The sequence below is a fragment of the Rattus norvegicus genome, chromosome 4, assembly GCF_036323735.1.
Source record: "Rattus norvegicus strain BN/NHsdMcwi chromosome 4, GRCr8, whole genome shotgun sequence".
Lineage (NCBI taxonomy): Eukaryota > Metazoa > Chordata > Mammalia > Rodentia > Muridae > Rattus > Rattus norvegicus.
In genome coordinates, this window is record NC_086022.1 from 183,374,662 (window position 1) to 183,663,019 (window position 288,358).

The 288,358-nt window shown below is 42.4% G+C and overlaps 4 protein-coding genes and 4 pseudogenes across 28 annotated transcripts; 3 read left to right on the forward strand and 5 right to left on the reverse strand.

The window, feature by feature from the left end:
- The first annotated feature begins 4,776 nt into the window (after positions 1-4,776).
- On the forward strand, positions 4,777-7,481 carry Heyl-ps1 (hes-related family bHLH transcription factor with YRPW motif-like, pseudogene 1; annotated as a pseudogene).
- A 78,440-nt stretch (positions 7,482-85,921) lies between these two features.
- On the reverse strand, positions 85,922-154,598 carry Ipo8 (importin 8). Of its 3 annotated transcripts, none has more exons than XM_039108919.2 (25): positions 149,559-154,591; positions 143,430-143,511; positions 140,395-140,551; positions 136,444-136,602; positions 135,076-135,232; positions 130,940-131,029; positions 129,663-129,757; positions 128,852-128,936; positions 125,516-125,650; positions 123,043-123,142; positions 117,106-117,182; positions 116,677-116,793; positions 115,392-115,481; positions 114,867-115,032; positions 114,004-114,164; positions 111,840-111,965; positions 106,507-106,573; positions 104,931-105,056; positions 104,134-104,231; positions 101,629-101,724; positions 99,457-99,677; positions 97,486-97,691; positions 92,354-92,554; positions 89,762-89,878; positions 85,922-88,179 (listed from the first exon to the last, which is right to left on the reverse strand). In XM_039108919.2, the coding sequence occupies exons 1-25, from the start codon at positions 149,640-149,642 to the stop codon at positions 88,160-88,162; spliced, it is 3,033 nt and encodes a 1,010-aa protein (XP_038964847.1). In that variant the 5' UTR covers positions 149,643-154,591; the 3' UTR covers positions 85,922-88,159. The 3 variants fall into 3 exon arrangements, with proteins under 3 accessions (XP_038964847.1, NP_001387811.1, XP_063142768.1); NM_001400882.1 differs by having other exon boundaries at positions 85,922-88,176; positions 149,559-149,858; XM_063286698.1 differs by having other exon boundaries at positions 85,922-89,878; positions 149,559-154,598.
- On the forward strand, positions 130,785-130,900 carry Rnu2-45 (RNA, U2 small nuclear 45; annotated as a pseudogene).
- An 8,675-nt stretch (positions 154,599-163,273) lies between the features above and the next one.
- On the reverse strand, positions 163,274-217,501 carry Caprin2 (caprin family member 2). Of its 19 annotated transcripts, none has more exons than NM_001401070.1 (19): positions 217,283-217,441; positions 216,131-216,337; positions 212,316-212,378; positions 204,511-204,597; positions 197,903-198,141; positions 196,794-196,876; positions 193,410-193,565; positions 191,446-191,489; positions 189,738-190,394; positions 186,805-186,927; positions 184,483-184,552; positions 183,357-183,421; positions 180,393-180,494; positions 178,558-178,692; positions 172,411-172,579; positions 168,594-168,779; positions 167,046-167,146; positions 166,108-166,171; positions 163,274-164,186 (listed from the first exon to the last, which is right to left on the reverse strand). In NM_001401070.1, the coding sequence occupies exons 2-19, from the start codon at positions 216,305-216,307 to the stop codon at positions 163,618-163,620; spliced, it is 3,090 nt and encodes a 1,029-aa protein (NP_001387999.1). In that variant the 5' UTR covers positions 216,308-216,337; positions 217,283-217,441; the 3' UTR covers positions 163,274-163,617. The 19 variants fall into 19 exon arrangements, with proteins under 19 accessions (NP_001387999.1, XP_038964838.1, XP_063142771.1 ...); XM_039108910.2 differs by lacking the exon at positions 217,283-217,441 and adding an exon at positions 216,963-217,269; XM_063286701.1 differs by lacking the exon at positions 180,393-180,494 and having other exon boundaries at positions 217,283-217,501.
- On the reverse strand, positions 167,153-168,586 carry LOC108350798 (40S ribosomal protein S23 pseudogene; annotated as a pseudogene).
- A 17,615-nt stretch (positions 217,502-235,116) lies between the features above and the next one.
- Pitpnb-ps1 (phosphatidylinositol transfer protein, beta, pseudogene 1) lies at positions 235,117-236,065 on the reverse strand (annotated as a pseudogene).
- Positions 236,066-244,985: 8,920 nt separating this feature from the next.
- On the reverse strand, positions 244,986-269,967 carry Sinhcaf (SIN3-HDAC complex associated factor). Of its 5 annotated transcripts, NM_001134711.1 has the most exons (7): positions 266,765-266,965; positions 260,696-260,772; positions 255,706-255,852; positions 253,525-253,624; positions 251,932-252,058; positions 249,507-249,657; positions 244,991-246,946 (listed from the first exon to the last, which is right to left on the reverse strand). In NM_001134711.1, the coding sequence occupies exons 3-7, from the start codon at positions 255,831-255,833 to the stop codon at positions 246,787-246,789; spliced, it is 666 nt and encodes a 221-aa protein (NP_001128183.1). In that variant the 5' UTR covers positions 255,834-255,852; positions 260,696-260,772; positions 266,765-266,965; the 3' UTR covers positions 244,991-246,786. The 5 variants fall into 5 exon arrangements, with proteins under 5 accessions (XP_038964288.1, XP_063142767.1, XP_038964289.1 ...); XM_039108360.2 differs by lacking the exons at positions 260,696-260,772; positions 266,765-266,965 and adding an exon at positions 269,613-269,736 and having other exon boundaries at positions 244,986-246,946; XM_063286697.1 differs by lacking the exons at positions 260,696-260,772; positions 266,765-266,965 and adding an exon at positions 268,467-269,060 and having other exon boundaries at positions 244,986-246,946.
- LOC134486897 (uncharacterized) lies at positions 268,830-270,607 on the forward strand. The gene is made up of 3 exons (XM_063287016.1): positions 268,830-268,972; positions 269,008-270,278; positions 270,490-270,607. Exons 1-3 carry the CDS (start codon positions 268,830-268,832, stop codon positions 270,531-270,533), a joined length of 1,458 nt encoding a protein of 485 aa, XP_063143086.1. The 3' UTR covers positions 270,534-270,607.
- The last annotated feature ends 17,751 nt before the right edge of the window (positions 270,608-288,358 follow it).

Sequence of the window (288,358 nt, forward strand, 5' to 3'; positions counted from 1 at the left end):
TTTATCATACTCATACTGATAAGTTGTTTAATGATGAGAGGATGTATGCTTTCTCTGCACCAAGCATGTTTTCCTCACTGCCTCAGCTGATCCCCCTCAGAAGGGAACCTACTGTGCTTTGCCTCTTCAACCTTTGCTCTCTCCTAAAAATTAATGATAAGGTCCATTGGAATATTGTTTTTACAAACCACACCTTTTAGTCACTTGTGGTCTTCAAACAAAAGAACAGTTTTATTTTCACAACCCATTTTCATGAAAAAACAATCCTCTGCATATGCTACATATGCCTGTAGGTGCTTCCTGAAAAGTAACGGAGATGTGTTAGGAGTTTAAACACACATTGAGTTTCCTCCCTCTATTAAACTCTTAAATACCAGCTACTTGACAAGCAGACTGAGGTTCTTAATGGCAGCAATTATAAGCTCCTGTCTATTTTAAAAACTCATTCTTTCTGTGACGAATGTACTCTCTGCCTTGACAGAAAAAAATTTTTTTAACCTTTAAAAAAATCTGAGAGTTATTTTTTAATGTTCTGTGTCTTTGTGGTTCTTGATATGAAGATGAGAGGTGTACTGTGGAGGGACAACAGTCTGGGACAACTGAAGATGTTCTGATCGTCTTCCTGTCTGGTAGGTGATCCTGGTACATTCTTCATAGCCTGGGGCTCTGAGAGATCCCTATGATTCAGTGCAAGGATCCCTTGGCACTCCCACAGCATTCATGCCAAAGTGGGAGTGTTACTGCAAAGGCCAGGTTGGTGCCCTGAAAGCTGGGGGAGCCAAAGTTCTGACAGGAAGCCCCTTTCTCTTGACCCATGTGAGTAACCACATAGCCTGCCTCACTTCGGAGAACAGCCTGTAACTCCCTCTTGCTTCTAGCTCGTGCCCCTTTGTTCCTGCCCCACCACACCCTCCTGCTTTGCCTCACTGATGGCCAAAGAGCCTGACAGCTGACTGCAGGTGTGTCCTACACATGGTGCTGCCAGAGCTCTTCTCATCTCACTTTTGTCTTAAGACTCCTGCAGCAGACACTTCTGCTTCACTCTCTCCTTTTCATCCTGTCTCTGCTGAGCCATGCTTTTTCTCAAAGATGATAATTGGCTTCTTTGTTCTCTGAATATCCCTTCCCTGACCTTCCTAATAAGCTAGCAGAGGTTCTATAGGGGAACAACACTGCTGTCCTGTAGCTGAGAAAACCCATAATTCCCCAGGACTAACCTCTGTGCTCTTATACCCTACAACTTCACATAAGGGAGGTATTCATTCATCCGTTTGTTAATTCATTTATTTCCTCTTGGTGTATATTCTGCAAGACATTAGGGACAAATCCAAAAACAGGGTACACCTGCCTTTAGAGACCTCTTAGTCCAATGGAGGAGGTGGACATACCCCAGAAGTAAAAATGTAACTGATTACACCCATGACACTGCTAATGGAAGTGTTCACACATAGTGTTATATAATGTCGGACATAGATGACAAGGAGACTGACAGACCATGATTCCTGAGTGCTGACCAAAGCTTATGACATATCAATCCAATGGGGCTGCATCTATTTCCATCTCACAAAAGAGGAAACTGAGGCATCAAGAATAAACAGCCCAGGAAACTACTGGCTTCTAAGGGCACCTGAGCTTATGCCATGGGCACATCAGCACATACAAGTGCGCGCGCACACACACACACACACACACACACACACACACACACACACACTTACCATTTAAAATATTTTTAAAGCATCCACACCCTGGTCTTCCTTCCTCCTAAGCTCCCTATGGTCTATGGGTTGTATTATAGGCATTCTGAGTTTTTGGGCTAATATCCACTTCTCAGTGAGTGCATACCATGTGTGGTTTTTTGGGGGTTTTTTTTGGTTTTTTTGGTTTGTTTTGTTTTTGTGATTTGGTTAGCTCATTCAGGATAATATTTTCTAGTTCCATCCATTTGCCTTCAAATTTCATGAAGTTATTGTTTTTAATAGCTGAGTGGTACTCCACTGTGTAAATATACCACATTTTCTGCATCCAACTCCTGTTGGTAGACATCTGGGTTGTTTCCAGCTTCTGGCTATTACAAATAAAGCTGCTATAAACATAGTGGAGCATGTGTTCTTGTTCTATGTTGGAGCATCTTTTGGGTATATGCCCAGTAGTGGTATAGTTGGGTCTTCAGCTAGAACTATTTCCAATTTCCAAATTTCTCAGTGGTTCGCCAGATTGATTTCCAAAATGGTTTTACCAGCTTTCAGTCCCACCAACATGGAGGAGTGCTCCTCTTTCTCCACATCCTCACCAGCATCTGCTGTCACCTGCTTTTTTGATCTTAGCCATTCTGATTGGTGTAAGGTAGAATCTCAGGGTTGTTTTGATTTGTGTTTCCCTGACCACTAAGGATGTGGAAGACCAGGGTGTGGATGTTTCAGTCCTGCGTTGAGGGGGAAAGAGGATGATCACAGGAGGAGGAGGAGGGAGGGGGTCTGGGAGGGAGAAAGGAAGGGGAAGAAATGGGGGGGATCATGTATTGGGGGGACAGAAGAGAGGTTCAGAGAGTCAGGAAATCAAATAAATATATGTAGCAGTGGGGGATGAGGGACTGTGGGTAGTCACTGGAGGATCCCAGATGCTGGGGAAGGGAGAGACTCCCAGGACCCAACAAGGATGACTTTAGCCAAAATGTGCAGCAAAGGGGGAGATAGAACCTGTAGAGACCTCCTCCAGTAGATAGGCATGGCCCCCAGTCCAAGGATAGGGCCACCAACCCATCTCAAAGTTTTTAACCCAGAAATGTTCTTGTCCAAAGGAAAGACAGGGACCAAACGTGGAGCAGAGATTAAAAGAGGGGCCATCCAGGGACTGCCCCACCTGAGGATCCATCGAGTCTGCAGACAGCAAACCCCAACACTACTGCTGTTGCCAAGAGGAGCTTGCTGACAGGAACCTGGTGTGGATGCTCCTTGGGAGATTCTGCCAGCAACTGACCAATGCGGATATGGATGCTTGGAGCCAACTATCAGACTGCACTCAGGGATCTCAGTTGGGGAGCTGAGGAGGATTGCAACCCCATAGGAAGAACATCAACTAGCTGGACCACCCAGTGCTCCCAGGAACTAGACCACCAACCAAGGAGTGTGCAGGGAGGGTTCCATGGGTCCAGATTCATACATAGCACAAGATGGCTTTGTCGATATCAATGGAGGGGAGGCCCTTGGTCCTATGGAGTTTTGATGCCCCAGAGTAGGGGGATGTTGGAGCAGTGAGGCAGACGTGGGTGGGTGGTGGGAGGAGGAGCTCCTTCATAGAGGCAAAGGGGAAGGAGGGGAGGGTGGATGTGAGATGGGGGATTGTAGAGGGGTAATCAGGAAGGGTGATATCATTTGAGATGTAAACAAATAGAATGATTAATAAAAGAAAGAAAATTTTTAAAATATTTTTTAAATCTTTTTTTAAAAAATAACCAATCCATGAACCAACAATAGCTATGTTCGCCTTTAGCACACCAACATGGATGGAGCAGGGGTTCTCCACCCTATCTGAGGAGATTTAGCAGCTGATGGCTGCTGAGAGACAAAAGTCCATCTTCTTCAGGCATACAGTCACTGGTAGATTGCCCATGCTCCAGTGAATGGCCCTACATTTGTGCACGTATGTGGATTTGGTGAGTCAGAGAGAGAGAGGAGAGAGAGGAGAGAGAGAGAGAGAGAGAGAGGAGTCTTAGAGTTTTACCATGACCAAGGCAACTCTTATAAGGACAGTATTTAATTGGGGCTGCCTTATAGGTTCAAAGGTTCAGCCAATTATAATCAAGGCAGGAGCATGGCAGCATCCAGGGAAGCAAGGTGCAGGAGGAGCTGAGAGTTCTACACCTTCATCTGAAGGCTGCTAGCAGAATACTGGCTTCCAGGCAGCTAGGATGAGAGTCTTATAGCCCAGGCCCACAATGACACACCTAATCCAGCAAGGCCACACCCACTCCAGCAAGGCCACACCCACTGCAACAAGGCCACACCTTCTAACAGTGCTATTCCCTGGGCTGAGCATATACAAACCACTACATAAAGAGAAAGGAAGAAGGAAAGGAAAGGAAGGAAGAAGGAAAGGAAAGGAAGGAAGGAAGGAAGGAAGGAAGGAAGGAAGGAAGGAAGGAAGGAAGGGAGGAAGGGAGGAAGGGAGGGAGGGAGGGAGGGAGGGAGGGAGGGAGGGAGGAAGGAAGAAAAGGAAGAAGGAAGGAAGGGACATGAAATAGAGAAGGGAGTGTGAAGGGGAGTTGGGAGAATAGAGAGATAGTAAAGGGTAAATGTGATCAAAATAGCCCTGTAAATATGTATAAAATCTCAAATAATTTTTTTAATTAACAAAAAGGAAAGGCCAACCTAAAGTGGCACCTGTAATGAGGAATGGGGTCAGAATCTGGACCTGATTCTACGTGACCCTCACACTGACATCATTAATCTATAAGCATCCCTGTTTCCCATGTAAGACATGATCAGAGACTGAAAAGGCTGGGCTACTTATCTGCCATGAAATGTTTGTGCTACACCAAAGGATCTTGGTGCTGGAGGAGTCACATGTCCTTGAAAACGCAAGGTGGCTACAAGCCCATAGAGACTCCCTCACAGGCGATGAGCTCTGTGCTCCCCATAGTGATCTGGGCTGCCCCTCTGTCAGATCTGATCAACAGAACACGATCAAAGTTGCACTATTAGGTCCAAACTCAAATCTGAAAGGACCAGCAGCTTCTATTCTGGCTCCTGGAACACTTTCTCTGAGGGGGGATGAATGCCAGGTGAGAAACCCAATGATCCTGAGATAGCCACAGTTGAAGGAAGCTCGAGCCAGTCAGTCAAAGAAGCTGGGCTAATAAGGAGAGATACCCAGTCTGTCTTAGCTGTTGCAGCCACCACAACCCAGGCTTCAGAGATGACAGGAAAATCCCCTTGGCTATTCAGCCATACCAACTCAGGAAAGTTAGAAATGTAAGTCAGTCCCCAAAATCAGTCCCCAAATATGAGCATCAATGAGTCCTAGTTGAGGTCCTATCAGCACGGAGCAGACACAACTATGCCATGTGCCCTGCTGGCATTCTCACTGAAATGCTTGGCAGTTTATTCTGACAGGGTATGGGGCAACATCTTACACGGAAGATCTTCTGGCCATGTGGTGGAAATAAAGTACACATTCCTCATACTTGAACACGTGCGCGCGCGCGCTCACACACACACACACACACACACATGCACACACATGTACATGCACACATACACACACCATTTCCCCTGAACTCATCTATTTACAGCAAATCTGAACCCTGGAACATTTCAAACATCTTTAGCTGTATAATTCAGGCTATAGCAAAGTACAGCCAATGACGAATGCCCTTCCACAAGGGAGGAGCATCTCATTCCTAGATTAAACTCAGGCTGCGAGAATGGTGTGAGTCTTTTTTATTCAACTCTCCTCTTTTCTTTTACTTTTGAAAACATAACTTTGATAGAGCATAGCAGAATAAAGAAACGATGGTGTCCATTTTCACTGTTCCTACCACAGTCATCAAATTTTTTCTTATGTGTCTTATGTGTAGCCCAAGCTGGCCCAAAACTACAGGCCCTTCTGCCTCAGCTTCCCAAGTGCCAAGGTTATGTATGTGCCACCAGTTCTGAATTTATCGAATCTTGACACCTTAACCTTATTTAAAAGTTACATATATTTGGAATCTCTTTTCTCACTGCCTCTTCCAGCTCCTTTCCTAGAAGTCATTATTCTGAATTTGTTCTTAACCATTCCTGGCCTATGTACATAAAGGAACAAATAAAAGCATCAATTTGATTTATTTTCAAACTTGGAATCAATGCAATCATTCTATTAGTTATTTTTCTATTGCTGTGATAAATGTATGACTTGCTGGATGCCGTGACTCCCGTCTTAATTCCAGCACTTGGGAGGCAGAAGCAGGCAGATCTTAGTGAGTTCAGTGCCAGCCTGGTCTACATAGCAAATTCCAGGCTAGCCAGGGCTACACGGTGACACCCTAAGGGAAAAAAAGCTACTATGACCAAAGCAACTTATAAGACAAATGTTTAATTACATTTACTGATTCCAGTGGGTTAGAGTCCATAATGGCAGCAGAAACAGCCTAAGCTCAGATCTCCATAAGGAGGAGGCAAGTAGCACACTGAAATAACAGTCTTTTGAAACATTAAAGCCCATCCACCAGGGCTTCCTACCCTCGGGCAGGGACTAAGCGAGCCACCTGCAGCCACCAGAGGCTAACAGGCAGGAAGACGGGAGAGCCTGGAGGTCTTGGCCCTGAAGGAATGGGTCTCGGGATAGAAAGGAAGAGCAGGAGACTTCTCTCATACATGCTCTGTGTCCCTTCCTGGCATAGGAGACTGTGGCCACCTGGAAGCCCAGCCCTTAAGCACCTCATTCCCCCACTCCCTCCCCGCCTGCTGCCAGCTTGGCCTCCCAGGTCAGCCTAGGTCAGGGAGATGATCCCTCAGCTCTGAGAAACTAGCGTTTCTCTTCTCCTGCAGCCAGATGTCCAAGCCGCTGCAGCCCTTCGCAGATGCAAGCCCGGAAGAGACGCAGAGGGATCATAGAAAGAGATTAAGACCGCATCAACAGCAGCCTTTCTGAATTGCGACGATTGATCCCCAGTGCTTTTGAGAAACAGGGCTCATCTAAGCTGGAGAAAGCTGCGGTTTTGCAGATCACTTGAAGATGCTCCATGCCTCTGGTGGCACAAGGTTCTTTGGTGCCCGAGCCCTGGCTGTTGACTTCCAGAGCATTGGTTTTTGGGAATGCCTCACTAAGATCATAAAATATCTGGGGGTCCTGGAAGGACCCAGCAGCCATGCAGACCCTGTCCGGATTTGCCTCCTCTCCCACCTCAACAGCTATGCAGCACAGATGGAGCCCTCACCCACAACCACTGGTACCCTGGCCTTTCCCATGGGGCCCTGGTTCTTCCTCCGTAGCTGTTCAGGCTTACCTTCCCTGAGCAGTCAGTGCCTGGCCCAGTCCTCTCCAGTGTCTCTTCTCCGCCTTACCCTATCTCAGCCATGCGGTCCACACCAGTGAACAGAGCGGCTGCTTCCATGCCCGCAGCCCCACGGAATTTGTTGCCCAGCCGAGGGGTGACTTCCACCCAGAGAGCTCATCTTCCTGAGAACCCAGCTGCCCCTCCACCTACAACCCTTGGTGTCAGGGCTGCCAGGAGCATAGTACCCATCCTGCCATGTTGCTCCCCAACAGCCCCTGGACTGGGAAATCTGATGACAGTGTGTCCCTCTCTAGTCCATCTCCTTCTGGACCGACTGGAAGGCCTGTGGGAGCAGTGTTCTACCACTCCTGGGTCTTGGAAGTCACTGAAATTGGGGCTTTCTGAGCTGACTCCCCACAACCATCCCCTAGGAATGAGAAATGTTCCTTATTTTCTCTCCCTAAAGTAAATAAATAAATAAATAAATAAATAAATAATAAAAGGCCTTTCCCAGTGACACACTTCTTCCAACAAGGCCACACCCTCTAAGCCTTTCCAAACAATCCTACCATCTAGGAACCACGTATTCAAATATATGAGTCTAAGTAAGAGGCTATTCTCATTCAAGCCACTTCAATTACAATGTCCCCAAATAAGTAAAAATGAATAAATTGTACAATAAAAATAGATTATACCCCAGGAGTCCCAGAGCAAGCTGGCTAGCAAAACTAGTCACATAAGTGAGCTCTGAGTTTGATTGACCAACCCTGCCTCTAAGCTCTGAGTTTGATTGACCAACCCTGCCTCTAAGAATAAGGTGGAATGTGATCCAGGAAGATTCCTAAAGTCAACCTCAGGCCTACATGTGCACTTGCCACACTCGTGTCCACACACACGCAAACATGCATGTAATCACATGCACCTCCACTAGAGAGAAGGAAAGTCAGGAGAACCCTTCCCTTTTCCATAGGAACCATGGTCCTAATTTCCTCATGTTCTCATACTCCATATGCCCTAATGAGGTGCTGGTATAAATAGTTTGTGATGTGTGTGTGTGTGCACATGCGTGCACATGAGTGCATGAGCACATGCATGTGCACGTGCTCATGTGTGCATACGTGTGTGCATGTATGTGTGTGTTTGTGTGTGTGGACATGTGTGTGCACATATGAGTGAGTGTGTGTGTGTGTGTGTGTGTGTGTGTGTGTGTGTGTGTATCCTGTGCCACCTGGCAAAGCTCTCCATGCCTGGAAAGGTGAAGCCCCAAGTCAGGACAGATGTTTTTTCCTCATTGTTTCTCCTGTCACTTCATTTTTGCATTATCTAAAATCAGATTTAAAAGAAAAAGAAATCTAGAATCAAGAAGTACTGCTGGACGCTCTCATCTAGCTGTAGGGTGCTCTGCGAAATGTATGCTCAATGTATGCTCTGAGAAGCTTCAGTAACACAGCAAATGTGCTCCTGCTTCCCAGAGGAAGAGCCTCAGCTGGGCATAGCACAGGTGCTTAGCTTTGTGGGGAGGAAAGAGACCTACTCCCTCCCTGTTCTTTGTGTTTGGTATGAATTTATTATGGCACAAATATGAGAGGGAGCCCAGAGGACAGAAGAGGAAGAAAATGATTTTAAGGCACAGGATTTTTTTCAAAGCCTTTGTAATATTTTTGCTTTCTTTGTTTGATTCCTGAATTCAGCAGCACCTTGGAAATCGAGTGTACAGTTATGGGAAATTTAGTATCCCAATAGCCACAGAAAATGTTCGTATCGTGGCCACTTCAATTCTCATCCTCAGCTCAGTCCCAGCAAACGCTCTCTCTTCTGGGTCTCGCTCACAGTCGTTCTCTGCCTGCCTATCCATCCATTCACCCATTCCTCCTCAGCAAATAGATGTCGAATGTCCAATTTTCCCAGCACTGTTCTAGGACCAAGAATATCATGGTGAACCATTGAGACAAGATGTGATTTTCTTTCCAGTTGAGCAAGACAGTGATAGAACGTGAAATTGGAGGTGACAGAAAGGATGGTCAAGCTGAGCTGGTGAGGGCAGCCTCCTTCATCAGATAAAGGCTGAGCCAATCACTGCCCCCATGGGCAGCCAGTCCTGCAGGGCTCTGCCAAAGGGTTCCAGGTCTGAGGGCAGTGAGCAGTTCAGGGCAGGGAGAGGGAGTCAGGTGTCAGCCATACAGGCCAGTGAAGGTTTCTTCTGAGTGTTATGAGAAGTAGTCTTGGGTTTGTTAGTTTTATTTGTTTTTTACATATTGGAAAGACAAATAGATTTTTTTTTAAGTTTAATCAAAGATCAGTGGCTCCATGAGGATGTTTCCTACGAAGCCTGACAACCTGAGTTCAATCCCTGGGACCCACACGATGGAAGGAAAGAACTGACCCCAGCAAGTCGTCCTCTGACCTCCACAGTCACACAGAGACATACACAGTGAATAGGTGGAATTTTTTATTAAAATATTTAGGCTGCCACCGCGGAGAGCTCATGGGCAGCATCCCGCGAGCAAACTTTAGCCTCGGGACCACAGGTAAGACCAACTTTTCTGCTGCAAGAGACCTGCCTGGTGAACTTGGGATACACAGAGGCAGAATTCCTCTAGGACCGGGCACGTCCTGTGTTTACCAGGAGTCCCACACCCGCGGATCCCGGCCCGCAGCAGCTCTCTGCTCCCAGACCCCGTGGGAGAGAGTCCTCACCGCCTGGTCAGGTGGGCACTCCTGAGGCTGCAGAGTGGAAGAGACCACCAACACTGCCCACCCCTGCCCACATCCCTGGCCCAAGAGAAAACTGTTAAGGCCTCTGGGTTCCCGTGGGGGAGGGCCCAGGAGCGGCAGGACCCCTGCGCCTGAGACACTGCCGGAACCTGAAGGAAACAGACCGGATAAACAGTTCTCTGCACCCAAATCCCGTGGGAGGGAGAGCTAAACCTTCAAAGAGGCAGACACGCCTGGGAAACCAGAAGAGACTGCACTCTGCACACACATCTCGGACACCAGAGGAAAACACCAAACGCCATCTGGAACCCTGGTGCACGGAAGCTCCCAGAAAGGGCGGCACAGATCTTCCTGGTTGCTGCCACCACAGAGAGCTCATAAGCAACACCCCACGAGCAAACGTGAGCCTCGGGACCACAGATAAGACCAACTTTTCTGCTGCAAGTGACCTGCCTGGTGAACTCAAGACACAGACCCACAGGAACAGCTGAAGACCTGTTGAGAGGAAAAACTGCACGCCCGAAAACAGAACACTCTGTCCCCATAACTGGCTGAAAGAAAAGAGGAAAACAGGTCTACAGCACTCCTGACACACAGGCTTATAGGACAGTCTAGCCACTGTCAGAAATAGCAGAACAAAGTAACACTAGAGATAATCTGATGGCAAGAGGAAAGCGCAGGAACCCAAGCAACAGAAACCAAGACTACATGGCACCATCGGAGCCCAATTCTCCCACCAAAACAAACATGGAATATCCAAACACACCAGAAAAGCCAGATCTAGTTTCAAAATCATATTTGATCATGATGCTGGAGGACTTCAAGAAAGACGTGAAGAACTCCCTTAGAGAAACACAGGAAAACATTAATAAACAAGTAGAAGCCTACAGAGAGGAATCGCGAAAATCCGTGAAAGAATTCCAGGAAAACACAATCAAACAGTTGAAGGAATTAAAAATGGAAATAGAAGCAATCAAGAAAGAACACATGGAAACAACCCTGGATATAGAAAACCAAAAGAAGAGACAAGGAGCTGTAGATACAAGCTTCACCAACAGAATACAAGAGATGGAAGAGAGAATCTCAGGAGCAGAAGATTCCATAGAAATCACTGACTCAACTGTCAAAGATAATGTAAAGCGGAAAAAGCTACTGGTCCAAAACATACAGGAAATCCAGGATTCAATGAGAAGATCAAACCTAAGGATAATAGGTATAGAAGAGAGTGAAGACTCCCAGCTCAAAGGACCAGTAAATATCTTCAACAAAATCATAGAAGAAAACTTCCCTAACCTAAAAAAAGAGATACCCATAGGCATACAAGAAGCCTACAGAACTCCAAATAGATTGGACCAGAAAAGAAACACCTCCCGTCACATAATTGTCAAAACACCAAACGCACAAAATAAAGAAAGAATATTAAAAGCAGTAAGGGAAAAAGGTCAAGTAACATATAAAGGCAGACCTATCAGAATCACACCAGGCTTTTCGCCAGAAACTATGAAGGCCAGAAGATCCTGGACAGATGTCATACAGACCCTAAGAGAACACAAATGCCAGCCCAGGTTACTGTATCCTGCAAAACTCTCAATTAACATAGATGGAGAAACCAAGATATTCCATGACAAAACCAAATTTACACAATATCTTTCTACAAATCCAGCACTACAAAGGATAATAAAGGGTAAAGCCCAGCATAAGGAGGCAAGCTATACCCTAGAAGAAGCAAGAAACTAATCGTCTTGGCAACAAAACAAAGAGAAGAAAAGCACACAGACATAACCTCACATCCAAATATGAATATAACAGGAAGCAATAATCACTATTCCTTACTATCTCTCAACATCAATGGCCTCAACTCCCCAATAAAAAGACATAGATTAACAAACTGGATATGCAACGAGGACCCTGCATTCTGCTGCCTACAGGAAACACACCTCAGAGACAAAGAGAGATACTACCTCAGAGTGAAAGGCTGGAAAACAACTTTCCAAGCAAATGGTCAGAAGAAGCAAGCTGGAGTAGCCATTCTAATATCAAATAAAATCAATTTTCAACTAAAAGTCATCAAAAAAGATAAGGAAGGACACTTCATATCCATCAAAGGAAAAATCCACCAAGATGACCTCTCAATCCTAAATATCTATGCCCCAAATACAAGGGCACCTACATACATAAAAGAAACCTTACTAAAGCTCAAAACACACATTGCACCTCACACAATAATAGTAGGAGATTTCAACACCCCACTCTCATCAATGGACAGATCATGGAAACAGAAATTAAACAGAGACATAGACAGACTAAGAGAAGTCATGAGCCAAATGGACTTAACGGATATTTATAGAACATTCTATCCTAAAGCAAAAGGATATACCTTCTTCTCAGCTCCTCATGGTACTTTCTCCAAAATTGACCATATAATTGGTCAAAAAACAGGCCTCAACAGGTACAGAAAGATAGAAATAATCCCATGCGTGCTATCAGACCACCACGGCCTAAAACTGGTCTTCAATAACAATAAGGGAAAAATGCCCACATATACATGAAAATTGAACAATGCTCTACTCAATGATAACCTGGTCAAGGAAGAAATAAAAAAAGAAATTAAAAACTTTTTAGAATTTAATGAAAATGAAGGTACAACATACCCAACCTTATGGGACACAATGAAAGCTGTGCTAAGAGGAAAACTCATAGCACTGAGTGCCTGCAGAAAGAAACAGGAAAGAGCATATGTCAGCAGCTTGACAGCACACCTAAAAGCTCTAGAACAAAAAGAAGCAAATACACCCAGGAGGAGTAGAAGGCAGGAAATAATCAAACTCAGAGCTGAAATCAACCAAGTAGAAACAAAAAGGACCATAGAAAGAATCAACAGAACCAAAAGTTGGTTCTTTGAGAAAATCAACAAGATAGATAAACCCTTAGCCAGACTAACGAGAGGACACAGAGAGTGTGTCCAAATTAACAAAATCAGAAATGAAAAGGGAGACATAACTACAGATTCAGAGGAAATTCAAAAAATCATCAGATCTTACTATAAAAGCCTATATTCAACAAAACTTGAAAATCTGCAGGAAATAGACTATTTCCTAGACAGATACCAGGTACCGAAGTTAAATCAGGAACAGATAAACCAGTTAAACAACCCCATAACTCCTAAGGACATAGAAGCAGTCATTAAAGGTCTCCCAACCAAAAAGAGTCCAGGTCCAGACGGGTTTAGTGCAGAATTCTATCAGACCTTCATAGAAGACCTCATACCAATATTATCCAAACTATTCCACAAAATTGAAACAGATGGAGCACTACCGAATTCTTTCTATGAAGCCACAATTACTCTTATACCTAAACCACACAAAGACCCAACAAAGAAAGAGAACTTCAGACCAATTTCCCTTATGAATATCGTCGCAAAAATACTCAATAAAATTCTGGCAAACCGAATCCAAGAGCACATCAAAACAATCATCCACCATGATCAAGTAGGCTTCATCCCAGGCATGCAGGGATGGTTTAATATATGGAAAACCATCAACATGATCCATTATATAAACAAACTGAAAGAACAAAACCACATGATCATTTCATTAGATGCTGAGAAAGCATTTGACAAAATTCAACCACCCCTTCATGATAAAAATCCTGGAAAGAATAGGAATTCAAGGCCCATACCTAAACATAGTAAAAGCCATATACAGCAAACCAGTTGCTAACATTAAACTAAATGGAGAGAAACTTGAAGCAATCCCACTAAAATCAGGGACTAGAGGAGGCTGCCCACTCTCTCCCTACTTATTCAATATAGTTCTTGAAGTTCTAGCCAGAGCAATCAGACAACAAAAGGAGGTTAAGGGGATACAGATCGGAAAGGAAGAAGTCAAAATATCACTATTTGCAGATGATATGATAGTATATTTAAGTGATCCCAAAAGTTCCACCAGAGAACTACTAAAGCTGATAAACAACTTCAGCAAAGTGGCTGGGTATAAAATTAACTCAAATAAATCAGTAGCCTTCCTCTACACAAAAGAGAAACAAGCCGAGAAAGAAATTAGGGAAACGACACCCTTCATAATAGACCCAAATAATATAAAGTACCTCGGTGTGACTTTAACCAAGCAAGTAAAAGATCTGTACAATAAGAACTTCAAGACACTGAAGAAAGAAATTGAAGAAGACCTCAGAAGATGGAAAGATCTCCCATGCTCATGGATTGGCAGGATTAATATAGTAAAAATGGCCATTTTACCAAAAGCGATCTACAGATTCAATGCAATCCCCATCAAAATACCAATCCAATTCTTCAAAGAGTTAGACAGGACAATTTGCAAATTCATCTGGAATAACAAAAAACCCAGGATAGCTAAAACTATCCTCAACAATAAAAGGACTTCAGGGGGAATCACTATCCCTGAACTCAAGTAGTGTTACAGAGCAATAGTGATAAAAACTGCATGGTATTGGTACAGAGACAGACAGATAGACCAATGGAATAGAATTGAAGACCCAGAAATGAACCCACACACCTATGGTCACTTGATTTTTGACAAAGGAGCCAAATCCATCCAATGGAAAAAAGATAGCATTTTCAGCAAATGGTGCTGGTTCAACTGGAGGGCAACATGTAGAAGAATGCAGATCGATCCATGCTTATCACCCTGTACAAAGCTTAAGTCCAAGTGGATCAAGGACCTCCACATCAAACCAGACACACTCAAACTAATAGAAGAAAAACTAGGGAAGCATCTGGAACACATGGGCACTGGAAAAAATTTCCTGAACAAAACACCAATGGCTTATGCTCTAAGATCAAGAATCGACAAATGGGATCTCATAAAACTGCAAAGCTTCTGTAAGACAAAGGACACTGTGGTTAGGACAAAACGGCAACCAACAGATTGGTAAAAGATCTTTACCAATCCTACAACAGATAGAGGCCTTATATCCAAAATATACAAAGAACTCAAGAAGTTAGACCGCAGGGAAACAAATAACCCTATTAAAAAATGGGGTTCAGAGCTAAACAAAGAATTCACAGCTGAGGAATGCCGAATGGCTGAGAAACACCTAAAGAAATGTTCAACATCTTTAGTCATAAGGGAAATGCAAATCAAAACAACCCTGAGATTTCACCTCACACCAATGAGAATGGCTAAGATCAAAAACTCAGGTGACAGCAGATGCTGGCGAGGATGCAGAGAAAGAAGAACACTCCTCCATTGTTGGTGGGATTGCAGACTGGTACAACCATTCTGGAAATCAGTCTGGAGGTTCCTCAGAAAATTGGACATTGAACTGCCTGAGGATCCAGCTATACCTCTCTTGGGCATATACCCAAAAGATGCCCCAACATATAAAAAAGACACGTGCTCCACTATGTTCATCGCAGCCTTATTTATAATAGCCAGAAGCTGGAAAGAACCCAGATGCCCTTCAACAGAGGAATGGATACAGAAAATGTGGTACATCTACACAATGGAATATTACTCAGCTATCAAAAACAACGAGTTTATGAAATTCGTAGGCAAATGGTTGGAACTGGAAAATATCATTCTGAGTGAGCTAACCCAATCACAGAAAGACACACATGGTATGCACTCATTGATAAGTGGCTATTAGCCCAAATGCTTGAATTACCCTAGATGCCTAGAACAAATGAAACTCAAGATGGATGATCAAAATGTGAATGCTTCACTCCTTCTTTAAAAGGGGAACAAGAATACCCTTGGCAGGGAAGAGAGAGGCAAAGATTAAAACAGAGACTGAAGGAACACCCATTCAGAGCCTGCCCCACATGTGGCCCATACATATACAGCCATCCAATTAGACAAGATGGATGATGCAAAGAAGTGCAGACCGACAGGAGCCGGATGTAGATCGCTCCTGAGAGACACAGCCAGAATACAGCAAATACAGAGGCGAATGCCAGCAGCAAACCACTGAACTGAGAATAGGACCCCCGTTGAAGGAATCAGAGAAAGAACTGGAAGAGCTTGAAGGGGCTCGAGACCCCATATGTACAACAATGCCAAGCAACCAGAGCTTCTAGGGACTAAGCCACTACCTAAAGACTATACATGGACTGACCCTGGACTCTGACCTCATAGGTAGCAATGAATATCCTATTAAGAGCACCAGTGGAAGGGGAAGCCCTGGGTCCTGCTAAGACTGAACCCCCAGTGAACTAGACTGTTGGGGGGAGGGCGGCAATGGGGGGAGGGTTGGGAGGGGAACACCCATAAGGAAGGGGAGGGGGGAAGGGGGATGTTTGCCCGGAAACCGGGAAAGGGAATAACACTCTAAATGTATATAAGAAATACTCAAGTTAATAAAAAAAAACTGAAAATGTTTTAACTAAGATAACCACTCAAAAAAAAATATTTAAAAGGCGTTTGAATCAAGAAAGCTGGTAGCAGGTGGTTATGATGCCAATGAGAAGTTAAAAGATCCAGTGTTGTGGCAAGGAAGAGACAGTGGAAGCCTAAGGGTGCATTTCTTTATAGAATGCATAGGCTCATCAGTGAATGGATATATAAATACATGAATAGGACGAGGGAGAAGAAAAATTCCAGCATACCTGAGTGTGAGGGTTAGCAACTGTATAGAGAGAAAAGGAGAAAGATCAGAGAGGAATTTGCTGAAAATGACTTAAGAGATAGTAAACTCTCCAGAAGACATGAGACGCACAAGAAATTGAGAAGGGTTGTTTTGAAAGGGTGGAGAAGGGCAAGAGGCATCAGTAGCCTGCTGCTTGAACTTTTAATACAAACTGTCCCTGGGGCTTGCATGTGTAAACACCCAGTTTCCAGCTGGTGGCACTGTTCCAGAAGGCGGTGGGACCTTTAGGAGGTGGAACCTTAAGGAAGGAAGGGTGGGTCACTGGAATCCCAGCCTTGAGGTTTTATAGCCCAAACCACTTCCTGTTCTTTCTCAACTTCCTGGTCAGCTAAGATGGGATCAAATAGCTTCACATTCCTGCTGCCACACCTTCCCACCATGACAGAGTCTTCCTTCTTCCCTGACATTGCTTTGTATCCAGTCTTGCCCACAATAAGAAAAGAAATTCAGAAGAATACAGCAATGTCAGCTGAATGGTGGGGAAGGTGGTGGCTGCAAGGACAAAACTCCTTCAGAAACTGGCCGTGTCTTTTAAGTTTAAAAAAAGTGTGGTGTGTGTGTGTGTGTGTGTGTGTGTGTGTGTGTGTGCGTGTGTGCGACAGAGAGAGAGAGACAGAGAGAGACAGAGAGAGACAGAGAGAGACAGAGACAGACAGAGACAGAGACAGAGAGACACACAGAGAGAGACAGAGAGAGAGAGAGCGCACATGTGTGCATGCTCTCCTGTCAGGTATGTGTGTAGGTGCCCACAGAAGTCAGAAGAAGGCATCGGATCCCCTAAGGTTGTGAGACATAGGTGCTAAGAACTGAACTCAGGTCCTCATCAAGAGCATGGCGTTCTAATAACTGAGCCATCTCTCCAGCCACAGGTTATCACTCACTTCTTTTTTTTTTTTTTTTTGGTTCTTTTTTTTTTTTTTTCGGAGCTGGGGACCGAACCCAGGGCCTTGCGCTTCCTAGGCAAGCGCTCTACCACTGAGCTAAATCCCCAACCCCTATCACTCACTTCTGTATCCCACTTCCCAGCATGCGCTAAGCAGTGAAAGTTGTTCAAAGAACACAGAACGAGTGAGCAGGATGCATTGGAACTATGTGTAAAACACTTGATAAATTTGGTAAAAGACTAGGGAGAAGTTAAATGTTAGCTAGCAGAAATACCCAATTTTAATATTTTATGTTAAATTCAGTGGGTGAGGAAAACTTAAACATTCACTGTTACATGGGAGAAAAGTCTAAGAGCAGAAAGCCCAGGAAAGGATCTTCAATAAGAGAAGGAAAGAAGACATCTGGCACCTACCTCTGGTGCACAGGAGGTGGGCTATACCTGACACCTGTTACTTCTCTCACCCACCACACCAGTAAAGAGAAGTCACATACCTCACAGGATGCCCAGTTAAACTTAACTTTGGATAACAAAAGACTTTGTTGTATCTTAAGCAATAACTTTAGTTTGTAGCACATGATGTGTTTAAGGTACTCTTCTTTAAATATTGTATCTATCTGAAATCAGATTCGGTGAAATGACCTATGTTTGTAAACACTAATACTGTCAGCGCTACTTTGAGGTAGATCATCTCTAATGGCTGTTTTATCTGAGAGAAACTCTGTGTCTGTGGTGTTCATTCGTACCTTCCACATACATAAGCTTGTTTATAAGTGGCAAAGTCAGGATTGGGATACACTATCTCACTTCTGATTCCACAATTTTTTACCCTCAGCCATGTCATAGAGTAAGTTGGAAACTATTGCCTGCATCTGGGGCTCAGCAGAGTGAGAAGGCATGTGTGGCTGGTCTTCTTGTTAACTCTCGAGCACAGGATGTTTCTTGGAAATCACTTCTGTGTCCATAAAAAGAAGAGATTTGCCACAAGGTTCTTGATGTCCTTCCATGGGGTTATTTCTAATACACATGGGACAATGACAGGTTTGAAAGATGATGTCTAACCCCCTCAGTAACTTGGATAATGAGCCTCACAGCTCTGCTAAAATGGGCCGGGTATCCTCCAAATTACTTTACAAGGAAGGAAGCTTTCTCTATTTGAAATGCAAGCTGTCTTTTAAAAAGGGGGGGGGGGACAAACAAAATACGTGTATTTTAACTTGTATGAGTGTTTTGCCTGCATGTATGCAGGTGCACTACTTATATGCCTACTTCCTGAAGAGGCCAGAAGACGGTATCAGGTCCCCTATAACTGGAGTTACAGATGGTTGTGAACTATCGTCTCCCGCCAAGATGGCTGGGAACTGTAGCCAGGTCTTCTGCAAGAGCAACAAGTGCTCTAAACTGATGAGATGACTCTCTAGCCCCAAGCTGCCAGTTTTTAAACAGAGAAATGAACCAAGTATAAAATTATGCCTGTTGTCTGTTGGGATGCTTTTGGAGAGCATGAGCCAGGTATACTTATCAAAGTGCCTAAGAGGTAATACAGCCCAAGGTAAGAACTCTGGATCTGAAGTCAGAGGGATGGGGTTTGAATCCTGACCACATCACATGCTTGAAATTGAGTGATATTTCAATTGGTGACATGACTGAACTAAAGGTCATGCAGATTAGTGGATTCTGAAAGCTCTGACCTAGCCAGTATATTGATCCCCTGACTGATTGATAATATAATGGAATTGCTGGTAAGTGGTGAGAGATAAGAGGTGGAACCATGTTGAAGGAAGTAGTTCCCCCTGGAGGGGTTCTTGGGAGCTACCCGGTCCTATTTCTTCTTCCTGCTTCCTGGCAACATGGTGTGAGCTGCTTTTCTCTGCCACACCCTCTACACCATGACAGGCTGACATCTCCTCAGTAATGAGCAAGATTTAGCTTCCCTCCTTCAAGTTGTCTGTCAGGTGCTTGGTCACAGTGATGCAACAGTGCCTGACATTGGCAAAAGTTAAGTCACTTAGCTTCCTTGTCCCCGGGATATGGATAACGGTGATGGCAAGTGAAATACCATCCTTTCCCAGTAGACATGAGAACCAAGGAGCAGTGGCAGGCTCTGAGGCCAGTGGCTTTGCTGTGTCTGTGTCACCAGGGCAAGCACTGCTGTGTCTGTGTCACCAGGGCAAGCACTGCTGTGTCTGTGTCACCAGAGCTATCATTGTGGCCTCTGTGGGCTCTGTGTCACCAGGACCAGCAGCAAGCTTCTCTGTTCCTGAGTGCTTTGTGAACAATGGCAGATGGCATCCTACAGGTTAGAGAAAGGGTTGGGAAAGGATCATGCTGTGGCTGAACTGTGGGAGCTGCCTGTGATAGGAAGCCACATGCAAATGTTTGCACTGGGAAGGAGACAAATAAAATATAAAGTATTGGGCAAAAGTGTTTACACACGTCCCCAAACAAGGAAAGGGGTTTCAACTGAATTCCACTTCTCTAGAGATTATAGGCAGTTTGTTTTTAGTCTTAAATGATAAAGGCCTTTCTACATACTAGAAATATTAGATATAGGCGTACAGATTATGGATATAAGTGTAATGGATTTTGTATTTTTACTGTATTATGCTGTGCTATATATAACTCCTCCCATCCCCACCAACACACTAAGTTCACGCCACAGCTTCCCCCCTTACATTTGAAGCTCAGTTAATCCAACAAGAAAGCCTAGACAGTTTTGCTACGTAATCCAGGCAGGCCTACCTAAAGCTTTTGATGCTCCTGCCTCGGCCCTCACTGATGGGATTGCAGAAGTATGTCAGGGTCACATTCACCCTATTTACATGTGTATTACATATTACATATATATTCTTCTGACTGACTTCACTGGACAGTGGACTAAATATGCAGAAAGGAAATGTTTTCATTTTTTTGTTTTCTTGGGACAGGATCTCACTCTGTACTTCAAACCACCCTGGAATTTACTACATGGCCCAAGTTCACCCCAAACTAATAGACTGTCCTCTTGCCTCATCTTTCTCCACACTGGGATTACCAGTATGGGGCACCATACTGCTTACAGTGAACTTTTTTTTACTCAAAGAACTAGCTTTAATAATTTGTGGATATGTCTCTTTTCTTCAGTAGCCCACTCAAGAGTGTCAGTTCTATTTAATCCACAAACACTTCTTGTGTATTTTTAAAGGTTTATTTATTATATATAAGTACTCTGTAGCTGTCTTCAGACACACCAGAAGAGGGCATCAGATCTCATCACAGATGGTTGTGAGCCACCATGTGGTTTCTGGGATTTGAACTCAGGACCACTGGAAGGGCAGTCAGTGCTCTTAACCACTGAGACATCTCTCCAGCCCCATTTCTTGCGTATTTATGACCTGAAAAACAGCATGCTGGGTGCCAGGGTCTAGAGTAGCCCACAGAACAAAGCTCTGCCCTCGGAGCAGCTAGCTAGCAATCGAGATCCTTTCCGTTAAATTTTTCTTCCTTATGTGGATGAGCCATGGACTCTTCATTCAGTGACTCCTAAAAAGGCTTTCTTATAATTACCTTTACACAGTCAAGTAAATCAAGACATTAAGAGGGGTTAGAGAGCAGAGAACAGCTTCATGCTGGATAGTAAATTAAAGCCACGGGGTATTTAAGATTCAGGAGACTGAAGCAGGCATATAAATACTGTGACCTTCACTGGTGGAATGCTTAGCCAGTCTTTTTAAGGATCATTTTAATGTCTCATTTTCACAGATCTTACCTTGAAAAAAGAAAAAAAGAAAGAAACACCTGCAAGATCTACCCAGTCACGCTTAAACTTCCTCGATGAGCTCCTGAGTTCTCAAGGCAAGCATGGCACCTGAGTTGGGCAAAGTCACTGATGCCAGCCACGGGTTAGCATTGAGAGGAGCCTGATTTTGCATGGCTGATCCTGGACTATCTCAGTCTCACTTGGCTGGCCTTTGACGAACTGACTGAAGCAGATGTGAGGAAGAGGACAGAATCCTCAGATACTGGAGGTCTGCAGGCTTGTATTTGCATAACTGATAACCCCACCGACCATCTTAGAACTCCATTATAGGCAACCAACATCTCAGAACTCAGCGAGGTTAGTCAACAACTGCCCCGTCCCGCAGGGCAGTCGACCAGGGTCTGGGGTCCACCTAGGAGAGAATGGGGGACAAGAGACAAAAAGAACAGACAGCAAGTCAAGAGGTCTGATCAAGCTGACAATTTTTCATTTTTCTCAGGCAGAAGATATACTGGTAGAAGCAGGATGTGGGGTGTGGTTAGGCAACCACAAAGGAATGAGCCTGGCTCGATGACCAGGATACTGGGTAAATCGGTCATCGGGAGGAACAGTAAAGGGTGGGTTGCTTAGTGACCTGATCACCAGTGCTAAGCTACCTGACAACAAGATTTATTCTATCTATCAAGTTCAAGCAGAACCACAGGTGCAGGCTTAAGCATGGCTGCTTTGATCTAACATAAGGCCGAAATGTGATTGATTTTGATCTAATATGAGGCTAAAGTATAGTTGCTTTTGATCTAACATGAAGGCTGCTCCCAATATCTTGAGGCTGCTCAAACAATCGCCGCACTGGCTCATGGTTTCAGGGGTAGGGCAGAGACGAGGACCTCAGTAGAGGTGCCCTGGGGAGGTATCCTCTTGGCTCTGACTGAACCTCATCTACTACAGTTGCACTGAGGGCTGAGCTAACAGGTTGTGGGTGGAGATCACTCCCATAGCCATCACTGGGACTAAGATGTGGAGGCGAAGCCCCGTGTGAACCGTGAAGCAGAATGGCTACGTTATCTCTAGCATGGTGATGTAGGATGCACGGACTTCTTCCCCACTGCCTCAGATCTCAGGAGCAAATGAATGCTAGATACTTCCTCCTCAGTTATCACAGCATCGCCACCTGGACTGTACCAGCTGAAGCAGCCACAAGTTTAGCAGGATCTCAAGGAAGTAGATAGACTATCTCTCCATGAGGTACATCAAAGAACCTACAGCCATGGTTCAGTATGGGGTTGGTTTCAATATCCCATCCTTTTCAGTATCTTGATGAAAATTAAGCTGCTAAGTGAATATATGTCAAAGGGGAGAAGAGTTAAGGGCAGAGGGCCAGCCAATTATTTACTGCCATTTTTAAAACAGTGTGAAGAATTAAGCTTCAGTAAGCTAAGCAAGAGCTTCACTACTGAACTGGATCTCAGCTTTCCTCAGACCACACCTCTTTTTTTAATTTTTTTTTTAATTTTGAAGGTTATTTCCAACTTTGTAAAATCCCTCTTCTTTTACCCCTGACTCTTTTAGTCCTTTCTTGTATGTTCTTTGTTTAAGGACATGTAGAATTCTTCCTTTTCTTAGAGGAATACTTGGACTTTCATATAGACCTCACCGTGGCTACAGCTATTTCAACTCAGTGTCTTGGAGGCAGAAAAGTGATGGTGCTGAGACCTAAAGAAACAGCCACTTCCAAGCAATATTTAACATCAAACCAACCATTATCATCGGCACAGCACAGGTCTGTGTCACTTTACACGATTCCACCATGGAAGGATACTTCCTATTCCCTCATACTCTTTAGAGTATGTCCAAATTCACCCACGGCTTCTGCACCATCTACAAAAATATATCTGCTCAACAGAGTGCAATGAAAATGGCTTCTGCCAACACCAGTGTCCTGGAGTACAGACAAACGTAGTGTGTACAGACAAACGTAGTGTGTGCTGAGACACTGCAGGAAAAAGTAGATGATAAGAGTATCTTACTGTGTAGGGGGAGCAAGTTCTCTTAGGGAGCCAAATCCTCTTATTTTGTTATGAGGGCACAGAAATGGCAGGGACTGTTGCAAACTGTTAAAGACTGTTCAAATCAGTGTGGCCTTCCACTTACAAATATAAATATAAAGTAAGAAACTTTTATTTATAAGAACCAATAGAAAACAGGACTGGCTCCTACAAAGTTCCCCTGACCTTTAGGATCCGCACATTAATTGATTTACCCAGATCTGAATCTCAACTTACATTAAAATAAATGCACAAATGTGTGTAACTTTCCCAGGGAGTTATTCCTTGTCAAGTGTACAAAGCTTGAGATAAGTTTTAGGGAGGTTGAACTCATCACAAGCTAATTCCCAAACAAAGCCTGTGACTGTTTCCCTTCTGAAGCAGCCGCAGAGCACGCAGCTAATGAGAAGACACATCCATGTGTTTTCTGAAAGCTTATTGAAAATGTCTTTGATGGCTGAACCGAGCTAAATATTAAAATAGATCACCATAATAAAATGCTTCTTGGCTTCCTTCAGAACTCAGCACTAAAAGCCTCCTCTAGATAAATCACATGCTAAGAGGCAAATCCCTTTTAATTTATGGACAGTAGTTAGTGGAGTTCCTGGCTGCTGATGTCCTTGGATCACTTAGTGTTGATTGGGACAGCTGCCTGGCAGCCTTCAGCTCGCCATGCAAATCTCAATTAGTGGACAACAATCTCTATTCTGTGGGACCGTTGAGAAACCCCGGGCTACAAACCCCGGTGTCCCTAAGGGACGGTAGGCGTTTCACCTGACTCCAAGTAAAGCAAGCCCCTGTCACTAGCCGCAGCCCTCCATAGATTTGTGGCCATCGGTCACATAAGGATGACGCCCCAAGCCCCTCCACAGGTAGAAGATGTGACTACAGGTCACTGTAGGCTCAAGACAGATCTCCATTATAATGAGGTACCTAAAGGCCTGGAGGCTTAGCCAATGAACTTTCCTTCCCAGACACTTCTCCCTGAAAAGTTATTTAATTTCAGACCCACCCTGAGAAGTGGTGTATGGCTTTACTCATCCACTTTCCACCCCGACAATAAGTGTCTTAAAACCATGGACTGTCTCTTTTCATCAGGATCTGCTGTGGTGAGCTATGGAGAAGGCCTTTGCCTACAAATACGCAGCCTAATCTCCAGTAGAAGGACTCCCTGTGCTCCCAGCCACCTCTGCCACCAAGCCTTCAGCCTACACTCATCAAGCCAAGGACCATTCCCACAGGACCAGCCAGGACTCCCCCCAACCCCCGCAATTGGCACACACTTTTCCCCCTTGGCCCCAGGGTTGGTTCCAGCCCGTGGGACCCCACTCCATTCTCAGCTCTTCCACAAGCTGCACCTGGATGCCCAAGAGCCTGAGAAGCAGGCCTAGAGAACACCCCTCCAAACCCCCACCCATGCTCAGACCAAGCAAGCTTCGCCACCCCTGGAGTGGGGTCCCACGGCTTCACTATAGCCCAACACTGCCTGGCAACACAGCATGGGGCAATCCTGCCTACAGTGGCCATTCCCTGTAGTGGAGTGGATGCGGGACCCCCATAACCCTACAACTGGAGTCCAATGTGGGGCTCGAACCCATGACCCTGAAACTAAGAGTCTCATGCTTTACCGACTGAGTCAGGTGAAACGCTTACCGTCCTTAGGGTCACTGGGGTTTCTAACCTTAGCTCAACTGGGAACCAGGGTGCCTTTCACAGTCCCACACTTTCCCTTCTAAAACAGTCAATGATTCTACAAAGTCATCCTTCAGAGCCTGTGAACAGAGATGCCCGAGAACTTTTCGATGGTCTCTCAATTACTTTCCTTATTACTGTGACCATCCATCTAACAAGAAGCAACCTGAGGGGTGAGAGGCTGACTTCAGTTCATAGTTCAGGGACATCCACATCAGGGCACAGGAGGCAGGACCAGCCCTGCCTGTGGCAGTAGAAAGTTGCTCACGCACATCTTGGTGGACCAGGAAATACTAAGACAGGAATGGTGTTTGAATGGCTTTGTCCTTTTTCCCTTCTTTTTAAATCCAGGATCTCAGACCACATTCAAGATGGGTGTTATCCTCACTACCCCCCAATCATATCATTAATCCTCTCTGAAAAATGGCCAAAAGCAAACCTCACTGCGTCCTAGGCAGTCTTAGTCCAATCAAGCTGACATCAAAATCATATCACAAAGGGTCCTCAGAAGGAAAACTCTTTGGTGCTAGCGACCTTTGTTTTTGTGCTGACCTTGAAGTGGCTGAGCAAAAGCAATCACAGAGGAGACTAATCTTGGCCCAACAAGGCAATGACACTCATTGTGTGTCTTTACTGTCAGGAACTTGCAGGAGGAAAGATGCTGGATTTATTACATCTCACATTTAGGGTAGCTTCTTTTTAACCTTTACTGGGGGAAACTGGATGTGTGCAACAAAGCACTTTCTTCCAGACAGCATCTTTGAGGAAAGCTCTCCTGGGATAGCTCAGGCAAATGGAACCCACTTGCCAGGGACCTCTGTGGCCTGAAAGATCGGCTGGCAGGCTACCTATGTGTTATGTTTTGGTTTTAGTTTTAGGCTACTTGCTGGGTTTGGTTTGGTTTTTTGGTCATGGTCTCACCATGTAGCTATTGCTGGCCTGGAACTCGCTATGCAGATGAGGCTGGTTTAGATTTCCAAGAAAATGACTGAGGGGAGTTTTCACTTCCAAGAAAATAGCATAGTATTTGCTGCTAAAAAGCAAAAGTTGTTCTTTCAAATGAAAATTAGAATCTTGGAAAATCTGCACCTGTGCTGAGGACTTCCTAATCCTCATAATCTTTGTTAGCAATGTAGAATGTTAATGGACATAATTTTTCATATCATGTAATGAAATAATTTATCATTTGGGGAATTTACATAACTAAGTGAATCAATAATTTACAAATGAAAAATGATATAACAAAACCATGAATTAATAAAAGAGTTGATATTTCAACATTACAAGATGCCAAAGGTTCATTTAATAAGGTTTCAGAGTCCTAACTGCCTCAGATCTTCAAGAAATGACCATTTACCCAATCAGTGTAATGTTAAGGAAAGATTATTTGTTTGTTTGTTTGCTTGTCTTTCTTTAGACACATTTGGCAGGCACAGGTGACCAGCAACTCAGCATGTAGCCCAAGCTGGTCTCAAATCTTAGCCTCCCAAACGTTGGGGTTATTAATGTGAAGTCTTTAAGGAAAAATCTCCAAGGTCAGTTTCTTTGTAGAAATTTCTGCCTAGGGCAATTTTTTAAACTGATATCCATTTCCTAACTTATTTATAAGTTATCACCATGTTTGGTACAGATATAAAAAGTACTAAAAGCTTGTGAGAGATAAAGTATCTTCATGAACACAGCTACAAGCAAGAGATCATTAAGAAAGCATTTAGCTTGTCCATATTCTTCCTGAACAACATGACTGCTTTTAACTATAATTCTCCTTAACCTATAAAAAATGTTAGCCAGCCAGAATATACGTGTGGGGGAGAGTTCTTGAGTAAAGGGTCAAAACTGTGCTCTGTGCAATTATTTGACCTGATGGAAAAGCTCCGAAGCTACTTTCTGTGTGTGTTTTTATGACCTCCAGGTTCAAGACTGTGCCTTTAAGTTTACTCAGTGAAAAAGCAGGCCTGTGAAATAAATATACCTCTTGTTACTACCACATTGTTTCATAAGATCTGCAGCCACTGTTTTGGGAATGTCCTCCTAGGCTAGGTTGATGGCTCAGCAGAGTAAGGACATCTGCTGCCATACCTAAGAACCTGAACTTGCTCCCTAGGGCCCATATGGTAGGACAGAACCAAGTATTGTAGGTGACCCTTGATCTCCACATGCACACTAGGCATATGCATAGTTGCATGTATGTGTATACATATACAAGCACACATGCACATGTGTACACACACACACATACACACACACCACAAAGAAATTACTTTTCTATTCATTTAACAGATGACCTCTTACACAACTCATGTCCCATCTTTACCTCATGTAACTTCATCTGTGTAGCCCTTTTAGTTATGATTGGATAGAAAAATTTAATGAAAAGATAAATAAATCCAGATGCCAGGCAGAAACTAATCTAGGTCCAGATGTGATTTCTGCCGATGTAGGTCTGCCCCTCCCTCTCTTCCTATCCTTTGCACCCACTTCTATAATAGCAAGTAGACTAAGATAATTTTATCCAATACAGATACAAATACAGATACAATGTATAGGTTAGAATCAAAGAAAAGAAAAAAATTGGGGAAAGTAAAACAATTCAAATTGGGATCACTGGAAACAGTTTTAGAGACTGTACACACACACACACACACACACACACACACACACACACACGAACACACAAAGACAGATGATGCTATATGTAACAGAGGTGCTAGGTTTTTCCTCCCAGGCATGACGGGAAAGGGTGAAGTGAATACTACTCTGGAAGAAGCCTGAATGGAGAAGGCTGTGTTAAGAGAGCAGTGATATGTACGTGTGTGTGTGTGTGTGTGTGTGTGTGTGTGTGTGTGTGTGTGTAAGAGAGAGAGAGAGAGAGAAAAGAGAGAGAGCGCAGTGATGGACCCTGACACAAGAGTCTCAACTCCCCTTACTCCCCTCACTCCTCCCACCCACTCCCCCCACTCTTCCCACTCCTCTCACTCATTCCTCCTATTCCTCCCACTCCCTCCACTTCCCTCACTCCTCCTACCCACAAGAACTATTTGGTTTCTATAATCCTTGCTCTCATATTTTTACTATTCTTTTATAATTTCATATATATACTATACTTTCATATCCCCCACCATTATCCTCTTGTTCCTCTCCCACTCATATTGAACCCCTTTTTTGCCGAACATGATTTTTGCAGCCCTTTGGCTTTCATTAGACGCTTAAACGAGTGTTGATGGAAAGACAACTTCACAGTGCCTATGATTGACTGTAAACTGTTAACTGCACATATTTCCTGGGGTGGGGGCTTCACTTTTCTTTCCTTCCTTCTTTCCTTCTTTCTTTCCTTCCTCTCTTCCTTAAGACAAGGAATCATGCATCCCAGGCTGACCTTGAATTTTCTATGTAGCCAAAGATGGACTCATGTTCCAGCTACCTCCACCTCCAAATACTGGGGTTGTAGGTATGTACTACCAAGCCCAAATCATGTATAAGGACTGAAACTAAGGCTTCATGCACACAAGGCAAGCAGTCTATCAACCAAGCCTCATCCTTGGATCCTGCACCACGTGGGTTCGGGAGCAGTTTTAGATGACCCTTAACAGTGTCTTGTTTTTCCCTTCCTTATGAGCAGATCCTCATCCACTCAGCCAGATGCAGACTTCTAATTCTAAGTAGATCTGCACATGACTGCTTTGGTCTTGCCGAAGACCAGAAATTCGGAATGGAATGTACCTCCTTTTATAGGCAATGTATCCTTCAGATCCAGGTCATTTCTTCCAGAAACCGCTGCAGTATGCAAGGACACAAATGCACCAGGGAGACATCAGTCTTCCGAAGAGATAGGATAACATTTTAAACTTAAATATTGAGTTTTCAAAAGCAGGCTTTTTTGAGATGTGCTGTGACACCCCCTCATCCCCTGCCCTGCACTCCCTATGCCCCTCTGATGACTTTGAAATGTCCTGTGGAGAAGATGAATTCCACCTCATGCAATGAACTGTTGTGAAGAAAAGGCCAAATGAGCATCTCTACAGAAAAAAAAATGGCAGAAATCTTTACACTCAAGCACCTCACATCCACAGGCATTCAGTTAATTATGATCTGGGAATAAGTAACATGTTCATAATACCTCTAATTTACCCCATGTATTACTTCATTAACGGTATTATTCATATCTTTCAGTTCTGCCTTTAGACAGCATGATCCTATCATTCTAAATGAGGAGATTTCACATTTAAAAGGCGGGCGGTCTAAACTGGGTTTCGTAAAGGTTTTGAAGTCGTCGCTGGTAATTTTAAAAATTATATCTACATCATTTTACTTTATAACCTCTGGTTGACCCTCCCATATTACTTTTTCGCTCTTTTACAAGAAAGAATTTCTGCAGAGAATATATAAAGTGTAAAGAGCGGAAACAGCATTAGGAAGTCTGAGGCAGGAAGATCACCTGCTGGGCTACATGTCAAGATCCAATCAAAACAGAGGAGAGGAGGAGACTGGGAGAAGAAATGGGAGGGGAGAGGAGAAGTAAACAAACATCTTTGCTGTCTTCTCTAGTTCCCAAGATTGAAAGTTCTGCTCCTTTTCCCAGGTTTTCTTCTTGTTACCATGTTTGTGTCTCCAAACGTCATACAGTTTAGTTTTGTATGTTGGTAGATAGTGAGTAGGAAGCTACCTACTCTTTCTATAGGTTTCTTTGAAGACCAGCTTTTCACAGTCAGTGTGACACCTTGAGATTCCCTTATGCCATTTAGGTAGCTTCATCTAATTCCACCTCTGTTGGTTGTATCCAACTCGTACTTGATCTGTCTACAGTCCCATAAATTCCAGAGATAATATGAACAAGATCTATGTCTCTACTAATCAAGACATTTTTTTCACAGAAACACTTATGGAAATTGTATTTGTTGGCACAGGTAAGCCACAATATTTCCTGAAGTGATAACTCTATACTATCCTGCACAGAGCGTATGATAAGAGGTGTCAAAGGCACCATAACATTTTAAAATATCACAATTTGGCAGGTAGATATTTTCTGGCTGTGATTTTACTTGCCTTTAGGAACCTAATGATACTGAGTATTCCATATGCAGATCAATGCCACTGGATCTTCTTCTGCATGAAGTGTAGGTTTTTTTCTATTGGCTTATTGAAATTCTAACAAGAATTCTTATTCCATGAGCTGGGCAGTGCAATCCATTGTTATAACTGCAGACACTCCTATAACTTGCACCTCTATCAACAGAGAGAATTCCATCCGGTCTCCAATCCAATGTTGCTTTGTGCTCTTTACTTTTGTGACCATACTCTAGAAGCAACAAGATTTCTACTCAAATGAATTTTACCTGTTTGAGGACTTCAAGTGAAACTGTATGGTACTCTTTGGTTTTGTTGTTTGACTTTTAGTTTTGAAAGAAGGCTCACTTTGTAGCCCAGGGTAGACTCAAAGTCATGACAATTCTTCTATGTCAGTCTCTCAAGTGCTAGAATTACTGTTATTAGCCACTACGTCGTGGTGATGCATTTTTTAATATTCTGCCTCATATCATCTACTATGTGTTCAATATTCCTTAGCACTGCCTCACATTAGAGAACTTATTTTTTATTCATATGCTTTGCCTGAATGAATGTCTATGCACTATGTGCATGCAGTGTCTGTGGAAATCAGACAAGGTGGTCAAATCCTATGGGTTTGTTACAGGTGGTTGCTAGGTAGGTGCTGGGAACCAAGCTCAGGCCCTGTGAAAGAGCAGCCGGAGCTCTTACTACTCAGCAATCTCTCCAGCCAGTGACTCTCTTCTCTTTTTACATGTTTACCCTTTTGTATAAAGATCCTGTTCTCAGTATTTAGCTAGGGAAACAATGTTGCTTTTTCAGCTTCTCTCTTGCACTTCAAAAACTAACAACACAAAGTATGACAACCAACTGAAACAGTCAGAGGGAAGTGGGAGGAACATAGGATACTCACTCCTGTTTAATAACTCATCTTGTACCTCCAATCCAAACTACAGGGGCCTAATCAGAACTCAATTTCAAATCCTGCCTAGCAACAATTAACATCCGCCAATCAGAACTCTAGCTCACATAGGACCCACCCAGCACCACTTCATCCCATAAGCTCTTTGGCCCCTAACCCTCTTTCCTTTATTCTGTAGACAGGAGACAGCAATGGTCTGTGTGTGCTAAATGAACTTCAACCTTGTGTATTATTCTCAAATAAATCCTGTGTTGGAGATTCCTCCGCAGATTTTATCTCAAGCTGACAGCTAATTCTAGCATTGGGGCCAGTTCTGAGCTGGTTCTAACTGGCTGACCCTTTTCTGAGTTGAAGGTTGGGTTTTCCTCCTTGGCCTGCCTCTGACTTTGTCAAAGTTTCCTTGTTGGATGATGAAAGTGTTTGGAGTCTTTCAAACTGCCCTGGGCTTTGTTCTACTATATAGTCCAGTAATTGGGTTAGTTTGCTGTTTCCAGGTCTTTTCTGGTTTGCTGGGCATTCTGAAATGGTGCCCAGGCTAAGCAGTTAATTTTTCCACTGTTGCAATATCTCCTGAGCACTTTCCCTGGGATTTGTGAGGTTTTTTCCTAGCCTGGTTGTTGGGAGCAGTCTTTATCCTCAGTCCTGCTTGGCCCTATTCTGCTGTCCCTTTGTGGTCCTTTGGTGGAAAGTTTCCACATTTTGCCCAAGTCCCTTAAGGAGCCTCTTATCCTGTAAAACGTGTGTTGTATACTTCCAAATCTGCAAACAATCTCCTGGGAATTCAAGTAACTCAAGCCAAGGATATTTGGGGCCCTGGATGTGGATAAACCTGAGGTGTAAGGTTCAGCTTATTGTCATCCAGAAAATTGGTTCCTCTGACCACAGGGAAGGAGTAGCTGTAGACTGGCTGGCAGGCATCAGGACCCAGAGAACCAGGGACGTACAAGGGACGGCTGTGACCTCCTCGCAGGCCTGAGCACAGATCCTAGCAAAGCAGTGCAGACTGTGTGTGTGTGGTATAGTGCAGTCAGACCCTGGTGAGATTGTGTCATTGCTGCAAAGAAGGGATGAATGAGAGAAGCAGGAACCAAGTACACACGGTTTGCTCCACTGAAAGGCTGGTGTCATCTCACTGTAGATTGAAAAGCTTGTCTGCAAACAGATGGCCCTACTGCTGACCCTTCTTCCAGCAGTCTAAATGGTTTGCATATGATGGAGATCGGCCTTGGTGCTGGAGGTTGTACATTACTTCCCCGTAAGGGTAGTGAAGTGGGTTCTTTGGGGTTTTTGTTTGCTTGTTTTTATTTTCCCAGACAGGGTTTCTGTAACCTTGGCTGTCCTGAACCTCACTCTGTAGACCACATGGCCTCAAACTCAGAGATCTGCCTGCCTCTGCCTCCCCAAGTGCTGGGACTAAAGGTGTGCACCACCACCGCCTAGCTGATGGTGAACTATTTCATACCGCAAATATATTTTATGCTTTGTGGATATCGTATCACTATAAAGCTGTGGCAATCTTACAGGCAAAGACACGCAAGAGTTAAAGTTATTTAAAAGCATTACTTTTTTTTTTTTTTTGAAATTCAAAAAGTGGGCTGGAGTGGACTCAGTGGTTAAGAGCACTGACTGCTCTTCCAGAGGTCCTGAGTTCAAATCCAGCAACCACAAGGTAGCTCACAACCATCTGTAATGAGATCCGATGCCCTCTTCTGGTGTGTCTGAAGACAGCTACAATGTACTTATATATAATAAATAAATAAATCTTCTTTAAAAAAAGAAATTCAAAAAGTTTTTTTGTTTTAAACCTATTCGGAAATTGGGTTAGGACATACAAAAGTGTCACCTACTTGTGGCCCAGCATCTGAATTCCTTAAAAGAGAAGACAAGGGGCTCGGATAGTTGCTTTCTTTGCTTGCCTCCTGCCTGGGCTTCATTTTCTGCTTTCCTTTAAAAAAAAAATCTGTGACATTTTCCTTGGAAATTTTCATCCCAGTCGTTATGGATTAATAAGATGTGTCTGGTGCCATGTGATGGGTTCATAGTGGTTAATTTTGATTGTCAAGCTGGTCAGGTTGATGGAACTAAGAGAAGCCTAGGTTAAGGTTCAGAACTGAATTAAAAGGGGAAATGAGAATGCCAGGGGCAGGTGAGCTAATCACTTGTCTCCCAGCTCTGCCCAGAGGTGAACAAGCCTCATGCTCCTCCACTGTAGCCAAGAACCCCGCCCACCGCCACACTCCCTTGCTGTGCTGAGAACCCGCCCACCACCATGCTCCACCACTGTAGCCCAGAACCCCGCCCACCACCATGCTCCTCCACTGTAGCCAAGAACCCCGCCCACCGCCACGCTCCCCTGCTGTGCTGAGAACCCCGCCCACCACCACGCTCCCCTGCTGGGCTGGCCTGCAGCCTCCAGTGCCATTTACCAGCTTTGGCATCCTTGGTGTGAGTAAACAGAGTTGGGCAGCCTTTGGGAGGTCAGTGCTCAGAGCCACTGATGGGGTCGGTCCAGATAGTGACAAGGGCTGTCACCAAAGGCAGCGCGAGCAATTAGAGAAATTACTTAACAGACTTTTCTCTGGGAACAAAGCTTAATTTATTGAGGCTGATGAGTAGATGTGCATTCTGAGGATTTAGTAGATATGACTGATTTTTTTTCTTTTTAATTACCTTTAATCTTTTTTTACAGTCCAGTTTTTACCCCCTCCCATCCGCCCTCTGGTAGTTCCTCATTCTATTCTTCCTTCCCTGTCTCCAAGTGAATGTCTCTCCCCACCCCACCCCACCCCAGCAGGTCTCCCCATTCTCTGGGGCCTCAAGTCTCTCAAGAGTTAGGTATGTCTTTTCTCACTGAGGCCAGACCAGGCAGTCCTCTGCAGTATGTCTCGGGGGAGGGGGGGTGGTTAGACCAGCAAGTATATGCTGCCTGGTTGGTGTCTGAGAGATCTCAGGGGTCCAGGTTAGTTGAGATTGCTGGTCTTCCTATGGGGTCACCCTCCTCCTCAACTTCTTCCAGCCTTTCCCTACCTCAATTTCCCTAATTCACGGGGTGCCATTGTTTGGGTATAAGTATCTACATCCGTCTTGGTCAGCTGCTTGTTGGGCCGCTCAGAAGGTAGTCATGCTAGGATCTTATCTGTTAGCATACTATAGCATCAGTAGCAGTGTCAGGTCTTGGTTTTTAAATAAAATGTTAGATTTGTGATCTAAACTTGTGACCAGCAGAAAACTGAACTCTTAACTCCTTTGGGGCCAGTGAGAAAGAGAAGGCAAGAGAGAAAATTCACATACACACACATACATTTCCATGCACCCGAAGTGAATGAAGCAAAAGGCAGACTCCAATAACTTCATATGTACATATACATACATATATGCATACATACATATAGACATTCATATTCACACACAGAATGGATGGTTCAAAGCTCTAACAAGCAGGGTCCAAGCATTTCACACATACACATATGTACATATACACACATACTTGGAGGGTGGAAGGAACAAAGTCCCAACATACTCTCACATAAACTTTACATATATACATACATACATACATACATACATACATACATACATACACATAGTTGATGGATAGAAAGAGCAATGTTCCAACCCTACATTTCATTTTTTCCCCCAAAGTTTATATATCCCAGAAAAATCTTTCAAGTAGTATAAAGTTACAATGTGATTACATTTTAGTTTTCTTCTAGTGAATGATTGGGAAAAATAGCGTGTTCCCCAATACCTTTACAAGAAATAACATTACATAGTACAGGTAAAGAAAACAAATTATTCCCAAGAATCTGTATACATTCCTAACTAAGCAACTTGTTATAGATTAACAAAGTATGAACAAGAAAGGTAGTTTCTCTTACTGGCAGTCAGCAATTTGCAGTTAGGAAGAAAGGAGTAATTATTTATCTTTAAAAAATAATCCTATAAGAATCTTAAAAGAAGGGCTGCAGAGATGGCTCAGAGGTTAAGAGCACTGGCTGTTCTTCCAGAGGTCCTGAGTTCAATTCCCAGCAACCACATGGTGGCTCACATCTGTCTGGTAACTGTAGTACCGTGAAACCTGATACCTTCTTCTGGTGTGCAAATGTACATGCAGACAACACACTGATATGTGGATAAATAATCTTTTAAAAAAATCTTAAAAGAATCACAAATCTGAACTTTTATATAAAAATCAGCCTTATCTATCTTAAATCCTCAAAATGCACATGTACTCATCAGCAATTCTTAATAAACCCTATCAGAAAGCTGAGAGCAAAAGTGGGTATAAGAAGTCAGTCATCAGCAGTCCAGCCTCAGTGAGAGTCACATCAGCCAGTGCTGCCGTTGTTCTTGTTCCCTGACCATAAAAGGTCCCCCGCTTAACTAACAAGAGCTGCCTTTCTGAACTTCATGTCGTTCCCTAAGATTTTCTACGTCAGAGCCAGGAGTAAAAGCATCTCAGCCTAGTTTCACTAGCAACGTTATTTTTCCAAATGTTTTCTGAGTGTGGAGTCACTGCTGACGATCTTCATCTCTAAGTCCTTCTCTAGGGTAGTGATAGAATCATAATCTGCTCCAGCAGCAATGCCTGAAGATCAAGCATTAGTACGGTGAGTGCCAGAGATGCTGCCCAGTGAGGGGCTGGAAGCCCCCTTAGAGCTTTCATATAATTCTTAGATTAAGAGGGGTGCGAGGGAAGCAAGCAGAGCAGAACTCCATAACAGCGTGAACTCCTCGGGACGCATAGTCCTCAGGGCTGTGCCTTAACTGAGGGTCAGCCACCATGGTTGCTAACCACTGGGCCTCATTTCCTAAGCTGTAAAGCCATTTGATATTGCTCCTACATCACCCTCAGCACTTGGGGGAGCCAAACTAAGTCTTCCTTTCTTTTTTTCTAACTTTTTGTTAATTCTTTGTGAATCACATCATCATGTACCCCAATCCCACTCATCTCTCTGTCCTTCCAACCTTGTGACCTCTCCCCCAAAAGAAAATTTTTTAAAAAATTAAAAAAAAAACCCACCACCAACAACAAAAATCCCTCATCATGGAAGTTAGAGTGTGTCATGGTGTGTCCCACAGAATACCTTTTTACACTCACATCTTCACTTACAAATGTTTATTACAGTGATTCGGTGGTTTAGTTCAAAGCCTCTGGCTTCTGCTACACTATCAATGCCAGATCCTCACTGTGAATCCTCCTGGATATCCTGCTGTTGCCCTGTGTCGTGGAGATCACACAGCTTTGATTCTGCAGGGTTGGCTCCTTCATGCTCCAGCAGTTCATAGTTGGGGTAGATGTTGGGGTGCCAAGTAATGGCATTGACAAGGGGGAAATCCCCACCACCGCCTCGCCTCGCCCCTTGCCAGCTGTGACAGCGGGTGAGTAGCCAGGGCAGCGCTGGAGAACTCACCATGGTAGTGTGGGTGTGAGCGCAAGAGAGCTGGAGGACTGACCAGCTCAGCTACCACTCAGACTCAGATCCAGGGCTTGGAGCTGACTCACCCCAGCATCTACCCCATCTAAGTCTTCCTTTCTTAAGTAGCTTCTGTCCTAGATTGGCCATAGCAACAATTTAAAAAGTAACCATGATGCTGATACATTCTATTTTACATGAAAACACACCGCCTGCTCTTTCACGTCTCTTGTATTTCTCCCTTTCCCTCATGCTCTTGCTTGATTTTTTTTTTTTCTGTATCCAGCAGGCAGAATGCTAAGCACACTGAGCAGAGCCCTAACCCTTCTCTACGTGAGACTCTCTTCCCATTTTGCATGAAACAAAGTGAGGCTCCATGAATTCAAGAGACATTTAAACAGAGGCATAAAGAAAGTGAAGGGGTGAACCATGTGGGTATTTGGAGAACATATCCAACTTTAAAAACAACAGTAAGTACCAAGGCCCTGAGTTCTGGAAAACATTCCAGAATAGCAAGGAGGCTGCCACAGCTGGTGGAGAGTGAGCAATGGATAGGTATAACGCCAGAGAGAGAGAGAGAGAGAGAGAGAGAGATTGTGTGCATGTTTGTCTGCTTATCTGTTTGTACATGTATGTGTCTGTCTGTGTCTGTGCATATATGTGTCTGTGTGTATGTTTATCTATGTCTATGTCTACCTGTGTCTGTCTGTGCGTATGTGTCTATGGGTAAGTGTCTGTGTCTGTGTGTGTGTCTGCTTCTGTGTGTGTATGTGTGTATATGAATGTCTGTGTCTTTACCTATTTTTTATGTGTGCCTGTGTATATTTGTCTGTCTGTGTATCTGTTTGTCTGTGTATGTTGTGTGTATGTGTCTGTCTATGTGTATCAGTCTGTGTGTGTTATTCTATGTGTGTTGTGTGTATGTGTCTATCTGTCTATGTGGTCTGTCTGTGTGTGTTATGTGTCTATGTGTGTTGTGTGTCTGTGTGTGTTGTGTGTATGTATCTATGTCTATGTGTGTGTCTGTGTCTGTGCATATGTATCTATGCCTATGTGTGCCTGTGCATATGTGTCTGTCTGTGTGTCTGTCTCTGAGTGAGAAAGAGAGAGAGAGAGAGAGAGAGAGAGAGAGAGACATAAAAGTAGAAAGGAGGCCTTGAGAGGGGAGGAAGAGGTCTAAATGGAAAGGGAAGGGAAAGGGAACCCAGGTGATGTGAAAGTATAAGAGGATTTAGCAGGGTAAGAGAGGGAGCAGCAAGAGGAGAGCTTGAAGGAAGTCAGCAATGGGGAGCTCAAGTAAGAACAACGTGTAGTGAGATGTACATGAAAATGCCGCGGTGAGACCTATTACATTATACACCACCTTAAATGTTTTATTAAAGCTGGGCATGGTGGCTCACGTCTCAAATGCCAGCACTTGGCAGGCAGAAGCAGGTAGATCTTTGTGAGTTCAAGGCCAGCCTTGTCTACAAAGATGTTCCAGGACAGCCTAGGCTACACAGAAAGGAGCATCCCCTCCCCCACCAAAAAAAAAAAAGAATTAGTTAAAACCTTTTTAAAGAGATGGAGGCTGCTCCAGACCTGTACAGCCTGGCCTCTCACCACCCACCCATCCCTCACCCCCTCCACTCACACTCTAGATAGAACAGGGCCAGATTCCATTTTATCGCATATAGAGATGTGTTTAGAAATTCAGTATTGAACTAAGTCCATTGTCAATAATGAATTTTAAGATGAACTAATTTGCTCTCAACGCTCACGATTAGGATAATCACCCCGCTGGAATGTATGCACAGCAGAAATAAACTGTATTTAAGCAGTGAGGGCTGCTTATTCTATTTTCTCTCGAGCAGTTAGTTTATACCCAGGAGGAGCGCAGGCTGAAGATGTACTTGAGTTTCCCTTGTGGCTCTTTCAGATTTAAGCTGGACAAGGCATGCTGTTCTGCAATAAAGGGTAGCATAAATCAGGAAAATAGCCGGCCCGGCTCTGATTGTTCAAGAGAATTAATGCCATCGTTCCTGTTCTGTACAGTTCCTGCCTCGTGTGTTCTCTAATATAGCTCCCCTGCACCGCCAGATGCTAAGTCACTGAATGTTACTGATGAGCAGTGTGTTGGGAAGTGGCTTTCGATCACACACTCACGGGCTATCTTGAAATGAGGCATGCCTGTCTGTGTGTGCAGAGCCTTTGATAGGGTTCCAAGGAGAGAAAATCTAATTTGCCTCATAATGACTTGATGACCAGAGATGTCTAGGCATGGATATGAACAGCAGAGTGTCCTTGGCAGGGTGACTGGAAGACTTTCACACTCACAAGTAAGTGACCTTCTCCCCTTCCACTCACCTACCCACTATCCACACACAGACCTTCTCCAAACCAGCCACCTCATAACCAACATGAGACATAAACCATAGCTCTGGTACCTATAAAACATGCTAGTCTCTGCAGGGTAACTGCTGCCTGACTGGTGGCAGTGAACATTAGTGGCAGCTCAGGGTTGGGGGGCCATGTGGAGCAGGGCTGAGATAGGATGTGGCGTCTCTCACCTGCAGGGGCATTCTCGGCCATCTTTAGTTGAGTTTTTCATTCTTAGCCTGGCTTTTCTAGTATCATTATCATATTGTGGTTTTTGTTCTATTTTCTAAGACAAAGACTCACTATGTACAGCGGAATGGTCTCAAACTCTTTATCCTCCTGCCCTCAATATGTAACACCATTCATACCCCAGATCCTTCATCCACCTGCTTACCAAAAGGGCCTGCATCTCTCTACTAGACAGTGAAACAAAGACCAGACAAGTATCTCTTCCCCGACCCCAAATACATCGTAAAGAGAAAATGGAAATAGAATACAGAATGCTCTCACTTTATTGTTTAGCAAATGGACTTAGTGGGTGAAAAGAATACACGTTTATTACCTACGATCTCTGTGGATTGGGAGTTCAGGCACGCTTACCCAGGTCCCCTGCAAGGCTTGGTGTTGGTCTGAAGCCTCACCTAAAATGGTCTAAATTCATTCAGCTCCTGGCAACATTCATGTCCTTGCTGCAAACTGAGGCCTGACTTCTTGCTGACCGATATCCTGAGGTCACTTTCCTCAGAGAGAGGCCTCCCGCTGTTCCTTACTACACCCACAGGAAGTCCCTAACAGCAGTCCACAGCCCACTAGCCAGATGAAGACTCACACCAAGTGTGGAATCATAAATACGATGAAGTAGAACTTTTGCCTGAAGCTAATCCCTAGGTCAAGTTCTTGCCCAGTAAGAGAGGGAGGAGATTACACGAAGATAGAGACAAAGAGAGGAAGAGGTCATGAGTTCCACCCACAGGTCTACCCACCGCACTACTGCAAAAGGACCCTTTGTTTATTGTACTGCTATCTCACCTTGATACGGAAATGATTGATCACAGGAGCAGATTACAGAGAGTCCAATAAGGCAGACCACTGTGCTGCAAAAGCATGAACTGGACACTGAAGAGGAAGCCGAATGTTTGCATCCAGCTGTCATTATTGCCAATCCAGACAAAGCGCTCTCAAAGCCTAATGGTATATATAGACACCGTGTTTTAATATACAGACTGAAAAGCCAAGTTACGCTCAGAGAGTAAAGAGTGTGATGAACACCAAATGGGTCTGCCTGGCGCCTCCTTCTGGATGATGGTTCCCTTCTCACTGCCCACTCACTCCATGCACCGGGCTCTCCTCCCCTTCCTGAGCTCAGTCTATGAGAGCCACCTTCATTCTGGGCACCTGCTGCCTATACCAGCACGTTCCGCATCAGGAACTTTATGATCATGAGAGAAGATGTGCCGGTTGTGTGTTACCATGGTCTGCCATTTTCAGGCACTGCTGCCCTGGGCACTACCATAACCTCTCTTGTGTCCAGCCACATCTTCAGTGAGACTGCTGTCTCAGACTGAGCCAGCTCAGTTAGGCCTCCTCTTACCACTCCTCATTGGCTCGTCCACCTGCTACCAACTCCCCCTAGGAGTAATTATTCCCTCTTGCTTTTGTCACATTTCCAGTTAAGTAACTATGACCAAGGCCGGTACTTGGGCTGTGTGAAACTTGAGATTTATGTGTACTTTGAAGGACTTGAAAATGAGCTCGCTGGCACACTTGACAGTGTTGGAATATGTAGAATTTAGGTTTACTTTAAAGTCGATCGTGTTTAAAGATAATGGCTGTCCTGGCTAACCTTAATTATCAACTTGGCACAGCCCAGAGCCATTTTGAGAGGAGAAGCCTGGGCTGAGGAATTGCCTAGGTAAGGTTGGTCTGCAGGCATGTCCGTGGGGAATTATATTGATGATTAATTACTGTAATGGGCCTCATTGGTTGTGAGCAGCACCCTCCTTGGGCAGGAGGACTAAGAAAGCTACCTAAGCCTTCGGTGAGCGAGCCTACAGGCAGCATACACCATGGCTCCTGCCGGACTTCCTTGGCTGTGACTTCTCCGACTGGAGGTAATTCGGCATAGAACAGCAAGCCGTGCGGCCTTAGGTTCCCGCCGTGATTTCAGTGATGGGCTATGATGTGGAAATGGAAGCATACGCAAACCCTTTCCTTCCCCAAGCTACTGCTTTTGGTCATGGTGTTCATCAGAGCAACAGACGCAACCAGATCCACGCCGGACTCATGGATAAGAACGCCCACATCCAGGATGCTCTCCCTCCCACTTTGCTACTGCAAAAGTCGACACAGAGTAACTCAGCATCTGCTTCCATGCGGTGGCCCCTCCTTAAACTCGAGGCTGCCTGCATCGGGGGACCCACCACAGCCGTTCTCTCCCACCCTTCCCTCTTACTCTACAACCAGCTACACACACCGCCATCTTTCATCTCGAGTTCCTCTCCCCAACCACCCTCAGCTGATAACTGGCTTTTCTGTTTTACCAGGAACAGATGCAGAAAGCACTAGAACGAATCATCAGCATACTTGCACCCCCACACCTCCCTGCTTACCCCACGCAATAGCCATTCACGGAGGAAAATGGGTGAGAAAGGGTCAGGAATTGTCCTACCCGTGTGTCAGCTCCCCTGGCCTCGCAGCACTGAACTCTGCATAAGCTGGGCTGCACTGGCCAGATACAATGCCTACTGCGGATGTCCTCCCCCTAGGTCACTGGCTGCTGAGCCTTCATAGAAGAGACCTGAAATGAATACTAACAGCTAGATATAGTGCTCACATCTGTAATCTCAGCACCTAGAAGGCCAAGACAGACAGACAGACAGACAGAGCGAGTCCCGTAAATTCAAGGTCATAAAGCGGCATACAAAGACCCTGTCCCTTCCTGTCTCAGGAAGTTTTGATTTGTTTTTAATTAGCACTAATTACCCACATGGGTGGCCTCCGTGGTTTTTATTCCTAAGTGACAGGTGGGTACGATTTAGGAAGATGTCGTCTGTGTGGGAACAGTCCCAAGGGGCAGAATGAAGACTCAGAGCTAGATGAGAATGTGGGAAGAGCAGCAGCAATTAGTCTGAGTTCCTAAGAGCATGCTGGGGCAGCATGGGCCATCCCTCACTTGGTGCTGAGTGGAGCCCTGACATGGGCTCCGGGAAGTGTCCATAAGCTCTTGCATGAGTGCTTGCCAGTCACCTCAGGGTTTCTGGACACGTCACCCTCTGGCCTCCTGCCCTAGTGACGCAGTTCTCAGCTGTGATTCATTGTCCTTGTGAACGGACCCAGGAAATTGCCTTCCCACAAACCCCTGCTCTCTGGCTCAGATATTCAATAACTCCTCACGCCCAGGAGATACATCTTTCCTCCACGCTCGCTCGGTCTTTCTTTTCAGTGATTTACAGGCACACACACACTGTACACATTACTTCTGAGCCACGGCTGCAGTCTTCGGCTCGTGGACTGTGCAGGAGCTTTCTGTTTGCACTTTCCAGATAAAGGATCATATATTCCTATGAAAGTTCTAGAAACTTCCCCCTCTCCAATTCACAGTCCAATGTGTCACTTCACAACTGATTTCCTGCAGAGCTTTGCTTGGGCCACTTTCCCAGTTTGATTTCTGTTAACTGTGATTAAAATATCCGGACCAAAAAACAAGAAGGCAAGTTAGGGGAGCAAAGGTTCATTTCTGCCCACGATTCTAGGTGAGCCCACCATTTCAGGGAAGTCAAGGCAAGGACTCAAGGCAGTTACCTTGTCCCATCTGTGAACATCCTCATGCTTCCTGACCCCTGAGTCCCTTCTGTGTGACAATTCTTTATAGCCCTGATTTCTCTCTTCCTGCACCCTTTCCCAACAGTGTGTGTGTGTAGCATCTGCAGATTCTCGTTTCCTTGGTTACACAGTAAAGGAACTAGATCACTGGCTAAGAGCTCTTCTAGCTCTGCAGGAAACAGACTTCGTCTACCGGCGTCCCCTGAAAGACAGGGCAAATTTTACACCAACTCATTCCTTGGTGAGCCCTGGTGTGCATGACAGGAGACCCGCCTCAACTCAAGATCTAGGCCAAGGGTCCTGAAGCTGGAAGGAGGAGAGGCTGAGAATTAAAGGGCCAGCCAAGGTCTGGGGTGGAGGCCAGGCTCTGCAGCTGGCCAGCTATGTGAGCTTCTAGCCCCCCAGCCTTTCTATACCATGCTGTGAGGTCAGAGAAGAATATACCATGGCTCGGGATGCTCTCAACACAGCAGCCTTCAAGGCCTGTCAGGAGGAGCACTGAATACACACCAACTGTTTGCAGAGTCTGGTCATGGTCATTGCTGGTCATCCTCAAAGTGCCACAACTCAACTCCAGGAAAACGTTTTGCAAATGCCAGGAAAAGAAAGAAGGAAGGAGGCCCATCTGACTATCCTTTTAAACTATGAATTTCATGATGCAAACATGATTCAAATAGACATGTGATCGTGAAAATTAGCCCACTGCCTTCCCCTCCACCAGTTTGGATCCAGTGACATAAATTCTTGATCTAAAACTCAATACTAACAACATGCTTCAAGTTTTGATGTTTATGTTTAAGTTGGAATGACAGTATACACAAATATAGCAGAAGGATAGAATGACACCAAACCGCCCTGTTAGGGCTGAAACTTTAGTAGAGAAAGTATTATGGAATTCAAGACCACTAGTCTCAATTCAGATTACAATGACCTGAATGCATTAAAGCAGGGCCACACAGTCTCTCAGGCAAATCAGAGGTGTGCCTCGTGGAGGGGAATGCAAGAAGGATTTATAAAAGTGAAAAGGAAGAGCTTGGGAATCTGCACAAGTAAAGCAAGAGCTGTTCTGTTCTGTCAAGATTAGGAAGTCAAGGCTACCTCAAAATAGTCCTTGATCGTCTGTACAAGCAGGTTACAGAAGCCAGAAAGTAATTTGTCATATCAGCACAAGCAGACTGTCACGGCTGTATATTTCTGGGTGACGGTCACTGAGTCAGGATTACTGGGAACTTATCTTCCAGGCACTGGAGCCAGAGACAAACCAAGATGGATGCCTAGCATTAAATGGAGTTTCTTAGCCATCACAACAGTCATCACTGTTGAGCTTGCAGGAGGCCCTTGGTTCCATGCCTGACACCAAAACCAGAGGAATTTGACAGAAACTGTTTATTAAGGGAAACAAAGCATGGGAAAATCTGGTGACTTCCTTGAAAACCAGGCATGCAATCATCTGAGCATACAAGCACAGAGGGAAGTATTGTGAGTATAAATTTAGGGGAAAACAACAACAACCAGGAAACGGGTATAAATAAGTGTAGGGTTTGTCATCGGGCCTGTTACAGGTTTCCTAAACTCCTCAGTGGTTGGCCCAAACAAAACGAATGCTAGAAATTGAACTTTGTATTCAACAGTTACCTGAAGGCAGAAAGTGTGTCTTTGGAAAAGCTTTTATTTCCAACAACAGGTAACAGGCAGGTCACTAGTGAGTTTGTTCTCCTGTCCTAGGCTTGGCCTTGTGCAAATCCTTTCCTAAGGCTCTGCCCAATATACCTGGAGCACCATGCTTGCTTAGTTATCCAGCAGAACTTTATAGAGCACTTAATGATTTAACATTTTATGTTTGACTTCATAAACATTTTCAGAGTACTTGATAATCAGGCGGTTTTGTGAGCCTCCTCTCCTGTGCCGCCCCCCACCCCACTTTCAACAATCACTAAAGGTGCTCAGGAAGAACTAGAATGACCATGTGGAAAGAAGACAGATGGCCAACAGCTTCTCCTCTCGCCTTTTTCTTAAAATTTGCTCTGATAAAAACTTTGTTTCACTCTTTGTGACTCTCAGGTTTTATGATCTACACTACAATTTCATTGTAACAAAAAATCAGTCTCTTCATTTAGAAGGTAGAGCTGGTTTTTCAAGCCAGTGTTATTTAACTTAATGCTACAAGTTCTTGTAAAAGGAATGGTTTGCCATTTAGTCCTGGTGTACTTCTGGATTTTTCAAAAACTGTCAATAGACTCAAAAAAATGTGTTTATAACTCTTGAGCCATCCAGCCCTTCCCTTTGTTTCTATTCAGAATATGAAAGACTTGATTAAAGAGACTCAAGTTCTGCCCTAAGGAAATCATGGGTGTTTAATTAGGAAAAAAAGCAGCTGGTGCCAATACACAGGGAAGAAAGTCTCCTGGAAAGGGCAGGTCTTAACAACTTGGGACGCAAAGGGTCTATTCTATCTTACACTTCCAGTTAACAGTTCATTCCTGAAGGGGGTCAAAACAAAAGCAGGAACCTGGAGGCAGGAACTAAAGCAGAAGCCATGGAGGAATGCCACTTAGTGGCCAGTTCTACATAACTTAATCTGTTTTCTTATGCAACTCAGAACCACCTGCCCAAGGGTAGCACTGCCTACTGTGTGGTGGTCCCTCTGATATCAATCATTACTCAAGACAGTTTACACATAAGAACTTGACATAAAACTATCCAGTGCAATTGACCCCTTGTCAACTTAACACACAAACATATCACTATTCAACTCATTTATCCCCAAGATGGCAAGGTAATATGAATTCCACAATATAAAACATTCCATCTTTCAAAGTCCCCGTCTTTTTTATTTCCTTGTTTTGTTTTGAGCCAGGGTATCTCTCTGTAGCTCTGTCTGTCCTGGAACTAGCTCTGTAGACCAGGCTGGCCTCAAACTCAGAGATCAGCCAGCCTCCCTCTGCCTCCTAAGTGCTAAGAATATAGGGATGTACCCTCAAGCCAGGCTGTGGTCCCAGTCTTAAAAAAAAATCAAACACTTTAAAACATTTAAAGTCTCTCCAAATTCAAACCCTCTTCAAAATATCCTAAAGCTCTCTAAAATATATAAGGTCTCTCTAAAATACCAGCCTCTCTCAACTGCAGGCTCCTATTAAATCAGAAATAAGTAACACTCTGTCCTGTTCCAGGAGGAGGAACCAGGGCACAATCACAATTAAAGCAAAGCCAAACAAAATTCAAAAAGTGTAAACAACTTGGTGTTCAATGTCTTGAACTCACTCATGATTTTCTGAGCCTCAAAGGGCTTGGACAATTGTACTTATCTAGTCCCAACACTCACAGCACGTACAGGTTGTCTCATAGGCTCCATTCCACAATTGTGCAACAAACTAGTACCACATAGGAATCTTTTGTACATAACCAAGTTCAACTGCTAGATAGTCTACAACCTTGACTGCCTCTGAAGTGCTGAGTCCAAGAAAATACTTCCCAAAAGATTTCATCTCAATGATGCCCCCCTCTCCTCTCTTCTCCTCTCCTCTTCTCCCCTCCCCTCTTCCCCTCCCCCACCTCTTTGCAGATGGGATTTCTCTGTGAAACCCTGGCTGTACTGAAACTCACTTTATAGACCAGGCTGACCTTGAACTCAGAGATCCAGCTGCCTCTGCCTCCCTCTGCTGGGACTAAGGCATGCACCACCATCCAGCTAATGCTGGTCTTAATTACTCTAATTCTCAGATCCATCTGAGCAGCATCTAATTAATTGTCCCAGTAAAGCAAAGGTTATATTGCAGTGGTGCTGGTCTCTGATTTCTGAAAATACTGATGTCACGGATAGAAAGTCTTTACGTTTATCTCAAACTTCCTTCTGAAACTTGACAAGCCAGACCATCTCCCTCTTATCTTCCATTCATCCACAGAACAGCCCTCTGGGCTCCGAATTCTGAGCTCTGAACATTCAACGGTTTTTCCAGCCCAAACTTCAAATGCCACCACAATCCTCAAAATATTATTCAATTAAAATGAAAACACGGTCAGGCTTATCACAGCAATACTCTATGACCTAGCACCAATCTCTGTCTTCACAAAGGTCTCTGCTACAATGATAAGACATCACCAAAAGCAACTCAAAAGGGTTAATTTCATTTTATACTTCCAGTTACGAGTCCATTGCTGAGAAAACTCAAACAGGGCAGGAACCTGGAGACAGGAGCTGCTGCCTACTGGCTTGCTCCTGATGGCTTGCTCAGCCAGCTTTCCTTTACAACACAGGACTACCTGCCCAGGGGTTAGTGTCCCTTGTGAGATACGCCCTCCCACATCAATCGTTAATCAAGGAAATACCCACACAGACTTGCCTACAGGCCAATCTTACGGAGACTTTTTTTTTCAGTCATGGCTCTCTCTTCTCAGATATCTCTAGCTTGTATTAAGTGGACATGACATAAAAGTAGCCAGAACATATGTGATGTACTAGGTATGGACACGAAGTCCTCATTGCTTCCCTGTAGCCCCAAAGACACCGCCTAAAGCACCTGCAAAGGTGAAACACTTAGTGTCTTCTTTATTTACTCTCTATCTTATGTTTTGAGCCAGGATATCTCACGGATCCCGGAGCTCTTTGATTCAGCTAGATTGTCTGGCCAGTGAACTCCGGGGATCCCACCTCTCTCTGCCTCCACAGCTCTGGGACCTTAGATATGTGTTGTGGGTTTGGTCTACCGCTGCCTGTATTATATTAATCTATTTCCCAAAATTGCACCAGAATCCGCATGTCCGCTCATAAGACACTGTAGGAATCCTGCCTCCAGTTGGTTTTGCTTGGTAAACAAAGTTGCCGGGGTTAATGGCTGGGCAGGGAGACCGAGGCCGGACTTTTAGTATTCCCAGGGCAACAAACTGAGGGAGGAGGAAGAGATAGATTCACCATGACAGGAGCAGAGGAGAGACTCCACACACACCTGAGAGGCGCAGGACAGAGAACAGACTGTAAGAGCTGGGAAAAACAGCCCCAGGAGGGTTGCCCAACGGGGTCCAGGGCAGCAGAGATGGAATATAGATTTTAGTGAGCAATGACTTGGAAACATCGGAGAGTGCTAGTTTAGCCACGCAGAGGTTAGGAAGTGGCCCAGCCGTTGAACTGTTAAAGGCATATAAAAGTTGGAGGCTGTGTATGTGTCTTTCATCTGGGAATATAAAGAGCATTGGGGTGGGTAGGAGGAACTCGCAGGAATCATTTGAGTAGGATTAACTGGGCACTGCCACAGATGTGTACTGTTGTCCCCAGTTTTGTACATGGTGCTGGGGCTCCCCAATCCAAGGCTTGCCAGGACAGCACTTCCCCAAATGAGCATCTCCTCAGCCAGAAACTTTTCTTTCAAACCCCATTTAGACTATAATCAGTCCTTACCAGCATTTCTCAAAGTATAGTCTAGCCTTATATAGCACACTGAGAGTGTATTATATTATTGTACATCACTGTGACAGAATGTCTGGTTTCAGAAACAAGTTAAAGGGACAGAGACTTTCTTTGGCTTGCAGTTTCAGAAGGTTCGGTGCATGGTTGCTTTCCTCTGTTGATTCTAGCCTGTGAGGAGACATCATAGCAGTTAGGAAGCATGGAGAAGTTTGGTCACCTCACAGCAAACAGGAAGCAGAGTGGATGTTGTAACAGGAAGGGACCTCAGGAAGAAATGACCTCGAAGGTCATACCCCATCGACCTTCTTCCTCCAACCCATTCCTATCTACAGTGCCACCACTTTCCAATATTCTATTTAAACTTTTTAATAGACTAAACCGTTCCTCAGGTCAAAGCTGTAACTCTCTGACCCTCTCCCGAGGCATCTGCTCAGCCAGAAGTGTGGTTTCTTGAGATTCCACATGTCGCTCTGTGCAGTTGAGTTGATAATCGAAATTAACACAGTGTTTACATAAAACTGGAATTCTGTCATCAAACCGTCTGGGATGTGTGGTCATAGACAAAAGTCAACAGGAAAATGTACGGATAATGGATAATGGAAACATATTATTTGTATATAACATATTATTTATAAATAGATATAACATATTTATGAATAACATATTATATATATAATATACACACATATATATACACACATGTATGATATATTATATATATGTATATAGATATAGGCATTGTCAAAATACCAGTGCTGGAAATTTATTCTCTCCAAGTTTTCAAGATATAGGTAATAGTAATGGATCCTTGCAGACACTAATTATAGTATGTCTACCTTTCCTTATTCCTGCTTTCAAGAACAGCAGTTGCCAGAGTTGGAGAGACAGCTCAGCAGATCAGAGCATTTCCTGCTCTTGCAGAGGATCTGCATTCAGTTCCAGCACCCACGTAGAGGAGCTCACAACTGCCTGCGACCCAGTTCTGAGGGATAAGATACCTTCTGGCCTCTGTGGGCACCGTGCACATGGTGCACATACAGACAAGCAAGTCCACGCACACACACACACACACACACACACACACACACACACACACACACACACACACAAGACAATAAATCTTCAAAAAGAAGGGAAAGAGAAGGTGGCAGCAAGGAAGCCTACAGACTCATGTCTTTAATAACATCGCCTTAATAAGGATTTCTTTGGAAGTTTTTGTTTTAAGTAACTCATCTAGGCAACAGTAAAACGAGATCCTGAGACGGATTCCTGCCATTTTTCTTCTGTGTTCCAGTTTCCAGAGGGCAGAAACTTCACTTGCCAGTCCCAACAGCAAAGGCTATGATTAGAATGGTACCTGTTTGGCTTGTCTCCGTAAATGCACCCAGACGTGGAATAAACACACTGCTAGCTACGCAGAGGCATGTGGAGACGGTGTTTCACCTGCAAGAGCTTATTCCTCACATATTCAGTGACAGCTCCCTCACACATAAACCCAAAGTATCATCATATTAACCCAGTTTCCTGTTTCTCTCCAAGTTTTCAAGTTCGACAGTGAAACTTTGTGGAGAGTGGAAGCCACATAATTTGACAGATGCCCTGGAAGGAGAAAATGAGGTGCAAAAGCAAATAGGAAAGGCAAAGCTACAGAATGAAGCTATGTGGTCTGTGAAGGCAATTTAAAATACATCAGCGCCAACACCAAGTTGTATCTATGTGTGTTAAATTGAAGTCTCATCTACAGCCTGTTGATTGGTATAAACATAGCTTACCTGGAGTCCATGCCCTTGAGAGTTGACATAAGCAGTTTTGAACTGTTGTCAAAATACCAGTGCTGGAAGTTTATTTAGGGTGAGGAGTGATGGGGAGTAATTTTATACCAGTTAATTTGGTAGTAGCCAGGCTGGGGAGTCAACACCAACATCCTTGGATGAAACAAAGCTGGAACAGGTCGACCTCACTGTGTTGAACTCAACCCTACCTGGTCTCCACACTTCCCAAAGGCTCTGAGCCCAGTGTGACTGAAAGAGGAATGTTCCACCTCAGCGATGCATAATTGTCCTCAGACAGCCTTCTGTGCAAGGCAAGGGAGGACAGCCATTAGACAGAGCCGGGACTCTCTGAGCTTGCAAGAACAGATGGTGTAAACCTCACTTTGAGCTTGTTTGCTAATAAATATTTGTACTTCCAAATGCATTTTATTCTAGTCTTGATTTTGGTGTTACAGCCCATATGGCTCCAAATGCCACTGGGCAGTAGTGTTTGTGAAGGACACACATCCCAAAGCAGCCAGGTTAGCTTAAGTGAATTCCTAACATCAGGGCTCCAGTATAAATTCACAATGACCCAACTGCAAGACTATTTTGAAAGTCAGCCTTCCAGGACCACAGGAAAACTAGTCATTCAAATCTACTGCAATTCCTTTAGACACTAGTAAATTTGCCCAGTGGACTCTAATCATCTATAAACAGTTAATATACAAAAAAAAAAAGCTGCAAACCTTATTTGATGGGGAGGAGGGGTCCCTTATTTCTCTTTTTCTTTCTTCCATTCATTCTTTGTGAGTGTGTGTGTGTGTGTGTGTGTGTGTGTGTGTGTGTGTGTGTGTGTGTTGGTAACTCAATGACAACTATCTTAGTCAGGGTTTCTATTCCTGCACAAACATCATGACCAAGAAACAAGTTGGGGAGGAAAGGATTTATTCAGCTTACCCTTCCACATTGCTGTTCATCACCAAAGGAAGTCAGGACTGGAACTCAAGCAGGTCAGGAAGCAGAAGCTGATGCAGAGGCCATGTAAGAGTGCTGCTGACTGGCTTGCTTCCCCTGGCCTGCTCAGCTTGCTTTCTTCCAGAACCCAGGACCACCAGTACAGGGATGGCACCACACACAATTGATCTCCCACCCTTGATCACTAATTGAGAAAGTGCCTTACAGCTAGATCTCATAGAGGCATTTCCTCAAGGGAGGCTCCTTTCTCTGTGACAACTCCAGCTGTGTCAAGTTGACACACAAAACCAGCCAGTACACCAACCAAGTGTTGCTAGGAAGTCAGTTCTATTCTTTGCCTTTGCTTTTAGTCAAGTGTTTCCACCATCTTGAAGGAATTTTCTTTTTCTTTTTTTTTAAGATTTATTTATTTTATTTATATAAGTACACTGTAACTGTTTTCAGACACACCAGAAGAGGTCATCGGATCCCATTGCAGATGGTTATGAGTCACCATGTGGTTGCTGGGAATTGAACTCAGGACCTCTGGAAGAGCAGCCAGTGCCCTTAACCACTGAGCCATCTCTCCAGCCCTTGAAGGAATTTTCTATGAAAATAAGTTACAATGCATTCAGTTCTCACTGCCTCTTTGCTATGTCCTGAAGCCTCACGGGGATCATATAAAGTTAACTCTCCTCATACATTTTAATGCTTTGACACCTTTTCATGGGGCCTGGCAATATGGCTCAGTGGTTAAGAGCGCTTGCCACTCTTACAGAGGACCTGAGGTCAGTTCCCAGCACCTAAATCAAGTGGCGGGTGACTTCCTGTAACTCTGGCTCCTCTTCCTTTCTTTTATTTTTTTAAGTAAATGATTTTTTTAAATTATTTCTTAAGGATTTGTTTATTTTCCTTTGTCTATTTAGCCTGCTTATGTGCCTGGTACCTATGGAGCTCAGAAGAGGGGATCAAATCCCCTGGAACTGAAGTTATGGGTGGTTGTGAGCCACCACGTAGGGGGTGGGAATTGAACCTGTGCCTTCTACAATAGCAAAAAAATCGTTTTAGCCACTGAGCCAGACACTTCCTCAGAGTAAAAGGCTGGGAAATTTTACTCCAAGCAAATGGTCCCAAGAAACAAGCTGGAGTAGCCATTCAAATATTGAATAAAATCAACTTTCAACCAAAGGAAAAATCTACCAAGATGAACTTTCAGTTCTGATCATCTCCAAATTCAAGGGCACCCACATTCATAAAAGAAACTTTACTAAAACTCAAAGCACACATAGCACCTCAAACAATAATAGTGGAGACTTCAACACCCACTCTCATCAATAGACAGACTGTGGAAACCAACCAGAAACTAACCAGAGACACAGTGAAACAAACATAAGTTATGAACCAAATGGATTTAACAGATATCTATAAAACATTTCATCCCAAAACAAAAGAATATATCTTCTTCTCAGCACCTCATGGTACCTTCTCCAAAACTGACCATATAATCAATCACAAAACAGGACTCAACAGAAACAAGAAGATTGAAGTAATCCCTTGCACCCTATCAGATCACCACAGACTAAGGATGGTCTTCAATAACAACAAAAACAATAGAAAGCCCACATACACATGGAAGCTGAACAATGCTCTACTCAATGATAACTTGGTCAACAAGGAAATTAAAGACTTTTTAGAAGTTAATGAAAATGAAGGCACAACATATCTAAACTTATGGGACACAAAGCAGTGCTAAGAGGAAAACTCAAATCTCTGAGTGCCTCCAAAAAGAAACTGGAAAGAGCATACACCCAAGAGGAGCACAGGGCAGGAAATAATCAAACTCAGAGCTGAAACCAACCAAGTAGAAACAAAAGAACTCTACAAAGAATCAAAAAACAAAAACAAACAAAGAACAAAAAAACAGGAGCTGGTTCTTTGAGAATATCAACAAGATAGATAAAACCTTAGCCAGACTAACCAGAGGGCACAGAGACAGTATCCAAATTAACAAAATCAGAAATGAAAAGGGAGACATAACAACAGAAACTGAGGAAATTCAAAAAATTATCAGATTCTACTACAAAAGTATACTCAACAAAACTGGAAAATCTGGATGAAATGGACAATTTTCTAGACAGATACCAGGTACCAAAGTTAAATCAGGATCAAATAAACCATCCAAACAGTCCCATAACCCCTAAAGAAATAGGAGCAGTCATTAAAAGTCTCCCAACCAAAAAAGAAAGCCCAGGACCAGGTAGGTTTAGTGCAGAATTCTATCAGACCTTCGAAGAAAACCTAATATATATCAATATTCTTCAAAGTATTCCACAAAATAGAAACAGAGGGAACACTAGCCAATTCGTTCTATGAAGACACAATTACACTTATGCCTAAACCACACAAACACGCAACAAAGAATGAGAACTTCAGACCAATTTCCCTTATGAATTTTGATGCCAAAATACTCAATAAAATTCTCACAAACAGAACCCAAGAACACATCAAAACAATCATCCATCATGATCAAGTAGGCTTCATCCCAGGAATGCAGGGATGGTTCAATATATGGAAATCCATCAACGTAATCCATTTTATAAACAAACTCAAAGGAAAAAAAAACCACATGATCAACTCATTAGATGCTGAGAACGCATTTTACCAAATTCAACACCCCTTCATGATAAAGTCTTGGAAAGATCAGGAATTCAAGGCTTATTCTTAAATATAGTAAAAGCCATATACAGCAAACCAGTAGTCAACATCAAACTAAATGGAGAGAAACTTGAAGCAAGCCCACTAAAATCAGGGACTAGATAAGGTTGCCCACTCTCTCCCTGCCTGTTCAGTATAGATACAACATGTTTTGTTTTGTTTTGTTTTGTTTTGTTTTTTGTTTTTTGTTTTTTTTTGTTCTTTTTTCGGAGCTGGGGACCGAACCCAGGGCCTTGTGCTTCCTAGGCAAGCGCTCTACCACTGAGCTAAATCCCCAACCCCGATACAACATGTTTTGATTACAGATTTTTGTTTTTGTGTGAATCCAGTTGGATACAGGAATTAAGTCCACCATAAAAGCTTTCCCAGAAGCTGTTACATAAATATGTCTTTATCTCGTTTAATCATTGCAATGGAAACTTTCTGGATGTATTGTTTCTATCATGTGGCTTGAAGTAGCAAGGATTTTGCATTGTATTGCTCTATAAGGTTTGTATAACCATGATGAACATTTGGTTGCCTTTAGGAAACCGATATTTAAAGTATTTAGACTTTCATCGAGTAAGCAAACTACTGTATTTGGTGTAGCTTTTCCTTATTGATTTCAGGCTGCAATGCAAACAGTATTTTCTATGTGGTAGTCAGTAAATGATGGGAAATGAGGTGTATTTTGAAATATAAGTAATCAGATTTTAATTCTTCACTGCAGTCGCCTGGAAAGGGAAGTTTGAGCTCAGAAAAGCAGATTTGGAATTGTCTAAAATAACCTGGAATGCACAGGTTTATTTTTGACTCCCAGGGGTCTACTTTCTCATTTTAACTTTGTCAGTAAAGTTTGGAGCTTTATCAGGCAATGAGCCCCAGGCATGGTAGAAACCCCCAAGCAGCAATTTCCTCTAACTCGGTCTTGTCCTGTCATGTTGGGAGTACAGAAAATGTTGTAGCAACTCCATATCTGTGCATTTGAGACCAGCATGGCTGGTGCCCACCTGGCAGTTCAGATCTAACACATAGCATTTAACTGTGGCAGGAACATGGCTTCCTAGAAGGCTTCAGCTCTTTAATCTCTGCCTCTGCAAGGCATTATGGGACTTCCAGTTTATGCATTTGCATCTGTCTGATAATCTGCATCCTTCCTTGCTTCCTTGGTTGGGTGCCAAGCTCTGGAAGCTGAGCTATGGGGAAGAAAGGGATAAAGGAGCTTCTAGGACACCTGGTCTGGGAGCTGTGACTCATCTGTGGTAATTTGTAGCCTGAGGAAGGCTGCTGCTCTCCTATTAACTATTTAGCCACATGTGTGGCTCACACTTGGTCACCTTGGAGACTGTAGCAAGAGTGCTGAGAGAAAAGGTCAACCATTTGAAGCTCCGGACAATGGTTTTCTATAACCTCACAAGCCAAAAAGAAAAATTCAAGCCCAGCATTCTGGGCACAGGGAAGGTACTAGCTTCCGATAAGTTCTGATTCTAGTGTCATCTCTGTGGCTGTGATGAAACATTCTGACCAAAAGCAACTTGGGGGACAAAGGCTTTGCTTCAGCTAACAGGTTGAGGGCCATCACTGAGGAAAGCCAGAATGGGAACTGAGGCAGAAGCTATGGAGGAAAGATGTTTGCTGACTTGCTCACAGGTTCATGCTTGGCTAGATTTCATAGCCCAGCACCACCTGTCCAGTAAATAATGCTGCCCACAGTGGGCTGGGCCTTCCCCTATCAACTAACAATTAAGAAAATCCCCGCGGACATGCCCGTGGGTCAATTGGATCTGTTCAATCCTTCAATTTGTAAGTGTAACCGTAAAAGTCAAATAAAGGGGAAAAAATCCTTCTAGTCAAGAAAATAGAACCTCTGGCTGGGGTGGAGACCTAATAGTTCAGTTAAACCACACCAGCTACCTGGCCCAAGAGACGATCCCAAGGAAGACAGACTCACCTTGTCTATGCTAAAGAGATAGAAATAATTCTTCTTTAAATGAGATACTCTACTTTCCTTCCCAGAACTCCATGCCCCCCTCACTCCAGCACAGTCCCTACAAGCCACCAAGGAGGCTCTGTTAGGTCTGCTCACCTTTCTGAGGCCTGAGTCTGAAAGGTTTCCATTTCTGTCTTGTTTCTTTGGGTATTAGCCAGAACCTAAGTATGCTTTCTCTGATACTCTGGGCTTCCATACTGTTTCTCTAAGCCTCCCTCCTTGCCACACAGCTGCTTATTGACCATGTGTCTAACTAGTTGGGAAAACATGGCTTTCTTCTCTTCTCCAATCAATTGCTAAGGTTTATAACTTGCAGGGCTGGGGATAGGGGATCTTTTAAATTCTGATAAAAATTGTCCTTGAACTTCTGTTAGAGCCCTTTTAAAAAAATGGTATGTATGTATGTATATTTGTGTATGTGAAGTATGTATGTATGTATGTATGTATGTATGTATGTATGTATGTATGTGTATTATGTATAAGTTCCCACTGAGACCAAAGTCCTAGAGCTGGAATTACAGGCAGTTAGAGGCACCAATGTAGGTGCTGGGAACTGAGCTCTGTTCTTCTGGAAGAGCAGCAAGTGCTCTTAACTGCTGAGCCATCTCTCTAGCCCTTCAGTGTTCTTAAATTATTTTATTCATGAGACTAAGAAGCCCAGGAGGGACCTTACTTTTTTGGTTTTGGAGGTTTTGGTCCATGATCAGATAATGAGTAAACCAGCAGGGGAACGAAGAGTGAGGGGCAGGTAAGCCACTCCTCTGGTGGCTACTGTGACTTAGGAGATGCAAGATGGGCATCGAGATGCTAGCCCCATGGTATCTGTCTTCGGGGCCTCTGGAACTGTGAAAGGGTATTTTCTTTATATATTACCCAGTCTATTATATTTGTTATGGCCGCAGAAAACGACCCAAGATCTCACCACATGGTCCCAGGGTCAGGACTTTTATGGGCAAAATTTATGAGAATGATCTGTCATTCTGGTGACAAGGCTATCTTGCAGGTAGTTCTGAACAGGCAGGCATATGACATGTTCATGCCATAAACTGATGCCCTTATTTTAATCTCAGGAGGCATAAAATTTCATAGTCTTTTCCTCATGATTTAGCTATTTCAAATGACCAAACTGTTTTATAGTTGAAAAAGTCGAAACAGCAAGAAACATCAGAATAAGCCACAAATTCCGGTTAAACACCCACATGTTATAAGACAATTCACTCACTTTAGGATTAAAGAGAAATATCGGGGCTGGAGAAATGGCTCAAATTGGGCAGCTAACAACAGCCTGTAACTCTAGCTCCAAGCCATCCATGCCTTTTGTCTGCATTACCCCCCCCCACACACACACACAGACATGCACAGACACACATAATTAAAAATGAAATACATTTTTTAAAAGAGAGAGGAAGAAAATTCTAAACTAATAACATGTGTGTGTTAGGACAGAGAGAAAGTCAAATTTACAAAAGCATAAGTCATGACTTGGGATACGATTTAAACTAACGGGATGCAGACAGACAGCTGTCATAAATATTTAGGGAAAGAGAAAAAGCTAAAATTAGTCACAAACTTATAAAGAGGAGTGGTTCCTACCACAGGGCTCCAAAAAGTGCAAAGACTGGAAATATGGGGAATTTTAAAGTAATTCTTTGTTGTTTTCTATTGAAGATAAATTTTCTAAAGGTATGTATCAATATAAAGTGGGAACCTCCATGAAGAGGCAGATCCAGTGTTTCTTTCTCGAGATGACCCATGAGGAACGTCATACCTGGTATGTTGGGCCAACTCTTTGCATATCAACCTCTGCCTTTTGGGAATTGCTGAAGAAAAAAATAATGAATTAAGAATGGGCCTAGGAAAAAGATAGCATTTTCAGCAAATGGTGCTGGTTCAACTGGAGGTCAATATGTAGAAGAATGCAGATCGATCCATGCTTATCACCCTGTACAAAGCTTAAGTCCAAGTGGATCAAGGACCTCCACATCAAACCAGACACACTCAAACTAATAGAAGAAAAACTAGGGAAGCATCTGGAACACATGGGCACTGGAAAAAATTTCCTGAACAAAACACCAATGGCTTATGCTCTAAGATCAAGAATCAACAAATGGGATCTCATAAAACTGCAAAGCTTCTGTAAGGCAAAGGACACTGTGGTTAGGACAAAACGGCAACCAACAGATTGGGAAAAGATCTTTACCAATCCTACAACAGATAGAGGCCTTATATCCAAAATATACAAAGAACTCAAGAAGTTAGACCGCAGGGAGACAAATAACCCTATTAAAAAATGGGGTTCAGAGCTAAACAAAGAATTCACAGCTGAGGAATGCCGAATGGCTGAGAAACACCTAAAGAAATGTTCAACATCTTTAGTCATAAGGGAAATGCAAATCAAAACAACCCTGAGATTTCACCTCACACCAGTGAGAATGGCTAAGATCAAAAACTCAGGTGACAGCAGATGCTGGCGAGGATGAGGAGAAAGAGGAACACTCCTCCATTGTTGGTGGGATTGCAGACTGGTACAACCATTCTGGAAATCAGTCTGGAGGTTCCTCAGAAAATTGGACATTGAACTGCCTGAGGATCCAGCTATACCTCTTTTGGGCATATACCCAAAAGATGCCCCAACATATAAAAAAGACACGTGCTCCACTATGTTCATCACAGCCTTATTTATAATAGCCAGAAGCTGGAAAGAACCCAGATGCCCTTCAACAGAGGAATGGATACAGAAAATGTGGTACATCTACACAATGGAATATTACTCAGCTATCAAAAACAACGACTTTATGAAATTCATAGGCAAATGGTTGGAACTGGAAAATATCATTCTGAGTGAGCTAACCCAATCACAGAAAGACATACATGGTATGCACTCATTGATAAGTGGCTATTAGCCCAAATGCTTGAATTACCCTAGATGCTTAGAACAAATGAAACTCAAGACGGATGATCAAAATGTGAATGTTTCACGCCTTCTTTAAAAGGGGAACAAGAATACCCTTGGCAGGGAAGAGAGAGGCAAAGATTAAAACAGAGACTGAAGGAACACCCATTCAGAGCCTGCCCCACATGTGGCCCATACATATACAGCCACCCAATTAGACAAGATGGATGAAGCAAAGAAGTGCAGACCGACAGGAGCCGGATGTAGATCGCTCCTGAGAGACACAGCCAGAATACAGCAAATACAGAGGCGAATGCCAGCAGCAAACCACTGAACTGAGAATAGAACCCCCGTTGAAGGAATCAGAGAAAGAACTGGAAGAGCTTGAAGGGGCTCGAGACCCCATATGTACAACAATGCCAAGCAACCAGAGCTTCCAGGGACTAAGCCACTACCTAAAGACTATACATGGACTGACCCTGGACTCTGACCTCATAGGTAGCAATGAATATCTTAGTAAGAGCACCAGTGGAAGGGGAAGCCCTGGGTCCTGCTAAGACTGAACCCCCAGTGAACTAGACTGTTGGGGAGAGGGCGGCAATGGGGGGAGGGTTGGGAGGGGAATACCCATAAGAAAGGGGAGGGGGAGGGGGAGGGGGATTTTTGCCCGGAAACCGGGAAAGGGAATAACACTCGAAATGTATATAAGAAATACTCAAGTTAATAATAATAAAAAAAAAAAAGAATGGGCCTAGGTTTTGATAAGGTTAACGCGAACAGGGTGGTTTTCGTGTGGTCAAAAACCTAATTTCGCAAATGTGGTCCAAAAAACATCAACCTGCCTGGTTACCTTGGAAAATAGCTGGGACTTGGCCCACTGCCACACTCTGATCTATAAACAAGAGGGCAGCCTCTGCCTCGAACGTTGTTTGAAGGAATGCGTGGGTGGCTGTGGTGTTGGTCCTTGACAGAGCTCTGCTCATCTGTGTCCGAATGGGGTTAACAGACAGTGTCATGAATGCTTCATAAAGCTAATTTATACAGTTTCTGAATTGTGGAATTATGTCCATTTCAATTTAGTGCTCTTGGAGTGTCCTTTCTTCTATGAAGTGATAATGAAGGTAAAAGATACAGTTGCTTTATTCTTTAATGTCCTTACATGACAAAATTAAGAATATTAATATCACTATTAATGTCTTTACTGAACAGCACTTGTCCCTCCTCCTTCATGTTTCTTCCTCTTCTCTTTCTCTTCTCCCTCCTCCTCCCTGCTCCTCTTCTCCTCTTTTTTTTTTTTTTTTTTGTTCTTTTTTTCGGAGCTGGGGACCGAACCCAGGGCCTTGCGCTTCCTAGGCAAGCGCTCTACCACTGAGCTAAATCCCCAACCCCTCCTCTTCTCCTCTTTTCCCTCTCCCTCCTCCTCTCCCTTCTCTTTCTCTTTCCTTCTCTCCCTCCTCCTCTTCCTCATACTCCTTCTCTGCTATTCTTTTTCTTCCTCTTTCTTTTCTTTCTTCTCCTTCTCTGGATTTTTTTAACACAGTATTTCACCACATATCCAAGACTAGCGTCAACTCTCAATCCTCCTGCCTCAGCATTCTGTGTGTTTGGATCACAACTGTGCACCACTGACACACCCATCTAAACCTGTTTTGTGGAATTTGTGGGGACTGATCTGAAATTCTGGTGCATGTTCTATGATCTACCTCTAAAATTTGATTGTTTTGTGATATGATGTCATGTTATAGGAATATCCTGGAGGGTGCTCCTAAAGCAGTTGTGTATGTTCTTAGCACTGACTTGCAACAGGGAAAGGCAGATGTATCCTCTGGGATAGGGCAGGGAAGGAAGGCACCATGTGTCACTGTGTTCTGTAAGGGACCCATGGTGGGAAGAAGATGTGGCCAGGAGACCACAGTGTAGACTGCACTGAGAGACAATATGTATCCTGATTGGGTGAGGCTCACAAGTTCACCTGACTGAAAGCAAAAAGGAGCATGTGAATATGGGACAAGGGCCTCAACCATCCAGGAGGCAATGTGAGCACCAGCAGAGTTCAAGAGGTCAGGGCCCAAGGGTTCTGGCTGTTAGGAACAGGCCGAGGATTGCCAGCTCACAGAACACCAAGGGGGTTCCAGAGCTGGGCCACAGACTGATGGTCAAACAAATTAAAACCTTTTGAAATAAGTAATAACCTCCAGGGAAGTTGTCATTTTAAAAATATTTTCAGAAAATCTTAAAAAGTAAATGATTACCCTCTGACAGATTGTGTAAATGATAACTGTCCTTAAATGGGGTTTGCTTTAAGCATGCTCATGAAACTTGTGTTTCGTCCACCTCTGAAGATGCCCCACTTGACATGACATTGATTTCAAGTGTTGGGGGCTGGGGATTTAGCTCAGTGGTAGAGCGCTTACCTAGGAAGCGCAAGGCCCTGGGTTCGGTCCCCAGCTCTGAAAAAAAAAAAAATCAAGTGTTCTGATTACAATTCTGTGAGGTACAAAAGTACTATGTCACGTTAATAAAGACACAGTGTCCGAGGGCTTGCATGACCTGCCTGTGGCCACAGAGCCTAAAGACATATCCCAGACCACTGCACTCTCAGATCCTAAGTTTGTCCTCCAATGTAACTAGAAACTCCAAATGCAAGTTGTCTACAGTTTTGAGTGTAGTAACATAAACATACACACATGTAGAAGGTATTGCACGGATTTGTTCACCCCTTGGTGACAGCACACACATGTAAAGGGTGTAGCATGTATTTGTTCACCCCTTGGTGACAGCACACACATGTAAAGGGTGTAGCATGTATTTGTTCACCCCTTGGTGACAGCACACACATGTAAAGGGTGTAGCATGCATTTGTTCATTCTTTGGTGACAGCACACACATGTAAAGGGTGTAGCATGTATTTGTTCACCCCTTGGTGACAGCACATATATGTAAAGCGTGTAGCGTGCATCTGTTCACTCTTTGGTGGCAGCACACACATGTAAAGGGTGTAGCACGTATTTGTTCATTCTTTGGTGACAACACACACATGTAAATGGTGTAGTGTGTATTTGTTCACCCCTTGGTGACAGCACACACATGTAAATGGTGTAGCATGCATTTGTTCACTCTTTGGTGGCAGCACACACATGTAAATGGTGTAGCATGCATTTGTTCATTCTTTGGTGACAGCACACACATGTAAAGGGTGTAGCATGTATTTGTTCACTCCTTGGTGACAGCACACACATGTAAAGGATGTAGCATGCATTTGTTCATCCCTTGGTGACAGCACACACATGTAAAGGATGTAGCATGCATTTGTTCATTCTTTGGTGGCAGCACACACATGGAAATGGTATAGCGTGTATTTTTTCATTCTTTGGTGGCAGCACACACATGTAAAGGGTATAGCATGTATTTGCTCACCCCTTGGTGACAGCACACACATGTAAAGGGTGTAGCATGTATTTGTTCACCCCTTGGTGACAGCACACACATGTAAAGGGTGTAGCATGTATTTGTTCACCCCTTGGTGACAGCACACACATGTAAAGGGTATAGTGTGCATTTGTTCACCGTTTGGTGGCAGCTGTGTTTTACTTTGCACAATGCCCTCACAGCTCAGCCATGTTACCGCATACACTGGAATTACCTTCCTTTTTAAAGCTACACACTATTCCACTGTGTGCAGACACCCATGCTCTGTATCCATTCAGCTGGCATCAGAGGCCCAGGTCGCTTTTGGCCGTAGCCAATAATAATACCATGAGCACAGCTGTAAAACATTTTCTCAGATGCCTTTCAATTCGGTTTCTAGGTCACATGTCGGTTCTATTTCTAAGTTTTTAAGAACCATCACATCACCTTCCTTAGGTGGAAATGTGACTGTCTCACATTTCCACCAATAGAGCGCACGGCTTCTAATTTCCCTATATCCTTCCCTGACAACATTTGTTACTTTCTGATGGTTTTTAGGGTCTTAGTGCCCATCCTCATGGCTCCCTCCTTTTTTCCCTATAGCTTTCCTGAAGTATCACTCACATGTTATATAATTCCCCCATTTAAAGTCTAGAAAGCAAGGGCTGTTCAAGTAGTCACACGATTCTGCAACGGCTGCTGTGTCTTGTTCCAGAACATTCTCATCATCTCCCAAAAGGATCCCGCGCTATTAAGCAGTCACCCTTTTCACCCTCAACCCCATACAGCATAAGCTAATCACTGAACTATTTTGTCTGTAGATTTGCCTATTGGAAATTCATCCAAATAGAATACAGGAAACACAGTTGCATAGAGTTGGCTTCTTTTACTTAGTGTGTTTTCAAGATTCCCTCTCCTTTTACATGCCTCAGCACCTCATTCTCTTCATGGATAGATGGTATTCTGTGTATGTGTGCATCATGCTTGGTTTATCAGCTCACAGACTCTTGGGTTCTGTTCATTTTGTTGTCATAAGGAAATGAAGACTCATGAGGAAGAAATCTCTATTTTTAGGCACAGTTCTGCAGGAATATGGTGAATACGATGGTGTAATTTAATGCTTAAGAGTGGGAAATGCCTAGCAGGGCCTTATGCTTAGATTTCTCTCACACAGGCAGGGCATCTGTCGTGGGAGGGTCTTCGGGGCCTATCCGAGAGAGCCATTCCTAGTTTCATGGCCTGATTCAAGAAGAGAGATAGAGAGGTGAGAAAGGCTTCTTACTGCCTCCTCAGGCTCCTCCAGGGAAAGACATGTGAGTGCTTAGAAGCTAGCTCTCCCTACTAACTAGCAACTGGCAGCTGGGTCTGTTGCTCTGTTTATTTAGTTGGTCTGGTTAGTTGGTTGGTCTGGTTTAGCTGGGCTGGGGGCGTTTGCTTGTGATAAAGTCCAGGCTACTCTCTAACACCCAGTCTTGGGCTTACAGGAGTGTACTGCTACTCTGAGCTTTAAAAGACATCTTTAGAGCTTTACTAAACAACGCCAATGTGGACCACAAAAGTGCAAAAGCGTCTTCAGTGGTGAGCAGGGCACGCTGGGAGCTGTCAGAAACAACCATGTTGGTAATTGGGGTCATCACGTCCTGTGCGTTCACATGAGACCTGGTCAGTCTCTGTGCTCCTCAGTCTACAGAGACAATCACTGCTTCTCAGAGGTTTCTTGAATATGTGCCTCAACCATGTGCTCCCACACTGAACGTATCTGGATTCCAGCCTGTAGCTTACAGTGTTTCATAGTTTCAAATGGCTCCTCTGTAAAGTCTTCGCTCAGCAGAAAGTTCATCCAGGAACCAGGATGAAGGAAGAAGCTGGCCTCTGGCTTGATTTCCATGGAGATCGGAAAAGCACCTGGTCTCTCAGTCTCTTCAGAAGAAAACCGTGTTGCGTGGGTCATTGGTGTGAGAACACAGCTCACCCAGAAGCCCTTCTCTAGCAGAGAAGCATCTTGGTTTCTTAGTAGTTTTTAAGTCATGGATCCATATCAAGACATGCTTGAGCTTCTTAACTTTATATGGGCTTCTTTAAGTGATGGATGACGGAGATTAACCACACTGTCACAGAGGGCAGGATCTCTTCATCTGTAAAGGTGTCGTTAAGGTGGCTTGTATGCATCTATTAAGTTCATTAGAGATTCCTCACATGAGGCATCAAAATGCATTGGTTAAAAATATTAAAGATACCCTCAGAGACACCAAAATGCATCACACGGTATCAGGGAAAGAAAATTCATCACATTCCCCTTGGATTCATTTGAGCAAAAGCCAGCCAAGTTTGAATTCTCAGCCTCTCTCCCTGTGTCTCCACTGTCTGTAGTTTACATTTTTTAGCTTGTGTCTATCGTGTGTGTGTCTATGCTGGCCTGATGTCTGACTGCTCTGCTTATGTGTTGAATGCTGTCCCTAACAAACAGCTTTACACTGTATTCCCTGAACAGCATTACATGGGGAACATATATGGGATAGTTTACAGAAAGGAATTAAGTTATTTACTCCTACTGGCCCTCACTCCAAAGCACTCGGTATTGCAAACATACCATTGATCAAGCTGTTTCCAGTATTTGTGGTGGATATTTGTTGTATAAAGTTACTTTCATTGGAATTCTTACAACCATTTCCTGATTAGTCCCCCTTTCTGGTCTCTCCTCAGCCTCTGATGTGCCCTAATCTTTGTCCCTGTGGTTTAGTTTATTCTGAACATTTTGTATACTGATGTGTGCAGTGTGCACTTGGGTTCTTCTGCTCGGCACATTTTCTAGGTTCAGATGTGTTGCTACACTTATCAGTACTTCATTGCTGACACATGACCAAATCATGTCCCAGTGTATGGACATACCACAATCTTTATCCATCCTCTAGGGGACACTGAACTGTTTCCAGTGTTTGGCCACTATGGATAGTGCTTCGTGTCAAAAGTTTTTGGTTTAAACTCCAGTGTAAGTGTCTAGAAATGGAACTCCTGGGAGTAGCTATCTGAGGAACTACAAAACTGTCTTCAAAGTGACTCCCATTGTAAATGTTCTCCAGTGCCCTGTGAGCTCCAGTGCCCTGTGGGTTCCAGTGCCCTATGGTCTCCAGTGCCCTGTGAGCTCCAGTGCCCTGTGGGTTCCAGTGCTCTGTGAGCTCCAGTGCCCTGTGGGTTCCAGTGCCCTGTGGGTTCCAGTGCTCTGTGGGTTCCAGTGCTCTCTAGGCTCCAGTGCTCTGTGGTCTCCAGTGTCCTGTGGGCTCCAGTGCTCTCTGGGCTCCAGTGCTCTGTGATCTCCAGCACCCTGTGGGTTCCAGTGCCCTGTGGGTTCCAGTGCCCTGTGGGTTCCAGTGCTCTGTGGGTTCCAGTGCTCTCTAGGCTCCAGTGCTCTGTGGTCTCCAGTGTCCTGTGGGCTCCAGTGCCCTGTGTATTCCTGTGCCCTATGGGTTCCAGTGCTCTGTGAGCTCCGGTGTCCTGTGGGCTCCAGTGCTCTGTGGGTTCCAGTGCTTTGTGGGCTCCAGTGCTCTGTAGGTTCCAGTGCCCTATGGGTTTCAATACTCAGTGAGTTCCAGTGCTCTGTGATCTCCAGCACCCTGTGGGTTCCAGTGCCCTGTGGGTTCCAGTGCTCTGTGAGCTCCAGTGCTCTGTAGGTTCAGTGCCCTATGGGTTCCAGTGCTTTGTGGGCTCCAGTGTTCTGTGGGTTCCAGTGCCCTATGGGTTCCAGTGCTCTGGGAGCTCCAGTGCTCTGCGGGCTCCAGTGCTCTGTCAATTCCAGTACTCTGTGGGTGTTCTGATGCCTCAGCTCCCCTCACACCTTGCTCAATGCCCATCATTTTATTACCGCTGGCTTAACAGGCCAGTGTGCCACTATGGTCCCATGGGATTTGTCTGGTGATCATCTTCCGTTGAGTGTTTGGCTGTCTGTATTTCTATTCTCACAAAGTTTCCACTTCCATCCTTTGCTCCTTGTTTAATTGGCTTATTTATCTTTCTCTTTTGCATTGGAAACTTTTTTAGGGCTTTTATTAGATAGCTGAGTTGTGATCATTTTCTTCCAACACAAACATTTTGTGAGCTATCTTTTCACTTTCTTGGTAGAGATATTTTAAGGCACAAAATTTTAAATTTCAGTGAAATCCAATTTTCTGTGTCTTTCACTTTTCACTTTCTTCTTGAACTTTTAATGTCACATGTAAGAATGTTTCACCTAATCCCAGATAAGGAAGATTTTCATGTGTTTTCTTCGAAAGCTTTTGAAGTGTCATATTTCATCTGTATGATCCATTTTTAGTTTACTTTTGCTTGAAGGATGAGTTGTGTGTTGAATTTCTAGTTTTTGTTTTATTTTTATACAGTACTTGGAATTCTTTGAATATTTTAAAGTCATCTGTGGGTAAGGACAACTTTATTTCTGCTTCTCAGTATATATAGCTTTAATTTCTTTTTCTTGCCTTACACACTTTCTGGGACCTCCAGCACAGTGTTAAGTTGCAGTAGTAACAATAAATATCCTCGCCTAGTTCCCAGTGTTAGTCTTTGACCATTGTCTTAGTTCAGATTACTATCAAAATATAAAGGTAAATTACAAACAACTTTATTTCCCATAGTGTTGTAGAGGCTGGGAGGACTGATGCCAAGGCAGATGCAGTGCAGTGAAGGTCTGCGTTTTTGCTTATAGATGGCTCTTTTTGGCTATGTCTTCATGAGGTAGAAAAGACAAATAAACTCCCCTCAACTTCTTTTATAAGTGTGTTAATCTCATTCATGAACTCTCTTTCCCCATAACCTAATTCCCTGGGGTCTGGCCTCCTAGTCCCTCCCCCAGGAGATTTCAACTTGTGCATTTGGAGGAAGTCAAAGGCTTAGTCTGTAGTAACCACAAAAGACTCATTTTAGTCACTAATTTTCTGTCAATGTAGAGGGTCATTTTCAATACTTTTCATCCAATCATAGAATGTTTTACTATCAAGATTAACATACATTATTAATGTTGTGTAAGCTTATATAAATTATACATATTGGAGCTAGAGAGATGGTTCAGCCTTAGGATCGATCGATACTCTTGCAGAGGACCCAGAATTCACAACCATTCAGTTCTGGGGATCCAACACTCACTTCTGACCTCTACAGGCACTGGGTACACATGTGGTGCACATAGACACATGCAGGCAAGACATCAATACACCTAAAATAAAAATCTTTTTTGAAGTCATATTTAATGGAATTGTTACATTTTAACTCATATACAATTTGTTTCAATCATGGTTACCCCATTATTCTCCCTTGTTCCTCTGCCACCCAGCTGATTTCTTATCTCAACTAATCCCTCTTCTACTTCCATGTCTTTGTATATATGGGCATGTGACTCAGTGGGTTTAATTAGAGTGGTTTGTAGGTCATAGGTCAGATTTGCGGGAGCACAGGCAATTTACCAGTTACACCACTGGATGAACTGTCTCTCCCTCCCCAACTAATTAACTGCTTGTAGCCTAGGACTAACCTCAGCGAGGTGTAACCACTACCAACACAAAACTAGGCTTGCATCCTCAGCGGTCCACCCACACATGCACCATGCAATTGCCTCAAAGGGTTAACAAGTCTGAGAGAATTCAGAACAATTGGCGGCAGAACTGAGACAAATATTTCTGCCAGCCACTGTATGAGGCCATCTCCTTACATGGAGTCATGGTCCACAGGGAAGAGAAATACTCTGTAGTAAGATGAGTCTACAGGCTGCCTCACAGGTCCCAACTAATGGCTGACGCTTGACTCTCAAAGCCAAGGAGAAATGACTGGCTTCCCTTCCGACTTCAGAACCGAGGAGGTTTCTTTCAGAACCACTATACAGTATGACTATCCCGCCTTCAGAAAACTGATGGATAGTGCCTGACAAGATCTGTTATGAAGAAACCACTGCACTAGATGTCATATATCCAGGTTAGTTCCCAGGGATGTACTCAGGAAGGTTATTAGTTTATATTTATAGTTCTGCAGAAGAAAGAAAAAAGGCCCTATGATATGCCTGCCTGGCCTAATCCTTTTCAAATGAGAACTCACAGCTAGGGGAGCTTGCATGGCTTAATCCAGCTTTCATAACCAGTTGGTGACAAACTCTGGGCTGGACTTGCGTGTTGTAAATAACCAGTGACTGTCATTGTCACCAGGGTTGGCTTTACACTAAATCCACTTACAACAAAATGAGCCTGTAGTGAATTCTTAGCAATCAAACTCAAATTTTTCAGTTAAAATAATCCAGCCACCTAATCTAGTCACTTACAATTAGTATAACATTATATTTAGGGACCCGCAAGAGTGAGGAAAGTCACTTGCTGTCAAGGATGACATCCTGAGTTCCAACCCAGGACCTACATAGTACATGAAGAGAACTAAGTGTCCCCTGGCCTCCGTCTACACAGTATACCATGACAAGTGCACACACATTCAATAAAAAATGTGTGTTTAAGTGAATCACTGATCCTTTAAATAAATAAAGGATGAAGAACATACTTGATAAATTTTTTTAAAGAAAATCAGAAGATATTTCTATAGAATAGCTGATATTTTTGCATGTTATTGTGATACTCCAAGCGTGTAAGAGAAGTCAGCTTCATTCTTTCTGCACAGTGTTTAGACTGGATGGCAGGTCGCAGTACCTAATAACCATTCTATATAATTCTGTCTGTTTGGACAAAAGAAGAGGAAAGCTATACCTGTTTTCATTTGAGACAAACCTTAAGGATCAAAACATAAAGGCTGGGGAAGATGCCACAAAGAAATAGGAATTGAGGTGCCACAGATTTTCCTGTGGATGCAGAGAGCTGACTGCCACCAAGTGGTTTGTAGGATCCATTTAATTCTGTATCCAGTGCTTCTTAAATCCCACTGAAACCAGTGTTTCTTAAGTTCTTTTTGAAAGCCTCGTGTGGGACTGGAAAGATAGTAAGGTGTTTGACTTGCAAGCATGGAGACCTGAGACATTGGTGTGTAATCCCAACACTGGGAAAGCAGAAACAGGTGGATCCATGAGGCTAGCTAGTCAGTCAGCCTAGACTACTTGGCAAGTTCCAAACCCACAAGAGACTTGTCTCAAAAGAACATGGATGATGTCTAAGGATAGTTAACCCAGGTTATCCTCGACACACATGAGCACAGACCTGCACATGTACATATGTGCACACACACACACACACACACACACACACACACACACACACACACACACACCACCCTTGTGAGGACAAGCTATCCAGCCATTTGCAGTGGCTGTCAAGCTTAGCTAAGAAAAAAGGACAATATAGGGGCACTTTGGACACTATGAGACCTGGATCCTGCCTTGGACATTACCTGGTGACCTGGTTGTGAAAATTTTTTCAAGTGGTTCATGGAATTCCAGTACGAAAGAAAAACACCCTTTAGGACCCTTCATCAGAGGACATTGGTCACCACCAGAGAGGAGGGTCATTGAACACATGGAACTACAGAAAGCTTTTCTTCAAGAACACTAGGATTGAACAGGCATAGTGGCATGTACCTTTAATACCAGCACTCAGGAGGCAAACGCAGGTGTATCTGTCTGAGTTAGAAGCTAGCCTGGTCTACATAGCATGTTTCAAGACAGCCAGCCCCTGTCTTAAAACAAACAAAACAACCAAACCCTGAAATGTAAAATGCCAAGACAGGGTGAGAGAGATTGCTCAGCAGCTAAGAGCACTTGTTGCTTTTGCAGATGACGTAGACTGAATTCCCAGCACCTGCACGGTAGTTCACAATCATCTGTAACTCCAGTTCTAGGGAATCCAACTCCCTCTTCTGACCTCCTTAGGCACGAGGCATAAATCTGATGCATGCACAGACATACATGCAGGCAAAACAGCCTCATATAAGATAAAATAAGTAAATCAAATTTAAGAAATAAAATAAATAAAATCCCTGAAAAACTCTCCCCCTAAAGCAAGGTTATCCTGGTAAGCAAAGTCTCGCAATGAACAATTTCTACAACGGACCACATAGGCTTGTATGGCCCTCTGTGATTGTGTTGTCTAGATCCTTTCCCATGGCCCTAAAGGCCAATCAGAAAGCCTGTTCCTCATCCTCCGCAGCCTCATGGCCACCTCCAGGCCTCATTCCTGAGAACTGCATCTGTTTCATTTATTATGGCGTGATTAGCTCTGAGTAATGGAGGAAGTATGTTCCCTAGAGAGATTGGAAGTAAAATAGAAGGGAAAGCAGGTCATCTTCAGGGTAACAGCAACCATCAGCACACATGGGGATCAACAGTCTGGAGATGCTCCAGGGGCAGGAACACCTCCCCTAACGCAGTCATGCCAGATCCAGCAAGGGAGGATTATTTGGGGGCAGAAGGAGACTCCCAAGGGAGTCAGGAGGAGGAGATAGAAGAGAATCTGGAGTGAATTCGAACAAAAAGCAGTGATAAATATATTTCAAAGTCATGTAATAAAACCCATTCTTTGTACACTAACTTAAAAAACTGTTTTATAAAAAAGAAAGTATCACAGACACATGATTGTCGTGTCAGGAAGCCAGGCAGAATTTCACGGGTGGCTGACAGTCTTCTCTCGGCCACAGGCCACTGGGTGTCATGACCAGTTGGTGTGAGTATTCACCAACTAAAGTACATTTCTCTTCAGAACCATGGCTCTCAAGTCACAAGACCAACTGTGGTCACTGAGCTAAAGGAGAAACTGACCACATGGGTCTCTCACGTTCTTTAAAGCATTACACAATAAATGCACAACAGGTAAATCTCACATAAGAAGGGCTGTCCTCCGCAGCCATTGAGATGTCTCAGTGGGTAAAAGCACTCACCTCCAAACAGTATAAACTGAGTTCAAGTTTCTGGAACCCACAAGATAGAAAGTAAAACCTTACTCATGCAAGGTGTCCTCTGACCTCTACAGGTTCTTGGGCCAAAACACATTCACACACAGATAGAAATAGAAATAGACACATACTTCAGAGAGAGAGAGAGAGAGACAGACAGACAGACAGACAGACAGACAGACAGAAGAGAGACAGAGAGGGATTGAGACACAGAGACAGACAGAGACAGAGAAACAGATACAGACACCACAGAGAGAGGACAGACAGAAATAGAGGGAGACAGAAGACAGAGACAGAGATTGAGACACAAACGGAAAGAGACAAACATTGAGACACAGACAGATAGAGAGACAGAGACATAGACAGATAGATAGAAAAGCAGAAATACAGGCACACACAGAGGGGGGAGGAATAGAGATTGGGAGAAGGGAAGGAAGGAGAGAAAGAATAAATAAAATGTATCTTAAAAAGAAAAAAAGCTGCCTTGCCTTCTGATTCTGGCCTTCTGCCACGGCTTACTTCACTTTCACCCTAGTACAAAGGTTAAGAAAGCACAGAGAGGACCATGCCATGAGACACTGACCATGACCACTGTCCTCAGGCCAGTGCAAAGCAACACAGTCAGGAACAGGGGCTGCCATGCTCTCTTTCTTGGGCCTATACTCAATGTCAACCAAAATCAAAAATGGAAAGTTTCACATGGCAACCTTCCAACTTCATGATGACCTCTGTGGCAGTTTGAATGAGCTTTACCATGGCTTCATATATTTACATGGTCAGTGCCCTGTTGATGAACTGTCAAGGAAGGATTAGGAGGTCTGGTCTTGGGGAGGTGATGTCACTAGGGGTGGGCTTTGATGTTTCAAAAGCCCATACCAGGTCTCTCTCTCTCTCTCTCTCTCTCTCTCTCTCTCTCTCTCTCTCTCTCTCTCTGTGTGTGTGTGTGTGTGTGTGTGTGTGTGTGTGTGTGTGTGTGTGTGTGCATGTGCACACTCACACTTCTTCTTGCCCCTTGCCACCATGCCATGCCTTTCTCCTCTGGAACTCAAAGTCAAAGAATAAATCAAAATAAACTCTTACATTTCTTTTGGTCATGCTATTTTAACACAGCAACAGAAATGTAACTAATACACTGTTCTTAAACTCACTGCAATCCTCCTGTCTCAGTCTCCAAGTGCTGGAATGATGTGAGCCACATAGCTGGCCCCTTCATAGATCTTAAAAGTAGCACTTTACTGACTCAGTTACAACTGTGAGAGAAGAGGAAGAAGGCCAGTTGTTGGCAGCACTCAACCCTGCATCACAGCGTTGTGGCACTCTTGAGATTGAAGCTGCTGGAAAGACAAATACATGGTCACTTAGAATCTTTTATTACCTTTTTGGATGCCAAAATTTGAAAACCAACTCAGATATCCATAAATGGAGCAAAAAATTTTAGTTAAAAATACACACGTGCCACACCTTGAAGTCCAACATTCAAGAGACAGAAGCAGGTGGATCTATGTGAGTTCAAGACCAGCTTGGTCTACATATCTTCCTGGATAGCCAGAGCTACATAAAGAGACCTTGTCTCAGAAAAATTTTTTGACATGTTTAGGGAAAGAAAATTAAACTTGGTAATTTCACGACTGTTATTTTCTGCTACATTTTACTTCTTGAAGGTTCAGTATTAGAAAGTTAATTTTAATGTATCTTCTCAGGAAAAAATGTCTCCGATCTCCATGTTTGATATGAACTATGCTCTTGAGATCCCAGATCTCTTCAGATTACTTTTACACACGGCTTTGAAGAGGTAGTACCAGTGGTATAAGGTGGGGTGACATTTAGATCTAGACAACACCTAATTTGAATTTCTAACACATTTTTATTCATGAGCTAAAGGTGTTATCTCTGAGAATGTGTTAATTTAATTTCCACTCATCGTTCCCTTTCCACTTTTCTGGTTGAATACTCCATAGTAGCAAGTTGTCATCTAGAAATGAAAAATTCTCAGAGCACACTGAAGAAAACATTGCTGGGGGATTATCACTGTCTTGGTGGCTTAGAGTTGACCTTCAGAGCTGCACAAGGAAGTTGCAGGATGGCCTACTGTAGTCTAAAAATTACTAGTTCCCTCCCCACAGCCATAATGTAGAAATAAAAACAAAATCTGACAGACGATCCTACTCTATAAAATCTGCAATGTGAAATCTACAGGCTTATACGGTAATTGTTGTTATGCAGAGAACATGACCTATGGATACAGGTCAGATATGAGAGAGTGGGCTTACATTCTTTTTCTTGAGCATAACTCTCTTTTGAGAAATAATTAAAGTAGTCCCCACTGAGAGGTCTGGTTTCACTCTGGTCTGGGCTATAGAGGCAAGCGATCCTGGCTGACTCCACAACAAGGATTTGTGACTTACCGGCCCCAGTTGGCCTAACACTGGGCCACACCGTCATGCCTCAGGTTGGTATGAAACACAGAGAAAATCAGTATAGACAAAATTAAAAGAACCAACTGTCAGAGCTACTCAAAAGACTTCCTTAAATGGACTCAAAATTTCTTCTAAAAAGGCAAATTAATCGCATGCAAGGCTGTAGGTTTGATCTTTTCATGGTTAATCACTGTCAACTAGATTGGATCTGGAGTTACCTAGGAGACACAGCTCTGGGTGAGTCTGTGAGGGCATCTCCAGAGAGATTTAAGAGGAGGGAAGAACCAACCTAACATGGGTGGCATTATTCTATAGGCTGTGGTGTCTGACTGGATAAAAAAGAGAAAAAGGAGAGAGTCAGGGAATGCTGACATTCATTATGTATTTCTTGTTCTAACAATATGTGCAGACTCAGCTTCATGCTGCTGCCGTGGAGCCCGTGACCCTTCACCTTCTTCATTTTAAATGACTATATCTCCCCAAAACACACTCTCCTCTGTTAGGTGCTTCTGTCAGGTATTTGTTTACAGGGATGAGAAAATAACTAATAGAAAACCCAGTACAAAAACAAAAAGAAAAGGGAAGAGAGAGAGAGAGAGAGAGGCCCATATAACAGAATTAATAAGCAGAGGTAACATACCCCTGAAACTATGGTTAAAATGAATATGAAATATAAAATAGGCCATTCTTGCATTCTTGAAACCTGTAGAATCATAGCCAGGGACGGATTAGTGGCAAACCAAGTTCTCTGTTTAATGTACGAGGGTCCTAGCTTAGAGTAGAAGAGATTGAGAATTGTCCTGTGACTTTTTAGGCTATGTGAAAACCCTGAAGCAGGTGGCTACTGTGAACAAGCATAGCAGGTCATAAGCACAAAGACATGCTTACTTTGCTGTTACGTGGTTCATCCAACAATGAGTTTGAAGTAATGTGTGCAAAGCTTGGTGGAGTCCCCCAGTTTCACAGGTGAATACCCCCAGGCTTCTAATTAACTGAGCTGAAGATCACTGCTTCATCTAACACATTCAGCCTGGCTCACTGTGGTCTACTAAACAACTGTGAGTCCTGGAATGCTGCCTTGGTTAGGGTTTTACTGCTGTGAACAGACACCATGACCAAGGAAAGTCTTATAAATGACAGCATTCAATTGGGACTGGATTACAGGTTCAGAGGTTCAGTCCATTATCATCAAGGCAGGAAGCATGGCAGCATCCAGGCAGGCATGGTGCAGGAGGAGCTGAGAGTTCTACATCTTCATCTGAAGGTTGATAGCAGAATACTGGCTTCCAGGCAGCTAGGATGAGGGTCTTAAAGCCCATGCCCGGGGCTGGGGATTTAGCTCAGTGGTAGAGCGCTTACCTAGGAAGCGCAAGGCTCTGGGTTCGATCCCCAGCTCCGAAAAAAAAGAACCAAAAAAAAAAAAAAAAAGCCCATGCCCACGGTGAAACACCTACTCCAACAAGGCCACACCTACTCCAGCAAAGCTACACTTCCAAAGAGCGCCACTCCCTGGGCCAAGCATAGACAAACCATCACAGATGCCAAATCTTTCAGCTGTTCAAAAAAAATCAGGAGAGCTAGTTCCATGAAAAACTTTAATGTTTGCAATTGACTTTAAAATGCATTTTGCAAACCGGACTAACTATGGCACACTGTGCATCCTCTGACCTAGGCAGTGTGATCAGGGTTCATTCTTTTCTGGAGGGATGCACATCGTAACTACCAAAGAAGCCAACTATGACAGTGACAGAGTGACTGCCCAGGATTGGGACAGTTATGCCACTCAAATGGACCTCTTAGGGACCTGTGTCCTGCTCAGAGCAGGGTTGGGGGGGGGGTGCAGGTTAGCCATTTCAAGAGGAGAGAATTAAATATACGGCCAGTGTGGAAATGTTTCACAGTAAGAAAAATGTAAGCAAAAGCCTTATTCATAATCTTCATGAATTTGAGTGCCTCCCTAAAATCTTCATCAGAGAGAGAGAGAGAGACAGAGACAGAGACAGAGATACAGAGAGAGAGAGAGAGAGAGAGAGAGAGAGAGAGAGAGAGAGAGAATGAATCTCTCCAGAAGAATCTCAATATAGCTTTTGGGAAAGATGACTAACAAAAACTATAAATATTTAATGTGTGTTGCATGAGGTCTTAACACACTGTGCAGTGACTACCTCCACCAAGCTAACTAACATGTCAATCACCTCCAAAAGCCACCACTGTTCTGGTCTCTTCCAGCTTTTGTGGTGAGCATACTGAAGATCAGTCCTTAGTTAGCTCCAAGAACACAGTAGATTAGCTGGAACCACGATGCTGGAGACTCCAGAACTATTCATCCTGAGTAACCGAAACACTGTGCCTCTTGACCAAGATCTAGTACTTTACCTGACTATCCATGGAAACCACCACACTACTCTCTAATTCTAGATTCACGCTTTTACGCTCCACAGTTAAGTGATACCTATAGCATTGTGTTATGTATCTTACCTACCCCAAAGATATGGAGCATGCTAGCCACACCTGTTAGATCAGCAAAATTCATTCATGATGCTAGGATGTAAATGTGTGCTCACCAGGACAGACCAGCCATTAGGCGGATCCGCAAAGAACACGTCTCTGACAGGAAGCTCTAGGGGTCAGCATATGGTCACAGCCAACGTAGAGTCTTAGGCTGCTGTAAAGCTCCAGTTCTCTTAAGAAAAGCATAATTCTGCCAGATAGGCAAGATGGCGCCAGGTGTTATCTTTGCTGTGTAATATCTGACCAAGTGGCCAGACTTGCATTCTCCTGTCTCTGTTTAAATTGTTCAGAGTGTAATGAGGCTCCCTTCGATAAATCTACTCTGCATAATATAACATCTCCTAAATAAATGTTAATTTCCTTTGGAAACACCAATTCTACTACTTAAAGTTTTTCCTTCATCAATAATCTATAATTCTAGCTTATCTTTCTTTGAGGAATCTCTGTACTTTCCATGGGACTGACAGAAATATCAAACATGAGTCTTTTTTATCAAATACCTTGTAAAACTTTTATGTAAATATTTACAGACACACACAAAGAGAAAGAGAGACAGAGATAGAGAAACAGACAGAGAAAGAGAGAGAAGCTTTGTTTACCTAACAGCCAACAGCTGTGTTCCAGGAATCTGATGGCCTGGAGCAGTGATCTCCTCTCCTCTTCCTTCATTTCCTGTGTGCCAGTTCTTCCCAGACTAGCCAAATAAATTAAGACTCTGAGGTTAGACTCCAGCCAGCAGGGAAAGACACAGTTACTACCTAAGGTAGAATAAAAACCAAATGTACCTCCTGCCTGTGTGTGTGTATATACAGTGCGCTACCAGCATAGGGCTGTAAAAATATTCCACAGTCAGGAAAATATACTATATGCATCTTCTAAGTACACTCTCTGTGTCAAGAGTAAAGTTTGCCTTGTCTGGCCAAGAGTGGCGGTTCTTAGCGATCCTGAACTTCTTTGTGACATCACACTTCACATTTCCAGTTAGCAGATACCTGAGGCATTTTCTCCATATCCTTGCTAATATGGCTTTTTGTTCTAGTATTATTGTTGTTGCTGTTGTTATTATTATTATTATTATTACTATTATTATTATTAGTGTGTGTGTGTGTGTTCCAGACCCACACAGAAAGCACTTTTACCTGCTGAGCCATAGCACAAGCCCGATTCAGAAGTATTCTTGTTAGTGCACTGTGCACTGAAAACATAAACCTTTTCATCTCTGTGGCTCAGAGTCGGGCTGTGGCATATTCATTCAGCTGTCTAAAAGAAGAAATGATCTCTGTGTGTTTCTTGAACCATCCCTACTACCATTTGTGTGTGTGTGTGTGTGTGTGTGTGTGTGTGTGTGTGTGTGTGTGTGTGTAGGCATAAGACTATGAGAAATATCTCATTCAAACCATCACAAATGATAAGTTATGAAAAGATTTCAACATAGATTTAAATGCAATAGGATGGTTCGCACCAAATATGGGTATGGGCTCCTTGAGAGAGAGGGTTGTCTCTATGTATTTATTTTACTATACTTTTATGTAAATGAAATGTTTTGCCTGCATGTGTATCTATCCACTACATGCATCACTGCTGCCTATGAAGGCCAAAAGCATAATCTTGGTTGTCAATTTAACCACATCTGAAATCAGCTAGGCACAGCTGTGAGATATTCTTGACTGGGTCACTTGAGGGTGAAGACTTACCCTAAATCCTGATCATTTGAAGTGGTCAAGAAAATCCACCTTAAATCTGGGCCACCTTCTGGTGGCAGCTTACTAACATAAAGGCACATGGAAAAAGGAGGCTTCTGCATTTTGCCTGTTTGCCCACACTCCTGCTTTTCCTGCCTATGGCTAAGGCATTCCTTTGCTGGCATCAGAACCAATCTCTTCAGGATTCTGACACACCCTGAAGACCAGCTGAGACATCAAGCCTCTGGACTGAGCAACGATCAGATTCTTGACCTTTCTGTTGGGAGACAGCCATTGCTGGACTAGCCAGACCATAGCCTGTAAGTCATGTTAATAAATTCCCTTCATATATATATATATATATATATATATATATATATATATATATATTTCACTTTATCATTTCTGTTTCTCCAGAGAACTCTAATACAAAGAGGGTGTCAGATCCCCTGGAACTGGAGTTACAGATGGTTGTGAGCCGCCATGTGGAAGCTGGGAACCAGTGAACCTTGGGTACACTGAAAGTGTAGCCAGTGCTCTTAATCACTGAGCCATCCATCTCTCCAGTACCTGTCTTTGTATGTATTTGACCACAATACAGAGAGAGAAGGAGAGAGAGAACAGAGAGACAAAAAGGCAGAGACAGAGAGACAGACAGAGAGACAGAGAGACGGTGAGAGCTTTTCTCTGGGATATTGAGATGTCTCCGTGGGTAAAGGCACCCACTGCCAAGCCTGATGACCAGAGTTTAATTTCCAGGATCTACATAGTAGAAGGCAAGAAGTGACTCCTGGAAATAATACTCACATTCAAATGCAAGTACACACACACACACACACACACACACACACACACAGAGAGAGAGAGAGAGAGACAGAGACAGAGACAGAGACAGAGACAGAGATGTAAATTTAAAATGTTTTTTTTCTTAATTCCATAATGAACAGCTTCCTTGTAGACTAAGGTTTACCAGGTGATGTCATCTGACCACAGAAGTCACCTAGATTCTCATGTTCATGTTCACTCCACTCCCTGAGGAAAATCACATGCTCCAGCTTCCTTCACTCAGCAATCAGCAGGCTGCGCTCCGAGGGGCACCTTACAGAAGGACAGTCAATGGTTTTTGCATTATTTAGGAAGGAATAAGACAGAAATCATCACAAAACCATTTAAACGTTTGTATGTGATCATCACTACCTTATATGGTAAAGAGATAATGCAACTGACCTGAAAACATTTTTTTATTTCTTTAGAGCTATATTGAGGTTGGGGACTTAGCACAGTGATAGACTATTTACCTAGCATGTACAAGGCCTTGGTTTCAGTCCCCAGCACACACACACACACACACACACACACACACACACACACACACACACACACATACAGGTGCAGGCATGCACAAATAGCTATAGAGTAGCTGTGGAATCTCAAGCCAGCACAGACCACAAACTACCCAAATATCGAACATAAGAAATTGGAGCTGGGGACAGCAGTCAACACTTGCAATCCCAGCACTAGGAAGGCTGAGGCAAGAGGACCACTGAGAGTTTGAGGCCAGACATTGTCTCAAACAAAAGTACAGGACAGCCCAGGCCCAGATTCAGGGCTTTGAGTTGGCCCAACCCAAAATCTACCTCACCTGTGATCTGCTGGAGCACGTGAAAGGGCTGGACTTGTCACTCCAAAGCTGCAGGATCTCCATGACACAGGGTAGCAATAGGTAAGGATCTAGGGTTGACAGTGCAGTAGAAGCCTGAGGCCCGGAATCAGACCAATGAACATTACCAAGTAAAGTTGTGTGGACAAAAGGGTGTACTGGGGATATACTGTGACACACTGCACCTTCCGCAACATGATGGTTTCTATGCTTTGTTTGTTTGGGTTTTTTTTGGGGGGGGGGGGATTGGGAGGTTGCAAGGGCAGAGGTGGATATGAAAAGATGAATGAGACTGTAGTACATGACATGAAACACACAGATAATTAATATAAAAAATTTAAAAACACAGGCAAGTCAAAGAGGAGCACTCACTTCTACATACGGAGTTTCTCCGTCAATTGATTACAAACCTAGCACCTAATTGATTTAATAAGGGGAGAACTGACTCCACAAAGCTGTACTCTGCATGCTTGTTGTGACACACGTACACACACACACACACACACACACACACACACACACACAGAGTAACAATAAAACACAGCAAAAGGGGCTGGGGATTTAGCTCAGTGGTAGAGCGCTTACCTAGGAAGCGCAAGGCCCTGGGTTCGGTCCCCAGCTCCGAAAAAAAGAACCAAAAAAAAAAAAAAAAAAAAAAACACAGCAAAAAATAAATAAAATGGCCTCAGCCACTGGCACCCTGACCTACACTATTTGGAATGTTGAATATCTAAACTCCCTTGTTTGTCTTAACCAGGTTCCATGATGTAAGAAATACATCCTTCTGGTCCATTTTCAGTATGAGACTCACTTAGACTTACAGAAAAGCAGAAATGCCAGGCTCCTCTCTCTCTCCTTCCCAGCACCTGGTGACTGCTTATCCCAAAACTCTGCAACGTGACTGAGCCCACAATTGGAAAGGGAGCCATCTAAAGCCACAGACTTCTTAAATGAGACTTTGTATCCAAAAGCCCGGGTGTGGGAGGGTTGAAGAGGTAGTGATGCCGGGTTGTAAATCTCTAAATTCCCAGCCTATGGGGGAAATAAGATAGGAATTTCTTGTGATCAGGGACTTTTTAGAAAACATCCTCGATGCTGTCATCGCTTTCTGCAAAAACAGTCTATTAAATCTGCTTCACCTCTTTGGTATCTTGAATTCGTTACTATGGAGTGAAGCCCCTTTTCCCAGTGATTGCCTAGATCACGGTGGGATGGCGGATTTTCAGGGCACCATAGCGACACGACATTGATGACCCATCTCAAAGAGCTAAAGTCCTGCTACACTGAGCTGGACTGTTTTTTCTCAGTTTTATTCAAATGTCAACACTAAATGTTAATTCAAATGTGAGTTCCTTATTTCTTGGACTTAGTGTCTTTTTTTTTTTTTTCCTTCCTGATCTTTCATTAGTAAGCAAGCTTTGGTTTTTACATGCTTTTCTTCAGGAGAAAAGTTTGTTTCATGAATCTCCCAGCCAAGAAGAGCTGAAGCTCATTTGGTTCCATTTAGTATTTCAGCATCTTCCGTTCATTGCTTTACACTCTTGACTCGGGGCTACTGTGCAGCCCTCCCACACACACACACCACACTCAGCAGCCTCACCGCCCCGTCAAACAGCACGAGACCTATCCATGGCTTCCTGGCCTGTAAGATCTGTAAGTATCCATCTGACCCTCCCTCCCCATGGGGGAAGGAATTCTTCCACTTGAGCCTCTAGATGACACCACAGCCACATCGACTAAAGGCTTGATGGATCCCTTATTGTGGTTTGTTGCCTTAATCAGTTTCACAACTGTTGTATGACAAACTTTTTTCTGGGGAGATGGATGATATAACGCATAGGTACTCACCCCAGTAGAAGAATCATGGCAGACCAAAGAATGAATACCATAAAAGTCCAACTAACCAATGAGTTTCATTGTGATTACTTACAGGAATGTGGGTAAGGAGTTACTTACAGAAGTAAGTGATCACCACAGCCCACTCTAACATGGGGGACAGCTCACAATTGCTGAGAACCTGGAGCATACTGTACAGCCTCCTGGCAGTTCAACAACTTGGAATGTCCTTGCCAAGTGACTTGTTCTAAACCCCTTCCAGGCATCTCGTCTGGTTTCTGTTTCTTCCTGGCAGCAGTCTCATCTCAAGACTCTTCTGTGCAGCTTGACATGTATAAGAGGGACTCTCAGCTTTTATTGCTTATCTGGCAGGAAGGGGCCTAGTGAATCTGATCAGTTTCAGGGACTTCCTCAAGCCATTGAGTCACCTTCCTGCTTAAAGGCTACTACAGGATGGAGTGTTTCAATCTCAAAAGAAACTGTGACACAACTTCTCACTGTCCAGCTCAGATGAGCTCTCCAAATTTAAACAATCCAAATGTGATCAGAAAACTACAAGAAGGCAGTTCAACAGAAGGCATTAGGAACCACTCATCTTCCCATCTGAACCACATATAAAGCAGTGGGATTTATCTGTTGTAACTGGGAGCTGAGAGTTTATCTAAGGCTTAGAACTGCCACGTTAAGATTTGGACAGTAAACTTGACTAGTTTTGGTCAATTTTAGCAGAAGCTACCTATCTCCCAGCCCCCAGGTCTTAGGGAAGCAGCCACCATGCATGTGTACCCAAAGCTCACAAGCAGCCTATGGAGACGAGGTGGACAATAAGGATCCAGCCCTCCTATATTGGGACCTGTGTTCTAATTGCTAATTGATGCTTCCAATCACAGAGGTACAGATGTTAACTTTTATTTGCCAAAGGTAATTGTCATCTAGGAAGCTTACTGTCTGCCCACATAGGCTTAGTCCTGGAAGCTTCTAGCCTCCATACAATCTAATCTAGGCCTAGACTGTTTTCAGCCTCTGAGATTTACTGCTGAATAAGCTCACCCTTTGTAGCCCTTTCTTATATTTTTGGTTGTGAGCCTAGCCTTTAACGGCTGAGCCATCTCTCCAGCCCGTAGCTCTTTCTGAGCTCTGACTTATTGGTTCAACTCAGCCACTCTGGCTCAAAGTCCTCTCCAAGGTGACCAATTCCAACTCGCTTCTCTCTCAGCTTCTGACCAAATTGCTCTACTTGGCCTCAATCTGTTCTAATCTTCTGGCTTCTTCTCATTCTCTGGCTTGTTCTGTCTTTACCTGTGTCTACACAGGTCTTTCTTCAACCTGTCTCTTTAAACTTTCCTGGAAAACTGACTCCTTCCTCTCTCTGCATTGTCCCATCAAGTAGCTTCCCTATCCTCTCTCTTCTCATGAGTTAGGCACACCTTATTCTCTCAAATCTTTCTCTGATTCGTCACTTTGTCTGTCTGTCAATAGACATCACTTTCAAACGTGGGTGCTTCCTTCTGCCAACTAATTTTACCTTCATTTGGAATTAAAGTTGTGTACTAAGGGTACGTCTGTAGTCCAGCCAGAGGAATTAAAGGTATGTGCTAAGGGCTAAGCCACACCACAATGAGAAACAGTTTTCTTTTCTTCATTAAATAACACAATCTCAGGGTTCACAGTATGATGAAATATCCTGCAACAGACAAGCACGGGAGCTTCTCATTTGGTCAATGGTGACTCTTCTCATTGGAGTTAAAAGGCCAAAACTATTGTCTATTCTGTTCCCCTTTTGGGGCCAGGAATTAAAGACTAAGCTATGTAAAAGCAATTACATATAGGAAAATAGAAAGTCATCATGCATGTACAGGCTAAAAAAAGGTCTAGGAAGGTATAAATTTAGACCTGCACTTCTGAACCATAAACAAGGCAATCTTCATTCCAGTAAAAAAAATGTTAGCGCTGTCAGCATCTTCTGTCTTCTTTTTTTTTTTTTTTTTTTTCTTTTCTTTTTTTCAGAGCTGGGGACCGAACCCAGGGCCTTGCGCTTGCTAGGCAAGCGCTCTACCACTGAGCTAAATCCCCAACCCCATCTTCTGTCTTCTTAAGGACACACTGAAATGATTTTGAACTCAAGACCTATTAGGCTTACCCAATGGCAACAGACTTCTTGTAGAAAAGGACATTTTCATGGCTGAATGACCTTTGCTAGATCTGGTGTAATGAAAGTCTCACAGAGTGAATCTTCTTTTATTTAGTGCATGAATTTTTTGTGTATATTTGTAGGATAACCTCGGGTGTCATCTTCAAGGACAAAATCCACCTCCTTTGAGACAGGGTCTCTTCTTGGCCTGAACTTCACTGGTTAGGCTAGACTGGCTGGCCGTCAAATGTCAGGGATCCATTAGCATAGAGATGAACAGCCCATAGGATCCATCCATATTTTCTATGTGGGTTCTTTCTCTGAAACTAATTGGAGAAAATCACCAACAAATTATATTATTCTACATGCTACTGACCTTTTAAAGTCAAAATAATCTTAAACTGTCATCCTAGTTCCAACCCCCTTGAAAGTTGTTCGCTAAAACAAATAGTCACAAAACCAGACTGAAAAATGATAAACTTGTCTTATCCCTCTTCTAAACACTGTAGATTTTTGAATATGTTAGCTTTTTTCACGAAGCTGTAGATCATTTTGTTGGGGATTGGTTCTAATGCTTTGAATTAATCAGGAGTCTGCATGTCCAAATGCTGAAGGTCCTTATCCCTAATTGATTTTCAATCGATCAATAACGATCCAATGGCCAATGGCTGGGCAGAGAGAGAGGGGCAGAACTTTTAGATTTCATGGGCTAGGACCTGAGATAAAGGAAGAGAAAGAATGCCCATGACCCAGGGGAGGATAGGTCGTAATAGCTACAGGAGAGAAAGCCAACCAGCCATGTAAGAAGCCACTGACCACTTCCCCAACTGGGCCTGGGGTAGCAGAGAAAGGTTTAGGAGTCTCAGGAATAAAGGAGAGGAGCATTTGATAGCAGAGGAAGGTTTAGGAGTCTAAACCTTTGAGCAAGTCACAGTATGTCAAAACTGGCGTGCGTGCGTGTGTTTCATTCGAGAATCCAGACTGCTCCTGGGTGGGTGCGAGGGTGTGATCCGCTGGGAGCCAAAGCAGTAGAGCTAAACTACCACTACATCATTTGGTGTAAGTTTGGTGGTTAGCATCTTTTAAAAACACAGCTTCTTTGGGATAAAAAAACACAGTAACAGAACTTTTTAAGGGCACAAGCCCAATTTTTTGTGTCATTAGAAGACAGAGAAACTTCAAATTGAAGCATTTTCAATAGCAGCTGAGTGTAGTAGTGTTGCTTGTGACTCTGACCAAGACTCTTGGGGGCAGGGGTAAGAAGGCACAGAGTCAAGGACACAGACTCTGGCACTGACTCCGGGAGTCAAGTGGCAAAAGTAGACTCGTTTATTGCAGGAACTGAGCAAACCTTTATACCCCCTCCCAAGTAGCCAGATGTGGCGGTCTCTTTCTTATTGACTGGCTCCATCACCTGGTCAGCAGTCTCTAGCCATGCCAGCAGATTCTAGTTTGGCTCTGAGAAGTATCAACGGTCTATATCCCAGCATTGCGGTCTATATCCCAGCATTGCGGCTAGGCCTGTTTGGCTAAGTTCCTCCTACACAGCATATTCCAGGAAATGGAAAAGGAAATGACAGGGTGATAAGACAACAGAGGGCCAGATCGACCGGGTCATCTTGGAAGGAGACGCTCTCCTCCAGGAGAACTAGTCACTAAGTACCTTCCTCTCCTCACACTCTAATGAGCCTATTAGACACACACAATCTCACCTTTGTATGTTACATGGAGTAGTGTGTGAGCGCAGGAAACCTTGGTTCCTGGGTCACTGTATCAAAAACAACAAACAATTTTGCACTTAATGCAAATTATAAAATAATGAACTTAAGCCAATGACATTACTTGATGAGACCTCAGGGATCTTGGGAGGAAGTGAGTGTATTTTGCATGTAAAAGGGACTTGAGTTAATAGGAGAGTATAGACAATAGTGGACATTTATTATAATAGCCTCAAAAATTGTAACCACCTTTATCCACACTCCTTTGCAATGTGACTTTCTTATTCACTCATCCAGAAGTAGCATTTTATCTTTGTCTGAGCTGGGCTTGTTTTGTATGGTAACAATTCTTCTAATCTGTGAACATGGAATGCCTTTCTACTTTTTGTACCTTCAGTTTCTTTCACCAGTCGTTTATCTTCATTACAGTTTGTTTTCCTTCACAGTTAAACTTACTATAGCTTTTGGAATATTTATTTTTGCAACTTACTGTGACTACTCTGGATTTTTCAGCTAGTTTGTTACTCATGTATCTATGCTAATTTGATAGGTTAATCTTACTCTGGAATTTAACTGAAATTCTTTGTCAGTCCTAGCAGAGTTTTAGTTGTGTCTTAGATTTTTCTTCATGTACAATCATACTGGGCCCCCAAGATAGCTCATCAGGTTAAGGTGATTGCCACCAAGCCCGTGAGACCTACACACACACACAAACACACACACATACTCATACACACACACACACACACACACACACTCATATACACCCACACACACATTCACATACACACACACTCACAAACATACACACTCATACACACATACATGCATACATGCACACACACATACACACACACACACACACACACACACACACACACACACACAGTGTAACAAGAAAATATATGGTGGGGAGGATCTGGAAGGAACTGGAGGAGAGAAAAAGTCATAACCAGAACACACTGTCTGAAAAATATTTTGTCAAAAAAAAAGTTTAAAATATAAAAACCATGCTATTTACAAACAGAAATGAAGTCTTCTTTCTAATTTCAGTGCCCTCTGTTTCTTTCTTTTGCCTTATTTCTCAGGCTAGGCCTTACAGGGCTATTGAAACATCTAAAGTTAGCACCCGTGTCTTAATTCCAGTTCTCAGAAGAAAGGCTTTAACTTCCCCCATTTAATAGTGTCACCTGACCTCAACACAAATGGAACTCTATTGAGGCAAATTCTTGCTGTACTGGACCTTTAACATTCTCATTATTGGAGGACGCTAAATTTTATCCAATACTTTTCCACCTTTAGTGAAAGGACAATGGTTTTGTCCTGTTGGCATGTTAACTTATTTGAACATGCTATTCAATTCAGTTTTTATATTTAAATTTTTTTATTTAAATTATTCATTTATTTTTGAGACAGTCTTACATCACCCAGGCTGGCCTTTAGCTTACTGTGTAGATGAGGATGACCTTGAACTTATGACTTCCTGCCTACTACCAAGTGCTGGGATTACAGGTATATGCAACCATGTCCAGAGAGAAAGGTTTAATGTAGGTTGGCCTCAAACTAGTGTTCCTCCTGTCTGATCCTCTTTACCATTTGCCTACCAGTAAGCACTAGAGTGGCCTGCAGAAGTGCTGCCATGCTCTCCTGTCCATGATGAAACATGTGGGCCCCGACTTCTCCCCTCAGTGCCAACAGCCCCTTGTCCCAGGTTCCTAGGAGTCAGGAAAGCATGGTCAACTCCACATTCCTGAAAACAGTCCATATAGCAGAGTTCAGCTCCTGGGGATTAGCCCACATTTTATTTTACAGTACATTCATAAAAGTTCCTGCATTTCCAAGGTAACCAGATCACATTCCGGTGAGCACTTCAGGTAATAAAAATCATACAATGACTCTGGCTTTAAAAACAAGGTATGGTGATGCGCAGGAATATGTCTTCCCTTCAATACTGCAGATGGCAATTCACCACGAAGTAAGATCTCCAAAGCCCATGCCCCCGGGATCCAGTGTGAAGGCATACTACCTATGTTACAATTAAACCACATAAGACATGGGAGAAAAACGGACCACTTCAGAGCTCTAAAGCCCCCGCAATGCAATCTTCCCCTTCTAACTGCTGGGGGACACGCAGCTTTGGTGCCCTGAAAAATGAGAGACGGCAAAATACAGGGTGATTTCACTCTGAAACACATGGCTTTTCAAAGCTACTTCTGAAAAAAAATTAAATAACCTAAATTAAAAAAAAAAAAAAGAATACAAGTAAGGATTGACAATTCAGGAATCACCCGGAAAATCCTGCCAGTTGCTGATGGAAATTTAAGCTGCAGGTATTTCACACAAACAAAATCTGTATCACATCCAGAAATATTTCGAGTCCTGATAACATATTTTCATTTTGCCGAATGAAAGCACAGTGGTTCATAGTCTGCTTTTGAACAGTTCGGGAAAAGCCATCTGCGACAGTGACGTCATCACTCACCTGTAAACCCAGCTGGCCAAGAGACCAACCCTTGAGGAATTTATGAAAAAGCAACTGAGCCGTAATAAAGACTAAGCCAAGTCAGGCTGGAGAGACTTCAGACCGTGAAGAGCAGATTGTTAGGTTAGAGCTGTCGGGTCTTCTTACTAAATGAAAAGACGTCTACCATTTGTAACGGCTGTAACTCCAAGCCCTGGGAAGCTGAGGGAGGACTGCTGCAAGTCTGAGGTCAGCCTAAGCCACAGAGTGAGTTCCAGTCCAGCCAGAACTACGTAGCAAAACCCACCGGCTGGGTGTGTTAACAGCCATGGGGCTGACTCAGGAGGACTGCAATCTTGAGGTCAACCTGGGTTGCATACAGAAATTGTCTCTCTCTCTCACAAAGAAAGAAGGGAGGGTTGAATGGAGAAAGGAAAAAAATTATAAAATGCTTTGGGCCCTGTCCAACATGGTTGGAATGGTAACTACTGACCGAGCCCCCACCCAGGAGTCACCTTCTGCTTAGAACTTCAGTGTGCTTTCATATTGGGATGCCCACAACCCCTGCAGTATTACTTAAACACATGACCCATAAGACCGTCAGTCTTTCTGCTAAGCCCAGTGACTGACAAGTCCCTGCTGCTGGCTGCCAAGAGGCGGGTGAAGCCTGAAATTAGCAGGTTGTCAATATTATCAATACACTTTCGATCCTGAAAGAATCATCATCCCCCTCAGAGAGAAAATGTGGTGGGAAACTGAATTTAACAGTTCTTAGGATGCCGCAGATGTCTTAGGGAAAATCAGACAGTTCTTAGGATAGCCACAGATGTCTTAGGAAAACCAGACAGTTCTTAGGATAGCCACAGATGTCTTAGGAAAACCAGACAGTTCTTAGGATAGCCACAGATGTCTTAGGTAAAACCAGAGCCACTGCCTGAGTTCCGACCCTTGAAGGAAGCCTTTGGGCACAGGGTGGTCCAAGGGTGCAGGGATGCTTCTGAAGCCAGAGTGAGACCTGCACTAACTGCCTGACGGTCAACTCACAGAGAAAAATGCAGAATGAAATGACATAACCAAGGTTTACAGGATATCTAGAAATATGTTTTATGCTTTAAAAAAAATTGCAATGCACTCCAAAAAAATTGTTTTCTGATTATTCATGTACAACAGAAGGCACTGTTATCTGCATAAATCCACTGATTCTTCATGGCAAAAACCTGAGACATGCGCCAATACAGAACTCTAAACCCTCAGCGTTCAGCCTTCAGAGCGGACGCTCTGTCCTTTCCAATCAATGATTCTGCTTTTTTAAAATTTCATACATTACAGTAGCTGTTAAAAATATATATATTCCAGGGTGAGAAGGGTCAAGGAAAGGGAGAACAGGTCCGTGGCCGCCTGATGCCGACGACTCAGTCCCTTGTTTCCCTCTTGGCCCTCAACCCGTGTACTAAGCAGCAGCGGTGACGCCGATCGGTGCACGGTGGACGCGCCTTCCGGGTGTTGCTGGGCGCAGCTCCAAAATTAAATGCAGAGAAGATGCTCCTGTCCTCAAATGTGGAACTGCCCTGCTATTAAAAAAAAAAAAAAAGTGGGGAGGGAATGATTGCTTCAGGTGAGAGAGTTTAAAGTAACCTTAAAAAAACAGGCTTTTATGATAGTGTACTGTTTTGTTTTGTTCCAGACAGGGCCTCACGTAGCTCAAGCCGGCCTCTAACTTGATATCCAGCTGAGGATGGCTTTCAACTCCTGATTGTCCAGTCTCTACACACCAAGTGCTGGGATTACAGACACCACCCTCCCCTCCCAGGCCTGGTTCCTTTTACAGATTTCAACTTGAAAAGAGGGTGATTCCTGGTATTGGTCTGCCTAACCGGATGCCAGCCTTTATGTTTGACGTGGAAAACCCATTTGCTAGCATAAGAGAAATGTAAACAGTTCTGAAGCTGCAAGCCAATAGCTACAGGCTCCACTCCTCGACGTAGCTAACAAAAGATGTGTCACTCCCCTACCCACGCCCGGATCTAAACACTCCTCACCTAAAACTCCCCATGTCTTCTATTGAAATACTTTCTAAGCACAAGTCTTTCCAATTAACAACCCAGGAGGGAGCTCAGAATCCTAACATTAAACAATTTCTCCTTAAAAACTGAAAATTAACAGTCACCAACACATGAATCCCTACAATTATAAGGACTTTTCCCTGGTTTAGGTCAGAAATGTCCCCTGAAGTCCACATGCTGAACTTCTGTTCCCAGCCTAAGGCACGACTGGGAGGTGGAACCTCTAAGAGGAGAGGCCTCACTGGAGGAAGTGAGGTTACTGGGTATGCTTTTTTAAAGATTTATTTTTGTGTGTATGTGTGTGTATATGTGTGTATGTGCACATGCATACACACATGCACCTGTGTGAGAGGGGTTTATGCCACATGTGTGAAGTGTCCAAGAAGCCAGAAAAGGGCATCACAAAAGGAAACTGGAGCTACAGGTAGTTGTGAGCCACCTGATATGGGTGCTGGGAACCTAACCCAGATTCTATGCAAGAATAGCAATGACTCTTTAATTATTGAGCACCCTTCTCCAGCCCCATGGGGTGTGCTTTTAAAGGAGATACTAGGACCCCAGCCCCATCTCCTCTTTGCTTCCCAGATCCCTGCACACACCTGTAATCTGAGCCCTCAGGGGGGTTGAGGCAGAAGGATAGTTGAGTTTGAAGTTAGTGTGGGGTACACAGTGAGTTCCAGGCCAGCTAAAAAGACAGACAGACATAGGAGAGGGACGGGGAGGAGGAGAGGAAGAAGGGGGAGGGAAGGGGGAGGTGGAGGACAACAACTACTAGGGTTGTAGCTCACTGGGAGATTATTTGCCCAACATGTACAAAGCTCTGAGTTCAAACCCCAGTATCTTGAATAGAGATAAAGAAGAACCATTCAGCCCAGGAGGAGCACAGTAACTCCAGTACATACAGATAAAAATAAGAGGATTACAAGTTCAGGCCAGCCTAGCTACATGGCAAAACCCCGTCTTAAAAACAAAACAAGCACAGCTATGTGACAATGGAATCCTTCATTATCATGAAGGCTGGTCTTCAGCCATTTTAATCAAGTAAGGCAGATGGTGACACACAACTCCAAGTTGGAAAGGAATGGCTGACCTGCCAGTGTCCTTCGGTGCTCTGCCAACGTGTACACCTCCTGTAGCTTTCTCTTCTGATCCTCACTGAGTGGTGCCACCAGCAGCTGGTACCAGGCAGCATCCCGATTCTGCACAGCTACAGCATTTCGTGGGGTTTGGAGGAGAAAAGGTGAGAGAGCCAGTGACCATTATCATCTCAGGATAGGTAAGTAGCATGAACAAATCACAATGAGATTGTGACACAGTAGTAGGCAGGGTCATGAGTCTGATCCTAATAGTCATTTCTGAGGGCCCACTTGATACTCAACTATCAGGAGCCCCAAGGAAAATAACTCTCACGAACCTGTGGTTTCCCAAATTGTCTTCTTCTATCTTCTTCTGGAAGTTTTCCCAGCTACTCCCTAAAATTCTGACACTGGGAAACATCGAGGCTCCCTCATTACCGTCCTCCTTGGGCTCTTCTTACTGCCTTCCCCGCCGGCTCAGTTTCTGCACTGTGGGCCCAACACACCCTTCCCTTCTTTTCCTGGACTTTTCCAGCTAAATACTTCAAATTTAGCACAACTGAAACAAAGTTTAACATTTTCCTCTAAATGCTTGCAATCTCCCATTTTCCTCGCTAGCTCTATTGGCCTCTTAGGAAATCACTACAAACACTTCACATCTGTAGCCATGCCCAGCCCACATCCGGTCCTCTGCCTGTCTCTTAAAGTCCTCTACCTACAGGCTCCCCCCATCCAGTTCCATAGTTCCATTGCTAGTCCTGATCTAGCAATCTCACATTGCCTGCGCTCCTCCAGATTTTGCACTTTGACCGAATTGTCCCACAAGTAAACTACCACATAAGGTCAACAGCTTTTGGGAAAACACTCCACTCTGCACTGGGCAAAGGGCTCATATCCAAGGCAGCCACCCTTGGTCCTGCCCTCCTTCCTAGGGATTTCTCAGAGGCTTTTTTCCTGGTGGTCTGTCCAAGCTTGTCTGCAGATGGCCATAACCCCACCGGAGGAGCTTCTAAACTGGAGACTGAAAAACTGCTGAGGTGGTCAGGATGCACACCATGTCTACTGACAGCCACCCTGAAGCACACTTTCCAATTTCTATCTCTACAGCTGGCTTTCAGAATACTTCTATACTTGTGGCAAAATTAAATAATGGTGGTGTGTTATGTTGGCATTGCATAGTTGGGAAAAATACTGCACACACATGAGAATCTTAAGCATCTAACAGTAGAAGTAACAGAACCACAGAAACATTATTGAACCATAAAATGAATAATAGATATTATTTAATTTCTTCTAGTGCAACTATTAGACTAATAATTTGCTAAGTGTTTCATTGGCTTATTCCTCAGTTTTATCTGTAGGAAACAAGTGAAGTCCTGAGTCAAATGTGTGTCACTGACATGAGTTCAGCCATGTCAAGGACTCCAGTGCCTCAGTCCTATGGGAAGGCAAAGTTTTCTATGAATGAGGCTCAGAGAATGGCAAAGCCTCCCTTGAGTCCATGTGCAAATATTGACGGTGTGTGCAGAAAATGTCCACCATAGCTCCTCTTAACTCCTGCCACCCAGTGTTTGCAACCTGAAGATGCTCCTTCAGAGGAAGAATTTATTCTACGCAGATGAGCTAAACCTGCCTCCTTGTTCAGCTGTACATAAAAAACTCTCCTCCCTCTTCAACTGATTGCAATAAACTCGCTGAGCTTCCGGGGTGCTGCAGCCTCTTTATCGGAGAGCGCATCCCACCTGATCCCAATTTCTTTGTGTGTCTGTGTCTGTCATTTCTCCATTCTGCCACAGTGGCACGGAGCCTGTGCTTCCCATTCACATCTCCCACTGTATACAAGGCCTTCCGACACATGGCTTTAAGGAGTCTCATCACTTATAATCCCATCTCATCCCATTTAAAACCATTCCTTGGCCTGTGCTCTGTCAGAACCGTAACACCTCTGGTCACGGCAGTCCATTTTCCTAACAGTTGTGATATGCTGTGGAAAATGGAAATTCTGAGTCTGTTCTGTATGTGGCATGAAACTGTGAGTCGGTGGAACTAAGGACTACGAGCGTCTGGTCACCTGAGTTCTTAAGGAAATTTGCTAAGTCTGAGTCTGGAGCACGACTGGAGTAAGTTCAAAGAGAAAGAGTATGCGGCTCTTCATGTGGGTACGAGGACACAATGTGGCTCTTGGGTACCTGCACACAGTGTGGCTCTTCAGAGTTTTCGTACACATGCTAAGAACTGAACTGTCTCTATATTCTGCTCATCAACCAATGAAGTCTCAGTTGTGACAGAGATGGGGGCTTGATAAATAACTGATAAATAACTCCTTTAAAGGTGACCTGCAGGCTCACCCTGATGCTGATGCTACAGCAATGGAACTTAGGACAGCCTTTGCGTGTGTTATTATGCTAACTTTTTTCACTTGATGTATGTTTGGTTATTTCTAAAAGGAAAGATAAAAAGATAAAATTCTAAAAGTCTATACCAATACAGTGGTGGTGGTGGTGGGGATCCCCAAACAACTTCTAACAGGAAGAAATCTAAGATGTTTGAAAGCATAACTTCAGATTGGAGAATGGGGTCAGGGGGAATGACAAGAGAAGACGTACTCAGCAGAGCTTGTGTGAAAAACTGGTACTCATCCACGCTGTTGTCGAGGTCCAGTGGGGTGCTGAAGCCCTCGAGGGCTGTCTCCTCCACCACTTCTTCATCCCAGTCGTCATCCTCCTCCTCCTCGCCTCTGCAGATCTGTGACTGCATAGCTTGAGCGTTTACACTTGTCTCCTCCTCCTCCTCACTGGAAATCTCCTCTGGGGGCCATTAATTATGTGAAAGGATGAGAAACAAGGATTACAAAACACTGTGAAAACATGAAGCCACCACAGAATCCATCTACAGTTGTAAACTTTATCTCTGCTGCAGTAGTTGACTGGCCTCGCCCTCTTCAGCTCAATGATTCAGGCTGAACACTGCAGATGCTGCACCATGGCCACCCTAGGAACGTATGAGTACTGTCTAACTGCAGATTCTCCCTGTTCTTCTGATGGGAATTAGTACCAATGACCAATAAATGTAGAAAAACATTAAACAACCATAGCCATCGGGGAAATGCAACTCAACACTGAGTTTCCATTTCAGCCCTGTCAGAAGGGCAGCCATTAAGAAAACAAACAACAGGAGTTGGAGTGATGGCTCAGTGACTCCTCTGCCATAGGATCCAGGTTCTAATCCCAGCACCTACATGGGGGCTCACACCCATTCATAACCCCAGTTCTAGGGAGTCCTCTTCTGACCAGTGTTAGACAAAAATAAATAAATAAATAAATAAATAAATAAATAAATAAATAAATCTTAAAAATTAAAAAAATTAAAAAGAAAACAAAAAATAATGTTGGTGATGATGAGAGAAAAAGAGAAAGAACCCTTCTGCTTCACTATTGGGAATGTAAAATAATCCAATCATTAGAAAGTCAGTAATGAAAATTGTTCAAAAAAATTAAAAATAAAACTTCTAGCCAAGTGTGGGGGGCTCAGGGTTATAGTCCCAACACTAGGAGATAGAGGCAGGAGGATCACTGCGAGTTCAAAGCAACTCTTCACCTACATAGTGAGGTCTAGAACAGTGATAGCTACACTCCAAATCAGGCTGGTAAATGCACTTGCTGAGTACGTCTGACGACCCGAGCTCAGTCCTTAACCCTCACAAAGGGAGCAGACACACAGATGCAGACGCACACACACACACACACACACACACACACACACACACACACACACACAAATTAAAATTTTTAAAATATACTTTTGAAAAAACACCTAAACCAACCAATCAGTCAATATCCCATATGATTCAGATATATCATTTATGGATTAAATACCTAAAGAATCAAAGCCATCTACTACAGAAAAATCTACATACCCAAGCTCAAGGCAGGCATCAGTATTCACAATAGCCAAACAATGACATCAGCCTAGGTGCCCCTCAACAAATAAATGCATAAAGAAACTATGGCAAAAATAACAACATAACACAGAGTAAACACATGCCTGTAAACACAGTACCAGCGAGGCTAGGACAGAAGTATTCCTGTGTGTGTGAAGCCAGCCAGGACTAGGTAACAAACCATGCCTCAAAAAAAAAAAAAAAAAAAAAAGAAGGGGAGGAGGAAGAAGAAGATAGAAAGAAGAAGAGAAGGAAGAAAAGGAAGAGAAGAAGAGGAGGAGGAGGGGTGTGAAGAACATAACTTACAGGAAACAGATGCACTGGAGACCATCACGGTCAGTGAAATAAGCCATCTCATTTAAAAACAAACCATCACTTTTTCCCTTCGCAGATGTACCAGGGTGGGAAGAACAGTAAGGACATGAAAGTAAAGAGGAACTACTCAGAGTGTGGAGGGCAATGGGGAGGGAGATGAGGATGCCCAGGAATAACAGGTGACATTGGTCACAACCCAGCATATGCTTGTATAGAAATACCTCAACGACACATCCGCCCCAACAATCAATATGTTAATAGCAATCAATACAAGCCAGGCTTAGTATCGCTGGGCTGTAATCCCAGAGCTGGAGACAAGAGGGTGGCAGGGTTATGAGTTTGGGACCCGTCTAGCTGAACTGCAAATCTGACAGCAGCAGCTTGATCTTTGACTCCCCAACCTTCAAAGCAATGACAAGGTTTCTGTTGTTCTAAGTTGTGGTCAAATGTCAAGTGACCCACACAACACAGGCCCTTCTACACAAGGCCTTCCCAATAGTAAAAACAAGACAAGATCGACAAGGCGGCTTTATGGATAAAGCAAGAAACCACGGTTTGGAAACAAGCAGATGGCACAGATGTAATTACTAAGACAGGAAAAGCACCTCGGCCAGTTCATCATTCCACGTCAGTATGAAGAAAGTCAACAAGTCCAGGGCATTCCCTCTCGACCACACTAGTCATGAACCAATAAATAGTTTAAAAAGCAAGAAATTATAAAGATAATAAGCTGAAAAACAGTTCTATAGGGTTTTTTTTTGTTTTTTTGGGTTTTTTTGTGTGTTCTTTTTTTTTTTTTTCAGAGCTGGGGACCGAACCCAGGGCCTTGCGCTTCCTAGGTAAGCGCTCTACCACTGAGCTAAATCCCCAGCCCCCAGTTCTGTAGTTTTTAGCATATGTTCATTCAAAGGAAAAAATAGGAGGACAGGGAAGGAAGAGGAAGGAAGTTACTTCAAAAGATCTACTTAAGCTTGCAGAAAGATCAATTCATGCCGAGGTGGGATATGAGTGATTTAAAACTCCTTGTATATTAATGCTATAGGATGATTCCTATTTATTGATGAAAATATCTTAAATCTAAACTTGTGGAAATCACGGAATTTAGCATGTAAAATATAGATGTACATTTTATGGAAATTCTGATATTTCTCAACTAACAAAGTGTCTGGTTTGTTTTGGTTTTTCTATTGTTTTTTTTGTTTGTTTGCTTGTTGTTTGGGGGTTTTTGGTTTTGTTTTGTTTTTTGAGACAGGATTTCTCTACGTAGTCCTCACTGACCAGGAACTAACTCTGTAGACCAGGCTGGCCTCAAACTCAAGAGATCTGCCTTCCTCATCCTCCACAATACCAGGATTATAGGTGTGTGCCACCCGGCTCAAAGTGTCTGTCTTTAACAAGAGAAAACAACTTCATTGGAGCTGGATAATGCAACTTCCTGGGTTCCCAAAAGTAGTTTCGTGTCTTCTTATTAGACAAATAACCATGTAATAATATTCTTTGCTTGTTTGCAATAGGGTATCTCCAGGCAGCCTGGACTATCCTGCAACTCCCTGTATAGACCAGCCTGGCTCTGAATTTATATAGATGTGCCTGCCTCTGCCTCCCAAATGCTGGGACTAGAGGTGTGCATCATCACACCAGGCTCCATCAAATATCCTTGATGCTGACAAGTACTTTTGAAGTGGTAGAGATCAAATTACAGGAGTTGTACATGCTAGGTAAGTGCTCTACTGCTGAGTTAGCCCCAAGGGTAACAACCTTACCCTGACCATTTTTATTGCATTTATGTATGTGTCTGCACATGTGTGCAAGCCAGAGTACAACTGGCAGGAGTCAGTTCTTTCCTTCTGCCAGGTAGGTTCTGGAGCTTGAACCCAGGTCATAAGGCTTGGTAGTAAGCACCTTTACTCACTGAAACACCTTGTCAACCCTGTGATTCTGGTTTTGTTTGTTTGTTTGTTTGTTTTGTTAAGATTTATTTATGTATCTGAGTTCACTGTAGCTGTCTTCAGACACACCAGAAGAGGGCATCAGATCCCATTACAGATGGCTGTGAGCCACCATGTGGCTGCTGGGAATTGAACTCAGGACCTCTGGAAGAGCAGTCAGTGCTCTTAACCGCTGAGCCATCTCTCCAGCCCTGTGATTCTTGATGGCTAAATTGCCTGCATTTATGCATTTTATTCTAAGTTTCTTTAAACCTTAAATAACTCAATATTATAATCTTTGAAGATGAATTACCCAAAAACCATTAAGAAAAGGATCAATCTCTATAAACTCTTGAACTGACACTTAATCTAGGGAGTCAATTCAGTTAATGGTAGCTACCTTTAGTTACACCATGAAAGTAAGTCTTGTTGCTGATTCACAGTCAAGACCGCCTGACTCTCTAACACACAGACTTATCAAGAGAATTCATAGTCAAGACCGCCTGACTCTCTAACACATAGACTTATCAAGATAATTCATAGTCAAGACCGCCTGACTCTCTAACACACAGACTTATCAAGATAATTCATAGTCAAGACCGCCTGATTCTCTAACACACAGACTTATCAAGAGAATTCATAGTCAAGACCGCCTGACTTTCTAACACACAGACTTATCAAGAGAATTCATAGTCAAGACCGCCTGATTCTCTAACACATAGACTTATCAAGAGAAAAACACATCTACTAGGGTCCATTTAGAAGTCACTGAGAGTTTTCAGTGTCAAGAGGAGCACAGATCTAAATATATCCTACATGATGAAATGTGTAAGTCACCCAAGCCCCAGTTTAAATGGGTCAAAGGCCAGAGAATGTCAATCTGTTTAATGACTCCAAACAGGCTACAGTTTAAAGAAAACACATGCTGAAATCAAAATCTGAGTCAGAAACGACAGTGTGCACACACAATCCCAGTGCACAGGAGACTAAAGCAGGAATGTCGTAAGCTTAAGGTTAGTCTGAGCTACAAAGCAAGGCCTAGCTCAAAAAAGCACTGGGTTGTGGAGATGGCTCGGTAGGTAAAGGCGCTTGGCCTGGAAGCTGAGTTCAATCCCCGGGACTCAGGTGGGAGCAGAGAACAAACTCTTGTAAATTGTTCGCTGACATCCGCACACATGCGTACCCAAACAAGTACATATTTTTTAACTTTTTTAAAGCAAAGTATGGGTCTGGAGAGATAGCTCTGTGGTTAAGAGCAGTGGCTGTTCCACAGACAACCCGGATTTGGTTCACAGCACTACATGGTGGTTCACAGCAATCTGAATTCCAGTTCTAGGAAATTCTACACTTTCTTCTGGCCTATACAGGTCCTAGGCACACATGTGGCGCACATACATACATATATACATATATACATACATACATACATACATACATACATACATACATAATGGCAATCACCCATGCACATAAAATAATTTAATTTTTATAATAAATTAATCAATTTTTAAAAGCAAAACCAACTATAGTACAAATCATGAGTAGAAGACTTTACCATTTTCCTCTATGTCAGCTTTCTCTGCCTTTGAGTGATTTTCACGGTTTACTGTTTGTCGTGTAGCACAGACCTGCTTCAGGCCAAGGAAAAGGAAGAGAATGGAGGGGAGGATCTGTGCAGCCACAGCATCCACGGCAGGAGGTCGGTTCTGCAGCTCCAAGAGCACGCTTAGTCCTATTATACACATCTTCCGGTCATGGTGTCTGCAAAACGTGGAAAACGTGCAGATGCGGTCACAAAGCACCAACTCGGAGCAGTGGTTCTCACCCTTCCTGATGCTGCAACCCTGCATGACTTCCTCATGCTCTGCTGATCCCAACTATTGCTACTTCATAACTGTCATGTGCTACCGTTATAGATCATAATTAAGTATTTTTGGAGATATTTAGTCATAGTTCACAGGTTGAGTATCACAGCTCTAGAAAAACTTAAAGCAATTGAAGCCCGTGTAAACCAAATTCTACAAACAGACCAACGGTTATCACCAAAGACTTGTGGGGAGAGTCAGGTGTGGTGGCTCAAACCTATAATCCCAGCACTGAGGAGGCTGAGACAGGGGCAATGTAAAGTCAAGGTGAACCTGAACTATAGAGCAATTTCAAGATCAGCCTAGGCTCTATAAAAAGACTTGGCTTCAGGAGGGGGAAAGGGCTTATAGGAGTCTGCCATTAGCATTTACCCTTGCTATAATACCACTTATGATTAATGAAAGAGCTGTATCCGAATGTTGGTATAATGAGGTTTGCTAGAGCAGAAATGGCTCCTTGACAGCATACAATTTCTATACAATGGGAAAAGTGAAGGGCTCTCCATACTGTGCTCCCTTAGCCTGGTCCTCAGGGTTTCTTGGCAGATATGCTCCATCTACACCAACCCAGGGTGCCAAAAGCTGTTTCATCTGGTGTGCTGACCTGGCTAACCATACATACATCTGCCATCAGTCTTTGCCATAACAGAATAAAAAAAAATTAATTCCAAAGGAAAAATGATTGGTTAATTTAGACACATTTGTCTATGAAATATTTCTTTTGTTTTAAAATATCAAAATTAAAAGACAAAAGTTAGGAGGAAACAAGCTCAGTGAGTAAGAGCAACTGCTGTTCTTCTAGAGGACCTGAGCTTGAGTCCCAGCACCCACGACAAATGGCTTAGAATCACCTACAACACCAGCTCCAGGAGCTCCAATACCTGTTCCAGGAGCTCCAACACCTGCTCCAGGAGACCCAACACCTGCTCTAGGAGGTCCAACACCTGCTCTAGGAGATCCAACACCTGCTCTAGGAGATCCAACACCTGCTCTAAGAGACCCAACACCTGCTCTTAGGAGACCCAACACCTGCTCTAGAAGACCCAACACCTGCTCTAGAGACCCAACACCTGCTCTAGAAGACCCAACACCTGATCTAGGAGACCCAACACCTGCTCTAGGAGACCCAACACCTGTTCTGGCCTCTGAACATACCCAAACATGCATAGAGTACACATGGCATGCCTCCACAGAGATACACACATATACATGAATAAAAATAAATCTTAAAAGCTCGGTACTCAGAAGGCAGAGGCAGGAGGATCAGGTGTTCAAGGCCAGCTTGGCCACATGAGATCAGTCTTGAAAAGAATAAAGTTAGAACTTACACTAAACACTATATTCTATATCTTTCCATCAGGTTATACTTCTAATCCATATTTCCTAATTATGTGGACTGGAGTGATGGCTCAGCAAATAAAGGTGCTGCTTTAAGAATGCTTTTAGAACAGACTCCTAAAAGCTGTCCTCAGAAATGCACATGCCATGATATAAGTCTGCCCCCACAGACAAAATAAATAATTTTTTAAACATTCTTAATCTTCAAAAATCTAAATAGTACACTTAAAGGTCCCCGAGTTATAAAGATTATCTCACAACACACCTCTGTGTACTACAAAGTAGATTTCCTGCAACAGCAAAGCAATGTAAAAGGCACTCACCCAAGGAAGTAATCGGTGTCGCTCATCCACTGGTTTATAAACTGCGACGTGACAGGTCCTGGGTTGTGTGGCAGCTGGACTCGCTCCAGTGTGTGGAACAGCAGTTCAGGGCTGTAGTAAAGGGCCGCAATGGCCACCTGAAGACACATTGTGCGCAGCTCACTCGTCTTGACCCCGCGGGTTAACCTCTCCAAGACGAGTTGAATGAACAGTGGGATACACTAGAGGATAGGATTGAAGCAAGAGTCACCCACACACAGCGGCCAGGAGACTCCCTGTATCACCAATAACTGAGTCCTTGTGACAATAAGTGTTTGCTTATTTCAATTAGGAGACTTTTAAAGACCTACATTTCCACCAAACTCAGAGACTAAGGAGACAAAGAGTAATAGTTGAAGACGTCGCCTCCCTCTTACATCCACACTGGAGCCACTGGAGATTGCCTATGAGCTCGTCCCTTAAAACAGTTCACTCACTCAGCCCCTTCCATGCTTAAGGTAAGTGACAAATTTGGGATTTAAATGAGCAAGAGTGTGACATGATTGGTTTGTCTCCTGAAAAACAAAATCCTACAGATACACCTGAAAGCTCAAAAGTGCTAAAAAAAAGGAGTGCGGGTCTCAAGTCCTCTGACCACAGTGCTAGCCCTGCACTGGCTTCCCATTTAGATACTAAGTGTTCTTTGATTGGGTCGTATCGTATTTGTCTGATATATTAAAAATCATAAGCCACAGTGAAATGATATCTACTATCAGATATATGTAAAGCCACCAAGCGTTAGCCCTAACCCTTTAAATTTTAAAATTAATATAACAATCATTCCTTTCTGACTTTCGACTGATGACTTAGAAAAAAATTCATAGAAATATTTTATCTAATAAATAATGAATAAATGAAAGATCATCAGCAACAGCCCTCACATCACAGATAAGATATATTGCCCTCCTGGTAGAAATAGCTCACAGTGACCTCTGAAGTATTCTCTTCTGAAAGTGAAACCTGATTCTGACCAGCCTGTAACTCAACAGCAGCTGACAGGAAACACAGAGAAGTGTAAAGTCGGGTGAGACCTGTGTCCATGCCAAAATTCAATCACCTACCGTCCTCCACTCCTTAGCACAGTCTCAAGCCTCCCAGTTCCTCTGCAGCCCAGGTCAAATACAAACCCACGGCACTATGCTGCAAATTCTTACTGACTGTACAGGGGCCGGTCCAGATGAAGGAACTCTTCAATTCCTTCCTAATAACCACATCTGTCCAAACTGAAGCTGTCACCTTTTCCCACATCACATACAACTCCAAGTCAGTGATGAGCTGGTTGTCATACAAGTTTCCACATTCCCTCTTTCTGCCTCAAGCCATGTGCCTGTATTAGCATTATCTAAACAGCACTTTCAGGACAATCAGTATGGCCCTGGAGTTTAGAAAGCAAAACCACTCATATTTAACTTGGAAATAATACAAATACACCTTCCCAGACACACGCCAGTGGGCACACAATAAAATCTGTTGACTTTTGCCTGGCCCATTTTCCCCTTGATCTGACCTTAGGAAACTTTTTGTTTTATGAACTCTATCACCACTTATAGACAGGAAGTGTGGGTTGCGTAACTCTGCCTCCATATGCTGCTGCCCATTAGCTTCCCCACCCAGGGAAGATCCTGCAGGCAAACCTACACTCTTGTCCTTTACCCAGCTCTCTCCTCTAATGCCTTCTCTTTTCTGATGCTTCCTACGCAATCTCCTGCTATATATAATCTGATGTTTCTGACACCATCTCCTGCTTCACAATCACTGCTTTCCTCACACCTACACCAGCCGCTGCTTCCTTGCCCAACTGCAGAAGACTTATCCATTGGTAGCACGCTCAGCAACCTTCGACCTTGCCATTTTTCCACTCAAGGTTCTCTGTTTAACCAATTGCTCAGACCCATGTGACCTCTATTACACATGTGCCTGTTTGTTCTCTGTTACTGCTTATTAAACATCATTGTTGTAAATGTTTCCGAGTCGGTTTTTTTTTCTATTATTCAAACAGGATTTGCACCCCACCAGCAGGCACAAACTCTGGCTGCCTTTTTAATTTTCCATCAAACATAAGTAGAATATCAATCAAGCACAGGCATTTCTTTATGTAAGTGTCCGGGAGGATGCTTTTCTGCCATGTATCACCTGATCAATTCCCCTTCCTTTGCACTGAAGAATGATGACTTCCAAGAGTTTTGCAGCGTAGCACTCGGCATCCTCCCCTGACTCTCCACACAGCACCTAGAGAGACAAGTTAGCTCAGCATGAGTGCCACAGGGAAGTCCATGACACCACAGGAAGCAAACCCTGTGAAGTCAGTCAGAAATGAGTTTTGCTGTTACAGGATCTCTACGTAGCTCTGGCTGGCTTAGAGCTCACCATGTGAACCACTAAGATCAGGCTCAGAGAAGTCTACCTGCCTCTGCCTTTCAAGTGTTGGGATTAAAGGCCAGCCATCACATTGAACAGGGATCACTGACTTTAGAAGAGCAACTTTCTGGGCAGGTCTGGTGGTACACACCTTTAATCCCAGCACTGGGAGACAGAAGCAGACAGATCTTTGTTTTCGAAAAGGCAAAGAAACAAGACATATCTTGTAATTTACAGATAGACTGTGGAGCCACACACCTGACTTCAAACACGGTTCCAGCACAGGAGCTCTGAGACCTAGAACAATTTACCAAGCAGCAGGCCCAGGGATGAAAGTGGGGCTCCCTAACATCGTATAAGTTAAATACGGTAACATGCAAAAAGGCTCAGAACAGTTGCTAAGCAAGAGATGAGGTCTTCAGAGGTGTAGCAGGTCTCCTCTAGACAATCCCAAGAAACTCATTAGGTTGGGGAGGAGAAGATACAAACATTCTTAGAAGCAGGCATGGTGAACACACACAAGACACTAGTCAGGAAGAGATGGCATCTCTGGGAGGTGGAGCTAGTGCGCACGCACTCGAGCACAGACACACACACACACACACACACACACACGCACACTTACACACACGATTACACAGGAAACATCTGGTGCACTTCAATAGTAATAAATATGAATAGTATTAAAACGAAGAAAATGAAGTATGTCACCTACTTGACAGGAACAATGCTGTGAACACTGCCTTCTCTGTGTCTGCTATACAGAACACTGAGTTCCTGAGGGCACACACGCAACTGCTGTACACAGCAGCTTTCCTTCCCCCTTGTCCCTATAACTGAGGGCTGAGGCATGAAGACTGACAGGTGGATAAAAGTGTTTTACAGAGAGAGCTACAGGCGTTTTTAAAATCTGAGCTTAGAGAAGACATTTGTACAACTTTGGAAGCTCTTTATAATTTAAGTGGGACCCAAACCAGATGCACTGATTACCAGTTTATAGCTCTTACCAGCCCCCTGAGTCACCTCCCTGCTAATGAGAACCATGCTGCACCACAGCTATTTCCCGCCCCCAACTCCATGGCCTAACCTTTTGGTTTCTGGCTATTTGAGCTTTCCACAGTTTGTCTGCCAGATTGATGCATTACAAATTTACATACATATACGTACACGTGCGCGCGCATACACACACACACACACACACACACACACACACACACTTCCTTGAAGGAGGTAAACATGACTTAGTCATTGAAAAAAATTGTAAGGTATAACCAAATAGTGGTTAAGATAATCAGTACAGTAGACAACCATGTCTGTGCATAAATACATCCATGAATCATCACATACTAAACTAAGTGTTGCTTCTGTAACTCTCACCATTGCTGTATGTTGCTTGTGCTTAGATTATCTACATCCAGGTACATAGATGGCTTCCAATATACATTTCGTTAAAAGTTAAAAGATCGGCACCATTCTGTCACAGGCTGGCTGCCTGTGTGGTTAGTTTTCCTTTACTTATTAACAAGCTTGTGTTTTTAAATCTTCATTTTAGATTTATTTAATTTTTATGGGTGTGTCTTGCCTCCAAGTTATGTGTGTACACCATGTACATGCCTGGTACCCACAGAGGCCAGAGGAAGGTATGCAAAACCCCCAGAACTGAAGTCACAGATGGCTATGAGCCACCATGTGGGTGCTGAGAACCAAACCTGGGTCCTCTGCAAGAGCAACAAGTGCTCTTAATCATTGAGCCATCTTTCCTGCACCCATGAAGTTTATATTTTAGAAAGAAAAAAATGAAAAGTAGAGAGCTGGCTCTCCATATTGCAAGGTTCTCTACCAATGGATTCAGCCAGCCATAAGCCAAACGTTTTAAGACTGGGACCCACACTGAATGTGCCAGATTCTTTCTCTTGTTGCTATTCCCTGACCACATGGTTACAACTATTTACATAACATTACACTATATTAGGTGTTACGAAAGTGAGTTAAAGTACATGCCGAGATGTACAAGGGCTGTGGACAAAGACCATACTTGTTAGTTATGGGACCAGAGTGGTCTCTATGGACACTGAGAGATGGTTGTATTAACTTAGAAAATTTCAAAGTTCGTAGACATCGAAGTGATCTAAGTGCAACACATACTGTGAAACTTTCAAGTTACAACAATCACAAAGTCATTTTTAAAATGAAATTGATAGATTTATTCCGGTAAAGCAATATAAACTAAACACTTAAACATGGTAAAGAGTCACAGGACAATTGGCAGAAGGCACTTACCTTCCTGCACATTGTGAACAAGACTTCTAAGTGCTTTGGATTGGACAGCAGCGCGTTGGTGTCCACGGTCACGTAATTATGCAGGAGAGGCATCATGTCTGGGGAAAGACCCAGAATCCCATTGAGAATTGTGCAACAGGTGCAGAATGAATGATTCCCACTGGAACCACAGCTCCATAGCACTCAAATACTGTCTCCCTTAGCAACCACAAACGCTAGGAAAGGTCATGATATACCTATGCTATTTATGTCTGAAGACAATGCAGGCTAGGAAGGTTAAAATGCTCACTGTTTATCAGAATAACACTTCTAACCTTTCCCTGTTCCCGTTCCCACTGCACTCAGTACTACCTGACATACAGCCAAGGCCTCAAGCCTTAAAGCACCCTTGCTGGGGTTGGGGATTTAGCTCAGTGATAGAGCGCTTGCCTAGGAAGCGCAAGGCCCTGGGTTCAGTCCCCAGCTCCGGGGGAAAAAAAAAAAGAACCAAAAAAAAAAAGCTCCCTTGCTACTTCCCCTCCTGCTAGAATGCAAACTACAGAAGGGCTGCAGCCACCCACTGCTACATGGCTGGGCTGATGACAGTGCTCAGGACATAGCTGTGTTCAGAAAGTATTTACTCAATTTACACACAAATACACGCTGGTTGCAAACTAAGAAACGAGACAGGTAGCCAGTATAATCACCCCACCCTTTCTTTGACCACTGAATGAAAACACCTGATTAGTGCTGAATCATCCATTGTTAAGGGAAATACATATAGATAGAGAGAAAAGCTGTTGTACGATCGTGCATGCCTGTGAAGTACTCGAAGCAATCCTGCTGGAAAACTTCAAATAAAATGCCCAGGAGCTGCCACATCTGCGGGGAGATGGCATGGCAGGTTAAATTGTATGCCAGAGAAAGGATTTCCTCATAGAATTCTAGAAGAGAAAAAACTCTAGTTAGAATGCGAGAAATAGCAAGATTAAAGGGGACCATCCAGAGGATTCAAACCCCTTCCATGTGTCGGTCACATGCTTCCCTGCACCCCTTCCTCAGTGGCATCAGCCAGAGAGGCTGCCTTCAACTCTTACTGAGATCTACCCTCTACTCAACAAAGACAGACAACAATCTGTGCATAGTACTGAAAAAACGTTTAAAATTTCTATTTTAGGACATGTGTGGTGGTGCATGCCTTTAATTCCAGCACTCTGTAGGCAGAGGCAGGCAGAGCTCTAAGTTCAAGGCCAGCCTGGTCTACATAGCAAGTTCCAGGCTACTCAAGGTAACAGTGAAATCCTGGGGAGAAAATTCAAATTTCAGCTGAGGCAGAGTGGTAAACACCTTTAATCTCAGCACTTGGGAGTCAGGGGCAGGCAGAAGCTCTCTGATTTTGAGGCCAGCCTAGTCTATAGGGTGAGTTCCAGGACAGCCAGAGCTATATAATGAGACCCCACTAAATAAATAAATTCAAATGTCTATTTTATAACATAGTTTCTATCTATAAATTATATTACAAATTTATAAGAACTATATTAGCATGGCTCTACCATGTAGATTTAAAACATAAGTAATTAGTAATATTGTTGAAGAGCTTAATGGTACAGAGATATATTACTATCACATTTTTTAGTTTTACCAACAACTATAAAATATATCTCATTTTCTTCCAGTTCTATAACTTACAGTTTGAGAAGTATTCTTCAGAATACTTTATACCTCATGTAAGTGAAGAGGCCCAAAGAGATGCTCTGTATTTACATGCCCTGTGATTACTCAGTAAAATACACAGCTTTCTACATCCCAGACTAAAGCACTTCACCCACTTCTCTCTCCCTCTCCCCGTCTTCCTCTCCTTCCCTTTTTTCTCCCCTTTCTTTCCTTCTCCCTCTCTCCCTCTCTTCTTCCTCCCTAACCCCCCACTATGGTCTCAAGTATCCCAGGCTGGCCTCAAACTATGCAGCCAAAGATGGACGACCTTGAACTTCTGCCCTTCCTCCCTCCACATCCCAAGTGCTGTCCCACCCATGTTACCATGTGTGGTGCTGGGAACAAAACCCAGGGCTTCCTGCGTAGCAGGCAAGCACGCTACCAACTGACCTATAACCTATAACCCCAGTTCATCTCTTAAAATGTAAATACTGCATTCTCCAGCCTTTAAATTTTCTAAAGTCAGAAATTCTTCCCTGGACACATTAAGAGTTTTACCACTGAATTAAAATATACCTAGCTATTATCAGAAAGCTGAGCTTTAAGTTTAAAGAAACCAAGTTCCCCTTTCTCAAAACCGTTGACCTCACTGAGTTTGAAGGGTTAAAAACTATGCTTTCGGTTCATCAAACTGAAAAAAAAAAAAAATCTGTTTACCTTTTCTCCAACCCCTGAACTTACCAATAACATGCTTCTGTAGGACAAGATCAATGATTCGTAGACAGATGTTCTCCAGCTGCTGTATAATCTAAAGATAAATTTTAAAGAGTCCAAATCACTGTGATCATTCTGAAATTAACATATAAATTCACGTCATCCCAATGAAATATCTTCGAGATGGTTTTTGAGGATGGAAGTTGTAATCTTCATGGGGAAAGTAAATATGGGAAAACACAGGGAGGTTCTGGAAGTTGACCAATGACAGTGATGCAAGTTAAACCCGTGGAAAATCCAAATTGGACACCTCCTCATCACATTCTATACCAAATAAACTACTTAGGGGTCAGAGAGTTCTATGTACAAAACCATAACATAAAAAAAAAAAAAAAAAAAAAAAACAGAAAAAGTAAGAGAATCCTTGTACAACCAAAAGGAGGAAAGGAAGGTCACCACCAAACAAGAACTAAAGACACTGCACCACCTGACTGCAAAAGAGCAAGTCTTCCTGCACGAGGGCATGAGGAGACCAAGACAAATGACAACCGGACTGAAATACTGCAGAGTGGAATCCCAAATAATAGATTCCCTTACACGAAACCTAACAGAAAAGCAGGTAAAGCCTATAAAAAACAAAAATGCCTCCAGCTCATGAAGAGACGGTCACTCTCACCTAGGGAGAGATTACAGACAGAATACAAAAGCTAACACTGTCCGAAGTGTGGGGTAGGAAAGACAGGTGCTCTGATCTCGGGAGTGCACACTTGTATGAAATCTCAGCCAACATCACCTCAAGAAACTGGCTCACAGACACTTCCCACTCCTGTAAGAGGACATGGAAAAGGCCATTCAATGCAACAAGATACGTGACCCTAACAAACAAATGCTCATTTAACATGGAATGTCGGTGTCTACTCACTAGGGATCGGCCATGTAAATGTGACACACATATGAGAGAATTCTATTAAAACTGTATGCTTACTGAGTGGTGTGGAAGAATCACAAGACGAACTGCATAAAACATGTCAGTTAAAGCTACTGCATAACACGTTGTTACGCAGCTCTGCTCTCTGGGCAGAACAACTGCCATCTCCACCAGCTCAGCTGTGACTGCCTGCAAGCATCCATCAGGAGCAGGTCTGTCAACTACTGACATTCCTCACGGGAGGAGGAGATGGGGAAAGCATGGGCCCAAACCTGAGAATTCTCCCAGCCGTATATATTGAGTCTGCCCTAAATACACATGGTCTTAGTGTCTTGGAGGGGGTCTACAGTATATAGGCTGAGGTAGGGGAGGGGTAACTGAAGAGGGACTCTCCATCTATGAGGAAGCCAGCAGCCATGCTGAATGAAGACATTCAAGCGAGCCTGCTTTGGGTTCACCCACCATCTAAGTAAGCTCGATAAACTCAATGGTTCTCCAGAGTGATTGGGATAGAATCAAATTCTGGTTAGTCACTGGGACCTTAGATGGGAGAAAGCAGATGTTGTTCACACTCTGCCAGGGAAGGGATTTCAGCAAACCATTTTATCATCAATACACGCACTGACTTTCTGCTAGCTCGGCAACAGAAAAATCTCAGAGAGATTTCAAGAGAAAACGACGGCTTCTGAGAAGAGATTTGATGACTGGAGTAACTGAGTAGGGTTCAGAGTTTAACTAAGTATCTTCTCAGGACTCTTCAGCTATTAAATACTCAACACATAGATATACCCACGCCCAGAAGTGTCGTTGTATAGCCCTGGCTGACCTAGAACTCACTACATAGTAGATACACTACAGTAGATCAGGTTGGTCTCAAATTCATAGAAATACACCTTCCTGCCTTGTCTCCTGAATGGCTGGGATTAAAAGGATGCACCACCATGACCAGCTGCTATATCAGACTTTTCCCCCCTAAGACAGGGTCTCACTGTGCAGCTCTGACTATTCCTGGAAATCACTCTGCAGACCAGGCTTGCCTTGAACTCGCAGAGATCCACATGCCTCTGACTTCCAAGTGCTGGGATTAAAACTATATGCCACTATGCCTGGTTACTGTATCAAATATATTTTAAATGAATAAAAGCTAAAAATCAAAAAAAAAAAAAGTTAAAAATCAGTGGTGAGATACACCACTGTGTAAATGTACAATTCAATCTTAGAGCATATTCTAATATTCAATTTTAATTTTACTTGTAGACTTTTTTAAATGTTTGTTTTGTTTTTAGATTTATTTATTTATTTATTATGCATACACTATTCTGTCTGCATATACACCTACAAGCCAGAAGAGGGCACCAGATCTCATTATAGATGGTTGTGAGCCACCATGTGGTTGCTGGGAATTGAACTCAGGACCTCTGGAAGAGCAGCCAGTGCTCTTAACCACTGAGCTATCTCTCCAGCCCACTTGTGATATCTTTTATTTAATTGAAATAATAATTTTAGGGTACAGTTTGATAACTTGCTATGTGCTAAACTATTATTTTGAAGTTCAAATGATCCAAAATCCAGACTCTGCCAATATCCTTAAAACATCAAATAAAAATAAACCTGCTTGGGTACCATTTTAGATTTCCAAATTTTGCCCTTTCTAAGTAACCATAGGTCTGTTTTTCTTTGAAAAAAATTAAGGAATGAGCAGGAGAGATGTCTCAGAGATAGTACTATATGAGAGCCCAGTTCAGGTCACAGGACAGACGTGTTGAGGTTTGGTCTTGCTGTGTACTGTAATGCTAAGAGTGTGTGTGTGTGGGGGGGGGGGGGGGGGACCTGGAGTCCACACACAGGTAGACCCAAGTGATGCTATGTGACCTTGTTGCCAGGCTATTTCTAATCGGTAAATAAAGATACCAACAGCTAATAGCTGGGCAGAAGAGACATCTATAGATGGTGTTTAGGATTCCTGAGCTTGGGGGAGGGGGAGGACCACGATGGGGAGAAGAAGAGGAAGGAAGAAGAGGAAGATGCCACGGTTAGGAGTCAAGAAAGCATGGTCCTGAGGGCTGGCCGACTGGTTGAGAGCAGCCCAGATGAAACACAGTAAGTAATAGCTGGGGGTTATCCATAGGAAAGTAGAGTCTAACAGCATGGAGGGTGGATCCGCCCAACTCTTGTGCCGTTTAAGGCTTATTGTAAATATAAAAGTTGTCTTTAATCTGGGAACTGAATGATCAAAGGCCGGGGTGGAAGCCCCAGATCAGGATTAAAAATTTCAACAACACAGTGGCCAGGCAGTGCACAACTTCCTGTAGTAACTCCAGCCCCTGGGTACAAGGGCATCCACACGCACGTGCACACATCCACATGCGGACACGTACCTCTAACTAAAATGCACATATATGTATGTCGAAACTAATGAAAAAAGAGTCCATGAATTTGAAAAAGGGAGTGGGAGGGTTTGGAGGGAGGAAGAGGAAAAGAGAAATGGTGTGATTATATGATAATCTCAAAAAAGAAATATTTTTTAAAATTATTTTTTAATCTGTGAAAAATTTAAGAACAGGTGACCAGGACAGCAAATTATAGTTGGTTTTGCTTCTAACTACACAGAAGGCTTTGCATTTTCATCTGTAGGTATGAAGCCAGATGTGGTTTGCCAAGTGTGCCTCAACCTTAACTCACAGCTCCTTTGCTAATTATAGTAACTTTGAAGGTTCAACATTACTTATAATTTAAAAAAAAATTAATAACAAACTCAAAAATGCAAAATGCTTTTGTTTTCAAAATTAGTTTTCTCTCTTCACATACTCGTACTTGGGAAAACTGGATTCAGTGATTACTAAGGTCTTGTGAAATTTAAAAAGAGGAAAAAAAAGGCTAAAGTATAATTAACTTAAGTATAGCTACTCTGAGTTAATTTGGTCTAACTCACTGTTACCAAGAAGACCAGATTTCAACATGAAAACACAAAAATAAAATACTGAACATGAAAATTAAAGATCCACTCAAAGACCTTAAGGTACAGGAAGGATGGGCAGAGTAACACCGCACTATTTCAGCAAGCTCCTTGGGTGCCTGACAAACATGGGTTGAATCTGCAGTCACCTGGCTGACAGCACAGTGTAAAGAGCTGGCACCTGCTTCCCAAACCCTCACTTACTGAGCAAATCTGTCACCACTAAGCATAGCAGTCTGTGCTAATTTTCTTTAAGGAAAGGCCACATTCCACTCGGGAAGGAGAACTGTGGGTTGTCATGGAAAAGCTGACATGTGACAACAATGGCCCAATGACAAATCTAAACCCATAACTGATCCGTTGTGACCAGGTACAATAACCCTGAGCCTCCTGACCCTTACTCACTTCTGCCTTTGTAAAAGTGACTTTATTACCTATTAACATTCCTGAACCAGCTAAGTACTGAATACAACATCTAAACTCTTGACCCTGGGCCTGAGATGTAACTCAGCTGGTAGAATGACTGCTCGCATGCATGAAGCCCTGAATGCCATCCCCAGCACTGCAGAAATACATGTTTTATCCAAGCACAAGGTGGCCAAGGCTGTCCTTGGTTACAGAATTAAGTTTGGGGCCAAGCTGGGTGGCTTAAGACCTTGTCTCAAAAATTTATTTCTATTTCACCTTTAGTGTTCCTCTGAGAGTTGGATGTCTTTAAGTTTTTGCTTATTCCTCTCCAGTCTTACTGCACCCCTTGCATTACAACAATGTTCCTTTACTAATACTGGCCACTGTAGCTGAAAGCTCCTTCCCTCTCCACTACGATTAGACCTGGGTTCCTGGAAGGCAAGACCCTTGGTCTATTCAATCAGCAATTCACAGACACCTATCCGGGCACACAGTAGATATGACCTGAACTCAGATTAATGCAAAGGCTTATATACTGTTGACTTTCAATAAACGTGCAAGTTCCTTCCCCAATCATCTTAATACATTACTTTAAAATTTGAGAGCAATTTATGTGCTAGCCCAGGCTGGCCATGAGGTTATAATCTTCCTCCATAAACGCAAAAGTGAGGACAATTTTTAAAACTTACTACTATAACTAAATATAAACCATTAATAGAAGACTTTGGGCTGGTGAGACACGTCAGCAGGGAAGACCACAGCACACAGTGCTGGAGAGATAGTTCAGTGGTTAAGAGAGCCTGCGGCTCTCAGAGGACCTGGGTTCAAAGCCCAGCACCCGTGTCAGGCTGCCCACGACTGCCTACAACTCCAGAAGATCTGATGTCCTCTTCTGAGGACACCATATGTATTTACACACATTTGATATACACACACAAATATATATGCCTGACATGTATACACACACACACATAAATAATAAATTAAAAAGACAAGAATTTGTAACCATTGTCACATAAATTTCAGTTAATATAACTATTCTAATAAAGCACAAGGTAGCCTACCCACCTCTGGATGGTCTTCCACAACGGTTAAGATAGTGTCGATAGTGTGTAAAATTCCCATGGCCATGACAGTTTTGTCTTCAATTTCCTCATACTCGTCACTTTGAAGAACTTTACCAAATATCTCAGCCTGTGAAAATTACATTATAATACTCATTGGTACCATGGCAAGGGAGAGGCATTGCACACCGAAATGCTAGCATTTCTCAGACACTAAGTTCTGTGCTTTGTGGACTGGATCATCTTTTTTCTTGCAATGACAGATCACTGCATGTTTTTTTTTTTTTTTTTTTTGGTTCTTTTTTTTTCGGAGCTGGGGACCGAACCCAGGGCCTTGCGCTTCCTAGGTAAGCGCTCTACCACTGAGCTAAATCCCCAGCCCCTCACCGCATGCTTTAAGAATAACCACCCTTGGGTTGGGAATTTGGCTCAGTGGTAGAGCGCTTGCCTAGCAAGCGCAAGGCCCTGGGTTCGGTCCCCAGCTCCGAAAAAAAAAAAAAAGAATAGAAAAAAGAATAACCACCCTTTTGCTTCTTTGTTTTTGTTTTTTAAAGATTTATTTATTTAATGTATACGAGTACAGTGTAGCTGTCTTCAGACACACCAGAAGAGGGCATCAGATCCCATTACAGATGGTTGTGAGCCACCATGTGGTTGCTGGGAATTAAACTCAGGACCTCTGGAAGAGCAGTCAGTGCTCTTAACCTCTGAGCCATCTTTCCAGCCCATAACCACCCTTTGGTATCCACTGTAGTCATGACACGAAACACATATTAGCTAAGGTAACCAATAGCTAATATTTATTTAACTGTTAGTTTATCTTTAGGCAAATAAAACTGAAATCTAGAAATGCTGCCAAAAGTGTTTCTAAAAAGAAAAATGTGACAGAAAACTTAGAAAATGAAAGCAAAGATTACTCAGAAGTTATTAAAAAACAAAACAAAACAAAAACAAATAAAAAAAAAAAAAAACAGACACAGACACAGACAAAAAGAGAAGAAAGGATATAGGGGGAGGATTCAGTTCCAGTCTGATATCCATATCAGGAAGTATAGGAAGAGGGTGGGAAACAGTAAAAAAAAATTATCAAGGTGGCAATAACAACAAACCATTCTCCTGGGCTGGCAAAATGGCTCTGAGGTAAAGGCACTTGCCACACAAGCTTGGCAACAGAAGTTCAATCCCCAGAACACACATTAATTCAGAAGAAGAAAACCAACCCCGCAGAGTTGTACACACACTGTACACATGCACACATGCACACATGCACGAGCACGCACACACACACACACACACACACACACACACACACACACACACACACACCACGTATAAGGAAGATGAAATTCCAAGTGCAAAAGTGAGAGCTCAGAATGCTCACATTAAGAGTGTCGTTGTGACATTTCAGGATATTACAGGAAAAAAGAGGTTAATTTAAGGCTAATCAATTCAACCTTAGGAATATCTGAATGACCAAGGCAAATACTGTCATATTGTGTTTACAAATAAAACTGAACTCCAAATTCTGGAGTTTAATTTATTGGGGGGGGGGGGGTGTTTAGACTCCTCAGGGCTTTTCTTTTTTTATGTGCATTTGTGTTTGCCTCCATGTCTGTCTGTGCACCACACACATGGCTGATGCCCATGGAGATCAGAAGGTACCGGATCCCCTGGAACAAGAATTACAGACAGCTGTGAGCTGCCATGTGGGTGTTGGGAACTGAACCCTGCTCTAAAAAGAGCAGCCAGTGCTCTCAACCACTGAACCATTATCTCTAGCCCCCATTAAGGGTTCTTTACCAAACTAATATACACTTAGCTCATTCTTACTGCTGCTATGTGGGTATTTCTTCCTGAAGGGAGTGAAGGGAAGAGTAAAGTTTATAAGATTCAGGAAGTAAACAAAAATTACAAGGCTCTTAAAAGGAATTCAGCAAGTTCATAAGATTCGCAAGGCTCCTCTCCAAATTATAAAGACAGTAAGTGCAGGGGGAGAGAGTGAGTTGCTTCAACATTACGCAGGGAGCTTTGGGGATGCAACTTTCATGGTCACCCATGTCAGAATGGGCTTTTCAGTAATGCAGCTGCCTTGAGTCAGCCATTCCCCTGTACACAGCGGGTTCCTGTAAGGAATCACATCTCTCCAACAGAAGCAAGCTATCACTTACCAAGTGCTGGGTTATGTCCACAGCGATGGAGGCCATGTCGTGACTGTACTCACATATGAGCTTCTGGATGACGTTAGTGACATCATCACTCTCCGTCTCTTTGACAATGTGCAGAAGCTCCTGCATGATGAATCTCACGTATGGTTTCATGTACTCCTTGGCTAATGCAGTCAGAAAGAAGAAATCAGCAAGAGTTCATCACTCATATATGCTAACTCCAGGATAAGGATCTAGATGTGGCTGTGCTGTGGTGAGCAAGCTACAGAGACGTATTAAATAACCTTCTGGAGTCATGCAGCGTCAGGCAAAACAGGACACAGCTTGTGCTCTCATAAAGCTAAACTGACTTGCGAAGGTGATTTGGATGTTGAATAGAATATCTCTGTGAACAAACTGGCTGTGTCACTGCCCACTGGGAATATTCCCTGCTACTTTCTGCACTGGTAGAATCATAGAACACTAGAGTTGAATTTTGGTGCTGTCCAATCTAACTTCTTAAAGTGAGACAGGAAGAAACGAAGGCCTAACAGGTCGAGAAGCTTGCCAGCCTTGTTAGGCTTCAGAGAGAAGCCGGATGCCTTGCCCAGTTTCATGTGGTCAGTCAGAGAGCACCAAAGCTGGTCCAGGTGCCTTAATGCCCAGCTTACTCTAGTACCCAGCAATTATTGCTTCTGACTAAATTTTTCTGGAAACCACAATCAACAGAACTAAAATGGACAAAATAAATACCTATAAAATTCGGAGGAGGGGAGCAAGGAATCTAAATTCTGGACCTCAGGCTTAGAAATCTGCTTCTTTAAAGAAGGAAGTGAGATTATTTAAGGTCGTTTATAAAAAGAAGGAAAAGATACACGTGGCATCACCTTGTGTCTGGTTGGAGATCAGCGACTGCAGTGCAAGGGCAGCTTCCACCTTGACGGGCATCTCCAAGTCTTCAATCAGGCTCTTCTTTGCTAACTCTACTGCATTTCTGAGGTTGAGCTCATTGTGAAACTTCAAAGAACTAAATGCATGAAGCACCCAGCAGGACTGCAAGGAAAGAAGGGGAACTAACTGGGATGGCAGTGTCCTGTGGCAGTGTCTGTCAGAGGCAGCCCCTGGACGGCATCACTCTGTGTCAGGGGCAGCCACTGGATGACATCACTCTGTGTCAAGGGGCGGCCACTGGATGGCATCACTCTGTGTTTGGGGCAGCCACTGGATGACATCACTCTGTGTCAGGGGCAGCCACTGGATGGCAGAGCTCTGTGAGTGTCAAAGGGCAGCCACTGGCATGACAGCACTCTGTGACAGCGTCACACATGAAAAGCCTTTTACCAAAGCATGACATTCACTTAGGAATCTACCCTACAGGTGGAGATCTTATAACAGATGTAAGGAAAACTTACTCTAGCTCGAAGATATCCCAGGTTAGACAATATTAATGGAAATACATGATTCTGCAGGAACAACTCAATTTGGTCCTTGAATAAACTCTTCTGTTGGGAACAGAAATTCAACTTTAGCGTGCCAATGACTGTAACATGTGTAAGAGCTACTTTCCAAAAAGTATGCTTATGACGACTTGCATTTAGTACCCCGTTTTGTAAAATTGTTTAACATACCCTCTGCATCTTTAAAACAAGTCAGAATAGCACCTTAGATCAATTTTATATTAACTGATATTTGTATAAAGAAGAAATTATACTAAAATCATTCCAGATCTTGCTTACAGAGATATAGTTTCACAATGACAAACTTGCAAAAGTAAATTTTCTTTCTGTTAAGAAAATAGGTGACAGAGCTGGTGAGATGGCTCAGCAAATGTCATTAACCCTGACCGCCTGATTTAATCCCTACCCACAAGGAGACAGGAGAGAGCTGACTCCCAACTCCCACATGTCCTCTGACCTCCATACCTGTGTTGTGGGACACATACAAAGAGACATGCACACACACTCAAAGTAAGTATATAAAATAAAATAATTTTAAATCCCCAAGAATAAGGAATATATTTTAAAAAATAGATTATGAAGGAAAGGATATTTATAGTAAGGTGACTAGAATTAGTCGCTAGTAATTTTCATGCTTTTATTGGCTTGAGCTTCACAGCTTTATTTAGTTAAATTTTGCTAATCTGAGCTGGGAAAATGGCTCAGTTGATGAACTACCTGCCACGTGGTGTGAGGACCCGAACTGAGATTTCCAAATGGGCAGGAGCAATGGTAAAGCAAACCCAAGCATGTGGGTAGTGGTGAGTGTAGCATCAGGTAGATCCCCAAACATCAGTGGGGATCTTACCCAGTTACCCAGTAACTGGTGAGTTCCAAGCCCAATGAGACACCTGTCTAAAAGTAAGTAAATACCAGCTAGAGACAGCTCAGCAGTTAAGAGCCCTGGCTGCTCTTCCAGAGGACATAGGGTAGTACCCACGTGGCACCTCATAACATTCTGCAACTGCAGCTTCAGGGAATCTGACACCTGCTTCTGGCTTCCCGAGGCACCGGGCATGCACACGGTGTACAGACACACATGCAGCCAAATACCCATAAAGAAAGCAAAATAATAAAAATAAATAAAATGGGAAGCCAGAAAGGAAGACACATGTACATACATGAACACAGACACACTATCACACATATACTACACAAATACCCTCCCACACATGAAAAAGAAGAAACTGATACTCTTAACCTTCAACAAAATCTCAGCCAGGGAACCAATCACATGCAGGGCTCCATCTTTCTTCCTGGGGTCAAAGTTCGGGTCTGTTAGTATCTGATAACAGAACGCCATCATTTTTGGCAATACCTAAAGAAAAAGAAGAATCCATTTCAATCTGCATGAATCTCCATCTTGTCACCACCATGTTAAGTATGAGCATTTTCACATTTAATTGTCAAAATTAAAACTATTTTATTGTATTTTACTCATCAACTATAAGCTCAAGAAGAAAGTATCAAAGATACCTCAATGTTTTACTTGAATAACCACAACAAAACTATTTTAGGTGACAGGTTATAAGTAATAATGATATGCATCTTCAAATGCTGAGGACATATTAGAGTGTCTAATCAATACAAACCATGTTTCAGATTTAAATTACAAAGAACAACTATGTACCTCTTTCCTTTTCTTTGCAGCTGTGTACAGGAGGGTCTGGGCCGCTGTGGTGGGTGAAGCATAATCTTCAAAAATATCTAAAATGTCAAAAGGAATCTTCTCAGTAAAAGCATAACTCCTTATTATACAGATTTTAAACCTGGCCGGTGGTTTTCAGACTAAAGATGTTAAGGTCATGGTCCCAGGACTTTCATGCATAATTTATGTTTTTAACATGTTTAGCAAACACCATGTGCCACTTTTCAGGAGATAAGATTAAAGAAAACCAGTATACCTCAGGTATCTATTTCCCTGAACACAGGAAAAGTGCTTCGTGTCTACTAAAATACAACAAAAACTTATCAGAGAGCCCTATGTATGTGCCAGGCGCCAGGCTCTAGGGATGCAGAGATCAAATGTGGAAGCTTACATGGCAGACGCAGAGATTACCTGGATGTACCTCAGCAGGCAGCCTGAGAGCACAGATGTGAAAGGGTTAGGAGACAGGGACTAACACAGGAAAACCCACCTGGCCCACCTCTGACAAGTAACAAGAAAGAAGCAACCAGTAAGTGAGGGAGAAAGCCACCAATGGGACTCAAAAGACAAAAGCTTCAAGCAGAAGAAACAGCAAGGAATGAGTTCTAAGGAGGGCCTGGCGCTTAGCAGCAATCAGTGGATGATGTGTCGAATGCCAAGGTTCTTACATACCACTTAACACCATAAACACCTGCACGATTTCACAACAAGCTGTTTCACTAAAGAATCTGAAACTTTAAATATCATCCTGTGTGGGGTGACCCAGTCACAAAGGAACGCACATGCTACGCTCACTGATAAGTGGATAAAAGCTCGGAATACACACGATACAACTCACATAGGTATGAAGCTTAAGAAGAAGGAAGACCAAAGTGTGGATGCTTCAGTTCTTCTTAGAAGGGGGGACAAAATAGTCACAGGAGGTAGAAGGTGGGAGGAACTTGGGAGGAAGGAAGAAGGTGGAGAAAGGGGGAGAAGGTCAAGGTATGGGAGAAGACAGGGATGATATACAGAGGGTCAGGAAATTGAACAAAGTTGTGTAGCAATGGGGGATGGAGAACTGGGGTAGTCACCAGAAAGCCCCAGATACCAGAAAAGCAAGACCCAAAGGGAATGAGATTAGCTGAAATTCCCAACAAAGGGGAGGGAGAACCTGTAGAGACCATATCCAGAGGTTAGGCAAGCCTCCAGATGAAGGACTGGGCCACCTACTCATCTCCAAACTTTTAACCCAAATTGCTCCTGTCTAAAGGAAATATGGGGACAAAGTGTGGCGCAGAGACTGAATGAAAGGTCATCCAGAGACTGCCCCACCTGGGGACCCATCCCATATACAGACACCAAACCCAGACACTATTGCTGATGCCAAGAAGTGCTTGCTGACCGGAATCTGACAGAGCTGCTTCCTGGGAGGCTCTGCCAGAACCTGACAAATACAGATGTGGATGCTCGCAACCAACCATTGAACTGAGCATAGGAACCCCAATGGAGGAGTTAGGGAAAGGACTGAAGGAGCTGAAGGAATTTGCAACCAAATATCAACAACATCAACCAACCAGACCCCCCAGAGCTCCCAGGGACTCAGTGTCCCAGTGTAGGGGAATGCCAGAGCGGTGAGGTGAGAGTGGGTGAATGGGTGGGGAGCACCCTCGTAGAAGCAGGGGAAGGAGATAGAGGTTTTGCGGAGGATAAATCAGGAAAGGGGATAACATTTGAAATGTAAATAAATAAAATATTCAATAAAAAAAAGGATCTGAAAACTTGCCAGTGGTGGTGACGGCAGTGCACACCCTTAATCCCAGTCTACTCAAGAAGCAGAGGCAGGTGGATCTCTGAATTTGAGGCCAGTCTGCTCTACAGAGTGAGTTCCAGGACAGTCAGGGCTACACAGAGAAACCCTGTCTCCAAACCATGGTGTGTATATGCACACGCGCACGCACATGCACGCACACACACAGAGACAGACAGACAGACAGACACACACACACACACAGAGACAGACAGACACGCACGCACGCGCACGCACACACACAGAGACAGACAGACATACACACACACATGCGTGCACACACACTCACGCACACACAGACGCGCACACACACAGACAGAAACACACACACGCACACACACATGCACACACACACTCGCACACACACACAGAGACAGAAACACACACACACACAGAGACAGACAGACAGACATACACACACATGCGTACACACACACACTCGCACACACAGACGCGCACACACACAGAGACAGACACGCACACACACAGAGACAGAAACACACACACGCACACACACATGCACACACACACTCGCACACACACACAGAGACAGAAACACACACACACAGAGAGACAGACAGACATACACACACACATGCGTGCACACACACACACACTCGCACACACAGACGCGCACACACACAGAGACAGACACACACACACACAGAGACAGAAACACACACGCACACACACACATGCACACACACACTCGCACACACACACAGAGACAGACACACACACACAGAGACAGACAGACACGCACACACACAGAGACAGACAGACAGACATACACACACACATGCGTGCACACACACACACTCGCACACACACACACTCGCACACACAGATGCGCACACACACAGAGACAGACAGAGACAGACACGCACACACACACAGAGACAGAAACACACACACACGCACACACACATGCACACACACACTCGCACACACACACAGAGACAGACAGACACACACACACACAGAGACAGACAGACACGCACACACACAGAGACAGACAGACAGACATACACACACACATGCGTGCACACACACACACTCGCACACACAGATGCGCACACACACAGAGACAGACAGAGACAGACACGCACACACACACAGAGACAGAAACACACACGCACACACACATGCACACACACACTCGCACACACACACAGAGACAGACACACACACACAGAGACAGACAGACACGCACACACACAGAGACAGACAGACAGACATACACACACACATGCGTGCACACACACACACTCGCACACACAGATGCGCACACACACAGAGACAGAGACAGACACGCACACACACACACAGAGACAGAAACACACACACACACACAGAGACAGACAGACAGACATACACACACACATGCGTGCACACACACACACACTCGCACACACAGATGCGCACACACAGAGAGACAGACAGAGATAGACACGCACACACACACAGAGACAGAAACACACACACACGCACACACACACATGCACACACACACTCGCGCACACACACAGAGACAGAAACACACACACACGCACACACACATGCACACACACACTCGCGCACACACACAGAGACAGACAGAGACAGACAGGCACACTCACGCGCACACACACGCACACACATGCACACACATACGATTACTTCATGTTGAGTACTATACTACAACCTTACACTAGGACTCCAGTTCCTTGCTCGGTTTCACAATACTGTTATCTTATTCTGCTCACAGCTAACACTACTGCATCTTACAGAGGCTGAGTCGCAGAAGCATATGGAGGCAAGCTTCGGACACTCACCTTCAGGCTTCCACAATAAAGAAGCCAAAGCTCAGGTCAGCTTTTACCAAATCCAAAAACATTATTCTTTGGAATTGGTACAAATCTGATTACAGAGTATGATAATAATCACATGTTAATCTTAATCAATATATTTAGTAATAAATGCCATAATTTTCTCCACTGTGATCATCTGAAAACACAGTGCCTATATCAAATGACTGGAAGAACCACTCAATCATGCCTGGAGAAAATGACTAAGGGAAAGGCTCAATTACTATATGTGTGTGAGATTTTTGCCTTCATGCATGTCTGTAATGCCCCGTTCATGCCTGGTATCTGTAAAAGCCAGAAGATGGTGTCAAATCCCTAGAATTGGAGTTAGACAATTGTAGGCCGCCGTGTGGGTGCTGGAAATCAAACCTGAATCCTCTGGAGAAGCGGCCGGTGCTCTTAACTGCTGAACCATCTCTCCAGCCCCAGGTGGTGAAATTTGTAAATACCCATTATAGCAGGAAGGCTGAGAGCAAGCACGAAAGGGTTTTATTTTTATTATTGTATTATAGTATGAAGATGCCAAAGCTATTAGGTGTTATATTAAAAAGAGATACCATTTAACCAAAACAAATAATGAAGTAAATAATGTTAGGTTTATGAAAGTTAAGTAAATTCACTGTATACCACAAAACCAAACAGGTGCTAGGTAAGAAGTTGGGCACAGTGGCACACGCATATAACCCCAGTAGTGGTGAGGAGGCTGTGACTAGATTGCTGCAAGTTCAAGGTGAGCCTGAAAAAAAGAGAGTCTTACTCACAAAGTCAAAAGAAAAAAAAGGACTATAGAGATGGCTAAGTAGTTAAGATGGGGCTGAAGATGGCTGAACAGTTAAGATGGGGATGGAGGGTTAAGAGCACGTGTTGCTCTTCCAGGAGGCCCAAGTCCACCTCCCAGCACCTACATCAGGCAGCTCACGAACACCAATAACTCAGCTCCAAGGAATCTAACACTCTTCTGGATTCCTTGGGTACCCACGCATACACGGTGCATGTGTACATGTGCATATACACATACACACACACACACGCGCGCGCACACACACACACATACACACACACGCACACGCACACGCACACACATCTCTAAAAAGTGTTAACTTTTTGGAGGTTAGCTCAGTGTAGACTACTTACCTAGCGTGCACGAAGGCTTAAATTCAATCCCCAGCATACCTTGCCAGGTAGGATGGCAAATAAATAAATGCAGCACTCAGAAAGCTGAGTCAGGAAGGCTGCCAGGAGTGTGAGACCAGCCTACTAGATACCGAGTAAGGTCCCATTCAAAAAAAAAACTTAAAAAGAAGGAAGAATGTCTTCATTCTCCTGTCAAAGCCAACAAGGAAAGGTGCAGACAGAAGGAAGAGAGGAAGAAAGGGAAGCAAATCCTGCACAGAACAATGACTTCTCAATGGAAAAGGCACAGTGGAGAAAGAACAGATGGTGGATGTTCTGCCTGCAAATCAAAGCATGCTAAGCCCTGTAACTCCGGTGCCCATGATGCAGGCCCAGTCAGGAGCTAAACGCTGGAACCTAAGACACCTAACTTGACAAGGGAAACCATTTTCTAACACGTCTATCTCAGTTCAAAACTGCAATCTTTATTTCAATAGTACTGAAGGCTGACTAGTGCCAATTAAGAACAGGAGAATATAGAAACTGAGGACAGAAAAAAAAAGAATGGGAAGTAAAGCAAATAAAAATGGTAACATTGTTGCTGTCACATATCTCTGCTATGCGATGGATACAGACTTATACATAATAACATCTCCAACAAGGTTTTACCCAGAGAAAGGGGAGGGGAGTCGTTATCAGGCAGCCTGCTCAGTTCAACAGCCTCTGGAAAGATCCAAGCCCAAGTGATCCCCAGAGGAACTGGGTGGCATAAACTAAGGCCAATGAAGGAAATCCTATTGTGATGGAATATGTAATCCAAAGGGGTGGGAGGGTGGGGATAAACCAAGCTGAGGTGCTCCTAAAGTGTGTAGGAATTAAAATTCTCCCAGAATATGAGTGCAGTGTGGTAACACAGAAGAGAAGGAGGTCCCTCCATTTCAGCCACACAGCCTGTGTAGCAAACCACTTGGCAAAGACCTTAGCTCTGACGGAAAAGATGAGTAAGGTTCTTTCATCTCCCTCACCCAGAGGCATCAAGTTCCTTGGTGCAAAATGACATCAACTTTTCAGGATTTCATAGCTCATCGTGAAGGGCAGAACTGCCTTGAAATATAAATTTAGTTGCATTTACACATGCAGGAAGTGCTGAGGGAGACTTGTCTCAATTACCGAATTTCACCCTGATGTACTCGTACGGGTCTTCTTGCCACAGCTCTTCATCCTCGTCTTTGTAACACATCACGGAAAAAATGACGTCTTCAGAGATATTCTAAGACGAGAAACAAACGAGACAATTGGATACAGGCCATTCCTACAAGACGCATGACAGTTTTTCCCGTTACAGTGATCCTTCTCAGCCTGCATTCACACCCAGAGGGCCCAAGAGCTGAAGACTCAGAAAGACTGAACTCTCGGAAACTGGAGGCTAGAAGCAGAAAAGGAGAGTTAAACGATGCGCCTTGAAGTAAGGATAGAACAGCAGAACTTGCAGAACTTCGGCAACAAACCCAACAGTAAACACACCATGACTTTTAGGGGAAGGAAAATGCCAGCAGGGTTACATTTTCTATGATGTTTCTCATTGTGAAAATGTTCCATGTGTCCATGTTAGCCCTGAGCATCAACACATCAACAACATTGTATCTTTTCTGCTTCTGTTTCCAAAACGCTAGTACTCTACTCCACCACTGGGAAGTTCCCTAAGCAGCCCAGGAACAGCAGCTAAGCTCAAGCAGGCCCCTGTGCAACTACTCACATAAGAACAGGGCCAGCGCTAGAGACAGGGCTAGGTGCTCTTCCAGAGGACTCGGGTTCTATTCCCAACACCCACATGGTGGTTCGTAACCATCTGTAACTCGAGTTCTAGGGGATGCAAAGACTTTCTGGTCTCTTTGGGCACCGGGCATACACGTGATGCACAGATAAGCGTACAGCAAAACACCACACACACAAAATAAGTGAATCTTTAAAAAAAGGTTATCCGGCTAGAGAGATGGCTCAGTGGTTAAGAGCACTGAACTGCTCTTCCAGAGGTCCTGAGTTCAATTCCCAGCAACCACGTGGTGGCTCACAACCATCTGTAATGGGATCAGATGCCCTAGTCTGGTGTGTCTGAAGACAGCTACAGTGTACTCATGTACATAAATAAATAAATAATTTTTTTAAAAAATTTATCACTTGGTTGAAACTCAGTCTAGAGGCTAGTATTTTCCTGAAAGTTTCTATGTGAAAGCCGCGTAAAAATAAGGTCAAAGGAAAAGACACTATTTCAGGTCATCCTTAGACTTACAGGGATTAAACTGAACAAAATGAAAACAGTATCTCTCCTAATTGCAAAGGAATTACAGCTATTTGATCATAGTAGGCAAATAGTTATACAGAGTCCACAGCTCGCAAACTTAAAATATGCTACACATGTAAGACAAATATCCAGATAAAGCTAACAAAAGCTGAGTGTGGTAATAAATATAATCCTAGCATTCAGAAGGTGGAAGGAGAAAAATGGTGAGTGCAAAGCCAGATACCAACATATATAATTTAAGAACAAGGGACTGAGATGTAGCTTAGTCGATAGACTGCTTGCTTGCCCAGCATGCATGAGGCTCCTGAAACCCTTGGTTCAATCCCCCTTCATTCCATAAACCAGACATGGCAGGTATCTGTGGTCTATGCCTGTAATCTCAACCTTTAGAAGGTAGGGACAGAGGATCAGAAGTCCAGGGTCATCCACTATTATGCAGAAGTTCAATGTCAGTCTGGGCTACTGTCTCGAAAAGACAGAAAGAACTTTAAGCATGGCATGAATTAATCCCAGCACTCAGGAGGCAGAGGCAGGTGGATCTCTGTGAGTTCAAAGCCAGCCTAGTTTATATAGTGAATTCCGGGACAGTCTTGTCTCAAAAGAAAAAAAATAATTTACACCAAGAACTCAGTTTATTGGAAGTGGAGATTCACTTTTTAATGCCTTCAAATTACCCAGTTATTTATATGCAAATAAAATATATATACTATTGGTCTGTCATATACCATTCTGGTTTCGTCAGTTATTACAAATAATGGTGCTAAATTATATCTTTGAAAAAAGTTATTAATAAAAAGAGGGTTAGCCATTAAAAACATAATTCAAAACATTTTAATAAAAATTTTTAATAAAAAATAAAAATAATAAAGCTGTTTTTAATAAAAACAAAACTTTAACTTCTGCTAAAGAACTGAGTCCAAGAAAGGAAGGAAAAGTTAAGGAGGAAGACAGGCTGACTGGCCTTTTCAAACACATCCGCAAGAAAAAGGTCATTTGTCAGACTTCATCTTCTGCAAAGTACCCTTTGTAAAGCCCTACTGGCGGCTTTCAAAATGTTTTCACACAAGACTCAAATAAACAGTACAATCTGCCTTAGCAGAACAGAAACTAAGACCAAATAAACGACTGAAGGAACCGACTCCAGCCTTCCAACTCACAGACCTCAAGTCTACTCCTCAGGTGCTCAAACTCTGCAAGCCCTCTATAATGCAAGGCTGTACGTGTTAGAAATTATTGCTAGTGGAAACCAAGAGTAAATATGAACACGAGACTGAACAATACCGACCTTTCTAGAAAAACCGACAACCAACAGTGGTCTGGAGAGCCACCGCCGCCACTGACCTGCATGTGTGGCTTCATCTGTTTCCACGTCACTGCATGGACAACCCCTTGGTTCAGGTAGTTGAGAGCTTGCTGAAGAACACGGGGCGCTATATACTCTTTCTGTCGGTATTGGTCTAAAATTTTTAGTAGTACCTATAGGGAAATAGGTGGGGGTTGAGAGGGAGGAACACAAAACAATTACAGGTTAAAGAGGAAAAAAGTGTTTATGGTATGACATAAAATACTATAGAGACAGCAAGCTGGCCAGCAGATTTGGGGGAGACAATGTGAGAATACTCATGCACTTATTCTTTGCAAGTTTTGAAGTTTTTAAATATTAACTAACAGCAGCCTCTCATGAGTTCATTTTCTTATGTAGAATACTGAATTTTAAGCATCTTTTCTTCTAACATATATACCACCAAACAAGTCTATTTTCCAGTTCATGGCTAGTGTGGTGGTTTGAATGAAAATGGCCTCCTATAGGCTCACAGGGAACAACACTGTTAGGAGGTGTGGCCTTGTTGAAGCGCGTGTGGTGTTGTTAAAGGAAGTATGTCACTGGGGGGTGGTTTTGAGGTTTTAGATGCTCAAGCCGAGTCCAGTGTCACTCTCTCTTCCTGCTGCCTGCTGATCCAGATGTAGAGCTCTCAGCTACCTCTCCGGTACTGTTTGCCTGCATATGCTGCCATGCTGCTCACCACAGAGAATGATCTAAACCTCTGAAGTGTTTGTTGGCTTTTGTTTTAGTTTATTTATGAGGGGTGGAGCTGCTCTGTTCTTTGTTTCTTCGAGGCCTAGCTGTTCTGGAACTGACTCTGTGGACCAAGCTGGCCTCCTGAGTGCTGGGATTAAAGGCAAGTGTCACCATGGCCCAGCTAAACCTCTGAATTGCAAGCTGGCCCCATTGTAACTGTTTTCCTTTATAAGAGTTGCTACGGCCATAGTATCTCTTCACAGCAATAAAACCCTAATCAAGACAGCTAGCTTCTTCAATTATCAAAAAAATTATAGATTCGACTGAGTAAACATTTCAAAACAAATTACACAGCAGCACATGTTCAAATAGCACCAAAGCTTAGACCTTACTCAGAATATAAACATTATTCTAGAAATAGTACTAGTTTAGGCAATTATTCTTTCAAGTAATTAAATTAGATCCCTTAGTTAGCCTCTACACCAAAATAAATTCCAGACAGTAACAAATTAAAAGAATCTCTAAAGCATGGAGTTGCTAGGAGAAAAATGTGGGATATTTATATTATAATCTCAGGCTACCAACAATCTCGGTAACATAACACAAAGTTGACTTTTCTTATGGGCTGGTTATAATCTTGTTTATAAGAAAAAACCTTGAAGCAGCTGTGGCTGGCTCCAGGGCCTTCAGAGACAGCACAGGGCTCCAGCCTCCCACTTCCTGGTCCGTGTCACTTCATGTGTCAAGCTTACAAGTGCTAAACCTTTCAAAATATAGACAAAATTTATAAAAATATCAATGTTATACAAGGTGCCTAAAATCTAGGTTATAAAATTGTCTGAAGTCCTACTATCACCTAGGTGGTGACACCTGCTGCAAAGGTAGCTGAATGGTTTTTATTGAACAACTGCTGGGCCTCAAAGTGGAGGAGATTCAAGATAGCAGCAGACAACAATTCCTAGCAAGGAAACTATTTTTAAATATCAGAAGCATATGTCTTAGGTAACAATTCTGGCAAAGACACACAGATATGGCTGTTTGTTTGTTTGTTTGTTTGTTTGTTGTTTGAGACAGGGTTTCTCTGTGTTGCTTGGCTTCCTGGAACTCCCTCTGTAGACGAGCCTGGCCTTGAACTCACAGAGACTTGACTACCTCTCCCTCTTGAATGCTGGGATTAAAGGTGTGTATCACCACCACTCAGGCAATTATTTTTTAATAAAATAGTATATGCATGTATATATACATGCATATGTATATATATATACATACATTTGTATATACATGCATGCTTAAATGACACCAGAAAATTCTAAACAGAGTTCAAGTGATATCAATGTCAAGACACTTATTGGAGTTTAATAGCAGCAGAAAAGAGCCAAAGACACAACTGATCAGGCTGCTGTCTGCTCTGAATAGCTGAAGAGATAATTTTACCTATTGTTTACTAATTATCCCAATAGAGTATCTCAAGAACAACATATTAAAGTACTTTTCAGAAACCATTTCACCTTAAGTCACCCTTGAAAGACTTAATTTCACATTACTGAGAGAACTGTGAAAAATCTATAAACACCTGTATCGTTGATGCCTTGGCTTATGTCTGATTGAGCAAACTTGGCTTCCCTACAAGGGTCCTGACACAGCTAATTACTAATTATTAATTCCCTTTAAAAAAAAAACAAAGCAAGCGTATCATGATTCATTTAGCAGTATTTGATGATCCAATGACCAGTCCACTTGTCCTTTGCAAATTTTGAAGTTTAACAGCAGCTTCTCACGAGTTCCTCATTTTCTTATGTGGAATAAATACTCCAACTTCCTTGAATGTGTGTACGTTTTTACCTGAGAGTCTTCACTAAGACCTAAGCTTGACTATTTGTTTTAAACTTTTTATTGATTCTTTGTGAATTTCACATCAAGCCCTGTTAGATGGATGGTTTAACTTTTACAATGCACCCCAATTCCACTCATCTCCCCATTGCTTCATATCTGCCCTCCACCCTTACATCCACCCCACAAAAAAAAAAAAAAAAAAAGCAAAAAAAAGCAAAATCTTGCCGTGGAACTGCAGTGTGTCACAGGGTGCCACACAGTATATTCTTTTGTCTACACATCTTTACTTGCAAATACTCATTGCAGAGTCACTGGTCTGGTTCGAGGCCTCTGGTTTCTACTACACTATCAATATTGGATCCTCACTGGGGTTCTTCTCTGATATCCCTGTGTCATGGAGATCCTGCAGCTTCAATCTGCAGGACTGGCCCCTTCACATACTCCACATACCCCATCATAGATGGGGTAGATGCTGGGGTAACTACACTTGAAAGAGATTTATTCAGACGGCATAAATCTTTGAATAAATAAGGCAAAGCTCAGAGAAATAAGACATAAAAAGGCAGAGAGTCCAACACTGGCAAGGTCTACATCATCATCCGAGGCTTCCTTCCAAGTCTCGGGGTCAGGAAGGGCAGTCCTGCAGAAGCAGATGGAGAATACAAGATTCTCAAGCTAGTTGTCCTGTAGCAGACTCCCGAGGCTGCCATTTCATCTTCTTTTAGGTATGCAATGAAATACCATGCTAGCAATTTACTTTGAAACAGATAGAAATAGCACTCAGTAATAACCATTCTTCTACTTTGAAAGCATGAGTTTATTACCTGCTGAATTCCCACTGCATAGGTTTTCAAAAAAAATTCAGAAAATTCGAAGTACTCTTTTGTGACATTTCCTGGACTTCCATACCTTAAAATTCAAAGAGGAGACATCTAAGTACTGTGACATTTAAAAACAAAGCATGTTTACTATTTAAAACTCAGATATTGAGAGATATATTCTACCGAGTCATAAAACTAACACTTTCTCTTTTCCCACAAGATACAATATGAATCAAGAGGAACTCTTAAGACTCTAGAGCACAGTTAATATTTTCGAAGGAAACTTCTAACTTCTAAACCAATTAACTCCTTCCTAGGAGGTATAAAAATGTCACACCTGACATGTTTTTCCATAAAAGTCTCCAAGTGCACCGTCTTGCATAATTTCTAGATTTGTCCAACGAAAAACTGAGACTTTGTCCACGTTTTGCACAGAGTAGAACAGAGCTAAGGGCTGAACAACTCTGTTATGACCTCTGGGGCAGGAGGCACTGCCTGCTTTAAGCAACTGGTAAAACTTTGTCCTCTGTGGGTTTTGTGCTTTGGTTTTGGATTGTATGAGACAGCATCTCCTATAGTTCAGGTTGGCTCCCAACTCATTAAGTAGCCGAGAATGACTTTAAACTCCTGACCCTCTTCCCTCCACTTCCCTGAGGCTTAGAAGCATTCATCAGTACGCCTAGCTACTCTCTGTGGTTTTAAAGATGGAGGACAACATGATATTTTGTGTGACATTAGGGGGCCACTCAACTCTAGTACACCTAACACCAAGATGGCAACTGCAACATCGCTGCTATAGTAAGTGGAGCAATACCGTTCAAAGAGACGAGTGACAATATGCAGAGCCCACTTCTTACACTTCCACCACACCAGCTCCGGCCGGTCATCCTCATCTATTTGAAGAGTCTCCTAAGAGCAGAAAAGCATCCAGGTCAGATTTCTGCCTAAGAACACTTATAAAAACAGCATAAATTTTAGTATAGATTGAATCATAGCTATACACTGTAAACTTACTCTTACAAATAGCTAGTTAAGAATTAAGTAAGTTAAGCCTATCTTTCCTGGCCAGCGTTGGTGCTCACACTGATCTCCAACAGAAACAAAACATAAGCACCAAGTCACCTGACCAATTCTAAGAGGATGAGAGGTTCTGAGTTTTGATGTGGGCAACAGTAACAAGACTGTTGTCAAAAATAACTCAACTGTTTGTTGTTTATATGGGCACACTGAAACTTGGAATAATTTGTTTCAAATACAGACAATGAAGAAGATAGGAACAAAGTGTGAGAGATGCTGGGTTCAACCTTGGCACTTAAATATGTAAGCAAAAGATACACACACAAAAAAGAATGGAGGGCATTTTCAGGAAAATCCAAGTTCTTAAAATACAAAGGTTAACTTGACAAAAGAGGCACTACTGTTGCCACTGCAGATCACAATGGGCTACTTTCACCTGAAAAATGGTGGCTTAGCACCCTGCCGTGTACACTTGCAGCACACTCAGGCAGTGTTTATTAAAGTATACGCCTGAGCCTGAGCCGTTTCTGTCTTGCAAGGTCTGCCAGAAGCCAACACTTTCAGGAAGCAATCACTCGGCCACTGAGGCCCACCCCCTCTAAGCACCTAACTACATTCTTAGAGTTAAGAGCTTAATCATTAAAACTACCCGGATATCCAGCAATGAAGCACTCAATTAAAATGACAGTATGAAAACAGTCAAGGGCCTGCAGGGCTCAGTAGGTAAAGGTATTTATACTGACCTTGATGACCTGAGTTTGATCCCCAAGATCCACACGGTTGAAAGAAAGAACCACAAGTGTCCTCTGACCTCTACACATATACCATGGTGTACACACACACACACACACACACACACACACACACACACACGAACACTATTAATTATGTATGACAGTATTTTATAAGTTAGTATGTTATCGCTTCTCGGCCTTTTGGCTAAGATCAAGTGTAGTATAAGTTAGTATGTTAATAGGTTTCTGTTTTTGTTTTTTAATTGCAGACCAGACACTGAATTAGCATTAAGTACTCCATCCAATACATTTGCAGGCTTTCCTCCGAGTTCTGACTCACCGGAGGGACCGTCCTATCGATGATGGTCCGAAAGATCTCCATCCACGTAGTCATGGTCTGGTGATTCACCAGCTGAAGGGGCAGTGCGTACTAGAAAACAGAGCAGCAATAGACAGTGATTCCCCCCTGCCCATAAAAGTCAGCATTTTATACCTTCTGGTATAATATTTGAGCAAGAAAACAGCAACTCCTGATTCAACCTAAAATTTAACCTTAAAGAATCCTTCACCAAATATGTATTTTTGGTGGGTAGGAGGCAACAAGGTCTCACATATCACAGGTTAGCCTAAAACTCACCCAAAAGGATGACCCTGAACTCCTGATCTTCCTGCCTCCAGTTCCTGAGGACTGAAATTACAGATGTATGCTACCATACCTGGTTTTATGTAGCACAGGGGATTGAACCCAGGGTTTCATGTATCAAGGAAAGCACTCTAACACCTGAGCTACGTTCCCTGCCCTCCTTTCTTGTCTGTCTGGTTGGATATGTTTTGTGTTGCAGGGTATTTCATCACACTGTGAACCCCAAGCTTATGCTATTTACTAAAAAAAAAACAAAAAAGCAAAAAACATTTCTAGTTGTAGTGTCCCTCTGGCTGGAACACAGACGCACCATTAGTACACACCTTTAATCCAAACAATGAAGATAAAGTTAGTTTGTAGAAGGAAGTACCCATGTGAGGTCTGATTGAGCGGCAGACAAAGTGACGAATCAGAGAAAGATTTGACAGAATAGAATATGTCCAACTTTCAAGAAAACAGAGAGGAAAGGGAAGCTAATTAAAAGAGCAGCAGAAAGAGAGGAGGCAGTTTTGCCAAGAGACCTATGGAGAGACAGGCTATGGTGAAAGAACAAGCCAGAGAATGAGAAGGAGCAGAAGTTCAGAACAGATTGCCAGGAGGCCAAGCAGAGCAATTTAGTCAGAAGCTGAGAGAAGCAAGAGTGAATCAGTCAGCTTGGAGGGGAGAGTGAACCAGAACAGCTGAATAAACCAGGAAGAAAAGGGTGAGCTTATGCAGCAGTAAATCTCAGAGGCTGAAAACATTCTAGGTCTAGGTAAGATGTACAGAGGCTAGAATCTTCCAGGACCAGGCCTAGGTGAGCAGACTGAGGCAATAAGCCTCAGAGATGACAATTACTACACACAAATAAAAGTTACATTTACAATTTTGAAACAGAATCTCTTGTAGCCGAAGCTGGCATCAAATATGCTATGGAGCCAAAGATAGCCGTGAAATCTTAATCTTCCCATCTCTACTCTGAAAATACTACGGTTACAAGAATTTACAAACCACACCTGTTTTTGACATAAGAATCTTTTAAATTTAGAAATATACATGTCTTTGGCTGTTTCTCTGGTCTACCATTAAAAAAGAAAGATTTAATATCAATAAAGTCTCTCTTACTTCCCATACATTTTGGGCTATTTTTACAACTTGCCTCTGGTGTACCAAACTTGTAATTACAAGCACTTTGATGAAAATCTTCACCTCACTAAATTACACATGAAGCTCTTTTTCAATCCCCATCTTCTACTTTGTGGCCCAACCCCACAGTGACTATAGCTCAGACTTCCATCTCCTCTGCTGTGCCCTGAGCTGCAGGAGCTGCCTCCATGCCTGCTGTTCTACTGTCCCTAGCTAGGTGCTAGTGATTGTCACCCCAAAAGAGACATCACTGCTGTCTCACCAGGCTCTCACTCCAGCTGGGAGAACGTGTATGCAGGGGTGGGGATGGCAAATAGTGAAGAAGGGAGAGAGGTGGCTACCTTTCTGAGAAAGGTCACAAAAAAGTCACACTTTATTCTAAATGCCTCCTGGGAGAGAGGCATTTGGGCTTGAACTCGGGTCCAGAGGAGGCAGAGGCAGGGGGTTAGGCAGAAAACAGTGAACTCTGTAGTATGTGTGAAAGCCTCTACACAGATAATTGCTACTTAAGACAAAGTCAACCTCACTGAATTAGATATTGGAGAGCAATTCGTCTGGACTGACTGCATCCCAGCCAGTCGATTCTAATTCTCTCCAACATGGTGGCAGTTTCACTTCTCGAGTCAGTTCTTTTCTTTTTTAAATTTTGCCTCAACAGAGAAGCACATTACCATACTAATATATTACAGGTTACCAAAACAGTTACAAGATGTTAGATGGTTCATCTTCCGGTTTTGTCTTTTTATGTTTAAGAGACTTTTCTTCCTGTGTTAGTTAGCCAAGTCTATACAGAATCCACAGAAAGCTCATGTCACCAGCCTTCGTGTTACCGACCAGTGCGTGGCTGTTTTCCCTGCTGGGGGAGATCTCTAATACTAACTCTAGAAGAGAGCCCATGCAAGCTTTCTTCCCAAAGAAAATTTCAGAAAATGTGGAAGAATATATTTCTCTGATAGTCTACTTTCTTCTCTCTTGTGAGATCTGCTTCTTTCCATCTATCCTGAAAAATAAAAAGTCTTTAAAAAAAAAAAAAAACTGCCTTTATTAAAAGCTTATGAAGCCAGGCAAGGTGGCTGCACCTTAATCCCACCATTCAGGAGGCAAAGGCAGGCAGATCTCTGTAAGAGGCCAGCCTGATATCTGATATACACGGTGAGCTCTAGGACAGTCAGAAAGAAGTAAACAGAGATCAGTCTCAAAAAATAAAATAAAATAAAAGTTATATATATATATATGTGTGTGTATATATATATATATATATATATATATATATATATATATATGACAGAGGACTTAACTCCAACTGTATACTGTAGCAATACTAGAATAGTCCAAAGATGCCCAAGTCAAAATGAAGGGCATATCCCAGCTCTAGCTCAAATAAACCAAACGCATATCACAAGGAATTATCAAGAGAGCACAGAACAGAGTTTTTTGGGTTTTTTTGTTTTTGTTTTTGTTTTTTTTTTTTTCGGAGCTGGGGACCGAACCCAGGGCCTTGCGCTCGCTAGGCAAGTGCTCTACCGCTGAGCTAAATCCCCAACCCCCAGAACAGAGTTTTAATCCATTCACATTTAGGCCAACCCCAATTCATCGTCCCAGGCTGAAATCATTTACTCAAGTTTTTAAGTAATCAATGTTAAATATTCTCAAATTTTAAAGACATTCCATCTCTGTCTTCTAATTATTTTTGAAATTATCACAGTAGTAGCTCTTATAGCATAAGTCAAAGGAAACGTGTGGATAGCATAAAGGCCAAGTGCACACAGACAAGCAGGGGAGAAGCCAGGGAAAGTTAAATACACAGCTGATCTCGCCAATGAGAAAAGACATTGGCTGTGTCTTCTGGAATGCTGGGGGAAATGTAGTTTACAACCTGGTGGTCTTTTGCTACCTGTAGGGCCAGGCTCTACTCACAACCCCAGAATATGATGTTTGCTTATCCCAGACTTTTCCCCCTAAAGCCGTGAGCTTTACTCCAGGCCATGAGACACTCTTGTGAGACGTGTCATTTGTACAACAGCCTAAGTGATTCCTATGTTACCTTAGGACTGGGCATTATGTTTACCTCGATGAAGCCATAAGTACTTTGTAAAAAGCCCCAGTGTAAATATGCCTTAAGGTTTGTCATACTCATCGGCCTGAATCAATTGCTATCTGAATACTCTTTCCAAAATTGTGCTGTGCTTAAATATGGCTAAAGGAAAATGATCTGGGTCAGATTCCCAAAAGTCTCAGCCTAGCACTGGTCACCAAAATCAGGCTAATCTGGGTTTCACTCTTACCTCCTCCCTCTGATGGTTTTTGACTGCCAGCTATAAAGCCTGCAGGGACCCTCCTCCACAGAGCCATGAAATCTGTGTTGGCTTACATTTGGCTGAAGAACAGAAAAGGCCATCAATGTGATCTCCCATGAAGGAGGACCCTATTTCTTTCCTCACAACTAGCCAGCAAACAGGGCACCGTGAATCTAAACTCCAGTTTCAGGTCAAGCAACACCTGGGGTTCTTTATAACTTGGGACTTTAGATGAAGAAAGACAGCACGCAGACACCAAACTGAACTCTGGACGCCCAGTGGTCATGGCAGACAGTCAATGCCTGTGAGCCTGATGCTAAGGTAAAACTATGATTCTAAATAATGACTGGTGCTTCTACAGGGCACACAAACACAAGGTCCTTTGTGTTTGTCTCCTGCAGTCGAACCGACCTGAACGAGAGCATAGAAGATCTTCAGAATCTGCTTCTGCAGCAACACAGAGTAATGGGAAGCATCCGGAAGCAGCTGCAGGATTTGCTGCTGAATTCTAGGCAGAAATATCTGCATGGCTGCCAGGAGAGGCTCTCTTTCTTCCGCTTTTTTATATCTGCATGGGCAAAGACAGAGAATAAGAAGGTGATGGTTTCTCCTTCCCACTGAGCTGTAAACAGTGAGTGAAAAAGACTTGTTAACCATACAAAATAGAAAATGATAAAACACGGGCTTAGATTTTCTACAGAGTTACTGCAATAAAGTTGGAAGAAACTCTGAAAGGATAAATTCTTGTTTCAGGTAGACACAAAATCTCTGTTCAAAGGTTGGGACTAGTTTAAGAGTCCAACACTGAACAACTGCAATCCCAGTTCTCAGAAGATAAAGAGAGCAGATCACGACTTCAATGCTAGCCCGAAATGTAAAGCAAAATCTGCCTGAAAAATGCCAAGGGCGGGGGATGTGGCTCATGAAAAAGGCCCTGGCTGGTTTGTTATGAAGCAATGAGAAGGGAGGGAGGGAGGGAGGGAGGGAGGGAGGGAGGAGGGAGGGAGGGAGGGAGGGAGGGAAGGGTCAATCCAAGACTAAATAAGTAGTGAGAATTTTTATATGAGAATTTTTCTAGTATTTAACTCTCGTCAAACCATAATCCATCCTATAAAGTGGAAGCTAATCTGATAGCTTAGATACATCATACTGCAGGGCAAATAACATGAAGAAAAATTTTCTCATCTCACCCTTCACTAAGAGTAAATATACCTTATGAGCCTGGGTGTTCTCAGTTTACATATTGCTGCCAATCTAAAATTATTTTCTAAATAGAAACTCTATAAAACCTTCTAAACTATCACCTTAAAGAACAAAAACTCCATGGGCTCCTCAGCAGTCAGGAGGCTGAGGCAGGAGGATGACTGTGAGTTCAAGGCCAGCTTGATCTACCAATTGATATTGTCTCAGAACGAAGGAAAACTACAGGACTACATATACAAATGCAGCACTCATCTTTAAAACCAAGAGAATAACACTAACTGCCATCCAAGTCATGGGAATGTTCCAAGTAACTTTTACATTTCCTACCTCTTTTTACCAGAAAAGTATCTTATTTCTGTATCTGAGGTATATCTGCAGCAGCAGCTAAAGTAAGTAGATCACACCACGGCTCACTGCCCCAGAGAACCTGAGTGCCACTGATGAATTGCAGCCAGTGAGCACACTGTTTGACTCAGCGTTTTCCACAATGAACTGACTTTGCCAAACCCCACAGCACGCTGCTTTACGAGCCTGAAGCCAAAGGACACTGGCTCTCTTTAGTAGGAAAGAACTTACTCATAGGTCTTCACCAGCTGATACAAGCACAGTAAACTGCCGAGCCAGTTCCCACTGTTTGGTGACTTCAAGTAGTAGTCTATCTTGTCCACCACTGCAGGCCAATGACCAGGGAAATCATGTCTAATTATGACTCGGAGACACATTGTTAGCTGGACTCTGTGAAGTGGGAAAGAAAAGGCCGAAATTCAAGCGGTTAATGGTATCATCCCCCTCAAAGAGCTACAATACTGATACAATGTTCTCCAACTCTCTTTACCCTTGTTATACACATAGAGCCAAGCGCCACTGAGCATGGATAACACTGAGAAATGTGTCATTAGCAAGTTCAAACTTGTGTGAACACCAGAGTATACCTTTATAACCTACCACTCATCTAGTTACATCTAAGGAGATGTAATTACATGGGACATCACTGTATACATTGTTAACTTATGTAGCAAAAGAGTGTATACATGTGGCCAGGATGTGAGAAAAAGTGATCCTGTTAAAAACCTTCTCAGTGGCACAATTCCCTGAAAATGGGAAACAGAGTGGGGGAACCCCTCAAATAAACGAAACCTCCATCGTACCCTAAAGGTATTTTAGTGGACCCTGCACCTTGACTGAGTAGGCACAGTAGATCTGGCCCTGGTGGTGGGAGCATGGGTGAGCCAGCTGTGAGGGTGTGAGCACAAGAGAGCTGTCCCTGCCACTCATCTGCCATGAGGTAATGTGGAACTGAAACCCTCCCGCCCTCACCCCTCACCATCTGCAGCACCGGGGTCATGAGGGCAGGAGATCCAGTCCTGCCCCTCACCAGTTGCAGCACCCAAGAGAGCTGGCCCTGCACCTCACCTGGACAGCACAGTGGAGCTGGCCCAGCCCCTTTCTGGCTGAAGTACTGGGGAGAGTGGGCCCCACACTTTAACTGGGAAGAACAGTAGAGCTGGCTCTTGTGGCATGGGTTCAGGTGAGCCTCGGGCACCGAGAGCAGGAGAGCTGGCCCTGCCCCTTGCCAGCTGAGGCACTGGGTAAGCTGGGGCAGTGCTGGAGAGCTCACCCTGCTAGTGTGGGTGCCGGAGAATAGGCGAGCTGAACAACTCAGCTCACCATTCAGATCCAGGGCGTTGAGTTGGCTCACCCCAATATCTACCTCAACTATGAGCAGCAGACGCATGTGAATGGACCAGTCCTACAGACCCAAAGCTGCAGGATGTCCATGGCTCAGGGCCACAAGAGGAGGAGGCCCGGTGAGGATCTAGCATTAATGCTAGAGCAGAAGCCAGCAGCCCTGAACCAGACCAGTGACTCATTGCAATGAACACTTACAAGTAATGATGTGTGAACAGAAGGGTACATTGTGGGACACACTGTGACACACACTACAGCGTCCACGAGGAGATGTTTTTTACATTTTGTTTTGTCTTTTGCTTTTTATTTTCTTTGGGGGGGAGGTGCCAGGGCAGAGGGCAGACATGAAGGGAAGAGGATTCAAAGTGTGAAAATCACAAAGAATCAATAAAAAGTTAAAAAATAAATTTTAAGAGACTGTCAAAAATTTCAAAGTATACAGCAAATCTACCTCGACTCTGTAAAAATTCTTACTTGTTTTATTTTATATTTGAGTCTTCATATCCAGAAGGAGCAGCAAATATAGGGTCCTGGGTTTGATCTATAGCACAGAGAGAGAGAGAGAGAGAGACAGACAGACAGACAGACAGAGACAGAGACAGACAGAGACAGAGACAGACAGAGACAGAGACAGACAGAGAGACAGAGACAGAGGCACACAGGGAGAACATAACAACACAGATATAGATTATGTATACACATGCAGATAGATGATACAAACACACATAAATATATACAGAGATATGCCAACACATAGATGATGATAGGTAGATGATAGATGTGTGTATATATATGTACAAATATAGATATATAGATATATAGGCAGACAGACACACATATACCTACCAAATGGACAAGCCTAGGGCTGGTGTGTGGTTCATTGGAACAGTACCTCTCTGAGTATACATATATGTTTACATACATCTGTCAACTGGATAAACCTAGTTCTCATCAGTTAAGAAAGCCAGTATGGTGGGTTCGGTCCCCAGCTCCAAAAAAAAGAAAAAAGAAAAAAGAAAAAAAAAGGAAAAAAAAAAAAAAAAAGAAAGCCAGTATGGTACACTGCTCCAGTGAAAACACACACTAATTCTTATACTTTGAATACAACAAATATGGTTTGCTAGATGATTTCTGAAAAGGGGAAATCAAAGAACCACTGTCAAAGAAATAAGTGGGGGAAAAAGGCAACAAAAGAAATAAAACAGGAAAAAAAAAAAAAAGAGAGTGAGAGTGTGCAAGATGCTACCCTAAAGCATTTAGTGCAGTATTCACTTCTTCAGTGGGATTCGTGTGTAATTAAGATTGAAAAGAAAATAAAGGGGATCCCCAGCTCCGAAAAAAAGAACCAAAAAAAAAAAAAAAAAAAAGAAAGAAAGAAAATAAAGGGGAAGCAAAAATGCCCCTTCTACAAACTACCACTGTTACTACCATGGATGTCCTCATGAGGTCATTTGATTAGAGAAATTAACCTGGCAAAATTAGAATTCCAAATTGGAATTCTTGCTGAGCTGTTTGTTTGTGAGGAAGTTTCACATGCCCAGACCGGAGATCTCCAACGCAATATGCAGCTGAAGGTGACCTTAAACTCCTGGTGCTCTTGCTTCTACGTCCCAAGAACTGGGATTCGCACAGGTACCGCTATACCCCACTACACTGCACACTTTATGCAGAGCTGGGACTCGAACCCATGCTCTCATGTATGCTAGGAAAGCAGTCTACCAACTGAGCTACATGCTCAGTCCCAGGATTCCAAATTGTAAAAAATAAATAATAAACTAGTGTTCAGTTGAATATTCAATAGCTGAGATCTACAAACACTGGGGAAAAAATTAAGCCAACATATTATATCTTCCTTACGGTACCAAATTAATTTTCTCTGTAATACTTTTAAACAAAATTAGACAAAAAGAAGCAGTATCTTCAAGGATCCTTAGGACACAAAAGGAACAAAGCCACAGAGGACTGTCTCATAAAAAGGAGGGATTTCCTGTCTACTATCAGTAGCTGTTCCTTTAAACAACTCTGGCATAAAGTATAGCTAAAAATTTTCCCTTTTCTGGCTTTCACCTTGAGATGGGCCTTGTGGTCCATTTCTCAGTTCAAGCAAGAGTGACAGGGGGAGCTACCTCTGCGTGCTGCTTTAAAACCAATGGGAGATCCAGAAGATCTTCACAGACAAACAGACAATGGTTTTGAGCAGGTCCTGGGACACAACTGGCATATGGGTAACCAATGAGAATAAGGGTGCCCTTCAGTGAGTTCATCTGTGTTCTCCTAGCTAAGCAAGATAACTGCACAATGATTCAGTGCTTGCTCTCTTGTTACTGTCCCCCTCAAATTCCCTTTCTTCTCTGTTTTCATCACAGTTGCACTTAATAACCGATATTAAACAATCTTGTCCCCACCAATGCTTCATCCCTTCCCCTCCTTGTCCATTTGCGAAGGGAATTTAATCACTGGCTCATATGTTGAAGTAAATTTGTTTCTATTCTGAGATTGCAAAATTCATAAGTCCACGGATATGTTGTCTAATGTGTAGAACTAAAAATGCATTTCCTGGGCTGGAAACATAGCTCATTTGGTAAAAACTTGCCCAGAATACAGGAGGTCCTCGGTCTAAGCTCCAACTCCACGTTTACCAATCACAGCAGCATAAAGCTTTAATGCCAGCAACTGAGATGGAGACAGGAGGACTAGACATTTAAGGCCATCCTTGGTCACACGGTACACTTGAGACTAGCCTGGGATAGATGAGACCCATCTCAAAAAACTACACGCCCAAGAGTCCCAGCCAAGGCCAAACAACGCCTCAGATCACACAGACAGGGTGTGGCCTACCTCACCAGATCTGGAGACCGAATTATCCCTTCCACAATGTTGTCACGAATCTGCTGCCGGTCATTCTCGTGGATATTAAATGGGAATATCACTTCCCCTGGTGGAGGCTCCCTGTCTGGCCAGTACTGTGTCACCATATTCTTCAGGTAGATGGCAGCTGAGTTTAAGAGAAAAACAGATGTGTTGGACGAAGCCTTACATGAGCAATGCGACACCCACCCAAGATGGAGACCTTACAGGTGCAAAAAGCCAAACTTGGGAAGGGGAGATGGGAAGAATTCAAAAGTTTTATATGGCAGTCAATCAGGAACATCCCACCAAGCTGGAGGACATCCTTGGAGTCGTGTCCATGTTTTCAGACTGAGCACAAATACAGTGTTATCAGGAAATTTCCCTTTTCTCAAACCTAACAGTAAGCTGCTGTCTGCTGCTGATCCGGCCTCCGGTCACCCTGAACATTCAGGAGTGTTTGTGCTCTTACAGCACTGGTAATTTCATTTAGTCCTTTGAGATATTATTTATAATTCATAAAGAAATAGACATCTACTCTCAAATGTGTTTGGAAAAAATCTCAAGAAATCTGTAGCTCTATCAATCAAAATGTATAAATCGATTACTTTGTTTCTACTCGTTTCAACATTGAACAAAAAGACATTTGGAAGAAATTAGCTGAATTACTGCTGTAAGACTGTTTTATTTTGTTTGATGTGTGTTTGTGGTATGTGCATATATGCATATTCACATGTGTGTGGGCACGTGTGAAGGAGGGTTTTTCTGTATGCACATGCATGCATGTAGAAGCCCAGAGTTTCTTCCTTCATCACTATCCAACTTATTCACTAAGGCAGGGGCTGACCTGGATGTGGAGGTCACCAACTCGGGGCTTGACTTACTCATCTTGCTTTAAGAACCCATCATTGCCTTTCAAGTGATGGGTTTACAGGAGGCCACACACGTGGCTGGCTGCCATGTATGTTCTGGTGATCAGAACACGGATCCTCACACTTGCAGGTAAAGCACTTTATCCACTGAGCTACCCCAGGGTAATAAGAGATGTGGCTAGATGTGGTGATGCACACCTCTAACCCCAGCACATGGGGAACGTGAGACAGAATGATGCTTCAAGTCTAAAGCCAATCCGAGCTACATAATCAACTCAAGGCTAGCCTGGGTTAAAGTGTGAGATCTTGTCTCAAAGAGAGAAGAGAAAAGAAGGAATGTGAAGCTTTTTAACCATTCCAGTTGACCCTTAGTGTAAACACATATTCTCAAACGTGTGTAAAGACAGACATGTTTCTGAAGAGTGCCCCAGCTTTCTCCTCAGCTTTCTTTCTCCTTCTGCCCCCCACCCCAGCAAAGGTTCTTCTACTTCAATTTTACTGTAAATTAAACACGGATGATAAAAACATTTCACCATTGAAAAATACAACGTGATCTGTATTGGTTAAAATGTGACAGAAATTTAACAAAATTATGAACTTGATATCCTATTAGCCCTCTTTCATACATTTTGATGCACCTAGGATTTCAATGTGTTTGTGTAAAAAAAATTATAGCATCGTAAGCATGTGTGTGTGTGTGTGAGAGAGTGTGTGTGTGTGTGCATTTTAAAGGTCTTTTTAATCTAAACCTGGCTGTGAACTAAGTATCTCCTTTACCTCAGTACAATTATTCTATTCCATAATGTGATTGTGTAAGGCTAATCATGTAATCTGGACATGATAGTGTATGCCTATAACCCCAGAACTTGAAAGGCAGTGACAGAAAGATCATGAATCAAAAACCAACCTAGACTACATGTAGGAGATAAGGAAGGAAGACACACACCATGGAATTGTATAAGATCCCACAGACATTAAAATAAGTTTCATATTTAAAACAAAAAGCCTAATTCCTGGCACTATTAAAAGAAGAAAAAGAAAGGAAGGGAGGGAAGGAGGGAGAGGAGGGAGGGGAGGGGAGGGGAGGGAATGTCATGTCCTGGTCCTTATTCAAACATCCAAAGTCGGATGGTGGTGGCACACTTTTAACCCCAGCCGTGGGGAAGCAGAGGTAGGTGGATTTCTGTGGGTTTGAAGCCAACCTGGTCCTCAGAGTGAATTCAGGACAGCCAAGGCTATGACACAGAGAAACCCTGTCTCGAAAGAAAAAAAAAAAAAAAAAAAAAAAAAAAACCCAAGCAATATACTACATCTGTGACTTGACACAAATGCCATTAAAACTCAGACCTATAAATCTGCAGTCTTAACCGAGGTGACCTATGGTAATGCTACTGGGATCATGACAAGTCAGGGAGATGTTAGAGAGGCAAGGAACTGATGGATGGATGGAAGCAAAGAGAGTAAAACAACTAGAAAACAACTAGGGCAGCTGTGGGGACTCGGTGTCTACCACTAACTTTCCCAGAGAAGAGAAAAGTATCCTTGTATCTTAGAAGTGTTTCATGTGGGTTGGGGATTTAGCTCAGTGGTAGAGCGCTTGCCTAGGAAGCACAAGGCCCTGGGTTCGGTCCCCTGCTCCAAAAAAAAAAAAAAAAAAAAAAAAAAAAAACCAGAAGTGTTTCATGTGTTCTTCTAATTTTTCAAGAAACTTCTAGATACATATTTTTAAGTTATATTTTTTTACTCCCTGAATGTTACATTTAGATCATGTATTTAATTGTATCGATCCACCACTACCTCCTTCACTGTCTAGGGACCCCTACAGTCTATCCCTCCCACCTTCACTCCCTCTTTACTTTTCATTGTTACTATTAACAGCCCTGAGTCAAATCTGTGATGCCCTAGGAACCTGCGTGTGTGGCCATCCACTGAAGCACGGGCAACTCACCAGCAGCCACATCACCAAAGGAGAGTGATTCTCTCCTTCAGCAGTCATCAACTGCCAGCAGCTCCTATAAGGGTGGGGGCCTGAAGGGTCATTCCCGGATCAGTGCTGGAATTTTAACTGTCACCTTCTTGTAGTGGTCTATACAGTACATTGTAACTATTTACATTTAAAGCTGAACTCCCATTGACTTGAAAAATGCAACTCACCTGCCTGACGCACAGGGAACTCCACATGGTCAGAGACTATGATCCGAAGCAAGCTGGGGGCAAAATTAATAATCTTGTAGGACTGAAATTACAAAGAAATGCTTTGTAAATAACAGGGCATTCTCAATAGCTACTATCACCATTACAGAATATATTACTGTCTAAATAAAAAAAAAACTTTTCTATTAATGTTTTTTGGTTGTGTTTTGAGTTAAGGTCTCTCAGTATAACCCTGGAACTCCTTCTGTAGATCAGGCTGGCCTGGAACTCAGAAATCTGCCTGCCTCTGACTCCCAACTGCCTCTACTGCACAAAGAAAGCAGAAAGAAGGGCTTTTAACATGAGATAAATTCTGAAATAAAATGAAAATACTTTTAAGTGATAAAAAATTCTTATAAACAAACTAATGAATAAAAATGTGAGTATTTTTACCATGCTTGACATATATTCCCGAAACACTCTCCACAAAGTATTCTAGGTTACTCTCTAAACAACAGACATGAGTATTCATTCATTTACCACAAGAACCTATGAGACCTTAAACTCTTATTACTATTTTAAAAATGTCGTCTGTTACTCAAAGTCCTTTCTGTTGACCATTTATTTCTTCTGAAACCTTTAACCTTTGAGAGAGGAAATTTCATTTTTATTAATTGACTCTAAAAGATATTAACAGGTTTACAATCTCAACCTTTTATTTGACCTCTGTGGTAAGTCAACAATGAAGTTACCTTGACGTGATCTAGAATCACCTCTGAGACAACCCTCTGGACATAGCTGTGAAGGAATTTGTAGTTAAGTAAAATGGGATGAGGCTCCTTACAAGTGGGGTCTTGGTTTGAAGAAAAAGAAGAAAGCCAGCTAACACCAGCACGCATTCCTCTCTCCTCCTCCTCCCTTCCTCTTCCCCTTCCCCTCCTCTGCTTCCTTACTGTGGATACCATGTGACCAACTGTCTCAAGAGCTTAATGCCATGCCTTCCCCACCATGATGGACTACACCCTCAAAAATAAACGCTTCCTCCCTTAAATCGCTTTTATCGGGTATTTTCTTACTAGAAGAAGAAAAGCAACTAATATAACCTCCTCACCACAATTGTCTCCTCCCAGATTATCTGGACTCAAATTGTCTTTTTTTTCTTTAAAGATTTATTTATCTATCTATTTATTTATTATATATAAGTACTCTGTAGCTGTCTTCAGACACACCAGAAGAGGGCATCAGATCCCATTACAGATGGTTGTAAGCCACCATGTGGTTGCTGCGATTTGAACTAAGGACCTCTGGAAGAGCAGTCAGTGCTCTTAACCACAGAGCCATCTCTCCAGCACTCTAATTTTCTTGTTATGTACTTTTGGCGAACAGAAAATAAAATGTCGCATCTTCAGAAAACTGAAGCCCAATCCAGGGGGGACAAAGATAGAATCATGTTTTTAAAAAAAATTACAAGTGCTATAGAGAAAAACTAGTCCAACAGCAGGGACGGCACAGAGGACAGGCACTGCTAGGCAGTTTTCATTATCACAGTGCCTCAGGAATCCATGCTAATGACTTCCTGTTCGGCCAGCTGCCGGTACCTTTCACCTATAAGCTGTTCACTCTGGGTACCAATAAGGAATGGAACCCCATTCCTTTTGATCATATTTACATATTTGTCTAGAACCTGGGCCTAACACATTCCTGGGGCTCCGCTTGACCTGCCAACTCCACGTTAACTTACAGGAGATTCCGCAAGGCTCCTCCCAGGGACCTAGCAACAGCTTACATCGTCACCAATGCCTGCGGCCGCCGCCAGGTGTGGCAGTAAAAGGATTAATCATCACTCTAGGTTTTTCTCTGTTCCCAAGTGTTCCCAGCCAGTCTCTCTCTCCCACTTTCTGCTCTTCTTTCTGTACTTCTCCGTCCCTGCTTCTCTGCCCACATGGCTCTGCTCTCGTTCGTCTGCCTCTGCCCCTTACCTTCCTCCCCTTCCCCCAAATAAACCTGCTTTATATTAGGTCTGTTGCGTGGCTCGATTTCTCAGGGGGGCATCTTGGCATGGGCCCACCTGGTGCACCCCACCCCTATGTATGTAAATATCTGGTCTCCACAGAAGTCAGAAGAGGGAGTCAGATTCCTGGAAGTGGAGTTACATGTGGTTGTGGACACCACGTGGTTGCTGGGAATTGAACTCGAGTCCTCTGGAAGAGCATCCCAAGCTCTTAATTGCTGATCTATCTCTCCAGCCCCAACTTCTCTGTTTGTTTTGTTTTGTGGAGGCAAGATTTCTCTGTGTAGTCCTGGCTGTCCTGCAATGGCTCACTCTATTGGCCAGACTGGCCTTGAACTCAGAGATCCGCCTAACTCTGCATCCTGAGTGCTGGAATTAAAGGGATGTGCTGCCACTACTACTGTTCCAACTCAGTTTTTTAAAACTTTTCCATCTGGGGTGTGGTGGTATATACATCTAAATCCCACAAGTAGAGTTCCAAGCCTGGAGTGTGGTGGGTTGGTCTGATGCTACTTGTAATCAAGTGCTAATTCTGCACCCTAAAATCTGGTCACTCCAAGACAGGCATATTCTAATGTATATAGCTTTTATTATGTAACTAACACACACACACACACACACACACACACACACACACACACACACACACACACACGGCTATCCATGATTGGCTAATAAAGATTCCCCCAGCCTGTAGCTGGGCAGAAGAAAGGAAGGCAGGGCTTTGATTCCCGAGCATGAGAGCATGAGAGACCCTGAGGGGAAGAGAGAAGGAAGACGTGGCTTTGGGATAGGTAGATCACGAGCTCATGGCCGAGAGGGCTGGCGTGTTGGAATGGGAACTGCGCAAAGGGAGCATGGCGAGTGATATCTCAGGGTTACTGACAGGGAAGTGGACAAAGTAGCTTAGAGGGTTGATACCTCTGCTCAGACCAGGTGTTTTAAGGCTTAGTATAAATATAAAAGTTTGGTGTCTTTTATTTGAGAACCTTAGAAAGGTGGGGTAAAAAACCCCAAATATTTACAAGGGAGGTTGACTCTATCTCAAAAAAAAAAAAAAAAAGAAAATAGAAAAGAAAGGAAAAGAAAGGAGGTAGATACCTTTTTAATCTATCATCGAAATAACAAAAATTTTAAAGTAGTTTTTTAAAAGCAGGTGTGGGGATTTGGACGGTGGTTAACAGCATCCGCTGCTCATCCAAAGTACCCAAGCTCAATTCCTAATAGCTACGTCAAGTGGCTCACAGACAACCCTTCAACTCCAACTCCAGAGGATCTAAGCCCTCTTCTGGTCTCTGCAGCCTGCCCCCCCCCCATACACATACATGATAAAAACAAACATTTCTAAAATCTGGAGTTTTAGAGAGAGAACACAGAAGCTATGAGCATCTACCACTCTTTCAGAGGACCTAGGCTCAGTTCCTAGCACCTATGTCAAGCCATTCATAGGGGCTGTAACTCCAGCAACGTGAGTTCTGATGACCCTGGCCTCCAAGGGCACTGCACACACATGCACATACCCATATACATATACACAATTTTAAAAAAGAAACAAATTTAAATGAAACAAAAGCAATTTTTAAGCCTGGTCTACATGAGATCCTGACTCAAACAAATTTAGAGAAAGACGAGACCGCTAAGCCATTAAGAGTGCTTGCCGCTCTCACAGAGCCCCTGCATTCAGTTCCCAGCACCACATCAGGTGGCTCACAACTGCCTGCAACTCCAGCTCCAAAGGTTCTGACTCCCAAAAGTCGAGAAGATTCTGGCCTCCATAGCCACCTGCCTTCACGTGCACATACCCATACACGTTATTTATGAATATGTATACTTAGTTTATATTTATATGTATATACATATGTACATATATATAAAACTTCACAGAGTGATGCAGCAATCAGGAGACAGAGAGCTGCACAGGAAGGCAGAGGCAGCCTGGGCTACACGAGACCCCTTTAGGGAGAAAAATGCAAAAGGGCTAAGTAAGCTCTAGTCTCATACAGTAGATACCTATTCATTCATGCAAGCAAGGCAGGATGACACAGGGGTCCTAAGGGACAAGCATGCAAAATCCAACACCAAAATCACATATTATTAATGCTAAAGTAGGTCTTCTACTTCAAGTACAAAAACCTACTGAACGCATATTACAACCCAAAACACTGTACCAGATACAAATGCTGAATGAATGACACAGCAATATTATCTTGTTTTGGTTTGATTTTTGTGGTGCTGGGGAAGAGCTTAGGGCTTCACACTGTAAAACAAACTACGAGGAACAAGGAAAATAGTCTTCTGATGAGACAGAATTTGGATTAAAACAATATGAAGAGAACACAGGATTGAGCCTCTCCTGGTTCTACAGGCTTCAAATCTTTTCTGCTTCCATAATATCAACCACCCTCATGTGCTGACAAACCAAAAAAAGCAAAGTTAGGCAATGGGCAGAAAGTCTAGCATGGCATCAAAGCTATGTTCCCTGTTATCACTGTGAAAGGGACATCTGATCCTGTGGTGAAAGCAGCATCAAACAGGCAGCCTCCCAGTGCATAGCAGCAGGTTGCAAATCTAGCCCTTATGCCATTCTTATTAACTAAACCCTGATGACTATTACTCCAGACAGTATTCTACAAAGTCTGGGACAGGTACTGACACTAAGTGTCTCTTATTCTGGGGTGACAGTCCTTTTTCAGACATCAAGGCATCCTTTTTTGGCCATTCAATTCAGCATAACCTTGTGTGTGTTAGGATTACAGGACTGAGCAGACCTGGAATTCAACTAAGGCCTCAAGAATTCTTAGTTGAACATTCTAGAACAGAGCCAGATAGATAGTAACAGGATCTCGGCTTTCCTTATTACCTCTTGAGGATCCTGAATTAACATGTACCTCAAATTCCATTGTCAGCTAATATTTCTCTTTCGAAGATTCAAGACATCTTAAAAAAAGAAAGAAAAAACTCAGCTAGGGCAGACACACTGGCCAAGACGTGTCCTTCTACTTTAGGAGATACAGAATTGCCTGGGGAGCCACTTAAAATAAAAACTTGTTCCTACTCCCAGGTTTTCAGATTCTTTGCATCAGTGACGAAGTCCATAATGTGCACATCCAACAGTTCTCAGAGAAGTGGAGGCCACTGGTCTTAGCAACCCCTCAAGATCCACTAATTAAGGAATATCCCTTCACACCTGTAGCAAGTCCAAACAATTGTCAAGCCATGTAAGGAGATTTTAATTTGTACATTTTAGTAAGAGGAACATGGTCTCTTCTACATGTGCAGAACCAGAGCTCATGACTATTACAATTTTGAAAGGTTGGGACAGATGTGGCAACACAAACCTTTAATCCCAGCAGACTAGAGACAGAGGCAGAAGCAACAGGCAGATTTATGAGTTCCAAGCCAGCCTGTTCAACACAGAATTCCAGGTTAACCAGAACTACACAATGAGACCCTGTCTCTGAAATGAAAGGAAAAAGGAAAAAGAAGAGGAAGAAGGAAGAAGAGCAGGGTGAGGACAAAAAAAGATAAGAAAATTTAGGGGTGACACTGGAACGAGGAATGTCTAGACTGCTTAGAAGAACGAAAAGTGGCTAAAGGAAAGTCACACACGGCCTTTGGGCTAAGATCAAGTGTGGAAAGTCACACACATTTCAGCATTCGAAAGAAATGCCTCAAATACTGTATTACTGGTTGGGCCAGTCTTTGAAAAGGTTCATGGTACATGGAAACCGCATGCTCTTCCCAGAACTCTGTCGGACAGCACTGCCCAGCACTCCAGCAACACTCTGCCATGATCCACATGGCCACCTCCAGAAGCAGGTGAGGGCAGGATTTCCAACAGCTACACCTGAAAAGGGCGGGTCCGGAGACAAGCTAGCTTAGCTTTGGTGAATTTTCCCACCGCGCCTCCACGTAAGCGCATTAAAGGAAAAGAAAACACACCCAAAGACCTCTAGCAAAGGTTTCATAGCTCCTTTGTGCTGTCCAAGAGGTCTGAGCAAGTGCACGAAGAAAGGATAGAGAGCCAACAGGTGCTCCAGTTGCTTCGCAGGGGTCCTGGTCTCGGGCTGGGGTTGGAGGAGAGAGGGAGGGAAGGGAGAAGAGGGGGAAAAAAGGAAGAGGAGCAGCCCCTCGCTCACCTGGTTGAGCTCCGTCTCGGCAGCAATCCTCAGCTTTGGGTCGATAGTGCCCTTCAGCGCCTGGATGATCCGATTGAGGTCCATGTCCACGAGCGGGAGCTCCGGTCCTAGAGCCAGCAGGCCGGGTTGCAGCCCGGATGCTTCCTGGCCCCTTTCAGCCGCCTCCGCCTCAGGGGACTACCTTACCCCCACCCCCTGCCGCTGCCACCGCCTCCTGCAGCTACTTGCTGCGCCACTCTGACTCCGCGCCCCCTGTCCTCCCTCCTTTCCCCTCCACAACTCTCTCTCCATTCACCTTTTACGACAGCCGGTGGGAGGTGGAAGAGGAAGCGGCGACTCCTTTACGGCTGCCTCTTCCCCCAGCATGCAGCATTGAGCGGCACCCTCCGGGGACGCCATGATGCTTATCTCAGGAACCGGCTTTGCACAGCTGTCCTTCTACAGGAAGTCGCCCTGGTTTGTTCCACACACCAGACTCCGGCAGACCGCCGCCATGATGCTGTACGGAAATCCTAGCTTGTCCACCCACCGGTGTAAGAAAAGTAAGTTAATTGACCTGGCATTCTACTTACAGTTGTTGCAAATTAGGCATATCTAAACGAAGTGGCACTTTTTGTTCGAGAACTCTGCACATTCGCAACTGAACTGTTTTAAGACAAATTTGCTGGGACCCTGAACTCATGTAACCTACAGAAGAGGTTTCCTTCAATGTCAGAGCCACCTTTTCTCCTGGCATACATTCTTTGAACATTTGTTTAAAATGTTTTCAAACAGGACACTACAATGTTTAGACACCATATTATATAACAAGATAAAATTCAATGCAGGTTTGTATATAAAAACGCAAAATATAATAGAAAATCAATGTGTGTAAAAACACAAAAATGTAGTAGTCAAGAAAACTATATGACCAAGAGTGCCAAAAATGTCCAGAGTTTCACTGTGAAAGGCAAAAAGCGTTCCACTGTTTCCATCTACAACCGCAAAGCATATAATATCAGCAAATTTTTCCTCTTGTGAACTCAAAAGTTTCTAAAAACATACAGTAAAGATGACTGGGCAAATGCTGCTGAGGTGTGATCCTCCCAGGCACATATAATTAAGATGTATTGGTTCAATTAACTGGGTTGTAAGAAGAGTGTAGAAAATGATACAGAATGTATGCTATATGACTGACTGCTTCGAGCAGTGCCCATTTCAATCCATTATGCACACAGCCATCAGAATGAAAACTGCATTCTCAATTTGAAACAGTGCCTTTGCTATGTGCACCCCCAATTTCCTTTACTTATGATATCTTAACTCTAATAGACCTTTGAAGTGGAAATGTCTAGTTTCTTTGGAAAGTTAATTATGTCAAATGATGGTTTGCTGGGGCACACAGGTGAAAGGATGTTGTGCTAAAGCGGACACAGGAAAGAATGATTACCTGAAGCAGGCACAGGTCAAAGGATGTCTTGATATAGCAAACACGTGAAAGGACACTTGATGAAGGAGTATAAATATGACCCCACGGACAGTGGGAGATGAGCACTAAGCATTGGTTTGCTCTGCCTCACTAACAGCACATGTTCACCCCACATAGAGTTGTTGAGCTCAACCTGTGGTAACACCACCATTGAGTGAAACTCGCCCAGAACTGCTCCTGAGGTTCCTGCGGCAGCTTACCACTTCCGCTGCCTTGCCTCAGGCCGGTTGGTGAGCCTGGTATTTTCTTCAGGATTGAACTATAGTTTCTGGTTCCTGCCTGCCTAGAGGACTGGACTGAAGCTGCTCATTCTTTCTTGGTGTTTGCTGGATTATAGGACTGAATTGCTGAGAAAGAAGATGGAGCTTTCCCCCTAAGAAATATTCCGAACAGGTCCACTTCCCCCACGTCCTAATAACTCTTCTCTTCTACTACCTCTGCCGAGTGCTGAACTAAAGGAGAGGTTGAACCCTTATTAAAGTAGGTTGCAAAGAAATTATGATTATAGACCCTTTTCACTGTGTTTTTCATAGCCCAGGCTGGTCTCAAATATGTGGCAATCCTGCCACTTCAGCCAAGTGCTAATATTCCAGCCATGAGCCTCACTTCAATCTCCTCTTTTCTACTTAAGGCCTATTCTTCTGTCTTTCCCTTTAGATTTTTACACTTGTTCTACAGCTCACTCATTCCTCTATTCTTGAACTGTTCATTCCTGACTACACATCATTTTCTGAATTTTGTCTCCCAACTCAACTACTAAAGACTACCTTCGACCTATTGAGTTCATTGACACCACTATGTGTGTGCTTAAGGGAGAACACCTGTTTGAAATGCTGCATTTTCTTCACTCGGTGATCAATCCTGTTCCTTGTCTTTAACCAGCACTCTCTCGTTCCTTTAGTAGCTGTTCTGAATGCTTCAGGAATGTTATCAGGTGCCCCACCCCATCTGAAAAAGCCCTACAAAATTGAGCAAAGCCCTGGCAGCTCCATTCACCACCCCCAGATGCACCTGTGTACCTCTGCACCTCATTCCCTACATCCTGAATGGAATCTCTCCCATCTTCTCCAGAGTCTGGCTCCATAAACTCCACCTCTGTTTTGAGTATTTTTTTTCCATTAAAATAAACTTGGTGGGCTGGAGACATGACTCAGCAGTTACCAGCACTTATCAAGAGGACCTGAGATTGACTCTCAGTACCAACAAGTTGGCTCAAAACCATCCATAACACTGGTTCCAGAAAATATGATGCCCTCTTCTGACCTGTCAGGCAAAAGACTCATCCCTGTAAAGTAAATCTTTTTTTTTAAATTAACAATAATAAAATAAATCTGGGCTGTTTATTACATGTTCTTTGCTGAGAATTTGTTAAGATTTTTTTTTTCCTAGATGTCCAGCCTCTTTCTCCCCCAACTAACTCAACTTCAATTTATAACAGTCCTTCTAGCTGCATAGGAGGCTGGGGTAAAAGATTCACTAACCTGGACAAGACAGCTAGACACCAACTTAAAAATGTAAAAAAAAAAAGAAAAGAAAAAGGAATAACTTTAAAACCTTAACTAATGATGTCTTAGTTAGGGTTTTACTGCTGTGAAGACACAACCAAGATAATGCTTATAAGGACAGCATTTAATTGGATCTAGCTTACTGGTTCTGAGGTTTAGTACAGTATCATCAAGGTGGGGACATGACAGCATCCAGGAAGGCGTGGTGCAGGCGGAGCTGAGAGTTCTACATCTTCATCTGAAAGCCACAGAAGACTGGCTCCCACATGGTTAGGAGGAGGGTCTCCTTGCCCACAACGCTAGTGACACACCTCCTCCAACAAGGCCACGCCTCCTGATAGTGCCACTCCCTGAGCAAGCACAGTCAAACCACCACAAAGGCTAATTCTTAATTGTTTTTTAGCATTTGTGGTAAAGAATGCTCTTCACTGTTTTTCTTTTCTTTTGTCCATAATTCAAGCAGATGTCCCCATGCTTCTGGCTTTGTCTCTACTGAAACAGACAAGTAAAGATCAGTACTGGTCCCTTAGAGACCATACGGAGGAGGCTTTTTTCTTTCAATTCAGAAAGTTGTCTCCCTCTGGTTGTCTCTGTTCTTTATTCTGTTTACTAATTTTTTCATATTTCACATATGAGTATTCTGTCTGCACATATGTCTGTGCACACAGTACCCAAGAAGGTCAGAAGAAAATGTCAGTTCCCCTAGAACTGGAGTTATAGATGGATAGATCACTGCGAGCCACTATGTGGGTGCTGGAAATTAAACCCAGATCCTCTGGATGAGCAGCCACTACCCTTAACCACTGAACCATCTCTCCAGTACCTTTGTTTTTAAAGTCTGTTGCTGAGTATTACACCTGTAATCTCAGCACTAAGGAGGTGAAAAGGTTTGCCCAAAGGGGGTGTGGGGGAAGGGTTGTTCAAGGCCAGCCTGACTTATAAAGTGAGACTGTCAGAAAGAATGAATGAAACAAAGAAACAAAGAAAGAGGTGGACAGACAGGATCACTTTACAAAGTATATTCCTAGCTCTTTGACCATATTATCTCCCAACTCACACACAGATTCTACTTAGGATTCTATCCTAGGTTCTTTTCCCATTCTTTTCTATCCACTCTGCTTAAGTTATTTCAGAACGTCTAAAACACTAACTGGTAGTTTGAATGAGAACAACCCCTATAGGCTTATATATGTGAATGCTTAGTTAACCAGAGAGTGAAACTGCTTGATAGGATTGGGGTAAGGCCTAATGGAAGGAAGTGTGTGAACTCTGAGATTTCAGAAGTCCATTCCGAGACCTAGTCTCGTTCTCTCTGCCTGCAGATAAGAAGGTAACTCTCGGCTATTCTCCGCCACCATGCGTGCCGAGTCTGCCACTCTCACTACCATGATACTAACAGTCTAAGCTTCTCAAGCTGTAAGCAAGCCCTTGAGTAAATGTTCTCCTTTAAGAGTTGCTGTGGTTATGGTGTCTTTTCACAGCAATAGAATCATCCTAACAAACAAGTGACAGAGTTCTAGCCACATTCTCGTTAGTTAAACTAAGTGTGTTCCAATGCCTATTATGTCTACCAAAATGTTTTCATTAAAGGAGATTGTTGAATAGGGGGAATATTAAGTGCAAGTTTTTTCTCCCAGCCCCAAGCACCAGAGTAACAATCCTGAGACTTGATTATAACCTCTGACCATAAACTGACTTGGCCATAAACTCTGACCGTTCCCTGACTAGCTCATAAATTAATCATCTCGTTATTATAATCTAAATTCTGCCACTCGGCAGATTACCTTTGTTCCGCTCCCTTGCATCTGACCTCTTCCACGTTCAGGGCACGTATCCCTGCCTGGCTCTATCCCAGATTCCTTTCTACCCACTACATATTCCACCTTCTATTCTACCCTTTCCTATAGGCCATAGGTTTTTTTATTTACAAGCGATGCAACCTTATAGTACATAAGAGATTCTCTGAAGAGGGAAAAATTTGATAGCAGTTATTCAATATAAAGAGAGGAGACAAAAAACAGTGACACCATTGAATGCTGGTAAAGATACAGAGAAGTGATTACTTATACTGGTGGTCAGAATGCCAACTAGTAACAAACACTATGGAAAATAATTGATCAGTATCTTTAAAAAAAAACAAAACAAAACAAAACAACAGGCTTCATCCCAGATTGGGGTGACTCTAACCAAACAAGTGAAAGATCTGTATCCCAAGTGCAGGGATGGTTCAATATATGGAAATCCATCAACATAATCCACTTTGTAAACAAACTCAAAGAAAAAAACACATAATCATCTCATTAAATACTGAGAAAACACTTGACAAAATACAACACCCCTTCATGATAAAAGTCTTGGAAAGATCAGGAATTCAAGGCCCTTATCTAAACATAGTAACAGCAGTATACAGCAAAGCAGTAGCCAACATCAAGCTAAATGGAGAGAAACTGGAAGCAATCACATGAAAATCAGGGACTAGACAAGGTTGCCCATGTTCTTTCTACCTATTCAATATAGTACTTGAAGTCCTAGCCAGAGTGATTAGACAACAAAAAGAGGTCAAAGGGATACAAATTGGAAAGGAAGAAGTCTAAATATCACTGTTTACAGATGATATAGTATACATAAGTGACCCCCGCCAGAGAACTCCTACAGCTGATAAACAACTTAAGGAAAGTGGCTGGATATATAATTAACTTCCTCCACTCAAAAGATAAACATGCTGGGAAAGAAATTAGGGAAACGACACCCTTTACCATAGTCACAAATCATATAAAATGCCTTGGGGTGACTCTAACCAAGCAAGTGAAAGATCTGTATTTCAAGAACTTCAAGTCTCTGAAGAAAGAAATTGAAGAAGATCTCAAAAGATGGAAAAAATCTCCCATGCTCATAGATTGGCAGGACTAATATAGTAAAAATGGCCATCTTGCCAAAAGCAATCTACAGATTCAATGCAATCCCCATCAAAATCCCAAGTCAGTTTACCACAGAGTTACAAAGTGCAATTTGCAAATTCATTTGAAATAACAAAAAACCAAGGATAGCAAAAACTATTCTCAACAATAAAAGAACTTCTGGGGGAATCACCATCCCTAACCTCCAGCTATATTACAGAGCAATAGTGATTTAAAAAAAAAAAAACTGTATTGGTACATACCATACAGGTAGATAAATGGCATAGAATTGAAGACCCAGAAATGAACCCACACACCTATGGTCACTTAATCTTTGACAAAGGAGCTAAAACCATCCAGTGGGGAAAAGACAGCATTTTCAACAAATGGTGCTGGTTCAATTGGTGGTCAGCATGTAGAAGAATGCAAATTGATCCATTCTGATTGCCTTGTACAAAGCTCAAGTACAAGTGGATCAAGGCCCTCCACATAAAACCAGATACACTGAAACTAACAGAAGAAAAAGTGGGAAAGAGCCTTGAACACATGGGCACAGGGGAAAATTTCCTGAACAGAGCACCAATGGCTTATGCACTAAGATCAAGAATCGACAAATGGGACCTGATAAAATTGCAAAGCTTCTATAAGGCAAATGACACTGTCAATAGGACAAAACAGCAACCAACAGATTGAGAAAAGATCTTTGCCAATCCTACATCTGATAGAGGGCTAATATCAAATATATACAAAGAACTCAAGAAGTTAGACTCCAGAGAGTCAAACAATCCTTTTAAAAATAGGCCACAGAGCTAAACAAAGAATTCTCTACTGAGGAATATCAAATGTCTGAGAAGCACCTAAAGAGATGGTCAACATCCTTAGTCATCACGGAAAAGCAAATCAAAATAACCCTGAGATTCCACCTCACACCAGTCAGAATGGCTAAGATCATAAAAGCAGGTGACAGCAGATGCTGGCAAGGATGTGGAGAAAGAGGAACACTCCTCCATTGTTGGTGGGATTGCAAACTGGTACAACCACTCTAGAAATCAGTCTGGCAGTTCCTTAGAAATTTGGACATAGTATGACCTGAGGACCCAGCTATGGGCATATACCCTAAAGATGTTCCAACATATAACAGGGACACATGTTCCACTATGTTCATAGCAGCCTTATTTATAATAGTCAGAAGCTGGAAAGAACCTAGATGTCCTTCTTCGGAAGAATGGATACAGAAAATATGGTACATTTACACAATAGAGTACTATTTAGCTATTAAAAACAATGACTTCATGAAATTCTTATGCAAATGGATGGAACTAGAAAATATCATCCTGAGTGAGTTAACCCAGTCACAAAAGAACACACATGCACTCACTGATAACCAGATATTAGCCCAAATGCTCGGAATACCCAAGATACAACTCACAAACCACATGAAGCTCAAGAAGAAGGAAGACCAAAGTGTAGATGTTTCAGACCTTCTTAGAAGGGAGAACAAAAATACTCATAGGAGGAAATATGGAGACAAAGTATAGAGCAGAAGCTGAAGGAAAGATCATCCAGACTGCCCCACCTGGGGATCCGTCCCATATATAGTCACCAAACCCAGGCAATATGGTGGATGCCAAGAAGTACATGCTGACCGCAGCCTGATATAGCTGTTTCCTGAGAGGTTCTGCCAGAACCTGACAAATACAGAGGTGGATGCTCACAGCCAACCATTGAACTGAGAATGGGGTCCCCAATGGAGGAGTTAGAGAAAGAACTGAAGGGGTTTGCAGACCCATAAGAAGAACAACAATATCAACCAACCAGACCCCCTCCACCAGAGCTCCCAGGGACTAAACCACCATTCCAAGAGTACACAGGGATGGACCTACATCCTCCATCTACATATGTAGCAGAGGATGGCCTTGTTGGGCATCAGTGTGAGAGGCCCTTGGTCCTGTCAAGGCTTGATGCCCCAGTCTAGGGGAATGTCAGGGTGGGGAGGTGGGAGGGAGTGGGTGAGTGGGTGAAGTAGCACCCTCACAGAAGCAGGGGGAGGGGGAATGGGATATAGGGTTTCTGGAGGGGAAACTGGGAAAGGGGGTAACATTTAAAATGTAAATAAAAATATCCAATAAAAGGAAAAAATTAAAAGCTAAATAGTTAAAGTCTCACAATTAAACTTTAGTTGTTTAAGATTTTAAAAAAGGGAGAGAAAAAGAAAAACTAAAACATGGGCTAGCAGTTACACTTCTAAGCATTTGCTCTAGAGCTGAGAGCTATTTAAAAAAAAAATTGTACATGAAGCTGGGCATGGCAGTACACACCTTTAATTCCAGCACCCAGCAGGAAGGGCAGGTGGATCTCAGTGAATTTCAGGTCAGGCTGGTCAACTGAGCAAGTTCCAGGACAGCCATGGCTGACAGAGGAAACATCTTAATAAAGAGAGGAGAGGGGAGGGGAGGGGAGGGGAGGGGAGAGGAAAGAAAAAACTTGTACATGGTGAAGTGGAGATTTCTGGTTTATTTGGAAACTCAATTGTGACGTTTTTTCCTGGAAGTTGTCTTGTGAGAGAATATTTTGCTGGAGCATACACATGAGAGAGCATGTGATGTTTTACTGGAGCAGACACTTGAGCAGAAGGTGATGTTTGGAAAGAACGAAAGTGGACCCTCACAGTTAAAGGACGTTCTTGCATTGCAACACCTTGCAACACTTGGCTGGGCTTCTCTGGTCTTTGCTGAGCTTGCTTCTTTGCTTGTCTTCACTTCATAGAGCGAAAGGCACCAAAGAACCTCTCATAATATTGCAGCTGATTCTTGCTGCTTCCCCTCCTGCCATTGCAGCAGAACCTTGAAGTTTCTGCTGGACTGAGCTGCTGCTACTGATTCATGTTTGGTGTTTGCTATTGGGCTGGACTGCTGCTACTGATTCATGTTTGGTGTTTGGTATTGTACTGGACTGCTAGTATTCTGACAAAGAATGGAATTGCTCCCAAAGAACTATTTCTAAACAGGTTCACAACCGCCTTTCCCTATGAACCTCCTTTTCCCCTACCTCTGGTTGGTGGATTAGAAGGGAGTTTGAACCATTTAAGAACCCTAAATAAAGTAGATTTAGAGAAAAATCTAGGCCTGTAGGTGGCACTCCACTTTGGGTGCCACCTGTTAAAATAATTTTTAAATTCATTCTTCCTTTCCCAGCCCCAGCTCCCAGAATAATGACTCTGAGACTCATTACCATTAAGTGCCTTGGCCATAATCTTTGGCTCATTCCCTGACCAGCTTGTAACTTATCTAACCCTTTAAGCTATCCTGTCTACTGAGCAGTTAGTTACTTCTCCTTCAGTCCTGCCTGCTGCTTTCTTCACATCTCCTCAGCATAACCCTGAGTTTATCGACCTGTTGGTTTACATCCACCTCCTTGGTTCATTTTCCATGGCTCTCTTGGATCTCTGTTATACTCACTATTCCCCAGAGTCCTCTCTCTTCCTGCCACTGTTACACCTCCCATTTCCCACCTCAACAATTAGCCATTGGCTTATTGACAGGTGTATTTCCTACACACTATAAACCTGAAAACAATCCAATTGTTCTTCAGTGGGTGTTGGGTTACAGTGTGTGAAGGTGTGTCTCTGTATATTCAATTGTTAATTCTGTACCAGCAGAGAGCCAAATGCTGGCAGGATCTTGGTATTGTTTATTCTATTCTATTCAGGCCCATCACCTGTCTCAGTTTTTTTTTAAATATTCATTCTTCCTTACCTGCCTAAGGCAATCTAGAATTGTATCTGATTGTCTATAATAAAGATCTGACAGCCAATAGCTGGGCAGGAAGTGGAGGAAAGAAGTTCCAGTGCTAGGAGAAGACTGAGAGGAGTAGATTGGCCAGCAGACATGTGTGAGTAGAGAAAGCAAGTTAAGCACGATGCATGAATCCTTTCTCTGTTTCTTTATAATGGATGTGAAGTAACTAGACATTTTAAGTTCCTATTGCTGACTTCCCTGCAGGATGAACTGTAACTTGGAATTGTGAGCTAAAATAAACCTTTTCCCCTTCAAGTTGTTTGTGTTAGAGTATTTTATCATAGGAACATAAGGGAACTAAGACATTGAAACACACGTCAACCTGAAAAGATGTGCAGAGTACTACAAGGAGAGTGCCAACTTTAAACCAACTTGGATTGTCTATATATAATCCCTTAAAACTGCTCAAAGGTCAATGGATTAACACTGGCGAGAACATAAGGGAAGTAGGTAGAGCTATAGTAATATAAGCGGAGGATTCTGTGGTAATGAAAAAGATGTCTTATCAGTGCTGGCATCCTTGCTGTGATATTGGACTATAGTTTTCTAACAAGTTATTGTCAAAGGAAACTGGATAAGATTTCACGGAATCCATTTTACTTCCTACAACTGCATGTGATCCTCTAATTGCCTCTAAATAATTTAAAATACATAATTTAAAAGCCAATTTTCCCATGAAAATCTTCCTACCTTTGGTTGGCCCTCTATCAGCTTGACTCAAACTAAGGTCATCTGGAAAGAGGAAACCTCAAATGCATTTATCAGACTGGCCTACAGGCAAGCCTGTCAAGATTTTCTTGATTAAAGACTGACATGATGAACCCAAAGGATCAAGCTCACAACATATAGTACTATTCTTTGGCAGATAAGTGAGCCATGAGGGCAAGCCAATAAGCAGTATTACTCCATGGCCTCTGGTTCAGTTCCCACCTCTAGATCCCTCCCTTAAGTTCCTGCCCCTACTTCATGATGAACTATGACCTAGAGTTGTAAAATAAAATAAACCCTTTCCTCCCCAAGTTGCTATTGGTCAGAATTTTTGTTACAGCAACAGAAATCAAATTAGAGTATTCATTAAAGACAATGTTATTAAACTAAAGACAACAGTAAAAGTCAGCATAAAACTGTAAGCTCAAACTTTGCTCTCATCGCACTCTAAGCGGCTTGCCTTAAACTATAATTTACCTATGGCTCATTATGCATCCCTATTTTTTGTATAACTTTGCATACAGGGATATCTACATTTAAAAATGACCTTCCTTTGTCGACCTGACTATCCTGCCTAAGAACTGTCATGAGGACTTCATGAGATAAACATAGGCATGCCCAGTGTTAACTTACAGATGCAATCTGTTTAACCGAAAGCTAACTTATTCTGTCTTTGCTTATGCAACATACAGTATGAAAGTGTGTCAATCTGTAACTACTGAGGGAAGAAAATAAATGAACATCAGAGTGATGGAGATCTGAAGTAGGATGGCCAAAATAGGACATGGGTGAGAAAGGTATGCAACATCTCGAGTATAATCAACAGAATTGTGTGGTTAGGTGGGGACTAAAAGTTAACTATAAGAAGACAAGAATGATTCTAAGAGGGGTTGGGGATTTAGCTCAGTGGTAGAACGCTTGCCTAGGAAGCGCAAGGCCCTGGGTTCGGTCCCCAGCTCCGAAAAAAAAAGAACAACAAAAAAAAAAAAGAATGATTCTAAGAGTCTAGCTTTGATGGCTTTGGGGAAGTCACTATCCGATTGGACTGGGTTACAGAAGCTGCTTTTGCACATGCCAGCTGAGTGTTGTAATAGTTTCTTCAACTAGAGACTTTCATGAGTAACTGGAAAACCTACATCCCCACTCACAAAAGCTGGCATGGTAAGAGAAAGGAATAAAGAGTAAGTCATAAAATGTCAGCTCTATATCCAGGGATGTCTCATGGATGGTCCTGCTGGTGGCTATGGCTCAGGGAAAGACTAACTGGTGTGCTTACAGTTTGAAATACCAAAGTAATATTTATCTAGGCACTGCCACTATGCCCTTTTTAAATATTTAACACCTTAGCCATCCAAACAGAGTATCACACAACCATACACCCTGTCTGTGGACAGTAGTTCACTTACCAATCTGTTAGTGGCTCATATGGTACAGAGAAAATGAGAGCTAATAGCCCAGACATGAAAACTACCTACAGCCAGGCATGGTAGTGCAAGTCTATAAGACCTGCACTGGAAGAGTCCAGGGCCAGCCTCAGATACAGCCAGCCTAGAGTACATGTGACCCTGTCTCAAAACACAACAGTCTATGGCCATAACACGCAGAATGCATCTGATCTCATCTAATTTAAAACAACAAATAAGTCTTACAAAGTTCCTAGTGCACATTTAAAACCGCATTAAGTTATCTGTCACTGAGTGTTATTTAGCTTATGCTTGAGCCCCTCTATTCTAAAAGGGTCTATCTCAGCAGGACTCTGCATCATGGTGCCTGGTGAGAGCCACGGAGTGTAAATTTAACAACTTTAGTATTATATTAATAAATGTCAGTGGCAACATCCCTTAAAATAGCACAAGTAACCAGAATCCCTGAGCAGACTTTCCCAAAAGAACGTGACAAACTTCCTGATTAAAGAAGGAAGGCATTTTAAAATACCTAACTGGGCTGGACAGATGACTCATTGGGTGAAATGCTTGCTGTTCAATCATAAGAATTTCAGTTCACATCCCAAATGCCAAGGGAAAACTGACAAATTAGCTCGTTAAGACCTGTAATTCAAGAGCTCGGGAGGCAGAGACAGGCAAATCTCTTCTAAGACAGCTTGTTACACATAAGAAGTTCCAATAGCTAGGGAATAACCTAGTCAGCAAACCTATTGTTAATTGGACTTAACCTGAGAGAATAGGGTTGCCAACAATATTGTAAATGTGTTGATTGTGTGGTGATGAGGAAAACTAAATAAACTAAAGGCTTGAGAAAGACCTTGTGGACCTGATAAACTAGCTGCTTCTGAGCACTGATCTGCTGTCATTTGTTTAATAGCATCAGTGCCTTCTCTATGAACTTTGTGTTCTGGACTTGAAAATCAAAACCCAAAACAAGTTTCTGCCTTGGCAGATGAGCTGCAAAAATGTTTCTCCAGTCCTTCACATATTTCTAAATATTGTAACAAAGAACAAAGCACTTCTGACAATAACTCCTTATAGAAACTGAGAAATAAAATATTTAATAACAGATTTAAATCTAAACTATAAAATATGAAAAAATAAAACGATAGCACATAGTATTTATGTGCCAGGCACTGTGTTAAGTGTTTAGATGTATCTTAGTAAATTTCACAACTGCCCCGTTACTCTGAACCTGTATATACATAGGAAGATAGTCTTTAAAAACAAGAGGGAGGGAAGGAAGGAAGGAAGGAAAAGAGAGCTCAATCCTAGAGGTAAAATAGTTACCTCAAGGTTAACCAGGAGTAGCAGAGACAAGATATAAACAAAAAGCCTAAACTTTTTGGTTACTCAGTGCTTTGTCTATACAATTGAACCCAGCATTCTGCTAAGAACAGAGTACACATGTGCATCTCTTACTATGCCTTGTTTTAATACACACAGCAGACAACAAAACATAGCTACACAGAGAATATGCCCTATGGCAAGGAAGTCATAACATGTTCCAGGACAATATACAATTCGGCCAGTGGAAAAGATCCATCTTGGTTGGTTGGTTGGTTGGTGTTTTGTTTGTTTATTTTTTAAAAAAGGGTTTCTCTGTGTAGTTTTAGCTGTCTTAGAACTTAATCTGTAGACCAGGCCTTGAACTCAGAGATCCATCTGCCTATGCCTCCCAAGTGCCGGGATTAAAGGTTTGCACCACCGTTGCCTAGCTACATCCATCTTTTAATAAAAGAGATAGATACACATCAGAGAAAGTCCTTAGAAGGACCTAGACAATATAAAGGTCTTCTTTTAAATGAACACTATAAACCCAATGATTCCAGAGTTGTCAGTGATAAATTCTTACCTCTCAATCAAATGTTTATGCAAACAGAAACAATTGGAGGTGCAGTTTAAATTTTTTATTGAGGCACAACGAGGCATGGTAACTTGTCTGAAGTTGAGGCATTCAGTTCAGTAAGCTGACCATTAACACAGTTCAGGGTTAAGTGCAAGCGATACATATTTGCTGTGTGACTAGCAAGGCTACATCACAATTTATAAAGTGCCAGATTAGTGCTAATTATCATTCTGCTTCAAAGTCTTCACATAAAAAGAAAACAAAAAAGTAAGGACCTCCTTCTTTTCCTAGGAACAGAAATACTTTCCTCAACCAGTCAACCACCAGGGCAAGGACTACTTCTCCTTAGATCCACTAGAGAAAACTCCGTTGTTTTCTCTGAACTGAATTTCAATCTTGATAAAGAAGATAGCCTGAAAATGTAGAGTATTTCCAGCTACTTCCATAAATCGCTCCCCTGTGTAAGCGCAACCATATCTGATCTCCCTGGAGGAGCTGGAGAATAGCATGGTTGCTTGCTGTCTCATGGTCTGGAGCACCATCATTGGCATAGGCTGACACCAAGACCTCCTCATTCTTCATGAGGTTGACATACAGTGGTACATTCACAGCCAGCTTTAGCATGTGAAAAATGAACACGTAAGTGCCATTTACTGGGCAATTGAATCTACCAAGTTGAAGATCAAAGGTCTCTCCCAAGTTGTTCAGGAGAAGATCAAACACAATAGGTTGGTCTAAAGTTCCAGGAGCCAGATTGGATGTTCTGGCAGCTGAGAAGGCAACTCGCATTTGCTGAGGCAGAGGATAGACGTGTACTGGCAGAATGGCGGCTGCTGGGCTTGTCACTGGCACATCCACTGGGGTCATGCTCCGGGAGTCTCCTACCCCAGAGTCTCCACTGTTAAAAGTCTCGCTGTCTCTCTCTGGGCTGCTCACCTGAGAGGAGTCGCTCCACCCTGCTGTTCATTAATAACAGTGAGTTTTTCAGTGAGGCCTTAGCTTTGACAGGACATTTAACATTAACTACTGAAATACAAGATTCAAAAACGAAAGCAATAAAAATGTTCTACTAGGTAATCTTGTGTTGATTGCTTTCTATTTTGTAAAGTCAAGAAAATGCACTCTCCTCCCAAAATTGAGTAACTTACCAACTCTCATCAATATCAGAAAACTAAAAACAGAGTTAGGCATTTTTTACTCATCTTACTTCCATAATTCTCATTCAGCTAATTTTCCAGTGACTAATCTTCTACTCAAAGTAAATAATATAAAAAGGCTCAAGAAACTTTAAGATTAGCTAAAAGACATAGAAGTACCAACTACTAGCCATTCAGAGATGTTCTGACAGGAAGACTAAGCCCCAAGATAAATGCTTGGTTCTCAATCCAACTTACAAATGTTATAAAATTGTGTGTGTGTGTGTGTGTGTGTGTGTTTGTGTGTGTGTGTGTGTGTGTGTGTGTGAGAGAGAGAGAAAGAGAGAGAGAGAGAGAGAGAGAGAGAGAACATGTAGGTGTAAGTGCCCATGCGCATGCAATATAAAGTCCAGAAGTTTGCAACAGATAGCTTCCTCAGTCCCTAGCTACCTTATTTTTTGAGATAGTCTCTCACTGCCCCTGGAACTCATTGATAGCTAGATGGAATGTCCTGGCAAGGGCAAGTAGCTCAGCGGTTAAGAACACTAACTGCTCTTCCAGAGGTCCTGAGTTCAAATTCCAGCAACCACATGGTGGCTCACAAACATCTGTAATGAGATCTAATGCCCTCTTCTGGTGTGTCTGAAGACAGATTCAGTGTACTCATGTAAATTAAATAAATAAATCTTAAAAAAGAACATCCTGGCAAGCCTCCAAGACCTGCCCCCCCACCACCACCACTAGGGTTATAGGCAACTGCTACAAAGCCCAGTGTTTTTCATGCCTGCCAGGAATCTCAACTCAGGTCTTCATACTGCAGAGTGAGCACTTTACCCTACACAACCTTCTCCACTGATCTAAAATAATAATGTTTTAGGTGGTGTGTACAAAACACTGCTCAATATGATGAAGACCATTTTCTCAAAGTAGAAAGGCTATTTTCCTTTGAAATTTTTCGCTTTCATAATTCTTTTTCAAGTACACTGAATCATTTAATAGTCTCTTCTTATCCTGACAAGTGCACTGCCACCCTGTTTTAACTGCTACCTGTTCAAGTCTACCACTGCACTAATGTTAGCACCACTCATTTCAAAAGCCATCATTCTGGGGACTAGAGAGGTGGTTCAGTGGTTAAGAGCACTTGTTGCTCTGACAGAGGAGCTGGGTTCAGTGCCCAGCACCCACATGGTGGGCCACAACCATCTGTAACTCCATTTCCAAGGGATCTAATTCCTTTTTCTGACCTCCAAAGGCACCACCAAGCATGTAAGTGGTGCACAGATAGACATGCAGGTAAAACACTCATAAAATAAAAGAATAAATCTAAAAAAAGTTTTTTGTTTTTTGTTTTTTGTTTTTTTTTTTTTTTTTTTTTTTTGGAGCTGGGGACCGAACCCAGGGCCTTGCGCTTCCTAGGTAAGCGCTCTACCACTGAGCTAAATCCCCAGCCCCCAAAAAAAGTTTTTTTTTAAAGTCATCACTCTGAATCAATCTCAAGTTAGCATAGGAAACTGTGTCAAAGGTTAAATTATGTTCATGTAAGAAAAAAACACTTTTTAGAAAACATACACAACTAGACTGACAGTGTTCATACACTTCCTAATAGTCTACTGCCTCATTTCATGCTGGTTAGCATTGAAATTGAAATCTTCAGCAGATGAATGTTACATAGAGAGAAGCTGGTACAGGATGTAGTGAAGTAAAAGCATGCTTTAGGTAGATCTATGCAGGTAAGTACCCTTACCTCTTGAATTTGCCTGAAGACCACTAGATGTCCCTGATCTTTTATAACACTGCTGGAAATTATCCTGAAATGAATACACAAATATTTTAACTTGGCACGAAAACTAAAAATACAGATTAATTAATTAGCATCAAGGGAACACCATGTAACAAGTACAGTGCTGAGTAATCACGAAAGCAGACAATGGCCTTTGTCATTCATCTTCAAGAAGAGCACATAAATTCTTCAATACGACTGAGACTGTAAATCAATGTAAAGACTAGCAACAGAGAGGTCTTAGTAGATGAAGATGGTTGTCACCAAGCCTGGCTGAATCTCCAGAATCCACATGACAGAGATAATCCATGCCTACAAATTGTCCTCTAACCTCTATACCATGGTGTCTACACACACACACACACACACACACACACACACACACACACACACACACACATAAATAAAACAAAGTTACAAAGTTTTAAAAGAAAAATACTAGTCTAGTATGTTAGTCTAAATACGACCATGATAGAAAGTTCACAAAGTTTGCTAAAATGAAATGTGTAAGCCCCTATCAGTCTTGTCAGACATACAGAAGAAACTCTCCCGAGTGATCAAATCCAAATAAACAAAACAGTTAAACTTGTAAAGATGAACTCTACCATATATAACAGGTAAGTTAAGTTGAAGGCAATGTAGTAACACTGTAAGAAACACAAGCTTGGAAGTTTAGAAAAAAAATTTGCAATCCAATTTTTATCCCATTTATTTGCTGTGTGACTACAAACAAGAAACTTAACCTCTGAACCCTTTTCCTATAAAGTGGAAGAATAAATGAGTTTATATGAACATGATTAAGGTCCTTTCAAATTCCATCCTCACTTGATGATAGGAAAAATGTTCACGACCAACACCCACAACTGTTGCACACTTTAGTAGCAGCAGCCATTCCTACTTACCCTCTGAGAGTAAGGTGTCCCAGGATACTCTCTAGCTTGCAGCTGCAGTTGGCTGTAAGTCCCACTTGAAGCTGAGGGAAGGCCTCTGTAACTATCAAAACCTAATGAATAAACAAGCAACATACATAAAACGATAGGGAATGAAGTTCAGTAAAGTCTGTGGCTTTACAAGTTAAACTGGAGAGGAAACAATGGACAGCTCTTACAATGTCACCATTAGATAAATGGCTTCTTTGGTTTTTTTATTTTTAGAATAGGAAGTTTTATTACTGTGTTCACCACTGTCAAATTTTATAGTTTCAGTCGTTCCTTCTTGCCTTTGTACAGGGCCAATGGAAAAACACTCCTTTAACAACGTTAAGTAGACTCCAAGACCATCGCCTACAGCATGACCTTTCTGACCAAATCCAACAACCAGAGCCTCATCATTTTCTCAGTGAAGTTCAAGCAGCCATCAGTGGGCATGAATGCTGTGACCATCTTGCCATTCTTGATGAGCTGCACCCTGACATACTTTCTAACAGCAAAATTTGGCTGTTTGGCCTCAACCCCTACTTTTTCCAGCACAGTTCCGTTTGAATGAGAAGCACCTCCAAAAGGACCAACCCCTAAGGCTGTGCCCAAGCAGGCTGGCATTTCTTGTACTGTTTGTCATGCCACTTCTAGTCCTATCAGACACTGTGGAGTTTCCTGGCAGTACAGAAACCATAATATTTGCCCATCTAGCACCAGGGACCAGAGCAAAAGAGAAGTGTGTCTGTAACTAAAAACATACTAAAATGTTTCTGCAGCAAAATACACATAATTCTGCTGGCTATTTATTTACTTATTTACATCGGTTTTTTGAGATATGGTTTTTTTGTGTAATCCTGGCTGTCCTAGAACTCATTATACAGACCAGGCTGGTCTCACACTCAGAAATTCACATGTCTCTGACTCCCACATGCTGAATTAAAAGCATGTACCACCACACCCAGTATTTTTTCCTGACTTCTAATACTGTTGAAACACAAGTTGTGGTTGGGCAAAGATGGGACTAATGTAATTAGATACTTAAAACCTAATATTAAGCTAATATCAAGCTGCCATCACAATACTTAGAACCATAACTTTATCTTAGCAGTCCACACTATATGGACTCAATTTCTCTTGTTGTTATCTGCAGTATAGTTTAAAAGTAACCTGTGAATGAGCTTTGTCTAATTATGACATATCTTAAGAGTTAATCAGTAAAAGAAAAAATATAATTCAAACATGAAAATCAAAATCCCACATGAAAACCAGGCTGATCAACCTCCCTTCTTTAGTAAATCACAGGATTAATGCTCTCTTTGCAGACAGAGTTAGGTAGGTCTGTGCAGAGAGTAAGCATATTAAAGTACTGGAGTGCCAGAGAGATAACTCAATGCCTAAGAACATAAGTTAAAGAAAGTTTCATCTACTAATAGACAATTATAAATGGGAATGACAAGAACAATAGAGAAGTAAAATTTCAGTCAGGTGAATATATAGATTAAGATGATTTAGTACACTAGACTCAAAGCATACCTTTGTAGCTACCAGGAGACCGATAAGGATTCATTAGTAACCTCCCTCCACGTGAACATCCTCTCAGAGCCCCCCTACTACTGATAAATGGCTGAGCAGGTCTGGGAAACATACTCGTGGGTGCTGGGTAAAAGGCAAGGCTCCCATTGCTTACTTGAACAGTTCCATCAGGATGGTAACCTGCAGCTTAAGAGAAAACAATTTAGAGTCCAAGAATTAAATGGTAACAAAGGCCCCATGTTGTCAATATATATAAAAATATATTGATATATTATATATAGAATACATATCAAAACATCTAACATTTTTCCTTTAAAAGCTTACTTATGATACATGAGCATATATATGAAACAGAATATTACTCAGTTGTAGAGAGGAAAAAATCTAGCACATGTCACAGTATAAATGAGCTTTACAGGGGTTATATTAAATAAGTTAAAACAGAACAATATATGATGCCAACTTACATGAGGTAGGCAGGGCAGTCAAATTCAAACTCATAAAGTAGAATGGTTGACTCCGGGGGCCAGTAGGAAATGAAAAGGAGTTAGCAGTAAGCAGATATAAAGTCATAGCCAGTGTGGGATGGGGTGATGAATACAGAATTCAGATGTGATAGCATATCTGTGAGAGGTCATTTTGTGCACTGTGTAAGCAAGTGCGGGTTTCTGTACCCAGGGTTCTGGTGGCAGTCCCTATTTTGTAGTGTCATTATTTTGAGGCATCTCCTAACTCAATATTTTACAAAACACTGTTCTTCACCATCTTCTGATTGGCCAAATAAAGGGCTGAGCAGCCTATTGCTGGGCAGGAGAGGAGAAGGGCAGGACTCCCAGGCCCACAGAGAGGATTTCATGTGGGGACCAAGGGAGTCATCATTGGGACGTGAACGAAGAAGGAGGTGCCAGGCAAGACTAAGATGCCAGGTCACAGGCCGCACGGTAAGTAGGCCAGGCCAGCATTGTTGGGTTAGAATAGCCTAGAACACGCCTCGCTACTATGCCTAAAGCTTATAATAAATAAATACAGGTTTCTGTGATGTTATTCAGAGCAAGAATGGCCTAGAAAAGCCCCTACTTTCACAAGGTGTAAAAATGTTAAGAATGATGCCAGGTATGGTGACATATATGCCTTTAACATCAGTACTTGAAGACAGAGACAGCTGAATCTCTTGGGCTTTGAGACCATACCAGTCTATACTACAAGTTCCTGATACACTAAGGCTACAGAGTAAGACATCTCAAGCTAAATATTCCAGATCAAGGAGCAAAAGAAAATTCTAATCTTTTTTTTGGGGGGAAGGGGGGAGTTGTGTGTATGTTTGTATGTGTGTGTGTGTGGGGGGGGTGTCTCATGTAGCACAGGCTGGTCCTGAGCTTGTTAGGTAGCCAAGGATAATCATAAATTTCTTATCTTGGTGTGTCCAACTCTCAGATTCTAGGATTGTATGCATCTGCCATTATGCCCAGTTGACACCAGTGTTGAGGATGAAACCTGGGACTTCGTGTATGTTAGACAAACACTTTATAGTTGAACTACATCCCTGGGCCATGAATTAAAATCTTACTAGAATTCAAAATTGAGAAAGTCTATGGCCACAGTGTCTGTTAGGTAAAGGGCCTCACCACTAAAGGAAAAAGCACCCAGAGGCTCAGCTCATTTGCTCAGCATGTTAAGGGCTTCAATACCAACGCTGCAAACCTACCAGTGCTTTTGTATTAAGAAGGAAGGTAGTAAATTTTAACAAAGGAAATAATTAAACAAAAAATTTAAAAAGGTTACCTGTGCTTTTACCATTCAAAACAGCTTTAAAAGATTAAAACTTTCTCTGAGCTAACAGTACAATAGCATTTATCTCACTTCAGTTTTTATTTTCCATTAAATCTATCATCTGTACTTAAAGCATAACACAGTGTAAAACAATAGCTTCACAATCTACACCAAGGCATTTAGAAGTCCTGTCTGCTTGGCCTCTGTCTAGGTAACCCTACAATCAAACTTGAAACCAAGAGTCAACACAGCTAAAACAGCCACTCAAGTTCTACCTCCCCATAGCCCCAATTAGGGACTGGAGAGATGGCTCCACAGTTAAGAGCACTTATTTCTCTTGCAGGGGACTTAGGCTCCATGCCCAGTGCCCATGTGATCCTCACAATCATCTGTAGCTCCAGGTGCAGGAGATCTGATGTCATTTTCTGATCTCTGGGGGTATCAGGCACATACATGGTACACAAACATACATGCAAGCAAAACATCCATATACTTAAGAAAGGTCAAGGGCCCGGCACAGTGATACACAACTTAAATCCTCAGGAGACAAAAGCAAGGAGATCTCTGAGTTCAAGACCAGCCTGGTCAATAAAGCAAGTTCCAGGATACCCAGAGCTACACAGAGAAACCCTGTCTTGAAGAAAACAAAACTAAGACAAACAAAAGGAATCTCAAAGTTAAATTAGCAGGTAAATGTTGGGAATTGGCGCTAATGCTTTGTCTTATTTCCAAAAGCCACACTTCCACACCTTAGGGTCCCTGTCCCCACATGGCTTTGACTGATAATTAAGGAATTGGCTGGAGAGATGGCTCAGCGGTTAAGAGCACTGACTGCTCTTCCAGAGATCCTGAGTTCAAATCCCAGCAACCACATGGTGGCTCACAGCCATCTGTAATAAGATCTGATGCCCTCTTCTGGTGTGTCTAAAGATAGTGACAGTGTACTTATATATAATAAATAAATTAAAAAAAAAAAAAAGGTTGAGGATTTAGCTCAGTGGTAGAGCGCTTGCCTAGCAAACGCAAGGCCCTGGGTTTGGTCCCCAGCTCTGAAAAAAAGAAAAAAAAAAAAAAAAGAAAAAAAGAAAGATAATTAAGGAATTGCCATATAACCAACGGCTGCAGAGAGATTGGACAGGACTTTGAGATTGCACAGGCAAGGGACCAGGAAAAAGGGGAGAAAGAGAATGGCCATGACTTAGAGGCAAAGGGATCAGATTTGAGAGCTGCAGGAGAGAAATCACTCAACAATGTAGGTGGAAAGGAAATGCAGTCCTGTGAGGGGGCTCCCCAGAAAGCAACAGGGTCACAGAGATGAAATGTAGATTTTAAAAGATGTTAAGCCAGGAATACAAGAGGGAAATGTGTGCTAGCTGCATGGAGGTTTAGAAGTCCCCAACCCTTAAGCTAGTCAAGGCATATAAAAATTAGCTAGTGTGTGTCTATCTTTCATTCATGAATCCACAGAGCTCTTGGGAGGGTGTAGCACATACGTGAATGAGACCCTCTGGGAGCTTAACTAATTCACCGCTAGAGGTAAACTTAATTAAACAGAGGAAAAGACATCAACTACTTCTTACTACCAGAGAAACATTAAAGAGATAAACGCTTCCAGCTGTAAGGCCACTAGAGACTGTTTTCTTAAAAAGCTGCTGTCTAAGTCTATAGAGGACACTATAGAGGGTACTCCAGTAAAGCGCCAAGATGGCATGTGGCACTTTTTTTTTTTAGTTCTTTTTTTCAGAGCTGGGGACCGAACCCAGGGCCTTGTGCTTCCTAGGTAAGCGCTCTACCACTGAGCTAAATCCCCAACCCCGCATGTGGCACTTTTTTTTTTTTTCCTTTTCTTTTTTTTTCGGAGCTGGGGACCGAACCCAGGGCCTTGCGCTTGCTAGGCACGCGCTCTACCACTGAGCTAAATCCCCAAGCCCGGCATGTGGCACTTATAAAGAATATATGCCGCCAGGCCCTGGGTTCGGTCCCCAGCTCCGAAAAAAAAAGAACCAAAAAAAAAAAAAAAAAAAAAGAATATATGCAGAGGTCTTACCAGTCTCAGGAGGTTGGGTTGTCTGCTCCACGTGTACAGCTGGGAGCTGACATTGGGATACTGTCTGTGTACTTGATGAAGTAAAACTTTGACTGTAGCCAGATGAATAAGGAGATTCTTTCATTGCTTGTTCTTTCCGTGGAGGCAGAGGTGCATTAACATTAAATACCTTAAAGGAAAGAGCACACAAAAGCACTGGGTATGGATCAGAGGAAGTGTCTCAATAACATCTGTACAACTGTACCAGATCCTAAGGCATTAGATGGACAAAGGACTTGAATCGACATTTCTTCAAAGACAACAAACAACTATTAAGAACAAGAAAGCCTGATCATCCTTAGTCATCAGGGAAATGTAAACCAAGACCACTGTGGGGTTTCCCTTCATACCCACTGGGCCCACCATTGATGGAAAGCAAGACTAAAGAGGGAGCGGGGGAAACTAATCTTATTACTGCTGGAAAGATAAGCTGGCACAAGCACTGGGAAACAGATGATGGTTCCTTGTGAAGAAAATGTAAACCCACCATAATGTCCAGATACTGTCCCAAAAGAAGTAGAAGTCAAGACTTGAGCAGATATGAGCTGAGCAACATTACTCCTAACAGTAAAACGTCAAAAAACCAAATGAAATGAGACAAGTACATTAAGTATCATTCACTCATAAAAATAATGAAAATATGATGTATATTACATATCAAAAACATTACACTAAGTGAAACAAGCAAGTTACAAAGCAATTGTGAAAAGATTAGATGGCTCCCTGTGTAAAGACATTTACTGAGCAACCTTAGTGACCTGAGTTAATCCATTTAAAAGTGGTAGGAAGAACTAACTCCATTGTAATTGTCCTCTGACCTCCACATGCATGATTTGCACATGATAATAGTAAGTAATATTGCTTTTGAAAAGAAATATATGGTTTCGCTTCTACCTAGAATAAGTAATGTTGTAGAGGCAGAAGTAGAATAGAAGTTCAGGGAAGGAAAAATATTGGGAATTATAATCTAATTGAGTGTTCTAGTTTCCCTTCTGCTACTGTGACAAAAAAAGAAAAAAACAAAAAACAAACAAACAAAAAAACCCCTCTGACCAGTATTTTATTTATAAAGGATTTATATGGCTTACACTTCCAAGTCACAGTTCATCACTGAGGCAAGTCAAAACAAGAACTGAAGCAGAAACATGAAAGCAGACCTGCTTGCTAGCCCCACGCAACATTCTATCTCATCAAGAAACTCAATCACAGTCAAGGAAGTAGAATAGAAACCATAGAGGATCTCTCTCTCTCTCTCTCTCTCTCTCTCTCTCTCTCTCTCTCTCTCACACACACACACACACACACACACACACACACACACACACACACACACACACACACATGCACCCCACAGGGAGATAGAAGGGCTATCTGAGTCCTCTTACATCAATCTGCAATCAAGACAATGCCCTACAGACAAGAGCCCACAGACCATTCTGACCTCAATGTCTCACCAGTTGCCTTCTTCCAGGTAACTGAGTTGCTTCAAGGTAATAATAGCTTGTGACTTATTAACCTACTTAAAACTATTCTATGTCTACCACATGGCTAGATACCTCTCCTCAGTTTCATACATCTGACTTCTTTTGAGTGTGGGGTGAATCTCTTGCCTCTGACTATCTCTGAGGGTTCCAATCTCTCTACTAGAACTACCACCTTCTACTTCCTGCCTTTTGCTAATGGGCTATATCGGCTTTTGATCGACAGATGATGCTTCTACACAGTATAAGAAATTATTCCTATGTCAGGGTATAATATTGGATGCCTTTGACCTCAGAACTTGGAAGGCAGAGACATGAACATCTCTGAATTTAAAGCCAGCCTGGTCTACACTGGAGTTCCAGGTCAAGGCAGGGCTACAGTGAAACCCTGTATCATATAAATATACAGTACCATACTAAGGAGTTCCTCCCTCTGATTCACTGGTCCAGAATGCTCCAAACCACACAGGGTATTGCCACTGCTCTGCATTGCCAACCACAACTAGATAGTAGGCCCCTACTGATAAAGATACCACTCACTTGGATGCGGGACATAAGAGAAATCAAACTAAGAAATTCTCTCCCTTCTGGATATACCATACATAGTGCCAGAAGTTGCTGTTGGAGCTACTAGAGGAGAAAAGACATCGAGTCTCATCTGGTGATGGGCCCTGCATGTTATAATATCAACCTGGCAAAATGAACCAATGGTGCTATCATGGCATAATGTTTAATAGGGTAACCTGCTGTTTTCTGACTGGATATGAAGTCCGTACCACAGGAGGGATTCCATTTCTGATACTATAAACCTGGTCAAAAGCTACTGTTAGTGTTTTATGACATATTTATTCTATCATAAGTCTGTCAGATTTCTAAATATTTCTGTTTATAACAATAGACTTATATTGCTTTGAATTTTGATCAGAGAAGTGTTACAGAATATTTGATTATACTGTGAACCCCAAAACTGTATTGTTTGTGTTATTTACTGAAAAAAACTGTTTCTAGTTGTTGTGTGGCTCAGACCTTAACACACATCTTTAATCCCTCTGGCTGTAATATAGGCATGACCATAGTACACCATCTTTAATCCCAAACAATGAAGGTAAAGTTAGTTGGTAGAAGGAAGCTCCCATGTTTGAAAGTGCTATCTAATTCAATGGCAGACAAAGTGATAAATTACAGAAAGATTTGACAAAATAAAATATGCCCAACTCTCATGAGAAGAGAGAAGAAAGGGAAGCCACTTGAGGAGCAGAGAGAGGAGACAGTTTTACAGAGACAGGTTGCAGAGAGAAAAGTGAGACACAGGTAAAGACAGACAAGCCAAAGAATGAGAAGGAGCCAAAAGATTAGAACAGAATGCTAGAAATTAAGGTTATATTTGGTTAAAACATACTATGGCAATGTTAGACACTAGTCTAGTTTATTACAGAAATATATTCCCTTGGTTGAACATATAAATATCTAAAAATGAGCAATGTTTGTCCATTCAAATATATGATAGGTAGATAGATAGATAGATAGATAGATAGATAGATAGATAGATAGATAGATAGATAGATAGATAGACAGACAGACAGTCAGTCTTCAAAAACCTCAGAGATCCACAGAAAATGGCACTTAAAGATATTTCACTATTTTAAGGCTTTTTTGACAATGAGACATATCAGCCCTTGGCAGCACCTCATTTCTACTTCAAAGATGATGATGAGCATTGAAGAACCTCTGTATGGCATTTGCTTCAAAAGTAGCAAGCTAGTCATTGAACAAGAAATTATCCTTATTTCAACTGCTGACAGTATGGTGTCCAAAATGGACCAAAAAAAAAAAAAAATGAGACGCAGGAAAGTCAACTGACGAGCTTTGCAAAGACAAGGTAGGCAAGCCATTTCTAATTCCTGCTTCACAAATAAAAAATCTACCAGAAAATTCTGGGCCCAAAGGCTGAAGATAGATGCTCCAATGTTATACAGAAGTTTTGGGGACTGTCTAGGCAGCTGATGTCTCTGACATTTCTATAGTTTTGAAAGGCGTTTGCGCTGTACTTCCTATATACACAGATATTCTTTATACCTTCTCAAGTCTCTGATTGAAGACTACATAGTTATAGTCTTACAATAAACGTTGAACTTGGTTAGGATTTAAGAAAATATGTTTAGGTATAAGAAGATGTTTTTGGGTTGGTAATACAAGTTATGATAGAAAATGATTTAGGTGCAGAACGCTGAACTCACCAAGATAGAACAGATAATAGAGTACTTTCTCCTAAATTGATATATACAAATGGACTAGACACTGTCACTCTTACATAATAGTTTTTTATAATTGTTCTTATTTTAGTTTAGAAGAGAAAGAGACTTTTATTGAACTTAAAAGAAAGAGAGAGACTTTTATTGAACTGTTGGGGTTTGTCTTGTGTGTCTTGTGTGTATTCAGATACTGAGTTCTGCTCTCCAGTCTGGACATGGGCATTGTATTGACCAATGTGCTGTAAAGAATGTTCCTCAATAGTACCTGATTGATGAATAAAAAGTTAGAGCGCCTGTAACTGGGCAGGAGAGGAGGACAGAAATTCAGATCAAGTGAGGGAATCTCAGACAGGGATCACAAGGAGAGAGGACAAAGGAGAGGAAAAGAAAGAGATCACCATGCAACAGGATCAACCATAAGGCTCAAGAGAAGATTGCCCTGAGGACACACATGGAACAGAGCAAGACTCAGTTGGCAGGTAACGGGACATTTATGTGGTTATTAACAGACCAGTTGGGCTAGAATAGCTCAGAACCTGCCCAGCACAGTACCAGCAGCTTGATAAAAAAATCTGATGTCTCTGTGTTGTTTACACAGGAGCTAAACAATCAATATACAACAGAACCTGTTTGACTGGGTAGGCTTCAAAAAGGGAGAGCAGACAGGGAGCCATCAACAAAGAGGCACTATGACAAAACCGAGTGGATAAACACAAGACAAGCCGAGTGGACTGGTCTGACAGGTTAGACTGTACTGCAATAGGTAATACCTACTGAACGATTCTATTTCATCATGTCTGCTTTTGATTAGACAAAAGAAAAATAAATTTGAATCCTAATATTAGGAGACTGCCAGGGAAAGTAGAAAAAGCAAGGAGAAAAAGACCCTCAAACAGTTCAGCCATAGGAGGAGGGTCTGTGAATTCCTGCTACTGAGTTCAGCAGCCCTGCTCTGGGCCTGCTGGACACTGCTCACCCACTACTCCCCAGGTGCTGGTGTGAAGCAGCAGGCCCAACAACAAAGGCACTCACTCCCCTACTGAATGGTTTTCTCTCCTAAAGATACACACTCTATGTCACATTATCTTTTCCTTCTTTTCCTTTATAAAGATTTTCCTTGGTGTGTGTACATGTTGGCCTCATATTGTTTGCACCATGTCTATAGCTGCTGCCTAGAAAGGCCACAAAAGGATGTGGGATCCAATGGATGTTACAGAACATTACAGACATCTGTAAGCCACCAAGTAGGTCTCAGAAATCAAATCTGAGCCACTTCTCCAGCCCCTGCAATAGTATCTTCTTAAAAAAGTTTTACACTACAATTTATAGAGGAATACATTTTCAGAACACACACAAATCTGAACCTGAAACTCTGTGAACCAGAATGAGACTAAAATAAAATTAAATGAATTTTAATTAATTTATATCCTACTTCAAGTTATTAAAGCTGGAACCTTTAGTAATGCAGTATCAGTAATGATTAATATTACATGTAACTATTGCCAAAACAATGTTTACCACCCACGTATTCCTTTTGTGGAAAGAGTATTAGGGATCAACCACATTCATTTTCACATGGGTTCAAGGCTTTGTCTGCTAATTTTCAGAGAGGAAACAAGGCTCTGATAAAAATAGTCCTTAAACAAATCACTCTTAGAGTATAGGTCCCACACCCAGCAGGGACTAGCCAACGCAAAATAAACGCAATAGCATCTTTGGATTCTCTATATCATGTTAAGTCAAGACATTTTCCTACTTCACAGTTCCTTTGCGCACAAGCGTGCGTGCATCTGTGTATGTACTATGGCTTCCAGTTTGGGGATTGTTAATAGACTCCTGTATGCATCTCTACTTCTAAATGCATTTCCTGTGCTTTTTCTTTGGCTCTTTTCTTGTTTGGAGTTTTGCCATATTCCAATTTGTTTGTTTGGGTTTTTTTTGGTTCTTTTTTTCGGAGCTGGGGACCGAACCCAGGGCCTTGCGCTTCCTAGGCAAGCGTTCTACCACTGAGCTAAATCCCCAACCCCTGTTTGTTTTTTTATTTTACTTTATCATCATTACTTAGATGCCTGTTCATTTTTGAAAGAGATAGAAAGGGTGTGGACTGGATAGGAGTGTAAGTGGGAAGACCTAGGAAGAGTAAGGGATAGGAAAACAATCAGAATATACTGTATGAAAAATCTATTTTCAATTAAAAAAATACTTCTTGAAAGTTCTGGAGGTTGTAGATTTAATACTCCATCACAACAGTGACAAATTTAAACTCCAACAGCCCCAACAGAGCAACATGAAAGCAAACATCTCATCCGGGATCAAAGCTAGGTGTGGGAGAACCCTCAGTTCTTCCACAGCCATCATTTCCCTTCCTTACTCACTGTCTGCATGGCCTGAAAGGGTGCTGTGCTAATGGCTGCCGAGCTCCCACTTGCAGGAGGTAACTGGAAGCCCTTCGACAGTGGAGGATTTGGAGAAGCAAGTGCAGATGCTGGCTTGCAGGGGGGAGCCACCATCTGTGGAGGAGAAATGCGACATCAGCCATACTTGCCACAGGCCAGGAGGTTGACTTGCACTAAGCCCCAAGCTGACACAAGTCAGCAAGTTCTTTAGGGTGACAGGGGAACACAGGAATGCAGAGAGCAGCGTTTGCTTACAATTTCAAATCGAGACTGCTGAGGATGCACAGTACATTTGCTTTGATAGGACGCTGACAAAGAAAGTGTCACACAAGGGGTTCTCAACTTCCCACCAGCTTTCCAAATAATAATCCAGTATTACTCCAAATACATGCAAAGACTGAGTTTAAGAAAAACTTTGGGTTAGTTAGCTCCTTAGTATTAATTCTTTATTTAAAAAAATATTAGTAGTTTCCTAAGTTCTGTGACTTAAAAAAAAAAACAATTTTCATCTAATTTAAGTAATCCTTACCTATAAAGTCAAATTAATATAACATAAAGCCCAATCTCAACCAGATTAGAAATCAGACCATTATAGGTCTCTTGGCAGGGGAGGGGAGGGGGGGGAATCACTTTTTCTTTGTCAAAAAGCCAGCTCTCTTAATTTAGAGCAAGTAAGCACTATAAAGACGAATCATCCATGTTTTCTTACATTCTATAATGAACTCTCATTTATTAGTTTAAATTATAACCTAATAGTTATTAAATTCCTCCCAATTCATCCCGTCCATGACTATTCTAGCTCAAGGATTTGTTCAAAGAGTAAAGATTGAAATGTAGAACTACATTCACAAACCTCATACTGTCAAAATGCTTTTGATAAGATGAGCCAGGAAGACTGTTAACTCATTCCAACTCAGTCAGTGCTATGAACACTGTAAAAACCAAATCTTCAGTTATGTGATTGATTTCTCCTAAGTCGACCTGAAGCTTTTCTTTATTCTACATTTAAAATGCCATAAGGAAACCTAATGCTTTGCTAGTTATAGAGATTTACTTTATTTTTAAGTCTGTATGTGTGTGAATATATCTGTCTGTGCACAGGAGTGCAAGTGCCCAGATTCTGAGGCTGGAGTTACAGGTAGTTGTGAGCTACAAGATGAGTGCTGGGCTTAAGACGACTTGGCTTCTCTCCAAAATCAGTACACATTCTTAATCACTAAACCATCTCTCCAGCCCTGTATATTACTTATTAAAATACATTAATAAATTGACTAAGCTTGGCCATACGCTTTGTAATCCCAATACTTGAGAAGTAGAAGCAAAAGGATCAGGAATTGAAGGCCAGCCTGTGCTACAGGAAATCATCTCAGAAAACAGTAATAGAGAGGCAGGAGCGATGGCTCAGCAATTAAGAGACCTTGTTGCTCTTGCAGAGGACCTAGGTTCAATTCCTAGCAGCTACATAACTTCAGTTACAGGAACTAATGTCCTCTTCTAAGCCCGTTGGGCACCAAACACAATGTGGTACACATACACATATGCATGAAACAAAATGAATAAATCTTTAAACAAATTAAAAATGATAATTCTAAGTATATTTATTATATCAGGTAAGATATGTACTATTAATTCTACATACATGGCAAAGCCACAATAGTGACCTTTGTATGTTCTAGGACCACAACATCTACAAAAGGTAATAACTATATTAATAAATACAAACACTTTAATTCCATCAATCATGCCAGTAACTCATAAGCTCATTCTGCAATTCTTTGAGATAGCAAAGAAATTAAGACAATGTATCTCATTACCTCAGGGGTCTCTGAGGTCATAAACTCTGTTTCAGATCCCAGAGAAGCCTGATCAGTAGTAACCAAGCAAGCATTCGAGCTACAAGTAACTGGAGAAGAAGCCTAGACACAAGGAAGATAGAAAGATTGTCAACATATACTGTGTTCACTTCATATTTCCTGGGCCCTAGACTTCTTGATATGTTAAGTTTCACTGGCACTCAGTGGTACCATGCAGTATACTAAATGCACTATATATATATATGTATATATATTAATATAATTTATCCTAACAAACATGGAGTAAGCATAATTACCTTCACTTTGGTGTTATCAAGAAGCAAGAACAGTTAGGCATACAAAGAGTAGTGATGCACACCTTTAAACCCACACTTGGGAAGCTGAGGTTAGCAGATCTCGGAGTTTAAGGCCAGCCTGGCCTGGTATACAGAGAAAGTTCCAGGATAGCCAGGGCTACATAGAAAAACCCTATGTCAAAAAGCTTGACCCCCCCACCCAAAAAAAGAGCAGCAGCGGCAGTCAGGCAATGGTGGCCCATGCCTTTAATCCCAGCACTGTGGAGGCAGAGGCTGAGGCAGGCGGATCTCTGAATTTGAGGCCAGCCTGGTCTACAGAGTGAATTCCAGGACAGGCACGCACACATGGGGTGGGGTGAGGGAGCAGTGAGGAGGGGGAGGAAGAAGAAGAAGATCAGGAGGAGGAGAAGCAGCAACAGCAGCAGCAGCAGAACAAAGAAAGGTGAAGTAATCTGTCCAAGATCAGAAAAATAAATAAAGTTCAATAACAGAACATGTTAAACCAAATTCTTGGTCCAGAAAAATCTAGTGCCAGATCTGCAATGTGGCTGACACATTGTAGCTTGTTAGCAGTGCATGCTATCAAGCTATGCACAGATCTTTTTTTTTTAAATATTTATTTATTTTATGTATATGAGTACACTGTAGCTGTCTAAAGACACACCAGAAGAAGGCATCAGATCTTATTACAGATGGTTGTGAGCCACCATGTGGTTGCTGGGATTTGAACTCAGGACCTCTGGAAGAACAGTCACTGCTCTTAACCACTGAGCCATCTCTCCAGCCCGCTATGCACAGATCTAATCGGGCTTTTGGTCTGAAGGCTTTGCATGCCTTACAGAGACAGGCAGAAGGATTAAAAAAAAAAAAAAAAAGATAAGCTCTACACAGATCAAAACAGCATCAAAGTTCTAAGAAAAAATTAGGAGTAAGAGGCAGGTATAAAATAAAAACTAGGAACAAGCACAAAGGGAACTAAGGCTGTGACAACTTAACAATAAAACAACAAACATGGTTTAGAAGAAAACCTACATCACAAACGTTGATTAAAATATAAGAGATACCTAAAATAATCTAACAGTGATGATAACTAAGTGCTTATGCACCCAGTCCTGCATCCGAATACTTCTCCATAGGTCCCAGAAGCTCCAGTAATATCACAGGAGAACCAGAAATCAGCTGAGTGGTATCCAAATATCAGAGCAGTTGTTACGTTTCTATAAACTGCTAAAGGGACTTTCATAGTATGCTCCTACCTCAGGAGAGGCAGAAGGTCAATTTAAGAAAAGTGTATAGACAAATGTGATAGCACATGCCTATTATCCCAGCACTAGGGAAGCAGAGTCAGAATGACCAAGAGTTGAAGGTCATCTTCCTCAACTACGTAGTTCTAGGCTAACTGAGTTACGGTGGCCGACCTTGCCTCCAACAACAAATAAAATAAACAACAGGCACAGAAAGAATCATGAATCTGTGTGTGTGCATGCATGCACGTTCACAGATATACTTGCACGCAGGCAGGCAAGGCAGGCACGCACACACACACACCTAAACCCCAGAAAAATTTGAAAGGCCAGACTGGTCCACAAGGCCAATCAGAGCTATATTGCCAGACCCTGCTCCATCTAACCTCCACTTCTCAAAAAGAGTTCAGGAGAATTTATTTTAATACTTTAGAACAGTTTATATACTAATTTACATGATTAATAACTAACCAAAATATGAGAATTATGAGTGTTCTAAAATTATGCTTTTTCTTAGTACTTTAAATTAAGTACTACCCATCATAAGTGGGACTGGTTGCTGTTGGGCTATACTTGTGTAGAAGGAGAATCCAAGAAACTCTAATTTAACCCTCCTTTGTTAGCTAAACAGTTAACCCTAATAGTTCTTTGTTAACCGTAACAGTTAAACTAAAAAGACTGGAAGCCAGTCCAGTGGAACGCATACATTGCCCCAGGGCTAGAAGACAAGTTCATGACTACCCTGGACTACAGAGCAAAACCCTGGCTTAAAATACACATTTTATTTAAAAGTTTCACTTAATAGAGTTTCAGGTGTAGCTCAGTGGCAGAGTTCTTGCCTGGCAGGCAACCACAGAAGCTAGATGTATCCAATGTCCAGCACCATAGTGGGACAAAAACATTTTACTTAACGATGACAAAATATTTATATTAGTATTTATTTATAAATTGCAATTACTCTTGCCTCCAAATTATCACTTCAAGTAGAGTGGCCAGAGGTAGTTTTAAGTATTGGTGAGTAAGGGTGTTTGGGACCAGTGGTTTTAAGTGTAAGTATGCAGACTCACCTAGAAGGTTATTAAAAGACAAATGCTACTGGTCATTCTAGCGCAGGCCAACATTCCAGCACTCCTGAGGCACGATGATCACACACAAGGTCTAAACTAGCCTATGCTGCAAAGTGAATTCAAGGTAAGACTGGGCTATATAAGAGACTTTGTCTCTAATAATAGCGCACGCGCGCGCACACACACACACACACACACACACACACACACACACACACACACACAATATGCTCTTCTAATTGGTCTAAGATAAAAAAAAATTCTTTTCTCAATCAGATATATCAGAATAAGTCTGATTACTCTTGCCAAAGTAAGAAGTCCTCCCCATACAGCAAAGAAGAGTGTCAAGTAAGTTACCTTTGATGGCTCTTGAAGAAAATCACTTTGGTTGGACAAGTTTTGTTCTGCAGATACTGCAGAGACTAAAGAAAACCAAACAATTAAGGGGAGAGAAAAGTTAATATATATAAATTTAACAAAACAAAGTTTACTCTTTACAAAGTAAGTGTCAATTAGAAGAGGAAGTTCCTATTACAACTTTGAAGAGAGCAGACTGGATACTAGTCAGAAACACTAATTCCAAATTACATGGAGATGTTCTAAGGTTATATGGGTAAAACCAAAATTCCAAAGCTTCCACAAAAAAAAAAAAAAAAAAAAAAAAAAAAAAAAACAACCTATGACTTAAAAAATTATTGGGGGGGGGGGGGGGGTTGGGGATTTAGCTCAGTGGTAGAGTGCTTGCCTAGCAAGCGCAAGGCCCTGGGTTCAGTCCCCAGCTCCGGAAAAAAAAAGAAAAAAGAAAAAAAATTATTGGGGACAATGGGACAATTATTGGGGACAATATTCTGGAAGAGTGAGCTGTCACATAACCTTCTTAATAAGTCTTAGCTGGTAAGTCTGTTTGTTTGGATTTCTCCACTGTGGTTATACATATTAATATCCTTTTTACAAGTATATAGTTTTCAGTTTGATTTCACTCATTAGTATCCATCACTTCTGTTAACTAATGTGAACTATTCTTGCTTTACCAGCATTACAGCATCACTTTAGCAGCTCTTCAATGCTTACATTTGGACCATAGTTTTGATCATGGTACACCAGTGTTGGATTCAGGCTCCATCATTCGTTACCATGACAGTCATTATTCTAAGTATTACTGAGGTAATCCTGTCAGCCAGGACGACCCAAAAGCCTGCACACTAGATTTACAGCTCAAAGGTCAAGTAGGTTGAACTTAGAAACCACAACCCCAAAAAGAACATGGAAAATGGCTAAGGCAGCTGTTAGACATCTTTATTTGCCCATCCGAGGATATTACATTTTCTAACAAATATAAATATGTTACTAAAGGATTCTTATGTCCTAATGGTAATAAATTAACAAACACTTAAGCTATCTGGAGCGAGTGAATGATTCATAAATGACTGTTAGCTCGAAAGCTGTGTAAGTCTTTAGCGTTATTATGTTCCTACTGGGTTACCTGGCGAAGCTGAAGGCGGCTGAGAAGATGGAATTGCACTTGAGGGTGTGTCGACATCTAGAACAGACTCCTAGAGAAGATTTTAGATAGCAAAAAGAAACACAGATTGTTTAATAAGTAGTTCACTGTACTGACCATAGCTATTACTAAAGATGCCAGCTAAGCTGCAGGCAACTAGCTAATTCCTTCTTTGTGATGTTAACAAGTTGAAGAGTCAAAACTGAACCCTAAAGTCACTGTCAAACCTCAAGATTGGGTCAAGTATTAAAACTATAACAGGATTCTAAGGCCCATTTTAGATATGCATGCCTGACTGAGTCTTAAGCATAAAATGTTAGTCTTAGTCTAGTCTAGACTGAACTTAAATTTTTATTATAACTAACAAATGAGAGAGGCTACTTATTTATCTCAACCACTTAATGGTTATGCTGGTAAACATTTTATGATGAGAAACTATTGCCTTCTCATAATTGTGTATAAGAGTTCTCAAGAAAACCTCCCAGACTCTGTTTGCTGAAGCTAGAAATTTGAAGAAAGCATCTTACTTCTCTGATTCATCTTGAAATAAAATGAAAGATAATCAAATTATCTTTCACTTTGAAAACTAGAAAGCTGGAAATTAAAGAAAGAACCTGGCTTAAGCTATTCAGCTGTCAAGAAATAGGACTGGTGTTTACACCCAGGCCCACAGCCAAAGCTCAAGACGTATCTCCACTGTTTAAATGCACTTTGTTTGCTCCAGTGGTCAGCCTCAGTAATAGAATGCTGTTCTGAAATTTCTAAGAGTCTGTGTCATATAATTTAATAAAACACAGCATTTCATAATGGATTGGTGGTACATGTCTTTATTTCTAGCCCCTGGGAGGCAGAAGCAAGTTGATCTCTATGAATTCAAGACCATCCTGGTCTCCACTAGCTACCAGGCTAGCAAAGATGCACAGTGAGGAGACCCTGTCTTCAAGAGGAAAATGGTCTTTTACATAATTTAACGATTAATTTAGTCTTCTATAGCTTTGAAGACAAGTGATGGTGTCTCATAATTTTTTTAGGCAGTGGGACTGGAAACACGAAGCAGCAAACAGGTTCTCAGTTTTAATATATCTACCAAAGATTCATAGCAGCCCTGGGACTTATACACATGATGTTTTTGACATGCTTAATTATTGTCTTTACACATAACAAACTTGGGAAGTAGAGACTACAACTTTTTTCACATTAAAAACAATAGCAACCACAAAGCAGAGAGTGAACTGACTTGGCCAGATAGCAGAAAACTGCAGAACCAGGACGCCAGTCTACATAACGGGATCTAGAGTCTTGAGAATTTCAACAAGATGTTTCATATACAAGTTACTAGTTCCACAAATATCACTTAAGATTCATTTTTAAAATGGCTCATAAACAAGATTTGTGACAGGGAAGTTATGGGAGTAGCCAACCATTTCTGGGTTGAACTTTATGCCTGTGCCACAGGAAATAATTTGACCCTGATACTATATGCTCAAGACTTAGGGCTTCCAGGACCAGAGGCCCTAGTAAGAAAAACTGCTACTATTCTTTTGATAAGTGGGTTTTTATCAAACTGCCATTTAAAACTTATATTTATACCCACAGATTAGAACTACTTCATCCTTGGTCAGAGACGCTTTTTGGCAGTGAGCAGCAGTCAATGCATAAACTCCTAAGTGGTCAAAGTGTGTAGAGTGACTTGAATGCTAAGCTTTACTCCTTCAGAGTTCAGGGAATATCCCAGAGGAAAGCACAGAAAGAGTGCAAGACCCAGAGAGGGAAGAGGGTCGTGAAATGCTCTCTTCTGGATAGGACATAGCTTTTGCACTCACAAACTCATAGAAACTATGGTAATCTGCTGAAATCCAAGCCAGTCAATATTCCAGCATGGATGAGATGGGGACTCGTGAAGTTCTACCCCTAGCTGAGGAGCTAGCACCCCTTGATAGCTTCTGGGGTTCTATCATGCATGAGGGGAAGGAGACACAGCATAGGAGTTGGGACATATATCACTTTTCTTTAGGTCTGTAGCTGTGAGTAAATTGCTTTTGCTCTGGTAAATGAGCCCACACTCACACATGCAGACAGCACTAACTAAAGGCTATGTTGGGTTTTTTTTAAGAGGGGGGAGAGAATATGAAGGTGGGACTGGGAAGTATGGGTGGATACAAGGGGCCATGGTACAGGGGTAGTTGAACTGGATATGATCAAGATACACTATAACATAAGAAACTGTCAAGAAACAGCCAAAAAAAAAAAAAAAAACCCACTAAAGTCAAAACAAAACAAAAAATAAAATAACACAGCTCATACTTGCATAAAGTTACAAGTTCCTTGAATCTGGGTCATGAGGTCCTGCAGTTTTTCTTTCCTCAATGCTGGATCCTTTGGAAAGGGAGAGGAAGAGTCTATAGGCTGAGGCATGGGCTTAGGCACCTGCAGGACAAACCCACCATGTATGAAACTCACCAGGAAGTTCACGTTACTAGTACATCTTCAGGAAATCAAATGGAAATATTAGATTTACCACACTAAGAATTCTCACATAAATCCATTTTCTAATTAATTTCAGTTTTCCTCTTTCAAAACAACTTTAATAAAAATCTTTCTAAAACATAAAGCAGTCTTTTTTTTTTCTTTCGGTTTTTCAAGACCGGTTTCTCTATATAATAGCCCTGGCTCTCCTAGACTCACTTTGTAGACCAGGCTGGCCTCAAACTCACAGAGATCTGCCTGCCTCTGCTTCCAGAGTGCTGTAAAGGCATGCACCACCACACCCAGCTAGAGAAATCTCTTTCTAAAAGGACACAGAATAAAGGGCCTTCCTTAAAAGGGTTTCATTATAGATAGTCATTCCCATTTGTTCTCTGTGATGAGAATCCACTGACTATGACACATACCAATGATATGTTTCTCATCAAAACAAGAATACTATTATCACATTAAGTATGTATCTCGTTTTAAGACACATATGATTTCAGAAACATTAAAATATTTATACATACTATATAGGTATATACATATACAATATATAAACAATAGAAAAGAAAAAGTACTTTATTATATTTAATTAAAAAGTATACTCATGGAGGTTTCTGTTGTTAAAAGCTCTCAGGATAAGACATCTTACATTTGTACAACAATGCCAAGCAACCAGAGCTTCCAGGGACTAAGCCACTACCCAAAGACTATACATGGACTGACCCTGGACTCTGACCTCATAGGTAGCAGTGAATATCCTAGTAAGAGCACCAGTGGAAGGGGAAGCCCTGGGTCCTGCTAAGACTGAACCCCCAGTGAACTAGACTGTGGGGGGGAGGGCGGCAATGGGGGGAGGATGGGGAGGGGAACACCCATAAAGAAGGGGAGGGGGGAGGGGGATGTTTGCCCGGAAACCAGGAAAGGGAATAACACTCGAAATGTATATAAGAAATACTCAAGTTAATAAAAAAAATAAAAATAAAAATAAATAAATAAATAAAAATCTCACAAATAAAAAAGACATCTTACATTTACCCTAACAATTTAAAGTTGTTCTTCCTTTATTTATTTTATTTTATTTTATTTTATTTTATTTTATTTTATTTGACACACTGTAGCTGTCTTCAGATATACCAGAAGAGGGCATCGGATCTCTTTTACAAATGGTTGTGAGCCACCATGTCGTTGCTGGGAATTGAACTCATGACCTCTGGAAGAGCAGCCGGGTGCTCTTAACCTCTGAGCCATCTCTCCAGCCCCATACATGTGTTTTTTGTCTGTGTGTATGTGTATACCATTTATGTGCTTGGTGCATGCAAAGGCTAAAAGGCATCAGGTACCTAGAACTCAATGAAATTGAAATTACATGTGGTATGAACTGCCATTAATAATGCCAGGAAACAAACTCCAGACTCTTCTGGAAGAACAGTCAGTGAGTGATCTTAACTACTGAGCCATCTCTCTAGCCATTAACCATATTCTTTATAGCTGAGGTCAGCCGTTCAAAGAGAAGTGAGTGTCCTCTTAGTTACTGAAAGAGCCTAAAACTTCAATATGATGCTGCCTGTCCCATAAAAGCAAATCAGTATGTTTGGGCTTTTACAATTAAATATCCCTGGTTTTCAATATCATTCAAAATATGAGGAGATCAATATTCTAGTATGATAAAGGTTCAAATGCCTAGTGGATCTACAAAAACAAAAACCAAAAAAAAAAAAAAAAAACCACAACAAAAATCAATCCAGTGGGGTTTTTTGATTGGTTGACTGGTTTGGTTTTCTATGTGTTTGTTTGCTTTTGTTTAGTTTTAGGACAGGCTCTCACTATGCAGCACTAATTGATGTGGAACTTGCTATATGTAGACAAGGCTGGCCTCAAACTCTCAAATTAGAGTTTTGCTGTTCTGTTTTGTTTTAAACAGCTTTAGTGGAGTATTAACCTGGGTTTTTAATATGTTTCTCAAAACCAGCAATCATGCAATTACTATTACATGCTATCAGTTAATACGGTGTAGCTGTCCAATTTCTACAAGGGCAGGAATAATATAAAAACATTAGCACCTGTAAAAAAAAAAAAGGAGAGAACAAAATTAGAGAGGAAAGACAAGGCAAAGAAAATGGAAAAAGTCAGGAGTGGTGGTACATGCCTCCAATCCTAGCACTTAGGAGGCTAAGGCAAGCAGATCTCTATGAATTTTAAGGCAAGACTGGTCTATATACTGAGTTCCAAGCCAGCCAAAGCTGCATAATGAGATCTTGTCTCAAAAACAAAAACAAAATCCAGGTGTGGTGGCATAAGCCTTTAATCCCAGCACTCTGGAGGGAGAGGTTGGCAGATCTCTGTGAGTTCAAGGCCAGGCTGATATACAAAGCAAGTTCCAAGACAGCAAAATCTTATTTGGGGAAGAAAAAAAAAAGGACAATTCTAAAATTCTCTTTCTATAAGGCAGCATTGAGAAGTAGTTTGTTTATATAAAATTCTGATGCTTTGATCTCTCCAAAGAAAAGATTCTTCACACTATTAGATGACTAAAGACTTGATCAGAAAGTTCCTGACGAAAAAAAAACAAAGTGATGTTTGCTTCATAAGCAATATTAAGTAATTTATAATTTAAGTAATTTATAATTATAATTAATTATATATAATTAATAACACAATTTGACAACCAATACTAGCAAAGATTATAGCCAAGGATCATTCCATATAAACCTCACACCTGAGATCTTATCATCAACAGAATGAGGCAGACACAGAAATCTACTCACATCTTTGGGCTCTACATTTAACTTCCTGGGAGGGACCTTGTCATTTGGTAAGAGGCCTGCTGAAGCTGCTCCCCAGGACTTCAGAGAGATCTGTGATTGTGGTACTAAGGAGTGTTTCTGGTTCTCAGCATTGTTTTCCCAGGATACTGGAGTCCCAGGCTGCACTGAAGCCTGTTCTCTGCACACAGGAGTGGTCCAGGATCTGCTGCCACTCTGTTCACTCTGCACAGATACTGCCCAGGATCCAGGAGGTAGCTTCTTTGGATCTTGTTCTTTCTGTGGCTGAACCACCCACGGCTTTGGCGTCTCCTGTACATTCTGCTCTTCTTGAGGGCTGCCCACTTTGGACTTAGGGCTTTCTGGCTTCCATTGACTGACAGGTGCCATGGAAATCTGCTGCTTCTGCTCTTCCTGTAATGTTGGCCTGAGCTTCTCCTGTTCGAAAGACACCACAGGCTTGGATACCTCCTGAGACTTAAGAGAAGACTCCCACGACTCCACGGACTCCTTCTTCTTCTCCTGACCATCTGGTTCTGGAAGTGTATTCCAGCATTTGAGGAGACCTGGTTTCCTAGCATAATCTGCTTCCCAGGATTGTTCTTCATTTTCTTGTTTTCTTGAAAAATTTACTTCTGTCATATAGCGTCTGTTAAGAAACTAAGTCAGAGAAATAAACAATGTACTTCAGAGAGATGGCTGGAGAGATGGCTCAGCAGTTAAGAGCACTGACTGCTCTTCCAGAGGTCCTGAGTTCAATTCCCAGAAACCACATGGTAACTCACAACCATCTGTAATAGGATCTGATGCCCTCTTCTGGTGTGTCTGAAAACAGCTACTCATAAATAAAATAAATAAATCTTTAAAAAAAAGTTTTTTAAATGCATAGACTCAGGGGATAACATCTGAAATGTAAATAAAGAAAATACCCAATAAAAGAAAAGAAAAAAACAAAAAACAAAACAAAAAATGCATAGACTCTGAATGGAATGTTCAACTCTATTAGTATTCATATTCCATTAGTATCCTTATCCTAGTTGGAGAAACTGGCCTATTTTTATATCTCCTCCTCCTCAATTAACAGAAATGTAAACTTTGATACTTCAAAAGTAGAAATCTATGACCCATTTAAGACTAAAAGAAATTACATGATATGGCACCACAATTACTTTAGGCAATCCCTTTACCAAGGCAACTTTGCCTTTGCCAGACTGAGTCTTTCCACATACCTGTCACCTTCCTTTAAAAGTCATTGTCAGGATAATTCAATTATGAGATTGTACTTTTATCTGTATGTCTCCGCAGTTCCCAGATCTTCTCTATTTTGCTCCCATTATCTATTATAGTGTACATCTGGTTCTCTGATTCTCTTCAATATCCACAAATGTCAATATCACTTTCAAAGAGTAAACACTCTTTTCTGCTATGATGTAAATTCTGATCAAAAAAATTCTGTATATCCTTAAAGTCTGACATAAGGGTTTAAAACAGCAATAGCTAATGCTGAACAGATCACCATTTATCAGACTAGCCCCATTAGCTCTCACCTCCTCTTTACTACATAGAAGAGAACAACAATCCAGCCAGACACTAAGCTAATAAACCACAAGGCAAGGTTCAAGTTCAGTCTGTCTGCCCAAGCTTCAGACTATAAACCACAAGTAACAGATGAAAGGTGAAAACCTCAGCAAAGGACCTGATCACTTCTTACCTCCTGCGGCTGTATCTCTGGCTGTACAAGTTCCTTCAGAGATTCTAGGAAGATAAAAAGTTATTAATAAATACAAGTTCTAAGTTTTCCTATTATACCTGTAATTCATTCCAGCCAGGAATTTCAAAGGACTCAGAAGAAGAGAGAAAGAATTAATACAATTATATATAGTCATAGCTGGACTGTTTCATCTCTTGTTTATTGTTCAGAAGTATGTGGAGGGCCTGGTTTTATAGCTCAGTGGTAGAGCACTTGCACAGCATGTACAAGGAGTGGAGCACAAAAAAAAAGGAAAAAGGAATGGGTTCTAGGGATAATTAAAATTGAAGCTAGCATTTCTCCTATATAAGGTATTGACTGAAGTCAAGTTTCCATTAAAACCTCATTTCTTTAAGGTAAGGGTCTCATCATGTAGTCCTGCCAGCTGGGATTCAAGTATGGACCATCATACCCAGTTAGAAATATTTCGTTTGCTTTTTGTTTGGTTGGTTTGTTTGGTATGGTTTTGTGAGACAAGTTTTCTCTATAGCCCTGTTGTCCTAGAACTTGCTCTGTAGACCAGGCTGCCCACAACTATCTCCTTCTACCACAGATAGCCCTATTAAAACTGTATGACAGAGGGTAGGGGATTTAGCTCAGTGGTAGAGCGCTTGCCTAGCAAGCACAAGGCCCTGGGTTCGGTCCCCAGCTCCGGAAAAAAAAGAAAAAAAAAAAGAAAAAAAAACTGTAATGACAGGTAAAGTTTACAAAGACCAATCAGTAATCTCTGCTTGAAATGGAGCCTCTGCCAAACCATCCTGTGGTCAGGAGCGGTAAGAGAAGGAGACACGGAAGCACTGGACCTTAAGAGAAGACTCCAGGACTCCTAGGATGCTTGCTTCTTCTCCTGACCATCTGATTCTGGAAGCATCTTCCAGCATTTGAGGAGGCTTCATTTCCTAGCATAGTCCTAGCAGAATCAGTGAAGTAATAGGACTGGGAATGTAGCTTGCTTATTTTTGCCTACTATGCACAAAGCATTAGATTCCTAATATGATATAAAGTAGGCAACTGAGTACAAACTTTTAATTCTAGTACTGGGGAGACAGAGGCAGGAGGATCAAAAGTTCAAGGATACCCTAGTTATATAGTAAATTTAAGGCCAGTCTGGGCTACATAAGACCTTGCCAAATAAAAACAAATTCTTAATTTTAAAAAGAGAAAGAAGGAAATAAATGGCTTATCAAGTAATATATTTGATTTTCTTTCTTTCTTTCTGTTTGTTTGTTTTGAGACAGGCCCTGGCTGTTCTGAAACTCATTTCCTAGAGTAGACTGACCTCAAACTCACAGAGATCTGCCTGCCTTTGGAGTGCTTGGATTAAAGCCATGCAGCACCATACCCAGCTCCACCACTACGCTAAATCTCCAAACCCTCATTTTGTTTCTTTTCCCCTAAATCAATAACTGAACCCAAATTTACATTCCTCAACAAAATACTGTTTTCTGCTGACTTAAATTCAAACTATACTATAAATGGAATTATCCTATTATAGTTTAACAAAGAGGTTTGTTAAAGTTTCACAAATGCCTTGTTTTAACCTAATGTGTTCTTTCAACAAAATAGAAACTAAATCATTTCAAAACAATGGCTTTAAAGTGCAGTAGGAGATGCGATCTCTACAATGGAGTCTGTGCTGTGAAAGCAGAAGGAAACCACAAAGAGGGAGTGAAAGCCCTATTAGGATACAGGTGACGGGTCATAATGTAACAACTCTTCGTATTATAAGCAAAATCTAAAAACAAAACAAAACAGGAGTCCTGTTACAAACTTATTAATTCCAGTACTCAGAAGTAGAAGCAGGACAATCTTCCAAGCTCAAAACCAGCCTACTATAAATTGGCAAGTCCAACCAACCTGGGCTACATAGTTATACCCTGTCTCAAAAAACAGCAAGCTAAAGAACTTCAAAGATTACAACAAACCTGACTCTTTGATAGACTCAGTCTTCAGTAACTGCTTTCTCTTTTCTGACTGCATTAACATTTCTTCTGTTTTTTCCTTAGAATTCCTGAGAACTGGGACACTTTCAAAATAACCTGAGTGCAGCAATTTGGACAGCAGGTCTTTCACATGTTTGTCTAAGAAAGAATAATTAGGTTGGTTAGCACATAACCTAAGAGTTCACTGAAAGCTATGGAGAATAAGATTCTCAATGTTATCCTGCTTACAGTTAACCATCACTAGAAAGGGCCAGCAAGGGGGTGGAGAATGATACCTGGAATTTAGCTGAACCAGAAAAATAAAAGAGTAATTCATCTTTACACTTCATGATGAATCAATACAAACAAAAAAGATGAGACTAGATATTTAACAAATCGCTTAAGTTTCTCTGGGTTTCTATTTCCATTATTTGAAAGATGACTAAAAATCAATGAACTTAATCAAAGAGTTTAACAATGCATATATTCCCTGAGCTGAGACATTTTTACCAACTGCCACCAAGACACTATACTGTGTTAACCATTCATTAAGAATTTGCATAATTAAAACCTAGTACCTCAATCATAACCAATAGGAAACCTTATCTTGGACACTTCTGTTTTTGTTTTTCTATTTGGAGACTAAATCTCACTAAATAGTCTCAAATTGGTTATTCTCCTGCTTTAGCCCCCTACGGGATGGGATTATAGGCTTGATTCACTAGATCTGGCTAAGTATTTTGAAATTACAAAAATCTTTCACTAATATTTCACTCAAGTTATATTGTCTCTGTCACTCCTAACATACTGGCACTAAATAGTTTTCTTTTTTAAATCATAAAAATAATATCAAAGTTGAATGTATTTTATTTTAAACACCCAATAAAATTCAATTCCAAATCAGGCAAAACATTTATACTTGGTCTGTGTCTATTATTCATTGGAGATTTATAACTGTGGCGGTTTGAATATGCCTGGCTCAGGGAATGGCAGTATTAGGAGGTGTGACCTTGTAGAAGTAGGTGTGGCTTTGTTGGGGGAAGTATGTTACTGTGGGGTGGGCTTTGAGACCTCTCTCCTAGCTGCCTGATAAATAATCTTCTCCTCTTCGCCTTTGAAAAAGATGTAGAACTCTCAGCTCCTCCAGCACCATGCCTGCCTGGATGCTGCCATGCTTCCTGCCATGATGATAATGGGCTGAACCTAGAACCTGTAAGCCAGCCCCAATTAAATGTTGTACATTATAAGTGTTGCCTTGGGGCTGGAGAGATGGCTCAGCAGTTAAAAGCACCCGACTGCTCTTCCAGAGGTTATGAGTTCAATTCCCAGCAACTACATGGTGGCTCACAACCATCTGTAAAGAGATCCGATGCCCTCTTCTGGTGTATCTGAAGACAGCTACAGTGTGTACTTATATATAATAAATAAATAAATCTCTAAAAAAAAAAAAAAGTGTTGCCTTGGTCATAGTGTTTCTTTACAGCAATGGAAACCCTAACTGAGAAAATAATATTGATTCTTTTTTTAATCAGCCTTTTGGGTTTTTGGAAACAGGGTCTCACTTTGTAGGCTAGGCTGGCCTCAGATTCACAGCAATTCTCCTGATTCAGCCACCTGGATGCTGGGATTATAGGCATGCACCACCATGGCTATATTTTAGTCAGCTTTGAAGTATTACTTACAAAAAAGTTTTTCACCTACTTCAAATACATAACTTTAACAGATACAAAGTCATGCTACCATCAACAGAACCACAATTTTAAAGCATTTTTATCACCTACCAAATCTCTCAAGGTCTTCTTAAATTAGTCCCCTCCCCTAGCAACTAGTGACCTTTTCTAGAATTCCATTATAAATGAAGTCATATGCTATATACTCATGTACTATCTTGCTTCTTTTACTAATCATAATTACACTGAGATTCATCCATGCTCTTGTACGTATTAGTAGTTTTTCGGTTGTTACTGTCTGTTTTGGGGTTTTGGTTTTTGTTTGTTCTGACCTAAGATCTCACTATGTAGCTCTAGCTGGATTAGAACTAATTGTGTAGATCAAGCTGGCCTCAAACTTGTAATGATCTTGTAATGATCTCTGCCTCCCAAGTGCTGAGATTACAGGCATGAGCCACGATACTCAACCATTTCTTTTCTTATTTGCTAAAAATCTACTAGACAAATATACCATATTTTATCAATTTACTGCCATGTAACTACACTGACTCCAATTAAAAACCACTGTGAATAGGCAGTATAAGCATATACAGGTACTTAAGTGAGCACATGCTTTCATTTCTCTGGGGTTCTAGACATGTAACTGTTTGGCTATACAATAAGTACACACTTAATTTTATAAGGAAGTGGCAAGATCTTTTCCAAGTCATTTTTTTCTTTATTTTTGTTTTCTGTTTCTTTTTCAAGACAGGATTTTCCATGTTGCTCAGAATAACTCTGAATTCTTGGGCCCAAGCTCTGCTTCCTGACTGACTAGGGATGCATTTCATCATGCCAAGATTAAAAATATAAACTTTCACTTGTAATTTAAGTTTTAAACAGAGTCACAAATCTTGGTAATTGTACAGACATGGGTATTTTCTCTGTAGGTCTGTATATTTGTATGTGTATATTGGTAAGTGTACATGCCAATGGAGGCTACTGGTCAATATCAGGGGTCTTTCTCAATCACTCTCCATTAAACTTGGAGCTTGTTGATTCAGCTACACTGGATAAGCAGCATGTCCCAGGGGTCTTCCTGTTTTCATCTCCCCAGCAATGGGATTTTAGCCATACATGACCAGTCTTTTTTTACACAGGTACTAAGGGATCAAATTCAGGTTTTATGCTGTCATGGCAAGCACTTTACTAAGTCATATCACCAGCCCCAAACTTGGGATATTTTCCAAAAAGGAAGAAATTAACTAATAACAAAAATGTTCATCAACTTCTAGGGAGTTTTGATGATCCTAAAGTATGTACTTCATATTGTATGTCTGGCCATTAGAATGTGGTCATTTAACTGTTCAACAAACATACTAGACACATATTGGTCATTTCTTACGATGACCTACTAAATAATAGAACATGTACCCCTATTCAGAATATGAAACTGAACCTAAACATGATTAAACCAGTATTGAAGTCAGAACTAGTACTTAGATTTTATTCCCAAATCATACTGGTTGTCACTTCAAATGTTGCTAGTTCTTTCTTAGTAAATAGGAATGTGCAGGAACTACTTTTACATAATGGACCGTTTTTCCAATGAAAATGCAGCGTTGTCAGACGTGTAAGTTCTGATAGACTGACACAGTCTAGACCCTCAATATCATGCTAAACTTCTAGACAAAAAGTTTATTATTTACTGCCTAAGTCCAAAGTAGAAAAAACTCACATGTTGTTCCTACCACTGCTTTCTCACTACCTTCCAAAAGGTCCCAAAAGTACAAGGATGACTGCTCCATCTGGTCTTCAACACTGACAAGGAAAAGCAGCAGCAGAACAGAGTGACTTTAGACACACGCTTATACGTGAAGAGCACTACAATGTATGAAATATAACCATTAAAAGTCACGATACACAAATATGCTGTTACCCCTTTACTATTTGGAAGAAAACATTGAATTTTATAATTATTTATCAAGATAATGTTTTACTTAAAATGAATAAAGAGATTTTACCAAATACAACTATCAGGGAATAGATAAGAGTTTAAACTACCAGTGCAGTATCATTAGTTATCGAATATGTATCTCAGCAATAACTTTGAAATAAAACACTCAAAGCTTCATCTAAGATCACTTTATAGAGGGTAGCTTGTTTTCAACTTGAAAAAAGCTACACTACCCAAACCAACGGAAGTGAGAAGGAAGCAACCAACAAGCAGGTGGCAACGCAGCAGAGCAGAGGCCCAGAGCGAGGCAGGCGGCTCTCGAGCAATCGGAGCTTTAGCCAGCTTCTCTCTCCCTGACATCAGGCTAATTTTATAACAGCTGAATTCAGCTTAGTTCTGCTTCTACAGCTAACAAAGAGTTGGACCAATCCATATTTAACGAAGCAAAAGCACAAAGATCTGTCACCTGATTATTCCAATATAAAAACAGTGGCTAATTATGGGAGGAAATATCAGGTAGCCTCAATTATACAGTTTTAAATTATTAATTCATTTATAATCAGGATTAATTAATATCTACATGGGGTTAAAAGAATTATCAAGCTTTTTGTTGTTTTCATTGTTTGTTTGCTTGCTTGTTTTTGAGAAAGGGTCTCACCACACCCAGCCAAGAAATATTTTTAAAATCCTTGTCTTTAGTGTTAAGATAATATTAATGAGAACATTCAAATTTACTGGATTTCTAAATGATCTAACAAGCACACCTAAGTTTCCCATACTGAATCAAATTAATATTTTCTTTGTAAATTAGGGATTAACTGAACCTATAAGAGAAAAGCTACAAGTGCTGTAAGTTTTATTATTTCAGGGAAATCTTTTCACTGACTTACCTCAAACTTTCATTTCTTTCAGGGCAGGTCAGTTTTGAGAATTTAATGAGGTAGTCAAGTTCTTTTGAAGGCAAATACATTGCACCATTCAAGCCCCCTTTGAAGTCTTTCTGTACATGTTCTTGTGTCAAGTTCTGTAATACATACTGAATTTGAAGTATAGTTCGAAGCTTTTTCTTCTCGGCCTCAAGTTTTAGCATGTGCTCCCTTCTCTGGGCCTTTTTCTGCGCTTTCAGGAGCTGTTAAAACAAAATGCAGGTTCACGCATCTCAATCACCCATATTAGCAATCCATGTATAACAAAACCCAACCACAAACAGTTGGGATTAGATGATACATTGGCACCTGCCTTTTATCCAAGGACTTGGGAGGCAGAAGCAGGCAGATCTCTGTGAGTTTGAGACCAGCTTGGTTTAGCTAAGTTCCAGGACAGCCAGGGCTATGTAGGGACACCCTACCTAAAAACAAATCAAAAATACCTGAATAGTTTAGTCCAGTTCCTTGTCACTGAGTAATAAACTGGTTTATTATTTATGTAACCAGAACATACAGAGTTGAAAGAGCTCACTCTCACCTTCAAGTTATACAAACCAAAGAACCAATACAGATATCCACGCTAATCTCAGAGCGTTAAGTGGAGTGTGGTGGTACAGGAGGAAAATCAGGAGTTCAAAGTCATCCTTAATCACTGGCAGAGTCAGCCCGAGCTACATGAGACCCTCCCTCAAAACAAAACAAAGAAACAAAATGAAAAGCAACAACAAAAACTTTTCCTTATTTGTATGTATCAAAACTTTTTGGAGCAACTACTTTTCTCTATTATTGTGGAATCTTTTTTTTTTCATTTCCAGGAGAAAAATTAAATTAAAATATTAAAAACTTAAATGTTCAGTCTGTAACAACCAAAGACTGACTAAAGTATCTGCAAGTGAAATCTGGTAAACACAAAACATCTTCAAACATAATATATGCTCAGTATCCTCAACTCAAAAACCCAAACTCTGAACTTGAGCACCAATGTGAAAATACAAATGAAAATTTCGACATCTAACTCCACGTGATGAGTCAAGAGTTAAAATATAGGCACACTGGGCTGAGGAAATGGCTCAGTGGTTAAATGCACTTGCCTCCCAGGCCTGACTGAGTTCTATCCTGGGCTCCACATAACAGAAGTACAAGTGGCCTTCTGATCTCCACATGTGTGCTGTGGGATGCATGAACATACCACCACCACCCAACACACACAAGCAGAATACATACATAGGAAACTAAATATAAAGGTACTAAGGGTCGTACATAAAATCTATGTTAAATGAATTCCATATTTAGAAGTCTCATCCCCAAGATAGTTCATTTTATATGTGTAATTAATTACTCTAAAAACCCAAAACTTCTGACACCAGACATTTAGGACAAGAAAATCAACCTTTTCTTAAAAATACCTAAAGCAAATGTGTTATGTCCCCATCTTCAACCATTAAAATGTTTAATTGAATTAGGATTTTTTTCAATTTTTATTTTTTGAAAATTCCAAACATGTATAATACAATGAACCTTGCCATTGGTCATATCCATCCCCTAAACCTTCCATCGAGTTCACACCAACCACCCAGCCACCTCGAAAAAATACCTACCTTCTCAATCAGTTTTTTAAAAAGATTTATTTACTTATTTTATGTATGTGAGTACACTGTTGCTGTCTTCAGACACACCAGAAGGTGGCATCGGATCCCAGTACAGATGGTTGTGAGCCACGATGTGGTTGCTGGGAATTGAACTCAGGACCTCTGGAAAAGCAGTCAGTGTTCTTAACTACAGAGCCATCTCCAGCCCTCAACTTTTTTTTTTTTAACCTTTTTTTTAAGCCCATTAAGTCTAATTAGTGCTACTCATTTGCATATGTGTAGGGTGAAGGATCGTGGGCTACAGCGCCAATGAATACCCTCCACAAAGAAAAGTGAAACTTCCTCCCTCTGCTGCCTTCAACTCCATTAGCTCCTCAGCTACAGAGGTGACAAAAGGAGTTCAGGACAACCTGACCTACATGGTGAGATCCAATCTCAAAAATAGTAATTGGCTGGACAGTGGTAGCACCTTTAATCTCAACATTCGAGAGGCAGAAGTAGGTGTATCTCTGAGTTTAAGGCCTGTCTGGTCTACAGAGCAAGTTCCAGGACAGCCAAGGCTACACAGAAAAGAAACCTGTTTCAAAAAAACAATAATAACAGCAACAACAACTGGGACCTGGAGAGGTGGCTCAGTGGTTAAGAACACTTGTTCAGATGACTCAGTCAGATTCAATCCCACTACTACATGCTGGGTCACAATTTCCTGTAACTCCAGTTGACTATGTAAAACCCTCTTCTGACTCATTGGGCACCAGGCACACACATGGTGTACATAAATACATGCAAGTAAAACACTCGTATACATAAAATAAAAAAATAAATCTAGACAAGTGGTAGTAGCACATGCCTTTAATCTCAACACTGGAGAGGCAAAAGCAGATAGATCTGTAAGTTCAAGACCACTCTGGTCTAGAGTGAGTTCCAGGACAGCCGAGGTTACTCAGAGAAACCCTGTCGCAAATGAATGAATGAATGAATCTAAAAATTTTTAAGTAGTGTACCTGTTTCCACTAAGAAAATAGTTTTCTAAATAGTTTTTATGATTATGTTTCCATAATAGTCGATGTTTTTTAAAACAAAACAACAAAGAAAGAAAAAAAACTCTATGACTTTTTCCTATAAATGGGTTATTGATACAAGTATTAATATCTTAAAGTCTACAAAAATATATCCAGACAGGCATGGTGGTACATGCCTAAGATCTCAGCACTGAAGGCTAAGACAGGATCACAAATTCAAGCATAGCCTGGCTGCATGATGAGTACCAAACAAGCCCTTTTTACACAGCAAGACCAAGGGAAGGAAAGAAGAAAAAGAATGGAAAAAATATAAAGGAAGCAAAACAAAAAGAAATTTTTAAAATATCTTCCTAAATCCTAATAAATTGAGATTAGAAAACTAAAAAGAAACACTTGAAAAATATTCAATATTCCTTCCTGTCTAAGGGAATGGAAGCAACTAACAACTTTGGTTACTAGTGAAGAAAGGAGACAATGGGAAGGGATTATTTGAACAGGGCTATGTGTGAGGTAAGAAAAGGGTCAGTTAGGCTTCTTCTGAGAGCTAGACAAGGATGCATCAGTCACACTTCCCAAAGCTGTAGGGTCTGTGTCTGCCTGAGGGAGGAAAGACACAGTGTTATTTCTAACTCTCCGAGAGACTTTATGTTAGTACATGCAAGTAAAGCAAGTACCTGAAATGTCTTCAGGGTTGTATATGCCATATATAAAGAACTAGGGAGACGGTTCAGTGAGTAAGTACATGCCAAGCACAAGGTTGAGGATAAGAATCCATATCCCCAGAATCCACATAAAAGCCAGGCGGGAATGGTGGCTGCCTGTAATACCAGCATTCAGTAGGCAGAGACAGGACCCCTGATCAAGCTGGTAGACTAGCTGATAGGCAACCTCTGGATTGAGCTGAGACCCTATCTCAATAATTGGAAAATAATCAAGGAAAACCCAAAGTCAACATTGGGTCTCCACACATATGTACATCCATGAACATGAACATATACACACAACACACAGAAACAAATGCACACATACATACCACATCATCACCTCATATATTTCTCTTTAGTCTATTTCTCACAGTTAAATTAGGTCTTTCACAGGTTTATGTCAACCTGAAAGTCCTTAAGCAAAGTATTTGACACATCAAATCATGTATGTAATTCATTTATCTATTTATTACTTTTTGGCAGTGCTGGGAATCCAACCTAGGGTCGTGTACACAGTAGGCAAGTATTTTACCACCACTGAGCTATACCTCTAGCCTCTAGTTATCTCTTCTTTCCTGCATCCATGATGACAGACTTATATTTTAGTTGTTCATAACACATCACTATCTTGTGCAGACTCAACCTAGCAGAAACTCAAGCATCTGTCAAATAAGTCAACAAAGTGTACTATCTCCTAACAGCATCAGATGTCATAAAAAGCCACTAAAAGCTTGCTTCTTCTTATCTATGTAGAAACTAAGAAGACCTCAAACCTTTTTCTTCTTTGACAATTTGGAAAGGAGAATACATTAAATACACAATTTGATTAGCAATGTTGAATGAAAGTTTATTTTCTAAACCATGACTTAGGATAATGGATTCTTGCCAAGGGACATAAATCACCCCAAGAAGCTAAGGAAAATGTGAGTAGACTGAGCTTTAAAAAAAAAAAAGAAGAAGAAGAAGGGGTTGGGGATTTAGCTCAGTGGTAGAGTGCTTGCCTAGCAAGCACAAGGCCCTAGGTTCAGTCCCCAGCTCCGAAAAAAAAAAAAGAAAAGAAAAGAAAACAGGAAGGCAATGGCAAATACCTTGAGAGTTTAACTCAAGAGGGGAAGCTCAGGGATGGAGAGATGACTCAGGAGTTAAGAGCAGCTGTTGATTTTGCAGAGGACCCTAGGTTGATTCCCAGCACCCACGTAGTGGTTCATTCATAACCATCCTTGACTCCAGTTCCAGGTAATCCTGGAACCTCCTGAGGCATCAGGTATGCACATGGTACACATATATATGCATGCAGGCCAAATACACACATAAGAATAAATTAATCTAAAAATACTTAAAAGGGGTGGTGGTGGTGGTGGTGGTGGTGGCAAACTCTAAGACTACTGTCAAATCACAAGGGGAAAGAAATCTAAAGCAGTGGTCAGGCAGGAAAAGCAGATCTCTGAGTTCTAGACCAGCCTGGTGCATATAATGAGTTCTAGACTAGCCAAATACTAAATAGTTAGACCCTGATTCAAAAGGGATTGGGGCGGAGGCGTGAGGGGGAATAGAGAAAAGGAGGAGGGAAGGAAGAAGGGATAAATCTAAAGTGTAGACAGCAACTGAAAATGTTCTCACGGAACCACCATAACTCGCTGAGGTCTGTGCTGTCTCTAGAGCATCATGGTGAAAGGACATGTATCAGTGCCCTAGGAAGAAGAGCATACATTTCAAGAGATCAAAGGACCCATGATCACATCCTGGCCATTATTTTTAGTAAATTCCATTTGTAATGAGTCTGAGATCACAAACCTATAAAACAGGGCTATTATATCTCTAACTATACTGTTGAGAAAAATCTAGTGGAACTACACAGACACCTAGCATCTGGTATGTTTTTAGAAAGATTTAATTCTTGGGCAGATGAGATGACTCCACAGTTAAGAGCACTTCCTTTGCAGTAGGTCATGGTTCAATTCCTAGCACTCACATGGCAGCTCACAAGCATCTGTAACTCAATTCCACAAGACTTAACAAACTCTTCTGACCTCTGTGGGCACCAGGTATGTACACGGTACATATGACATACACTCGGGCAAAACACTCATAAAATCAATCCAAAAAAGAAAGAAAGAAAAAAAGAAAGAAAGGAAGGAAGGGAGGAAGCAAGCAAGCAAGTAAGCAAAAAAGAGAAAAAAGAAAAGGAAATGAACATCAGAGCTGAAAGGAAAAAAGCTGAGTAGAAACTAAAATATGACAGAGCAGCTTTGAGAAGATAGAGCTTTAAGTATTATACAAATATACTTCTACCTATCTAAAGAAGAGATAAGAAAAATCTACTCATTGTCAACTAGACAAAACCTAAATAAATTTAGCAAAAAATTAAAAATATTCTAGAGCTGGGCACAATGGTGCACACTTATAATCCAAGATACTCAGGTGACTAAGACGGAGAATCACAAATTCCAGGCTTGTCTGGGCTATGTAGTGAGTTTAAGGACATCCCAGGCAACTCAGCTAACCTCCTCAGTATAACCGGCATGGTATCAAATGAATAATGTTGAGGTAACATTTTTGCACACTGTGTGAAGGTATGTCTTTGTCCTCCCTCACCTGCAAGGCTTTCTCTGATTGGCTTTAATAAAGTACTAACAGCCTATAGGTAGGCAGGAAAGAGAAAGTGGGACTTCCAGGCTGCGACAGGGTCTCTGGGAGAGATATCTAGGCAGGAAAACTCACCAACTAGACAGATAGGAAGTTGGACTCACCAGGACTGAATGAGAAGGGAATGGCCTCGAGGCAAACATGGATTAGAATAAGCAGGTTAATAAGTTATACGAGCTAGTTGGAACATAGCCTAGGCTATGTTATATGTTATATGTTATATAATAAGTTATACGAGCTAGTTGGAACATAGCCTAGGCTATGTTATATGTTATATGTTATATAATAAGCTATACGAGCTAGTTGGAACATAGCCTAGGCTATGTTATATGTTATATGTTATATAATAAGTTATACGAGCTAGTTGGAACATAGCCTAGGCTATGTTATATGTTATATAATAAGTTATACGAGCTAGTTGGAACATAGCCTAGGCTATACTACCTAAGCTTTCATAAATAATAAAAAGCCTCCACGTCATTATTGGGAGCTGGCAGGTTGAGACGGTCCAGCAACAGAATAATGAACAAACGCCATTTTTTAGGCAGTAGCATTTTCTTCAAGGCCGGTGATTAAAATGATTCTAAGATAAGTAATGAAAGCATACTCACATCTTGGCTCAGTGCAGAAAAGGTTTTCTGAAGCTCCTTGGCAAATTCCAAATTATGAAGTACTTCTTCATACTTTTCCACTGCTTCCTACCAAATAGAATTAAAAACAACAAATCAGCAGCAATCTCAGAATGACTAAGTATTCCTTAAATTGATAACGGGATGGAAAGATGGCTTAGTGGTTAAGGGCACACACTGCTATTCCAGGGGATCTGAGTTCCCAGCAATCAGTTACCCATAACTCCTGCTCTAGAAGATCTGACATCCTCTTCTGATCTCCATGGATACCTACATACATGTACATATTCTTAGGTACTCCAGACTAAACTCAAGCTTGTGAATCCCCTGCCTCAATCCTCAAGCACATCTTTAGATATACCACTATGCATGGCTTCAATTTTTATATTAGAAATCAGAGCCCTGGGTCAGAAAGATGGTTCAGTGGGTAAAGGTTCTTGCTGCCAAACTGAAGACTTGAATTCAATCCCGATGGCAGAAGAACAGAACCAACTCCAGCAAGTTGTCATCTGACCCACCTATATACATATACACATGTAATAAAATTAATATAATAATAATGAAGAAACACAAGCCCTAATTCTACCCTATCTATAATGTTTACGTTGAAGGTATCTATAGGCTTTAAGAACACTAAGCCATTAAGATACCTTGGTCAATATCATTCACCATTCAGATGCACTATAGGAATAATACACATGAGAACAGCAACTATAAAACATCTACAGGGGCTGGGGATTTAGCTCAGTGGTAGAGCGCTTACCTAGGAAGCGCAAGGCCCTGGGTTCGGTCCCCAGCTCCGAAAAAAAGAACCAAAAAAAAAAAAAAATCTACAATACGGTGGGGAAAAAACTGTAAATAATTACCTGCAACAGATATCATAAGTACTGTAACAAGCCATAAGGAAAGTACATAAATCAATACCTGTAGCAGACAACATAAATATGGAAACAAGCAATATCCTACCAAAATTAAAGAAGCAATATTTTTTTCCTTTTAAGACTTCATCCGTATTTACCTTTCAGCTGGACATGGTGGCACACACCTTTAATCTTAGTACTCAGAAGGCAGAGGAAAGGGAATCTCTGTTTGAGGACAGCCTGGGGTACAAAGAGTGTTCCAGGACAGCAGGGGCTCTGTTACACAAAGAAACCTTGTCTTGAAAAACAAAAACAAAAGATTTTACTGGGGGCTGGGAGAGTTAAGAGTACTTGTTGCTCTTGCAGAGGCCCTGGGTTTGGTTCACAGCATCCACATGGTGGCTCATAAGCATCTGTGACTTCAGTTCCAGGAGATCTAACATTTTCTTCTGTTCCCAACAGACACCAGGCACATACATGGTGGACATACACATGTGCAGGCAAAACATTCATACACAAATTACAGGCGGGGTGGGGGGAGAGGAAGAAAGAAGAATTTTATACTTGAACCAAATTGGTAATCAGAAAAGAGTTGAGTTTGTCCTGGAAATTTAAATCTTTGTGGAGAAAGACAAAGGTCAGTTTGGGGCCAGCTGATAAGGTGAAAGGAAAGAACTAACCCCTGGGCTGGAGAGATGGCTCAGCCGTTAAGAGTCTAGGCTCACAACCAAAAATTAAGAACTAATTCTCACAAGTTATCTCCTGACCATTCCACACACATACAAACAAAACAAGTAAATAAGTGTAATTCTGCTTGTTGTTTTTGATTTATTTTCATTTTATGTGCAGTGGTGTTTTGTCATGTTTTCTAGAAGCAGAATTACAGACAGGTGTGCGCTGCCATGTGGGTGCTGGGAACTGAACCCAAGTCCTCTGAAAGAGCAATTAGTGTTCTAAACCACTCGCTGAGCCATCCATCTCTCCAGCCCCATGCTTTTATTTATTTATTTATTTATTTATTTATTTATTTATTTATTTATTTATTTTGAGACAAAGTCTTGACCTTATTGTGTAGCTGTGGCTGTCCCAGAACTCACTCTTTAGACTCTTCAAACTCTGAGATCTACCTTACCAATTAAGTTCTAGGGTCAATGGTGTATGGCACTATGCCCAGTCCCCTTCTAATTTAAAATGGAAAAAAAGATCAATTTGGAACAGAACAAACTTACTCAAGCAGGTAAGAGATATAGGAGAGTCTCAGTAATTAAGAGAGTGTAGTAGGACCAAGAGATTGCTGGTGGATGAAGGCACTTGCCACCAAAACTGACAACCTGAGTTCAATTCCTAGAACCCACACAGTAGGAGAAAAGAATAGACTACTTTAATTTGTTCTCTGGCCTTCACATATAGCAAAGGAACATCCACATAGCCACAAAATAAGTAAATTTAAGTACACACACACACACACACACACACACACACACACACACACTTACAAAATGTGCATTATTCTATCCTAGGTGTTACTCAAAAGAAAGCATATCTACATACATGTATATATCCATATACACAGAAAGATTATTCATGGAGCTGGAGAGATGACTCAGCAGAGCACTGGATGTTCTTCCAAAGAACCTGGGTTCAATTCTCAGCACCCATATGGCAGCTCACAACTGTCTTTAACTCCAGCTCTTGGGAATCTGACACCTTCTCTCAGACACACTTGCAGATACAACACCAATGCATATAAGGTAAAAATAAGTAAATCATTTAGAAGTATTATTTTAACAGTCCCAAATAAAAACCCAACTATAGAGAAACTGATAAAATATTGCCACACACTACAAAACTGACAAACCTCAAAAAATATTATGCTAAATTTAAAAAGCCAGACAAAGTTCTGGAATACAGTTCAGTTAGTAGAAAGCACTGCCTGAGCCCCTGGGATCAATTCCTAGCACCACCTCCCCTCACACACACAAAAAGGTCATTGCTATATTAAAAGACAGACCTCAGATTCAAAGTCTTTGTTTTAGGGGCTAAGTAATTAAGGAAACTGGCTGCTCTTCCAGAAAACCCTAGGTGAATTCCAAGCTTTGACATAAGCAATCTAACACCCTCTTCTGGCCTCTGAGGGCCACAGGCACACGTGTTGCACAGACATACATAGTGTACCACTATGCCTGGCTATAAAACAATTTTTTAACTCTTTATACAAAATGCCCAGAAAATGAACATTTATAGAGATTAAAAACAAAGCGAAGGATAAAAGGAAACTGAGAGGTTGACAGAATTTCCAGAACCGGATTGTGGTAATAATTGCCTGACTATACAAATATGCTATAAATTAATTTGTACACTTAAATTCTTTTGTGATATGTACATTACAGTTCAGAACAGCTTCTAGAAAAAGTTTGACAAACTGGGCAAGTAGGGTACTGATCTAGCAAGAGCAAGGACCTGGCTCAATTTCCATGATAACAACAAAATTCTGATAACAGTATGTAGAAAAGGAGCTCCTAAATACTCTTATAAATGAATTCAATAATTCTAAAAATCAGACATTTTCATCTCTAAAGTGAACTACAGATAAACTCTATATTCCAGAAGTTCTCAACATGTGGGTTGCAATTCCTTTGGGGTTGCCCATCAGATATACTGCATATCAGATATTTACAACAACAGGAACTATATTGAAGGATCGCAACATTAGGAAGGTTCAGAACCACTTCTATAGACCAATTTTTAATGTGTTCCCTGAAAAGTCTTTCACCTGTCAAACTATGAACGCTGACTTGTTTATGCTATAAAAACAAAAACGACTCAAATATATACCTAGTCATACACAGTAAGTAAACAAAAAATAAAGTACTATTACGTACATTATTATAAATTGAGTGAATAGTCCTAAATAGAATGAAAAACAACCCTGTAAAATATATAGCAATTTATTGATCATAAGGTACAAAAAAAGCAGTCCTATCAAATTTAATAGCAACAGATTTTGTTCAAAACAAAAGTAGGAGCTAGAAAGATAACTCAGTAGTTAAGAGCACTTGTTGCGGGGCTGGGGATTTAGCTCAGTGGTAGAGCGCTTACCTAGGAAGCGCAAGGCCCTGGGTTCGGTCCCCAGCTCCGAAAAAAAGAACCAAAAAAAAAAAAAAAAAAAAAGAGCACTTGTTGCATTCAAAATTTGTTTCAGTGATGTTTTCAAAGCTTTTCTCTACAATGGAACATAGAGCAAACATTATTTCTTTTTTAAAAATATAATTTGGGTTTATATTATGTTGTCTACTGTGTTTTATCAAAAAAGATGTCATATACAATTGAAAATGATAATATAGAGTTGAACTCTCTCCATTTGTGCTCCCTGTCCTGTCAATCCTAGAGTCTGAAGAAGCCTAACACCTAAAATGAGTGCTTAGAAAGAATATTTCAGGCAACTTCAAAATAGTTTAGAAATTCTTTACTCTTTGTGAATTTTAAGTGAATTCTATCTCTTCCTAATATTCTGGCTCTTTTAAAATATCAAATGCTTTGGGAAATGAACATCTCTTGTAAGTATGGTGCATAGGTGCTTATTCATATTAACATAATTTATTGTTTATTTAGATATTGATGCTTTTTTAATTATGTAAGACCATGCATAGTAACATATACCCTTATTTCCAGCACTCAGACAGGCAATCTCTGTGAGTTCAAGGCTAGCGTAGTCTACGTAATAAGTTCCAGGACAGGGGCTGGGGATTTAGCTCAGTGGTAGAGCGCTTACCTAGGAAGCGCAAAGCCCTGGGTTCGGTCCCCAGCTCAAAAAAAAAAAAAAAATAAGTTCCAGGACAATTAGGATTCCATGGAGAGACTGTGTCTCCCAAAAAAAAAAAAAAAAAAAAAAAAAAAAGCACTTGTTGCTCTTGCAGAAGATCTCCGTTCAACTCCAAGTACCCTCATGGTAGGGTAACTCCAGTTCCAAGGTATTCAATATCCTCCTCTGACTTCCAAAGGCACCAAGCACACATGTGGTACATGGGTATATATGCAGGCAAAATAATCACAAAAATAAAATGATCAAATCTAATTTAAGGGGGGGGGGAAGCGTAAGAAAGGGGAGGGAGAGATCTTAAGACGCAGTTAGAAGAGGAAGGAGAGTACCAGGAAGGAGTATCAGTGGTGTTTGTGTGCATTACTTGAGTACCAGGAAGGAGTATCAGTGGTGTTTGTATGCATTACTTGAGTACCAGGAAGGAGTATCAGTGGTGTTTGTGTGCATTACTTGAGTCAAGGTGAGCACTGATGCTTGTTTATTATCTATCCATCAAGATCATGACTTATGAGCAACACGCTGTGCGGACCACATCCCTTCAGAGTAGAGAAGGCAAAGAAGACCTCCATCTACATGGGCAGAAAATGTAATGACTGCACATAATCTTCAGAGGACTCTGAAACTAGAAGGAGTACCATTTCATTCCCTCTCACAAGGCAGCAATATTAGCCAGGTACTATTTCAATGTCCCAATGTGTAGCATTCTTCCCTCTCTCCACCCCATGGTGAAAGGTTTTTCTAGCCCGGTCCTAGACCAAATTCAATCCCGCCTTCATAGAAAACCTCTGTGATTTCTCTTTTATGTTCTTGTGTGTATGTGTTCTCATGTGAGTATGGAAGCCAAAGAGAAGCCTCAGATATAATTCAAGCACCGATGTTTTTTGTTGTTTTGTTTTATTTTGAGATAGAATCTTTCTATATAGCCTGGCTTCCTGGAACTTACTGTGTAGGCCAGACCATCCCCAAACTCACAGAGATCTCCCTGCCTCTGCCTCTAGAATGCTGGGATTAAAGATGTACACCACCAAGCCTAGCCCATTGGTCTTTTTTAGGATTTTTTTTTATTTTAATTTAATGCATGTGAGTGTTCTGTTTGTACATGCATGTATCTGTGTACCACTTGTATGTCTGTTAGTCATTGAGGCCAGAAGATGCCATTATAGATGATATAAATGGTTGTGAGCCACCATGTGAGTGCTGTGATTTGATTCTCTGCTCTAAAGTGCTGAGCCATCCCTTCAGCCCCCAACATTTATTTTAATGCTATATATGTTATGTATAGATATGTACAGATGAATTCTGGCAACCATGGATGTTGAAAGTATCAGATCCCCTGGAGCTGGAGTTGTAAACTGACTGATATGAGTATTGAAAACTCAACTCAGGTTCTCTGGAAGAGTAGTAAGTGTTCTTAACCACAGACCAATCTCTCCAGTCCTACAATGTTTTTTGTTTTTTTGTTTTGTTTTGTTTTGTTTTGTTTTGTTTTTGCTTTCCTTTTGATATCGTGGTGATTTTTTTTTTCTTTTGAAACAGATTCCACTGGCCTAGAACATGCCAAATAGGCTAGGAAGCCCCAGGATCTGCCTCCACCACTCCAGTGCTGGGATTACAAGAATGAACCACCACCGCACCCAGCTTCTTACATGGACTCTGGGGCCTGAACTCAGATCTCGTGCTTGCACACCAAGCACTTCACCTGAGCTCAGACTAAAAAAAACCCTCAGTGACACCACTCTAACAATACATCCCTTCTATAATTCTTACAGAAAGAGAAGCTTCCACATTTTAAGTTAGTGGACAGAGCATGAAGCCACCACCAAGGAAATAAATTTTGGCTGATCAGGCAAGCCCCTTCACCAGCTGAAGGGTACACCATGCTCAGAGTCACACAATTCAAAGCTAAGCCTCAACAGAATGGTAATTGCTACACCACAGAACTTCGGGGTCAGAGAAGAGGGCAATACTGCAAGGAGGACAATGCCTTAAATGCCTAAAGTCTACAATACAAAACCAGTAATTTTAGTGGCAAGGACAACAGGCCTATGAGCCAGATCAAATACCTTCAGGGCTGGAAGGACAATTCAGCAGTTAAAAAGCATTTGCTGCTTTCCAGAGAACGTGAATTTGGTTCCTATCAGCCACATTGGGCAGCTAGCTCAGAACTGCCTATAACTATAGCTTCAAGGGACCCAATACACCCACCTGTACTAACACGCATACACAGACATGCATAGACATACGTTTAAGAAATAAATCTTAAAAAATTTCAAGCACATTTTGTCCTTTCATAGAAAAACAGGAAATGTGATCAAGCCAAACAACAATGTGTATAAAGCATCTTCTTTTCAGTCCATGTTGCAAAACTGTGGATCCCACAAATTAGATAAAAATTGAAATCACCAGGTATACCCATTAACAAGTCAAACATGTAAAAGATAAAATTGTAGCTGGGCATGGTACCTCATTTTCCTGTAATGCCAGAATTTCAAAGGGTGATACAGGAGTATCACTGTGAGTTCAAAAGAAGAAAATTATCACCAATGTTCATAGTAAAGTTAATTTTTAAAAGGCTTTCATAGCTCAAATATGAAAGAAATGAAAAGAGAGCAACTGAATAATGAGAAAGCTACAAGGAACAGATTTTAGAATAGAAAGGTCAAGTTTATAGAAAGCCAGTGAAGAGTTAAAAACTGAGTATACTCAGTCTTCCTAGCATAAAATAAGTTTCAATGTATATGGTATCTCATCTAATCTAATTTGTGCTATTTAACCCATATCTTCTAATAGTACAGCATAAGCAAGCCCATCTGTAAGATCTAACGAACAAAAACAACAAAGTCACTGGGAAAAAACAGTGAATTCTATCTCCTCTTTGGCCTATCAAGTCTATAGTTTTACTAAATCCATATCAAGTTCTATCAAGAAAGGAAACCAGCCAGGTGTGGTGACACATCATGAATCCCAGCACTGTGAGTTCAAGACCAGCCTGAACAACACAGTGAGTTCCAGAGCAGCCAAGGCTATGTAGAGACCCTGTCTCAAACAACAACAACAGCAACAGCAGCAGACCAGAAGGTCTAACAAAGGCTCTTACAACTACTTACCAACTGGTCTGGGTTAAGCTGCTCTCCATTTTTCAGGCGATCTTTGTAATCTTCCAGTTTGAGCTACAAGAGAGAAACACGCATCTATGGTATAGACTGATATAAAACGGAAGCAAATAAGATTCTTGAAATAAACTAGAGTGCCAGACTACAATTCCATACAGGTAGACGGCATCTGTATTTGAGTTCCAAGTCAGGTGGAAACAAAAAAACAAACAAAAAACAGAGCAGTTTTCAATCTGTCTTTGTCCCATGTAACCAGCCCAGAAGATTCTGTTAGACTTACCACAACTTGGTAAATATTTTGGGTACTTGACCAATAGAAAAAGAGAATATACTCCCAAGAATTTGTCTGCAACTCAAAAATGCAGCAGCCTCAGCTCTAAAAACAATCTGAACACTATAGGTACAAACCATTGTCATCGGGAAACACTGATGCTGGTATTTTAACTAATTCTCTCCCTACACTTGAAACAGGAAAGTGCCTCTAAAGAGATGGAGCGGTGATACATCAGGAGGCACACGTGCACAGGAGTTAAATCAGTGGGCAGTGCTCGTGGTGGCAGGACAGTGTGGCAGAAGGATGTTTCATTCCCCAACAGTCACAATTCTGAGATTCTGAGGTCCAGTCTCTCAACTTAAACTGATGGGCGGCAGAGAACAGGTTAGAGGGTTGAGTTCCCATTGTATATGAACTCAAAGAGCCTCACAGAAATAACATTCTATGTGAATAATAGAAGTACTAAAAATTGGTATCCCAGTACAAATTATTCAGCAGTTAAGGCTTATTCTGGGGGAAGAACTATAGCAGCATTGTTAAGAATATAAGCTCCTCCTTACATTTAAATGCATTGTAGAATCTGAAGTTTCCCAAAATCAGGCACAAAAGCAGGTCAGTGTGCTTAGAGTAGAGTTTTTGATGTGTGTAGCATACTGAAGTGTGAATGGGTACGTGGCAGTTACCTAACTAGAAGATGAAAATATCCACACTGGTAAAAACTTTTTATGGGAAAAAATGTGTGGCAAGCTGACAAGATACACAGAGCTGTTGGTATGATAGGGTAAGTTCACTGCTATTAACATTAGTATATGTGTCCAGTGATGGAAATTTTTATATTAGATCATATGCCAGTCAAATAACTCTATTTCCAGAATCTTTAAATAAAGACATTTAACTTTTTAAAAATATTATTCTGAAATTATAAAAGTCTTTTAAAGATTTAATTATGTGTATCTGTGGAGGGTATATGCAAGTTAAGTGGAGAACTGAAGTTGTAGATAGTGTGTAAGCTGCCTGATGTAGCTCTGGCTGTTCTGAAACTCTTACAGACCAGACTGACCTTGAACTTAGAGATTTGTCTGTCTCTGCCCAATTGCTAGGATTAAAGGCATTTGTCACAGTGACCAGCTTTGTGTACATACTCTTAACCTTTGAGCTATCTCTCCAGCCCCAAATCTTTCTAACATTATTAGTGTATGTGCATGTGTGGAGGTCAGAGGACTTTTGGGAATTGATGATCTCTTTCTACTGCATAATCCTAGGGTTGAACTTAGGTCATCAGGTTTGTGCAGCAAGCAGCTTTACCAACAACCGTGAAGCCACTTCAACAGCCTGAATTTTTTCTCTTTTTATAAGTCTACCTAAGTAGGGTCTTAAGTCAATCATATGCCCCAAACTAGAGGTGCTCAACCAGGGCAATTTATTCCCAGAAATATTTGAGGTTATCACAAATTGCAGGGCCTAAGGGAGGTAGACAGTGCTTGTGGTATTTTTTTAGGCAGACACCAATGTTGTTGATAAACATCTCACAATGCTCAGGATAGACTCTCACAACAAGGAATGATCTAGCACAGTGGTTCTCAGCCTGTTGAGTCCTGACCCTGAGGTCACGTATCAGATATCCTGTTAAGTAGCAACAACATAATTTTACCATGGGGGTTGGGGGACAGGTCACCACAACATAAGAAACTGTATTAAAAGGCCCCAGCATTAGGAGGGTTGAGAACAACTGACCTAGCATAAAACACCAGTGGCATCATAGCTGACTAGCTCATCCACACTAGTTCATGTTTACAGGTATCACTGTTACCTGTTGAACTGAATGCATGTGCCTGTTCATAATAGTTAACTTTCTAACAGAAGTGCCACAATGTAAAGCTATCCTTCATACTAAATTTGCTAGTTAAGAAAATACATAAAGGGGTTGGGGATTTAGCTCAGTGGTAGAGTGCTTGCCTAGCAAGTGCAAGGCACTGGGTTCGGTCCTCAGCTCCAAAAAAAAGAAAGAAAGAAAGAAAATACATAAAATGGGCTGGGGAGATGACTCAGCAGTTAAGAATGATAGCTGCTCTTTCAGGGGACCCAGGTTCAATTCCCAGCACCCACAACTGACACCATCACAGACATATATGCAAACACCAATGCACATAAAATAAAAGCATGAATTTAAAAACTCACAGGGTGGGGGATTTAGCTCAGTGGTAGAGCGCTTGCCTAGCAAGCGCAAGGCCCTGGGTTCGGTCCCCAGCTCCGAAAAAAAAAAAAAAAGAAAAGAAAAAAAAAAAAAACTAAAAACTCACAAAAATAAAATTCATCTATTAGCCATAAATTCCTGACATAAACCACCATACTATACCACAAACATTTTGTAGGTTCTCCTACACTGGTTTTCGGTCTTAAAATGCTTTCCTAGAAGGTGGAGGTACTGGTCTGATAGACAGGCATTCAGAATTAAAAATACTATGGTAAGGCTGGATAATACAGAAATACACATACTCAGTTTCTGCACTGAGGAAAGTCATTAATGAATTTCCACTAACAGACCTTGCATTGACTAGTTCTCAGTGCTAAGGAACTTGTGCTGACCCAGGAACAACATTAGGAATCAAATGCACGCATCCCAAAGATGTATGGGAAATGATAAACAGAAACTACCAGCCATTGGCTTCGGCACTAACTTCCAAAGCCAGGGAAGTACATATACGTCCCCACTAAAAAAACAACCTTCCTGCCAGGTAGTGGTAGCTTCCCTCTTTATCCCCAGCATTCAGGAGAAAGAGGCAGATCTCTGTGAGTTTGAGACCAGTCTGGTCTAGAGAAAAACCCTGTCTCAGGAAAGAAAAACAAAACCAGCTTCCTAAGGTTTTACTGGTTTTTCAGCACGTTTTTGAGGGAATGCAGATCCAGATACGTCCAGCTTTAACTGTCAGAAGCAGATGAGAATCAAGACACAACATGCATCCCAAGGGACTGGGATGATTGGGTCACAGGCTAAATGACTCAGGAAATGAGAGACTGTGTACATCTTTACCCTATGACTTACTGTAACGTTAGCCTAGTAAGAACCCAAGTCCCTTTACAGAGCTGCCTACAATACTCTCACCAACCAATCTTAAACCTGTATCTAGCAGCAGGAAAGAAAAAACAGTGCTGAAACATTTTCTGGCTCGTGGTAAAATTCTTCCAAAGACTGCGGCATCTGTACTGCCATATCACTTGCTACGGTCACAAGGGAAACAAAAATACCAAGCTATTCCTCATGTAAGATACAACAGTATAACTCAAGAAATGAAATCAGACCAAACATAGCCAACTCTTCAAATATTTCCAAAGCAGCATGTGAAGAACAGTTATTCAGCTGTGTCGGCAAACGAAGCAAACCTTTAGCCATGATGTTTAATTGTTCCCAGGCAACTAAATCTCAAGGTCAATTAAATTTGCACGAAGATCTATGCTCTCTGATATAAAGAATGTCAGCTCCTTCATCTGGCGTAAGGTCATGCACAATCAGGAATGGGAGGTGGTGGAAAGTTACCTTCTTCTTCTCGATGTTCCTAATTTTGTGTTTAAGGCATATAAGTCCATTATCAATATAGGTTTCGTATGCCTGGGAAGGAGATGCAGCAGAACTGAGAGTAGACTGCAGGGGGCTCAGAGCCCGCTGGTTTTCCCCTTGCTGAGTGTGGTTCACTTGGGACTTGGCTGACTTCATATTTCCCACTCTTGCCTCCTCTGAGGGTGACTGGTAACCGAAAAGGGATGAAGAGAATTGTACCACTGAAACAGATGAGGCTAAAGGATGGGGGAGGGGGAACGCGGCGAGGGGTGGGAGGAGCTAAGTACCAAAGTAAACTAAAGGTGCACATCGAGCTTTCAATTCTCTAGAAAACCTTTCTTTAAAACGAAATGAACTCAAAACATAACGTTGCTTCAGACAGCTTACCTCCATTCCCCTACTAACGGCAATTGGCTGCAAGCAATAGCCAATAAAGACAGCCTATACGTAGGCAAAATTTACACTATAGGAACGTTTCCAGAAGTTCTATCCCCCCACATGGAGAAGAACTGCTAAGCAAGCAAAAGGCTTCTGATCTCCTCATTCTGAATAATTTCTATGGTCATCAGGGAGAAGGAGACTGGGGATGACCACTTCCCAATTAGCACCTTTTACGTGAGCGTTTACTGCCCCAACTTCAATATATCTCAAGGTCTAAGTTTCTTGATCTAGAATGATAACGTCTCATAGGCTGTCCAGGCCCTAACCAAGTGCATTCTCCTGGACACAGCTGCCAAATCTTCTCACAAACTGCACGCCGAGGTGGCTTCCAGTTGTGTTTACAGTAACTCACAATCACTCACTCCCATACCGGCAAGCCTTCCGCTGCCTGCACCAAGGAACCGGGAAACCAGGGAGTCGGACACTTCACCCCTATTCAGGAAGCTTGCCCGTAATGAGTAAGACCAGAGCTAGACAGCCCCTGCACACCATTGCTCGTTCAAGTGCCCCAAAGGCCAGAGTAGAGGAGGCTCAACCAGGGTCACAGGTCTAAGGGCCCACGCAGCCCAACAGACGCAGAGCGCTCTGCAAAGCCGCTGAGGAGCCCGACCGCAGAAAGCTGGGACACCACGCTATTCCACCCGGCCGCGGCCGCGCAGACCCGCCCACCCCGCCGCCGCCCTGCTTCACCTCCCCGGCTGCCTCCGAAAGCGCGCGGGAGCCCAGCGCACTGCAAAGTGGGCCGACGCCACCCCGCACTCCCTTCTCCTCCCGTCCCTTCCTCCCTCCTCAGCTTAGCCTGCGGCCGCGGCCGACAGTGCACCCAGCCAACTCCGCTGCTCGCGCCCAAGTTGTGCCCTCAAGGCGCGCGCAACTTATGTAGGCCGCGCAGGGAGCGACCACGCCCAGATACCGCCTATTTCCGGTTCTCTGCCCCGCCCTCTAGCACGCGATCTCCCCTTTGGAAGCTTCGCCTTCCGGCGTCCCCTCCCAGTCCCCGCCCCTCCCCCCTCTCGGACTCCGGACCACCACAGTCCGCCCTTTTCCGGTACCCGGGACCTGCGGGGGATGAGTCCTTTCCGGTGCCCATCTCTGCAAGCCTGCGCTTGGCGCGTACCTTCCCTACGCTTCGCTTCAAGCCTGAGGCTCTGCACCTGGTTGCTTGGATGCGCCCGCTTGTTTCAGCCAGCACTGGCTGGTTGCGTCCCCTAGTGCAGATGATTTCAATCCTTGGAAAAGAGGCAGCAAGTCGTGCGCAGAATGACCAGATAAACTCGCCTTCAGGCACTAATGGTTTGAATGGGCACTTCTGAAATACAATAGCACCCTTGCCCCTCAGATGATCTTTTTTTTTCATTGTAGAATGAGGAAGATCACCGTTTCCTTTCAGAGGACTCAGCCTGTAAGAGCAGAATGCTATGGGACAGCCCTACCACCAGAGCAGAGAAGATGACTGCAGCCTTTTTAATAGGAGGGTGTGCGCCAAGGCTATGTGTTGCTATGAAGCAATTAATTTTGGTGGCACTGAAAGAGCTGGGAAATTTACTTGTTGGGTTACATAAAGTTAGTAAGAAACACGAAGAATATCGGCTTCTGAAGGACTGGTGATGATTCCTGTATCTAATGAGGTTTTAGGGGTGGCTTACTCTCTAATCCCAGTGAGACAGGAACAGACCTGAACAAAAGATACTATCTCATAAACTAAATAAACAAAATAATAAAGTTAATAAATTAAAACTTGCCCCCAACTCGTGTCCAAGTATTTTACCAAATAGAATTGGTTTTAAGACCTATCATTGAGGCAAGTATAATTATTTAGAACAGGATGGTCAAAAGCATAATCAAGTAAACAAATTGAAAGTCACCTTGTCTTTGGCACTTCCTGACCGTCTGAGTCCATCCTGGTAGTATTATATATCTTCTTTTATTGTGTTTTATTCTATCGTACATATTATGTGTGTTGATGTTTTGCCTGCGTATATGTTTGTGTTTCTTGGTTGCCTGGTGCCTGTGTAGGTCAGAAAAGGGTGTTGGAGACCCTGGAACTGGAATTATAAACAGTTGTGAACCACCATGTGGGTGCAGGGAATTGAACCCAGGGAGGGCCTGTGGAAGAGCAACCAGTGTTCTTAACCACTGAGCCATCTCTCCTCCCTCTCCTGTCATGTACCTTAATGGTGTATTCTAGCTTTGAATCTCTGAACTACACATGCAACTTGAATATTAGACGAACATTGGGTTGTCCGTCTTCCTCATTTATAACCAGACGAAGAGCCGGCTACTGAGCTGAGGAAAGAAGGCTAACACACTTATTTACCTTTTGCCACACAGAGTGGCCAATGGAGCCTGTGATGACACACATCAGGTAACTGAACTGGCACGTTTACATCTGCATAGGCCTTTGTTGGCCCGTGCTAATAACCCAAAAATAATATTTCCAACCAGGGTTGGTGGCACAGGCACAAACCTCCCAGCACTCAAGCGGCTGAAGCACGAGGATCATAAGTGTGATGATAGCCTGGGCTACATAGACAGATTGATACCCCCACCCCCACCCTCAAAAAAGGGATTTCCAGATTTACCATAACTGTCATTCGGGCCATTAGATCCAGCCATAATCCTAACTACTCAATGGAAGAATTATTAATAAACCTGTTAATTTATTTAACAACTCGGACCATAAGGACGAATCAAAAGAAAATACAAAGGCACAAATAATTAAATTTCAGTTGCAATAAGGTATAGTTTGTATAAGCCTGTAATGACACTAGTAAGAGAACAAATGCCCCACAAGAACGTGGCAGCGATGTGATGAGATGGGGAAAACTCTCAACTTGCCGTGCCAGCTCTTAGGCAGCGGAGGCAAGAGGATCACAAGCTCCAGGCCAGCTTGTACCACGTAGGTATAAAACAACAAACCGAAGAGAGGGGCTCACAGGAGCTCGGGTGGGGTTCAACGGTAGATTGTTTGCCTAGCATGTGTGAGGCCCAGGATTCCATCGCCAGCATGACAGAAATCATAAATAAAAATGTAAAAGTATTCAGAGACAGCAGCCAAAGTGGTGGCTCCGTGGTTAAGAGCTGGTGGCTCTTCCAGATAGCCTAAGTTCAATTCTCAGCATCCACATGAGGGCTCACAGCTGTCTGTCTGTAATTCCTTCTGCCTTCTGTGGGCACCAGGCATGTGTATTGTTCAGAGATACGTGCTGGCAAAAAGATAACCTCATACACATAACATTTAAAAAAAAAAAAAACTTTTGCAGTGTGTTTAGGGCAGCCTCTAACCCCAGCACTCTAGGAAATAGAGGCTGATCACTGTGAGTTCAAGGCCAGCCTGATCTATATAAAGAGCTCCAGAATCAGCCAAAACTTCATAGTGAGACCCTGTTGCAAAAGAAAACAATAATAGTAATAGTAAATAAAACAATGAATCCTTCTTATTTTGGAAAGACATACCCCTAGAACTTTCAGGCTGATGTTATTTTCCCTTCGCTGGTTCCTTGTTTTCCATAAAACTTTCGACAATTGGCAAGCAGTATTTGTAAACTCAAACTTTACCATGGAATTACTATATTCCAGATGAGTAAAAAAATGTCACTTTTAATCAATGAGGAAAGACCATACTCAGTGCATTCAACCAACACTTGTTAGACAGCTACAGTGCTAGGGGCACCCATATAAGTGTCAATGTGACAACCCAGCACCAGCCCATGTGGAATTGAGCAGGGACTCCTAAAAGTTGCAAATAAGCCTGGGTATCAGTGCACGTGCCTGGAATCCCAGCACGTAGGAGGCAGAGGCAGCAGGATATCTATGAGTTAGTTCAAAGTCAGCCTGGTCTACATTGTGTGACCCTAGCTCAGAAACAAAAAAAAAAAAACAAACAAACAAACAAAAAAACCCTACAGGTATAAATGGCAAAACAAGTAGACAAATAAAACAGAAACAAAAAAACTAAAGCTTTTGTTCGTTTGTTCGTTTGTTTGTTTTTTAATGTGTGCAAGTGGTTTACACTTAAGTGGATGGTCCCCTCGAAGGCTGGATAGAACAGGGTTTCAGATTCCCTTGAACTGTACATACAGACAGTTATGAAGTGCCATGTAGATGTTGGGAATCAAACCTAGGTCCTCTGCATGAACAGCCGGTCTCTCCAACATTGATGCTAAAGTGAATCATTTTGTTTTGTTTTGTTTTGTTTTGTTTTGTTTACTGAGACAGGATTTCTCTAATACTCCTGGCTGTCCTGGAACTTGTGCTGTAGACCACACTGGCCTCGAACTTACAGAGCTCTACCTGCCCCTGCCCCTGCCCCTGCCCCTGCCCCTGCCCCTGCCCCTGCCCCTGCCCCTGCCCCTGCCCCTGCCCCTGCCTCCCCAGTGCTAGGATTAAAGGCCTATACTAGCCCTGCCCAACTAAATTATTTTTTTATAAGTTGCCTTGTTCATCATGTCTCTCCACAACAATAGAACAGTAACTAAGACAGATAGGAAGAAACTGTTGCCATAACCACACACATACTAATAATTAATTGCTTTTTAGTTATTATAAAAAGTAATGTTTTGTTATAGCATTTTCATACATATATATCACTAAAATGTGACTTTTTTTTGTTTTGTTCACTTGGGGGTTTGTTTTTATTTGGTTATTTTGGTTTTTTGAGACGGGGTCTCTTTATGAAGTTCTAGTCATCCTGAAACTCCCTATGTAGACCAGGCTGGCCTCAAATTTACAGAGATCCTCTTGCCTCTGTCTCCTGAGATGCAGAGATTACAGGCATGTGCCATCATCCCCTGCTAAGGTTCGCTCTTATTCAACACCCCTGCTCTGTTTGACCCCTTTCTCTCCCCACTTAAGATTATTTTTTAAAGACTTTCTAGTTTCTAATTAATTAATCTAATTAACTAACATGCAACTTTGTCTGGCTTAGGACTCACTATGTAGACTAGTCTGGCTTGGAACTCACCAAGATCCATCTCCATTCTGGGAATAAAGGCTGTTTTAGGATCACACTGTGAACCCCAAAATTGTGTTATTTACTGAAAAAAAAACTATTTCTAGTTGAGGTGTGGCTCAGCCTTAGCATATACCTTTAATCCCAATCAATGAAGGTAAAGTTAGTTTGTAGAAGGAAGCTCCCATGTTTGAAAGTGATGTCTAATTGAGTGGCAGACAAAGTGATGAATCAGAGAAAGATTTGACAGAATAGGATATGTACAATTCTCATGAGAAATGAGAGGAAAGAGAGGCTTCATAAAAGGGAACAGTGCAGAGGGAGAGAGGAGGAGGCAATTTTAAGGTTTTAAAGAGACAGGTTGAAGAAAGAGAAAGAACAAGCTAAACACAGTTGAAGACAAAACAAGACAGAGAATGAGGAATCAGAAGATCAGAACATACAGTCAAAGTTAGTATGAGGCCAAACAGAGCAATTCAGTAAGATACTGAGAGAAGCCAGATTGAATCAGACAGCTAGGAGTTTGAGCCGGAACAACTGAGTTGAATCAGTGAGCCTGAGTTCAAAAAGAACTACAACAGATAAGCTTATTCAGCAGCAAATCTCAGAGGCTGAAAACATTCTAGGCCTAGATAAGTTTGTACAGGGGCTACAAGCTTCCAGGACTAGACCCAGGAATGAATACATTATACTCCTTTGAAGTCCTTTAGGAGAGCGGTAAGGAGTTCCTAGATGCCTGACATTGTCTATGACACTTTCCTACTTCCCTTCTGGTATCACCTCCCACCTGCCCACCTAAAGGTGCTACTTAGAGGGCTGGAGTGGTGGCTCAGCAATTAAGAGCAATGTCTGCTCTTCCATAGGTTCCGAGTCCAGTTCTCAGCAACCACATGGTGGCTCACAACCATCTAAAACGGGATCCTCTTCTGGTGTGTTTGAAGACAGTGATAGTAATATTCACATACATAAAATAAATCAGAAGAAAAGCACTACGTTTAACTCTTTCTGTGATTTTCTATCAGGCAGTCAGTTGTGTCACAGGCCTCTAATCCCAGCGTTCAGGAGGCTGGGATAAGAAAATCTTCGCAAGTTGAAGGCCAACCTGGCTGGCAAAGTGAGAATCTGTCTTGTAAAAACAAGCTGGAAAAATGGTTCAATTAACAAATGCTTGCCATATAGACATGAAGATCAGAGTGCTTGGATCTCCACATAAAAAACACAGTATGATAGGATGCTTCTGTAAACTAAATGCAGAGAGGCAGAGACAGAAGGATACTTTGGGGCTTACAGGCCAACCAGTCTAGCAGAAGTAGCGAGGAGTTCCAGTTTCAGCAAGAGACCTTGTCTTAAAAAATAAGGTAGAGGGCAACTGAGGAAGACATCCAGAATTGATCTCTAGCTTACACACACACACACACATACACACACACACACACGAATATGTACACAGACTACCCGTCACACTGAAAAAAATTAACCAGACAAAGCTATGCAAAGAAGTTCTACATCCCCTATGGTAATTGAGCTTCTGACTCATTGATATAAATTGCTATCCATCTGCCTCATCCATCATAATTTTATTTTTAAAGCTATTGGAAATTAGCCTCTTTCACATCATGCCACATTCATTAAAGCTTCAAAGCAAATGTCTGTACCAGAATAAATTCAGTTAATTACTTGAAAAATAATATTTCCTGTAACCTCGGTAGGAATCCTGAGAGAATGATATTCTTCCTACAGGTTAGCAACCTACAGGTCATGGAGAATAAAACGCAATTAACATTACTGATGTTTGTAAGAAACAGAAAACTGAACAGCTCATGGAAAGTTGGGCAAGGATGAGTCCTTCCATAAGAGTTCGTAAAACAGGACAGCCCCTGTGGTGGTTTGGATGAGAATGGCCTCCAGACTCATTTATTTGAATGTTTGGTTCCCAGTTGGCAGGCTATTTAGGAACAATTAGGAGTTGTGGCTTTGTTGGAAGAACTGTGTCACTGGGGTTGGGTTTGAGGATTCAAAAGCCTTTGTCAGGCCTCTCTGTCTCTTTTTCGATGCTAGCTTCCTGTAGATAAGATGTGAGCTCTTGCCAGGAGTGGTGGCACGTGTGTTCAATCCCAGCACTCAGAAGGCAAGGCAGGCAGATCTCTGTGTGTTCAAGGCTAGCCTGATTTGCAGATGGAGTTCTAGGACAGTCACAGCTATGTAGAGAGACCCTGACTAAAAAAAAAAGAAAAAACAGTAAATTCTCAGCTACTGATTCAGTGCCATGCTTTACCTGCCTGCTGCCATGCTCCCCACCATGATGGTGACTTGCCTTGACCATGGTGTCAAGTAATTAAGACAGCCCCCATCTTAGAAGAGTACAGATCTCTATTCACGTGTTTCACACTGCTGCAGCTGCCCAGGCTCCAGTATATGTGTCTTAAGTGACAGCACAGATGTTGCTGCAAATAGGAACACACAGGACTCCAGGTCAACTCTGGAGTAGACTCTTCACCAGGACAACTGCTGTTGGTGTCCCCACTTATCTGTCACTGCATTAGTCACTTTGAGTTGCTATGACAAAAATATCTGAAATCAATCTAAAGGGATTAACTCACAATTTCAGAGGTTCCCTTCCACAAACCACTGGTTCTGTTGCTGCGTCTTGGCCTGTGGGGACTGCAGGGAAGAGTCTCTTACCCCATGGCTAAGAAGCCCATCTTGAGAGAAGGCAAGGACAAGATCCAGCCATGAAAGTGTACTAGCATTCTCCTATCATCTCACCACTACAAAGACAGAAGAAGGAGAAGGATCACTTTGACTTAGCTGGTACAGTCTGGGCTACATAGTGAGACCCCATCTTACTTTTTTTTTAAAAAGAGCTTTTCTTTTCCTTTATTGAGGGAAGGTGTCTTAGTTACTGTTCTATTGCGGTGAAGAGATACCTTGCTCACAGCAACTCTTACTTTAAAAAAAAAAAAGCATTTAACTGGGATTGCTTTACAGGTTGAGAGGTCTAAATCACTATCATCATGGCAGGAAGCATGGCAGCACACAGGCACACATAGTGCTGGAGAATTAACTGACATCTGGATGTTCTAGCTGGATGGGCAGGCAGAGGGAGAGAGAGGTTGAACATGGCTTAAGCACTTAAAATCCCAAAGCCCACCCCCAGTGACACACTTCCTCCAGTAAGGTCACACCCACTCCAAGAAGGCCACACCTCCTAATAGTGCCGCTCCTATGAGCCTATGAAGGCAGTATTCATTCAAACCACCACATTCCACTCCCCCTTTACCATGGGCTTATGGTCATATTGTAATTCAAAACTTCATTCAGTCCAACTTCAAAAGTCCCCATCCACAGTTTATCACAATCTCAAGTCTGTTTAAAAGTTCAAAGTTTCGGGCTGGAGAGATGGCTCAGCGGTTAAGAGCACCGACTCCTCTTCTTGAGGTACTGAGTTCAATTCCTAGCAACCACATGGTGGCTCACAATCATCTGTAATGAGATCTGATGCCCTCTTCTGGTGTGTCTGAAGACAGCTATAGTGTACTGATATACATTAAATAAATATTTTTTTTTAAAGTTCAAAAAAAATTTTTGAGACTCATGGAAATCTCTTAACAGTAACTGTAAAATGGAAATGAAAAAGCAGATCACAACTAGATGGTGGTGGTGCACACTTTTAATCATAGCACTTTAGGAAGCAGAGGCAAGCAGATCTCCGAGTTTGGGGCCAGCCTGGTCTACAGAGGGAGTTCCAGGACATCTAGAGCTACAAAGAAAAACCCTGTCTTGAAAAATAAAGAAAGAAAGAAAGAAAGAAAGAAAGAAAGAAAGAAAGAAAGAAAGAAAGGAAGGAAGGAAGAAAGAAAGAAAGAAAGAAAGAAAGAAAAAAGAAGGGAGGAAGGGGAAGGGAAGGGGAGGGAAGGGAAAGGAAAGGAAAGGAAAGGAAAGGAAAGGAAAGGAAAGGAAAGGAAAGGAAAGGAAAGGAAAGGAAAGGAAGGGAGGGAGGGAGGAAGGAAGGAAAGGAAAGGAAGGAAGGAAGAGAAAAAAAGCATATCATACACTTCCATTCAGTATCATTCCAAAAGGGAAGGGAGCATAGCGAGGAAATACTGCACCAAAACAAGACCTAAAGACAACTGGGCAAACTCCAAACTCTGCCTCTCCATGTCTGGTGTCAAAGTTCTCTTCAGATCCCCAACTTCTTTCAGCATTGTTGACTGTAACACGCCTGTCTCTCTTGGGCTGGTTCCACTCCCCATTAGCAGCTCTCTTTGCAGGTAACTGATTGCTCTGGCATCTCTAACATCTTGGGGGTCTCCAAGGCAATCCAGGTCATGGAGGGAGACTCCATAACCCCTTTCCTGTATCCTTGATTCTAAAGCCAGAACCACATGGCCAAAGCTGCTTAAGTTCTGCTGCTTGCTGGGGCTGAAATGTGGCCCTCTTGTTCAAATACATTTCCACCAGCTTTCTGGTTTTGATGGTTCCTTTCACTGCTTAAACTTGGCTGTCCTGGAACTTGCTATGTAGACCAGGTTGGCCTTGAACTCAGAGATCCCCCTGCCTCTGCCTCCCAAGTGCTAGAATTAAAGTTGTTTTTTTCCTTTTCACAGGTTGGAAGCTTAGCTGGATGAGGTCGTGCCCTAAGGTCACCACTCTATTATTCCATTTAGTAACAGGTTTTCCTCTAATCTGTTTATCTCCTTGAACATGGGACTTAGCTCCATTCCACTTCCTGTTGCCCCTTTCTCCTCAAACTGTACTTTTTTTGTGTTTTTTTCCTTGCTCAGATTGCTACTTTTCATTATAGATCTGCATAAGCCTGGACACTGATTGAAAGACCCCCAGAGCAGGGAGACCCTCACTCAAGTCTCGGGATGACGCTACCCCCCAAGAACTCACACAAGACCATCCTTGCTGTAATCACATGAGGTTTATCGATAGGAACCAGTCGAGACTCATATCCCATGCAGGGGCAGTGGAGTTCGACCACCAGTAGCTAAGAGAAGGGGAATTTAAAGGGAGAAACCACAACCCAAGGGAGTAGGGAGGGCGTCACTGGAAAATGTCGAGAATACCAGTGAAAAATCACAAGGAGGGGCTTCCTGTTTCTCAAGATTGTTTAAGTTTATGGTTTGCTAGTTCCTGGGAGAAGCTTCCTGTTTCTCAAGATTGCTCTCTAAGATTTTAATCTAACTTTATGGTCAGCTAGTTCCTGGGAGAGAGTTGCCTAACCGGCTAATGTAATTACCCATTCTATGGTCCTAGGAGAAGCTTCCTGGAACATACAATTCCAGGGCCTAACCAGTTTTTTTCTTCTACTCTGAACCTTTGCCTGGCGGAGGAGGCAACCTTAAAACTTCTACCTTTCATAATAACCGAGCGACTCAGTCAATACTAGGCTGTTTTGAAATCCCCCTGCCAACATTAATCTAAAACTATACAATTTAGCCTCAGGGAGACTTTTCGGACAGGCGCAAAAGGCAGCCACATTCTTCACCAAAATATCACAAAAATGATCTCTAGACCACATATTAATATTCTTCTTCTCTGAAACCTTTCAAGCCGGACCCATACAGTTTAAATCACCCTCAGTACCACTGTCTCCTGTGCTTCTGTTAGTAGGGCTCACTTAGTGACATTTTAAGTGTTCAACTGCTTTTCTAACCCAAAGCCCACATTTCCCCAAACAATAGCAATCAGGCCTACACGGCAATACCCCGGTCCCTGATATCACCTTCTGTCTCCGTTAGGGCTTCTATTGCTGTGAAGAGACATCATGACCATGGCAGCTCTTACAAAGGAAAACGTTTCATAGGGGCTGGCTTACAGGTTCAGAGCTTCAGTCTCTTGTCATCTTGGTGGGAAGCAGGCAGGTAGGGTGCTGGACAGTTAGCTGGGAGTTCTACATCAGATTTCAGACTTGCTCCCCCAAAACAGTGAAATAATCATTCGTAGACATACTTCTTCAGACATGCTAAAAGTGAGAGAACAGTAAGGGAGGAGGAGCTGTATTCAAGTCCCTGTCCTTACAGCTGCAGGAAAAGAGCAGAACAGAGATACCATAGGCACCACTGTAAACGCCAAGAAAGACTAAAGGTAGCTTATGAAACATCAGGATTACCAGGAAGGTTTGACTGTTAGTCTCTGGCTCTGGGCTCCACTGAATGGGACAGAAACACGCATGTCTAACAAGCTCCCCCCAGGTGCTGTTAATAGTGTTAAGTCCTGGGGCCAGACTGACAGAGGCCCAATATTCCATCAGAAACACAAGTGAGGTTCAAAAAGCACAAAAGTCTGTGCCAGAACCCAGTTAGGCTCTCCAGCAGTGTGGCCACAGGGATCTGTTTACTGGCTTATTTGGCAAACCTTAAATTTACATTTTGGTGTTCAGCAGATAGGATGTTTTACAGGTACCCAGAAATACACATGCCTATAAGTCTAGCACTTGGGAGTCTGAGGCAGAAGGACTGACACAGGTTTGAGGACAGCCTAGCCAGAACTACATAGAAAAACTCTGTTTGGGGCTGGAGAGATGGCTCAGCGGTTAAGAGCACCCAACTACTCTTCCAGAGGTCCTGAGTTCAATTCCCAGCAACCACATGGTGGCTCACAACCATCTGTAAAGAGATCCGATTCCCTCTTCTGGTGTATGTGAAGACAGCTACAGTGTACTTATATATAATAAGTGAATAAATCTTTAAAAAAAAAAAAGAAAGAAAAGAAAAACTCTGTTTGGAAGGTGGGGGTCAGGAGCCAATCAAGGAAGGAAGGGAGAAAAAGAGCAGCCTTGGCCTGTAATCCAGTCCTTAGGAAGCTGAGCCTGAGCCACACAGAAAGGGTTCCAGGCTACTAAAGCTCATCAGATGGGCTCATTTAGATCCACAGAACACTTTCAGGATCCAAACGAGATTCTCTTGTATGCTGCTTTTAAATTTAACCAAACTTTTTAAAAAGATTTATTTATTTTATTTACATGAGTACAATGAAGCTGTCTTCAGACACACCAGAAGATGACATCATCGGATCCCATTACAGATGGTTGTGAGCCTCCTTGTGGTTGCTGGGATTTGAACTCAGGACCTCTGGAAGAGCAGCCAGTGCTCTTAACCGCTGAGCCATCTCTCCAGGCCCCTGCGGTTTTTAAATTTAATTCTAGATGTTGACATTCTTTGGAGACCAACTGGCATAGACATGTAAATCATTACAGTGTAAATGATTTACATTGCAGTGTTTCCAAAGCAATGACATAAAAAATTTTCAAAACTGGCCCAGTAAATGGAGCAATCATCAGCTTGTCAACTTTATCCCTTAGAAACTGATCGTCCTTCACCTAAATCCAACAGTATTACCAAATTGGTCATACGTTTATCAAAACCAAATACTTAAGCAAGACACACCTGTGAGCCTATTCCTTGGGCAACTGAGGCAGAAGGATTGCTGCAAGTTCTAAGGCAGCATGTGCCACATGGCAAGTTCTAGGCAACCTGGGCTGTGTAGCAAGATGCTTTTCCAAGCAACAACAAAAATTACTAGATTTCCCCAGGTGGTATTAGTTTTCCAACATTCTCCATACACTATTGGCCCTTTGGTTTGTTTGTTTGTTGTTTGTTTGTTTTTAAGATGACTTAATCTTTTTAAACGGCTGTTATTTTCTGTGTATGGGTGTTTTGCCTCCATGTACATACCCATGCCTGGTGCCCATAGAATTCAGAAAAGGGTTGTGATCCCTGGAACTGGAGTTACAGACAGCTGTGAGTTGCCATGTGTACACTTGGAGTCAAACCTGGGTCCTCTAGAAGAGCAGCCTGTGCTCTTAACTATTAAATCATCTCTCCAGTCTTGTTTCCACTTTTTTTTTAAAAGGCAGGGTCTCACTATATATCTCTGCTCAACCTGGAAATTAACATGTAGATCAGGCTGTCGAACCTTCGTCAACCCTCCTATCTCTGTCTCCTCAGTGTTAGGATCAGAGCTGATTCATACCACACCCACTTTATAAGTAGGTTTTCCACTTTATAATCTATTTCTCTTCATAATTACTTAATAAATATTGAGTACAGAACAACATTGTTCTACTTTAGGTATTTTGTTAAAAAAGAAACAAAGTTGCCTTTCAATTATATTCTCCAAATCTAAATTATGAATTAGATACCATAGGTGATTTTGTTTTTCTCCTATAATGTCAATTCTGGGTTCTGGGTCAGACTCCCTACCAGTAAATTCCTGAATTCTGCCCATTTTTCTTCACTAAAATGAGCTATCAAGTTTTGGCTTGTTATAGATTTGCACAAATGAAGAAAAAGTAATTAAACTTTGAATTATGGTTCATTTGAAGAAACTTGTTATTACATATTTTGTAGCATAGTATCTAATTCAATATCTCTAAAATTAAACCACAGTGAGTTATTAATGAAGCAAATGGAAGAACACAGCACAGATTCATTAAGATATGAAGCAAAACTTGGTTACAGAAACAGCAACAGCAATACAAAAAGCAGCTTAACTGGAAATATTGTGAAATTATTTTCAACTTCATATGTTAACTGAAGGAGATGCTTTGATTGCTATGTAGATAATAGAGAAAGACAAAGTCATAAGCCTGGTAAAAATCTGTGTGAGCAATTTACAAATTGCTTATGTTCTAATATCATAGCACTCCACGGTGGTACATTTAATAGGGAGAGAGTTCAATTTTAATAAATGACAATTAAGTGAATGGTTTGAGGAAGTTGTTCAAAAATTTCAAGTTATATTTCATCTTTATAGCCAGTGAGCAACAAACACGGTCTCAAGAATAGCACTCCCCCAGCACCTGCTTGACAGTGAGTTAAATATCTGAGTCTTTTTTGAGGGGAGAGTAGGGGTTGAGAGATCCTCCTGCCTCATTCTCCCAAGTGCTGGTGTGCACATCTGTCTTAGTATTTAAAGAGGCAAAGAAAATAAGGACAGAAGAAGTGACTATCATTGGGACTGGGAATTTGCAAGCAAGAGAGATGGCTCAGTGGTTAAGAGCACTGACTGCTCTTCCAGAGGTCCCGAGTTTCTTCCTCCAGTTCTCTTTGCCAACCCACTGCTCTCCATGCAATCCTACCTCCAGCTTCTACTTCACATTTCAGCCAACTCACTGAGAATGCCGAGCCAGATATGACGATATACCCCTGTTGCCCCAGCACTGAGGAGGCTGAGGCAGGAGGATGGCAAGTTCAAGGCTGGCCTGGGCTACAGAGGAAGATAGAGCATTGTTGGGATGCAGCTTGGTATTTGCCTAGCACACTCAAGGTTCTGTTTTCAATACCAGAAAAGGATACAGTTGCTGAAGCAGGCAGCCTAGCTTGAAAGTTGAAGAACCTGGGTCAGTTTACCTGTTGACATTGTGAATGGAAACAATATTGACACAGTTTAAGATGCGATGACCAAGCTACAATCAGATTCCTATGAGGTGGGGCTGGAGAAATGGTTTGCCAGTTAAGAGCACTTGCTTTTCCAGGGACTATACTTCAGTTCCATAGCAAGCGCTCACAACTGCCTTAACTCCAGCTCTAGAGGAGTTTATATCTTTGACCTCCACAGGCATAGCACTTATGTGCACATGTACACACACACACACACACACACACACACACACACACACACACACACGTACATGTACATGTACACGTATACAGGTACACACACACAATTTAAAAATAAGAGAAACAAATCTTTACATAGAAAAGAAAGGAAAAAGATTAAGTGAATTCAGACAGTATGTTTTGAAAGGCGGTTCCTGACAGTTCCCAGTGATCTCTGATTCTTGGGTTAGATCTGTGATACCTTTCCTGAGTCTGAGCTGAAACCTAATGACTTCCTCATTTTTTTTTTTTTGTTCTTTTTTTTGGAGCTGGGGACCGAACCCAGGGCCTTGCGCTTCCTAGGCAAGCGCTCTACCACTGAGCTAAATCCCCAACCCAACTTCCTCATTTTTTTAAAGATTTATCTATTTTATGTCCTTGAGTACACTGTAGCTGTCTTCAGACACACCAGAAGAGGGCATCAAATCCCATTACAGATGGTTGTGAGCCACCATGTGGTTGCTGGGATTTGAACTCAGGACCTCTGGAAGAGCAATCAGTGCTCTTAACTGCTGAGCCATCGCTCCAGCCCCTAATGACTTCCTCTTAACATATGGACTATAACAAAAGTGATGGCAGATGGTGAGTTTTCATTTGTTTTGTTTTGTTTTGAGAAAAGGTTTCCCTGTATAGCCTTGGGTGTCCTGGAACTTGGCTCTGTAGACTAGGCTAGCGTCTAATTTAGAAATCCACCTATCTCTGCCTCCTGAGTGCTGGGGTCAAAGTTATGCACCACTACCACCTGCCTTTGATGATGATTTTTTTTAATATGAATTAAACTGGGCTATGTGATAACCAGATAACTGGTAAGAAAAATTTTTTTGTATCTGTCTGCAGATGTGAAGATGTTTTCAGAAAAGATTAGCATTCGAATGTATGGACTTAGTGAAGGAAAATACACTCACCGTTGTCATGGATATCACCTAACCCAAGAAGAACACAGCCAGAACACAGAATACATTTTCTCTGCCTGAGCTAGGAGAGTCACTTTGATCAATCTTGCCTATTGCCATGTGCTTCCTGGTTCTCAGGCCTTTCTTTAGCTAGAAGGAAACTATCAATGGTTTTCCTAGGTCTCCAGCTTGCAAACCGATACCACTTCCTGCTTCCCCTCCTTCTGTTGCTAATGATGCCACGTCCCCCCAGTGTTGTGAACTGCTCTTAGGAGAGGCTTGTGTAGTAAGGAACTTCGGCAAGCCTTTGGCTACCGGGCTGTGAGGAAGTGAAGACTTAGTAGAACAACTTGCAAGGAACCTCAGCCATCTAACAGTCCAATTGAGTAGACAGCTGATCCTTCTTGACTGAGTTTTAACTGCCTCTGAAAACATAGCCAAGTACAATCAGATCCCTGATCCACAGAAACTGAACTAATAATAGCTGTGTTAAACTAGGCATGGTGGTGCATGCCTTTGATCCCAGAACTCATGAGGCAGAGGCAGGTAGGTCTTTGTGAGTTCCAGGCCAGATAGAGCTGCATAGTGAAATCCTTTTTTAAAAGGTTATATTAAGCCATTAAATAGTAAATATAGGGGCTGGGGATTTAGCTCAGTGGTAGAGCGCTTACCTAGGAAGCGCAAGGCCCTGGGTTCGGTCCCCAGCTCCGAAAAAAAGAACCAAAAAAAAAAAAAATAGTAAATATAGGGGTAATTCCATGTATACACACACACACACACACACACACACACACACACACACACACACATATGGAATACATATATTATATGAGTACACTGTAGCTGTCTTCAGACACACCAGAAGAGGGCATCAGATCCCATTACACAGGGTTGTGAGCCACCACGTGGGTGCTGGGAATTGAACTCAGGACCTCTGGAAGAGCAGTCGGTGCTCTTAACCACTGAGCTATCGCTCCAGCCACCATCCCCCCTTTTAGGAGTAATTTCTTATGTAGCAATAGGTTCAACAGCATCAAGTACCCTACGAATGTCAGCTAGTGACAGAATTCTTTAGTTTCTTCCCAACAGAACCACTCACTCCAAGTTGACCAAACTAACAGGAAGAAAAATATTTAAGTCCCTTTTTTTTTCAAAATTTTTACTTATTCACTTTACAATTCTCTCTCTTTTTTGCATTTTGAGATCAAATTTATTTTTGTTTCAGTTTTGCTTACTTTGTTTTACTGTGATTTACACAAGCGACTGCCAAGTAAACTGGGTTCTTTGCATTCACCACATCCCTCAATCTCCACAGCTGTTAGAGCAACACGAGAGTCCATACTGGGCTCTGATTTCCTTGTGTGCCCCAGGTCTCAGAGAAACTACAGATGACTGTGAGTTGGTTTCACTGGAGGAGACAAGGTTGGCAATGACTCTTCTGGTGGTGACTTTCCCAGCTCCCAACAGTGCCCAGGGAATAACCACCTTTATCTTGAGCTTAGAGGACATGGAACCCAGGGCTTGTTGCTGAGGCTAACAGGGCAGCATGATGCAGTAGGAATCTCTGCCATTTCCCCCATGGGACACAGGGGAGGGCAGAGGGGACATGAAGATCAAGCCTGTCAACAGAGGAGTCACCACTGTGCTCTGACTGCAGGGTGGAGGTTAAAAGGCAGTGTGTAACCTGAAGGATTCAACAGTGTGATGCTGGTCAGGGTTCCAGGACTGAGGAGAGGAGAATAGCATCAGACGGAAAGGTGATAAAAAAGAAAATCCTTCCCAGCTACTGCTCCTTTCTCTTTAAAAAAAAAAAAGAAGAAGAAGAAGAAAGCAGAGACAGAGAAGAAAGAAGAGGAGGAGGAAGAGGAGAAAGAGGAGGAGGAGGAAGAAGAGGAGGAAGCAGAGTTGTCAGCAAGGCCCAGGTCTAGCTGGGCCTCAGGACGGGGACAGGCCTGTGCCATGCTCAAGTTGTCCCTGCTCGTGTCAGCATTTCCTCCTAGATTGGACTGTAACTGGAAACAGCCGGGCGGGACCACTCTCCTACCCTGTGAACTGAGAGCAATACAGACCATCCAGTCTCCAGGCCGTAATTCCAGAAGAGCCATTTCAGAAACAAAACTCCACAGAAGTGCTCTGCACAGCCTGCAGTGCCACTCAGATTAATTGCTTGATCACCCTGTTTGCTTAGCCAGAGTCTGAATATTTTCTAGTGTTTATTATAAATCACAAACTGTCATCACTGTTTTTTGTGCTAGATTTGATGTAGAAAAATACTTGAAATTCAAAATACAAAAATCCAATAAAAAGTGACAATTTTTTAAAAAACTATATCCCCAACCCTCGGGCAAACCAATAAAGAGCTTTCACTCCTCACTTGACAGATATCATTGGATTTGGCTAGAAGATAGTGGCCACCCAGAAATAAATAGTTATAAATACATCCAGAGTTTACATTCCATAGTCACTGGAGTATCTAAAAAATTGAAGAAATCTTTCTATAGGCATTGTTGCTGATGGAATGAGACTAAATGTGTGTGTGTGGTGACTTGAATAAAACAGAAGCATAACCAAAGGCTGTACACACTGGTCCACACCTGGCGTTCACGAAGCATGCCAACCAGCACCACAGGGCACCACAGGGCACCACATGGCAGTCCATTTGTCCATCCAGGGCATCATGTTGATGGTTATTAATATCTGTTCCAGGTATATATATTGAAAATATTTTTGTTAGTATTTTTGTTGAAGACAGGTGCAGTACTTTGGAGAAAATATATTGACCCTTTTGATCTTTACATGTGTATATTTATATCTATATATATACATATATATACATGTATATACATATTTGTGTGTTGCGTGTGTATATGAGTATGTGTGTGTGTGTGTGTGCGGGTGTGTGTATATGCTCTCGAGTGTGCACACATGTGCTTGAGTCATCAGAAGCACACACTGGAAATGTCAATACCGAGATGCTGGTGGCTTCAGTCGTCACAGGCCTTACTGGTCCCCCTCACTTGGCCTTGACTCCATAGACAGTTTGATAATGTCTCTGAAATACAGGGGGCTCATCTAGGCATCAGCAGCCGACATGCCTGGCATGGAACCCTTCTTACTCCTTGTTTCTAGCTCTTTCTGAGAATCTTTCTCCATTCTCCTAATGTCTTCCATTATCAGGCCAATCCACTTGTCAATCCAACAAAAGAGCTGGTGATGTAAGTTTATAAATATCCGTTTTCCTTGCTTCTGGATGAAGTTCTCTACTTTGCTCTGCAGCCCCCCACCACTTGAACTTGATGGTCACCAGCGCAGGCACACATCTTAGGACAGTCAGGGGTGTTTGCCAGCTCCTTTACTGGTACAGCTTGACTTTGATCCACAATGTCTATGTGGGCAATGTCAACAGTTTTCCGTGTGTGTGTGTGTGTGTGTGTGTGTGTGTGTGTTATTTAATATCTGTGAGTACACTGTAGTTATCTTCAGACACACCAGAAGAGGGCATCGAATCCCATTACAGATGGTTGTGAGCCACCATGTGGGTGCTGGGATTTGAACTCAGGACCTCTGGCAGAGCAGTCAGTGCCCTTAACCGCTGAGTCATCTCTCCAGCCCTTCCATGTGTTTTTATCTAAACCGTGAATGTTTTCTAATGTTCCCAAGTCAGGTTTGCGCCATGTTTTGATTTTGATAATGAAGTCATCTTTCATGGACTTTTTTTGTTACACTTGTTCTGCAGTAGGGGTAAACATTCCGACTTTCTCATGAAATACCAAAGAGGCCTCGGGAGCAATCATCCTCACGAACGCAGGAAACTTGCTCTTCAGGAGGTAGATTTTGTGTGTGTACCGTCCCTTCTCGCCATCATTTTCATAAGGTTCGTTCTTCAAGACTTCGATTCCTTCTCCACCACCAGTTTCATTCTTACTCCATTCTGTAACACAGTAAAGCTGTCCAACCTGATTCTGTTCAACTCTTGAACAGAACACGGCAAAACCACACAGAATTCCTTAATCAGCACCATCTTCTGGGAAGCCCTCACAGCTGCCGCTGCTAGCCGCCACCACAGGGCCTCCTACAATTCTCTTTTTAACCTTCCTCTTTCACATAGAACAAGTTTCATGAATATCTCAGAAAGGACACTTCAGGAGTGTATTGAATTAAGGTTTAGTTATTTTTAATGACTGAGAAAGAGTCAGAGAGGGAGAAGGAGAGGGAGAGGGAGGGAAGGAGGGAGGGAGGGAGGGAAAGAGAGAGAGAGAGAGAGAGAGAGAAAGAGAGAGAGAGAGAGAGATTCTGTGTGTCTATGTCTAGAGCTTCAAGCCAGCAAGTGATTTAAAAAACAAAAAAAAGGACAGAACAGAGAAGGAATCCAAGGTCATTTCAAGGTCATTCAGGGTCTTGAGGGCAATAGAAGAGGCTTAGGTTTTTATTCAAAGTGTGATGGGAAATGAAGAGAGGACATTAAACAGAGTCATCAGATGATGCCATGTTTTAATCTGAGTCTTAGTTCTTGTGTAAGCCCCTCTGGCTTCAGTGTGGAATAAAAGCTTTAAGTCAAGGATGAGGCAGAGAGACAAGCAAGTGAAATGCTCAATATTCTACATTGCGACAGTCTCATACTTCAGGTCAAATGCACTAGTAAAAAGTGTCTGAGCAGAGGGGTAGATTTTGAAATGTGGTTGATAACACTGGCTGAATAATGACAGGAGAAAAGAGGCCCTGAGTTTGGCCCACTCAGGTTTAGTTCGACGTGTATGAAAAGATGGGGAGAGCTAAAGAACGAGATTCTGCTAAAAACAACAGATCTACCTCAGGAGGGAGGACTTTTGGCCTTGGTGAGCTGCTACAGACTGATCTCCACCTCCTGAGTGTTCCAACCCTGACTTCCATGTCTAGTTGCTTCTGGCTGTTCATCTGATGCTGCCCCAACCCTGCTCAATACTGCTCTGGACAGGCCTCTGGTATTTCAGGATTGACATGCCCAGTACTCTGCAGGTCATTCTCTCTCATTCTCTCCCCCCACCTCTGTGTGTGTGTGTGTGTGTGTGTGTGTGTGTGTGTGTGTGATGTTTGTGTTTGATGTGTGTGTGTTGTGTATGTGGTGTATGTGTGCTGTGGTGTGTGTGTGTGTATGTGTGTGTGTGCTGTATGTATGTGGTGCTTGTGTGTGTGTAGGGTGTTTCTGTGTGATATGTGTGTGTGCGTGCACATGCATGAATGGAATCTCCTCTAAGTCTGCCATTTAACATGGGTGATGTGGGTTTTCTGACCAAAATAATGTGAGGTACTTGAGACCAAACCCAGGAGCCTTTCACATGCTAGTCTCATGCTCTACTGTTCCATCTTCTAAACTCCCTTTCCCTCTCTTCTCCTTTTTTTTCTGTCTCCCTTTTCCTTTCTTTTTTACAATACAGTTTTATTAAGAAGAACGCTCATTTATTTTAGCTCCGTGCTAATTTGTTTTAGTAGTAAGTCAAATGTATTACAATAAATTTAACTTAGCAACTGCTCATTGTTGCTGGGTATACTAATTAGTTTTACATGGCAGCCTCAAGATCTTCTTATAAACACTTGATTGTCTTCCTTCCCTCCCCCTCCTTCCCTTCGTTTTCTTCATTTTTTTTTCTTTTTCCGGAGCTGGGGACCGAACCCAGGGCCTTGCGCTTCCTAGGCAAGCGCTCTACCACTGAGCTAAATCCCCAACCCCGTTTTCTTCATTTTCTATTTCCTTCATCTCTCTTCTTCCTCTTCCTCTCCTACTTCTTCTTCCTCCTCCTCCTCCCCCATTTTACATTTTATTTTGAATCAGGGTCTTCAACTCATGGTCCTTCTTCAACCTCCCCAGTAGCTGTGCAGGAAACACAGCCTTAATCTAATGCATTTTGGCATAGCCACTTCCTTTTTTGACCATTTTCTACAGCAGGTCACAGAAGCAATACAACCTTACAACGTTTTAGCGCCATCTCCTGGAATAGCTAGGGCATGAATACCATACATGAAAGAGTGTCCTGAGTAAACGCTCCCTTTTTGATTTTTAAATTCAGTACCCTATGGCCCCAGGATCCAGTCCCATATACATACCCTGGTTCCTGAGGATACACATTAGCGAAGGCCGATGACTACTTCAGGGTACAATCTTTCCTTTCCCTCCAAAGCAGGGCCCACACCTCTGGATCTGATGACTAAGACAGATACAGAGCCAGAGCTACACAGAGAAACCCTCTCAAAAAAAAAAAAAAAAAAAAAAAAAAAAAAAAAAAAAAAAAACCCAAAACCAAAACAACAACAATAAAAACTGACCATACATAAACACAAAATAAATGTTTAAAAATATGCATTTTTTAAAAGTTGACAAGGTACTTGCCAAGGTTTGGCAGACCATGCCTGTAACCCCAGCATTTAACAGGCGGAACTGGGAGGGTCAGGAGTTCAAAATTATTCCTACCTACATATAGTGAGTTCTAGTCCACCCTGGGCTACGTTCAAAACAAAACAAAAGACAGGTATCACCGTGGCCTGGAAAGACTGGATATAGACTAGAATATATCCAGTTCAGCTTTCCTAATGCAATCCCCAATCACAATGGTGTGCTTCAAATTATTTTTTTAAGATTTTTATTTTTGTGGTTAGTTATGTGTATATGTATGTGAATGTCTAGGGAGGGGGATGTACATGTTGAGTGAGGACTTCCACAGAGACCAGAAGAGGATGTCAGATTCCCATGGAAATACAGGATTGGTTGGCAACCTGAGTTCAATCCCTGGGCTACACACACACACACACACACACACACACACACACACACACACACACTAAATAATGATTTACATCATTGAAAATTTTAAAAATTAAAATAAGACAAACAATAAATAAATAAATTTAACTTAAAAAATATGCTGACAGGTATGAAGCTGTGATCATTGGTTGCTGACTTATCCACATTGTACCTCTTTGGGAAGATATCTGCCCACAGTGGCAGTCTTCTGAGTAACAACATGCAGAGGAGGGCATCAATGTGCTTCTTTTCTACTCTTGACAATTTAACGGCAGAAAAGGGTAAAAGAGCTAGACATGTCACACATGTATGTAAACCCAATACTCTGGAGGATACAACAGGACTGCTATAAGTGCTAAGGCAGTGGGTGCTATATATTGAGACTGTCCCAAGAAAAATGAGTGGACTGGAAGGACGGCTCAGCAGTTAATTACTGGCTGTTCTCACAGAGGACCTAAGTTAGCCACCAATCCTGATCCAACAACCTCTTCCAGCTTCTGAGAGCTCCAGGAATGCACACAGTGCACATAAACATACAGACAAAACACTTAGACACAAAACATTCACATAAATTGTTTTTTAAAAAGTTTAAAAAGAAAGCGATTGTGGGTGAGGCTCTGAGTCTAGTATGGTCATCCTGCTTCTGCTTCTCAATTCTGGGATTATCCTGGCTAAACAAACAGAAACAGATTGTTAATTGAGTGTGGAAGCTAGGGCTGTAATCTCAACACTCGGACGACAAGCACAGGCAGGATTCCCTGAGTTTGTCTGAAGTTTGAAGCCAGCCTAGCTAAAGTGAGATCCTGTTGGGGGAAGAGGACCTGGAGTTTGCTCAGTGAAAGCACTGAGACCTAGGTTCTAGTCTCAATACCCACCTGGCAGCTCACAACTTTAGTTCTAGCCCCAGGGAATGCAAGACACAAGACATATGCATATAGGCAAAATGTGTGTGTGTGTGTGTGTGTGTGTGTGTGAGAGAGAGATGCTCTAGAGGGCCTTGGGTGGTTTCTATCCTGTTCTATCTGTTCCTTCGGAGACAGCATGCTTAACTCAGGGCTAAAAGTGTTTGTGTGGACCTTGTTATGTGCGTTCTAGGATCCAAACCACAGCCCTCAAGATTGTGGCAGAAGCAGTAAACTGATAAGCCATTCTCCAGTCGCCAACGTTTTGTCATTAAACGGTGGGTGGGGCAATGCCTGGATACTGGGGCACAAGCCTTTAATCCCAGCACTCAGGAAGCAGAGGCAGGAAGGTTTTTGTGAGTTCCAGGCCAGCCAGGTCTACATAAATCCAGTGGAAATATACAGGTTCCCTCCCTATCCCCTTTCTTTTCTTTTTTTTTTTTTTTTTTTTTTCGGAGCTGGGGACTGAACCCAGGGCCTTGAGCTTGCTAGGCAAGCGCTCTACCACTGAGCTAAATCCCCAACCCCCTCCCTATCCCTTCTTAAACAGGGTTTCTCTGTCTATCCCTGGCTGTCCTGGAACTTGCTCTATAGACCAGGCTTGTCTGGAGCTCAGAGATACGCATGGCATTGCCTTCCAAGAGTTGGGATTAAAAGTGCCTAACCTTGGGGTTGGGGATTTAGCTCAATGGTAGAGTGCTTGCCTAGCAAGCGCAAGGCCCTGGGTTCTGTCCCCAGCTCCGAAAAAAGAAAAAAGAAAAAAAAAAGTGCCTAATCAAAAAAAAAAAAAAAAAGGATGCCTACATTCTTGACGGGTTTTCCACTAGTGCCACCTGGTGGGCATTCATGAAATAATGCACCAAAAGAAAGTTGGCTGAGCCTGCTTCCTGGGACAGTTCTCTCAGTACCTCGGTCTACTTGCAGTCTAAGAAAATGGTTTTTGTTACTGAACTTGCGGATTATAGCCTGTGACCCCTACCTGGCTTGTGAGTCTGAGGACAGGTAAACTCGGCTCTAATTGAAGCTGAGTTTGCAACTTGGTGTTAAAGCTCAGAGGCCCCCAGGGGTTGGTGAGATGGCTCAGCGGTTAAGAGCACTAGACTGCTCTTCCTGAGGTCCTGAGTTCAAATCCCAGCAACCACATGGTGGCTCACAACCATCTGTACCGAGATCTGATGCCCTCCGAAGACAGCTACAGTGTACACGCATACATAAAATAAGTAAATTAAAAAAAAAAAAAAAAAAAAAAAGCTCAGAGGCCCCAGGTAACAGAGAAGCTGTAGGATTTTAAGTGTTTTGCCATTTCCCATAGGAAGCAGGGACCCTGAGCGGTGGAACAGTGAGCAGTGAGTTTGTGAAAGTAGCTCGCTCAGACTAAGAACACACTTGTTACTTAAACAACAACAACACAGTTATTCAGTTCCTTTCCCAATACTACCAGAGACATGCTTAACAAATTGGGACTGCCAGGCCATTATCTAAGACTGAAAAACAAACACGGGTACAAACCCCATCTTTCCTTGCAGCTGCAAAATCCCCTGCAGGTAAGCTATGTAAGTAAGTATAGACATTCTAAAACAGAGTAATTTCCTCCTTTCCAGACACAGAGACAAAAGGGCAGCTCTGATTTTAGTCACTTTCTACACTGAATGAATAGGCTTGACCAAGACGCACCCCCCAGATTCAACATACCACAGTAATAAGTAGCCTTTGCCTGTGGTGTAGGGAACATGATACCAACAATGAGTAACTCCACTGCTCGCTAGGGAAATTGTCCAACAGGACCCTCTGGTTCTTTTCTCTCATGAATGAGTCGGTGAAATTACCTACCTTTGATCCAACTTGGCTGTCTCCTCCCTTTCCAGTCCCAGTTCATTAAATGTCACACAAAAACTGCCAGGCATCAGGATGCTGGATCTGCAACATTAAGAAACTTTTCCCAGGAGACTGGACTAAGGGTTCCTGGAGAGCTTCAGTTCTACACTGCACAGCTGTCTGTATGAGGCTGTCTGACTATGAAGACTCGGTTTTTAACACAGGATTTCATATACCTCAGGTGGTCTAGAATTGTGATCTTCTTCCCTCCACCTTCTATAATACATTTCAAATCAGCATTAAAAAACATAACTCGGGTTCTGGATCAGCTGGTAGTGCTATCAAGTACAGTGAGGACCAAAGTTCAGATCCCTAGTATCTAGTCATGCTGGGTGCACAGCCGTAATCTCAGTGCTGGCAGGTGGAGGCAGGAGGGTGCCTGGTGTTTCCAGTTATGAACTCAGCTCTAGTAGATTTTTTAAAAAACGTATTTATTATGTATAAATACCCCCTAGCTGTCTTCAGACACACCAGAGGAGGGCATCAGATCTCAGTACAGATGGTTGTGAGCCACCATGTATTTGCTGGGATTTGAACTCAGGACCTCTGAAAGAGCAGCCAATGCTCTTTTTTTTTTTTTAAAGATTTATTTTATTTATTATATATATAAGTACACTGTAGCTGTCTTCAGATACACCAGAAGAGGGCATCGGATCTCCTTACAGATGGTTGTGAGCCACCATGTGGTTGCTGGGAATTGAACTCATGACCTCTGGAAGAGCAGTCGGGTGCTCTTAACTGCTGAGCCATCTCTCTAGCCCGCAGCCAATGCTCTTAACCACTGAGTCATCTCTCCAGCCCATAGTAAGAGATCTTGTTTCAAACATGAAAGGTGCACACATCAAGCACACAGAAACAGGAGAACTCGTCCTCCATTACCAGCCTTTGCAGGAAGCAGAAAACTTATCTACTGGATTAGAGGCATTGGCTGCTAGACCATCAAACTAACTTAAAGAGTAAACAATGTGAGCTGGAGAGTTAAGAGCACTGGCTGCTTTCCTTGTCCAGAGGAAGAAAACACCAGTGCACACAAACTAAGAATAAATACATCATTAAAAAAAGAAAGCAAGCAAACATTGCCTGACAGGGTGGCATAATCCTTTAATCCCACCACTCAGTAGGCACAGGAAGGTGGGTCTGAGTTCAAGGCCAGCCTGGTGTACAGAATGAGCTCCAGGACTGTGAGGGCTATAGAGAAACCCCCGTTTTGAAGTGAAAAAAGCAAATGGGAATCAGAAAAACAGACTTTATTTGAGTTATACCCTTTACACCTCCACTCAGCTGCAGAAGTTGTTTTTAAGTGGTTTGGTGGTCAATTGGATGAGAATGGCTCTCATGGGCTCATATATTTGCTTGAATGTTTTTGGCAGTTGGTAGAAGTGTGAGAAGGATTAGGTGTGGGCTTGTTGGAGGCGTGTCACTGGGACTGGATTTTGGAATTCAAAAGCCCACCCAGCTTTCTCTACCTCGATTGCTGTCTCAACCTTGAAGCTCTGTTACTGATTCCGCTTCATGCCTGCTATCACACTCCCCACCCTAATGGTTATTAACTGCTAAAGCAAGGCCTCAATTAAATGCTCTCTTTTACAAGTTTCTCTGGTCATCGTGCAGAAAAGTAACTAAGACTGAACTTTGCAGGACAGATTGATCGGTGTTTTAAGATCACTTGGTTCATAGGTGTTTCGTTAACAGATCCACCTTCCTACTTCCATATTCAGTGGTGGTAGCCTTGTAGAACAAAACGCGGGCGTGTTGGTGCAATTTGTCCTAGTTGGTTTGTCAATTTCACAAACCTAGACTTTTCTGGGAAGAAAATCTTAATGCCTCTGTGATGGTTTAAGAATGGCCTTTGAATGCTTGGTTCCCAGTAGGTCAATAAAGGTTAGGACATGTGGTCTTGTTGGAGGTGGTAGGCTTTGAGGTTTCAAAAGCCCAGGCTAGGGTGTTTTTCTGTCCACTGTCTACCTGCAAACACCATGCCTGTTGTAATAATGAACTAACCCTCTGAAACTATAAGCAAGCTCCTAACTAAATGCTTTATCAGAGTCGCCTTTGATCAAGGTGTGTCTTCACAGCAACAGAATAACTAAGGCAACCTCCATAATGTGTGTGGGATGATGTCATACTGGTGAAGGCAGAAACAAGACAGAATGAGGCCTGTCATTGGACAAGGATGGGTGGGAGAAAAGTTTTAGAGAGAGGAGACTGGAGCGAGGGAGAAGTGACTTGGAGAGAACATGGAAGCTGATGTTAACATTCCTCTCTGCACCTTTACAGGTTGCTATGTATATTCTTTCATGTGGCGATTTAAGCTCAAGAGTGTGGCGGCTGGAGACACTAGGCTGCCAGCGGGTGAGAGGCTTTGCTGACTGCGATGAAGATACCTACCAAGGTATCTTGGGGTACCAAGGTGCCAGACCTAGTGTGGGGTAATAGACCTTTTTTTTTTTTTAATAATTTTACAGCAACAAATATAGTACACTTTCCTGATTAATGATTGATGTGGGAGGGCCCAGCCTACTGGGGAATTTGCCACGCCTGGGCAGGTAGGTGGTCCTGGGTTGTAGAACCATGAAAAGCAAAGTCAGCAGCTTTCCTCTATAGTCTTGGCTTCAGTTCCTGCCTTGACATTTTTGACTTTTGACACTGGAAGGACAGAAGCAAATAGTCTACATACCAGCTTTCTAGCTGGTGGAAACTGGAATATGAAGTCTGAGAAACATGTTCTGTATAGAAAAACACTCTGACTCTTGGACAGGAAATACAATCTTGAGTGTGCCACAGGACATGTGTGAAAGTCAGAGCTAGCTTTTCTCCTGCCTCGTGGGTTCTGGAGACCAAATTCCAGATTGTCAAACAGTGATTACTGAGTCCAGCCTAGATGCGTTACTGTCTCAAAAACTTTGTTTAAAGCATCCATCCTGACTTTATTTCAAGTTCCTCATAATTCTGTAAAGTTGTTTCATATAAATGCCCAGGTCTAACTCTTCCCACAGATAAATAACCATTGTCAGACATTCTCAAGTTAAAACCACAGCACAAAGTGCTTTGTATGTCAGCTGCCATATTCACTTATCCCAGAGCCTAGAGTATTTGCTACCCAACCCCAGCTCATCAAAAATAAAGTTTATACCTTGTCTTCATGAAAAACATTTCTTAAATTTTATATTCATCTTACGTAAATGGGTGATTTGCCTGCCTGGTCCCCAAGAAAGATGAAAAGCATCAGAGCCCCAGGAACGAGAGCCAGAGATGGTTTTGAGCTGTCATGTGGTTGCTGGGAATTCATCCTGGACCCTCTGCAAGAACAGTTAGTGCTCACTAAGCTATCTCTCTAGGCCCTGAAAAAATCCTTACCAGAGACATTTGAAACAAAGTCACAAGACAACTTTTATTTTCTAATAAGACTAAATTTATTCAATACCCTAGAGTAAAGTTTTGATTATAAGTATCCAACAGTATAAAAAGTACAAAACAGATCTGTAGATTTCTAATATATTAATACAAAGTGCATGACTACATACAGTACATCCTACAGGCAGAGAGTGGAGGGGGAGAAGGCTGTGGTTGAGGTCTAGTAATAAATAAATAAATACAGAAGTAGAGATGATCCATCAAAGTATATTCTACCACCAATACTGCAGCCAAAATGTACAAAAAAAAAAAAAAATCCCATGTCAAAGTAACGCAGGAGAATGGTAATGACTGGACTCTGCACTACACCAGGGCTGTGGAGAATTGACCCATTCACTGGGCAGTCTGTGCATGTGGTACCTTGTACTAGGTAGGTTTTTTCTAAAAGGAAGAAATACACGATGTAAAACTGTAGGATGACACAAACTGTGGCTTTTCCTTGTTATGAAACTCTAAAAGTCTTTAAAAATCCAGTTTCTAAAATAATCATGAGCAACAGAATACTAAGGCAGCCACGTACACCTCCTCTGTGAGGTCTCACGTGGCACTACTCTTTTTCCTGAACTTTTGAGAAGAGGCGATTAGACAACCTCAGTTGGGTTCCACTGAGAAGCCAACCGAGTCATTGAGATCCAGGTGTGGAGCTCCACTCAGCTATCTTAATGTTAAGAAGCCGACCCAACCACCCAACTTAGCCTCAACACACAACTAACCCTTCTAGTCAGCTTTAAATAGTGGGAGAGAAACAACAAAACAACAGAACCCCAAACCCTAATAAGGTTTATGACAAGGCAAAGAGCTACTCTACAGATAAAACCTCCACAAAGGTCAACTGAGGTAATCCAGAGCTAGAACTGAATCATGTGGATTTCAGTGAATCCCAGACAGTCGTGTTAACACCAATGTCAATTATTTACATACTGTGAGCCCTCTAGGAGACACGCCCCAAGCAGCATCAACAACTGTGTCCATGCGTCCCCAGGACTTAGCCATTCTGATTAAGTAGTTTCTAACCACATGTGTTCTCTACTTTGTGGTGATGCTTTGGTTCTATCCCTACAGGACCTTGCCCATCCTAGAGGCAGGCCTTCCCCAGAAGGAGATCTGGTTCTGTTTTACGAGATCCACATAAAGTCTTTTATCAATGTGAAGATAAGGGGAGGCGACACGGTGCTACTTGTGTGCTCAGAAATTGCTTCCTCCTTCAAGCTATTTGCAGAAAGCTCAGTCTGTCCTGCTTAATAATCAGTAGTACAGGTCTGAATCATCAGAACCTTGGCAACGCCTTAGCATGTAAAAAATTTTAACTACCTTCTAGGGACAGGTCATGCTACTGAGTTATGACAAATTATCATGAGGGAAAAGAAGTGTAGCCAGCCATTTAAAAATGCCCCAACCACTGCCTCTCCACAGAAAGACTAAACTACATATGGTTTATCACACAACAAATCCCATCTCTGTCCCCTGAAGTTCCCCTATTCCATTCATTAGAGGGGATTTTAAAAGACTTAAAGAGCACTTTACAGCAGCATTCAGCTTTCCTATGAGATACTCAGCATCTTAAATAGTATGTACACGTCTTTTCTTGCAGTAAGCTAGAGACTGGCTTCAGAGTTGGTTGGGTGAAGGGTAAGGATAGTAACCCATTAAAAACTATTCTAGAAAATGTCTTTTGGCAGAATAGCAGGTATCCAAGTTAAAAATAGGAGGGTCAGTTTGTTTTGTGGTCTTTTCAAAGTTTAAATCGTTCTTCGCTCCCTTCTAAATGAACCTCAGTCACCACTCCTGAGTGGAGATGGGCAGAGGCGCTGGGGCCTGCTCCTCTGGCTTCTCGGCAGCAGCTTTCTTACTGCTGCAGCAAGGCTTGAAGAGATGAGTGTCGATGAGGACTTCCCCAAAACGGCCCTTATAGATGATCCCACAACATATTTTCTGTCTAAAAGGGAAAAAAATGGAGAAGATATAATACAAGCATCCATTTTTCAAGTTGGTTCCCCTCTTCATGTAGGGCTTAACTCAAGTATTCAGGCTTGGCACTAGGCTTCCTTTATCCACTGAGCCATCGCTGCAGCCCTGCAGCTTCTTCTCTCCTGAAACACTTTTTGGTTAGATCTTTGTAACAAATCCCACTCTTGATTCTCTCCACTCCTTTTCCTTTTAGATTTCCTTTATGTCTGTGCTCACGTTTAGGACTTCTGTATCTTAGATACTCATTATCTAATTATAAAAACTATTCTGTTTATCCCGCCTCTACTTCCTAAAAGCATTAATCATTCATTCACACATCGTGTGTGTGTGTGTGTGTGTGTGTACACATGTACATACACGTGTGTGGAGACTACAGCTCAACAATGGCAGTCTTCCTCATTGTGCTGCACCTTACTTTTTGAGGCAGCATCTCACCACTTTGGTTAGACTTGCTGGCCATTGCAACGGCCTAGGATCTTATGCCTGCCTTCCCCACACTGAGACCAAGGATCAACCTCAAGCACAGAGCTATGTTCTGACTTATATTATACTTTCATTTCCATTTGTATGGATTGGTTTTTATTTGTTCTTGTGGATATAATTTTCCTGTCTCTTTAATTTTTAAACTTTTTCTTGTATAGAATATACTTTACTACTTGCTAGGACTAAGTGGTCTTTCAAAAGCGTGCTTTGAGTGTTATAACTGAAACTATTATCACTATAACCATTAATTAGTTTGTATTCTGTTTCTGTTTGGGCAGAGCTATGGGTTCTTACACATACTAACTAACTAGTAAACCTACACACCCAGCCCTGCTCTAGCATATTACTTCACTTTCTCTGTCCCACGTTTTTGTCTTTACTTTCCTGTTTTGCCACCTTTAATATGGGTTAACTTATGCTAATTCATCTACTGGCAAATTCATCTTTCAAATTCTAGCTGCTTGGTACATTTTATTTAGCTAGCATCTTTAATAGCTCAGACAAGTAATTAGCCCCTGCCTTTTATTTTATTATTTTTAATATACCTTATGTGTATAAAGGTGATCACTGAGGCCAAAACCACACAGAGCTGTAGTTACAGGCAGTTCTGTGAGCGGCCAGATAAGGGTGCTAGGAGAGCTGAACTCAGGTTCTCTCTAAGAGCACCAACTGTTCTTAATTGAAACATGCTCTTAACCACCAAGCAAGCTCATTTTAAACTTCCATAATTACTTTTTTTTGGGGGGGAGAGTGGAGGAGTACCTTCAAGATAAGGCTTTTCTGAGTAGCCTTGAATGTCCTATAAATCACTCTGTAAGACTAGGCTGGCCTCAAACAGAGATTCATCTGCTTCTGCTTCACAAGTGCAGGGGGTAAAGGCATTCATCGCCACCATGCCCAGCTTAAGGTTATATAATTTTTAAAGTGTTTCTTTAACTTTACCTCCATGTCTATCACTTTGTCCATTCCTTAATTTAAACTGAAATCTGTCACTGAGTGACAGCCTGAAAATTAAGTTACTTTCCAGTCAAAATAACTTTATTTTGAAGAAGGGTCTCACTATGACTGACCCAGGATTGACTCAAATCCATGATCTTCCTTCCTCAGTGGACTATAAGCATGTGACACCATTCTTGGCTCTTGTCAACTGCATTTGTTCATTAAGATTTTTTTTTCTTTTGCTAAACAGAGTTTTATATGGGTATCTATCTCTTTTTTTTCCTCTCTCCTTTTTTTTAATTCAAGAACCTTACACAGGGTTTCTCTGTGTAGCCCAGGCTGAACTAGAACTCACTATGCATCCTAAGTGCTGGGATTAAAGGCCATCATGCCTAGCTCAGAGCTAGTATCTCTTGGCCAACTGAAGACATATATGCTGTTTTTTGGCTTGCTTTAGGCATGTTTCTAAAAATCCAACTTTGTGTCTGAGTTGTGCCTGTACTTCCTGTACCGTTTTTCATCTTATAGTTCCCCGCACATCTACAAAAACATCTCATCTGTTTTCTGTGTTCTAGGAAGGCTAATTATTCTTTGAAACTACTTCTCTTTTAAAACTGTCTCTTTTTGGTCTTTGGCTACTTATCCACTTCCTGTCTGTCCAAGTTTCTCCATCACTATGACAGCTGTAACTGCCAATCCGATATAATTTAGAACTGAGGTGGGAAAGAAAACAGTGTAGGATTTGCCATCCATGGTGGACTGAGCACAGGAACATCCGGGTTCTCTGTCCTTGACAGTAATATTATTTAACTGGTTCTCTCAGGCTTCTATTGATGTGACTTCCCTAGAGCGATGGATACCACACCCTGAAACCGTGAGCCAAAATAAATCCTTTCTCCCCAGTGTTTTATCATAAAGCAGAAAGGAAACCAAGGCACTGTCAAGCTAGTCTACTCCATCAACATAAGTTCAAGTTCCCTGATGTATTTCTTATATTGATTTTAACAGGAAGAACATGCAATCTGTCAACTGCTACAAACACAGAAAATACTGCAGCCAGTACCCTGGAGAGGGTGTGCCTATAAACAGATTTCTTTTGCTTTTACCTTTTCCAGTAGGTAAGATCTAAGAAGGAAAAAACCGGAGTTCTATTAGAGCTGGAAGCCATCTCTGTATCTGAGCCCTCGTCTGACTGGTTACTATAGCATGGAGACTGGGCTGGAGAGGCACTTGAGGTGGTGCTATGAGCATCAGAATCTGCATTAAAAACAGAAGACATTTCAGCCTCATCATGGCAACACGGAAGTCAAGATGCTGCCCCACATCTCTGAAAGGCAAAGAATACTTAAGGAAAAACGTAATTTACTCATTTAGAGCTAAACAGCATATTTTTGTACCATGTATTCATTAAGTAAAAAAATAAATAAAGCAGATACAGCCAGAGCTATGTAGAGACCTGACGTTAAAAAGCAAGCAAGCAAACAAACAAACAATGCCAGCATTGAGTCTTTTGGTTGATGGACACTATGCTATGGATTGTATAGATTACAAGCATCACTTAAATTTCCCATCTCTCCAGGACATGGATAGATTTTCTTCTAACCCAGGGAAACAATTACTAGGCATTTACTAAACACCAAAGCCTAGTAAGTTTTGTGTGTGTGCATATACCTTTGAAGACCACAGTTATCGGATACCCTGGAGCTGCAGTTAGAGACAGTTATGAGCTACCAGGGAAGGGCTCTTTTCTGGGCTCTGAGCCTCGATCCTGCAAGAGCAGTTGCCCGCTGAACCATCTCTTTAGCCATATTAAAACACTTTCCCGCAGAGCTTACGAGGGCAGGAAGTGTAGTTTAGTAGTGATGTGCTTCCCAGGAACACACACAAAGCCTTGGGTTTGAGCTCTAGCATCACAAGGAAAATAAAAGCTTACAAATCTAAGGATCTCACAGATGCCTCTTAAAAAATGCTTACATAAATAAAACTGAACACCTAGACTGAAGTATCACTTGTGCTCTTAGTATGCCAATTCACGTTAATAAACAGCATTCAAAAACAAAACCTCAAGAGCATCACACCTTAAAGGAGTAAATCTAACTGGGTGCTTAAACTCCCAATTACACCAAACTCCATGTGAGGGAGGCTCATGATCCTAAGTGGTTAGTGTTTTAGAACCATTTGAAATTTCAGTGTGAGTCATTTTTTCTACATTTCAAAGCGGCAATATCCTTAGATTTCATCTAAGACCGCACGACATTGAGATATAATTACATACAGCGAAGAACTGAAAGTCTAAGTCTTAATCACTGAGGATCAATTAATCAGTTAGGCACAAAAGCAGTAACAAGCAAAGCCTCGGGCTTCTCGGTATCAGGACCTCCAAAGCTTCTAGCATTTTTAATTTATCTTTATTGTAATATGGCTTACTAAATGCATAAGAGAGACAACAGACTGACCATTCTACCTACCGTGAACAACTATATTCTTAATAAGAAATATCCATGTGTTTAGCCTAGCAGTTCTATCTCAGGGTGAAACAGGTATTATAGTGGTACGAGGCTGCTTCCCTTCTCAAAGTCCAAAGTCTAAGCCAAATATGTAGATAATCCCAACAACCTCTACTAACCTATGTGAACCCAGAATGAACAGACTTTCACATTCCATCCCCCACAACACACATATCTTGCACCGGAAATGTCAGAAGCTTCTTTTCTCTGTGTGAGTTATGATTTCTCAATTTTTTGCTTACATGCTGTGACCAATTTGCTGCACATATCCAGGATTTAATTCCCTTATGTATAAAACACAGTAAGTTAGCAATGCAGTCTAAAGAGCCTTAGTATGACTTGAAATGGTAGCTACCTACATCAAGTGTTCTGTGTGTGTGTGTGTGTGTGTGTGTGTGTGTGTGTGTGTGTGAGAGAGAGAGAGAGAGAGAGAGAGAGAGAGAGAAAATATGTTGGGTTTCAGACTTTACTGAGGCAGGTCTCTCACTGAACGTAGTGCTCAGTGCCAGCCACTCTGTCCCAGGGATATCTTATCTCCGTACGGCTCACGCGTTGTGTTCACAGACAGACATGTCTGCCTATTTTTTGGTTGTTGTTGCATGCGTGTGCGTGTGCGTGTGCGTGTGTGTGCACGTGCGTGTATAGGCATACATATTTTACAGAGCACATGTAGAGGTCAGAGGATAACTCATGTGAACAGTTCTTTCCTTCTAATATGTTGGTCCTGGGGATCAGCAACCACCTTTCCAGATGAACTATTTGCAGACCTCCACCCAGGTTTGTGTGGGTGCTGGGGTCTGACTCCAGTCCTCACGCTTTTGCAGCAAGCTCCTTATCCACTCCAGGACGTCCCAAGCTATTTCACAGAAATAAGAACCAAGTCAACAGTGCCTTCTAAAGGCTAAGACTCCAAAACAGGAAGCGGGGACTACCTCAGCACTTAGAGTACCAGCAGAAAACAGATTCGCCCAGCCCCAGTCAAAAATAAAACACTACTGGTGTTCAACAGCAACAGCAGACTCACTGTGGCGTTTAAACTCCTTCTGCAGCTTACTGATCTGGCTGCTTTTCATCCTGTTTCCAGACAGAGTCTTCACTTTCTTTGGTTTCAGTGTTGTCTTTAGACTGGGGCCTGCTCTTGCATCTACGACCTGGAAGAAAATACTGAATATTTAATACCACTTAGGCCAAGCTTACCCGAGAGCCAGTTATACTCAAGAGCGTGAGGCTCAGGACATCGCTGTCTGCTGCATGACATTCTGCATGCTAATCCCTCACCTTTACCAACTACAGAAGCATATGCTCGCCCACGTCTGGCATGCATGGTTCTACTTCTTACACATAATGAAAAGGGAGCCATCACCTTCAAACGCCACACTTGTGCTTTTCTCAGATAAGCTATTTAAGAGAAGCTCTACATTAAGGTAATGGCCATAACAAACCTACAGTAGTGACCTAACACTATCAAAGACAACAGCACTGCTGCGTAAAGAAAAATGTCTTCCTATCTAAGCAGAATATTATATATTAAGCAAATTCCATAAATCTTGGCCAGAGATAGTGGCTCACACCTGTAATCCTGATTCCTGAGAGGCAGGGAATCAGAAGTTCAAAGTTGTCCCCTGACATACTGGGAGCTGGAGGCTAGCCAGGGCTACATGAGACTTTGTCTTAATAAAGCAGGAGAACAAACCAAACATCTGAAAAAACAGCAGAATTTAACAAAGCTCTAGACTAGGGGACTCTGAATACCACAGCTTTAGTCTAGCATGTTTCGAACCCTGGCACACACAAAAAAATTATTTGGGGAGAAGGAAATGGCACAGAAATTAAAACCATTTGCTGATCCTTGCTGAGGTGGGCTTGGTTCACGGTATTCATCTAACTGCAGTTCCAGGGGATCCAGTATTTTCTTTTGGCCTCTGCAGGCACCAAGGACATGTGGTGCATATATATACATGTAGACAAACACTCATCTACATTAAAAATAAAAGCATCTTCTATAAAATAAAAATAAAGTGTTGCTTGTATCATCTAAGGTAAATTATGAGGGGGCTGCTTTTCCAGCGGACTACACTGCCATGCTTACCACCAGGCAGCTCACCACTGCCTGCAACTTCAGCTCCAAGGGATCCCAGAGCCCCCTCTGGTTCACTCACACAGGTGGGAGATACAGAGAGGGAGATATAATTTTACAAAATGCAAATAGATCTAAAAATACATATTATGAAAATTCTAGTGACATGAGCAAAAAGGCCAACAAAACCCACATCTACACCGCTGACCTGATCACACTCATCTAGCCTTTTCTTTCTCATTCAGACCCTACAGTAGCCTGATGGACAGCTAAGAGCTTTGTAACCTGCCAGAACCCTACAACGAGCCAGCAGTAAACAACCAGGCAAACAAGACGACATCTGTGCGTCATGAGTTCAAAGCTGCACCTCACTCTGGAAGGTGAAGAGGGACCATGTCTAACTCAGAACTACTAGTCTAGGAAATGCCAAGTCAGGCTAATGGTTTTCTTTACTCTTTTCGCCTTTTCTATCCCGGTGGCACAGAATTTCCCAAATAGGGGGTGGTGATGTTTCAGTAGAGACAGAAAAGGTGAACTAACGTGATTCCAGTTTTTTTTGGATCCTGCCGGCAGCTTCTTCCATCTTTTCACAAGCAGCACACAGGCGTTGCAGATGTCTCCTGAGCGAGTCTCATGCAGCCTGTGAGGAAGTCAACAAGTCATCATGCCTTTCTCTCGTGAGGACTCCGTGTGGAGACTACTCTTGGAGGAAAACATGTCCGTTTACGGCTCATATGGGATTTCTGACTATCCTACCATACCCTTTCCACTGTTCTAGTACATTTCAGATATAAAATCAATGCTCTGGAAACAGTCCTACACCCACGTAGACATGAGCAGCACTAAAGTGGACGCAGTGGTATCTTCAAAGAGAATTTTTCTTAAAACCTGTGTGTTTTCTTTATTGGTTTTAGACAGGACTTCGCTATGAACTCCTGGCTGTCCTGTAACTCAATCAGTAGACTCATCGGGCCTCATAGACATCTGCCTGCCTCTGTCTCCAGAGTGCTAGGATTAAAGGTGTGCACCACCATGCATGGTCCCTCAGTGGGTTCTTTTAAGGGGTGGGGGGGCAGAGAGTGAGAGACAGAGACACCCAGTCGATCAAATCAAATATATTCCAATTAAAAAATCTTTAAGCCAGGTGTACTGGTGCATACTGCCTTTAAATCCAGCACTTGGGAGGCAGAAGCACATGAGATCTGAGTTCAAAGCCAACCTGGCTGCATAGTGAGAGCATGCCTTAAAAAGGGGGAAGAGGTGGCTAGAGAGATGCGGTAGCTCAGTGGTTAGTTAGGAGCACTGACTGCTCTTCCAGAGGATCCAAGTTCAATTTCCTGCACCCACATGGCAGTTCACAACTGTCTATAACTCCAGTTCTAGTTACCTGACACCCTCACACAGACATACGTGCAGGTAAAAACCAATGTACATAAAACAAAACTAATAAAAGTAAATTTTAAAATAAAAATAAATTTTAAAGGGTTGGGGATTTAGCTCAGTGGTAGAGCGCTTGCCTAGGAAGCGCAAGGCCCTGGGTTCGGTCCCCAGCTCCGGAAAAAAAATAAAATAAAATAAATTTTAAAATTAGGTTTACCTAATTTTTATATATATCAGTGTGTGTTTGCCATGTACCGAGAACAGAAGGAATAGGATGATCTCCTCAAACTGGAATTATAGACAGTTACATCATGCGGGTGCTGGGAACTGAACTAGGGTCCCTGGAAACACAACATGTGTTCCTACCTGTTGAGCTATTTCTCCAACCCAAGTGTTCTACATATACACATATATGTACGCATAATATATAATATACTTAAACATAAATGCTGAGAGAGGGGACAGGAGATAGAAGCTCACAGGCCAAGGAACCTGGCCTAAGAAAACAGGGAATAAATAGAAAAATCACCTGTATGCCCAGGATCAACACTCAAGATTGCCACAACCACAACATGAATCCCATAGCACATACAAGCATTCAAATGTGCACATGCACCAGGCAGTAGTGACACACGATTTTAATCCCAGCACTGGAGGCACAGGCAGGTGAATTTCTGAGTTTGAGGCCAGCTTGGTCTATAGAGAAAGTTCCAGGGCAGCCAGGGTTACACAGAGAAACCGTCTTGAAACAAAAACAAAAAAAGAAAAAGGTGCATATGCACTCAAACAATCAGTCAAGACCAATGTCTGTCAGCAAGCTAAACTGTAACTCTGTTTTCAAAGGCAATGCAGAAAGAACACGGGTCAGAGGATAAGGATGCACTTTTAAAATACACTTACACATCTAGAGTTAAGAACAAAAGGGTTTGTCCAACTGAAACCAAAAAGGGCTTCACAACTAGTTAGTCAGAGTAAGCCGTCAGTACGAACTTCTTTTAAAAACATGAAATCGGGCTGGAGAGGTAGCTTAGTGGTTAAGAGCACCGACTGCTCTTCCTGAGGTCCTGAGTTCAAATCCCAGCAACCACATGGTGGCTCACAACCATCTATAATGGGATCTGATGCCTTCTTCTGGTGTGTCTGAAGACAGCTACAGTGTACTCATATATATAATAAATGAATAAAATATTAAAAAAAAAACATGAAATCCTCATAACTCAGGTACTAGAAAACTAGTGATTTTAATTACTTGTACACTGTTACCATTGCTTTGCATGGAAATATTTCCACACTCTTTAAAAACTAAATTCCCCCGTAAGAATGGAACGTAACTAATCTTACCCAAAGCAGCTCTGGAAGTCCTTCTCATAGCGCTTGCTGTCCGTGAACCGAGAGCTGGAGGACTTGGCTCTGCAGATACAGCAGCCTTCTATACTTCGGTACATCTTTGGCTTGTGAAAACCAAACATCTTTTCTTCTGGTTCAAAGCTGTAAAGACAAAGGGATTGCGGACAATCAGAAGAAACCATGCAAGGACTTTTCTCTGCTCCACCCCAACCCCAGCACAGGACATTTTATGAAAAACAAAACAAAACAAACAACAACAACAACAACCCCAAGTCAAACAAGCTAGAGAGGGTGTCCTAGACCCACTACCTACTCCACATGGTACCAGAGCCAGTATACAGAATACACAGAAAAGTGCCGTTCACTAGGAGGCATCCACTAACCATTCGGGCTCCCGGCTCCCTCAGTACCACAGACCTGTAATACCTTTCAAACTGCACCCTAGTCCTTCTCATCTCCCCCTTTATCCTAAACTCCCTCAAGCGCTTCCCTCCCTCAGATACTCATCCTTCTTAGAACCTAGCTATTGTCCCTGTGCTCTCTCTTGTCTCTGGTTATTCTCTCTCTGCTCTGGACTCTTCCAGACGCAGCCTCTGGCTATCCTCACTCTCATCATATCTGTAATAAAAATCGTAACCATATCATGGAGCAGTCATGTTGGCAGTTTCTCACATACCCCACACACCATTAAGAATGAGTGTAAAACTTTAGTTACAACCATCTTGGTATTTTGTGCCTTTGAGTCAATGCAATTCCCTACTAGCAAACTGTGTGCATTCACTATGACCACTCTGTCCCCAGGACAAGAAGCTACCATCAACCTCACTACTATACTCTATGGAAGGGGTGGTGGTGGTGCTCTCTTTAATAAGTAGAAAGATCAGGCTGGAGAGACGGCTCAGTGGTTAAGAGCATTGACTGTTATTGCTGAGGTCCTAAGTTCAAATCCCAGCAACCACATGGTGGCTCACAACCATCTGTAGTGGGATCCGATGCCCTCTTCTGGTGTCTGAAGATAACTACAGTGTATCATATAAATATAATAAATCTTTAAAAAATAATTAGAAAGTTCTATACACTTGCATTTAGCTGAGAGGAAGATATGAAAGTCACAGAAATCTAAGCTCAGAGTTTAGAATCATGAGTGAAAATTAATCCTCTGATCAAAACGCTCTATGGAGGGGTTGGGGATTTAGCTCAGTGGTAGAGCGCTTGCCTAGGAAGCACAAGGCCCTGGGTTCGGTCCCCAGCTCCGAAAAAAAAAAAAAAAAAGAACCAAAAAAAAAACAACAAAAAAAAACAAACAAAAAACAAACAAACAAAAAAAAACGCTCTATGAAAATCTACTAAGGAAAACAGAAACTGTCTTTAGGCTGGAGACCACTGAGATGAACATCTAAGGTCAACTTCACGATCTGGAGCAGGGGACATAAAAGACGAGTGAGTGCTCAGTAATGGTGGCATATGCCTATAGTCCCAGCACTAGGGAAGCTGAGGCAGGAGGACTGCTGTGACTTCAAGGTCATTCTGGTCTGCCAAGTGAGACCATTCATTAAAAAAGGGTGGGTGAAGGTGGAAGGATAATAAACACTTAAACCCCAATGGACCAACCAGACAGAGAATGTGTGGACCAAACTACTAATTACCACAAAGGCATCATACAAAGCAAGAAAAAAGGACAACTTCCTTTGTGTACACACACACACACACACACACACACACACACACACACACACACACAAAACCACAGAACCATCCTTATTTTATTTTAGAAATAAATGGGGGTGGAGGGGTTGACATCCAGAGGGGGGCTTCTCAAAAGAGAAGAGGAAAGGGGGATGAGGGAGGACTTTTGTGAGGGAGTGCTGGGAGGAGAGGAAGGGCTAGCATTGAGCTGTAAAGGGAATAAATATATTTTTTGAAGAAAGCTTCCTCTCTGCCACTAGATTATCTTTTGCTGAGCCAGGTGCAATGAAGCACAATGAGAGGTTCAGAAGTGAAGCACAATGAAAGGTTCAGAACTTTTTTTCCATAGCATGTGTATCATTCTCATGAGATTGAAGAAAGTCTGAAAATACTGACTTAAAAAAAAATGCTTTCTCCTCCTGAGTGCTAGGATTAAAAGCATGCAAAAATGGATGAGTAAGATCAGTAACACACTTTAATTATTAAGTCGAAACACATGAGAATGGTACTCTACATAATATAAAAAACCTAAAGAATGAGACTAGCAAAGATGTTTTTCTTAAACTAAACTTTTTGAAAAACTATGTAGAAATGTCCTTGCAATCACTTTAGCTACACAGTATCAAGTGACAGACTCAAGAAAGTAGACAATAATTTCTGTTTCTTCTCTAAACACCCTGGCCATCAAGGTCAAAAGTCTGCAGTTTCTCTTACAACCATCAATAGCACTAGGAAATTTCAGCCTCCTCCTGAGCAAGGACAAAGGAAGTACACACAGCAAAGCAGTCTCCAAATCCTACCCTCACTCCCCTTCCTTCCTTGCAAAAACACCATGTCAGAACTAAGGGGCACTCAAGACTATCTAAGCTGTGAGACAAGCCTTCAAGACTGGACCTGACCAGAAGCCAGGTTGGTCCATTTACCACACTGACCTGCTGTGAAGAAATGCTATGGCCATTCCTCAACAGCGAGGCTTTCTTTTTTTTTAAACCAATAGTCATTGTCAATCAGTAACTTTTGGGGCTGGGGAGCCGGCTCAGCAGAAAAGGGCACTAACTGCTCTGCAGGAGGTCCTAAGTTTAATTCCCAGCAACTACTTGGTGACTCACAACCATCTGTAATGAGATCTGATGCCCTCTTCTGGTGTATCTGAAGACAGCTACAGTGTACTCACATAAATAAATCTTAAAAAAAAAAAAAATCAGTAGCTTTTTGGTGAGGACAAACACAAAAGTAACCCACTAGCCTGTCAAGTAGCTTTTAACAATCTACCATGGTCCTGTGGCCTGGCTTTTGCTTGAACAAGGAGTGAGTGGGAGCAGGGACCCAGGGTCCAGCCTCTTCCAGACAGTGCTATGAGAAACGAAGCACAACACAAAGAACACCCAGGAAGTCTTTTATCAGAGGAACTTAACCTATTCTGAGCTCTTCCCTCCCCTTAAGAGGAACCTGCAGCAAACACGCTGTTTATAGCAACCCAGTTAAATGGTGATTTGTATTTAACCATTTTGAGGTTTAAGGAACCCTGAGATAAACTGAAAATATCTTCATAAAAGTTAAGGAGTCAGTTATGTTCAAAATCTCTAGGGTAAACTCAGACACAGCAGAGTCCCCCTCCACCCCCCAAATTCCCGTTATATCTGAAAAGATGGTGGGTGGGTCTGGCAACCTGGTGGCAGTCCTTCTTTCCAAGTCTTACATTTGTGAAGCAGTATGTGGTTCCCGTGGAGTTGTCTCACTTGCTCAAATAGCTCGGTCAGCTAGCTATGCACTTCTCTGTACTGGCAAGCATCCTCACCACACCATTCTGCACCAGACGCAATCACCTGCTTCTGTCTAAGCTTAAGTCAGACACGGCTCACAGCAAAGACCCCACACAATCTCACTTGTATGTATGTATTTGAGGGGCTTAGAAACTCAGAAACAAAGTAAAAAAATCTGAAAGGACTTAAAATATTGATTAAGATTGCAACTTCGTTTCTAAAGGCACAGATGGTGGTGGCGATGACAAGCTAAGGATCTAAACCCACAGGACTGTGCGCACAGCAAGAGTCAATTTTATGACACACGAACTGCATCTCAAAGTCATAAGTGCATGTAGACCAGAAACCACAAGCTATTTCTCAATTTATTACCCACAATAAATAGTTAACATGTAATAACGTATCCATTCAACACACACACTCCTTCCTTTAACTTCCTTGTTATAAATATCCTATTCACATTGATATCAAAGTATGGCTATTTTGTTGCAAAGTGAATAGCTGATAAAATTATAGAGGATGAGTGACTATAAACACTATGCTCTATTAATAAAATCAAAGGGACTATTAGAACAACAAGAGGTGAACTAATCTCCCGTATGGAAGATTAGGGGCTAAATTGGAGTGATGGCTCAGGATTATGACTCTTGTTCTCGGCATCCACAGGGTGGGCTCAGAACCTCCCGTAATTTCTGCTCCAGAGCACCCAACTCTTCTGGCCTCCACTACATATTCATACATGGAGTTCCAGGCAAGCCTGGACCATATGAGAGCCTACATAAAAAGGACTCACAGAAACGGCTCACCGCCCAGGCACACTTGCTATTACACACAGGTTCAATTCCTAGCATACACATACTGGTTCACAGCCATCTTTACCTCTAGTTCCAGGGGATCCAACACCCTCTCTTGGCCTCTTTGGGCACCAGAACATATGTGGTACATAGACACACATGCAAGCAAAATATACATTAAGACATAATAAAAACAAAGAAGCATCTTTTACAGTCATTGTCTTGGTGTCTCAAAAATTAAAACAAAGGACCAGAGTGTGGAATTACAAACAGTCAGAACAGTGGCAAGAAGGCAGCCCTGGAGCAGCCCAAGAAGCAAACGGGGCTTTCAAGCAAAAACAGAAGAACCTGCACTCTCCCCCACTCCTGCCACAGGCAGAATTAAGAAATCCAGTAAAAAGCCATTCCTTGCACGTGACATGGTGACCCTCTTCCAGTCCTACTTAAATATCTGAATCCCCCGCCTATAACTACAATGAGGTGTTATGCTGGAACCTGTTGTACATTGTAATATTCTTTAAGAAGTCATAAAATTAAGTAAATAATAAATAGAAAATAGTGGTATCCCCTACAGAATGCAAACATAATGTTCACTTTATTCCATTCCACAGGCTAGTATCACTCTTAGTCAAGAGTGCCATATCCCAGTAACTGTTATTATCACGTTTTCCCTCACCTCAAGAATCGTAAAAAGCAGAGAGCTTGAATAAATTTCTCAAAATCAGAGGGAAAGATACCTACCTGTTAGACAATCCACTCCACTGCAGATATTACAGAACAGAGAGTGAGGACAGCTTTACAAGGCACTAAGGACGCAGCTACGGATAAAACAAAAGGAACTAAGAAAAATCCAAAGCCAACTTTGAAGTAAAGACAGAAAAGGAAAACGGGAAAGTCAACATGAAAACCCACTGGTGACCACATGGTATGGGGATCCCCAAGTTGCTGCATTTGAATCAACTGTGAGCAGCCATCTTTAACCACCTGTGTTCACAGGACCCAGCAAAGTGTAACTGGAGTAACACTCTCCACAAAGGGTCAACAGAAGGAGCTTCTCCGTATCTCTCCCACTGCCAGGCCATTTGGCTGCAGAACTCAATGGAAGCCACTATCAATGCTCAGGGAGAGCAGGAGACCCATAGAGCATTACTGTTTTCTCCACTCTCCTAGACCTGCCTACTCCCTGCATTAAAGCTTCCAAATTTACCGGGACATTTTTAAAGCATGAATTTTAATTTGCCTGGAAGCTGAGTAGAGGTAGACCCCACTTGTGTGCCAAGAGCTCCAATCATACATCCAATCTCTGAGAAACCATATGCTGAAGTATTTTTAACTGTGGCTGCATTTGGCAGAGCCTAAAATTCACCTTACAAGAAAGATCCAAACTCACAGACAAGTCTACTGAGATAGCAATGGTTAAAAATTAAATCACAGGGCTGGGGAGATGGCTCAGCGGTTAAGAGCACTGACTGCTTTTCCAGAGGTCCTGAGTTCAATTCCCAGCAACCACATGGTGGCCCCCAACCATCTGTAACGGGATCCGATGTCCTCTTCTGGTGTGTTTGAAGACAGTGTACTCATATAAATAAAATAAATCTTTAAAAAAAAAAATTAAATCACAGACCCAGGCCTCTGAAGCTTAGGTGCTCTTAAGAAGGCTAGAGATGGCTCAGTGGTTAAGAGCACTTGCTGCTCTTCCAGAGAAAGGCTTCCACAGGTACTTGAATTTATGCACATATCCAAATGCATAAACACACTTAGACATAATTAAAAATAAATCTTTTTGAAAGAAGAGAAAGAATTGCTTCTAGTCAAGCATGGTGGCGCATGCCTTTAATCCCAGCACTCAGAGGCAAAGGCAAGTAGATCTCTGTGAGTCTGAGGCATCCTGTCTACAAAGCAAGTACCAGGACAACCAGGGTTATCCAGAGAAACCCTGTCTCGAAACAACACAAAAACAAAACTGAAATGAAATTCAGGAAAACACCAGGATACATTTTTCCCCCTTGAATTTGGTAAGATCTGCACATAACTGAAATAAAAAAAGTTTTCTATTCCTAGAATATATCTTGGGTATTCAACTGAGTGTTTTCTTCAGGAGAAAAGTAGGAACGATGGATACACCCCCGGCCCAAACTTCAGGTGCATTCTTATCTTTATGTCTTCTTAAAATAGGACTAAATCCCAACTCTTGCATACACACCAACATGGGGGCTAGCACTCAGCAAGAATTCAGCACTGACAGCTGCTTTTTGTGTTGTTAATGATGGACCAGGACTCTGCATCCACTTATGCTGCACTCCTAACTCAACTGACAAGTTTTAATGCCAGCTCCTCTCCCGCCCACTCTCCCTCAAGGTTGCATTTTGCCATTAGTTTGGACTAGTCCACTCAGGAAATTCTCCAACATCCTTGACCAGATCCAATCTCTTCCTTTTGTGACTACCAACCACTCTAATCTTTAAATGTCTCAAACTGATGATAATATTGCCCCTCTAGATCTGTTCTTCAGTGTCTAGCTTCCTTGGTTATGATCCACAGCCACATACGAAAATCTGAAAAAGTGATTACTTCTCACTCTGTTCACGGTCCTCCACCAAATCTCAAAGGTCCTTAGATATTCTCTGCTTTATTTACTTCTCTGTCCATCTTGGAGACTGATCTCCCGTCAGGACTGACTTGCTTATCTTCTACAATTCAAATATTAATCAGTCTTCCAGGGCACCAACTCTGGCTGCAGGCTAAGCTCTGAACTCTTTGGCAATGGATTCAAAGCCTTTCAGAATCTAGTCCAGCCTACCAGCTGCTTCCACCTTGTAATACTGGTATTCCAAGAGGACCAAATCAGATTTGACAACTAGCCACTCCAGGACTCAGGCTGATATTCTGTCTGCAATGGCTTCCTTTCCGTCCCTCACCAGGAAAAGTTTATTCATAAAACTTTCCCATGTCTTCATTCTTTTAAAATTCATTTATTTTTAGTCATGTGTATGGGTATCTACATGTGTGCACATACTCATTTGTGTGGAGGTCAAAGAGAACATAACTGGTTCCCTATAGAGTTGGAATTACAGGCAGCCGTGTCTTGTGCGTTGAGATCTGAACTTGGCTCCTTTGAAATTGCAAGTGCAAGCCCTTAACTTCGAGCTACCTCTCCAAGCCCTTCACCATTACAATTCTGTTTTGTTTAGTTGGTTGTTGGGAGATAGGACTTCTGTGTAGCCCTGGCTGTCCTTGAACTCAGAATCACCTGACTCTGCCTCCCCAGTGTTAAGACTAAGGATGTGCACCACCACCAACTAGCTCAAAATTTATTGTTTTGAGGCTGTCACATGTCCAGGAGATGACCTCAAATTCTTTTAATATTTATTTATTTATTTTATGTATAAGTATACTATAACTGTCTTCAGGCACACCAGAAGAAGGTATCAGAGCTCATTACAGATGGTTGTGAGCCACCATGTGGTTGCTGGGATTTGAACTCAGGACCTTGAGAAGAGCAGTCAGTGCTCTTAACCGCTGAGCCATCTCTCCAGCCCCCGTGACCTCAAATTCTTGATTCTCCTGCCTACATCTCCCAGTCTGGGATTACGACTGTGCCATAACGCCTAGCTCTTTTACACTTTTACTTAATAAAATACCCAACAAACAAGATCTCACTTACTGCCTAACTCTAGCCAGGTGGTACTGGCACACATTTAAAAAAAAAAAAGATTTATTTATTTTATGTATGTGAATGTACTGTCACTCTCTTCAGACACAGAAGAGGGCATCAGATCCATCACAGATGGTAGTGAGCCTCCTCGTGGGTGCTGGGAATTGAACCCAGGATCTCAGAAGAGCAGCCAGTGCTCTTAACTGCTGAGCCATCTCTCCAGTCCTGGCACACATCTTTAATCCCATGACACAGGAGGCAGAGGCTAATGGATCTCTGAATTCAAGGCCAGTTTGGTCTACAGAGCAAGTTCCAGGATAGCCAAAGCTACAGAGTGTGTGTGTCTATAAACCAACACACACACACACACACACACACACACACAGAGAGAAAGTTAACCCTGGAAGGACAAAAAGTCATACATCACACCCAGATACTAACTCTACACACCTGCTTACTACCAAAAATAAAGGATAGCAAAGATGAACATAAACAGCAGAGACTAGACAAATGATTGTATTATTATAAAGAAAATAATAATTTATAGTAAGAATGTGAGTATATAGACATTGTTTGGCAGTTTAGAGCACTTACTGCTCTTGGGGGGGACGACCCTAGTTTCAATTCCTAGCACCTACACGGTAGCTCATGACCACCTGTTAACTTCAGTTCTAAAGGATCTGACACCTTCTTCTGGCCTTTGCAGGAACCAGGTACATATCTGGTGCACATACATATATGCAGGCAAAACATTTATACATATACAACAAGTGAACAAAAAGATTCTAAGTTTCCAAAAGTTAACTTTCCCTTAATAGCTAATCTATGGGCTCCTGTACTTCAAAAAGTTTAAATATTTCCAGAAAATGTAAATGAAAAGACTAACTAAGAAAATTAATGGTGGGCTGGAGAGATGGCTCAGCGGTTAAGAGCACCCGACTGCTCTTCCAGAGGTCCTGAGTTCAATTCCCAGCAACCACATGGTGGCTCACAACCATCTGTAAAGAGATCTGATGCCCTCTTCTGGTGTGTCTGAAGACAGCTACAGTGTACTTATATATAATAAAGAAATAAATCTTTAAAAAAAATTAATGGTAAACAATTTTCATAACAATCAGTAAAAAAAATTGTAAAAAAAAAAGAAAAAATATTATTTCAAGAGGCTGGCATTAGGAGAAATAAGCCTTACAATTAGAACTACTTCAATCCAGCATTCATTAACATTAACCAGATAAAAATGTCCAACCCATTCAAACTTTTAATAGGCGGAAACAAAATACACAACTAGAAATGAGTTATTTTAGCTCAGGTTTCAACTTTTGCAACAAAATAACTCTGCACCAGCTGCGATCTGTGACCTTTGCGTTCCCGGTGGAGAAAGAAAGCTTTCTCACCTTGGAAACAAATGCCTTTCTTCTTGGACTAGATTTTTAGATTATTCCTACAGTACTAGAATTCTCAGTTGCAGAAACAATTTGAAAGAAAGAAAACAAGTTTGAGAACCAAATGACATCAAGAGTTTCCTACTTAAATCTGCAAAAAGATAAAAGTGCAGGGACCCACTTCACTGATTTCACTGTGGAGAAATCAGGAACAAAGTAGTGACATTTACTCAGGCCTTCACCGGACTTTTTGGTGTAAAATGGTTGAATCAGATCTGGAATGACAAACAGAAGTTGAGGGCAGTGTCTTCCCAGAACTGGTTTCTGAGGGTGGAGGAAGGGCCACATACCCACTCCTCTCATTCAGCATTTACTGTAACTCTGGGCAAAGCAACTGACCCTAGCTTCAGTGTTCTCTTCTGTAAGATGGCCACTTCCCAACCCTGAGGACGGCAGCAGCTTACTGCCCACGTTTCCATCATTTTCAACCCTGTGAAATAGGTATTACTGCCATCATCGAAGAGAAAAAGACAAAGTAAATCGAAAGAATTGCAGCTTCCCATCGGAGGCATTCTTTTCTTTTGAGGCAGTGTCTCTCTGTGAAACCCGCTTGCTTGCAGGCCTGAGTACTGCGATTAAAGCTTTTTAGGCGCCACAACACTCAGCCTCCATCCTAAGCATTCTGAACAATTAAGCTAGTGCTTGAGAAATGTGTCACCGGTTCTTCCCAGTTAATCAGTCTTATCATCTGGGGGGGGGGGGGATGATTTCTTTCAAAGAGTTGTTTTTAGGTGCTGGGGAGATGGCTCGAACCTTAAAAAGATTTGTTTCACTTTTAATTATGAGTATGTATGTCAATGTAGGTGTGTGCACAAGTGTCAGTGCCAAAGAGGCCAGGAGAGGGTGTTTGGTCTTCTGGAGCTTACAGGTAGGTGGTTGTGGGCCACTTGGCATGGGTGCTGGGCTCCCATATCAAGTCTTTAGGACGAGCAGCAAGCAAACCCAAAGGACGTATTACTAAAGCAGCTAGCTATGGGCTTGACATTGGAAACTAATTATCCTCAAAGCAGCCTTAGGAAGCTGGCTTAAGATTGTTTTCCACAGAGGCTGGAGGAACGGCTCAGCAGTTAAGATCAATGGCTACTCTTCAGGACCCCAGTTCTAGTCCCAGCACCCACATGGCAGCTCACAACTGTAACTCCAGTTTCAGGGGATCTGGCACCCTCACACTTACATACATACAGGCAAAATGCCAACGCACATCAATAATTTTTTTTTAAGATTTATTTATTTCATGTATGTGAGTACACTGTCGATGTCTTTAGACACACCAGAAGAGGGCATCGGACCTCACTTCAGATGGCTGTGAGCCACCATGTGGTTGCTGGGATTTGAACTCAGGACCTCAGGAAGAGCAGTCAGTGCTCTTAACCACTGAGCCATCTCTCCAGCCCGCACATCAATAAATTAATCTTAAAAAAAAAAGAGAGAGAAAGAAGACAAAACCCAAAGATGATTTTTCCACTTAAGCTTATTTTAGCTGGCTGGCCTTTAATCTCAGCACTTGGAAGGCAGAGGCAGGTGGATCTCTGAGCTTAAGACCAGTCTGGTCTAGAGAGTTGTAACACCCGTCAAGGCTGCACATGGCCTCCCCTGTCTTGGGGAGGGGGTGGTATTTAACCGGTGCTATACCCTGGGATTCAAAACAAGCACAGCAAGTTTTGAAAGTGGATATTTAAAACAGGGCTGGCTAGATAAAGCCTGACCACCTACCTGAATTTGATCCCTTAATTCCTGTGGTTGTGAGATCCAACTCCCCCAATATATGGTCTCATATATGAAGATACACATACACAGATGTTCTTTAAAATCTCCAACCACCCACAAAATAACAGAAGGTGAAGACCTTGCTTTCCCTTTTCTCTTAAGTCATTCAAGTCTCTCTTACAAACATCATTTGATTATAACAGAATCAATTAGTTCAACATGATGCATGTGTGGACTTTTCTAGGAAGCTGATGTCTTGCAGTAAGTAGTCTAAAAAGTACTTAAAACAAAAACAAAACAATATTTGCAAAGTACCTCATGTTCTTTTCACAGGTTTTTAATTTTCTTGACACACAGTCTACTCACTTCAAAAAATGCACCCCCAAAGATGGGCAGCCTTTCAGTATTTGTAACTTAGTCAACCAAAACTTGAAAGGTGTTCTCTACCAATAATCAAGGGGGAAAAAAAATCCGAATTTCAATTTGTATGGTGCATGAGGGCAAAGCATCTAGAATATTATTTCCCAGTCAAGGCCACATCTAGATGAAAACAAGCTAACTGAAACACAGGAGAAATCGTCAAAGATGCAACAGATATGGTGTTGCTGGCTGGATGTCTAGACTTCAAGCAAACCCCAAATACCAAAGAAGCATCCATGTGTCAAACCAGCATAATTTTTGAGCTATGCCTTGGAGCCACATACCAAAAAGTTAGCTTGAAAAAAGTGTAAGAGGGTAACTGGAAGGTCAGCCCCAGTTCCCAGGAATTGTGAAACTAGCTAGCAAGGGCTCCCTACAAGAGTGATACTTTGGCAACTTGTCCCAGCATCCTTTATCTCTGAAAGGCCCTACTCCCCAAATGCAGCTCTCAAGGTCATCTGAGATTTATCTGAGTCCTGCATACTTTATGGTCAAAACACAAAACATCCTCCAAATGATCCTCTGAATACTTTAAACTCCTTTAGGCTTTGCCCAGACTCGAAAACGAACCCCAGACTTTCTCCTTCAATTTTGCAGCACAAAAATCATTAAAATTATTTTCAAGTCTGGCAAACTTCAGTTCAAAAGCAGGTGTTTCCCGTTCACTGCTAGAAACAAGTTTTATGTCCATCTCTTACTAAAGACGGCAAAAGTTGCCTGAATCTTCTTTAGAAAACATGAAGACAACACGAAGAGCCTACTTGGAACGAACTCATAACATGGAGGGGGTGGGGGAGTAAGGTGCACATCTGGCTCCGTAGTCATTCTTCACCTGCAGTTATGAAAGGTGAGAAGAAAATAATAAAAACAAGAGGCGGACTGGGGTGCTGTTTACCAGAACTGCACGGTCCTCAAAAGCAGCCCAGCCCAACCTGCACTGCGTCTCGCCGATGGCCCCACGTGTAAACACACAAAGGCGGCACGCACCCCCTAGTTCCTCCTCAGTCCCGGCTTCCAGGAGGAGCGAGAGCCGGCGCCCCGAAACTTCCCCGCGAGTAGTCGGAGGTGCTAGGGTAGGGCGCGGAGCGCTACTCCTCCAGGGAGCCCAGCGCTGCAGAGTCCCCCGGCACCATGCGCCGCCCGCCGCCCTCACCTGCGCTGGAACAACGGCCCGCGCCCCGCCGGCGCCGCCCGAAGGCCGCGCCTCTGCTCCCGGGCCGCTCCGCACGCTCGGCCTGACGTAATTCAAACATGGCAACAGTTCCACTTCAAAGGCGGATGCACGGACCTCCCAGACGCGGCCTCCCGTGACTCGGAGCCCCAGCCACGCGTGCGCCCCGCCGAGCAGCGCTCCGTCGCGCCGCATGGGTGACCCGCAGGCCGAGGCGCCCCCACGGACACAGCCTCGCTGCGCCGCCGCTGAAGTTTCCGAGAGGACCTGAGGGACAAAAGCCGCCCCGCGCCCCGCCCGGCCCGCGTCGCTCGGGCACACGCGGCCCTTTGTTGTCCGGCGGCATCGGCAACGTCGGGGCGACCGGGACCCGCGACCAGGATCCACGCGAGCTCGGGTGTCCTCTGCCGCCGACCCCTGGGGCCAAACTTTTGCGGAGTCCCGGATGAGAAACGCCCAGAGGTCCCCGCCGCTGCGCGTATGCAGCGAGTTGGCGACTTTCGCTGTGCTTTGGAAACTGGCAAGACGCCATCACCAGGAAATCACATTGTCCTGCTCCCGATAGCCCCGACGGCGACCGCAGCCCGGGACTCACTCGGGGCTGGACACTCGGATGCAGCACGGTCGCGGCCCTAAGCACGTGGCTTGTCAGGTGAAGCACACACACAAAAAGAAAAAAAAAAAAAAGAGTTGGGTGCCTCACGCAGCGGACCGCGCCGCAGCCTTCATCCTCAGGGCTTGGTTCCGCAGGACACTGCCACCCCTCCCGTGTCGCCCGCACCCACGCTACAGGTGACCAGACGGACAGCGAACTTTGGGCTGCAGAGACCACTCGGCACCGGCCGAGTGCAAAGACCGCGTGCTGCGCGCTCATTGTCGCAGCCGCGTCCCTGCGGACTTCTCCAACAACGCCACGCCGCGTGCGTCGCGCAACCCCGGCGCTGGCCCTCACCGGCTGCTTTCAGCCTGTGTGGCCGCCGGCTCCAGGCAGTGGCAAGTTAGTTTCCGAGCTCCGGCTTTGTTGTTCACCCGCGTGCAAACCATCGCGAGCGGCGCGGGAGCGCAACACGCGGGTGCACGCGGCGCCCGAGCCCCCGGCCGGAGCCCACACGGGATCTGAGACCCGGACCCTGCTCTCCGGGTCGGCAGAGAACACTACGACTGAGAAAAGTCATTGTCACCTTCAGCGTGGATGCAAGTCCGCCGCTGCTCGTTCGTTTCCACGCTGCACTCACTTTCCCCACACCCTGACTTTCGGTTTACCTCAAATATCCTCCCCAATTAAGAAGCGCATCTCCAACACCTCTGTACAAAAGACTCTGGAGTCCGGAGAGCACGAGGACAGCGCTCCCCGCAATGCCATCTCCAAGACAAAACTTCCTGTGTGTTTGTGTATGGGAAGGACGGAGGAGGCGGGGGAGGTAAAGGGAGGAAAGAAAAAAAATCACAGAAAGCAAAACCTCGGAGACAGTTTTGCACCGGTGTCCAGACTAGAATCACTCACCTTCCACGCGCAGCAGCGTCCCCACGGTGCAAACTGCACCAGGCCAACCCCCTGCAAGCACTCCCTCCGCCAGCGCCGAGTCCAGAAAGATTGTCTCCAGCAGTTCTTCAGTTGCTACCGCGGACGGAGGTATAGATTCCGCTTTCCCTCTGCGCAGGCGCGGCTCCCGGGACCAAATTCTCTTGAATCGAGCTTATTTGCATACGGGCGCGTGCGCGCCGTGGGCTGGGCGGGGAGAGGGCAGGGCGTCCGCGCGCGTCCCCGCGGCCTCTATTGTCCTTTTAAGGGGAGAAGCGGCGAGGCGCGGGAAACGCGGCGGCCCGCAGGGACGGGGGCGGGGCCTGCCTACTACGCAACGTCACGTAAACAAACGCCCGGGGGAAGGAGGCGACGCGGGGGCGTGGCAGGACGCGAAAGGTGTAAAGGTGAGGGTTGTCCTCACCCAACGGCACCCATCGGGACGCTACCGAGCTTGGAAAGTTCTGGAAGCTGCTTTTGCAGCATTCCCGCACCTATGCCCAGTTTCTAGCTTGAGGTGGCAGCGAAAGTTGCCGTGGAAGCGCCCACTTAGTTTGTACTTGTCTCCATCTTTCCTAAATTCTGTTTGAAGGTGAGCTTTAACGTTTTGTCTTTCAGGGCCTGGCTGGGTGAGACTGCTCAACTGGTACTTTCAAGCCTGACCGCCTGAAGGCGAGATCCGACTTCTGCAAACTCACTCCGCACACCAGATGTAAATAAATTTTCATTTCTCCAACAGAGGTTTCGGGTTTTTTGTGGTTTTAATGAGTCGTTTAATAAAGCCCCCATTTTGACGTGGCCCATTCACTAATTCCCACTTGTCCCTCTCAAACATGACCCAACCCATAACTGGGTTTTGTTTTTTTTGTTTTTTTTTTTTCCTTTGCTCACTTGGACTGAGGTTTTCAAGCCTCTGCGAATTTCATGGTGGTAATTACCGTGGGAATGGTGCCACTTTCTGAAAACACACAAATCCTCCAGCCATGAAGAGAGCTCCTCTGCCCTGAAAAACCGCTTGTGAGGGGAGAAAATGGAAGCAAAATACACACCATTCCTTGGGGGATATACAATAATCTAACATCTAAATGTTCCTAAGAAAATTAAAAAGGGATCTAGAAGAAAGGGAGTAATCTAGAGAAAACAAAGAAAAGGGAGGTTCCGGAGAATGAGGAGGGAGGAAGACCCTGAAGTAACTTTTCAGATGAAAAAGTAAGAAATGGAAGTATAGTTGTGATACTCCTTAAGCCCAGCAACACATAACACCTGGTTCAGTGACCCTGAGAGGATGGGTAGGAAAAAGAACGTTTTCCCCCAGAACTTGATACTGGTCCCTTGCTGCAAAGTGTGAAAATCAACTAAAAAAAAACTGACAAGATTCCCTGCTTTTGCTGTAGAGCCAACTATGCAGATTCAAACAAATATTTCTGAAATGCTACTTTAATTTTACAGCTAATTCCTCCAATACAATCCAAACCTACTTCTAAAGACCCCAACTTTTTTAAAAGTTCTACAACACCATTCCTCTGAAGGAGGGGAATAAAGAAACCTGGCAACTCCCACTAAAATGCAACTCTTAAAGGCAAAGATTTTTTCTTATATTTGTGTACAGCCGCCTAAAACAATGCCCGACACTTGATAGATTCTTAGTACCTACTTGTAAAATATTCAATTTTTTTAAATCTACTATTGACTTGTTTCAAGTTAAAATACCTTACAGTTTTTGCATTTGACCTAAAAGGAGTTTGGGGGTTATCGTGATCTTTAATTGCCATCTTTGTCCCTAGGTAATAAAATCTGACAGCTTTAAAAAGTGTTTCCAGCCTGACTGTGGTTGTGTACATCTTTAACCCCTACACTTTGGAAGCAGTCACAGGCAGATCTCTTTGGGTTCTTGGCAAGCCTGATCTACAGTGTGAGTTCTAGCACAGCCAAGGCTACCCTGTCTTGAAAAAAACAAAAAATAAAAGTAAACAAAACTTTCCAAACTTCCATTGCTGACAAACAGCACTGGGCATACATTTCTGATTTGTGCTTTATGTTTCACCGTGTGTGTGTGTGTGTGTGTGTGTGTGTGTATGTCTGTGTGTGTGTGTGTGTGTGTCTGTGTGTGTCTGTGTGCATGTGTGTCTGTGTGCCTCTGTGTCTGTGTGTGTGTGATTTAGTGTGTGTGCGCGTGCGTGCGTGCATACGTGGGTGCATGCATATGTGTTTGTTTGTTTGAATATAGAGATTAGTTCTCTCCTTTGACTTTGTCTTGTAGCCTAAGAGGTTGAATACCAGTTGTTAGGTCAAAAGCATTTTTTTACATTGAGCCATCTCTCTTGAAGAAATGTTAGAATTTATGAGTTTTGACCGAGTCACCAAAACTAGTTTTAAATTATCAAATGCCTTGAAAGTATAAAAAACTGCAAATATCAGGGCTGGAGAGATAGCTCAATATTTAAAAACACTTTCTGATCTTCTGGAAGTGCCAGGCAAAATACCATGTACACAAAATAAAAATCTTTTTTTAAAAATTGCAAGTATAATATTTTTATTTTTTTCTTTTATTTAAAAGAAATACATCTGGCAGGTGTGGTAGTGCAGGCCTCCAACCCCAGCACTCAGGATTCAGGGCAATCTCACTGAGTTCCGAGCCAGTCTGGTCTTAATAGAAGAACCTGGAAGCTGCAGAGCTTCCTCTACTCTCAAAGCAGAGATCAAGAAGTAATTGGAGTGGTTTTCACAGGAAGGATAGGAGTAAAATACTCAAGAGAGTTCCTCAGGTATCTTTGAAAGACTCCCTGCTATCACTAGAATGGCCAGTATATTCCAACATTACTTTCTCCATTTTCTGCTTGAACATGTTATAACTGGCCCTAAACGGGGCCAGTAGCTCCTCTATGGGCTTCCCTTAAAATACTATTACCTAAACACCCTAAGGAGACTTTTAATCACGAAGAAAGGAAGAAATAATGTATGATTATTTGTGATTATGACTGACTTGCACCATGCAAGGGGAATACCTGAGTATGTTTAATGGCTACTGTGTCATGCTGACCTTATAATGAGTTCTCAAGAATTTTATTGTTGTTGATAACTACCCAGATGGTCTAGTTAAGCCAGTCACTTTGATTATAATGCACTATCCTTGCTATTAAATAGTGTTAAATAAATGAGTATTTGTGCTCATTTAGCAGACATTTAATGGGAATAATTATGGACCAGACAGTGACATCATTTCACAACTAGATGGCTCGGGCTGCTCAATCCTTCTAATTTGTTGCCATATAGTTCTGTTGATTTTTCTTTTAATGTACTTTATTCTTCCATATTTAATTATCGATAACTTAAAATTTTTTAGTGGTCTTGAAATTCAAGTCATATAAACAGTTGCAAAGATCAATTTTTTTGCCTGATTGTGAAGGATATTATTTGTAATTTAGCAGAATCTATAATGGCAGTTTCAACCAGTGATTGCCCTCTGATAGCTTTCGTTTGAATTTTTTTCATGTATCCAACAAATCTTTCTTTCTTGGTTTTGGTTTTTGTTTTTTGAGGCAGGGTTTCTTCGTGTAAGAGCCCTGTCTGTCCTGGAACTTGCTTTGTAGACCAGGCTGGCCAGCAAACACACCTTCTCCATGAAGGCAAACACTGGAAGAGGTGCTAGCATTAACATTTAACGAACATTAAATAAGGCATTTAAAGTTTACATCTGGGGCTGGAGAGATGGCTCAGTGGTTAAGAGCACTGACTGCTCTCCCAGAGGTCCTGAGTTCAATTACCAGCAACCACGTGGTGGCTCACAACCATCTGTAATGGGATCCAATGCCCTCTTCTGGTGTGTCTGAAGACAGCTACAGTGTATTCATATATACATTAAATAAATAAATCTTTAAAAGAAAGTTTATGCCCTCCTAAAGATTATAGTATATTAAAAAACAAAACCAATTTTTATTGATATATTTTATTTGCATCTCTTTACAGAGAATGGTTGCCTATCAAAATCAAGAACTTCCAAATAAGTAACAGTTGCATTTATGTTCTCCGTTACCCACGTTTAGCCATTAGGGTTACAGATGTACACCACTTAGTACAACTTTTACTTGAGTACCGGGAATCTGAACTCAGGTCCTTATGCTTGCACAGTCATTGTGCAATCCATTGATTTAATTTAACATTTAAATAATGGGATAAATGGATTTTTAAAGTAAATTTTAATAAATTATACATTTCAATGAGTGGATAAATGTAACCTAGTCTCAAGTATTATGTCATAATAGCACAACACAAACTTAAGAAGCCAGCGTGGTGATACTTGTCTGTAATCTACCTACTCTGGGGGTTGGGACATGAAGAGTACAGGTTTGAGACCACCCTGAGCAATTTAGCAAGACTCTGTCTGAAACTTAAAAAGAGCTGAGTAAGGTTGGGCAAGGGTGTATCTCAGTAGATGACTGCTTGCCCTGCACGCATTAATTCAATTTCCTGTACTAAGGGGGGTGGGGGGAGAGCAGAATCCATCAACACTATTCATCAATGAGTAACTTAAGACTAAAGAAAAACTTTTTTAAACCTCACACAAAACTATTATACTGTTTTGCTACTTGTTTAAGTTACTATGATGTGCAAATAGGACTGAATCAGAGCAAGACAGATAATTTTACACTCTTAGGTACAGTGTTGCTTACATCATATGAAATGCCTGGGTTCTCCCCAAACCACCCACTGCTATCAATTAAGTCAATACTTTGGAGTTGGCATAATGGTGCACACCTGGAGTTCCAGCACTTTAGAGGCTGAGACAGATGGGTCTCTGTGAGTTTAAAGCCAGCCTGGTCTACAAAGCAAGTAAGTTCCAGCCAGCCAATACATAGTGAGATCCTATCTCAAAAATAGGAGGGACAGGTAGGGGAGGGAAACTGCTACAGACCCTGGGAACAACAGCCCAAGAGTGACTCCACCCACAATGCAATGGGCCCTCCCTCACTGATCACAAAGAGGAAAAAAAATGCCTTACAACTGGATTTCCTCATTTCTTCAACCAAGGCTTCTTCCTCTCTGACGACTCCAGTTTGTGTCAAGTTGACACAAAACCAGCCAGTACAAGCTGTAAGTGGCATTTATTTTGCACTCTGAATTTTGTTTTTTGCTTTTTTCTTTCTTTCTTTCTTTCTTTCTTTCTTTCTTTCTTTCTTTTTTTTTTTTTTTTTTTTTTTTTGAGACATAGTTTCTCTATGTAGCCCTGGCTGCCCTGGAACTCATTTTGTAGACCAGGCTAGCCTCAAACTTAGAGATCTACCTGCCTTTGCCTCCCAAGTGCTAGGACTCAAGACATATGCCACTACTGCCCAGCTTCTCTTTGAATTTTCATAAACTATTTTTGTATTTTTAAAGATTATTTTCCATTTATTGTTAAATACGTGCTTATGTATGTCTTTGCATGAGTATGTATGTTTGAATGCAGCTGCCTACAGAGGCCAGGAGAAAGTATTAGATGCCCTGGATCTGGGGTTACAGATGGTTATGAACCACCCAACACTAGTGCTGAGAAACAAACTCTTCCTTTTTTAGGAGTGGTACATGCTCTTAACCACAGAGCCATATCACCAGCCATATAAAATATGTATTTAGTGTTTGTGGATCAATACCTTTCTCTGTGCCAAGCCTGGTTCAGCTTTGCTCCTTGTGTGGCCGTATGTTTTACCTCGACACTTTGCTTAACATCACCTCAGGGGCCCTCTAGTAGAGATGCCAAGTCTTTCTCGATTACATATAAAATAAGGCTTTGTAGCATGAATCCAACCGAATAAGAGTGAAGAACATTATCCACATTTACTTTGCCAAGTCACTCAAGCTTTATTTTCTGTCAGGCAGGCCTATTTCCCTAAAGCAGGGTTTGGGTAAATAGCATGGGACACAGGAGAAGAGAGGGTTTATATCGACCCCAAGACTGCAAGGCTAGGGGTTACATAGGAACTTGGCAGAACAAATCAAAATTATTTAGCGAAACATCCTATCCTATCGGAGTAGAGGTTAGGGTAAAGGGTGCGGAACATGTCAAATTCCAGAAAATAGGTCAAAACATGGTCAAAACCAAGTTCTACAGAAAGTGGGATTGACCTTGTTTTGACCTTTTAATTAGACGGCTTTTAATCTTAAGATGGAGTCAGGCTGGTCTGTCAGCAGTTAGGGAATTACTTCAATGTCTCCATGTTCAGTGTTCAGTTGGTGGGTGAGTAAGAAACTACTTCTTCCTCTTTCCTTGTGAATTCATTCACTCTGCCTGACTGATGCGGAGAGGAAGTAATGTTTTTCTCCTCTGTATTTTTTTTTTAAACACTCTGTCAATACCTCTTAAGCTACATATTAATTTCTACTTCATATTTCAGGTATGTGTTAGAGCCCAGAATCTGGATGAGGGTGAGAGCTCTCCTAATTTGGTCTCTGGAGAGCAGGGAGATCACGTGGGACCTTAACCCTAAAGACTTAGGGCTTTCCATGCCCCTGAAGGGGAAGAAGTGTGGCTCAGCATAGCCAGTTTCATCCTGGAGTTCATACACCACACTAAGACAGCAGAAGCTGCTTCAGTCGCTCTCCTCACTGTTGTGACTAGAACCTGATTTTTAAAAAAAAACAAAAACAAAAACAAACAAACAAACAAAAAAACCCTTAAGGACCCAGCGTGACGGCTCACACCCTTAGTTTCCTCACTTGGGAGGCAGAGACAGGTGGATCTCTGTGAATTCAAAGGCCAGCCTGCTCTACAAATGGAGTCCAGGACCTCCAGGACTCTGTTACACAGAGAAATTCTCTCTCTCTCTCTCTCTCTCTCTCTCTCTCTCAAGCTCGCGCTCTCTCTCTGTCTCTTCAGTCTGGCACCCCAGTCTACAGAATGGTGCCCCCCCCACAGATAGGGCTTTCACAGAAGTGTCCAGAGATTTGTCTCCCAGGTTCTGGATTCTGTCAAATTGACGATCAGTGTCAACCACCACAGATGTCTAACAAACATCTGTTAAATGATGTGTCACCATCATCTGTTTTTGTAAACCCAAATGACAGAAGAATGTAAACTTGGATGGGGCTAGAGAGATGGCTCAGTGGTTAAGAGGACTGACTAATCTGCCAGAGGTCCTGGGATCTGATGCCCTCTTCTTATATGGCTGAAGACAGCTACAGTGTGTGTGTGTGTGTGTGTGTGTGTGTGTGTGTGTGTGTGTGTGTGTGATTAAAAAAATGTACACTTGGGCTTAGCAGGTATCACTTCTTTAAAGCACTTACAGAGGACCTGGGTTTGGTTCCCGCACCAACATGGTGCCTCAGAACTCTGAAACTCCAGTTCCAGAGGATCTGATCCCCTCTTCTTGCCTCCCCGAGCACCAGCCACACAAGTGGCCCATGTATGTGAGGGGAAGAACTTGCCAACGTCACTGCTCCATGGTATGGTTAAGGGAAAGGTGTTTGTTGTAGGTAAAAGAGAGGCATGTGGAGAGAAAAGGCAGACTGCACATTGTCAGTGCTAGGGAGCAGGAGGGCAGGAGAGAGCATAGTGGGAAGAGAACAGTGGTGATAGCAAGACGATAGAGAATAACAAGAGAAAGAATAGTGAGAATGGCCAGAGATCAAGAGTAAGAGAAACAGACTGACTATGGCCCCCAGGTCTATAGGTGAGAGAAGGGACAATAGCAGGGGGCAGTGGGGGAAACTCTTGAAAAAGAGTATCTGGAAGGAGAGAACCCTGGAGGAATGAGAAGGCCCAGGGTGCCAAGGTATGGGCTTTGAAATTTTTGAAGGGACTGAGGGAGCCTAGAGGCCAGGATGGGCTTTGATATTCAGTCACAGGTACACATCAGGGAGAGCCAAATGTCTACCACTTCTGAGAGATGGAAACCAGTTTCACAAGTTCCTGAGATTCGAATGCTAGCTTTTATCTAACCACTAGACATCTTCCTATAGTCCAGGTTGAACTGGGCCTAGACTCAGTTTCGGACAGAGTCAGTGGCCTGCCCTTTTTGGAGGAAGGGGATGCTGACCAGTTTTTTTTTGTTTTTTTTTTTTTGTTTTTTTGTTTGTTTTTTTTTTTGTCAGCTAGGCACAAACTAGAGTCATCTGAGAGGAAAGAAAGGAAAAACCTCAATTAAGAAACCTCTTGGGGGGGTGGGGGTGGGGATTTAGCTCAGTGGTAGAGCACTTGCCTAGCAAGTGCAAGGACCTGGGTTCAATCCCCAGCTCCAGAAAAAAAAAAAAAAAAAGAAACCTCTTGGGCTGGAGAGATGGTTCAGCAGATAAGGACACTGACTGCTCTTCCAGAGGTCCTGAGTTCAATTCCACATGGTAGCTCACAACCATCTGTAATGGGATCTGATGCCCTATTCTGCTGTGCCTGAAAACAGCTACAGTGTATCCATATAAATAAAACAAATCTTTGAAAGGAAGGAAGGAAGGAAGGGAAGAAAGAAAGAAACAAAGAAAGAAGGAAAGAAAGAAGGAAGGAAAGGAAGAAAGAGTGCTTCCATAAGACTGAGCTGTGGACAAGCCTGCAGGATATTTTCTTAACTTGTGATTGATGGGGAGAGTGCAGCCCATTGTGAGTGGTGCCACCCACCCCTGGGCAGTCTGAGCAGGCCATGATTAGCAAGCCAGTAAGCAGCCTTCCTCCATGGCCTCCGTATCAGCTCCTGACTCCAGATTTCTGCTCTATTTGAGTTCTTGTCCTGATTTCCTTCAATGATGAACAGTGCTGTGGAACGGTATGAAAGAAACAAACCCTTTCTTCCCCAAGCTGCTTTGGTCATGGCGTTTCATTACAGCGACAGTAACCCTAACTAAGACGGAGGCAGGGTGGAGTGTTCTGCCCTTTGACCTTGACAGTCTACAAACATACATGTGGGCAAAACAACCATAGACATACATTTTTTAACAGAGAAAAAGGATGTAAACTTACAAAGCCACTATGGAAATCAGCAAGAAGTTTTTACAAAAGCTGAAAATAGGTGCTGGCAAGACTGTGCTTGCTCCAAAGGTTGGCAATCTGGGTTGACCTCCAAGATCTACATGGTGGAAATAGAGAACTGACTTCTGCAAGTTGTCCTCTGACCTCCACAGACATGCCGTGATGAATCACACACACACACACACACACACACACACACACACACACACACACACACACAACACACACACTATCAACAAATGTGATTTAAGAAAAAATATTAAGCTGAAGAAAGTGTTACTATATGAACCAACTTTCCTAGTCCTGGATGTGTACATAAAGGTCTCAAGGGCCTACCTGCACCTCCCATTCTCATTGTTGTCCCATTCACCATAGCCAGACAATGGAACCAGACATGCAGTGGGACTTTCTTAGAATTATTTATTTTTATTATCTGTGTGTTACATGTGTATGAGTTTGAGCATGTCATGACATACATGTGGAAGTAAAAAGATAAGCTACTAGGAGTTAAGCTTCTCTGATCATGTAAGGTCCAGGGATCAAACCTAACTTATGAGGTTGGTGACAAGTGCCTTTACCTGCTAAATAAATACATGCAAAATAAAAAATAAAACTCTAAATTGGTGTGTGTGCATGTGTGCATGCATGTGTGTGAATGTGTGTGCACAAGTATGTGAGTGTGTGTGTGAGTGTGTGTGTGTGTGTGTGTGTGTGTGAGAGAGAGAGAGAGAGAGAGAGAGAGAGAGAGGCTATGATATTAGAAAGGGGATCATGAGCGCAAAGGAAGAAATGTTAAGTGAGGAAAGAGAAGGTAATAGGATATACATGATAAGAGAACAAAACAGAAAGTCAGATTATCTGGGGGAAGAAAAGGCACCAGGGCATGGAAGAACAAAGGGACAACAAAGTATAATGACACATATGTATAAAAATGGCATATTAAAACCCATCATTCTGTAAGCTGACCTACATTTTCAGTTGAAAAAAAAAGTTTATAAGCCCAAATGTGGAATCAGCGCTGGTTTTCTTAGAAGATAAGCCCACATAGGTGAGGAGAGAGTAGGCGAGGTTACAGAGAGCAGGGCAGGCCACAGGTTAGAAGGATGACATGAATATGTACAGAAACACACCTAAAATGTTAGCACAGAAACCACCACATAGAATTGACACAGGCTCACAGGCTGTGCTGTCTGGAAGCCTCTTTGTCATAACAACTTTTTTTTTTTTTGAAGAATACTGATTTGTCCAGCTTTCATCTGTTTGAAAATGTTTATGACCATGGAAGAATAAACAAGTCCAGGTTCCTAAACTCTCCCAAACTTGTAAGACAGCAAGAATACCAGATCATGTTGCTTGTACTATGAAAAGTATCTATGCTAGGGGAGGGGCTTATGAAGTCCAGGCAGGAATGTGGTTGAATAGAATTTATCATGCATGCCCTGTAAAGATTTTTCTTATCTGAGGAACCATTTTAGATGAGATTGTTGTTTCTCCATTGGTAACTTTATGACAACAAAATCCTCTGTGTGTGTGTGTGTGTGTGTGTGTGTGTGTGTGTGTGTGTGTGTGTGTGTGGTGAGCTTTTTCTCAAACAACCGTGTATATTAAACATCACAGGCTGGAGGACATAGCTCGGTTGACAGAGTGCTTGCCTTACAAGCAGGAAGCCGGGGTTCAATCCTCGATTCTGCATAAACTGGATATAAAGGTAAATACCTGTAATCCCAGTATTAAAGGTGCAGAGGCAGATCAGGAGTTCAAGATCAGCCTTGGATACATACTGAATATGAGGCTAACTTGTGGTACATGAGACCCCGTCTCAAAAATAACAACCACTACAGCAGCTCCTGTTACTGGCTAAGTGGCAGAATAGGAGACTCAGTTGAAGTTCCCTCAAGTCAGCAACACCTCTGACCTTCTGCCTGCCTTTCACTTGTCGCCCCCACCCCCGCCCCCAGGCAGTTCTTAGAAATGCTTATCTCCTCCAGCCCTGAAACTGGCCAAAAGTTCCTCTGGCCCTTTGTCTGATGAGGATGATAAGACCTGTTTCTCAAGGGTCTTCCCTGTAGGTAGACGAGACAAGCTGAAGAATCCTAACAGACAGGCCTTGCTGGGTTTCCCACCTGACAGTTGTCTGTTAGTACTTGATTGTGATCATCCACTTTTGATCCAATCCCGTTGCAATATTGCTGTGTGTTGTGTTTGATCATGCCTACCTAAAGAAGTTTCCATAAAGACCAAATGGACACGGTTCTGAGAGCCTCATTTTGCATGAGCCCATGGATGTCGGGAATGGGGTTTCTGTGGCAAGGGTTGCCAAACACCTGTGTGTTATGGGTTGCCCTGGTGCTGTGTTGTATTCTGATGTTAATTCTGCTTCCTCGAGAGGGGACGGTGGGACAAGAGGTGGATCGAATATTCAGGTGATTTCCTGTGAACCTTCTCCCTATTTTAGAGCCTGCGATTGGGCAGTGGAGGGGAAAGGTGGGGCTAGAGGTTTTAGAGAGTGGGGGAAGACAGGAAGGTGGAGAGAACAGAGGAAGATGAGGGAGAGGGGAGGAAATGAAGATGAATAAAACCACATGGCTGGAAAAGTCGAAAGTAAGAAAGGATGTCACAGCTGGGGAGTAGAGCAGTGTAGTCGTAGATCTGCCCAATCTATGCACGCAGCTTATAAATATAACTGAGTTTGTGTTCTTTGTATGGGCATATTGGGGTTAGAGATTTAGCACAACAACGGAGCGTAGAGCATCTCATCCTTCACACTTACATGACAAAATGCCCCGCCCCAGTCTGAGAGCTGTTGAGTAAATTTGTTGTAAATGAGACATTCTAAAACACTGACTGGCAGTGATGGAGCAAAACCAGTTGAAACCATTGGGGCTAGTGATGATCTCCCACCTCTGGGATCGGACACTCTCTCCAATATAGTTACAACCCCTGCGCTAAGGGAAAGGAACTGAGCATAATGGCTCATGTCTGTACTCCCAACACTCAGAGGGCTGACACAGGAGGATTGTCACGAATCCCAGTTATGAAGAGCAGACATTCAGTCAAACATAGAGAATTCAAAGCCAGCCTGATTTACATATGAATTAGAGATCAACCAGGGCCACATAATGGCACCCAGTATCAAAGACCACGTAGGGGAAAGAGTAGGCTGTAGTTTAGTAGTAGGGCACTTGCCTAAAATGTGTGGGTTCCCTAAAATTTCCTAGGTTCCGTTCCCAGCATAAATAAATAAATAAATAAATAAATAAATAAATAAATAAATAAATAAACAAATTGGGGTCCATAATCCAGTGTCAGTTGCATACCTGCTTTGTGCCTCGGGGAAACCTCTGTGTATCTGGTCTCCAGTGGGCATTGGTCCTGTGCAGTGTGTATTCAGATGCTGATTTCTGTGTCCGGAGATCACGCTAGTTTTGTCATGATTATTGAACCATTTCCTGTATCGCTGTTGTGTAAAGAATGAGCCCTAGGGGCTGGGGATTTAGCTCAGTGGTTAGAGCGCTTACCTAGGAAGCGCAAGGCCCTGGGTTCGGTCCCCAGCTCCGAAAAAAAGAACCAAAAAAAAAAAAAAAGAATGAGCTCTAAATATATTTGATTGGGTAATAAAGAGCTGGCTATGGCTGGGCAGAGAGGATAGGACTTCTGATTCCCAGGCCAAGGGTCTCAGGTAGAGAAAAGTAGAAGAACCACAAGGAAAGAGGTAGAGAGACCAGGAGGGTTTGCCACGAGGATGCATGTGGAGCAGAGCAAGCCAGGACAATGCTAATTTTGAAGGTACAGGACCACATGTCTGATACTTTAGAGGGTTAAGATAGATGGATATCTGCCCAGTCATAGTACTATAGCTTGTGAATAAACTTAATGGGGCTCTGTGTCAACTATTGGGGAGCTAAAACAGGAACAGACAAGGTTTTCACGCTACAGGCATCAGAAGCAACCTATGCAGTGGTGAAGGAACTGAGTCTGGGTTTGTTTGGTTTTCCTCTCTATCTACAAATAGCCCTTTCCCGGACATCTACCTGAAATCAAGAGTTGATATCAACATTATTTTTAATGACATTTGAGATTCAGCAGATGTAGGAACAGAGCTGCCTGGAACCTTGCTCATCTGACTGAAAACAAGCTGAAAGGAATGAAGTCACCTTACAATTCCTCTTCAGGACTGAATCCTGCCTGAATCGCTCCTTCAGGGAACTATAGACCACAGTAAGACCGCTCATCCCTGTACAAACTATCACAAAGGCTCTTACTTCTGCCGTTCTGAAAACACACTCAATCCTTTCCCAAGTCATTTGCTTCCCTCCAAGAACCACCCTTCCTTCCCCTTCCCCTAGTAAGACTACAGGCAACAGAAACAAGAAATCCTAACTGCCCCTCTCAGTAACTTGCCACTAGGTGCTTTCTTTTGTGTGCCTGTTGGATATTAAGTAAACTGACTCTTCCCCGCCTCCTCTGATTTGTTTTGGATATATGTGAATTTGATTCACCGATCTCAGCCACTGAATCTAAGAATGAGGAAATGTTTCTTTCTCTTATACTTTCAAATAATTAGGTAAGGCATACATACCCACATAATGTACTTAAAGTCAACTAACTGACTGTAGGTGTTAAGCACATCTACAAAATAACTTAACAACACCCAATTTAATTAAAGATAATACAAAAGCCTCGCTAAACTGATACATGAAACTACCACATAAGGGACAATGGGACTCGGGAGATAGCTCAGTGGTTAAGAGTACGTTCCATTCTTGCAGAGAACCAGTGTTCAGTTCCTAGCACTCACTTATAGTGGCTCAAAACCCTCCATAGTCCCAGTTCCCAGGGTCCCAGTGCCTTCTTCTAACCCCCAAAGATACCAGATACACACACACACACACACAGGCAAAATGCATAGATAAAGTAAAATAAATCTAAAAATAAAATTTTTGAGACCACTAAAACCCTAAATAATAGAATTTATTGATTGGCCAGAAACAGGGACAAAAGAAAAAAAGATCCAGATTTTGAGGCTCAGAAGCAATGGTTTTCATTCTTGCTCTGTCTTGGCTTGAAAACTTTGTATATGTATGGCATCTGACTGGTTAGAGCTGCAGAGGGTGGCCAGGTGACCAAGTTCTACATGTTGATGAGCAGTGAACTCCTGCCCCATGAGTGCCGTGCTCGGAGTACAGTTCATCAAGTGAACACATTCTCCTGGATGCTAAGGAAAGAGCACTATGTTACTAACGGTGACTAAGGAGGAGACAGGAGTGAAAAAGTGAGGACATTTTCTGAACCATGAGGCTGCAGGCTTCCTCTGGGTGGTGGCAGACTGACCAATGAATGCAGTTGCTTTAATCGTTTGGAATTTAAGTAATTAGTGTAATTAGTGTAACCCTGAGCACGGGTTTACAGGCTTTCTCCTTCGGACACAAACTTTATCTAACTGGTGTTTTCGTGAGGTCCGTTCCTGTTTTTAGGCTTGGGTTTCTTACTAAATGACCCGTGGGTATGGCTTGTAGATGATACGTTTGGCACTTTGGCAACTGTAACAATGAAAGCCTGCAGCAGAAGGATTAAGCCCCTGCATGGCCAGGTTGTAAATTGAGTCTGGATATACTTCACTTACTCAGTAAGATGGTAACTTGCTGCCAACAGAAACCTAAAGAAGCACTTTCTGCAATTAATACATTAACTGTCATTAATGGCTTTGTTTTTTTACAGACCAGCCAACAGTCTTGGTCTGGATAAACAGGTTCTGAGCACATGAGCTCAGGAAGAACAGGACCAGCAAGGATCCAGCTGGAAAGCACTGCCTGGGTCCCAAGGTGAGTTAAACCTGGAGGTTAGAGGTACTAAAGATTCCATCTATGTGTCAGGAAGGATTGGTGACATATTTTACAGCTGCCAGTCCAGATTTTACTAAATCTTTCCTACAGTACTCAGGGTAGCATGCCTCCATATACCACTTCTCCCACTCCTGCTCCTGAATTACCATCTTCAAAAGCTTACAGGAGCTGGCTAGGGTAACAGGAACTCAAGGCCAGCCAGGCTTGGCTTCATGAAACCCTCTCTCCAAAAAACAAAACAAAACAAACAAAGAAGGAAGACAGGGAAAGGGAAAAATAAAGCAAACTCTTGGATTCTTCGTGTTTTCTTGGAGTTGTCTCAGAATCACAGCTAAGGCAGAGAGGAATGAATGCTGACTAGAGGCCCAGAAAAACAACAAGAAGAACAGTTATCAACTTGATCTCTTTAGGGCACACCTTCCCTGGGTTGTAAGCATCTAATCTACGACGCCTATTGCATTTTATCACTTGAGAAAATGAGCTAGAGACAAGCAACACACCTTGTGTTGCTAATGAACACAGAATCAGTCCTTTCCAATGGCCTTTAATTTTTTTTTTTTAACTGTGTAAATGTGTGCCTGCTCACACAGAGATTACAGGACAAGTTGTGGGGCTCGGCTCCCTCCGTTCACTGTGGGGACCCCAGCGACGGAACTCACATCAACAGACTTGACAGCAAGCCTTTTTACCATGAGCTATCTCATGGTAACTTTTGATTTTAAATACTCTAGGCTTAATCCAATTGTCTTCAAGCCAACATTGTGTCTACTTGGTGTCTATGGATAATTTCCTAGGAGAGGGCTTCCTCTTCAGTCTGTAGCTTGTTATAAGTATATTGAGACTGACAGTGTGACTTCAATGTGGTGTACGGTTCCCCAAACACTGGTTCACTTGGGACAGACTTTTCATTTCTGACTCATTCCAATGGCAGCCAAAGGACACAACAGAGAAGTCTTTTTTTCTTTTTGGTTGTGGTGGTGGGGAAAGAAATGGGATGGAGGGTGGTGTTTGAGATAGACACTTACACGGTCTTGCCTGTGATTCACCACAAAGGCCAGGCTGACCTTGAAATCCTATTTCAATCTCCCAAGTACTGGAATTTCAGGCATGTACCACCACCACCACCACCACCACCACCATCACCATCACCACCACCACCATCACCACCACCACCTCCACCACCACCACCACCACCATCACCACCACCACCATCACCACCACCACCATCACCACCACCACCACCACCGAGTTCTGCTCTGCCTCTACCTTCAGCCTCTGGGCTGTGGTGAGAGAGACATGGTCACATGGCAACACGGCTCTCTCATGTCCATGATCTCACCCACACATCAAACACACTTCTCTGAACATAAAGGTAAGAGAGCTCCGCCGTGAGGTGGGAATGGAGAGACCACCAGCATGTTCCTATAGCTGCTGCTAGTAAACACAAGAATCTGGTGTGACTGGGGAGGGAACCAGAATGTTTCTCAGTGTCCCTGGGACTTCTCACACAAAGGCCGAATTACAAGAAGGTTGACGTGGGAAAGGCCCTCAGTGATGAATTTAGAACATTCCCACAGTCACCTCACCAAGCTGAACGGTATTTTTTTTCTTTTCTGTCAAGGTGTAGTGAGTGGCACAGGGCTATAATAATCCTAGCACTCAGCAAAGCAGATTCAAGGATTGTCACAAGCTTGAGGACAACCTGTTGGGGCCAACAAGGACAATATAGTAAGACACCATTTCAAATATGCACTTCTTTCTTTTCTTCTTTCCTCTGGTCTCCCCAGTCTCTTTCTTTTTCTCTTTCTTTCTTACCACTGAGATACATCCCCAGTCCATGTTTAGCTTTTATTTTGACACATAGTTTTATGAAGTCATCTAGGCTGGTTTTGAACTTTCTTTTCTTCTGACTTAGCTTTCTGCAGCTGCTCCATGGGACACAGCAAAAATTTGCATTTCTTTTTCTTTCTTTCTCCCAGCATCTCTTTAAAGGCTCCTGGTTGATGGGTAGTCAAAGTATCTGTGATTACATCAGCTTCAAATGCCATGACACTCCTTGTGGAAAGATCCACATTTCTTGACATTTGTGTTTCTGTTACTTAGAAGTTGATATTACACTGGTCATGTGACCTTACCAGCCCTGGACATCTCCTGGCTCAGATTCTCTGTTTCTATAGAGAGATAACTATTATATGAGAGACAAATCTAATTTCAACAAAAAACATTTCTGTACATATATAAATATATATATATATATATTTTTTTTTAGAAAGGTAACAAAACATACTTCGCCGTGAAGATTAAATGAGGTAATAATATCTATGGCATTAAGACGCTTATTAAATATAACTCTTATACTTAAGATTAATTATTATTAGCTCTTACTAAATGATACTTGAGGGCAGATGAATTTTACTAGGTGCTGCGATCACGCCTGAGAAACTACTCACTGAATACAGTTGTACCCAGCATCACATAAACTGGGCTTGGTGGCACTAGGGAGATGGAAACAGGAGGGTCAGAACTTCAAGGTCAGAGTCAACCACACAGGGAATTTGAGGCTAGCCTGGAATACTTGAGACCCTAACTCAAAAACAAAAATAAAGAAAATAGGGCTCTCCTATGTTTTCTCACGGCTTTCCTTCTGAATACTTTGCATATTTGCAATTATGCATTAATTTTGCATTTATGTTGTATGCACATTTACTTAATATATCTTCCTTTTTAACTAAACATCCAGTGACTAGAATCCCATATCTTTGTTATCACTTTGTACCACTCATCCTTTCTAAGGTAGCTGGGATTCACGAGGCCCTTAACAGTTGTTGAATGATGAATAAGTCCATGTCTTCTTGGGCTGGGGGTGTAGCACATGATAGAGTGCTTTTAGAGGTTCCAGATTTAATCCCTAGCACTGGGAAAAAGAAAATCCACATCCTTCTGGTAGGCATCTTCTGTGGAAACGGATAGTACAGTTGGACACCAGCAGACATCTCAGGCACACTGCCCTGCAGGCTCTCCAGTCTCCCGATGCCCCTTTGCAAGTTTGCCTTTTCACTCCTAGTCAAATGCAGGCCCAGATGTACATGACTGAGGCAAACCGAGCTTTAAGATCAAAATTCCTGGCAAGGCCTTTTTTTTTTTTTTTTTTTTTTTTTTTTTTTAAAGATTTATTTATTTATTTTATGTACAGCATTCTGCCTGCATATGTGACTGCAGGCCAGAAGAGGGCACCAGATCCCATTATCCCATTACAGATGGTTGTGAGCCACCATGTGGTTGCTGGGAATTGAACTCAGGACCTCTGGAAGAGCAGTCAGTGCTCTTAACCGCTGAGCCATCTCTCCAGCCCTCCTGGCAAGGCCTTTATCCCAGCATATCAGGAGGAGGTGGGGGGGGCAAAGGCAGAGATGAGCCTGTCTTAGATCGGGGCCGGCTAGGTCTACACCATGGTGAGTAAGTTCCAGGTCAGCCACGGCTACATTGTGAGGCAAACTGAACGGCTGCTGAAGCACCCCCATGGTCAGCTACTCTTTGTGGACCCTGCCTCCCAGATCCTCACTGAAGATTAGATCTCATCATGGCTGTCTCCCCACTGAATCCATCAAAGTTGCTCTCTCATTTTAGTATTTCTGTTCTCACATTCTTTTTTTTTTCTTCTTATCTCTACACCTCCCAGCCCTTCCCCTCCTTCCCAGATCCTGATCCTCCA

Bases quoted from the DNA above. Each gene is read 5' to 3' on its own strand.
- Ipo8 (XM_063286698.1), bottom strand. From the start codon at position 149,642: ATGGACCTCAATCGGATCATCCAGGCGCTGAAGGGCACTATCGACCCA. The intron at 143,512-149,558 runs GTGAGCGAGGGG...TTGTAATTTCAG, and splicing joins CCGAGACGGAGCTCAACCAG to TCCTACAAGATTATTAATTT. The intron at 114,165-114,866 runs GTGATGCCACGT...TGACTGCATTAG, and splicing joins GATCTCCAACCAGACACAAG to CCAAGGAGTACATGAAACCA.
- Caprin2 (NM_001401070.1), bottom strand. From the start codon at position 216,307: ATGAAGTCAGCCAAGTCCCAAGTGAACCACACTCAGCAAGGGGAAAAC. The intron at 204,598-212,315 runs GTAAGTAGTTGT...TCTATTTGGTAG, and splicing joins AGCTTAACCCAGACCAGTTG to GAAGCAGTGGAAAAGTATGA. The intron at 164,187-166,107 runs GTAAGGGTACTT...ATTAATGAACAG, and splicing joins TCTTCAGGCAAATTCAAGAG to CAGGGTGGAGCGACTCCTCT.
- Sinhcaf (XM_039108360.2), bottom strand. From the start codon at position 255,833: ATGTTTGGTTTTCACAAGCCAAAGATGTACCGAAGTATAGAAGGCTGC. The intron at 252,059-253,524 runs GTTAGTTCACCT...ATTTTCTTCCAG, and splicing joins CCAAAAAAAACTGGAATCAC to GTCGTAGATGCAAGAGCAGG. The intron at 249,658-251,931 runs GTGAGTCTGCTG...TTTTTAATGCAG, and splicing joins GAAGGAGTTTAAACGCCACA to ATTCTGATGCTCATAGCACC.
- LOC134486897 (XM_063287016.1), top strand. From the start codon at position 268,830: ATGCAGCGAGTTGGCGACTTTCGCTGTGCTTTGGAAACTGGCAAGACG. The intron at 268,973-269,007 runs GTCGCGGCCCTA...TGTCAGGTGAAG, and splicing joins GGACACTCGGATGCAGCACG to CACACACACAAAAAGAAAAA. The intron at 270,279-270,489 runs GTGAGGGTTGTC...TTTGTCTTTCAG, and splicing joins AGGACGCGAAAGGTGTAAAG to GGCCTGGCTGGGTGAGACTG.